Consider the following 288358-nt stretch of genomic DNA (forward strand, 5'->3'; position numbering starts at 1 on the left):
CCGAGGGAAGGAGCTCTGTGCTTTAACTTGGTAATGGCTTCACACTTTGTAAAAGCGCCTTTATGTTGACTTTAGATCACAGATGTGGTTGTACATGCAGGACTTCTCTCTGCAGGAAACTCAAAGCGGTGCGTTAACAGCCTTAATGACAAATAAGTGTTCTGTTATTGATAAAGCATACAATAGCATGAATTTGATGATGTATTTTGGTAAGTTCCTCGCGTGAGTTTTACTACAGGATCAGGATCGTATTCATTTTTGTTACTTGTACCAGACACAATTATTGTCGATACCAGCAACATTTCTTTCTGTCATCAACCATGTCATCAACCATGGTTGATATATCTTGAGTCCCACATAAATCAGACAAACCAAACCCCCTCATGTCTGGGTTCACAACATAATCCGGAGGCTCACACAGATCTCCAAGAACTGCTTCTGTATGATTGCGGTATGAACCCAAAATAAACAGATTTTGCTTTGATTTAATTGCAATAAGCATATCAAAAGAACCAAAATAACTTCATCATGATGCTGATTTGTAAAAAGTCTGAAATCATGCTTTGTCAGGTCTTTCCGCAAGACAATGAGCAAAATACTTCATCAATCAGAGCAATGCTATGCAGGAGAATCTCAATAACCTAACAGCTCATTTAAATAGTTAATAGCTAGTTTAATTTTCAAATACATTTTAGATCATTTCTATTCTTGTTCATTCATAAGCATTTTTAAAATTAAATGAGCATCAGGACTATAGACTGTATAATATTTGTGGTCGCAGTAACCCATTAGTTTGTGGCCTCTGGTTTTGCAGCCTTAAGACATTTTTGCTGTGACCATATTGGTTTTTCGCAAACGATACATATGCAGAATAGATTGAGAGCTGAAATTATGCTACATCATCAGTTTATGCTAGTGCTAGCTATCTAGCTTTGTTAACAATTATAATAATTTTCAAAGAACAACTGACTCCTTTGAGTGTCTTTTAGTCCAAATGAACACTGAACAAGATATTTCCAAGCGACCAAATGTATTGTATTTAAAAAAAGAGAGTCTTTAAGCTAGCTATTGAGACCATAAACTCATTGCAAGAATGTTTACTGAGGTAATAAATCAAGTGAGGAGTAGGCTCGTATTCCTGTGGACTTACCTGGTGTTGGACTTCTTTTTGTAACCGGTGGAGTCGCCCCCTGCTGGCTATTAGAAAGAATGCAGGTTCAGTGCACTTCCACAGTGGCTTCACTTTTAGGCAGAAGTTGCTGTTTGATCAGGTCTGATTACCGCCAACATTTCCACACTTCAGTGGTGATCCTATGTGGTTATGAATCATGCTAAAGAGTTTGAGGGAACTCTTGTTTTTCATGCCAGACCCCCTGAAAGTTGGACCGGCTCATAGACTGGATGGGTTTCATTCATTGTCCCTTCGCTTGTCATGAAAAAAACAACAACAATCTGGCTGAATAACAGAGTTTCATTCATGTTTCTCTGCAAACAAAAGCTTCCCTGCCATTACAAGTCATGCTGCTACTTACTGTAAGCACATCCTGCTACGAGAGACTTAACCTTTTTATGAATATGAAGAGAATTTCCCTTTCACCTCTCAGTAATTCCAGCTTATATTTTCAGCACCCGCGGACTCTAACAAGTACTCTAAGTTTTATCTGCAGGAAACCTTGTCATATTAATCCTTCCTCACTAATGTAAATCTCATAATACTATTACTGGGTTGGTGGGTGGTTGCTTTTGTCTGAGAAAATCTGATTTAGCACGCCTTGTTTATCTCTGTAACCTATTTTTAGAGGAAATATGTTTATTAAAAGGCACAGAGGACTGGAATTTTTGTGAACTGATATATAGATGATAAGTTTCAACTCATCAAACAGACAGAACAGCTTAAAATATGTATTTAAATTAACAGATTATGTAGTTATCAGCAAGTTAAATGACTGTACAGGGAGACTGGGGCAGTAAATATTTGAGTATTTTATTATTTCTTACAGATGCCCAAATAATCCATCTCAAATGGACCATAAAGTATGACTAATGTTTATAATGCGCATATCATTTTCCAGTGGCCTTTAAATTTTAGACCGTTTATTTTCTTGCAGATAATATTTTCATTCTCTCAAATACAGAAGGCATGCCCTTTCTATGTTGCTGAGGGTTAAAGTGAAATTGCATTACTCACTTACGATAATTAAATCTGCCTCAATTTTTAGCAAAAACATCTGTATGCTAATTTGTTTCCAAGCAAATGAAGCACTCTGTAACGACTAACATATGTCCAGACTGCTATATGTTACAGAGTCACCACTGTGAAGTAGACATAACAGGAGATGGACACAATATCATGAACATCTGTACATCTAATGAAACCGTGGGGCTTTCTAATGCTGCGTCATGTTGGATGGATGGTAGAGATGGAAAGTTTTACATCATCGGGGTTGAGAGTTGAGATTTAAAAATACTGTGCATTGAACATAAAGCAGCATATCCATAAAATGTGGGTTTAATTACCTTGAACAAACGACTATATAGCTGCAAAGTTGGATATATTTAGTTACAGTTTACCAGTCTCAAGTCTTATCTCAGAGAGACTTTAAACTTTTAACAGCAAGCCTGTGTTTTAAACTGTAAGTCTACAAAGATGTGGGTTGCTGGTGTAAAAACAATAATACTTCACCTGACTTGTTATCAGTGATTATTCTAAAAAATAACCTTTTCAAACTAATCTCGGTCCTTCTACAGACAGAAACTAACGGTTACAACCTATACCATATTTCAAATGACATGTGAGCAAAAAATGTATATACAATACATTAAATCCATTAAACGTTTTTTTACTAACCCTTCACAGCTTATTTTGAACCATTTAGAGCATTTTGACCAACAATAAATTAGTTCTGGAGCCAAAAAAGATTTTCCAAAAGATTTTCCTCAAAATGAAGTGGGAACTGAAGTGGTGGTGTCATATTTTACATGTTGTAAAGAGAGGATGGCGTCCTGCATTAATAGTCTTCTACACCTTTAATAGTTAAAGGTTCATGCTTGTATATGTAATAAACAACCAAAATCTTGGTGGTGATCAACTTGATCTGCTGTCTTGCTGCTACTGTTTACTTCTATTGTGCATTTTGAAACAGCCTCTGTTAATATAATGGTTCCATGCAAAACTGTAGAAAAAGCCAGCTAATTTGCTAGATAGCACCAAGGTTTCAAGAATCCTCAACAGAATAATTTAAAGAACGAGAGCTAATTTGGTGGAAAAGGGTTAATCTATGTCAGGGATGTCAAACTGATCCATGAATCCACATCCTACGACTAAAATAGCAAAATATAAACTCATCATTCACTCAAAAATTAACATTCAAGGCCTCTGCCATTTTCAACATCAGCATATACATTTATGAACTCAATGCCTTCGATTATCTCTTCCCAAGTTGAGAATATGACAAGAGGGTGGAGATCATATGTGCTCATCTTCTAAACACGACTCCATGTGAAGGCACCATGTTATGACGTTCCCATCTGCTGTACTTTGTGCTAATTAGCAAATCTTAGCATGCAACAAAGCTAATCTAAGATGGTTTAAATGCTCAACTTTATGCCTGCTTACAAAGCAGTGCCATAGAGTCTTGCTGATCTGCACGTCACCTTCTCTGCTGCACCGTGAACCAGACAACAACAAAAACAGCAACGCCACTTTCGTGACGGATGTTAACATCTCACTCCAGACTGATCTTGTTTTTGGAGTCTGAACTGAATGGTGGCTTAAATGTAATTTAAATCCATTAGACTGCCGCTGCAAAACAAAATTCACCAAAGATTTACCAAAATCAAATTATGCTTCCATCAAACGACTGGAACATTTTGTTTGGACGCAGTTCATATCCACCAACAGCACATTCATTTGAATTTCTCTTACTTTGGTTTATTTTCATTTGTATCTCCAGTATTTGGTATGTTTGGGTTGGTACGTGCAAGCTGCACTCTGATTCTTGGACATGATAAACAAAAACAGCCACCGGGTATTTTCATTTTTGCGGCCGTCTGAGGAGAGACAGCCAAGATTACGACTAAAGGTAATTGCAGGTAGATGCCAAAATAAAGGAAACACCACTATTAGGTATTTTAATGGTGTTGGACCACTGTGAGCTCCTTCTCTGTGCGGTGTGTAGATTATCCAATGCATCAACACCAACACACTTTCTAAGAAATCCTATTACTCAATGTTTGACTTGTAATTGTAGAGCTTGGTGTTTTCATTGCAACATCAAGATGAAGCTGAATTGAGCTGAGAGGTGGTGACAGCAGCAGCCGCAGAGAGTGATTCACATTGTTTTCATTTTCATCCTCCCTCTCAGTGACCACTCACCGCCTGGAGAGACAACATCATCGTGACAAACGTTCCACTTCACCAGAAGGTGATGAAGACAATCACTCAGGATTGCTTTGTGTTTTTTGGCCTTTACCTCGCCCGCTTAGAGGTTCAGTCTACCTGGAACTCGCCAGGACATTTTCCTCCTTTGTATCATAACAGAAAGCACTCAGTCAGCCTGGTGAAATCAAACATTTTGTGAAAGGGATATTCAATGACAATTCCATTTTTAAACTAGACTGAAGACGTTAGTATCATAAAACTTGGCGAGCTAAGTCACCCATTGGTCCAAACCATGTCATGCTATCTTGTTGGGAGGTGAAATAACACTCCAAAGTTTGGCTAAATCTTAGCGAGAGAAAAACTGGCATGGACATTTTCAAAGTGGTCCCTTGACCTCTGACCTCAAGATATTTATGGTGATGACATGTAGTTTGAGGCAAAATAAACTCCACATGCAGTACAAATGGTTTATTTTGGCCTAAACAATCCTGCATACATTGGGTATCACTTGAAAGCTGAGACTGTTGTGGATTTAATGTGCCCACTTTTAAAACAACTTTTTCAAGTTTGATGATGTAAGTCCCCAGAGTAGCAATTTATCATTGTGAGAGCATCTTTTTAATCTTGACCTTGCTGTGTGAAATGACTTGCTTCGACGTGTCGGATAATCACAGCCTCAAGAAGCTTTACAAAACAGGGGTAGATGGGAGGGTAAGGTGGGGGGGAGGGCGGTTGGAATACTGTAAACTACAAAAATGTCTGTATATCCATAACTGTACATCGTCCATTGTTATGACAATAAAATATTGTTGGAAAAAAAAGACAAAGAAACTTTACAAGCACAAACTAGAGACCTAGAGCATTCAGATGTTGTATGGCTTTTCTAGGTAAATTGATAATAAGGTTTTTGAAACCAAATCACAACCAAGGTTATTATAGTTAACGAAAACTAACTAAATAACGAAAACTAGAATTGAAAAAACATTTTCGTTAACTGAAATAAAAATAAAAACGAGAGTTTTTAAAAAAACAAAAACTAACTGAAACTGTATTTTGTCGTTAAAAAACTAACTAAAATTATAGTGAAAATGTCCTTCGTTTTCGTCTTTGTCAAATTTTTTCAGACGTAAACCTTTTTGTTCTATCAATCTATTTCATCTATTTGGTTTTATGACTTAATAAACTTATTGGGGCTGAGATGGATCAGACAAAGGAAATAAAGGAACATTTATTGTGACCTTATTAAATCTGGCACCCAACAAATACCCCATTACAAAAAACTAAAACTGACACTAAAACTAATAAAAACTAAACTAAAACTAAGAATTTTCCAAAAAATAAAAACGAATTAACATGAGCAAAATCATTCCCAAAACTAATGAAAACTAACTGAATTTGAAAACAAAAATTCCCAACGAAATTAAAACTAAAACTAATGAAAAATCCAAAACTATTATAACCTTTATCACAACATGCATGTTCTATGGTCTTCCTCAAAGTCTTGGTGTCTCAAATGTGGTATTTTGGAGGGATTGGACAAATTTAGCACCAAATCTGTGTACCAAATGGTATAACCCCCAAAAAATTGCTGCAACAACTTATAAGATATAGCTAAGCATGGGAATGGTCTTCATATACTGATATCCTAATGTTCTAAACCCTGATACACTCTGGTATTAATCTTCCTAACCCTCAGCAAGAGAGTGAAGAAGCTTATATCACAAAATGTCAAATAACTCATCATTTTAAGAATTAATCATTCTCTTGAGATTGTGATCTTATAAAGAGCTAAAAAAAACATACAGAGATTCTACAAAATATTAATAATACTTTATTAATGTGACATTTCAACAATGTGTGTGGCCGAGAAGAAGAATAAATGGTATAAAGATATGGTATTCCGTGCTGCTGCTGTATGCACGTGCTTCAGTGTACAAATTGTGCACAGATTTGCACAAGAAACATTTTTTTTGCATTCCATATTGAGGGAAAATGTGGCTGAGCAGGTGTGTCTACTCAGGAGTCAGAAAGCTGCAAATAGACCTGCCTGAATGTTTCCAAAACAAAATACTGCCTACAGCAGCCTGGACTCACTTTCAAGAAACAGAAAAATTCATAAGCTCCAAACTGCCAATATCTATCTGGGATTCAACCTCTGCTAGAGGCCCTGCTGAGATGGGAATGTGATGGCCATAAACAATGTCCAGACTCAGAGCTCCATTCATGAATTATACATGTCTAAGAAAAACAAATAAAATTCACATTCAAAAGAATCCAATTCAAGCTAAATGAATACCATTCATTCAGTTATTTAGGTAAAATGATCCACAGATCGCTACTCCTTTTTCACAGATCTGCATTTGATTTGTTATTTAACTTGTCTTTCTTTTTTAAGGAACGTTGCTTCAGGTGCTGTTGTATTTGGCCAAAGGAATGGATCATTCAATTGTGAAACTCAAGAAATAGGAATGATCTGAATGGAAAGACTTTGTCAACAGCGAAAATTCAATTCTGTGTGTATTACACAAGGCAGGCGAATGTAGGTGTACAGTTCAAAAGGTGGGTGAGTTCAGGCCAGCTTCAAACTGAATCTATGTAGACTTGAACTTAATGCTGTTCAAAAAACAAAATTATGTGATTATCAAGGTTGAAATGGACATGTTAATGATGACTTTGAATAATTAGGTGATTGAAAGACCACTTACTGGGTCACCTCTGCATCAAATTAAATAAAGAATTCAGGTCTTACATACACTGCATGTGGCGGTGCCCTTTGATAAAACTTTTCATCTAGCTTCCCTTATGAGCAGGAGCCATTTTACTTGCCCAGACCTCCTACTGTTGACCAGTGGTGTTGGGAAATATTTAAAGTAGCTTCTAGTAGGTCCAGCAGGTTGTTATCAGCCTATTTAATGGCCGGTCACTGAAAAATAAGCTATTTTATTAAGCTAAAAGGCTGCATTTTTTTTTGGTTCATGCTAAACTACTTCTCTAAGATCAAAAATAAAATAAATGCATTTAAGTTCCCCAGTAAACATATGTTGTCTTTTGGTTACTTTACTGATTTGCTCTAGTTGTGTATTCCCAGATCTGTGTTATGTGTCCTGTTATCACATGTATTGTCTCTTTCAATGTGTAAATGTAATGCTGTTTTTTTTCTACATCCCTTAAGGCTTATGCTCTGCTTGTTTCTATCCTTTAGTACAGTTTTGAGGTATTTGTACTTTAAGTATATTTGTACTCTACATTTAGCAAAAAACTTCAGTAACTTTTCAGGTCGTGATTTTAAAAGAAAAACATTATCAATTTGAAAAAGATTACACATTCTTATAAATGTATCTACTAACAGTATATTAAGAAGTTAAAATGAGCCCTACCTTGACAACATTAACAATATAAATACAGTCATGGAAAAAAAATATTAGACCACCCTTTTTCTTCAATTTCTTGTTCATTTTGATGCCTGGTACAACTAAAGGTACAATTGTTTGGACAAAAATGATGAAACAACAAAAATAGTTCATAAGAGTTTAATTTAAGAGCTGATATCTAGACATTTCCATGGTTTTCTTGATATTAACAAAAATAATTATCAAGAAAACCATGGAAAATGGCTCAGCTCTTAAAGTGAACTATTATGAGCTATTTTTGTTGTTATCAATATATTTGTCCAAATGAACAAGAAATTAAAGAAAACATGGATGGTCTAATATTTTTTCCATGACTGTATATAGATAACATCCTGAGTAGGGCCATTCTGCATGACAAGTATTTTTAATATTGATATTTTAGGTGCATTTTAATGCATATACTTGACTTTTACTTGAATACTTTTAATTGTAATTGAGTATTTCCATATTGTAGAATCTGAATACTTCTTCCAACCAAGGTTATAATAGTTAGTTAGTTTAGTTTTAATTTCGTTGTGAATTTTTGTTTTCAAATTCAGTTAGTTTTCATTAGTTTTGGGAGTGATTTGGCTCATGTTAATTAGTTTTTATTTTTTGGAAAATTCTTTTTTAGTTAGTTTTTAGAGTGAGTTTTCTAGTTTTAGTTTAGTTTTTATTTTTTGAAAATGCTTAGTTTTAGTTTAGTTTTTATTAGTTTTAGTGTTAGTTTTAGTTTTTTTGTAATGGGTATGTGCCTTCATTTCCTTTGGTTTATCATCTCCGCCCCAATAAGGTTATTAACTCTTACAGTTCGGGGTGTTTTGTATTTTGGTTCAAGTGTAGACATCCCAGTCTCAGTAAACATATTTACCATGTGTTGAAATAGAAACACTGAATTATGAATGAAAAAAGTTGACAAAGACGAAAACTAAGGACATTTTCACTATAATTTTAGTTAGTTTTAGTTAGTTTTGTAACCACACAATACAGTTTCAGTTAGTTATCGTTTTTTTAAAAAACTCTAGTTTTTATTTTTATTTCAGTTAACGAAAATGTTTTTTCAATTTTAGTTTTCGTTATTTTGTTAGTTTTCGTAAACTATAATAACCTTGCTTCCAACACTGTCTGGTGGATAGAAGAGCCAGACTTCCTCTACCACGTGCCTTTCTGCATTACAGCCTTCCTGCCACTGGATGGCGCCCTGACACACACCACCATTTAAATTGATTTCGTGATGTCCAGCAGTCGTCGCTAAATCTGCAGCTTTTCTTTCCCAAAATCAATCCCACAATCCCCACACACACACACACCGGCGGTGTATTCATTTGAATGGTACAAACTGAAAGGCTAGCGGAGCAGCTACTGAGGAGTTGCTACTGAGTTTAACCACTTTTCTTCTTCGCGTTTTGGATTTACTTACCCGAGGAGACCTCATGATCCGTCACAAGTTAGACCGGTTGGTGTTAAACTTTACTGTCTAAACGGTGAAAATAAACAAACACAGGTTGTGAAGCCATATGCTCACTCAGTTGGAAATGCTAACTAGCTAGCTGGCTAGCTCGCTAGCGGCCCAGCTAGTAACTTCTAACGTCTCCTTGATAGTTGAGCTAAAAGCTAACAGTCAAAGCTAACTGTAACTGTACTTCAAAGCTAACTAGCTCGAAGCTAACTTTGGGCTAAGAGACGTAACAAAATGCTCTCCTACAAATGTCGGCTGTCCAATTATAGCAAAACTACTTCTTTAACTTTAATTAATCCGTTAACTTTGAGACATTTGTTGCAGCTCACCTAAGCTAACGTGAAAGCTTTTATCGCAGCAGCCAACGCCTTTTGTAACTCAAATACAGCGTTTTTGTGTTGTTTATCTCACTTGACTGTTCATTTTAGCCTTTCTGAATCACATTAATGCATCTTTCGTCACATGCCGTTTAAGAGAAGGCAACCTGTAAGTTGTTAGGCCATGAAATCGCTTTAACTCATGCTACTCCTGAAGTTTTCCTCCTATTTTTCCCACAATTGTTTGTCCAACAGTGTTTCTAGCTGGTAAGCATGTCTGGCAACGAGAAGTCTTAAAGTCAACCAGATTAAATCCGTATGGCTTTCTGCGATCCTGCCTGCATTTTTCGGCTGAAAGGAACATGAAGCAGGTAAGTGGAAGCAAACACCACGTCTTATTGTGTTAATAAATTGTGTTTCTCATATCCTGGTGACTGTGAAGTACAGTTCAGTGGTATTGTAGAAGTAGAGATTGTAGTAGTGGCTTCATCCCCTATCCTTTTGTTTTAGGTGGATATTATAAATAAGGAAGAATTAGATAAAGAAAGGTGAGTCTCTGATCCACATCTGTCGGATTCATCTAATTATAATCACTCACCCACCCCGTGTCCCACAGATCTTCCCTCTCAGTCAATGGACCTTTCAGGCACCTTTCCATAACCATTATCACCATGTCTGTGGCTTTGAATTTTATGGCTTTTCTAAACTATGACAGCTTTGCATCCGATCAACGTCGACCTTCTCTCTTGGCAGATTTCAAGTCCATTACAGAGCAAACAGCCCAGGCAAAGCGAAGCGATTGTCATCTTGCAAGAGGAAGGGTTGCCCATTGGAGGAGGTGGGCTTGAAGCTGCACCGCAAAACATCAAATGTAGGCCGTGCCCGTGATCCCGGCATGGCCAACAAAGAAAATGAGCTGACGTGCACTGATGATGTGCGGGGCATGCACTACAATGACAACTGCGGGCTCCCTGTGAACTCTGCAGAGGCCTCCAAGATGGCAGGGGCCAGCTCCAAGTACAGCGACTTCACCGAGGTGAGTTTAAACTGTTGCTTTGCTGTAGTCAAAGCTAGAGTTTTCAACATCGCTACAGACTGAATTCCCTTTGTGCATTGTCTGTCTACAGTTATCAAAGGACCATGAAGCTATGACTCACATCCTTTTCGGAAGGAACCTACGACTAAAAGTAGCTCAAACTCTTTGGCGAAAAAACGCCAGTGAATTAGTGGCCTACCTAATAAGGTAAAACATTAACAGTTAGTGCTGCATTTTTAATACTTTGTTCATTGTTCACTTAACACATCATGCTTCTTTTTTTAATCATGTGTTGGTTTTACAGAATTGAAGACACAGGGGTGCTGCTTGACTGCTTACCTGTCTTAACAAACAAGTGAGTCAAATCTAGGTGTTGCTCATATATTGTTTTAAATTATTCAGCTTTGCCAAGGGATGGGTGTCCAGAACCAGTATTAAAATGGTACTGGTTCCTGACTGGCCAGTATTAAAATATTAGTAAGCTCTTGGCCCAGCTGTGTTGCTATCTATATCTTATCTTGATGCGTTAACGTAACTGGCATTTTCTGACTCCTAAATATCTCTTATTTATGACAAATCTGCCGACAGACATGTTGAAAAATATGGCCCACTTTGCATATCACTGTTGAATCTTTTCACATGTTTTCATGTCTTAACTTGCTTCAAATCATAGAGAGCAGTGCTAATAGGATTAACTATAAGCGATACCCATTTCTAGCATCACTTGTGATGACTCGACTGCACAATACTGCAAACCTGTAACGACTTCATAACTTTTTTGGGCTGCAACTAATTATTTTGGTTATGGATTAATCCTGTAATTTTCTTTTTTGTCTGTCAAATGGCAAAAATAAGTGAAAAATATGTGCAGCATGTTTTATCAGAAACCATGGCAAAATTGGCCAATGGCAAAATTGAGCATAAACTTGCAAAACCTCTAGTCCACAAAGAGGAAAAGTCCCAAACAACCTCTTTCTTCCCTTTTTTGTGTGTTGACTTTGAAGAATTATTGGTGATAATTTGACTGAAGCCAACATGTAAGACTGTTTGAGCCGCTGTGTTGTTTGTTTATATGCTCACATTACTGACAGTTACTGCAGCTTCTTTCTTTCATCTTGTGTTTTCTTGTTTCTCTTCAGCCTTCAAACTGAAGCACCATGTTTGTCACTTGGCTGCTGCGTTGACCTCATGGCCCAAGTGAAAGTGATTCTTGCCAGTAAATATGAGGAGTAAGTGTCAATGAGGAATTACAAACATGTTTAATGATCTTATCTAGAAGTACGGGGTGTAAAACAAATGTATTTGCTGTTTTTAGTCTTGAAGATGATTCTATACTCATCCATAAAGCTTTAGTCAGTCAACTTAACACTTGTATCTTGTGACCTGGACAAGTTTCAATGACATCTTTTGACATTATTGCTTTGTCAAACTTGTCTGCTTTAACCTTATATTTTATTTTTTTACAGAAACATAATGGTTGGTTTACACTGGGTTCAATCCGTCATCAGGAAATGGTGGCCAGAACTTTCTAAGAACGAGAAAAGACTGCGGGACAGTTGTTCAGAAGACAGGTGAGCAGCACATGCCTAAATAAAGACTTAAAGGGTGGTTGCAGCTATTTTTTAAGCTTGGCCCAATTTTTTACAGTTTTGATTCTACAACCCTGATTCCAAAAACGGTTGGACGTTGTCTGAATCATAAATAAAACCGAATGTGATTATTGGCTTTGTGACAAATATTCAATTGAAAACTGTACAAAACGGTACGTATTATGTTCAAACGTTTGTTTTTAAATAAACTATGCAATCATGGTTGAACATATTTTTGACGGATAATATTTGACTAGAAAAGCTGCCAATCAGCACAGTGAAAACTGAGCAGAAGAAACTTTACCAACAAAGTGAAACACTTGGATTCAAGTCAGTTGGCTTAATAAAAAGATTACAACCTTTTTATTTTTAAAGTGTTTCTTAGGATTGAGAAATGGCATTGATCTCCAGATAGGATACTCTGATCTTTCAGAAGAAAAACTCAATGTGTATTATGAAGCAGTGTATGACTTTTTTTTTTATGTTATTCATCATTATTTTGCCCTTGCTACCACTTACTACTGCACTGTTACACCTGTTGTCTCCTTTCATTTTCTTAACATTTAGCTCTGGATCGGGTCAAGGCAGGTGTGCTTACATGTTCACTGTGTTAGTACAATATGTGACCTTATCAAAACAGTTTAGTTTTCTTTCAGCTCTAGTATTGTTACTGAGTCTTTTCAAATAAGGAAATACAAAATGGCACCACAGCTTCAGTTTACCAATTTTCCACCAGTCTGTTCTCATCCTCCATGATTTGCCTAGTGCTTTGACCACACTGCATTTACTTTTACAAAATAGGTGGGTTTATTTCAGTGTTGCCCTCTTTGAACATTGAAAAATTGTGTGAAAAGATGCACACGTTTCTAACTAAAGTTGTGAAATAGGTGTCAGGCAGGATGGAGGGTTTGTTGGGGTTTCAGCAGTCACTGTGTGAACTCTCCACATACTGCATTTATAATGTTTGCATGTTTATTCTCAGGAATATTGAAGTCATGAAGCAGCGACTGAAAGACTTGTGGAAGGAAGGAGCCCGTTTGTGTTTGGTTCCAGGATCTACAGGAGAAATGGCAAAGGTGAGAAAGATGGAATTATTCTACAGCTTATATGGGAGTTTGTAATTATATAGTATTTGTGAAGGCTCAAAAGGTTTTAGAAAACAGTTTTCAACTGACTCTCCTTCAAAATATGGATTATTTAAATGTTACCTGTTTTAAGGTAAGGTACTAAAGCACTTTGTCTCCCGTTATGGGTCACACTAAATGAAAAGAATTGCAATATAGTTGAATCAACACATCCCTGTAAATGTCCCCTCTCACAGTCCATCCTTACCTCCTAACCTTGTCTTTCCTTTGGCTACATTTCCTCGCTTTATGTGATGTGCAGGTCAGGGTTTTTTTTAACATGCACCCGCCACCTGACTCGCTATGATATGATATTTGTTAATCAACCACTAGCGCCGAACCACAAGCCGCCAGTTTTATTCATTGTAGTATGAGTTTTTTTAAATGGATGTCCTAGCTGGAGCTGAACCATGCAGTGGAAATGAAGCTACATGAACATACAAGTCCTCCTTCTGTTTTTTCCACCCTCTGTTGATTTTGGGCGGACACAACCAACCACTCCCATCCCTTAAAAAACAAAACCTCCAGGTCTACCATAAGCTTATTGGCCTTGCATGGGTTGAGTTTGTATTGTGGTTCATTTGTCTCCACATCCTATTTGATCCTGCCAGTCCTAGAATTACTGATTCTACATTTCAAGTATTAGTTCAATAAATCCACTTCTCAGGATGTGTATTATGGGGGAAATTGTGGCGTTTTAACAGCAGATATGAATTATTTGTTTTGCATAATATATCTGTTTGTTTGTGTATGTACTGTTGAACTGGCTGTAACGACAACTAACATGTTATCTCCACCTCACGTTGCAGGCCATCGACTCTTATCTATCACAGCTGCCCTGACAGTCGTCAATGTAGCACTCTGAGGATGTGACCACTACTGCCAGATCACGGCTGTGTGTTGAACTGATAATGACGCCAGAGAAGTGGACTGGTTCGTTCTGCCACTTAAACTCAAACCTCTCACTGGGACTGAACTTGACAATTCAGACGACTCCCTCAGTCAGAGCTGGAGACTCTTAAGGAGGGCTCAGAGAGCTCTTCTGCAAAAGGAAAAAAAAACAAAACACCGCAAATGAGTGCTTCACATTGAAGTGGACCTTCTTGTGAAGGGGCATATTTAGTGGACCTCCATGAGACTGGGTGTAATGTCGCTCTATGAAGTGCCAAGCTCTTTGTCTCTCACTACACCACCCTTTGCCATGGAATGCAAAATGCACTTGTGGATGTAATGAATGCTCCGATGTTTTAATGTGTTTTTGCGCCTGGTTTCTCCAAAATCAGGAAACTTGAATCTGCAACAGTCTTAAGTTATTAGAGCTCCTCGTGTTTTCATTTCGCCTCTTCATATGACATTTGACTGTTTAATGTACATTGTAAAAACAAGTGATTCTTTTAATCTTCTTAAATAAATTTTTTAAAAATCAAATATTGGTTCTTTTTGTGGCATTGTGTTTATAATACAGAAATGATGCACTAAGAATGGGGTGTTGGATTGCAGGAGAAATAAGCTTAAGTTTTTCCAGAGATTAGGACAAATTTTAGCAAATAAAACAAGTTGTTACATGAATGCATGTTAAGTTAACGTATATAACTGCAATTCCCCTGTGATGTTGCTCGATGATTCATCCAAGTGGCCAAACTAGTTATTCAGCTTGTCTTGTTTGTAGCCGGTGAGCTTCCTTTAAAAAAAAAAAAAACTTTATTTATTTCAGTTTATTATAACCATAGACTATAAATAGCAAAGTAGACAAAAAATATAACGGTGGATTCCATTTTTTTATATGTTTTCAGAAAATATATTTTTGAAATTTGCCATAAAATACTTAGTGTGGGTGTTTAAGTGTGATTCATGTTTACTACTTACAACTATTTAGCAAGGCACAAAAAAATAAAGCAGAGCTGACAAATTCTAAATGAATAATTATATATATAAATATATATATATATATCAATAAATACAATAAAAATAATAGGGGATTAAAATATACAATGAGATACAATTATTTGAATAAATAGAAAATAAAAATTACAATAAAAGTAAATTAAAATCTTAATAATGGTAAGGTTACCCATTAAAAAAATAGCAATATAAATATGTATTAAATATGTTAAGATCCTGTTTTCTTTGTATAAGAGTTAAGCATCGGATTAAATTACATTTTTACAGAAGGCTGAGAATTTAGAAGCATTAGTTAATGAATTTAAAAAAGTTAACATAATAGTCACAACTTGAGTGCAAAAGTAAAAAACAAATCACAGCTTGCATTATTCACTTTAGCTCTTTGGCTTTTGAGAGTTTTGATACAAAAATCCTAATAAATCTTAACTATGTTCATATCTCTGACAAACTACCACAGAAATGGCTAAAATTGAAGCAGCTGAGTAAAGAAACCCAAAGACCTGATAATTATAGTAAAAATGTGTTTTAATAAGTGACTCCTTATATAATGATCATGTTTATTTTGTTTCAAAGTATAGCAATGAGACTATGATCTTTTTTTGTACAAATTTGATCTTACTTCCAAACTTTTGGCCTGTAGTGTATATCACTTATTTAGCATTGAAAATATAATTTGAATATTTCGTTATTTTACAGCAGGGGTCTCAAACTCAAATTACCTGGGGGCCGCTGAAGACAGTATAAAAATGACCAAAAAAATACACAAAATTACAAAAAAAGACACAAAATGACAGAAAAAAAACTAAATTACTTAGAAAAGACACAAAATTACCAAAAAAATACACAAAATTATTTTTAAAAAAAAGACACAAAATGACTGAAAAAACACTAAATTACTTTAAAAAGATACAAAATGACAAAAGGACACAAAATTACAAAAAAGACACAAAATGACAGAAAAAAACTAAATTACTTAAAAAAGACACAAAATGACCAAAAAAAGACACAAAATAATTTTTAAAAAGACACAAAATTACCAAAAAAGACACAGAATTACCAAAAAAGACACAAATTTATTATTTTTAAAAAGACACAAAATTACTAAAACAAGACACAAAATTAAAAAAGAAAAAAAGTAGATAAAGGGACCTTCCACACACAACATGGTAAAGTGCCATTCATATAAAACTCACATTAAACTTTCATATCAAGGTGAGGGCCACAACATATCGCCACGAGGGCCGCGAGTTTGTCTCAAACTGACAACCGACAAAACAATTCGTTCGCTGTAAAATTTACAGTGAACGAATTGTTTTGTCGGTTGGTGCAATAAAGTTTTTTTTAAAGTGACGTCACTTTCCGCAGCGACAGCTGATGTGCCGAGTCTTCCGCTTCTCTCCAATCTGCTCCTGAATATAGATGCTGACGGACAAACATTTATAGAGAGATCATTTTAATTTTATAAAGACGGACATTATGCTTCACATGGACAGATTACCGCTGTTATGGGCTTTCTTCCAGGCTGCGCTCGTCGTGGCGTGGTGTTTCACCGACATGGAGACGGGGCCTGGCGCAGGTGTATCCACACAGCCCAACGGAGATCGGTTCAAAATCGAGGGCAGAGCCATAGTCCCGGGGATCAAGACCCAGGACTGGGTCTCCTCGGCCAGGATCCTGGTGGAAGGTGAAGAGTACGTCGGGTTTCTGAGGTAAGCAACAACCGAAGTTACACCCGCTAGCTAGTTAGCCTGTTAGCAATGCTAGGTAGCATTAGCATAGCCGAGCTAGCCTCCACGGTTGGCTAGTAACGGTCGCTGGGCAGCTGCTGTCGGCAGATGGCAGCTTTAACCGTCCTAAACTCGTTTACAGATTAATAGTTGCGGATGTAAGTCGTGCCAACCGGGAAAACAACACGGTTATTTCATTTTTACTGAGCTGTCACTAAACATAGTTGTTAATTTAGTGATGAGTTTCACCAGGCCTCTCTGTCTCACAGTAGCTGTTACCATAACAAACACCGGCCACAGGGACCGCTCTGTTGTTGCGGTCTTCTTCAGATTATTATGCCTTTTTAAATCAAAGGTTCACCACAAGAGATCATTCACCTTGTAGCAGCAGTCATAGTATATCTGCTATAAGATATGACTTTGTCTGAGGTACAAATATGATCGTACTATAACTAATAACATGTTTTTCTTCAGAGGTTACTGTGAAATGTTTATCTGCCATGATTGAGCACACGTTTATATTGCAACTTAATAGAGCAAGGTTGTTGGTATTCTAAATATAATGGGGTAACCATTATACCACACTCACTGTCTAACGCAGGGCTTGGTAATATTGACAAAATCCTCTATCCCAATATTAAGTTATGATTATACAACATTTTCATGTTTTTTACAATATATATTGTCATATCACTGAGCCCTATTGTAAGTGAGTTAAAAACAAAAACAGCATTACAGCAATATTGTTGCAATGCTGTATAAGGTAACAATATTAATGTATATGTTCCAATTAGAGGTGCACAAACCGATATTCAGTATCTGTACTGGGTTGATATTGGCCAAAATCACCAGATCAGATATCAGAAGAAAAGAAAGTATAATCCAATCCATTAGCCTAAACTATTGATTGTAGAGAAAGGTAAGCAGCATATGTCAAATAAAATAAAAATGAAATAAAAATTCCTTAATTTATCCCTGAGGGGAAATTCAGTTTGTCTGGTAGAATCTCTGTAAGAATGAGACAGGCTGATGGCTGTAGGAGTGAAGCATCTTTTGTATCTCTCCGTCCTGCAACGGAGAGAGAGGAGCCGTCCACTGCTGTTTTTTTGGTCACATGAACAGTTGGTGTTATGTTGAGGCATTGTTGTGGGCAATGTATTTCTGCCTTTAGGACAGTAATTGTTTCACAGCATTATGGTTTTAGATGGCCAAAACTAGCAAAGTGGAACAGCTTAGTTGAAGGGGGAAAAGACAGTATCGGTTTGGTATCGACAGATACTTAAGGTTGCCCTTTCAGTATTGCTACTGGACCTGAAAAAGTGGTATTGTGCCATCCCTAATTCCAATTAAAAGTTCCTTGACGTTACTTTTGGGAAAAAGTTTATCCTCTCTCCTAAACAGTTCAATAGATTAAAACAAATTAAGCTCCCTGTATATTCTGTACACTCTGACAAGGCAACTGATCAAATTTGAATTGAAATTTCAACTCCGATTTTGTATTCCAATGATTATGAAATAAAGTAAATCCATACCCTTCTTTCTTCAACCGTGCTGAATTGTAAACGTGCAGTTATTGACAAACTCCACTTCCTGTTACAGAACCGATGGAAGTTTCGCTGTGAATGACGTCCCCTCAGGCTCCTACGTTGTGGAAGTTGTCACCCCTACCTTCAGATTTGAACCTGTGCGTGTTGATATCACATCCAAGGGCAAAATGAGGTAAGACTTCACTATAGCAAGAAAACATGTTTCATATTGATTAATTCAGCCTTGCATATTATTCTTGCATGCTTTTTGAATGCATGTCTGACACTAAAATAACCGTGTGTCACTTCACAGGGCACGTCTTGTGAACTACATCAAGACTTCAGAAGTAATCCGTCAGCCGTATCCTCTTCAAATGAGGGCTAACGGCCCTCACACCTACTTCATGAAGAGAGAAACCTGGGGCTGGACAGACTTCCTCATGAACCCAATGGTAAAATAAAAATCGGCTATTTTGCACTGTACTTGTCGAATATGCAACCTGTGTTCCCCTCAGGCAGGTAGAGAGATTTCCAAAGGAATTTAGATGGAATTTTAAGACCCTTGCTCGGGGGAAGCAGCATAAGAGTGACATAAAAACCAATAACTTGTAAAAAAAACATTTTTATAAGTGCAGTCCATCCAAACAAAAAAATGTCAAAGTTTTCTGTGCTGTGCATACCATTACCTCACCTTTTAAAGGGAAACAAACCTCATCTTGAGTTTTAATCGAATTGTCTGATTACCAAACTGTTTATGTGTGATGTTCATGAGCTAGAATGAAAAGTTAGCTGCTTTAGCAGAAGCGAGAAGCCTATCCTGTGCAGTTACTGTTACCCAGACTGGATTTTTCTACATTATGAACGTTGCCCATGTCAGTTACATGCCATATTCCAGTGTAAAAGATGTTTTTTGTGCTTCCCTCTCTTGATTAATTCTATTGTCTTTATTGCTCCTGCAGGTTATGATGATGGTTCTTCCCCTGCTGATCATTGTTCTGCTGCCCAAAGTGGTCAACACCAATGACCCAGAGATGAGAAAGGTAAAGAATCCTTCACAGCCTCAAGTGTCTGTTCAAAAATATTGCTTGTACATTGAGGCTTCATCCACACTTTTTCCATTTTTGTTTTAAAACACATAGCATTTTCTGTGTTAATTCCTAGTATCCACACTACTTCCATCTTTCTAAACAACTAAAACAGACTTGGTTTTCATTTTGGCCCTCGTCTTAACATGTTGCTGCAGCTACAGAGTCAGGCAGCGTGTCAGCTGCAGCTCATCTAGATATTTTGGGATTTTGCCAAGTTTTTCTGCATGCCGTGTGCCGTTCACTACAGTTTCATTGTTTATAGAATGTGTCACAGGCATGAAAAATTAGTAACTTAACCCTTCCTGTTTCTGTATCGTCCCTGTGGACGGATTCCCTTCATTTGTTAACCCATGGCTTTTATTCTGAAATATTTGCACGACAGTGTTGTGGAAAATGCAGTGAATTGCACAACTCCATAAATTAGTACCAGCTTTTAGTAATAGCAATATGAGGGTTGGAGTGATCTACTCTATTATTTCAGTGTAAATAGCCAACAACAGCACAGCAGCTGCAACACTGTCTGTGTGGACACTGCTGTGTTGTGAGCCGCAGCAGTTAAGCAAGGCGGACGTCACAGATTGTTCATGCAGGCTGTGTGATCAGGGCGTTAGTTTGAAAACTTTAGTCTGGATGGGTGGAAACTGACACTTTTAGAAACAATTGTGCAGCCACAAAAAAACATTAATGCTAGGTCTGCATACCTTTTGTGATTCCATTCTTCTTGCATGGTTTCCTCTTTCCCAACACCATGGCTTCCTCTGGTGATGCAAATGCTCTCAGTGCTCTAATGTCACAGTTTTGCACCATCTTGATTGACTTATACTCGTGTTGCCTTCAGGGACAGATTCACCTCGTCACCAGTCCAAGCAAAAAAAAACTGTAGTCTTACATTTAGCCATTGCTGGTTTCACTCTGGATTATTTTCTCTTTCATTTCATGTACAGCTGCATCTCAATAAATTAGAATAACATAGAAAAGTTAATTCATGTCAGTAATTCAATTCAAAAAGTGGAAATAATACATTATATAGATTCATCACACACAGAACGTAACATTTCATGTCTTAATTTATTTAATCTCTTCTAATTATAATGATTATGGCTTACATTTAATGAAGACTTAGAATTCAGTGTCACACTTTTTTTTAAATTACAAAAGACCAATTTTAAAAAGTTGGCCTTTGAAAAGTATGTCTATCTATATGCACTCAATTCTTGGTTGGAGTTATTTTACTTCAACTGCTGGAAATGGACTTATATATTAATTTATTGAGACGCACCTGTACAGGTACATGAATGATCATGTGATATGTGTTATCAGGCGTGCTAACATGGATGGGTATTTATTTCTGATACAGTCATAAAATGCTTGTGTGGACAGAGATGGTTTTCATATTAAAATGCTGTTTAAAAATAATAATGTATTAGTGTGGATTTAGCCTGAATTCAAAGTGCCGTGCCTCTGAATTGTATTCATGCCGTGCCTCTGATGCATTCATTTTAATTAGGATTAATTATTCACCACTAATAAGTTCCTGAAATAATACCATTTATATTGACCATACACAAAGAAACCCTTGAATTTAATGCATGATTTCCTGTCCTTATCTTATCTAAAAGTGCTTGTGTATCTCCACTGTGAGGAATGTCAGTGAAATAGATTATTGAATCAGCGAGGAGTGTCCACACCCCCTAGTTCTCCATCTACAGCTGTTTTCATTTCTCTGTTGTCTGTACAGGAAATGGAGCAGTCCATGAACATGCTGAACCCCAATCCCGAACTTCCAGACGTCTCCGAGCTCATGACCAAGCTTTTCTCCGGATCCAAGGGCTCCAGCAAGGCGGGCAGCAGCAGCAAGGGTACCAGGCCAGCTGCCAAGAGGAGGTAGTACCCCACAAGTCCCCAGCCTGCCTACAGACGCTGGAGTTATGCCATGGAAGCAAGATTTTTAAGTGTCATTTTTTCCCCCCTCTGGGTCTATTGTACAGTTTTCTTTATTAGTAGATGTTTAAGCACATCATGATTTCTAATATGCTATTGGAAACTGAGAAAAAATAAGATTTTTTTTCATACTGCACTGAGAGAAATTTCTTAAAAACCCTGAAAAAGCTGTTTTTTTCCCTTCATTTGCTCTATACTTTGGACATGTGGCTCTACTATTCATCCATCTTTTCTGTGCTAACCCTCCGGTGTGCATTTTTCCACTGCTGCTAATTCCACTGCCTGACAGAGAACATATATACAGAGATTTCCTTTTTTTTTCTTCTTTTTTTTCAGTAATATGACTGTGAATGAAGATTAATTGAATTTTAAGACTGATAAATTCTTATTTAAAAACCTAGATAAATAAATTGCGATGGTATATAAAGAACGGTGTTTTTATTTCACAACATCTTGTTTGTTTGAGAGTGAACACATGGATTTCTCATTTTTAAATTATATGTAGCCAGGTTTCACAAACTGTACATTACGTGCCTAAGGTGTATAAACTTAAATGGTAATAATTTACAGTTCAAAGGATGACAGAGCTGTGTGTTTGCTTTCAAGAGCTCTAGAGTGTAACTTTAACTTTTAACAAAGCGGACGGTGAAGTCCTTATTAAAGTCATATTGAAATGTGTTAAATGTGATAAATGTCTTCTGTTCATGATAAGTCACTGATATGATGGATATAATGACAAGACTATTCAATTATTACATTGGACAAAATAATCCCAGCTAAAGGTTTTGTCTCTAGTTTGGCTTTTCTAGCCTTTAGATGCGTTTACATGAAAAAAAAAACAAGTAAAACCTGCATAAAAGTTGTGTGGCTTTGATGTTTTAGGCCTTAACATTCATTCATCATCCTTAACTGCTTATCCGAACTTGGGTCATGGGGGGCTGGAGCCGGACTCAACTGACATTGGGTTCACCCTGGCCAGGTCACCAGACTATCACAGGGCTGACACATAGGTACAGACAACCATTTGAGCTCTCATACACCCCTATGGACAATTAAGAGTTACCAATTAAACATAAAGCTGCATGTTTTTGGACTGTGGGAGGAAGCCAGACCCGGACCCCCAGGCCTCGGAGAGAACCCACGCTGACACTGGGAGAACATGCAAACTCCACATAGAAGAGTCGCAGGCCGGAGTCAAACTGGCGACCCTCTGCTGTGAGGCAAGAATGCTAATCACTGCGTAGTCCACACAGTATTTATTTTTATTTTTTTAAAGTGTTTTCATTTGATGGCATGGATAAATCCCAGCAAGTCTGCGTTGGCCTTTCAAAGGCTGATTTAGAACAGAAAAAGAGCATTTTCAAACCATAAAATTACTTTCTTTTTTAATATACTGACATAAAAAAATTATTAGACCACCCTTTTTCTTTAATTTTTTGTTTATTTAATTCCTGATACAACTAAAGGTACATTTGTTTGGACAAATGTAATGATAACAACAATAGCTTATAAGAGTTTAATTTAACCATGGAAAATGTCTACATATCAGCTCTTAAATTAAACTCTTGTAATCTATTTTGTTATTATATTCGTACCTTTAGTTGTACCAGGCATTAAAATGGACAAGAAATTAAAGGAAACAATGGTTCAATATTTTGTCCATGACTGTGTATGTAAGGTAACAAATCTTTATATGAACACCATCATTGATGGGGTTCATGACAATACAGTTATGTAATTTAGTTTACTGAATTAAAAAAAACCTGTTTAAATGTGCGATACCACTTAAAGTTGGATCCAACTGTTGTTCATTTTGTTTTTTAACAGGGTTTTTTGGGCCATTTTTCAGCTTTTATTGACAGTGGAGAGAGATAGAGAGTGACAGGCAGAGACATGCAGGAAAGGGCTTCGGACCCGGGCCGCCGTCCCATCTGTTGTTGATTTTGTTTTTGTCATGTTTTTCATTTCTATTAGCAGTATCTTTCTGCCCTTCTATTTGAAGGGCAGTACTAGCAGTATCTGCCCTTCTATTTGAAGTATCCTTCAAATAGAAGGGCACTTGTTGAGTGCAGACCTCTGCAAAGGCCATGCCCGATCTTGTAAGTAAAAAATAGCTCTTGTATCTCCCCAATGATTCAAACTTTAATGGATTTTTCCTCACTGCACCTTTTCCCCAAAGTTTGTTGAAAATCTGGCCTGTAGTTTTTCCATAATTCTGCTGACAAACAAACCAAATCAAAGCTATAACCTCCTTTTGTGGAGGAAGTAATGGAGTTGCATCAGACTGAAATGGCGGTGAGTCTTAGGACCTGCCAGACCTCCAATGGCTTCTCTGGTAAGCCTTCCGATCTCCTTTTGCACCCAGTGACATCATGCTATTTGTAAGTACATACCAGTGTCATTTTAGTTTTATTACTCAACTGTTGGAGGGCATAATGATTAGCATTGCTTCTAAAAAAGGAAAAGTAGAGTTCACAGGTACAAATCAGATCAGATGTTAAAAACGTTCATGCTGAAGAAATTCTGCCTTTGAGTTTGTATTTCACTGTTCATATCAGTACACAGAGACCACACACACACACACACACAGAGACGAGGAGCAACGATTCATTCACAAAGCTCTTTTGCCTCTGAGCAGAACAAAAGGCACAGAGTTCAGGGAGATAACATCTGACATTACATCATTAAAAGACACAGAAGTGCAATAATTTACAACAGCATCACTCATCCATCACTTACACATGGTGCGAGTCAGGCGTCATTATTTAAAGTTGCTTTTTTTTCTCCTTATAGTATTCTGAATATTTCTCATGTTTCATGTTACCACTGTGAAACAAATGCAGCTGTAAATGCACAGAAATGTACAGATTAGCCCTTGAAACACAAGATCAAATATCGATTGCAAGAGCCGAGATAGAAAACAAAAACATTCACTAAAACACTGATATACACAAAGCCATTTACATTTACCATTTGAGAGGTGTAAAATCCAACAGAACCAGTGAAATAAATTCTTTATACTATAAATTACTTTGAAATGTGTAAGCCTACAATATGTCCTTTATATACAGTGTAAGTGTGAAGTAGAATAAAGGATTATATGAGGTTTAAAGAACCGGTTCAGTGTTATTTTACCCACATGCTCACACAGTATGTACGTTTAAACAGAGTGTTGTTACTGTAATCATTCCTACTGACCATACTGCCCCTGAAGTGACTCTGATGTCAGAGAATGGGGACAAAATCTGCATCCAAAGTCTGAAAACTGAATTTAAATTTTCAACTAAAGCTCTCTACAGTTTAAGTGTCAGTCCTGTTTTTGTTTTGTTTTTCTTGCCCAATGATAGCTGCGATTGGCTCCAGTCCCTGGTTAGGATAAGTGGTCACAGATTATAGATGGATGGATGATTTTGCCCCTCAATAATGTTCGTAACCTGGTAAAATTATGTTTTTTTTTTAAATTACATTTACTTCTCCACAATCTATGAACATGCAGATATGGAGAGGAGGAATGATTACTGTGTCCAAAAACTCTTTCAGTGAGCATGTGAGTGTTGTGTTAAAAGAGCACTCCACCGATTTAGCATGATGGCTTTGAAAGTTTCAAAATAAATGCAGCAGAACAAGAGATCTCCTGTGGGTTCCAGTACCCAAACTATTTAGTGAGCCAGACAAATATTTAGTATGTCCCAATAAATACCAGGATGTCCGACTACATCCGGATGCCAGCTTGTTTTTTGTTGTTGTGGTTATTCTGCCCCACAGTCCTCTGTGCAGCATGTGTGAGCAAGAGGGTCAAAGGTCAAGGTGCAATGTTATGTCAAAATAGTAAACTGTTGTATTCACGCTGCTTTGTAAGGGCAGCTGGAGATCATACTGAAAGTTAAAAGAAATATTATGCCATTCGTCAAAACCTGGTGCCTACATAGCCCACAATGCAACTAGAATGTAATTGTTTGGTTGGTGATTCTTGTTTGTTATGCTCATAGAGATTAAGTATGGCCATGAGCTGCTAAGGCAGGTTATAGAGGTCTGGTAAGCGCATTTCTTTTTAATTTCCCACTTTAAATTTTTTTTCCATTTTATTCCACTTTCGAACTCATTTTTTATGTTTTCTGCAGCTTCCTCTGGAGCCACAAAAGGCTCACCAACCTTTTCTCACATGCTCCCCAACACCTGTAACACAATTAAATCGGTGGAGTTCCTCATTAAGATAGACTTTAATAATAATCTGAACCCATTTTTTAAGCATTGTAACAATGTGTCGCCACCTTCATGACGTTTCTTTTCTGTAATGATCTGGAGCAGCAGTCTGCTGCATCAGGCTCAGATCCGTTTCCACCAACATGTACTTTGAACACAAAAATCACATGCAGCACTTCATGCTGAAGATGACCACTGACTACAGTATATATCAAGAAAATCCACGTGTGGGCAGAAGCAATAAGTCTGCTCTGATATCAAGTCATTTTGTTGTTGACGTTTGGGTTTTGTCCACACCAGTACAGCTTGTCCTCGCCTCTCCTCCGCCTCCTCCACTGGCAGAGCAGCAGCATGCGGAACGTCTTCTGAAAGGTCTTGTTGCAGAGGGCGTAGCACATGGGGTTGATGGTGCTGTTGACGTAGCACAGCCAGTAGCCCAGGTGCCACAGGGACGTGGGGATGCACTCGGCGCAGAAGGTGGAGATGAGCACCATGATGTTGTACGGCGTCCAGGTGAGGATGAAGGCCAGGAGGATGGCGCTGAGGGTCTGCGCTGCCTTCTTCTCCTTCACCAGCACCATCCGCTTCCTCTTGGTGATCTGGTTCTTCAGGACGGGGTCGATGGGTTTGGAGGTGGTGGAGGAGGACGGGGAGGCGTTTTTGGTGGGCGGCTCTGCTTCAGGCAGGCAGGGCGTGGCAGTTTTAGGTTTGCCGTTTTTACCCTTGGAGCCGGGCTTGAACTTATAAGAGATGCGTTTTTTGCTGCTCTTCTTTTTAGGCGTAGAAAAGTACAGATCTTCTGTGTATTCGTTCACCTGCCCGTTCTTATTTTGTCCACTACCTTGCTCTTTGAAAGACCCCTCTGGGGTTTCTATTGAAACATGCTGCTCCTCCTCCTCAGACGAGGAGTAGCTGTTAAAGGAAGTGATCTGATCTGCTTTCGCCCACGCCTCATCTGATCTCGTGGTCATTTTAGTGGCATTACTTTGGTTAGACGAGGACCAGGAGGCCTGACTCCGCTCCCTCCTCTCTCTGGTGAAATGAAAGCAAGAATGAATGATAGTTTTCTGCGGTTTAGTCCCCTCCAGAACGTTTTCTGTTGCGAGCCCTTGCAGCTCGGCCAGATCTTTGGTCCGTTTCTGCGTCTCTTTGTAGATCCGACAGTAGAGGATTGTCATAACCGAGACGGGGATGTAGAAGGCAGCGATGGCCGTCCCAAATGTGATCACAGGCTCTGTTAAAAACTGGATTTGGCACTGGAAAGCAGGCACGTTTCTCTCTCCTACAAAGTACTGCCAGCACAGGATGGGTGGCGCCCAGAGGGCAAAGGACACCAGCCAGGCGAGGCCGATCATGATGGCGGCTCTCTTTGGAGTCCTTTTAGCTCTGTAAGTCAGCGGCCTCGTGATGGAGAAGTACCTGTCGAAGCTGATGACCAGTAAGTTCATAACTGAAGCGTTGCTGGCTACATAATCCACTGCGAGCCAGAGGTCACATGCAAGGTTTCCCAACGACCAGTAACCCATCAGGATGTACGTGGTGTACAAGTTCATCGACAACACTCCGATGATGAGGTCGGCGAAAGCCAAACTCAGCAGGTAGTAGTTGTTCACAGTCTTCAGCTGGCTGTTGACTTTGAATGACAGCAGCACCAACACGTTACCAACTATAGTGATCAGGCTGACGATGGCCGACACCGTAGCGATGGTTATGACCTCCCAGACGTTGTGGGGAGCCGCGTGGACATATGACGTGTTGGCCAACGTGCTGTTTGGAGGATCTACGTCCATGTTGTTGTCTGTCTGTGTGGCTGTCGGCAGGTCAGAGGGAGGCGCCTGTCTGAGGCTCCATTAAGAGTTGTCCTGAAAGAAAAAGAAAACATAATGAGACAAAATTGCACAAAATTATTGTTGTCAAATTGTGATAATATCATGATGAAAGCCTGTATGTATTTTCAAGGGGTCACAGTAAGTGCAGTTATGTACACTTTTAATACTTTTAATACTGGAGTAATGTTTTGCTTGTTTGTAAGATGGAAAATTACAATTTATGATTTTTTAGAAATGTATCTGGATTTTTTTATTTGATTAATTATTTGATGGATTTTTTTATTCACTAGAATCAAGACAATTCCTTCAAGCTGCCCTGAAATTGATTCATTTTGATATATGTCCAATTTATTATAAATTAAATTCCCTTTTTTTAATGTTTTTTGTAATTTGTTGTACTCCTGTAGCTGTTTTATTTATTTATTTTAAATTTTAATTTAAGTATTTATATTCCTAATCGAATAGACCAAGTGTGTATTGCATTAAGGTGTATGTTTCCAACTTTATTGAGAAAATTCAATACATTCCTGACATCGCGTAGTCGTCAGTTTCAGTTTTCCACTATAAAAGTTGCAGTAAATATATGTAATATTCTAAAGAATATATTCAAAATAAATTAAATCGTACAACAGTAAATACAATGCAGGAAAAGTAAAGAAGAATCTGCTGCAATAGTTTTGCCAATTATGGTGTAATTTAAAAAATCTTCACATTCAATTCTGAAAATGTAAAGTTCATTATTGATCTTTCGTCAAGATGCCATTAATTATGTTTTATCCAAACGGGACTCGGAACCATTACAAGCCATATTGTCGTAGGACTCAATTCAATGCAACACCCCGTTCAACTTTGAGGTGTCACATGCTAAACAGTCCGGCCACAGTTGACAGCAATGGAGGGTAGACCGAGCAGAGGCAGAGGAGGCAGCTGGAGAAGAGGCGGCCGAGGTGGACACGACAGCGACAGCTCTGGCGGTGAACACCGGGGCAGAGGCCGGGGAGGCCACCACCGCGGCCGGGGGAAAAGAGACCACTACCGGGGCCGTGGACGCGGCTGGAGCGGCCAGGCAGCGGAGTTCCATCACCGGGTGAGAGAGCATGGAAGTTTCGGTCCACAGGCTGCCCCCGTTATCCCGCTCCACCAAACCCCACTGAAAAAAATACTAATTCTGTAGTCGTATCAACAAGAAAATGCACAAAGTTCCCGCACTAATATGTAAAATTGAATCGGATCTCTTCTTCAACTCGGCCTACAAGTCACATTGATTTCAGTTAAATTCCTTCGTTTATTTGCAACAAACGACAACACGTTTAATGTGTGACGTTTTTCTAACACAATCACAGCACCTTGACTCGAGCTGGGTGGTTTGGCCCAAAACCTTCGACCCTATATATATAGTGATCTGTTTCATTCTGAAGAGTCAGCTTTTTCAAAACCAACATGGCTCAGTATAGTATATATATATACAGTAGACACTATATATATGTGTCCCCCTCTTGATAACAATATATATCATGACATGGCTTGTTTTCTGGTATAATAGTCTGTATGAAATAAGTACACACTAATGTTTTTGTATACTTCTGTGTGAATTAAAATACTTAACACATGAAAAAGTGTTCTCAATTAAAAACTTAATGCAAAATTGACATAACTGTTTCAATTGAAGTTATAGAGAAAAAACAAATAAATAAAGGCCTAGTCTACAATATAATAATGTTATCAAAAGCGTCCAAACTATTTATTTTGAATTATTCTTGTAATGCAGTTCAGCTTCTGCTTATTTTGTCATTGCAATAGAAATTATATAAACAAACATATGATTTTTCTGTAGTTTTGACAATTTTTATCATCATATCGCCCAGCCCTAGATGGAAACCAGACATTGTTTAGTAATGCAAGAGTAAGTCTTTGCACTCAAGTCCCAAGTCCTAAACTTTGAGTTTTGAGTCCTAAACAAGTCATCATGCACACTTCACCAAATATAATGCAATTTTTTTCAAAAGTAGGCTAACAATGTAATTAATTGTCAAATCAATAATGCTTTTTAGGATGTATATTTATTTGATAATAGCTTAGAACGTACTTAAACTTAAAAATAGTGCTGATATTGCAATTTCTTAGCATAAAGCATGGTTTGAGAGGAAAGTTAAAGGGCTCAAGTCTAAGTGAAGTCACAAGTCATTGGTGTTAAACTCAAAGTCGAGTCTAAAGTCATCAAACATGTGACTGCAGAAGTTGCAGAGTTTTGCTCAAAATAAACAGCCACAGCTCAGATATGTTAGAGTTCACATATACGCTGATTGATTGCCGTTCATTAGTGGGTTTGTGCTCGCGTGATCACATCCTCACGTCTTTCCTGTACATGCAGAATGGACATAATGACATCCTGTCAGCATGTACGGAGTCAGACAGAGAGAGATGATTCTGTGTCGCGTCTCAGTGATCAGGCTCTTCCAAAACACTTGAACGTTTTCTTTGGGTCGCGGATATGACACGAGAGAGTTCATCTTCGTTTACGTCGGGATGCTCTGTCAGTGGATGCTACTGCCATGGTAACTACAGAATTAGACGGGAAACAATAGGGGCTCCGTGATTGCAATCATACAAATCTCTTTTGGTACATAGGGTTCGTTGATTGCAATCATGAAAAATCTCCTTAGACGGATCCATAGCTGCCATGGGGTCTTTGATGATACTGCTGGAAGAAGAAAAAAAAGAGCTCCACTTTGTTTTTGTGAGTTTTGACAGAAAACTGAGCACTCTCTGCCCGTCTGACCCACCTGCACATTTCCATGACAGCCTCAGTAACGGTTTTTGCAGCTATGTGACCTAACGGCGAGAAATCTGTGACGCACACAAATTTAATTAGTTGCGTTTTGAATGTCTATTCTTTGTCATACAGCGGGCCGTGTCATTCACCTTGACCCTTTTGTTGGGCTTAGCTACCAGTCATGAATAAGAGCTATGTGTTAACGACCACTTCACAAAACGCTTTTTTGAATTCTACTTCACTGTCACAGGGTCATTTCAGTCACGGAAATATCTTTAGTCACAATACTGAGTCTGAAGTACTTTATATGCATGCCATGATCTGCACCAACTGAATGATGGACACTAAAGAATTTAATATAAACATGTAGTTTCTTTTGTTATCATGGCATATTTCAGAGGTTATGTTATGCTGTTATGGTCAGTTAGTGCACATACATTTCCCAACCCACAACTCCAGCCTGGAAATGATACAAAAGGTGTAAAAAAAAACCTGCACATTGTCTGCTCAGCACTGTGAAAGATCCTTTTTTTCACCACATCTAGGCCTGTCACGATAATTACTATATTGACTTATCCTTTAATATATAAAAATTGACACGATTGTTTCTGGACTCAATATATTGTCGTTTACATGTGTGACTTTTTGTGCCTGTTTTGTGTTGTGTTTGAAGTAATGCTGCAAATGTTTGACAGGCAGTACGAATTGCTGGAAAAGAAAAAATCCCAAGTAGCCATTCCAGCTGTTTATATGATATTTTAATAATAAAATAATATAATGGATAATGATTATCTCTATTGCAATGTTTTGTTAACAGAGCTCGAAAGTCTGTTTTATTTCTTTTTGTTGTAGTTTATTTATTTACGTTTTATTTATCTAGGATATTTTTAATATTTCTTTTCCACATTTCAATTCCAATGGTTAATTTTCTTGAGATTTAAAAATTCATTGCTGTGGAAAAGGATGAACTTATTATCCTCTAATATGGTTATAAACTAAAACAACATCGATACAACAATACTATCTTTGATCATGGTAGTTTCTGGGAAAGTATATCGTCCTAAAAAATGTGTTATCGTTATCGTGACTGGCCTAACCACATCCATTTAAAATAACATAAGATATATATATGTATATATATATATATATATATATATATATATATATATATATATATATATATATATATATACAAAAACTTTTGTGTGTAATGGTTTCGGGCCATTTTCAAAATTGACTGTTTTATTGATTATTTTTTTAGTCTTTAAAATATATAACTCAAGGTGGCATATTTCAAATAAGTTGTTTTTTCTCAAAAGAGGAAATATATTCTGCTTACAATGATATAAAACAGAGAAATGCACAAAATTCTACATTGTAAGGAGCATTTTCAGCATTTTTGCTTGGAAAGTAAAACACAAATACATTGTCTTTCAGTTGACTAATTATCTAACTGACAGTGTCGTATGTACAGCGTTAATCTCTTAATTTACTTCAGTGTAAATTATTGTTCAGAGTAGGGCTGCAACTATCATTCATTATCAAATAATCTACAGAATATTTTCTTGATTGAATGTTTGGTCTATAAAATATTAGAACATAGTAAATAATGTATATCCTAATATCTCAAAGTCCAGGATGATGTCTTTAAATGTCTGTTGTGTTAGTCCAGAACAAAGCTTTTTAGTTTAATACGGTATAAAACAGAAGAAGGTAAGAAATAGCTGGATTCTAAAGGCTGATAACAGCATTTTCTAACACTTATGTCACTTTAGCGATTATTTTTTCAGAATAATTGATTTGTTAACTTATCATTGCAGCCAAAGACTTTTTGAGCTTTAGACACTTTAAGAGAGTCTGTCATATTCCTGGGTCTTACCCCAACATCTTGTTTCAAATGGTAAAGTTGGTAACGCTTTATATTAAGGTCCTTGTAATAACCATTAATTAACAAGTAATAAGGTCCTTGTAAGTCCTTACAAGATGCTATTTAACATTATTGTGTGTTTATAAGCTTATATAAGTGTTAATAATGGCATTACAAACACCCATGACCCACCCATTATTTCTTTGCCATGCCTTTATTAATCTTATTTTGTTTGCTTATTGATATTAAAATATACTTTATTGCTCATCTATTATAAGTTAACTATAACTTAACTATGCTTTTTGCAACTACCGGATCTAAAGCGAGAACAATGCCTTATTACTTGTTAATTAATGGTTATTAAGGACCTTATTATAAAGCGTTACCGTAAAGTTGAATAATTAAAGTTTACAGTTTTATTACCAAGTGCTCCAGGTAAAACAGCTTGTTGAAGTAAAGTGGATTCTAACTCAAGTCTTCAGTATGCAACTAAACAAAGTGCTTGTCGAACAACAATCTTGCAACCATGCTCACCTTCTGCAGAAACCGTTGAGCTGTCGGCAGGATTTTAACGTCACTTTTCATGTGTACGATTGTCTGATAACGTGCACCAATATTCCCATTTGTCACTCGCTTCACACATTATTTGTTGTTCTCTTTCAGAATCGCGATGAAGGAGAAAACTTTCACGAGGAAGACGACGACAGGGCGGAGGTGTTCTCCAGGAGGAAACTAGCGTCAAACTGGGAACGTTATGAGGCGTCAGAGAAGCAGGAGCCTGATGATGAGACGCCCACACAGAGAGGAACAGACTACCACGCCCTGCTGGGGACCGCAGGTAACTCAGTGTTGATACACTCGAGTTTTTCTTTGTTTTGTGATTTTGCATTGATTCTCAGAGTCCCTTATCTATTTTAGATAATAGTTTACATGCAAAGACTCATAACAGACACAAAAAGTAGTGCCAGGATGTTGTACGTTACAGGGACTGATCTCACTGTTCTGATTGCATAAAAACTAAACTATTGCTCTAGTTTTCCTGAAACTGAGTTGGAATATATCACAATATATTGATTCATAAACCCTGTATCATCTTTGATCTATCTTGCCAATACACAGCTTCAGATCTGACCACGAGAAGCTGTTTGTTTTGGCAGCCTACACCTGTGCTGAGTCAACCATTTACAGATTGAGATATTCCTATAATGCTTCACATTTTAGAGCTTATGTTAGTGTACGTTGCAACAAAGAAATAAAGCCAATTTGCGGCAAAATCTTAAGTGACAAATTCTCGGTAAATTTCCAGTTTTTGTATGAATTTAGAGCTGCCAATAACCACTATTTATTCTGTCGTTTCTACTGTCTTCTGACTATTTTATGATTCATTTTCCTCCAAAAAAAAATGTTACCATTCCATTTCAAGTAAATTTTATTTTGACAGACTCTGTTTGTTTAATGCACCACAAAACAAAGAAGTCTGGAGGAGCTGCTTGTAGCTAAAATGCAGTGGTGGAACTTGAGTATTTCCACATATGTAACTTTATTATTTTACTTAACTTAATTTTAAAGGAAAATATTTTACTTTTTAATGCACTACATTTAGCTGACAGCTTTAGTTACTTTTCAGATCGAGATTTAACATAAAAAACATGATACATTTATAGTGATGACACTTTTTTTTTTTATTAAACCTCATAACAGTATATTAAGTAGTTAAAATGATCTATCTTTACAAAATTAAAACGCTGCTTACATAAATGTCTCAATAATAACAATCTAATAATATATTTGGAATACTTGGAAAACAATCTGAGTGGTTCCATTCTGCATGATGAGTACTTTTTTTTGAGTACTACTTTTGAACCTTTAAGTACATTTAGATGCTGATACTTTTGTTCTTTTACTTCAGTAAGTTTTGAATGCAGGACTTTTACTTGTAGTGGAGTAATTTCACAGTGTGGTATTAGTACTTTTACTGAAATAAGAGATCTGAATACCTTTTCCACCACTGGTAAAATGACCTTATCTGAGCCTAGACAGAAGTTATTGTTGTTATAAGTTTGAGGCGAACACCTTCACTTGCACAAATAAATGATCAAATCATCAGTGAATTAAAACAACAGTGCAAAGAAATGATACTTTTGTGTTAACTTCGAACTTGTGTATAATACACAATACACTTCACTCTGTGTCAGATATTCCTCTGAGTCTTGAAGTTGCCTCTGAACTCTAATTAGTTAAGAGAAAGTGTCAGTGTTGGACACGACTGTCAGACGGCTGCAGAGAAAATCCTAGTTTTAAAAATCTTTGTTTACGGATTTCAGCCTTTTGTGGTCAGTGTTTTAGCCCCCTGAGCTTCAACAGTCTTGTCTCTTTTCTGTTGAACACGATTAGAAAGCTCAGGGCCGCTGCAGGTTTCTTCTTATTTACGACTCATTCTCAGAAAAATGAGCCAATGTGTCACATTTATCTCATATTGCAGCTCCCATGTGTGCACTAGTACTTCACTGTGTTACTCACTGTGGTTTAAAAGTCTAGAAATGTTTGGTTTCATATTATCATATTCGTGTAGATTCATAAAAACAGGATGTGATATGAGTATTAAGATGCTATTATTCAAATTAGGGTTACACCAACACTTTGCCCTTGCTGTAATTAACAAACATCAACCGGTTATTTCCAGCTCTATTGAAGTGATTTGGTTTCCTTTTTTTTTTTTTTTTTTTACAACAATGGCGAATACATGAACTTGAAAGCATGTAAATGAGGTTTTACTTTTTTATGTTTTGGTGAATTTTAGTGGCCTGCTGTCGGTTTCCTAATGGTTTAAAGCTGAACAAATCAATATTTTAATAAGAACAAAAGGTCAAATGGCTGTGTGTGATTTGAAAGTGGTTGCTAATAGTGACAAACACACTGAGAACTAATAGGACACCCAGAAAGCCTCCATCTGCTGAGGCCGTGCCCTATCTCGCAATGTTAGCGAAAGTGAAAAACAACTTCTGTATCTACCATCTGTCCCACTTTTTATATTTAATAGGGTCTTCTCTGGCCCGTGCTACAGCCTTCCCCCAAGGTCAGGACGGTAAATCTTCTGTATTTCAGCTGACAAACAAACATTCAAAACCATTTTTGGTGTTTTTCAGCTGTTAGTTTTGGTTTAGTGACCCCCAATGTATCTAATGCATCTTTAAGTGTTTTAGAGGCTGACAGTTATAGAAACATAATGCAAGTCTTGGAGGAACACTGTAATTATTGCAGTTTTCTGATTCTATCTAATAGATTTGTGTCATAATATATCAACATATGGTTTTCTTTGCCTTGAATGAAAACAAACATTTATCATGCTATTAACCATTTCTGATGGATGTGATAAGTTAAAAAGGCCATATTTGGACCAAAACTGAATCAAATTTCTTTAATCATGGTGTTTAAGTCAAATATTTAAGTGTTTTAGAGGCTTACAGTTATGGAATAAAAGTCTTGGAGGAACACTATAATTATTGCAATTTCTGATTCTATCTAAAAGTCATGTGTTATAGTATTGGTTTTATCAGCAGCCTTACATTTAAACCCACATTTATCATGCTGTTAGTTAACCATTTCTGATTGATATGTAAAGTTAAATTGGCCATATTTGGACCAAAACTGAATTAACATGCTTATTAATACTCACTGAACAGGTTTGGTTCATTATTCAGCACAAACTGTGAAAATATGAAAAGTTGAAAAGTCCATATTTTGACCAATACTCTGATTTGTTGCTATTAAATACCTCTTGAGCAATAAATGTTTATTATTCATTACAAAGTCTGATCAGATTTCTTTAATCATGGTGTTTTAGTTAAGTTTTGAGGCCATTTTTAACAAACATAACCTCCTACGTAGAGGTTATAATCAGCTGGTTGTGTAGTTTTCAGATCTACTGAGCATTTTAGTGTTTTCCAGCTCTTTGTTTTGGTTTTATGACTCATAACTGTTTTGGGTCAGTTTTATCAACTGAGATTGATGAGAGCCCAACAATTAATGCAGCTTTAAGTGTTTTAGAGGCTTACAATTATGGAAACATAATAAAAGTATTGTAGGATCACTGTAATTACAATACCTCTATTGAAAACCCACATTTGTTACACTTTGAGAGTCCAACAGTTAATGCACCTTTAAGTGTTTTTAGAGGAACCTGGTCTCACAGGAATCCGTGAAATAGCCACGGATTCGCTTAACTCAAAATCCGTGGAATAGCCACGGATTCACTCAAATTTCCGTGAAACTGACACGGATTTTGCTACAATGCAAATTAATCCCGTGGCTATTCCATGGATATTTTTTCCTATTGGTTTGTTCCAAGTCACGTGACTTTTAAGGTCCCGGCGGTCAGAACAAAAAACATGGCGGACAGTTCTCTCATTTTTAGTGAAAAGTTAGTTAGTTAGTTACTTAGTTTCTGCATAAAAATGGATTTTGATTACATTTCTAACGATAAATATATGTTTTATTTTCTAAATATTCACTCAGTGAATGTACATAATCACTCCGATGTTGGAATAGCCACAGGATATGACTGTCATTAACTTGCATTGTAGCGAAATCCGTGTCAGTTTCACGGAAATTTGAGTGATTCCGTGGCTATTCCACGGATTTTGAGTTAAGCGATTCCGTGGCTATTTCACGGATTCCTGTGAGACCATGTTGTTTTAGAGGCTTAGAGTTATGGAAACATAATAAAAGTCATGGAGGAACTCTTTATTTATTACAGTTTCTGAATACATCAAGTCAGCCTTTAATGAAAACATTTGTTTTGCTCTTAGTTAAATTAAATAGGCCATATTTGAACCAAAACTCTAACTTGTTGGTGTTAAATACTTGCTAAGCAGGTTTTTTTTATCAACATAAACTCTGATCAGACTTGTTTAAAAATGTTGTTTTAGCTAAATATCCAACAGCTTATTCTAATAATCTAAGCACGACTTTGTTGTGTTTTTGCAGGAAGTTTTTGGGCCATTTTTAACTCCAGTTGAGTGTTTAAGCAGCAAACAGTTTTCATAGGACTGTTGTGTGTTTTTTTTCTCACGCCATTAGAGAGTTGGAGAGTGCTGCAGCGGCGTGTCTCTCTCCCCTTCTCTTGTAGCGTAAATGCCAAAGGTGCTCCTGTGAGTTGTTTGACTCGTATCTCTCGTCTCTGTGTTTTGCCCACATTGTCAGATTAGTCATGCCGTACAGCAAGAGGCTGCTGCCGCTCTCTAGAGGATACTTAATTGTACGTGGGAGGCGATGCTTTCAAGAGTCAGTTTTTCTGGCCAATTAACGTAGCCGTGAAATCAGGAATCTGCCACAGAAAACTCCCTTTTCCTCTTGGCTCGCAGAATACTTCTCACTGTGGAGCTTGTTTTGCCGTCACTTATTGTAGCCGAGGTGCTGAAGTGTTTGGAAGTATTCTGGTTGGTTTATTGGCAAGGCTGGGCAGAATGTACAGGTCAGGGATATGTGCAGATTTTATGTATTTTTGGATAGAAGCAGCTCGGCTCAACCTTTTGTTATGCATCTTGAATTTTTCACGAGATTCAAAATCCCAGAGCAGAAAGAGAGATTCATGCACAGCGTGTTGGAGGCGTTAGTGAGTGGCATTATGGGCTTATTTTACAGCATTTTAATCAGAAAAACTAACTACAGGGATGCTGTCTGTCAGAAGAAAACACCCCATCTGATAATGTTGCCGTCCAGAGCTGAGCACATATGAGAAAAACCTAAAACCAAAGTGTATAAATATATACCTGTGTGGGTGGGGATTGTTTTGTTCTACCTGACATTAAAGGGCACAAAGCATTGATGTTTTGTTAAAGTTAGAAAAAGTAACTTTTATAAGATCTCTAAAGATCAAACGACTGAACTATTAATCGATTGGTTTATCCACAGCAATCATATAATCGTTTTTATTTACCTTTCCAACTCAATCAGTTAGAGAATTAGATGATTTTTCTCTGTTTTGGACTTAAACATATATTTAAAGAAAGTCACCATGAGCTCTGGAAAACTGAGATGGATATTACAGTTAATCTGCAACAGTTTAAACAAAAGTTTACTCATTTTTCAAGCCATATATATATATATATATATATATATATATATATATATATATATATATATATATATATATATATATATATATATATATATATATATATATATATATATATATATATATATATATATATATATATATATATAGTGACTTGTAATAAATCTGTAAGCTGAATATCTCTGGCCTTTAGACTGATTTTTTCTGATGTTTTGTTGATACAAATTGACAGATTTAGACCTTGATCAGACAGAGATGCACCAATTTTTTGTTAAGTCCTACAGTTCCAAGTTGTTGCCAGGCAACCACAGAGTCACCTGTCCTCTGATCACAATGGGAATAAAAACATAAATTACTTTGGGTGCTTTTTTTTCCTGCTCTGAGTTTAACTTCTTTCAGCTCGAGGCGTTCAGGAAGCTGCTGCAGAAACACGAAGCACTTAGCAAGTGAAAAGAGAGCAAAAAGCTTTACTCTCATTCAAAACAATTACAAAAAGCCACCCACTTAAAAGTGATCTGTCCTTGAGGAACACTAGAAGAAATCCATGCTGTGATTTAGTTTCAAAGACTTTCAAAGACATTTCCGAAATGTATGTATTTCTGGTGATTGGATGGCGGGCACTTATGTTCTGGAAACCTCTCATAAACCCTCTTATTGTTAATATACCCAAGAAAGCTGCATGTCCTCTGAATGCTCTAGGTCTCTAGTTTGTGGTTGTAAAGTTACATGAGGCTGTGATTATCCTAGAGGTCACAGCAGCTCATTTTATACAATGAGGTCGAGTACCAAGAGGTGCTCTCACTACAATGAAATGGCTACTACTGATGACTAACATCATCACATGTTAATACAATCAGTCTCGTTGAATCCACAAGAGTCTCAGCTTTCCAGTGATATCCAATTTATGCAGTTCACAGACTGTTTAGGGACCAAAGTATGCAGAAATATTCAAATACAACAGGCAAAAAAAAACACATTTTAATGGATTTGAACAACTATGTGGTTTGTGCCTTAAACTGCATGTTGTCACCATAAAGTGTGTAAGGAAACTTTCTGTTCCCATAGAGGCATTTTCATTCAGATATCTTGAGGTCAAATGTTTTTTCTGGTTTTTCTTTCTTTTAGTTTCACATGATATCAGTAACTTTTCTGTGGCCTTAAAATAACCCAAATCCACTACAGTCTCCGAAAGAAAATAATGGTATTGATTTTGAAATGTTCTTTTACCAAGTTGCTCACACATGTTTAAATAAATAAATATATAATGAAAAATAATAATTCAGTAAATATATATCTTTGTATTTCCCCTGATTCCAAAAAAAGTTGTATAAACACATTGTATAAAACATATATTAAACGGAATATTATCTTTTTTTGTGTGTGCATAAATTACATTGAAAACTGTATAAAGTCAGTATATTTTATGTTCAAACGGATACACTTTTTTATAAATATTTTTGAATTCTGAAGTTGATGCTTTCTTTTTTTATGTGTTTTACACAGCAAATCTTTTATATGGAAATTTTTTATTAGGAAAAAACCCTTTTCAAGAGGCTCCCAAACAACATTAATTCTGTCTTACACAGATTAGAGAAAAACATTTAGCAAGACACACAACAACAAAATGTGGATAATACAACAATGCCAGGCAAGACAAAACAAAACAGACAATAAAAATACCTAAATAAATAAGAATTAAAAAAATATTTGAATGAAATAAATAAAGAGGACAGGAAGCTTATTAGAGGATCTCATATTCATAGATTATATTATATTAGTAGTAAAAAAAATAGATAATAATATGTTGCAGATAATAATGGATCTTAATCTAAATAAATCTTATTCTTCAAAGTTCTGAAAGTAATTCAACTAAGTGAAGCCTGATAAACTGAAAAAACATGACCCCAGTCACTTCCACACAGTGATGCACACAGCTAAGTGGAGGAAAAGGAGAAAAAGATGTGTGCATCCCTACTTTAATTCCAGTAAAGTCCTTCTTCTCACAGAGCTGCAGTCCATACATCCCACTCCTCTCAGTCTCTCATTCTACCTCAGCTGTTCTCGTGCAGAACCTGTCCCTGTTGTTTATATAACCTCCATTTATATAACCTCAGTTTGCTTATATTCCAATTTGACTTTTTCCTTCCGTTTATTGTACCCAGATGCATCTGCTGCTTCTGCAGTGACTCCCACAGAGAGGCCGAAGTTTGTGTTTTAATTAATTCACACAGTATAAAAAGTAAATACAGCAAACCCTTTAGAAAAACAGCTTCCCTCTCAGTGAATTTTGCCTTGCGATCCATTTAAAATGTATAATTGAGTCGTCAGTGGCTGACTTTCTGTTTGCAGAGGCTCTATTGAAAGCTCTACTGTACTCGGGGTGATGGGGAAATTATGTAAACAGACTGTTTGATTTGAATCGAAGGTCACGTTGATTTCTGTTGTCTTGTGGCCTCGTGGATGGCTATTATGTATCCCCACTGCTTGTCCAAACATCCCAAGTGCTTTTAGCATTCATGTGTTTTGATTGATTCTGATTACGAGCTTCTATTATCACACTGAACGCAGATATTCACCGGGAGGCAGCAGCTTCGTGACGTCCAGGCCGAGGTTACGTTTTCAAGGATGAAACCTTGGCGCCTTTTGAAATATTTCGGGGGCCGGTTTCTTTTTTAGAGGCTGCTTTTGTGCAGGAATCATCAGAGAGGAATTTCAGTGAAAGGCGCATTGATTGAATTAAAACACATCGAGTCGCAGTTAAGCTCAAAGGTATGAGTCTCTATCAACTGTTTCGTAACCTGAAGGTTGTTTTATTTTGTCAGGTCTCGTCTCAGTCTTCGCATTGTTGGGGGTTGATTGTGCTGTTGCTATGGGTAATGCACACATGGTGCCTTGTTCTGTGTGTGTGTGTGTGTGTGTGTGTGTGAGACTGGGGGGGATTGCAGGGCAGTTATTTACATCCTAACACGGTCATCTATCTGTACACATTAACACAAGGATCAATCCTCCTCCCCCGCAGCCGTAGTTTACCGAGGCCACTAATGGGCACCTATCAAGCCTCAATCATAATGAGACAAAAGGAAATCGCATTAGAGCTTCAGTGGTTCAGCTAACCGGATTGACAAACACAAGGACGTTTTCCTAACCGAGATGAATAGTCCCAATCATGCCATTAATTTATATGTTCCGGTGATGTTATGGATACTTGATTAGCCAACGAGACTGGAGGAGACTGGCGTCAAAGCAGAGGAATGAGGCGGTTCGCGTGCCGTCTGCTCGGGGAAAAATAGGAAACAAAGTATTACAGGTGGTTCGTTTCCCTCCAAATGATGCTGATGATGATGATGAGGGCAGTGGAGGACAGTGTGAGGCCAAATACAGCAGCAGGTGGGTCAGAGACTCTAGATCCACAGAAACAAGCTGCCCACTTTCACCCTTAAATACCTGTTCCACTGTGTCAACACGTAAACATATCGGGGTCATTCCAGGGCTGCAATTACTTCCATTACCCGTCACAGTGCAGGTTAACTCCTCAATGAATTGTCTCAATTAATGTCAGGAAATTAGAAAAAAACACCCACTACAGTTTCCCAGAGCTGTAGGTCTTCAGATTGCTTGTTTTGACTCAAGAACAATCCAGAAACCTCAAAATATTCAATTTACGATCATAAAACAAGGGAAAAAAGCTACAAATCTTAAAAAAAAATGGTAGAATTAGAGCTGCAAGTATTGGGCTGTCAGAATATCAGGTTTTCACTTCACACATTTATCGTCGCCAAAAGTATTCACAGGAATGATATTATTGCGATACCTTTTAGAAAACTGTGTAATGATAATCAGTCAAATTTAACATTAACTTTTGCTGTTTTTGTGTCTTTTTTGACGAATGAAAGCAGAAAAAAGACAAAGCGAGAATGGAAATTATTGATCATATTATGAAATTTTTGATTATGTTATTGGGCGTGGTTGATACTTTCTCTATGTATGTTGGAATTTAATAATATTTTTGCACATTTGATGCCTTGAAGTGATCCCAACGCTAACACAATGTTATCATATGTACATAATTAGCATTATATTAACATTGTTAATGTATCATGGTTATCATGAACACTGGTATATTGGGACCCCCCAAGCTGCAACTATAATAACTTTTATTATTGATTGTTCTGCCATTTATTTACTTGATTAAAAAATGATTAATTTCAGGAAATAGTCAAAGATGACCCTCATAGCTCTGCAAGTGGAAGTGAGGTTGATGTCCAAATATGGTGTGTTTTATCCAATTTACAGCCCAAATCCAATGATATCCAATTTACTATAGAGCTACAACAATAATTGAACCGAAAGAAAATGAATCTACAACTGTCGGTTAATAATTCAAGTAATTTTTCATGCTAAAACGCCAAATATTTGCTAACATAAATCAGTTTTCATTTTTCTTGGGCTTACATTTTAGTAAACTAACTTGTCACTTTGCACATAATTTTCTCAATGAATCGAATCGTAATGATATAAAACATCGACATTCGATAAATAATCCTGATGTTTTACGTCGTTACAATTGAGAAAATTATCTGCAAATAAAGAAAAACAATCCGCCGTTACATAAAAGCAGCAAAACTTAAAATTAAACAAGCCAGAACAAGGGAGTTTTTTTTGGCATTTTCCCTTGAAAAATGACTTAAATAATTAATTATTGAAGTAGCCGCCTATTAATTTCCTGGCAGTCAACTTGTTGTTTCAGCTCCAGCTCAGTGGTAAAACTTGTTTGGATTCCAGCTCAAAGTGTTTATAGCGCCCAGAATAAAGTAGTACAAGTGTTGGGATGCCAGTCATGTGATCCGTCATCCCCGTTGGTTTTTAACGATGCCTTAAATCAAATCAGCTCGCTCTTCGTTCCTCCCACTTAGAAAACAAACACAGGACACGTCTACACACCCATACCTGAACTTATTAAAGCATATTTAACATTTCAAATCAATTGTGGGTGTCGGAAGCGACCGATTTAAACCCACATCGTACAAAATGTCCTGCAAAAGCTCTGAGTCTGAACTATAAAAGCTCTGGTGACAACTGATGAACCCCAGCACTTGTTCCCTGATTCATTAATACAATAACTTCGACTGAATTTACTATTCAGCCATAAAATTTTTACAATGATGGGATTTATAAGATGATTTGACTGAACAGTAAGTTGACAGCTGCTCCTGTGTGCTGTTTAATTTCCAGCTATAATAGCCACATCAAACAGAATATATACTCACCCTGTATGGCTCTGACAAAACACGATCCTCCAGCGTTAAACGGGCGCTGGGCCAGGTCTTTGATACGCTCTTTTTCTCTTTTTACTCCTTCTTCAGTCTGGCAGAGTTGTTCTCTTTCCTCTCTGTGTCTTTTCTGCGCTCTGCTCGTCTTCTCTCGCTCTGTTTTCAAATCGTTGGCTTCACACCTTCCCTCGCTGGCTCGCTCTTCCCCTCCCCTGTTCCCTCTTGCTGACTTTTTTTCCTCTGCGCTCCTCTCTCCAACGAGGTGAAAAACACACTTGTCAAATACAGGTAGGTCATCACAGCGTCTCTCATCCTCATCAGTTGCTAAGTACGAGGCGATTCGATGCAAACAAGTTTCTCAGCATCGTCGTGTGTGCAGAAGCGGTGCAGAGTATTGCTCCTGAGCGCTCCCGCTTTTCTTTCTTTCTGAGACAGGATGGTAAATGCAACAGCTGTTTAGTGTCAGTGTCCATGTGACGGAGAAGCTGAGGCGCCTCGATTTCACAGAAGTGTGAATTAGCGGAAACGGCTCCTGGTCCTCAGCAGTGATAATAAGGTAAGGGAAGATCTTATCAGAGCTTTTTTTGTTTTCCACCAACTTGAAAATCGATGAAAAGCAGAAAAAAAAAGTTCTCACTCGTTCTGCAAAAAAATTTGAGCAACTCCACTGGCAAGGAAAGCGTAGACTTTGAATCCTCAAGGCTGCACAGATTGGATGACTTTTTCGCCCTCCTACCAGACTTCTGCTCGCTGATGAGGCCGCTCGGATGCACGCTGCACTTATGTCCTCACCCAACACGCGGATTCAACCGTGAGCCACTATTCGGAGAAATTCCCACATGGCCGGAAGCCTCATCCTGTATCCGAGCACTGAGCAACATGTAAGAAGAGGGAGGAAGAGGTGAGGAGGTGTAGGAGTAGGATGGAGCAGAGGAGGGGAGGAGCTGGAGGAGGAGTCGCTGTGGGTGTCAGAAAGGGCCGACTGTTTGCTTTTTGCATCTGCAGTGCTTACAGCTGTACGTCTTCATCAGAGAGGGGGGGGGGGGTGCATTTACACAACCGCTGTCACAGTCTCACCTCATGGTCACTTCGTTAATCCCCAAAGTGTGCAGCCTCGTTAAAAGCTGTGACTGGGGAAGCAGTCAGTGGTGATTGGCAGTTTATAAACCGCTATCAGTTTGCCAGGAAATCTCAGCTGCCCCTGTTGGCCTCAAAGTAAGTGCTTTTCAGAGCGTGCTTTTCCCTGTCTGCTGGTGTGACCTTCCCTCCTCAGATAGGCTTCGTGCACTAGATGCAAAATAGAGGAAATAAACAAAATTAGTAGCTGCACTGAAGTGATAAATTAAATTTGTCAGTGGCTGAAATTTAAATGAAGTTAGAAGCAGAAAGGATATAGACAATGAATATATTCAAACAGATATCTGTATAGGTGTAGACGGGGCCTCAATCCCTCTGATTTTTTTTGTACTTCTTCTAATCTGTATTTAGAAACATATTTTATAAATCTGGCAAGACTGTTTTTTTGCCAGGTATTACCACTTATGGTTGGGGAATATCACCTAAAATCAGTACCACATTTAACCTTGGTAAAGAATAATAAACCATATCTTATTAAATACACCTTTGCATACGATACTCTGTCCTCAAAGTGGAGCTTTTTTTATTGTTTGCAATGAGAATAATCAGAAAATCATAGTTTATGATAATAAAATTAACTATTTAGTAGTTAATACATATTAATTAAGAGGAAAAAGTAAAATATGCTATATTTCACTTCAAAATAACAACTCGCTGTATTTCTTCCACATTTGAGTCATTTTATCTCTATAGAGCAATCAATTTATTGAATATATCAATAAGAGTAAAATTAGGGTGGTTAGGGAGCAATAATGTTGCTTCCTGTAACATTTTGATTTATCACCCAGCTGTACTACACCTACAGAAATACTATACATCTGGAGGCAGAATCCTCCTCCCCAGAGCCATGCAGCATCAGTAATGAGTTGAGTTAGATGGGTATTAGTATAAGGATGAGGAGAAACATGCAAAAGATCAATAAAAAGAGATTGACCTACCATTGACAGGAGACCAGTTGTGGATAACAGCCCTTTATGCACCAGCAGATTCTCAGCATGGTTTTGTCTGTTGGTTGTGTTTGGTGATTTCCTTTTAAAAGCACCTTTTAGCCTCTCTGCTGTGTGCTACTTGTTGCTGGAGTCACGAGCAGCTGTTCATATTAGTAAGCAGGGCAGCTCGTTGACTGCTGTTGACGCAATGAGACTAACAGCTCGTCACGTGTTGCGGAGCATGCCATCAGCACCCTGAACCACCCTGACAGGAAGCCTCTTACAGGTGAGCAGCAGTGGTGAGGATGCTGCTGTTATCGGATGGCATTTTGGCTTAGATTTGGTCGTTTATTAACCTTAACTCAACTTAACTAACTATTCTCAGAGCAGCCTTTAGGCCAAGATTTGTCGTGTGAAATTGAGTCTGGAAAATATTATAACTTTGTACACTGTCAGTAGCTTTATCTTAAAATAAACCTATGGAATTTGAATTGCATAAATTGGGTATCACTGGAGCGCTGTGGCTCCTCGTTGTAGCTAGACCATTTGTTTGACCTCACTCTATGAAATGAGCTGTTGTTCTTCTAGGATAATCACAGCCTCAAATTTTACAACCACAAACTAGAGACCTAAAGCATTCAGAGGCATTCATGTCTTTCCTAGGTATAGTGACTATAAGAAGGTTTCAGAGCAATTTTAAGAACAGAAGTGCTCGCCATCCAATCACTGAGAAATGCAATTTGGCAAGAAATCTGATAACAAATCACAGCATGGTTTTTTTTGTGATGTTCCTCAAGTGTCTTAATGTGGTATTTTTGAGCCATTATTGACTATTTTTAAATTCTTCACTGGTAAAAAATCTCTCTGCAAGGCTTTACACTCGAAATATTTCAATAAGCGCTTAAGCAAAACAGATCTATGACTAAAACCGCTTGATACACAGCGTTGAGCTGCCTCTCAGATTAATCTTCAGGTTCCCAGCTTTCAGATGATGTAGACCACTCCTTACTCACCCCTTAAAGACCACCTGCCCGAATAAGGGGTGGAGTAGAAGAGGCTATATATATATATATATATATATATATATATATATATATATATATGTATGTATATATTTAAAAAAAATGAACTAAACAAACAATTTCGTCATACACTGTGGCAGAAATAGATCCATTGGTTTGTACTCTCTTAATGATCTAATTGCTGCATTGTGAAACATCATGCATGTATAAAATCTGTCTTTTCATGACAACAAAGGTGTGCAAAATTGTCGCTCCGTTACGCAATTATTATAATAGAGGGTTTGGTGACCGTTGCTCATCATCTTCCCGCTCCATGAGCCTGCAGAAGGGCCCTCTGAAGAGCCACCATTTTTCTGGCTCCTTCAGAAATCACATCTTGGCCGAACGTCCTGAAAGGAGCACAGCTGTTTCATCCTCACTCTGTGATTGAACAGGTTGAGTAGACGGGCTGCTGTGCGTTTCTTTGAAACAGTTTTTCTTTCATGTGAATACATCATGCATGTTCCCGGGGACCACCGAGCCACAGGCAAGCTATTGATTATCAGGAGAATGCAATACAAAGGATATGAGGCATGTCTGATGTATCCCTCAGGGAGTTCATGTAATGAGGCACATATATACTGTGATTGCTCGATTTCCGTAGATTGGACACATCAAAGGCCTCCACCCACACGGCTGACCCATGGGGCTCCGGCACTGTGTCATTTAACCACCACTATTATTGTGGAAAAAGGCTTAAATGATTGATGGGAGAACAATGAAGTGGCTATTAATTTATGAGCTGTGTTATTAACATAACATGAAGAACAAATAGTCTGTTTCTTTCAAGACTGGATTATTTTGCATATTGAAATTCCATTTGCATTTTATGAATTGACTTAGTTTTGTTATTTTTTTCCCCAAAAGACAAAAAAGAGAATGAAAGCCTTTGATTCTTTTAGCATTGACTTTTCTCAGCCTCTTTCTTTTGTTGTCTGAGTCTTTAGGCTCTGGTGCAGGATTTTAGTTCACTTAAAGTTGCTTACAGTTTGAGAACTCTTTAGGCTTTCTTTGCCGCCCAGTTAAGTGCCTCTTTGTTGAAGTTTTTCGAGAAAAAAGTACAATATGATGAAGAGTTGCAGAGAGTATCTGGCTCTCTTAGTGCTTCTGCATGAGGCCTTGGATTGGAGGGTTTGGGAAGAATGTCCCCACTGATCTGAACCCAAGTGGTGTTGTGTATTTTTGTGTCAAATGCTCAGTAGAGATGGGTTTCCAGTTTTGCCGGTCAATTCAAGAGTACAACTTTTAACTGGTTTGATTTTATACAAACTGGTTGAACCGGCATTTGTCATTATGACGTGTTCTGACAATTAAAAAGTAGACAGCCGACAACACTCACAGTGCAAAATCCTACTTGTTTTGCATTAGTAATAGGCAACATGTGATTAAAATAATGTCTGACATCATATTTCATGCTACATTGTTCGTTTACTAGAAAGTTCAACAAGTGTGTTTTGTCCTGATGAGATGAGACAGGGCAGTTAGTCTCTCCCTGAAACCGGCCAACATGCCAACATTTTGGATTTTAAGCCAACAAATGAGATGGTTGTTGGCAAACCAGCTTAGAGGTGCATTACCAAGCGGCTAAACTCTCATTCATCGGCTGTCAGTCTCATTATGTTTCAATCAGGAGCCGCTGCTGTGTCAAGTCGACACCTGGTGGTAATATTCTGTATTGTGGTCCAGTCCAGTATGTGACTTAACATCAAACTAGATTTAAAATGTATAAAAGGTAATCTGTAGGTAATCAACATGAGACACCAACAGTTAAGACCATGAATTTGAAAGACAAAGTATACAGCTTTAAATAGGCAAGATTAGACTTAGATTCTGTGGTGATGGAAGCAAAAACCACATTATGGTATGAGTTTGTGGAGTCCATGGTGTTTAGTTGGACTCAAACCCTCAGATGTGTCCGAAAATGGAGGCAGGTCCATGTCCAAGTTGTCAAGACGAGAACTTCAGATCTTGATTGTGGTCTTTCATGAAAAGGAGCACTTTGAAGAAGTCCTTACCTTAGCTGGTAATGGTTTGTGGAAAAGGCATATTCGGAAGGCGTGCTAGTGGTCAAGATATGGCGTGATATGCTAAAGATTTTCGATGTTTTGAGGGTCGTGTAGTTTACGTCAGTATGATACTAAAGAGGCAAGAGACTTGTAGGTTTGAGGTGGAGTGGTGGTTCCCATTTTTAAAAAACAAGACCAAAACTTGTCGTGTCGCTCAGCTCATGCTATGGAGCTATAAAGAAGGCATTGATTGATTGTTGAACCTCAGATTTAGCAGGAGCAATGTGTCATCCACCTGGTTGTGGAACAGTCAGTGAGAAGCCTTTTAGTATACGTAAGTAATAAAAAGTCCCTTTTAACCCTCTAACCCAAAGCATCAGTGAACCTACTCTTGTTATCTGTGCACAGTCTTTAAAGCTGTCAAAATATTGATATTGAAGATCACTATTGATTTTTGTCCAGAGATGATAAATAATTGTGTCAGAGCTACATTGCCAAGTAACCTTTAATTCCCAAAGCTGAGCCAATTATTTGAAATGACTGCGGTTTAGAAAGAAAAACCAAATTAGTCATTTAATGGTGTGATTCTCTGCCTCAATTAAAGATAATTGCTTTGCGTGCTTCACACCTCCCACACTGTGTTGCTTGTCTTGTGGTAAATAACAATGGAGGTGCTGATAATAATGGCACATAAAGCTTTCCTGCCTCGACATTTTTTTGCATTTAATGTCAACTCGGGCTGCTCATTAGCTGTGACCAACCGAACGTAACATTTGTCAGCAGTCAAACGGTCTTTATTCAAACAAACACCAAACAGTGCACACCCAATTCTCTGTCGACAGTCGTTGCTGTCATTAGCACACCAAGATGACCCTTGCTTCAGGTAGCATTGGAATGAGTTAGAACTGCTTTTAGTACATTGAAATATTTTTCAGTCCAATATAGATCATAAGGGATTAATATCATATGAAAGACATATTGGCTTCTGTAATTGTCGCATGTTGAACTGGTCCAATTACTCATATCTCTTGTTCCTCTCAAGTCCCTAAGAGCCTGCCTTCGAATATGAATGTGACCTCAGTCTGCAGTTTATGGGAACCAAGATGAACCAGAGTCATTAAAAGCTCCAACTGAAACACATTTGTGCCTCACAGCATCTCGGCAAGACTGTCTTCAGGGAATTGGTCTTCTATTGGAGGCTGGTAGAATTTATTAATTTTGTATAATTTTTCTTAGTCATTTACCCAGTGATGGAAAGAGTACGAGAATATCTTGTAATAACTTGTGTTAATATTGGATAAAACTTGCCACCTTGCAGCTGTATGCCTCCACCAACTAGTTTAATTGTAATTTTACATCCATGTCTCCATGACTCTTCAGATGTAGCCATGACATTAGACCATGCCTTACTGGGAAAAAAGCTTTAAATGCTTCGCACATACCTTTAACCAGACATCACCAAAGATCTATACAAGCACCCAAGATTGGTGTCACCAATTCAGTATCCAACCACATTTGAAATATGGTCACAATCTGGCCTTCTGTTTCTAAGTTGTGGCGTCAAATAACAGCCAGAAAAGTGTTTTATCAAAACATTATGAAAAACACACATAGTGCCACAACAAAGCTGACCTTATGGATATAAAATGTCATCACTTCAGCATCTATCATCTTAAAAGTAAAAAAAACCTGACCTCCAAAATGGACAGGATGGACAGACAGCCCATGTTAATGCATTTAAAAAAAAAAAAAAAAAGTTGTATCAGGAGTATCAGACCTGATGATCTGTAATACTTTGGTTTAATTGCGTTAAATTTCAGTGCACATACTAGCAGAACATCACCACGTCACTGTGGCTGAAACAAACATTGAATTAATTTTCTATAGATGGCACTATGCAGCCTTTGCATGCAGCTGATTATCAAATATAAATATACATTAATTAAGCCTTAATTAACCAGAAAAATTGCCAAACCCTGACTTTTGTTGCTACTTTGTAAAAGCTGTGACATGGAGAAACGTGATGTAAAAAAGATTGAATTGAAAACAAAATCACTTAATTTTTCTGTAACTTCAAAAAGTAAAAGTATGCAAGAAAAACAACCTTACTTTCAAACAGTAATCAGAGTAAATTCATTGTGTTACTTCCTCCCCTGTATTTACTAAAGGTCCATCCTACAATCCAAAGGAAAACACATGAGCAACAGAAGTCGAGGACAGAGACAGACACGTTGAATTACTGCCTTCGATTAGTCCTTTCTCCACAGGCCGAGACCTCTGACCCCTCTGTGGCTGCCAAGTGTCCATGTGTGCCATGTGGGCGTGTAAACTGGTCAATAAGTCCATGAAAACACTGATGCATCCATTACTTCTATGAATCAAAACGAAAAAAGGGCTCTCACATCATTGTTTGGATCAACTGATGTGTTGTTGTTATGGTCTTCAAATGGCATCTGTTAGACGGTTAGTGAGACATGTCGATACCGTAACCGGTGCGGTTTATGTGTGTTGGTTTCTGGATAATGTGTGATGCTGTGTATGTCTGTGTGTCCTCGAGGACCTATTGACTCAAGTTGTTGATTCCCACAATGCTGCAGCTCTGGATGTGTAATTTGAGGGGCTTTATTTTGACCAGTGTGTTTTTGTGATTGCAGCATTTAAGCCAAACAGTTTTGGCAGAAGGGCTTTGTTTTTATAACTGTACCTCTGTGAAAGATGTTTCATACATATCTGCTTAGTAGAGCTGCAAAGTTGATTATTTGATTCGTCAATTGACATAAAATGAAGCTACTGTCATAGTTACTGATTATTTCATTTTTAGATTTCTGTCTGTATCAGAGTACATGTCAGTACAGTTCAAAGTGAGAGGCGGGCCTCTCCAGGGGGGCTCCAAACTGTTTCAGGGAAGGTTAAGTGAACAGAAGTGAAAAGTATTACATTAGTTATTATATTAGTCAAGAAGATCACACGGAAAAGCCTTTATGTGAGCGATTTGGTTAAAGAAATATTTAAGAGATACAGAAGTTTTAAGGAAAGTTTCTGTTTTTCCCAATTTCCCAGAGTGAGAAACTAATAAATACCTTAGGACAGACCTTTTTTTATGTATTTGAAGGAGTCTGAAGTTATGTAAGACCGCAATATAAAGCTTTCTTTGCTCAATTATGGAGGTTCTATGGAATCAAATAAATTAATCATGATCCCACAGGCATCCAGGAATTGTAAAAAGTAAACTCAGGCTTGTGTGAGGGGGCGTCTCCCTCTCTCAGTCTCAGATTTTTAAAACCCCAGAGTTAAAGCAACGGCTGGTGTTCTCTGCAGACAATAAAATCCGATCCTGAGAGTGCAGTCGGACCAACAGATTCATGGGTTTGAAGGCTTGTAGTCTGCGTAGTCATGGTGCAAAGTAATCCCCCTCTTGCACTTTTTTGATTGGCCAACGCAGCACCTGGCTGCATGACGACGTGTTGCAGTCCAGCAGAATTTGAGCCAGGTTCAACTTTTTTATATTTTTGCCTGAGCCCTCTTCTTTGACACCCCCGCTACGTTAACAGAAGGGTCTTACTCAACTGCATGAAGCTGTGATCAGCATCGTCCTCCAGCTTTGGTCTGTCCCGGGTTTATTTATAGAGGCTTTGTGCTGAAACAATTACTCCATCAACAAAGATCCCAAACATTCCAAGACTGAAGCCTAAAATATGTTAAAATTTGCTGGTTTTCTCCGTTTTACAGCATTGTAAATTGAATATATTTTGTACTGGGTTGTAAATATGGCTGTCAAAGTGATAATGTAATATTGCCTTGAATAGATATAGTCTGTATTTATGGGAACGCCCACAAACATCACATCCTTATTACACTACCATGCTGTTGATATGTGACTTTCTGCATGTCAAATATACTAAATTACATCTAGAATTTGCCCTCTCTCTCTCTCTCTCTCTCTCTCTCTCTCTCTCTCTCTCTCTCTCTCTCTCTCTCTCTCTCTCTCTCTCTCTCTCTCTATATATATATATATATATATATATATATATATATATATATATATATATATATATATATATATATATATATATATATATATATATATATATATATATATATATGATATTGGAGTACAAACCCCACAAAACCACTGGTAAAAAAGCTTGTGAGGCTCTTGAGTTTGCACTGTTAATGGCTGTAGGGAACAGAAATTATGGTAAGTTTAATTAATGATATCTAAAATAAATGTAAGTGTCTCTAACCAGGCAATTCAACCAGATAACAGACAACAGTAACAATATCTACTATGTTCAAGCTGGCCGTCCATCACATCTCCATGGTAGAACCAGCTCATTTCATTACAATAATTGTTTCACAAATGCTCTCTTCGCCAAGACTTCACTCTGCTCTGCCAGCGTCTCTAACTGTCTCCAACTTTATTGGCGGTTTGTTTGATTATGGAGATGCAAGTGACAGCGAGCACACAGTCCTGTTAGCCCCAAGATATCTAGTTTGTGTTGCTGCCAATTTACATTGTGGAGGACAAATATCCACATTAAATAACCACCACTGTAGTGAAGATAAACTCGTATGAAGACCGAACAAGTAGCGGAAGAGTTGGGACAGATAACGATCGTTGCGCTATTGGCTTCAGTCAGCAGTCAGTGAGGCCTGTGGCTTCATCAGCTAAGGGTTTGGGCAGGTGTTGGAGGCTAACTGTCTCTGATTGGTATGTGTGAAGGTGTGTGACGCTTGTATCCAGCTCTTGGTTTCCTGTGGCTGTGCTGACTCATTGTCTCTTTGTCAGAGGTGTGACGATGTCGGTGTTTGTGCTCTTATGTTTTCCTTTACTTCTCGGTGTTCTGTGGAGGCTGTTTTCTTGTGACTCAGTGCACTCAGACATTGGGACCTGGTTTTTATTTCGCCTTCTGACCTCGCTCAATTGCAGGTGCTACTTTTTCTTCTAGTTTAATTCTGTTTCTTGCTATTATTTTCTTGTCAACTGCTCTGCAGTTTTTGGTGGGTTTGGTCTGTTCCTGCCTGATTTTGTGATTGTCCTGCTGAGCAATTTTAAGATTCCCCAGGTCGAAATTGTGTCCAAAACCCCCCTCTGCCATTATTTTCACCAGCAGCCTTCTAACTACTCCATTTGTAATTGATTTCCAATAATAAATCTATGTACATGTGCAATAAGAAAGCATATTTGTCCACTATATGTTGACACAAACATTAAAACCCTTATGTACCTCCCTTTAACCCTTGTGTAGTCCTGCCATCGACTATGCACTGGTGGTCCTCAGGGGTAAAAAAGGACCCCATGACATTAGACTGGTTTTAGGATATATAGAAAAAAATTATTAAGAACTTTTTTTTTTTTCACCTTTTAAGGCAACTCCGAGGAACATGGGTGTGATTCTTTTAATTTTTTTTGCTGCCATCCAAAAATGTACAATGTTTTCAAAACATAAGTTTGACCCAAACTTCACTTTAACTATTGAAAAAAATGCTCAGGTTTTATTACTTTTTTTTCCTCTTGAAATGAGGCCAAATTTTGTATATTTGACAAAAATTGAGCAATACTAATTCTTCTTTTTTTTTCCTACATTGTCCAATGTCATGGGGTCATTTTTGACCCCTTTTTGACCCCAGAGAACCACAGGTGCTATAAAAAAAAATTATAAAACACATAAAAATGTATGAAGAAAATTAAAATTGACTTCATCCATAAAGGATGCAGAGGGGCACATATGCTTAAAATTTCAAACAATTCTATGAAAGTTACCCTATATTAATGTTATGATGAAAATGATTTGGGGTCAAAAAGGACCACAGGAGGGTTAAGGTACATTTTAAACAGTTAATATTCAGATGCAATTAACTATGGACAATCATGTGATAAATCTCGCTTATAGATTTAATCGATTCGCAGCTCTAGTGTCCACAGCCTCTGTGCTCAGCCAGCAGTTTGCAGACATCATTATAAGCTTTGTGAGACTGTAAAACACCAGAAGACTGAAGGCTCGGACACAGTATTTTGTTCATTCAGCCGGTGAAAAGAATCCTTCCACATTGTCTTTGTGTAGCCGCGAGCACAATGAATGTTCCTACGAGCTGTATTTGTCTTGTGAGCGTGTCCTTACAGAGTGCAGGTGGCGGCGTGTGTTTTGTGTCTTTGAGACTGCAGCATCATGACTCAGTCAGACTCAGACAGTTATGAATGTCTCCTGATGAATTTACTACTAAGAACAGAGGAACCTTGGGATTTCTGGATCGAATAGATCAAACCGGGGTGGCTGCTCTTGATATCTTGTTTGGATTTAAGCGCTGCGGTGTCTTGTCACATTTCATCCGCTCTTCAAAGGATTGAAACATTCATGCTTTCTGGCAGTTAAGTGCTTATTTAAGGCGATCCTCGGCTCTTTATTTAGCTGCCTGTGGGTGCATTGTTCTTATCTTCCGCTGGCCTTTGAGGCCTTTTTGTAAGGAGAGAAAAAACACTGGTAAAGCTTCGCCTGTGAGAACAAAATAATCTTTTTTCCCATCAGTTTCACTCATGAAATGCACCAGTTTGCCAGTTTATAGTGTATCTGAATAGCACTCTTTCATCTGTGAATAATAACAATTGAACGACTAAAATTGTCCTGATTAATCTGTTTGAAAGGTTCAGTTTAGCCTGCTTGTTCCAACAAATTGATCCATTTTTGGCGCTTGTTGATCAGCATCAGCTGTTTTCTCGTTTACTCTGCTAACCTAATAGCTGAGGCTCCTTACATCTTCATAATGAGGGACCCAGATGTCCCAGCACTCTCAAGAACGATGGTTATTTCAGCCACAGGGACCAGCGCCGGGAGGCTCCACCTGAGCTTAAAGCACACACTCATTCTCACCTCTCTTTGTGATTCTGGAGCTCGACGGCGTCACGAAGAGGGCAGCTTTAAAATCTCATATTTGTTTCCTATGATGGAGTGATAATAGGCTGCCTGGCTCTGACATCGATGTTTGTATTCATTGTGTTTAAAGTAGGGCCGGGACTTTAACGCGTTAATTAAGATTAATTAATTACACAAAAATTAACACGTTAAAAAAATCGACGCATTTTAATCACACTTATTTTTTCACCGCGGAACGTTTCTCACTGGATGAGTTTCAGGTGGACCGATTATACTGGAGCACCAACTAGCGTTCATGAGTTCAGACAACAACAAACCACAGTGAACATGGTTTTCTTGATAATGATTTTGGTTGATATAAAAAAAAACACATGGAAAATGTCTAAATATCAGCTTTTAAATTAAACTCTTATGAGCTATTTTTGTTGTTATCACTATCTTAGTCCAAACAAATGTGCCTTTAGTTGTACCAGTCACTAAAATGAACAATAAATTGAAGAAAACAATGGAGGTCTAATATTTTTTTTCCATGACTGTATTTAAGTGGCTAATATTGTGACGTAGTTTAGAGTTCTGTTTGTGCTGAGTATGTTCGCCACATACAACCATCAATCTCAGCAGTCTGTGAATGAATATAAAACATGAAAAACAACACGTATTGTTGCCTAATAGCGTCGAGAGATTAATGAATGCCTGCTGCACTTGTTTGAATGTGATTGATTGGATCCCAGGTACGTAGCGCCCGAGCTGCATCCGCTTACCTCCGAAAACGAGCCGCACGCCCATAAAACACACGTCTAATGAGAGCGAGGCCTCGAGTGGATTGGAGCTCCTCTGATACGACTTTGTCATAAACACACAGCCTCACGCAATCACCATTAAAAGTTAAGAGTAAATAGCTTCAGCCCTCTTTATTGTCTCGCCTGGTTTGCTCAGGATTTTAATTGCAATTAGCGCCGACAGTGATTTATCGATGCATAGTGGGTTTCAGCGCAGTGCCGTTTTAGGCTAATTGGTTTGGTTAAAAAGGCGTGACAGGGCTGGAGGTACTGTAGAAAGAGGATCGGCGCCACGGATCGCAAAAACAAGTTCCCCCAAGTCTTTGAATCCATTCCTTCCTTCAATCTCTCCTCTCTTATCTTCCACTTCACCTTTTTTTCTTACATTTTCCATCCTGTCCCCCCTCTTAGTGCGACCAAACACCTATCAGATGGGATTTGTCACGGCAGTAATAACACTCGATCAGTTTTCTATGAGCCGCTTTGCTTCGTCTCCTCTCTTATCGAGTGAGGATCTGCCACGACAGGTGGTTTAAAAGAGAAGTAATCATTCACCGATCACACGCCATTACTCTGCAGCTAAATGGAGAAGGAACGGGGGAGCGGGGAGTGTGTGTATTCCTCTTCCAGTCAGATAAAATGTCAACATTTCAGCGCAGGTGTTAGTGGAGACTGAGCAGCGGTTCTGTTGCTCCTTACACGTCTCTCCTGTTTCTGTTCAACCAGTCAGAGAGAGAGAGAGAGAGAGAGACAGAGAGAGAGAGAGAGAGAGAGAGAGAGGAGGCTAATGAAGGTTAGGTCCAGGCTGCAGCTTCACGCTCCCAGTCTGTGCTCTGAGCTGTAGACTAAAGGTGTGTCTTGCTCAGCAAGGGTGTGCATCTGTGGTGTTTGTGCTGCGTCTGTCTGCAGCCAACAGGGCAACAGCGTCATGCTCTGGCAAACAGGACGCAGGGACACTAAATCACATGTAGAGTTGCATCCTCGTGTTGAGCAGCACCGTCCACATGCAAGCTGTCTTCTGCATCCTTAGGGACTTTCTTTGCTTTTTTATTAGATCATTTTGGCAGTGTTAAAGCATACAGCATACATCTTGGCAAGAGTTTCTTTAGGTTTTTATTTATGGAAGTTCAACCTCAGCTCCTATAATAAGTTTATAATAAACTGTGTGTCCAGGATACAGACATTTAGACTCTTAGGAAGAGAATTCTCCCACTGAAAGCCATTAAAATAAACATATTTGATATCGCAGCATAAAGTCGTGCATTCTGCTTCAACCCCAATTCCAAAAAAGCTGTGACGCTGTGTAAAACATAAATATAAGCCTTCAGAAGGACTTGAAATTGAGGACATTTGCTTGATTTTAAAGCCATAAGTGAATGATTCAATTAGTACTTATCACTGTCTGTATATTTTTTAATAATTTTGATACTTTTAATGTATATCTCTATGTCTACTTTATTTATTGTTGCTTTGTCTGTAGCTTTTATGCTGCTGTCTTTGCCAGGTCTCCCTTGAAAATAAGATCAGTAATCTCATTTGGACTAACCTTTTATAGATAAAAAAGAAAGAGAATTAATCAAGTTGAGAATGACAAAGGTTGACCAGTTTGAACATAATTATTTATGTTCTGGCTATATATTGGCTTTGTATTGCTTTTTTTTTTTACTGCATTTTACCCAACAACACCCAACTTTTTTTGGAATTGGGGTTGTTTCAATCTTGAGCCCTTTTACTATTTTCCACCACACTGAGCCATTATGCTTTTGTTTTTGGTAATCACTGACATATAAAAAACAACCCTAGAACTTAAACAAAAAATAACATTTTTTTCTGTGTATTTTTCTTAAGAAAACAACATTGGCATTATGTGAACAAGCTGACATTTAAAGGGTTGAAATTCTGAAAGTGGATGAATAATTGATAGTTATGATCAGGACTGATATTCGTTAAAATATTTAATTTGGTGAAAGTGCAAAAAATTTATCAACATATAATTTTCTGGCAGTTTTTTGACATTTAGGTCCTTGAAGATAACCAGAGGGAGTTTTTGTAAAGGGATGCACAAGAGTTAAAGCTTTCATACTTCTTCTTAAACTTAGACTTCAAGAAACTTGAATAAAAACAGACATTTGCTGCAAATTGTCACTTTAAAAGAAGCTTTAACTTGTGCATGTTTGACATTTCTGCTTGAAAGATGACTGATAATATCAAAAAATGTTTTGTATCAACCTTCTGGCCATCAACTAATTATTTCAGGACTCCTTACGAGGATAAAGGAAACCTAAATGTGTGGTTTTAATGCTCCGGTTCGGTGCGAGACAAGTTAAACACAGTTTTGTTGTTCTGTTGCAGTTCAGAAGCGTTTCCTCGATGCTTCACCCTGTTCAGAGCACAGCGCTGCACATCCAGCATGTCTTATCTTCGCCCTGACTCTGTGCCAGTGCTCGACAGTCTCACAGAGCGCGGCGAGGGGGGGGAGGGGGGTGAGGATGAACAGCGGAGGGGTGAGAGCAGAGTGGAGCTGAGTGTAGCAGGAGAAGCGGCGAGCGGAACAGAAAGGCAGCGGCGAGAGCCACAACACGGCCCGAATATAAAAGATGAGAGCGGGACGAGCCATAGATAGCTCAGCAGAGCCGGGGTCGCAGGCAGAAAGCCACATTTGTTAATGTGGGGTTCAGCCAGCAAGATGTCAAGAGACAGGATACCACATTATACAGGAGTTACACAATGCCAGCCCAGCCACTTAGCACACAGCATGAGTAATGCAGTGTTTATTCACTGTGGAATAACTCACCGAGGCTCACCGGCCCAACTGACGCACTCAGACAATCATTGGAGCTATGAATTGATCTTTAATCAGCCGCACGCTGAAGCCAGGAGCTTTACCGGCATTAAAGGCATCACTCATATTTAACCTAATTCCTGAAGAGGACAGGAAATGTTTGTGGAGTTAAATTGATCGTTTCCAGGTGAAGATGACGAATACGGTAAAGTTGCTCTTCAGTCTGAGTCCTGGATGACGATTGTTTATAATTCAACTCAACACCCAAACAAATGCATTCTACCCGCCAGCGCTGATTTGAGCGTTAACGTGCCAGATTTAGTCAGGCAGCCGGACAAAAGCATCAAATTGGCCTGATGGCTGCCATGTAAAATCTATGAGAACCATTATGTCTTCCAAGAGACTTAGAAAGTCAATCTTGGTGTCAAAATATACATTTTCTGGGTCAAAGAATCTTTTAAAGCTATTGAGAATATCACTAGATGATTATTTGATCAAATAAATATGTTCATTTTGGCAATGTATTTATGTAATTTCCATCTCAGTTCCTAAGCGATCGGAGATACATTGATATAGGTCATATACATGTATTCTGAAAAATGGGTAATATTTAATTGAACTTTATGAGCTTCACTTTTATTATTTGTTACATTTACATATTATTTGTTTATTGCTTGATTTAGAATAATAGTGAAGTTAAATTGATCGTTTCCAGGTAAAGATGACTTAGTAAAGTTGCTCTTGAGTCTGCATCCCGGATAAAGATTGTTTATAATTGAACCCAACATCCAAAGAAATACACCTCTACTCTCAGCGCTACTTCTGAACATTTACGTACCAGATTTAGTCAGACGGCTTAGCAAAGTAATGGAGGCACGCCGTACAAAAGCACCAAATTAGCCTCATGGCCGCCATGTAAAATCTATGAGAAGCAATATATCTTCTGAGCCACTTAGAAGGTCAATCATGGTGTCAAAATCTACATTTTTTGGGTCAAATAATCATTTAAAGCTATTGAGAATACCACAAGATGATTATTTGATCAAATAGATATGTTCATTTTGGCTATGTATTTACGTAATTTCCAACTCAGTTCCTAATCGATCAGAGATACATTGATATAGGTCATATACATGCATTCTGAAAAATGGGTCACATTTAATTGTACTTTATAAGCTTCACTTTTATTATTTGTTACATTTACATATTACTTGTTTATTACTTGGTTCAGAATGATCGTGAAGTTAAATTGATCGTTTCCAGGTAAAGCTGACAAATTTGGTAAAGTTACTCTTCAGTCTGAGATTCTGGATTTAGTCAGGCAAAATAATGGGGACAGGCCGGACAAAAGGACCAAATTAGCCTGATGGCCCCCATGTAAAATCTATGAGAACTTGTATATCTTCCGAGCCACTTAGAAGGTCAATCTTGGTGTCAAAATATACATTTTCTGGGTCAAGGAATCATTTAAAGCTATTGAGAATATCACTAGATGATTATTTGGCTATGTATTTATGTAACATACTCACATACATTAATATACAGTCATGTAAAAAATGATTAGACCACCCTTGTTTTCTCTTGTCTTGTTCATTTTAATGCCTGGTACAACTAAAGGTACATTTGATTGCACATATATAATGATACCAAGAAAAAAAAGCTGATAAGAGTTTAATTTAAGAGCTGATATCTAGCCTTTTTCCATGGTTTTCTTGATAATAATTTTGGTTATTATCAATTTCATGGAAACGCGCCTAATTGTGGTTCCTAAAGAGGTTAGCATAGTTGCTGCAACAGCATCAGTTTGATCAGAACTGTAGAGAATTGCTTCATTGAATGAGAGAAAAGAAGTGCACTGAAGGCTTTTGCACGTCTCCTGACGGCTTCGTGTTGCACGATGTGAAGGTGATAAACAGATGTTTCTTCCAGTCACCTGTAAGTTATTTTCTGCTCTTTTTCACAGGTTTTCAATGACGCTATTAGTTTGAGTTAAAGGAGCAAAAAACGCCCTGAAACTGTTTGGCCTTTAGAGGGTTTTTCAGCTCATTGTTGCAGCTCTTTTTTCTAGTTACGACTCTAATCCCACCAGGATATGATTTGTGTGAATAAGCCCGAGTCGCAGTGTTTATTTAGCGGAGTGCAGTTTCAAATACATATCGACCTGTTTTTCACTCAGATGGACTCCTGGTGCAACTATGCACTTAAAACCGTGTCCGCTGAGAGCAGAGAGGGGGTTTAAGTCTCGCAGATCTGTTTGGACGAGCAGGACTGAAGAGTCTCCTTCGCTCTCTCTTTTCATTTTTCTTCACACACCCCTCCACTTCCTCCTCCTCCTCCAATCCTCTCCGTTTCTGTCCTCTGGAGGTTTGACAGAAGTTTCTCTCATCCTCACCGGCAGCTGTTGCCATGGTTGTGTCAGCGCTCCGCGAACTACCTGCGCTGGTATTTCCATGGACACAGATCAGGATGACACCGGGCTGTGAGGTGTAGGAGGGAGGCAGTTCACCGGTGTCAGCAGTTCTGTGTGTTGGAGACAGACTGAAGGAGACAGAGGAGGAGGAGGAGGAGGAGAGGAGGAAGAGGAGGATTAGGGTCTGGGAAGATATTAAACAGAGAGGAGCAGGAGCCGGAAAAAGAGTGAACAGAAGAGTGAGAGGCCACTGCTGAAGGGTAATTTCTCCTCAATGTAGATTTCTCTTTTTACACACAGTTGTTCAGTTTAGATCCAGGAACAACAAACCAACAAGAGAGATGATGAACCCTCAGGGAAGTCTCTCACTGAGTCCTGGAGCTGTTCCATTAACACTTGAGTGAACAGAAAAAACCTCTGAATGACATGATTACACTGGTTTTCCAGCACTTCAGGATGAATCACAGATTATGGTGTAGAAGAGAAATTGACTCTGCAGCATCATTCTGCTGTGTTCCTATTAGAGGAAACTGAAGAACTGGATTTTTTTTTTATAATAATACTGACAGAAGAATCGGGCAACAATAAGTATCATAAATAACTAGCAGAGTGCAGATCTCCACCAAATCGATCCAAACTCTGCTCAGAAAACAAGCATTTTGTTTGTTTTGTTTGCAAAAAGTTATTTGCTTGACAGATCTACCAAAGCATGCATTTAGACTTTTTACACATCTGCCTCATGTTGTAGTTATAACGCCATTGTTATTATATATTGTTGCAAACACACTGCTGTATTACAGTGAGTCAACATACCCATGATTGTCCTGAACTCCTTTAAAAAAATTAGCATTCTCAAATGTGTTTGCTTGTCGTCTTGCAGACCGACCTGGCAAAGCATGAATTTAGATTTTTACACATCTGCATTATTTTGTAGTTATATCAGCATCCTTTTGTTCGATATATTGTAATAAAATCACAGCAAAATCCCTTTATTTTAGGTACATAGCAACACAGTTTCTTGGTGAAGACGATGCATAGCTCATAGCCCAAAGCTCTAAAGCCCTAGTGCTGCTTCTGCACAGAGTGGTGTCCATTTATTTATTTATTTGAAGTTTATTTTTTTTTTTATATTCAGTGTCCAAATTTTTGTCCAAACTTCGGGTGTGAAATAGATTGGATGAACTGAGATACACTCCAACACACCTTTCTTTAAAGTTAGATATTAAAAGCCAAATTAAATGTTTTGAGTATTTATTTAACATTCAAAATTAAGGACGGCTCTGGAAGATTACTTGAGAGTTACTATACATTTTTAATTTTAGTAGATCCTAGAGGTGACCAATCCCACTCCCACAAAGAAAAGACAGTCTTTTCCCGGAGGAATTACTCCTGTTCCACTGTTGTTGTTTTAAGGGTTTTTAATGGCATTTCTTCCTATAAGAAGTGCATATTTACATATAAAAACAGACCTAATTTATCATCAGGATTGCCATCCCGCCCATTACATTGCCTTTTGTTTTTCACGTCCTGTCCTATTAACATAAATAGTTAAATTGATTTCCATTCCCATCCAATTTTTGGGGGGAATCCCACAAGATGTGAGCCTCAGAGGTCCCAGCCCTGGGGATCAACAAAGGAGACAAATTAACAAATGGTTATTCCTTCTGACGCTTCTAGATAGTTTTCCCTCTACTGGAAACAAATCAAATAAACTGAACATCAACACATGCATCCTTTTGTGGATGTTTTGCATTGTTTTAAGAAGTCACAATCAAAAAAACTGAAACCTGCTTTAACATAACAGATATCAGTGTCTCTGTAGTGAATGTAAATGAGAGATTAATGAAGCCAATTAAAACATTAATTAGCCTATATTTCTTTGTTGGCAGTGTTTAAGTGTTTGTGATTATTATAGGATGTAAGACAAAATATTTGAGTTTCATTCCACTGCAGCAGAACTCATTCATTCTCATCATTTCCAGCTGATTGGATCTTTCTTGACTCTGAGTTATTGGCTCTCCGGTTTCTTATTTGCAGGTGAGGCGCTCTGAATATTGTTTATCAAGCGGTCTGCTTCAGATAACAGCAGTCCTGTGAATTAGGGTTTAACATTTTCGATTTCACGTCCACCAAATGCAGGTTTATGCGCTCAGATCTCTGCAGTGAGGCTGAAAATCAGTGGATGTGGGTGATAACAGAAGCCCGACATAAAGGCCCGCTCCCCCTGAGCCGTCACATAAAGCTGACATTCCCATTCCCCTCTGTGATCCGCCGCCTCGCAGTCATTGTCACCTCCATAATGCTTCTATTCATAAATCATGTTTCCTGGGCCTGTTTGACAGCGGGGGCCCGGCCCTCCTGCAGCCTCTCCTTCTTGACCCCTTTCACTTCCCGTACAGCCGAGCCGTCAAGGACAGCCGCAGATGGCGCCGAGCGTCTCCACCTGAAAGGCCGAGCGTCTTTTAATAAAACAAAACGAGAGGCTGCGGCTGACTGCAGCTCCTCCGTCAGGTCTCCCACTGACCCTCCATCTGTGTGTGGCAGACTGTGGCAGAGCGGCTTCACCTGCAGCTCAGCATCAGTGTGAATAACTTCCTCTGAACCTCACAACACACCGGCGTATTCAAAGGCACATTTATTTATTTTTTAAATAACTAAAATAACACCATCTGTAAAACAGAAATGATCATAAAATTTCCAGTTTTCACAGTCCTTGAATGAGTCATCTGTGACTTTTTGTGAAGTTTTCCGTCAAGAAAAATACAAAATTGAAGCATAAAATAGTGATATTTTATCCAAATAAATAACTTTATTCATATGACTTATTCATTTTGGCAAAAATAATCTTTTTGCCTTTACCAGATCCAGTAAAAAAACATTTTATTCTGCCCTCCTCAGCACAAGGCAAGTTTACTGTCATTAACACATACAAAAAGGTTGTTAATTTGTTAATTTGTACATGGTGCTTTGCACTTTATGTCCCTGAGCTCAATACTTATAGGAGGACTGAATGAATCTTGTTTGAAGCATTGAGTATTTAATTTTAAGTTCTCAACTATTTAATTTGTTTGAATATTTTTTGTGTAATTTATATTACTTTAATTAATGAAATAAATAATGCATAAAATAAACATTAATAAAGTAATTATTTATTTGTATTATATTAAATATTTAATAATTATTATTGTTAATATTAAGTTATAAATTATAAAAAATATGTTTTTTTTTTACATTTTATTTATATATATATATTTCTTTTCTTTTTTTTTTTCATCAGCAGTGGATACTAGTTGGGTAAGGAGTGAGGAGGCAAGGGTGAAAATCACCAACATATGAAGAGACAGTCATTCATATTTGCACTGTATTTATATTTTTGGGAATTCTTTTTTTTGGGGGGTATTGTGGGAAAAAGGTTAATGTCTTTTGTTTCCACTGCAAAAAAAAAACTGTAATAGAGAATAACCTGCAACCATTTTTGTACAAACAAACAAGCTTCACAGTGTTTTGCGTCCAGTCTTTAAACTACATTAAACCAACGTTCTATCATCATGTAGATTAAAGCATTTCTTCCTCTCTGTGTTTGAACACAGATAACCTTTCTCTTCTTCATCTCAAATTTATGCACATTCATGCTGTTATCGCACCCAGAACTACAACACTCCTGCTGGGTTGTGGTGAAAGTCACATCCACAACATGAGGACTTCTCCTAGTGGTGCTTCACATCTGACCCTGTGCTTCCTCGTCTACCACCTCCTAGTTAATGTGTCGTGTTTTGACTCAGCGCTCCTCATACACCGTCTCCCTCTGCAGCACAAGTTTCATCTGGACAGTTTGTTAATCCCCATGAGTCCATCTTAATGTGTGGCTCTGCTGCTGCTGCTGTTTGTGCGTATTAATTATACAACCTCAGTGCCTTTGTAGTTACGAGAGCTCTCAGCCAGTCGATGTTTTGTAAGCAAAGTGGCGTCACATGCTCGCTCAGCACATGCAGCTATTGACAGAGAAACACTGCCTCATAAACTCAAACAGGTGTGAAGGCCGCTCGCTAGCATGCCTTTGTCTTAAGTGAAACGCATAAAGTGAAGAGGATGTGTAGAAGTGTTTTGATGTGAACTGAAACAGACAGCAGGAAGCGGTTATGTGTCAAACTCTGTTTCTGTGTGTCGTTCTCAGGAGATTCCTTCACTCAATTCCGGTTTTCAGAAGAAAAAGACTGGGAGATGGACTCATCTGCAGCCAGTCAGGTAAATCTATATTTGACCCCATCTGTTTCTTTGTCTCCGATGGATTTAACCCACTTTGTGAGGTATGGATCCCTCAAACGGACTGAAAACACACAGCAGTTAGAAGCACGATGACTAACACGAGATAAAAGACGATTGTTCGGAGCAAGAAAAAGCAGACAACCTGGTGCCTTTAATGGGATCTTTTACTCTTTAACTCATGAGTAAAATGAAATGCACACAGATATTTTCGGCTAAAGAGGCCTTCAGATGATCACATTCAGATTACTTTATTGTGCATTAAAGCATTTGATTCAGACCTGTGGCTCAGGAGGTCAATGGGTCGTCCTTTGTTGCATCTTCTGCTCCTCACATCTGCAAGGCGAGCCGTCCTTGAGCGAGACACTGCAGCCCGTGTTGCTGTGAAATGTGTCTGTGAGCGAGAGGCGAATTGTAAAGCGCTTTGTGCTGCCAGTCGGAAAAGGCGCTTTATAAATGCATTTAACTTGCTCAAAAGAATTTGAAAATTGCTATTCAAATACCTGCAAAACGAATGGTATTCCATTAATCAGCTTGTATTTCTAAGGATGCTTTCACAACCCAAAGTTTAGTCTGTTTCAATCGAACTTTGGTTAGAGTTTGTTTGGTCGCTTGTGAACGTTCCAATCGTGTATAATAACAACAATATATTACATTAAATAACCTACGTTCAAATTTGCAATATTTAAAATTCTTCATTGAGCATGAGTATGTTTTTGAAAGTAAAAAAATAAATAAATTCAAAATCCATTTTATGTGTTTTTTTGGGTTCAAAATGTTGATTTCTTATTTTAGTGCCTGGTACAACTAAAGGTACATTTGTTTAATATAATAACAAACATAGCTCATAAAAGTTTAATTTAAGAGCTGATATCTAGCCATTTTCCATGGTTTTCTTGATAATGATTTTGGTTATTATCAAAAAAAAACATGGAAAATGTCTAGATAGCAGCTATTAAATTAAACTCTTATGAGCCATTTTGTTGTTATCAATATATTTGTCCAAACAAATGTAATGTTTAGTTGTACCAGGCATTTAATTGAACAATAAAGTGAAGAAAACAAGGGTGGTCTAATATTTTTTTCCCCATAACTGTATAATAAAATTACATTAAATAACCTGTGTTCAGCAATTGCATGTGTTGCAATATTTAAAATTCTTCATTGAGCATGAGTGTTTTGAAAGTAAAAAATAAATAAATAAATACATTTTTATGTTGTTTTTTTGTTTTGTTTTTTGAGTTCAAAATGTTGATCCAGTAAGTAAAAGTGATAAAATTATTATCAGGCCAAATAGGTGATGCTGTGCTGGAAAAAAATGATGCCATGTTCTAGCAAACATTTATTCAATTTGAATAAGTCAAAAATGGCCACAATAGGCCAAAACACCAAAGGGTTAAAACATGTAATGATAGAACTAGAAACTTGTAGAAACAAAATCATTTCAGTGTGTCTTCTTGTTTCCTCTCCAGATGTTTGCAGGGTTTGTGGACCTCCCAGCGCTCGCACAGAGCCTCCAACAGGTTCCTCTCCACCAGAGACTCAACCTGGAGGCCGAGCTGCTTCAGGTAGACCTGCAGCTCCTGCACCGCAACAACTGCTCCAACTGCTCCAACTAATCACAAACTTTAGGTTTATTTATTTACTCTGATTCTGTTTCAGGTCTCCACACCAGTGGAGCTGCCCACTATGACCATCGCCCCGAAACAGGAGCCGCCCAAAACATTCACTCCTCCGACTGCAGCTCTAAAAGTCCTCAGCACCGACCAGAAGGTCCCCTCAGCTACAAAGCCGGCCTCGGGGTCCGACTCACGGGTTTCCTCGGCCGCTGCAGAGCCGCTGGCGGGTGATGGAGGTGATGGAGGTGATGGAGGTGATGGAGGTGATGAAGAGCTGGACCTGCTGCTCAGTTTACAGAAACCAGTCCCAGGAGCAGGAAGCTGCTCCGTCAGGGTTGAGGAGGCTGCCGTTACAGAGAAAGGTGAGCTCAATATTTCGGAAAATTTTTTTTTTTTTTTTAAATTATGACTATACTGACATTTCTTTCATGGAATTTTTGATGACATAGTATACTATGACATTTTTGATGCAAATTGGAAGAGAAACTGACATTTTTCATAAACTATATATGCTGTTTTTTAATTCATCAAGACATGTTTGGACATGCTATACCATGGAGTTTGGTTGGGTTTTTTTTTGGACTTGCTGAAATTGGTGTTTGTGTTTTTTTTGTTTTTTTTTAGATATTTCTGGACATACTATACTATTACCATGCTCAGTGTGCTATTTTACTGTGTTTTTTTACGGGGCATTTTTGGCCAATCTTCACTTTTTTTCTACTTTTCTCGACATACTATGATAATTTGTTGTTTTCTATCAAAAACGGTCAAATTTTAAAAAGCCAAAAAATGCTTAAAATGGATCAATAATAGTCTTTTGATACATAATAGAGCATAAGAGCATATGGCCAGAATTTACAGAAAAACACCATATGGAAATGTCCAAAAATTACCCCCTCAAAAAACGTCTGCATGTCAGTTTTTTATATCTATTGATACATATTAGAGCATAATATGGACAGAAATGACAGAAAAACACCATATCATAGAATGTCCAAGAACTGAAAAAAGTCAACAGTCGATTTTTGTGTCGAAAATGGTCAAATATTAAAATGCCTTAAAAAAAACAAAAACAACAACAACCTAGAAATGGCCAAATTATACTTGATCATAGCTCCTCTGATATCCCTTCTCAATCCTCGATCATCCGAGCAAAAATCAGAGTTTTGGGATGGTCGTCAAGATGGCGCACCAGAACAACTTCCGGTTCAATCGAGGGTTGAGGAGAGATAAAATAAGAGAACTGAGAAGGAGCCCAAGAGTCAGTTTTTTACCCACCGTGTTTTCTTTTCATCTGCAGCTGGTGAGGAAATGAAGGAGGTGGTACCAGAGGTGATGGAGGAGAAGATGGAGGAGGTAAAACACAAAGATGTCACACCTCCCAAGTCTTGTTCTGTCAAGCAGGAAGTGACAGAAGAGGACCTGGAGGACTGGCTCGACAGCATGATCTCCTGACCATCAACCCACAAATAGAACTGATGAAGGAGTTTGGTGTTCACATTCAGCCTTGAATCCAATTATAAAGGACATGAAAGTTGGATGTTTCTTTCACCTTTGCATCTGCTTTTTTTTGCCAATTAAAAAGCAGGTGTCAAGTTATTTGTTCATTAGTTTCCAGGGCTGAATGAGAGACAGTATGTTTAAAGGTGAAGAGACAGGACAGCACGTATTTGTGATAATGTGTCAAAATGTTCCCGCTGCACTTCGTGTTTCAGAGAAAGAATCCTCTGTTCCTTGTGAAAGGTACACACTACACTAGTGTCGCCGTCAGAGGGATCACAACTGCACCAGGCACGGATGAATGAAACATTGCTTTATTGCATCACTTACTTTATTCATTTCCTCCCCCTCGTCAAAAGAAATGCAGTTTACCAAAGCTACTACATACATACAAATGGCCATACAATAGCAGTTAACCATGTTGTCATCAATAAATCTTTGAACCAAGTTTTTTTTTTTTTTTTTCATTTTCCTGTTTGGGGGCTCTTCTACTGTGGAGAGAAGTGCAGGCGGGCAGGACACCACAGCTTAGAAACTAAACCAAACTAAGCAACATTTACACAAGGATCATCTAGATTTTATACAACAAATGTTTTCTTTATAATTTAAAAGCCACAAAACTAGCTTGAGCTAAATCTGCTTATAACTAATCCAGAGCTAGAGCACTGCTTGTGTCAGGAGGGACAAAAATGATAATTTTTTTTTGCATAGTTTCTCGTAAGGCACATCGGCACTTGATAAACACCTAAAGTGAGTCGTCTCTGGTCCTGGAAGAACCATCTTCATTTCATCGGACAGAATTTGAAAAGGCAGATCAGGTCTCACTTATGTCATATGATGTTAACCGGATCAACAGTGATCGATTCTAGCAGCACACATCCATTCAGTTGGTTTGGTAACAAGTGACACAAACATCCTGGCATTAATCTAGAAATTGTGCATATTCAGACATTCAGTTGTCATGCTGTAACCCTTCACATGTATCAAATGTCTACACACAACAAATTGTGCAACAGGTTGGGGTTAAGCAAGTGAAAAGGCAATGTGAATCAGAATCAAAAGAAGAATTTGCATAAAAGAGGCGTCGTGGCAAGTGACTATTTCTCGGCAACGAGGAAGAGGACTTGGATGCACAAACCCGAATGTCCAATCATCAGTCGTTCGTCTTAAAATCATTTCCTTGAAATTATTTGTGTATCTGAATTCAGAATGAATTTTTTTTTTCTCGACACCATGGCAGCAGAGAAAGTCCAAAGAGTGTTCATGTTCTGTTAACAGGGTGAAGTCAAGTTCAGTGTCTCTTTCAGATTGAAGGAAAGTAGAGAGGCGTGTTTAGGGGCACGACACAAGGCTGGCCCTCTTTAACCCAACTGGTCCTCGTATTGCTTACGGAAGCAGTCTCCAGTGGGGAAGAAGTCCCAGCATCTCTCCTGGTACATCTTCCACACATACGACTCCTGGAGGGGCAAAAGAACAGCCGTGATGATGTGGATCAATGAATAAAGTTTAATGAAGCACTCCACCAATTTCATACGTTAACTTCAGATTACTATTTATGACTGGCAAAAACTAAGACGGAAACAAATGTCAATTATATGTATGTATGTCAATTTTTGTCAAAAATTGTCAAATTTTTAAATGTCTAAAAATGCTTAAAATGGGTCAATTATAGTCTGTTGATACATGTAATAGTATATTTTCTTCAAAAATGGCGAAAAACACCATATTATGGGATGTCCATAAATAACCCGCTCAATAAAAAAGTCATACTATAGCATGTCAATTGTTGTCAAAATTGGTCAAATTTTAAAATGCCTAAAAATACTAAACATGGGTCAATTATGTTCTGTTGATACATAATAGAGCATAATATGGCCAGAATTTACAGAAAAACACCATATTATGATGTCAAAAATGGTCAATTTTTAAAATGACTAAAAATGCTTAAAATTGGTCAATTATAGTCTGTTGATACATGCTGTAGTAAGGCTTGTCCAAAAATAGCGGGGAAAAAACACATTATTGGATGTCCAAAAAATGACCCCCTCAGAAAAAGTCATACTATATTTTGTCAAAATTGGTAAAATTTTAAAATGACTAAAAATGCTTAACATTGGTCAATCATGGTCCGTTGATACATAATAGAGCGAAATATGGCTAGAAATGACAGAAAAACTCCATATTTTGGGATGTCCAAAAATAACCCCCTCTAAAAAAAGTCATACTATATGGCATGTCAATTTTTAAAATGATTAAAAATGCTTAAAATTGGTCAGTTATAGTCTGTTGATAAATGTGGTAGTAAAGCTTACCCAAAAAATAGCAAAAAAACACCATATTATGACGTCCAAAAATGACCCCCTCATAAAAAAAGTCATACTATATAGCATGTCGATTTTTGTCAGAAATGGTCAAATTTCAAAATGCCTAAAATGCTGAAAAAAGTATAGTCTGTTGATACATATTAGAGCATAATATGGGCAGAAATGACAGAAAAACACCATATTATGGGATGTCCAAAAATAACCCCCTCAAGAAAAAGCCTACTATAGCCATATATATACTATAGCATGCTAGAAATGGCCCAATTATACTCTGCTGATACATGTAGTACTATAGTTGGTCCAAAAATAGTGAAATAAAAATTGTCATAGTATAGTATGTCATAAAAAATGTCATATTATAGTATGTCTTCAAAATTTCATGAAAAATGTCATAATATAGTGTCATATTTTCTGCAGTAACATCTAGTAACTTAGTAGTATCACAACATTAAAGCTTTATGTTTATTCTCTGCAAGCAGCTGAAGTTGGTCCTTTTTGCAGCCTGAAGGAGCTGCAGCAAAGCACTTTCCTTCTGCTAAATTCTTGACATAAGAACAGTGCATCCACATCAAATAAAAACAACTTGAATCTCAGGTGCACGACAATAACAAGTTAATATCAAAAAAGTCAAAGTGAACCCACGCATTGCTTCTTCCTCCTGCTAAGCTGTACTTATGCAACATAAACAAGTGGGTTGAATTGTTGCACAAGTAAAACCTACTGAAGTTTCTGTAACCTTTCTTTGCTGTCTTAAGATTGATCAGACACATGATATCTCACAGAAGAAAATGCTGCAGAGAAGTGAAGCAAAACTATAGGTTTTGAAACTCGTCACATACCTGACCCGTGTGTTCAGTCTCGTCCTTGTTAATCAGGTACATCAGGAAGAACCTGCACACAAAAGCAACATGAGTGGTGTGAAAAATGTCCACATTGTAAATCAGAAATTGATTTTTTGTTTTGCTGCTTCACTCACAGGTAGTTAGCTAGGTTGTGCTCTTGTAAGGTGTGGGTTTCAAACCCGTGAGGTGTCCGGTCAAAGTAGTCGTTTCCAATGCCACAGATGAAGCATTTGGTCTGAAAGAGGAAAAAAACAGAAAAGAAAGGATGTTTTTAATAGAATGCCACAGAAGGTCAGATTCTGGAGCAAAAAATAAATAAATAAATACAATAAGAAATCCTATGTGCTGAACTACTGTAGTGCATATTTGTGAGAGAAACATTGCTATGCAATTTTTTGACATGCTGCTACTACTACTACTACCACCACGGTTTTTACTACTACTACTAACACCACTGTTGCTACTACTACCACTGTTTCTACTACTACTACTGCTGCCTCTACTACTACTGCTACCAACACAGTTTCTACTACTACTACTACCACCACAGTTTCTACCACTACTACTACTACTACTACCACGGTTTCTACTACTACTACTACTACCACCACGGTTTCTACTACTACTACTACTACCACCACGGTTTCTACTACTACTACTACCACCACCACAGTTTCTACCACTACTACTACCACTACGGTTTCTACTACTACTACTACTACCAGAGTTTCTACTACGGTTTCTACTACTACCACAGTTTCTACTACTACTACTACTACTACCACCACTACGGTTTCTACTACTACTACTGCTGCTCTCATCACCAGTGTTGGAAGAAGTACTAAAGTAAAAGTACTAACACTACACTGTGAAAGGACTCTACTACAAGCAAAACTCCTACATTCAAATTTGCTGTAAAAGTAAAATTACTTGTTATGCAGAATGGACACACTCAGAATATATTATTGTATTATTATTATTACTACTGTAGTAAAATCCTGTATTTGGTCAGCTCTATTAACAGCTTTCACACCAGCCAAAACACGTCACAGTTGGATTGTTTGAACTGAACCATATGGGACCCCTTACTGTCAGTATTTCCTCCACATATCTGCATCTGCATATGACTAACTGAAGAGAACTTTGTGTGTATTAGGAGGTAATGTTTGTGTCTGGGCCTCACCTCCATGTCCTCCTTCACCTGCTCCTGCTGGTCTCTCAGCTCACCAAAGGCATCAATGATCAAACCTGAAGGAGGAACAGGTGGTCACAGTACTGAGCATGATTTATCTTAAAACACCTCTTTTAGTTACATGTATGCTTGAGGATGCAGAACATGGAGAAATGAGAGGGCAGAGTGAAAGCTTGTGTACCCTGAATGATGGCCAGCAGGATGACGATGACAAAGAAGAAGAAGGTGATGTCAAACAGGATGCGGTAGAGCTCGTAGGGGTCTCCAGCTGGGTCCTCCAGCTCGTCTCCGATACCACCTCCAGCTCTCACACCCACGTACATGTGGAACAAATAGCACTGCCAAGAAGAAAAAAACAGGAAAGTAACTTACAGCTTCACAGTGAGCTGAAGAGTGTTAAAGGCAGCTGTATTTCCTTCTGTGGTAGGTAGGGATGGAAAATAAAGATTTATCGTCCTTCATTCTTTCAACCTTCATTCAAACAATAAAAGGGTTAATTGTGTAACTAAGAAGACAAAAAGCACAAAGCCTGAAGAAGCAAAACATGTCTCATAAGAAGTTAAGAAAAATAACATTTCTCCTGAGAAATTTAGAGGGAGAAAATATTTAATATATATATATAAAATTTAATAACCCCTGTCTGTTGTGCAGTGAATAGATGTTTTCATTTGCCAGTTATTCACGATTACACTTTTGAAATGAATGTACAAAGTTTACTTATTACATTTTTTTTCTGCTTTTCTAATCGCCAACACCTGCTTTCATACCAAGATGAAGGTCAGCAGGCAGGTTTATTCAAAATAAAATGAACCTTTTTCAACTCCAAACTTGTCGAAGGCTGCAGCCTTGGAAAGCCACTTTCTATATCCACACTTTTTTTTTTTAATTTACAGTTTTTGGAAATGCAAATGTAAAAATAGTCTGCTTTGATTAATATTTAGTTTAACATTTCTTTTAAAACATCTAAATTAACATTTTAAGGTGTTTGTGGCAGACTAAGGTGCATGAATTTGGTGCAATGCTACAAAGACAGACTACCTTCAGTGGAGGGATGTGAAACTCCTCTAGTGACAAACTTTGCAGATACAGCTACACTAAGTATCAGAGGAGGCCAGGCGTACCGTCATCATGTCGTCACACTTCATGTCCGGCTCGTCTTCATCCTCACTCTTATTGTAGAACTTCCTGAAGAAGTTGAAGGCCACCACGGTGTAGAGATAGACGACCACGGCCAGCAGACCCACAGTCAGCACAAGCTGCAAGCAGAGAAAGTTCATTAAAACATGAAACTTACAAGCACTAAAACATTTCATTTGACCTTTATTTCTCCCGGTAACAATGTGAGCTGAGTGTTGAGGGGGCAGCAGCACCTTTTCTTGTTTAAATGAGAATTATCTTTGTGGCTTTTGTCAAGAGAACTGAATCAACTTGACAGCGTCAGTGCAGGTTTCATTAATAGGGAACGTGGAGCACAAAAGAAGTGCAGTATTTTCGAGGCCTCTACAGCTGAATCAAGGACTTCAAAACGGCTTTCATTAGAATTCAGAGGCTTTCTGCAATTCACTAAATCTAATTAATGCCATTGCAGAACTTCTTTATGCCCAATCAGTGACCTGAAACTTACTAGTTATTCTGCTTTTTAAATAAACATGCTGCTGCTGCTGCCTGAACTGTATAATAATAGTGTAAACCACTGTCTGATTCCCAACTTCGACAGAAGTTAAACGTTTCACCTCTAATCTGTTACTTTAACCGAACTATTTCAACTGTTTGTCCAACAATTCAGGCTCTTAAAGCAGTTTATCCATTTTGTTTGGCTACCTATTTTAACCATTAACTCTCAGCGAACTATTATTTCAGCCTCTCAAAATATTACACTAACTGTTCAGACTTAGTTCATTTCATTTTTCATTTATCCTTTATTTATTTCTCATTTACAATGATGTTGAGAGCACAGAGAAAACACAATGAAGAACGAACAGCACAGACACTTGAAAATATTAAAAACAGTTACAGTGAAAGGCAGAGCTGTTGATTATGATAGTTTTAAACTGGCCCATAGTTATAATTGTGTTGAGTTTGAGGGAATGTTGCAAGATGTTCCAGTAGATGCAGCAGAAAAACTGAGGAGTTTTTCCAAATTCAGTATTTGTCCAGGGAACATTGAGCATTAAGCATCACTAGAGCGTGTTGGATAATTACTATGTGACCAGTTTAATAAAGTGCTGAGGTATGGTGGCATGTTGCCTATCAAGTAGTGATGGCCAGATGAAGCTCCATGAAGCCTTAAAGCTTTTCTTCTATTTGGTTAAAAAAGGTTGATTTCTCAAGGCTTCATGTGCTCACAAACCTCCTGCTGGTCAAAACCTTAATTGTCATTTCAACTATTTGTGGCCTCTTGTCTGTCTGCAACAGTGTCAGCATCAGAATAATCACTGCCAAGAACAATTTAATTTGATTTTATGTGGTTCATTCATTCAATCTGTTTTTGATAAACTTATGGGTCATGGAAGAGTCTATTAATGTAAAAAAAACAACAACAAAAACGTGTCAGTATGATTTCAAACAATTCTGAATAAATCCAATAGGACATGAGATGTTTATGTTAAAACTGTTGCAGTGTTTTCCAAAGATTAGACAGTGATTGTGCTGATGAATACTGGGATGATGATGATGATGATGATGATGATGATGATAATAATGATGATGACTTTATTCATTTTTATTAAGAAAGAATATTTTTGCCACTGTGCTTGGACTCAATTTTGCAGGGATCCATTGTGTATTATATATTGTTCATATATCACACCAACCTGACACCAACACTCAAACCATTCCCTGAACCAGCGAGGCTTCAAACGTCATCAGTTCCGTCACTGTCCCTTAAAGAAACAAGCCTCGACACGCACTTCATAAAAGACTTACTGGATTTCTCTACACATGCTCCGAAGCCTCGGCACACTCCGTCCTATCACTACTATCAGGACTTTATAAATTAAAAGTAACCAGTTGACCTCTTCTACAATCTTTCCAAGTACCCCTGGTTGGGAATTACTGGTCTCAGCTTTATTGCAACATATCAGCAGCAACAGTGAGAAGAATATCCAAATCTTTGTTGTCTTAAAATGTTTGAAAACTTGGAAAGAAACTAGATGCAAAGTTTCTCACAACATCTCTGTGTAATAAGGTGTAAATGACCTCAACTCCACTTATCCAAGAGGCAAACAGCAAGTACTGCTGCCTTTTTCTTAATAATTAATTTCTATTTAATTCCATTAATCTATTTCTCATGACGTTTATTTCTCAATATCCTGTGAGCTGGAGGACTATGAATCTCCACAGACATACAGTTTCTATTATAAGGCTCCATCTTTTTTCTCCCAGAAGATAATATCTTGATTTGATTATCTCGGTGTAAAATATGAATCACGTTGCTCTTTGTTTTGTCCCTAATATCTATCATGGACCACATGTTCATACAGATTAAATGCAGAAACAAGTATCTTCTACGTGTCCAGAAAGTCGCTGAATATTTCTCCATATTCTTCTTAACAATCCAAACCCCCCAAAAAACATTTTAGCTTAATTTTCAGGGCCTTCTAGTTCTATGCAGAAGCTCAGGAAAAGGAAAAAGGAAGTTAAAGGAAAAAGCTGCTCTGCCACGTGAGTGTGGCGTGATTATAGTTTATCTTCTTATCTGTCCTCTGGCTCCCTCTGCTGGTTGAACTACGTACCTGCTTGCCGTTGTGAGTGACAGAAGACAGGATGGTGCGAAGAGTCTTGAAGCCCATTGCAATGTCCAGCAGATGGGCAGCAAAGAAGAAGTTGTTGAAGTGTCCGAAAATGGACATGGTGGCGTACCAGATCAGATACAAAAAGTACTGTAGGACAAAAAGGCTTTGCATTAGTGACAAATGACAAATAATATCTCTGATGAAGCATTTAAAATATATTTGCATTGCTCTGGTCTATTTGAATTGACCACTAGTCTCTTAGCACTATAACACCCTGCATTTCACTACACAAATAACAAATGAAACTTTTAAATCCTTTGAAATATCAGCCCAACTTCTTTACTGTATTTAACTAAACGTGTCTTCAGTTGACCTAAAGGTTAATGTTGTATATTGTTCTACTTATATAGTAATACTATGGAAACTAATTTAGAAAATGATTAAATGCATTACAAAATAAACTTAACCTTTATCATAAGTCAAACCTTTTTAGAGCTTTAAAAAAACAAAAAAAACAACAACTTTATTTTCCCCACAGTGCATTAAAAAAACAACAACAAAAAAAAAACACAACCTACATTGTCAGTCAGAACAACGCCCATTTTCCAGATGTGGTACTTTGTATCAATGGAGCTCAGCCTGCCAACGAGAAGGCAATATGTTGAATCATAGTAGTGTTGTTGCTGTATAACTAACATGCAAGCATAAAAAAATATAAACCACATTGATGCATGAGCATTATAAGATTGTCAGTTTTTCTTTACATTTTTTAAATGTTTAGAATAAAAGACATTTCATTCATGCTATTTCAGATTCTCAGGCCTTAATTTAAAATCCCTTTCAATACATTTTTTTTTTATAAAACACCATGAGAGATGAAACTTCTGTGTATCTCACCAGGAGACCAGGGAAGCTTCCTTCTCTACTGTCTCCACTGTGGGGTCAAAGTCCAGAGCGTTCTTGTCCAGGCCTAACAGCTCAGCGATGCGTTCAGCTCCATACAGGTCTCCGTATTTGTTGATCACCTACACATACAGAGGGAGGCTCGCTCACTTAACAGTAAACTGTGAGTCAGGACTTTAAGAAACGATGCAGAAACACAATGTTCCAGGGTCAACCACAAAAAATTAGGCAGAGTTTCTGGTTACTATGATTTCAATAGTTAGTATGTCAGATAATGTATAACAACTATAAATATTAAGGTCACATAACATGTTTACAACCATAAAAAATAACATTAATCATCTGATGTGGATTATTTTGAACAAAATCTTATCCAATTTGAAGGTTTGGGCATGAAAATCAACTCAACAGGATTTCACAGAGACAGATACAATATTACTACATATCTGGTTACTTGTTCAGCTCACAGTGTTTTAACATTGACCTGGAATTCTTCTTACACACTCACCTTGCGCTTGATAAACTTGTCCCAGTAGTTGCTGGGGAAAGATCTGTAAAAGTGAAAGAAAGCAGACATGAGTCTCAGCTGTGGGAATACAACTAGTTTGATCAAATAGAACTTTTAGAAAAGTTTGATAGAATTCCCTCAAAAAGTCTGATACATATTGTACTGCACACAAAATGTCTCAGCTGGGATTGTTGATTATTTTCTGTATTGATTAGGCTGCTCATGTTTTAAAATAATTAGTAATAATTGTTTATTTAATAAAATGTCGGAAAATAAGGACAAAACGCCCCCATAATTTCCAACAGAATGTGCTTTGTCCAATGTACTGTACTGTACATTTTAGCTGTCCAAACAACAGCCAAAAGGATGCAGTTTATTATTATATGAAGAAAAGTTGATGATGATAAAAATGAAAGCTGCACAATCTCACAACGGAGAAGCTGGAACCTACAAATGTTGAAACAGCTAAGCAATTCTTTTTTGCTGTTGATTATTTTGTAAGAATCAACTAATGATTCCCTAACTAAAGTGTGCTGGTCTGAGGCCTGAAACCTGCAGTCCCAAAATGAGTCCCTGGTCATTTCTCTGAACCTTCTCATGCTGATCACCAATGTAAATAAATACATTTTTATGATACTAAAGGATACTGGGACTAGCAGGATGAGGTGTTTATCATCACTAACTAGAGAAAGTGTTTTGTGTTAAAAAACTCTCTGTAGGTGAGAAGATTTTCTTTACAAAGACAAGTTAAATGAGCCATATAAATCAATAAAAGGACCCAGATTTGAAACTTAAGTTAATGCCACATGTGAACGAGTCCAGTGACTCACGGTGTGTTGATGACGAGTCGATCCCATTGGCCCTTGATGTCATCGTCAGACGGCTGCTCGGTGATGTAGAGTCCGTCAAACTCAAGCTTCCTGGCGATCTCCTTCTCCCTCTTGAACACCACCAGAGGAACCTAGAGGCAAAATATTAAGTTGGGTAAAAAAACAGAAACTGACACAATGGTATCATCTGCAAAGAAATCATACGGGCCGTAATAGTATCATGAATAACTCCACCTTCAGACAGTAGTACCCGACCAGACAGACGAGTGAGATGACAGTGTGGAATACAGCCAGGAAGCGAAGCGTTGGTAACATGTAGCCGCTGCTCTCCTGCAGGACAAACTCATCCATGTCGAACAGTGTGTCTTCATCGTCTTCTTCACCGCCATCCCAGGAGTTTTCTTCATCTTCCTCTTCAGTTTCACCAGTGACCTAAAGATCAAAGAGAATATACCACACGTGCAATGAAACCCATTACTCTGATTACATTCTGACTTTGTAAGGAACTTGTAGTGTAAAAATATTTTAGTTAGTAGTTTGTTTTGGTTTAACTCTCCATCCTTTAATTTAACTAAAATGCTTGCTGGGATTGTTAGTGATAATCACAGTGAAATTAAAGTGTTCAGGTAATGATACATCTGTATAAATCAAATTAAATGTTTGGTTTGCGTTTCTGACTTTCTGAAAAATTCTGTTGAAACTTGACTTGAGTTACCTTGTAGAAGAGAAGAATGAAGTTGATGGCAAAACACACAAACAGAGCCAGGAAACGCAGGTTGTAGAAGTTACGAGCCAGGTAGTTCTGTAGGAGAAAAGTTTAATGAAAGGTGAGATCAACAGCTGACTGCTTTGTAATGACCTATCCAAAGGAATGAGTACTGAACCAAACAATATTGAAGAAAAAAGCTTTATGAAGCATAAGTAGTGTGAGAGCTCACCAGCATCTTGGTCCTATAAACGTCCAGGAAGGCAAAGATAGTCAACATGAAGCTGGGCGACGCCTCCTTCAGCTGACTCGGCCTGGTCTTGGGCTTCTCCTCTGCCACTGGCTCCTTGGCCTCCTCCTCCTTTGGCTTGTCCTCCTTCTCCTGGTTCTCTGTGCTGTATTCAAAACAGTTTGTTTTATTTTGAACGATGACAATTAATTTTCCTCTCACTTCATTTTACTCACTCTGCTTTCTCTGGTTCGCTCTCGGTGGTTTCGGCGGGCTTGGCAGCAGCTTTCTGCAAGAAGAGCGACATGTTTTCATGAGTTGAGAGACTGAATGGAAGTTATAATGAAAAACAGACTTCTACAGTTTAAAATCATTCATCACTAACATGAAGTTACTGAGTTGCAAACCTTCTTGTGATCAGCACTGGACGTCTCTGCAGTCAACTCGGACACATCGCCCAGGCCCGGCTCCACGTGTTTTCCTCCTTCCCTCTTTGGCATCGACAGCAGCTCCAACATGGCGTCGACCTCTGCTATGTCTCCAGCCGGCGCCATGGCTGTGTCCAAGCTTCCCGAGGACTCTATGGCCTCTACTTTCTCCCCTTCAATCACATCTCCGTGAATACCAAACTGGGTCGGGTCAGGCATGTTTCCGAGGATGTCCGTCACCTTTATGTTCTTGGCTCCCTCAACAAGGCCACCGCCAAACATGGAGGACCAGATGACGTGGAAGAACCCAAAGATGAGGCCGTAGATTCCCTTGAAGAAGCCGGTGAAGAGCATCCAGAAGAAGGAGAAGAAGCCGGTGATGATCTCCCTGATGCTCAGCTTCTTGATTTTCTTGAACTGCTTGCGCACGCTTTTGATAGACAAGACTTCGCGCACGTGGGCGAACTTCTTCTTGACCGCGCGGCATGCGGTGGTGAAAGCTGAGGCGGACTCCTGGCCGCCTTCTTCCTCTCCGGCCTGCTCGTCCCCGTCCTCCTCTTCCTCCTCCTCAGGCTGTTCAACCACATCTGGCTCGGAGATCTGTGAGGCCAGCTGCATCTCAAAAATGGTGTCCTCGCAGAAATTCACAAACATCTCCATCTTCTCGCTCTCCGTGCCCTCGTTGACCACATCAAAGATGAACTGACGCTTGGACTCCTTGACCTGCGGCTTCTCCCACTGCTCGCGGCTCGACTCGCTGATCTCGAAGTACACCCGCTCGATCCTCTTTGCGCTGCCCATGATTTCAATGCGACCCAGATAAGGCTCGAAGTAGCTGAGCACGCTCTCCGCCAGGTCCAAGAAAGTGGTGAGCCTGGTGTCGTGTGGCATGTGTTCAGACAGGTTGGTCAGCAGCACCGCCACGTTGAAGCCGATATCTTTGGCCGGCTCGTGGAAACGCTCCACAAACTCCTTGTAATTGAACATGTCGTTCTCGTCGGCCTCTGCACACGAGAGCAGGAACTCAATCTCAGACTGGTTGTACTGCATCTGGCTCTCCATCGACTTCTGGAACTCCTTCTTCGAAATCATGCCTTTAAACTCGGGATCGTACTCTTTGAAGCTGTCGGAGGACGTCAGGTCCTTCAGTTTGAGGAACATATCGAAGAACTTGAGGATCATCTCCACATTGCTAGAAGACTCCACCAGGGTGTCAACCATCTGCTTACCAATCGTACCATTCACCACATTACCTGATTTCAGACAAACACAATGCGTTATGCAGGCTACTACATGACTGAGAAACAATAAAGACGTGTAGTAGAATTGTGTGTTTGTGTTACAGATATTTTGAGATGTTCAGTCAACAGATTTTCTGTCTTTTGTCATGTCTTTGACAGCGGCTGACAGCCTCAGGCTCTTACCCTCTAGCAGAGACAGCAACATGACAACCATGTCCTTCTGTAAATCCATCAGCTCCTTCAGCAGCTCAATCTGACTGGCGTCCTACAAGGAGATAAGAGTCTTTTTGTTAAAGCTTTTCTCTGAGGGTAAGAACAAACCAAAGCTGTTTAGACTCAAAGAGTTCACCTATCAGCAATGTGTTATCCAAGTAAGATAATCCTTAAATAGAGGCTGAATAAAGTTATGTAAAAAAAATACAAAATGATCAATGTGTTGTAGTTTTAGCCTTGTTCAGACTGACAGCCCAAATCTTTTTGTTGGCATATCCAGATTAATTTGATAAGAACAACAAAAAAACACATGAAATTCAGAGGTGTGCATCTAACTCCAGGCGCTCAAATCCGATTTCAAAGTCTCTTACAACACTTGCAACGTGAAACACAACGACAACGTAAAGTCCAAGTGACGGAGGTGCTGAAAGAATCCATGCTGTTACTAACACAGCTCTAAGGAGGACAGGAAGGACAATGGACAGAAGTTGGAATAAATCGTCTGCACCATGACACAAAAGTGCGATTGTTGACGGGAGAAACGATAGGTTTCCATTTGTCATGCTTCGGCGTTGGATACCTGCATCAACATTGTAGCTACATTGTTACGGACGCCTTCGTTGTTATCACAGCAGCCCATGCACGTAGATTGGTGATGGCTGGATAGAAATCCAATCTAAACTCACTTGCAAACATCCTTGTGGACTGTCAGACCATAAGATCTGGTTTGAGATGTAAATCGGAACGCAGCGTTTCCCAACCTGCACGTCAGGACACTTCAAGGGGTACCAAGATATATTTTAGATGAGATGAGTAGAGGAGTAACAAAGGAAAGAGCACTTCTGTTTCTTGTCACTCCCCTTTGCCTTTTTCTTGTCAAATACTGATAAACTTTACCTCTTCAGTCCTCCTAAAAGCCTTAAAATTAAAACCATCCTTACAGCTCAGGTCCAGATTGAGAGTGTAGCCTGTGATGATGAGGGGTCGTAGACAAGCAGACTTTGTCTTATTTTAAAGGGTCCAAAGCCAGAATAGGTTGGGAATCGCTGCTATGTATGCTATGCGATGTAGACTCTGGTAAAAATGGTTATAAAATTTATAAAATTAAATATTTCAACAAACACTGTGTCACATGACATATGTGCTTGTTTCAATTCAACAATGAGAGCTGAAGTCGAAAATGTATATTTTTGAAAACGAGATGTTTTAAGAGTAGAAAAACAAGGTTAAACAATAAAATAATAATGATAAACAAGGTTTATTGTACCTGAGAGAGCTTCATTTGCATGTTGGCAAATACATGCAAGAAGCCCACAACTGCATCCCACAGTCTGCTGTGAGCTAAACTCTGCTGGTTCCCAATGCACGGGCCCTGTGAGAATAAAAGAGAGAGGAGAAAAAGATCTTTGATGAAAGTAATTTATGTTTTTACATTGTGGACTCAACAGTGTTGACTGAAGCTTCAGCATCTTACCTGAATATACTCAGTCAGTGAGTTGAATATCTGTTTGGCGACAGATAAAGCTTTGGAGAAGTTGAGTTTTCCAGTCTCATCAATGACATCTTTTCCGGAGTAGTACCAGTAGAAGTCACTGATAGATTCCTAGAGAGCACGATCACATTGATGGACAATGAAAATGGTGGCGCGAGTAATTGTTTGAGAGCATTTTGCGGCTTTATATTTTTGTTCCACACACCTGAAGACGGAGCAGATAGTCCACAGTGCTGATAATGATGTTGACTGTGGTTGTGTTCCCAGTTTGGGTTCTCAGGAAGTTCTGGAAATCTAACAGAAAGAGACTTTTTCTCGTCCATGTACTTTCCGCCTGTTACGGATCATTGTGCCCTCGTGTTGCAGTGAAGAAACAACTTACACCAACAGAACAATGCTCCAGTCTACGATGAAGATACATGACTATAAATTAAACACAAGTCCGACCTCACCTCCATTGTGGCCCTCGCACAGAAGTTGCAAAAACCGGAACAGATCTTTTGTAAACTCATCATTCTGCAGCACCTTTGAACCTTAAAAGAAAATACATATTGGTGACCAAAATTGAGAATGTACATGAAATAATCAAAGTATTTATTTATTTAAAGTCTTAGAATATGTGAAACCCCCTCAGAAGCAATAAATGAGGCAAGCAGGGCAGGTTTCATGTTCAAAACATGTTTGAAGTCCAGGGCCTTTAGATTGCAGGTTCGAAACTGAATCCAAAGTATTTTTTTTGTAAAAATGCTCTTGTATTAAACAGTGGAACACTAGGACATTTCCATAAGCTGGAGGAAGCCTGATAACTTTCACATGTAGGCCAGGATTAAGCCTGATGAAGGTGTCATTTAAAAAAACAAATAAAGCAGACAGACATCAGTGTTTCCCCTTAACATTATATTGGTCATTTATGAATTTCTACAATAGATACATTTCTAAAATCAATAAATATATAGTTATTTATATTCTTTTATTAGACAATCTTTTAATAGATGCATTTCAAGATTCCCACACTGTCTGACAATAAACCTAAGCAGTTAGCAACATTTAAGTTCTTTGAAAGAGAGTTGACCAAGTTGCTAAAGTTGGAGTGCCCCCCGCATTCTGACCTTTACGGTAAATACATTAAAACGGCCCAGAATACTTGGGTGTTAACACAGACTATATACAAAATACATATATGGAAATTAGATTAATCGGATTATATTACCAGTAAGGTAAATTTGGTTGCAGGAAAAGGAAAATCCTGACAACACAGATACATTTAAACCTCGAAACAACTATATTTTTAATGTCTATATAAAGCGCTTAACACATTTATCAGACCACCTGTCATAAAAATGAGAAAAAATAAATATATTTTATAAATCTTTTAAAGGCTTGTTTAAAACTAAATTGTTATAATTCACCTTTTTATACCAGCTTCTCTGAGAAATCAGAAATTAATCAAGCAGAACATTCAACCACTAAAAATATTTTTTCTGTTCAGGAATGCAATCAAATAACTATAATTTGACATCTTAATCAAGAAATAATGTGCTTTACTATTTTTCCTTTTTTTGTTGTAAAACAGCATAATTGAAAATTGAAAATTCATGAAAATTCATGGATAACAATAATAATAATAATAATAATAATAATTATTATATTTTAGCAATTAAAATATATTTTCGGTTAAAGAGTTTCTACATACTGGTGTATTAACCATTACAGAAACATAAAACAATATTTTATAAATTACTTATGCTGTAAATTTAGGACAGCTGTGGCATAAATCTGTTAAGCACTGTACATACCTAACTTACAAACGTACCCCTCCGGGACAGTTGATATAGGGGAAACACTGGACGTGGTTACATAAATTCGCTTTAAAAATCAACTAGATAATCCAGTCAACAGAGCTAAACAAAATGAGCACACATACATTTCTGTGAGCAGATAAAAACCATGTGAAAGTTAGACATCTGTATGGAAACCAGCTTTGTGAAATAGGCCCCAAATCCAAAGCAAGAAAAAGCTTTGCTTAGGCTGTGGAGGAGTCAGTCAAACCCTTGGGAGGAGGCACTGATAGCCTTAGAACAACAGATTTGAGCATCAGTAATAGGATTTGCATTAGTAAATGTTAACATGTAAGGAATGGGAACAAATAACACACAAAAGGACAAGCAATGGGTTCTTTTTGTGTACACTCTGCATGCACGGTTTGTCCCTTCAGACATCTGGAGGAGGGAGAGGCTGGGAACCAAATAAAGCAGGGAGTATGGACCACAGATATGGAGGAGACATTCAGGGTGGAAGCATAGCCATATCAGGATGATCTAAATTTGCTATTTACCCCGCTGAGTGTGGACTGCCATCGATGTTTTTTTTTTAAATGACAGGAGACAAACAATACACGAAGACATAAGCAAAAAGAGAGGACATCGAGTTACAATACAAAGAATTATGAATATATCCACTAAGTCATGCAGTTAAAAAGAATAGTTTTAGACGAGGGGGGAAATCATAGGCCTGGGTTGTGTCTATGTTCTATCCAACGAGATGAGGACCAAATAAGAGTTCAGTCATGGTAAAAAATTCATAACAGTAACAAAGACACGAGTAGTAACAGTGGATTGTTAAAACACAGAACTCGGTGGAAATGTTTAGCGGAGGACTGAATGATGAAAAGACGGACATAGTTTGAGGTGAAAAGCGTCAAGTGAAGAGTGTTTGTGTTGAAAGTTGGAGGGGCATTTGTTTTAATGCTGGACCATGTCCTCGAAAAGAAGTTGTGTACCGTTAACAGCCACTCTCAGACGTCTGAACTGACGATATCAGCATAGAGGTCAACAGAGAGAGGCATTATATTATTATCATACTGCACATTACACAGGCCAGTAATATAGTTAAAACTCACGCCTCTTCTCTATACTGTAAAAGAAGATGTAAAAGACAACACACTGACGACTTCAGTGACTTCAAGACTGTAGCGCAGGCAACAAACTAGTTATTTTAACCCTTGTGCCTCACTAGGGATGTTTAAATTTGACATTTTTTTTCTTCATAATAGGGGTATTGTGTCAACAAACTACCACTTAAAGGGTTAAGATATTAAAAATGATTCATTATTTGTTGGTAATATTCAGGAAAGATGTTCATAACGTATTTTTACAGCAGTCTGCAGAAAGGGAGTTTTTTATTTTTTATTTTGACAAAACAAAAAATAAAAATGCAGTAAAATCATTGCTGTTGATTATCACTGACATAAATGAAACCCCTAGAAATTAGTATACAGAAAATAGAAAATAATAAAGTTTTTGTTGTTTATTTATTTTTTAACAAAAAACAACAGAGGCATAATGTAAACAATGTGGTATTTAAAGGGTTACATTTTTTTTAAATGAATGTTTTGTAATGATGATCAAGACTGATGTCTAAGACATTCAACTCAGTTAAAGTGGAAAATAATATATAGTATTGGGACAGTTTTTTGAGTCTTTGTCCTCTATAGACATCAGCTCAACTATTCTAAAGTGAGGCTCAAGGGTTGATCAAAATTCACATTGATCGCAATGTAATTTTGATTGTTTCATCTACGAGGGCCAAACAGAAACAACTAATTAGGAATTAACATTAACGAAAGGACACTGAGGTTATACAGTTGTCATGGTTCAGCATTAGTTTAGTGAAGGGAAAGGGATTGTTTTGTTGTTTTGTGGTCAAGAGTAAAAACAGGTGCTTCAACAGCAGGAAACTACTAAACTTAAAGAAATAACTGTTTCAAAAAATGTGATGCTCGGAACATTAAGGAAGAGAAAACGGGTTGATCAAACAGCCCATCTAATAATAAAACTTCTCTTAACTTACTTGAACCTTCTTCTGTCACCATGCCAAGTCCTTCTGCTTTGTTCTGCCTCTCAAATGCATTCAAGTCCAAGACACTAGGGAAAGAAACTCAGAAGTAAAACAGCAGCACTTCAGCACAGAAGTTCTTTTCTGCGGTATAGATAATCTAACAGTACCTGCAGGACTGCATCAGTCCTGAGAGACTCTTGAAAAAGCCTGCATCTCTTTTCTCTTTCAGGTAATCAAGCATTTTCTGGGATGAGAAATAAAAGGCATTAAACATCCAGCTGTCTCAGAATATCGTGTGTATGTGTGTATATGGATAGATGGAAAATGATACAGTTAATAGGACATGAAGTTATAGAACATATTGCTGGATATTTGAGCTGCACAATCTGACCTGCTGAACTTGCACATTGCCTCCATTTAAGATGGAGATTCCCAGTTTGAGGGTGCAGGACACCATGGGGCCCAGACGACCTGATGAAAAAAGGAATGAAGCTGCAAGTCAACAACATGGAGGACAGAAGCACTTTTGACTGAAAACAAAGGCAAAATCCCTGCAGCAGGACAGATGGTCTGTAAAAATAACAAAAATACCATGTGACAAGGATATATTTTGGGTTATGAAAATATACATGTTGTGACTTTCTGTGCTGTAAAATGGGCTCGTAAGTATTTCGCCCAGTTTTTTATTAAATTTTCCATTTAATAGAACATTCAAGGCAACAAAAAAAAAGAAAAAACAATAATAAACAGGACAAGGAAACAAACAATAATACAGGCCAGATAACAAATAGGAGGGAAGGAGAAGAAAGAGAAAGAGAGAGAAAGAAAAAAAAAGATGGGGATGAATAAAAGATGAGCCCAGGAAATGGCAGCACACAATGAGAAAGTATTATAACTATTACTATTACTATGATTATTATTATTATTATTATTATTATTATTATTATTATTATTATTATTAATAATAATAATAATAATAATAATAATAATAATAATAATAATAATAATAATAATAGTCAATTGCTAAATTGGAAAAAAAGCGAGAGAAAAAATAAATTTAAAAAGGTTATACAAATAATGATAATTTTTTAAAAAGTAAATTATTGAATTAAAAAAAGGAGCTTGATTAAAAAAAGAATAGGATACACAACTGGTTGAACTGTCAAAAAAACAAAGGCAACTACTTGCTATCAGCTGAATACGCTTGTAAAACAGCAAAAACAAATTATTTACTGAGCTGCAGAAAGAATCGGGCCAACGTTACCTTTACTGGCGCTGATCATTTGCAGCACCATCTCAGCGGCCCCACGGGCATGCAGCCTCGCCTGCTGATACAGGATCTTCTGCTTTTCCATCTCTTTTTCCTGAGGAGCAACACACACACACACACACACACACACACACACACACACACACACACACACACACACACACACACACACACACACACACACACACACACACACACACACACACACACAGCAGTCAATACCGGAACAAATTCACAAAACACCTCTTGTGAATTCTTTGCTTTGTAACACACATAACAAAACTTTCTGCTAACAGAAAGAATAAAGTAAGAGAACCTCTGCCTGAATGAAAGCATACCTCAAAAGTCTTTTCTTTCTCTTCATCCTCTTCTTCCTCCTCATCCTCTGCACAGCTCTGAAGAAACAAAGGTCAACATTCAAAGCCTTTCCTGAGTAAGTTCTACCAGAATTATTTGAACATAAAAAGAACTTAAAGGCTACTACCTTTGCCATCATGTCTGCATATGCGATATACAAAGGATCTTCTTCCAAGTAACTGAAAAGAAGTGAAGTTAAGTCACAATCTATCAAGTCAAAAACAAATAAATATATCTAAATACTGCATCCTCATTCAATTAAACATCTATAGGACATATATACTGTATTTCAGCATTGAGTCAAGTTAGAAACCTGATAGAACACATTCATGGGGGAATGATTTATTGACTTTTTAAATATTAAAATGAAACCACAAATAAGCAACATCATTAAACATAATATCGCCCAACTTTGCCTGCCAAAAACAAGCCCATATTCAGTCATTTAACCCTCTCACCTTCTCTCTGTCAGAGCGTTGTGGCTGAAGTGGAGGATGAGTTGGTGGAGAGGGTCTGGCTGGATCTCAGCCACCTCCTCTTCCTCCTCCTCCACAATTTTCATCGGGGTTTTCTGCAGGAGTCCACAGGTGACAACCGTTAGCTCTGCCCATGTTTAATCTGAACACTAATCATCCCTTTCATCCCTAAAATGTATTTTCCTTTAAATATCTTCTTTAACTCACAATTGTGTCCAATCACATATTTGTCAAAAAACACTGAAATGAATCAGAAACATTCAACTAGCACAGGCATGCAGATGAGGCTTTTGTGACATCCTGGTGATCCGTGGAAAGGACAGGGGCGAGGAAGTTAAGAGTGTTTGATGAACAGTTGGAACCAGTTTTCAAAGACATGCATGTTACAGCAAACAGATGCAAGCAGTAAGCTATTTGGTGATATGGCTTTGAACATGAAGAATGACCCTGACAGTACAGGAGCCTAACAAAGAGGGACTACCACAACTACACAGAGAGTCCAAACTAATCGGATAAAATTGTAGACACTAAAAGAAATCTTCCTCAACAAGAAGCAGCTGTATCTAAGGCTGTACTTGATTATTTAATGGTTTTTAGTCTTGATGAATTTGCTGCACATCTGCATTACAAAGATCTATTATGAAATGTGATCTCCACATGACTACGCGAGCATGCCACTGACGTCACGGCCACAGGACGTACTGTAACGTCACCTTCACACTCACACTACAGACTTACAGAGTACAGCGAACAGACAACTGATGGGTTGGATCCAGATCTGACAGCCAAACAGCTAGTGACTCCTAGAGAAAGGCCCTCCTCCTTACCACTGCCGTCAGAAAGGCAAAGCCTGCTTTTCTAGAGCTGTGAGCGCCGGAGCTGGCCCTGTGTCTCCTGAGTTGGTCATGCAGCCTCTGACCCCTGACGGATCTCTGTTTGAAGGGTTTTGCACGCCTAGAGCGGGACACACCCCTGGGTGCTTTGGGCGAGGTCCCCACCCGGGCGCGCTCCCAAGGCTCGACGGGCGCGGAGCTAAAGAAGCATTCGGCAGACAGGACTGGCAGAGGGGTGCCAACGCAGGGCACGTGGGGCAAGGGCAAGGCGAGCCCAGTACTTACTGCCAGATCCTGAACTAGCTTCTCCTCAAAGGAGTACTCCTCTGCCTCTATCCAAAGTCTCTGATAGGCCGGGATGAAGAAGTTGATAGCGCGATGCCTGGGGAGGGGGGAGGTGAGGGGAGGTGGGGAGGAATGGAGGGGAGTGGGGAGGGAGGTACAGTGGCATTAGGGCGGGTTCTGGTGAGTTTTTTGGAGGAGACAGGAAGGAGAGATGTAGGGGGGAGGAAGGGGTTACAGGAAGTGCAGTTCAGGCAGGGTGGTGATTGGTCAATGTGGGACCCACTGGCTCTTCTGACTGGTCACGTTTGGTGTCTAAAATAACTGCAGTTACTTCCATCAGGTTGGAAAAATCATTAGAGGAGCATGCACACTTTGGGGGAGATATGCAGTTTTACAACAAATTGGTGCAACAACAAATTCCTCTCTTGCAATTATTAGATTTACATCACAGGTTTTTACTTTATTCCTTCAGAATTTTTCAGTCTGGATCCTTATTCCCATGTTTTTCTGTGTAAGTGACTAATGGGCCTTGTTTGTTTTAAGTGGTCCAGTAGTAAGTGAAAGAACTTTACAGGAAAATAAAATGTTTTTCTCAAACTTTTTCTTGATTCGGTCTGTATGTTATTGTGTCTAACCAAGTCTTGTTTAAAGGGGAAGTCTTGTTCTGCAATCTTTAAAGTTGACTTGTTGCTGAAAGACAGTGATGGAAACAAACATGAGAGTTGGAGAGAGGAGTGCAGGGAAAAGAGTTTGTTGTGTTGGAGTACCGAAAGTGTTGCTGTTATCTAAAAGATTTTCAATGTGATGGGTGAATATATTTAGATGATTTTGACAACGAGAGAGAGGTCACTGAATTCAATGACTGCCTGTATTTATTCGAGCTAAAGTATACTACAGATGAAGAGCTGCTACAAACTGAAGTATGGGTGAGGAGAGAGAGAGGGAGAACCAGCTGCTGCAAGGCTGCAAAGCTCGGGAGAAAGGTGGTGTTCATGTGGGAGCTGTGACCCTTCACTCTGTGATATTGTTAAGTGTGAAATGCTGCTGGCTGATTCAAATATAAAAATGAGAGTTCTCCTTGAGCAAGACTTGTTAGACACAAGAACAAACAGATTGGGTGTAGTGAAAGGTAAAGAAAAACATTTTATTTCTCTGTAGGGCGTTTTTTTTCATAAAGTTGTCAGACACTAATAATAGCAATTTGAGCCTGTCAGTTGCAAAAACAAGCCCTTTAAGTGGACTTGCATCAACGGTGTTATTACGTTTTAGCCTGTTTCGCTGCAGGGCATCGCTCAATAGTAGACTCATTTAAAAAATTGTTTCCCCTATTAGTCACTTAGACACAAACACAGAAAGATAATTTCCAGGTTGAAAAATCCAAAAGTTTTTTGTTCAAAAAGATGCACAGATCTGTTGTAAAACTGCACAACCTTTGGTAAAATGTCAGATGAAAAAACACATCTCTAAATCATCATAAGAGCAGGAAGCAAAATATCATGAAACAGCTTTTATATTGTATGTTACTGGAACCAAGCATACTTTTGTAAACCTGGCAGCCAACTAATGAAAGTCAAAATAGTTTTCAATAGATTTCTGTCTGTCTGTCTTCTTCTCTCCTTTCTTCATTCCTTCCTTCAGGGTACACCTGAAATGAGACAAAGGCCTGAAGCCGCAGTGTGTTTCCACTTTCCAAATGACTTTGTTTCAGTCAATTCCTGGGCACATTCTAGCTGACCAATCAGAATCAACAGTGCAGAAACAATTGGTTGCTAGGCAGAGATCGGTCCACAGCCTGGTGGATGAAGGGGGGGTTGAACAGATGAAGCATTCGCCCTGTAGTGTCACTTTACCGTCAGCAGGGAGAACAGGCGGTCAAAGCTGGAGGCTTTGAACGCCCTTTCCAGCCAAACCTCCCGATAGCCATTCAGGAAGTAATTATTATTTTTGTATCTGAGGGAGGATGAGGTAGTGTTATGCAAGAAAACAACACAGAGGAGAGAATGTCATTAGGGAGGTGATGGAGGGTTTACATGGGCACACATTTAAGAAGAAAAATGCCCCACACCCCCCCACAACTACTGGTGATTGCTTGTTATGTACGGTTAGATTGAGACAAAACAATGTCTTAATTGTTTTTAAATAGTTCATGTCAATAATTAATTATTGACATTATTGACATTGTAAATCTGTTCCACACGTGAGACAGGTGTAAAGGAGACACACCTGGGTAGATTGTAGAGTGGAGCCATGCGGAAACAAGCCACCACAGCACGCTTACGCTGTTTGGACAGCAGCTTATGCCACACCAGCTTCTTGTTTCTCAGAGGCTGCTCCACCTGAGGGACACAGACATGACAGTCACACGCAGAGTGGGGAACAACTCTGTAGAGATAATGAACATGCTATGTGTGTGTTTTTTAGATTTGATTCAACTTTATTGTCATTGCACATGTCACAAGTACAAAACAACGAAATGCAGATAGCATCTAACCAGAAGTGCTTAAGCAGTAATTAAGTGAATCATAGTGCAATATACACATGTATGGATTGTATAAAAAATGTAGATCTAACTGCACACTAGTGCAAGTAGATGTGTATATATAGTGTAAATGAAGGTGATACATTATGTTCATCAATAATATGTGTGCTGTAGATGAACAAGGTGAAGGTGCAGTTTATTGTGCAGTGACGGTTACTGTATTCCAGTCAGTATGGGTGGTGTCTGTGTCAAAAAAGGAGTTATTTCTGCAACAAATTGATCATTTTCATGATCTATTCAACTTAATCATTTTTTTCAAATTACTTGCTTGTTCAGTCCTAGATCCAAAATATCCAAGTTTAAATTATATGAAACACAGAAAAACACAATTTGGGTCAAAATACCTTCAATTGAGACCAATTTCTTTTTAGGCCAAAAATATATATATATATAAAAAAATAATACATATTTGGAGTACTGAGTGTAGCTGCTAGAAAAGCAATTACATAAAAATGGCTTTAGCGAGTCACCACATTTACAGAGGACTGGTATGATAGGAGTTATGAAATATTTCTAATGGAAATAATCACTTTTTCCATCAGGCTGAAAATGTCAGTTTCCCAAAAATTCCCTTCCTTTGATTAAATTTGTGTTTAATATTTATTTATTCATGTATTTATGTTTTCTCAAATGAAAAAATAACTCGTACTCTATTTTTGTGTTCTAAAAGCTGAAAATCAGAATCAGAATGGATCTTTCTGTAAAAGTATTGAACAAAAGATGACTGTGTGAAATGCGGCTGTTAAGTGATCCAAAATAAAAGGGGAAAATTATACCAAAAAAAAAAAACACATACAGAAAAACAGTAAATCCTCTTGATTCATAACATAGACAACTATACAATTATCAAGACTGTTTTCATTGGATTGTTTGATTACTTGGTGACTTGAAAGTATCTGTGTCACATATTACAGATAACAGACATCTTCCAACGCCGTTGCTAATAATGTATCACCTTGGTAGAAGAACAACCCCAAGGATGCTTATCTGTGAGGTAATTGTAATTTGCTGTTGACTTGTGGGTATAAATGAAGATGGGATGTGTGTTAGTACCTGCTCCAGGTGGAAGACAGCAGCTGAGATGCTCTGCACTCGGTCCACTGTGTGCTCTGTGTTCACGGGTTCTTCGCTCTTCACCACCACGTCCTTATACAGGTTCAGCTGCCACTGGACCGCTGGGTCATCAGACTGTGGCACAATAACAAATCAAGAAATAAACAGCAGTGTTACACTTATAATACTTAAGCTGCTCTTGCTGCTAGAACTGTAACTATTCAAAACATCATCTCACCTTGTCCTGGAGGTGGAAATTCTGACGCAAGTGCTCCTTCACCTCATCATCTGTGTCTTTCTATGAAGGGAAAGAGTATTCACAACAGAGCAGTAGAAATAAAATTAAAGTCAAACTATGATAACCAATAACTCTGCTTTTCACTGTTACTGTTTTTAATGTTTTTGCATGTGTTTTGTCTCTGCTGTTTTGTGTTTTCTCTGTACTCTCAACATCATTGTAAATGAGTGGTTGCCCTCAATGATTCCTCGAGAAATAAATAAAGGATAAATGGAAAAAATTAAAATGGAAATGGTAAAGGTGCTTATGTGCAACATAAAGCTGTCACATTGGACTACAGTACTTTTATAAACATTAAATGTGTACTGTACCAAAGAAGACATGTCATGTTGATAAAGCTCTTTAATTTGCATCCAGACAACTCCTTCTGTATCATCTCTAACACATAATGAAACAGATGCTGCAGTCTGTAATGCTAATAAAGGCTATACAGACTGCAGTGACTATTTTTAACTACAGCCACAGTTACATTCTTTAGATCTGGTCCTGAGGCACCACTCTGGCACTTATATCTTTATTAGGAGATTTAGAAAGTTGTTCTCCAGGAACTTCTAATGATTAACCTCCAACTTCTTTATTATCTCTCTGTGAATCACATTATAAGACCTAAATAACTTAAGATGAATATAAGGACAGTGTAACAAAATTTAGATCTCCTTTATAGAAAAAAAGATCCTTAAAAAAGTGTTTAGTTAGCTACAGTATGATTATCCATTATTACAACACGAGACACACCGATAAACATCATCTTCCTTTTTGTTGCACTACACATACTCAGTTTTCTTTTGCTTACAGAGGCTCCATTCTTTGAAATTCTCACATTCATGTAGTTAAATTATCTTTATCCCTCAATAATTTTAAGTTCAGACTGAAAGCTTACCTGTTAAATCAAGACTCCTAATAGTTTCTTTTCCAGTATAGTTGTCATTGGATCATTACCTCTTATACGTGCTCATACACTCAAATACAATTATCTACCTTTATACACACCCATGTTTTTATTTCTGACTTTTTTGTGTGTGTGCTATAAAATGGCACTTGTATTGCTTTCTTTTTGGTTGTTTTTTGTTGTTGCTTTCTCTCATTGTTGTTGTTGATTTAGTTTTGAATTCTGGTATATGTCTTGGGGAGGTGCTTTTTATAAGCCTATATAGGGTTTTTTAACCTCTCCCGCACTTACTATTCATGTTTCATTTCTGTTTTTTGTAATTGTCTTTTCTTATGGTGCAAATAAATAAATATAATATAAAATCTAAGATGGTCTAAAAAACTTTGCACCAGGTCCTGTTTCAGTAAGCATACCAGACTGTAGCGTATCTTGGCGAGGGAGATGAGCTCCTGGTCTCCTGGGGTGCACATGTTGAGGCCGATGGGCAGCAGCTTCTTCAGGGCCGCTACGATCAGGGAGGTCTGGATGGAGTAGTACTCGCCTCTGCGCCGCTTGTGTTTCCTCTCCTGGTCGCCTCCTGACTGCAGAGAGACAGGACACAAACTTACTCCAAACATGTACACTTAAGAAACATCTTTAACCCTTAATAGGGCACTCATTGAAATACTTGCAAATTCCAAATTTTAACCCGAGAGAATACTGGAGGATATTACATACTGCCAGAATGTTTAAAAAAACATACAGACCTGGGGGAGGGGGGTAATATTTTGAGAAAAAAGTTTACAAGATTAAAGAGGCAAATTTACGAGAAATTTTTTTGCAGATTTATGAGATTTAAAGTGGTGAATCTGCGAGAAAAAAAGTTGTTTTCCCCCACTTTTTTCTCTCGTAAATCTGCTACTTTTATTGTGCAGATTTGCCACTTTAAATATCTTAAATCTGCGACTTTTTTTCTTGTAGATTTGCCACTTTAATCTAGTAAACTTGCAAAGTCATTGAAGAATAACTCTGTTTGTATGACTGTTTCTTGCAGATTTTTTTTCAAAATTTTTCATTTTTAAATTGGAGGTCAAGGTCAATAAAGTTAATATTATTATATTATTATCATACTGATTGGTCAGATGTCATGGTGTCACTGTCTGTGACGTAGCCTGATCTTTGCTGATTAGCTGGAAGAAATCCATGTGGTTCTACGACCAAAAAGAGAGACATGGGGACGCTGTTTTGATATCCACTGAAGTTACCAAATTCTTCGCTTGATAAAGGGTTAACATGTTTTTTTGGATAATTTTCTTATCTTGCCCTATTTTGTGTTTCTAATTTAACTTTAACCAATTTATTGTCCTTGTTTACCCTTTTGTTATAACCTTCGGCAACAAGGTTGTTTTCAGCTTGATTTATTTATTTGTTTGTCTGTTAGTCAGCTGGATTACGGAAAAACGGCAGACCTGATTTTCATGAAACTTGGTGGAAGTCTTTGTATATAAAAAGTTTGTAGGAAAATATAAAAATAGAATCCAAATTTACATATTGACATTAACATGGTCGACATACAACCCAGTACGGGGGTCCTTTCTCTGGCTTGGATCAAGAAAGAACAAATTACTTTTGGAGCAGATTTAAATAAATTATTTATCACTTTAACTGAGAGACTGCAAGATAAAGCTTTTATGTTGTATTTATGTGGTGTATGAATTATCAGAAAAATTTGGTGAAGATGGAAGGAACAACTCAGAATGTAGGTGAAAGTTTTGTGCACATTTCACGGTTCAGTTGTTGCCTTTATTTTTTGTTGTCAAGCAAAAACTGGAAAAGCTTTCAACAGTTTTTTAAACACTCTGTTTTGTGTTCCAGCAATAAAAATTAACATTTTAAGTGACACTTTGCTCTTACAGTTCAATTTTAGCCACAAAATCTGAGATCCAATTTTTCAATGACTCTGCTCTCAGGGCACACAAAGTGTGTTATACATTGATTGTGATAAATTACATACTAGGACCCGAAGTGCTTCAACATAAATCAGTTAACGAGCGAAGTCCTCCAGGATCAAGAGCCGAGGAGCTTTTCTTCGCCGTGAGCAATTGTGTCAAAACACCCCAAGACTGCAAATAAATAAACTGTCCGGCTCTGCCAAAACAAATAAACAAAGAACTCTCACAGTGACAGCTTGTTGAGCGACTGCTGGACCCAACACTGTCACCGTCCAGATATACGACGCGATTTTACCGACAAATATCCCCATCAAGTGTCATATGCCGTAAACCCTCAGTGTCGAGGTGAATTTAAGAGGTTTTAAAGTCGTACAGTTGATTTGTTACACATCTCAAATCTACATATTCATGTGTTGAGTGTTGAGCACATGTCAGGGGATCTATTAAAAACACAGGAAAAGTGCTTATGAGGACTCTCCCTTTTACGAGCGAAGTGAAATACAGTAGCAAGAGACGGGAGCAGTTGGGGATCCCGTCGTATTAAGGTTGTGTTCAGCTTTTCCAGAGTGCTGACACAGTGAAGAGGACAGCAGGAGAGCAGTGAGATAAATCTAAATTAAACCCGGAGAGAACTAAGATGTTCTCTGCTCTATCTCCTGGGTTCATTCCAGGACAGATGTCTTACAGAATAAAGGCACTCCTTTCCAAAGAAAAGAGCTATTCCTGGGCAGACTGAGAGTTACCTCGCCTCTAGTGACTGAATGTTAACTGCAATATTTCACTTCTTTAAGAGGGCTTAAGTTATTGTAACTATGTTGTAAACCATTTCTGTTTATTATGAAGTAGGGATATTCGTAATTAGTAATTACTAGTTGATTAAATGTTGCTTTCCCTGTTAGTCTGTCCCAGAAATACTACTCAGTTAAACGTATTATTTCATAAATGTACACATTTAAATTACACGTTGACATAATTTGCAATGTAATGTCATGTCTTCCAGGTCAAACCTTACTTTATCAAAAAACTAGCATCCATTAGCTTCTATTATTAAAAACCAGGTTCAAGACGTCAAGACTTATTTTCCTAAAGTATATTGTGTTTTGTTTATCACTCATTGTGCAAAGTGCCATACATTTAAGTGTCATTCAAAATATGCTTTTGTTACTGAAAAATGTGATTAACAATTAAACGTTTTTTTTTAATATACACGATATGTTTAGCCGGGATATGTGGGATATGTAAATGTCCGGGAAAATAAATGTTCCAAATATGAAGTTCAAGCAGACTGTTTACTAGTGCAACTCAAGGAAAGAAATTGCTTGATGCCTGTTTTGTTGAAGTGATTTCTTTTACATTTATAAAAGGTCGGTCATACTCTCAATACCTTTTGGACTCCCCAGACATTTGTGGTAATCGGCCCTGCTATTTGTAATAAACTGAAATAATTAATAGCTCATAAATATAAAGTATCCCTTTAAAAAAGGCTATAATGTTCCTAAACAACTGGCCTCAGTAGTTTTTGTGTAAATATGGACATTTTTCAGCTGCAAATTAGTTTGGTGCTCTGGTGACTTTATGCGAGATTGACTCAAATTAAACTACATGCTCATTACATGTCACTGAGTGTAAAAGTGTGGTTGAGGTTTAACAGTTTGATTACTAAAATAAGTTCAATTAGACTTTAGTTTGACAATAAGAAGAACCAAATATTAACTGACTTTTCCTTTTGAAGTATTTCATTAAGTTAAACAGTTATATTTATAATCCCAAGTGCTGTTGTATCATATTCATCATATTTACCTTGGACATCTTGGCTTTGCCCTCTCCAGTCAGGAAGCCCAGATTGTTGATCTCATTCTGAACCACAAAGTTTTGCTCCTCACGCTTAAAGTTCTGGATTCAGAAGACAAAAAAAGTCAGAAAAAGATATCCTCAAGACCAGTTCACTGCCTTATTGTGATTAAAACGACTAGATTGAATAGTGACACTTACATGAGACTTGCACCAGAGGATGAAGATCTCAGCCACCATCCTGAAGAGCTCAGTGGAGTCTGCATCCGGCTCCTTCAGCCACCTGGACCTGGAGTAGACATGAACCAGGGACATTTTCTGTTAAGTTACATCAAGTTTTGTGCAGGATACATCAATATTATATATGAATAAATTAGAACTATACTGCCCTACAAAGCCTAACTGCAGCAACTATGCATGATCATTTATTTGTCCTTTGGCCGCAAAAACGTAGTTACTGCTTTGCTGTAAAAGGTTCTAATAGTTATAACAAAAACAGAGTGCAGTAACTACAATGTTGTTGTCTTCTTTCAGCTTTCATATGTTCTCAGTGAATAAACAAAAATTGATTTTGTCACGAGTGTATTTAAAAGTGTTTAACAACTCTATTCAAAGATTTGTGTATTTAAGACTTAATATTATAGAGAAATGTTATATTTTAATTTATTTTAATAATATATATATATATATATATTTAATAAATATTTAATATAATATTATCTCACTTTTTTACTTAATCACTATATAAATACTATTTTCCCTTTCAAACAAACTTATAATTTCTATTATTTTTATGTTTAAATGTATGTATGTGTGTATAGATATACAGCATATATATAGCAGACCGTGGTAAGTGCAATTACTGCATTATTTTTATATAATTATTTCTCTGAAATAAAGCAAAATTAAAATCTAAAACTTTGTCACAAGATAAAACAGACATCAAGGAGTTCATTTTTAGTTATATCTCAATTTCGACCAAAAAATGTAGTCCCTGCAGTTAGGCTTTGTAGGGTAGTATAGATGGCTGAAGCTACAGTATGTGACAAAAATCTCAAATTACAATCAAATCTTTCTTTCTTGCTAATATTGTACCTGTTGTTGTCCACATAGCGGATGAGCATGGGGTAGAAGGCGTACAGGTCTCTGCAGAGCACAGCGAACTCATCCAGGATGAGCAGCTCGGCCTCCTGGTTGTCACCTTTACCGTCCGCCTTCAGCTGCTCCTCTTCTGTCACAACCTTCGTTTGCAGCACATCAACAACTCATCACTATCAATCAGTTCATCAGTAGAAATGTCCTCAGACGAGAATCCTCCCAACAGTGGTAATACTCTCCTCCCTGTATGCTCGCTCAGTCAGTGACAAAAGGTATTTTTACTCTCAGTAGGAGATGTGACTGAGCATAATGTTCCCAGACTAGCTCCTCTGACTACTGACAGCTCCATATATATACACTTTACCTTCAGCAGCTTATGATGGAGTCAGCAGAAAAAATCGACTTTAATCACAGGTGTCATTGAGCAGTGGATACAGTGTACATTATATTTTAAGCTCTCACCTTCACCGTCTTGTTCTTCAGTTTGTCCAGTGTGGGGAGGAAGTGGGACCTCAGCAGATCTGCTCCAGCCTTGCAGATGATTGGCTGAGAGTAGACTGAAGACAAAGGGAAAAATATATATATTACACTATCTATTAGCTCATTGCACTTGTTTACCTATATTTGTGTGTGCACCTTTTCTTGTATCTTGTTCTGTAGCTTTTTTAAAAATCTTGTTTGCACAACTTGTTGTTGACTCAATCATTCTTTTGTTTTGCAGCAGAGAGAACACAGATTTGTTTCTCTATGTACTGCACTGCATTGTATATAACTGGACAAGCATAACGTCTCTCATCTCTAATATAGTCTGGACATACCGGAGACATACAGACATCAAAATCACTCCTCTGTCCCTGGAGATTATTGGCTCTGACGTCAAATGTTGCAGCTGTCAAACTATATTTAGCACTTGTCTTAGAATAAGGACAAGTTCTTAAGTCAGATCAGCAATTGTGGTTTTTTATCTTTGTCTCTGAATATTCAACAGTCTGAAAACAGGAAATACTAGTTAAAAATACGATATAGTGTTGATTTTTCCCTGGTCTACTGGGGAAAAAATACTTGTTTGTATATGTAGTAGAAGTATAGTAAATTCATAAGTTGACTGAAAAAAAAACCTGATCTCTGCAATCTCTGAAGGAGAATACAAATACATTTTAAATAGTTGGAGGCATTTTCTTACTTACTGAGAACCTAACCCAAAAACAGACTGGGAGAATTGACAATCTATTGCAATCTTAGTTTGGAGCAACACTGTAGCAATTAAACTAAAAGCTGTGTTGATGATGCGTGCAAACCTACTTCATTTTTTATTAGATTTTTAATGAGGACTTTATATCTTTAATGTATTTATTTGAATGATGGACTAGTAAAAGTTTAACTTCAGTTCCATCTGGGAAATCAGCTGTTAGAAACAACCACATGCTGATTGTGGCATCTGTAATGCATTAGCCTGTGTTTACAGTATATAGATACATAGTGAACTCTAATTCAAATATAAAAATAACAATGAATAAAGTTTAAATGGGATTACAGAAGGAGATTGACAGCTCTAGTGGGGAAGCAGGGACGGGAGGGGGATTATACTGGATTTATTTCATATGTGATTTATGAACTCCAAAATTCCAATAAACAAAAGTAAATTTAAATTTAAATTTAGTTTTAAAAAGTAAGAAAGGACCTCTGGCTATGCACCCACACAGAAGCCAATTACAGCATATTTATCTGGCCTTTACTGAACTCCCACTGAGGAATTTGCACTGAAAATGCAAATGTTCTCCAAAAATTAAATGTTCTAGTATTAGCACTAGAGTCCCATATGGATTTCCTCATTAAAAATAAGTTTCCAGACAGAGCTTTTATTATTATTCTGAAGGTTGACCCTTAATTTGACTCTTTCCCTGTGTGTTAATGCTCTTCAGAAGAGAAAAGGAAGGAGTTGGTGAGTTTCTACCTCTGTTGAGAACAAAACTCACCACCTAATGAAGCATTTTCCCCTAACTAGTTAATTTATAACAACCCCAATTAACTTGCTCCAATGCCTGACTTTGCAAGTCTGGAAACAAACACAATCTGACCAGTGGGAATTTCTTTCAAATCAAATTTATTCTCTGTCGAACTGGTTCTTACCTGCAATCCTCTTCATCCAGGGGGCGTCATCGATGCCCAGGTTGCTGTTGAGGATCTTGAGGATGTTTCCCAGGATGATGCTGAGGTGTTCGGAGGTCACCATGGTGCAGCACAGGGCACCTGTAGGGGAGTTCTCTGGACCTTTCTCCCACCAGTAGGACAGATAGTTACACAGCATGGGAAGGATCACCTCAATGACCTGCAGGAGAGAGGCTGAATGTTAAATGTCTGAATGATGGAAGAGTCAATCAGGAACAGATCATTGCTTTAAGTTTGTTCTAGCCATTTTCCATGGTTTTCTTGATGATTATTTTGGTGTTTTGGTAGATATCAGCTCTTAAATTAAACTCTTATGAGCTGTTTTTGTTGTTATCATCATATTTGTCCATACAAATGTACCTTTAGTTGTACCAGGCATTAAAATAAACAAGAAATTGAAGAAAACAATGGTCTAATAATTATTTCCATGACTGTACTTCAGTTTGTGGGGTAAATTAATGGAATATTTTGGACAATGAAAGTGTAGACTACAACTATAAATCAATTTAAGAAACTTTTTTTTTTTTTTTAAATGCTTGGAAAATATAGTAGTGTGGAACAGTAAAGCTGTTCTGGGTGATTTCTTTTTTGCTTTTTAATTTACATGTTTATTTTGATGTACCGGTAGGTCGATGTGTATATAATGTAAAACTGACTGATTTATATATGGGTTGATTACAAATATACATATTACAGGTGAATATATGTTGATGGTTGTATATAAGCCTAACATCTGAAGCAAATAGGAAACAATAAGTAAAGTAGATATGTAAAATATGTAGCGGGTAAAAGTTAACAAGTTAAACTTGATACTACTCATTTTCAGACATTTCATTTAAAAACTTTTTTTTTTTCATTTTGTGTGCTTTTTATTTTCATTTTGGTATCGGGCCATATAAAAATAAAAATAAACGATATGTTAAAAGATCTGTACTTGTGTCAAGTATGAAAACCTTGAAAGGTTATGTACAGTCTAATTGTGCAACACTCACTGATGAAGTCTAATGGGTGCAACCTCCACTTATTAAATCTAATAAAAGAATAATTTACAATTTACAAATTAAATGGCTTATTGCATTTCTAACAGGTTGAAAAACTTAAATGAAGGATATTAATTCCAACTGTTGAACATCAGTAAGATTACAAAGTAATCTAATATAAATATATAGCCTTTTTTTTTAATAAACTAAAACATCCCATGAGCCCTCCAGACCTGTGGCATGTCACTGTAGCGAGCACCAGACTCTGAGACGTCGCTGACATCTTTCAGCAGTCTGTCCAGACGAGGCAGCTCTGGACACATCTCCTCCACTGTGTCCGGCATACTCAGGACTGGAAGAGAAAAACAGCAAGACAAAAACTGAAGAAACAAACAAGAAATTTTTCAAGAAACAACAAGTAGTTCACTAATTTACACAATGCTACTCAGCTGAAAAGAAAATATGTTTCTTAGGAATACACTGACGAAGAGGCAAAGAAAATAACAATATTTATCTAAGCTTAAAGAGTCAACAAAGTGACATTTCATGGGGAAACAACAGATGTGGAGAATTTTTTTTTTTTAATTGGACTTGTTTATGCAGCTTAAGCAGCACCCTCACTCCTTGTTAACATATATTCTTGTTTGAAGGCCTTTTTTTGTTGTTTTGTTTTTCTCTTTAATACTGGGTGAACACTAATTTACGTTGATTATGGAAATAAGCCACAAAGATTTGTAATTAATCCTGAATAATAATCAAATAATGAATACACACAGTGACGTCAGGACATCACAAAATGCAAAAGAAGAGGGTCAGATGGACACTCACTGGCTCTCTCTCGGGGGGTCTTGGTGTTGAAGACAGACATGGGGTTGTGGGTGTTAAGTTGGGGCTCCAGGAACGCCACGGGCATGGCTGCCACCAGGGTCGCCAGGCTCTCCCCCAGCGCTGGAAGATGTCTGCATATCAACATGTACATTTATGAAAATGTGACATAGAAAAAGCCCAACAAAGATTAATTGTTGCGACAGAAAAGTTCAACTTAAAGTCTTTGATTCTGATCATATGCACAAGAGTTACAGAAAAGCAGTAGTTGGCAATGAAAAGCAAAATCTGAACCTAAAACTTAGTGTAAATTACCTTTAGCAAGGTTCTTTGTGGTGTATTTGTATTATATAGCTTGTTTTTCATGTTTGTATATTTTCTAGGTGTTTTACAATGTTGTGATGCTTTTATTTTGAAAAAGTGCCATTCAGTGTGAAATGGGTGCTTTTATTTTGAAAGGTAGTCACAGGAAATAAAAGGTAGAACAATAAAATGAATGAATGGTGAATAATGAAGAGTGCTTCGTAATCCAAAAGTTGATATAAAGTATCTATAGTACCTTGTTGACAGGGGCACAAGGTTTGTTCAAGTTTATTTTCTTCTGTCATGTTTATTTGTGGCTATTTTTGTAATTATTATTATTGTAAAAGTGCTTATTTGCTATTGCTTGCTATTTTCCCATCATGTAGCTCTTACGGTGAATTCACAAGGTAGTGCACATTAAAATATGGGGTTAAAATGTAAATAAAATAATGTAAATGTGTGTAGACACTTGCAAATGAATAAACTGAATGTAAACACAATTTAAACAAGAATATTTAATATATGGATGATGAGAAGTTTTGAAAAAGTTCTGTGACCCAGTTGTTTGAGATTGGCGACTGAATATTACGGGGTCATTGTTAGGTCAAACTATAACGCTCAATCATATTTTACCACCGAGCCTTCACAGAGCACCACATGGCACCAGGATTAATTTAGACCAGACTGCCAAGGTAAGGTTATGGTCAAACTTTTTTCACTGGTTATTTTACAGCTCGAGTCGGCTCAATGTGACAAACTTTCTCTTCCACAACAGTTTTTTTGAGGATTTTATTGCCGTGTAACAGCCAGTCGGGGAATAATGCCTCAGAATTGTGGTTTTAATGAAAGACATCTCACAGCATAAAGTGTTTCTGTTGCGTCCTCTCCACTGGGCCGTGAAATCTTTTTTCTTTTGATAGAATTCATAAAATATCATCGTTATCTTGTCTGGCAAAAGTCCAAACCTCTGTTTTTATTTTGTAACACATACAGGATCACAAAATCTGTGGCATATGTATCATAGAAGTTTTTTTAATAAGAGTACATGAGGCACCATAAATCCTCATTTAAGTCCTGACTGCATTTGTCACAAATATGAGTTAATTAAAAAGCTTAACAGCCATATCCTAATTAACAGTGACAAGCGTGATGTAGTTAATGAATTGCCATTTCACACTTCCTTGATATCACTTCTCATAGAGGATAGAAATTACAACAAGCATTCAGCATTAGCAAGGATTCTTAAACTTAATGATCAAATATACAGTTCTGCTGTAGAACCAGAAGCAATTTTACATCCTGCTGCACGGTTTAAGAAAAGTGTGGCCTCTTACTGTACCTCTCCACAAAAACGTTCTTTCCTGTTCCCAGAGAGTAGAAACAGGTCAAGATTCGGTAGCAGGACAGCTGCACATCATTCACTGAAACAAGCAGAAACATGAATCAAGCACACATTTATTTGAAATCAAAATCTAACTTTTATGAACATTTAAATGTAAAAGATGACCGGAGTTAAAAGAAAAAAGGGGAATTATCATTTATAATGTCTCTATTGTGTAAATGTAGGACTTAATGCATAATGGGCATGTAAAGACTGGTTGTTTATAAAGACAAATAGTCTCTTTAGAATGAATTAATTCAGAAAAAAATAAATAAATCTGTAAATAAAATCAAAAGTAAGAACTGAAAAATACTGCAGAAAACTGAAGCTGAAGCTGACATTAAATATTCAATAATATTTTTAAAGAAAAAATAAAACTAAACCGATAGCATGATTAAAAAAACAAACAAAAAACAGGAATTAATTGATTTTTGGGAGGCATTTTCATGCTTTATTTGATGACAGCTGATTATTTTAGTCATGTTTCCATTAACAAATTGCGATAAGGTTTTGAAGATTTGCATAACAAAAGCTTAATGGTAACCACAAAATTTGAAAAAGCATACGTTTTCACACTCGCTTGAGTTAATGTGCTAAACCGGAGATTAAAACGTTTTTTTTCGATGTTCAATATATTACACCACCATCCTCTGACAAAAGTAAGTTTATGTAGCTTCTTTTATTCGCTCTAAACCAGTTGATGGAAACGTCCCTAATTCTCATTTTCTTTAATGTGGCATATCAAAATTTCGCTTCAAATTTCAATTTGACTTTAATGGAAACACGGCTAGTGACAGACAGAATGGAAGGGGAATACAGAGGGAAATATATGCAGCAAAGGGAACTTGGGCCGGATTTGAACACAGGTCTGCAACAACAAAGATTCAGTCTTAGCTGTATGCGCTCTACCAGTGAGCCACCAGGATGTCCCAATTCATCTCAGTTTTTTTTTTTCTTTTTTTTTTCTTTTGTCACTTAAGTTTTTATTGACAAATTTTTGCAACTATTAAAACAAATACAAGCAAACCAAAAACAAAGCTGCCTTGGGAGTGCGCACTATTCTTACAATCTTTTAGAATGGTACATCTTTCAATTATTATTCCAGTCCAGTATCAGCGTTTATAGTCCTGTATAGGGTCCACTTTTCCCATTTCCTGTCCAGTTGTGCTTCCCGCAGCCTCAATATATGTGTCAATTTTTCTATTAAAAAGATTTCTTCCACAATTGTTACCCATTGATCCTTCGTTGGTGGTGTTTCCTTTCCCCAGTTCCTAGTGACGGCTTTCTTGCCTGTATTCATCTCAGTTTTAAGCTCTAATATATCACGGTATGAAATTCCGTCAACCTTTCATGACATTGAACCACAGAAACTTAAAGGCTTTGACAGATGGTGCTATGCTGCATCTGCTTCACAATTAATCCCTATTAATTTTTCATGATTTAAATATTTTAGCAGATCATAAGAACTCACACAGGAGGTCCAACCCGAACTGATGTGTTGTGATGTGCTCAAACAGAGCGGTGAGGATGGGCAGCAGCGCCACAGTCACGTAGTTGATGCTCTGGCTGACGCTCTTCATCTGGGCACGAGACTGCATGAACTTCCCCAGTTTCAGCATCTCCAGAAGCTTCTCCAGGTCCTCTGACGCGTTCTCAAAGAAAGTGCGGAACCCGGCTTTGACCAGCTCTGAGCCAGACTTCATCACAGTTCTGAAAGAGGTGAGGGGACACAAAGGCTTAAATGCATCCACAACAGGTGTCTACTTGAGTAATCCTGGTGCATATACAGACACAGTGAGCTTACCTGGTGTCAAGTGAGTGAGTGAGGATGTGCAGACAGCTCACCATCATGGCAGAGTCACTTCCTGCGAACAACAGAAACATTTACTGTAGATGTGGAAAGAGATTCAAAGCAAAGAGGCACACGAGCATACAGACAGAGGCAACCTTACCAAAGAGAGAAATCCTGTGTCTGACAAGAGCTGCCAGCTTACAGAACAGGCTGGAAAAGAAAGACGGTAAGAACAGAATTTGAACAAAAAGCTTCAGAGAAAGAGAACAAAGACGAGTTGGAAAAAAGCAAAGTAAGCAGGGAAATAAGAAAAGGTCTGATGAAAACATGAAAGGAAAAGTCTGCACTCTTCTCACTGTGATAAAGGGAGAGCTATATGGCAAAAAACAAAACAACGTCTTAACCTCTGATAACACAGATTATGTATTTCCTCTACACAGTACCTGGTGACCATCTCCTTCTCTTTGTTGGAGGCACAGCCGCAGCTGCTCAGGTTCCTGCTGGGCGTGGACAGGAAGTAGAGACAGTGGTTCTTAAAAGTTTGATCCATCACAGGAAGCAAGACCTGGAGAGAAGAAACACAACTTTGAGTGTGAAATGTCAATAAAAACTTCAGTAAAAGTTAATTCAACAACATATCAATGGTCCCAGACCTTGGCGAAGAACTTGATTTCCTGATCATGAGGTGATTTGTCTGTCTTCCCGCTGGTGGCCATGGCCTCTGGATTAACAAAAAGTTGTTTAGTGGCGAGGTCACCATCACAGAAGAGTTCTGAATCAATGTAAAGTGTTTAACATGTCACACACTCACCAAGATGAGCGATGAACTCCTGGGCAGAGTCGACGTACTTCAGCAGTGTTTTGAGGAACTTGTAAGCAAAACGTTTCTCCATGGATGATGAGTCCTGCTCCATGTCTTTCAAACCTCTGTTAGATCAAATCAAAAGTCACAAATAACTCATAGAAAATAGAAATACAACAAAGCATAATATACTAAAGCATTCATACAAATGTTATACATATAGGAATGCATGTGAGTGCAAACAGTAACAGATCAATTAGGGCTGGGCAATATATCCATATATCTTTAAATGTGGTATGGAATTAGACCATATCACATATATTGATGACATTTTTTTTCTTTCTTTATATACAATGCTGCCCTTACTAGGGTTTTTGATATTCAGTTCTTTAATAATATTCATTATTATTTTCTCATATAAATATATCTACTTCAGGAAAAGATTGGCATATTTTATTTCATAAGATATTTTTTTTATTTAAATATTTTCATGGAGCTTTGATTTTTTTAAAAAGGTACTCCTGTTGTTATACAGTATTTATATTCACTTAAATAAACGGTTTCAATAAAACTTGTGACATGTCATATTTGGCTTTGACTTTCACTGAACATTTGCGCTCACTTTGCGATAAAAATATCGGGATATATATTGTATATCGATGTTCTAGATATATCAGGATATATCTTTTGGTCTATATCGCCCAGCCCTAGGATCAGTCACCATCTCATAAGGTCACAAACAAAGTTTGAACAATAGTCCCAATATCTATCCAGTCAGTCTTTTTTATGAAGGTTTGGTCCACAGTTATTTTGGTGTTTGCATTGTCTTGCTGGCTGCATTAACAGCAATTATCCTGAACCAATAAATGAGCTGCAATATTGCCAAAACAGATTGTAGAGATCAGTCAATTCTGTCAACAAAAATGTTCCGTATTGCTTCATGCCAGTATGACTTAATAGGTGGGAAGTTCCACAAATATGGTAATATTTTTAAATCCAAGTTTTTAAAACCATACACCTTACGTTTTTCTGAAAGCTATTGAATCCTCCCTTTGATTAAACTGAACCGTAGGAAGTGATGCCAATTTTATATCAATGATGTAACCTCCTGTCCATCTTTTGCCGGCTTGAAGTCTGGGTTGAAAGCGGCACATCTCAGCAGTCTAGTCTGCATTTCAAAACATGATTTACATTCATATTATCAGATTGTAAGAGGAACTTCAGTCCATTGATTTAAACTTTCAGAATGCTGCTCATACAGAGTTTTTCTACCCAGAACAGATTGTACTGTCATAAAAAGTTCAGATGTCTTACAAAAATAAAAGTCGTATGAAGAAAAAGTGGTTTGTATTCATAGTAGTAACATAATATTCACTTCATCAGCCTAAAATTCAGGTGAGATCACTACAACGTTAGAGATATTTATTGTGGTTAAAGAGATGTCAGTTAGGTCTTTTTTGAGGAGATGTGACTTTATGCTTATTGTTTTTACTTATTTCATGAAGGATAAACTGGAGTGAATGGAGGTTAACCTTGTGATGGCATAGCCGCTGATCTGCAGAAACTTGAACAGCTCCTGGGCCTTTTCTCTGTCTCTGTGCTTCTCCTTGGCTGTCAGGGTGTCATAGGGAACCAGCAGCGGGTGGGTCCCTCCTCCTGACAAGTCAAATCAAATTTTAAAATCTTCCCAAATGCATTTTAAACAAATCAATAGTCAGAATCATTACATCTCAAGTGTGTTTCATACTGTGCATCTGCACACCTTTGCCAACAAGCTCAGTTTTCTTCTTCTTGGCCCAGATGTTGTGGTAGTTTTCTGCAACCACCTCCACCATGCCCTGCAGAAACACGAAAATGCAAATTGATCAAATCTGACACTTACTGCTTTTGTAACAGCTGCTTATAACAATATGACATTTAATAAAAACAATTCCTAAAAGTTAAATAAAAACCAACCTGTAACTCTCTAGACAAAGTGACATTGTGCAATTCCATCGGAGCGGGACTGAATCCATTAATCTACAAAGTCAGACACAGACGTCACAAGCACAAAACCAGATTTGAATATTAAAAACAATAAATGCATCAGTTATTCCACCATATGTCTGTTTAATTCAATGTGTAGTTTACCACCTTCTGTCAGCTGACAAAGTACAGCTGTGATCTGATTGATATCTAACTTAAAGCTAGATTTCTAGATCTTAATATTTTGCTAGCTCTTTCCAGGAATCTAGATCCAGGGCCAACTTCAGCCAATGACATATTCATTTCTCAAATGTCTGACACTGCAGTGATTTTGTTGGATAAATATGAACAGATTGTAGCTTTTGAATCAAACACACTTGAAAGGGAACTTGAACTAGGGCAGGGGTGCTCAAAGTTTTGATGACAGAACTGTCAAATTTAGGGAGACAGCATATGATTGAGAACGACGACAAATATATTTTTTCAATAATAAATACTTCTATATATTGGGTCAAATGTGAAGACAAAGTTGCACTACACCAAAAACAAAAACACTCTGTCTATGATTAATTGTAACTGCAGCATCTAGAATTCATGGTTTTCAGTATTTATTCTGCTCAATAACTTAAATATGTAAAATGCATTTCTTTGATAAATGAAGCAAACATTAAAGTGATACAAGCCATTAGCTTTGTTGCTTTGTGTTTATAATCTTGCAGGGTAAAAGAGTGGTCCTTCTATTTAATTTTTCAATGGAGTCAAATTATAAATTGTCTCTGCTCAACACAGTGCAAAACCCCCATAGCAGGAGCAGAGGCCATTAAACACAGAGGACAAAGAGGACTTAAAAAAAGGAGACTCTTGATAATTTGTCAGTTAGGGAGATGGTTAATAAGTAACACAAAAGAAACATTTGTAACAACATTACTGTCTAATAGTGATGAAAAGTGGTGGATCCTACATCAGGATGTTACCTGAGAATCTGAGATCTTTCGCTGTTTTTCACTCTCCCGTTGCTGGAACATGGCGTCTCCTTCCTTGGTCCTCTCAATGTTCCAGCCCATAGCCAGCATGCTCTTCAACGACTCCTTCACTGGCCAGCGATACGTTTCTCTCTCCTGCATAATAAACACAGGTGGAAATGCTTATACAAGTCAAATACATCTGATCTGAAAACCTAAATTTTATAAAGGAAGTTAGTTTCCTATGGGAGCCACATGCAATTAGTAAATTGTTGCATTCGGTTTTATTTATGTTTTAAGCAACCAATTTTTTCAGGAATCTAAGTGGTATTTTAGCACCCTAGGACCATCAGAGAGGAAAACAAACTCAATAATATCAGTGTATCTTAGAATTCCTTCATCTTACCACGCTTATGTGGAAAAATATCCCACTAGTGTACAAGTATTTGATCGAATCACCAGGTAAGATCTTAGTTAGTATCAACTTCTACAGTTTTCCTATTCTTACTGCTCATGCCTTAAAGTCTTATTACCTGCATTTACTTTTGTCTTCTTAAAAGCTCATTTTTTGGGGGTTTGTCAGCTTATAAAAATGAAGTTTTGGGTTGTTTACCCTGTTGGCAATCCATCCCAACACACAGCAGCTTTAAGGCATTTTTCTGTTGATTGCTAGCAGACGAAATTGACAAGGAGGCACCTTCACACAATAAAAAGTCAATGGAGAGCGATAAATTCTTTACCCCTTTGGGTGTGGGTGGCACTTTACTGCACTCTGTCTCTATTTATTTGTGCCCAGAAAAAAATGTGGCTCTGCCCCTTGACCAACACCAGTATTTTATAACAGTTTTGCCGCTAAGAAGTTCTTTTTTACAAACTCATCTACCTGCTAATGCTGGCCAAGACAAGATTTTTTAATTAAAAAAGTAACTGATGCACATCAGCGGTAAACAAAATGCTTACTACTCCACAAGCAGCAGCTGTGTAGAACAAGTGTGCATTCTCACCTTCTCACTCAGCGCTTTGTAAGGCTTCAGCAGTGGATGGGTTTTGGCCTGCTCATCCAGGCTGTCCCCATGTTTCCAACCCGCTGACACCTGCAACAACAGTTCAGGTATATAAACTCCGTAGTATAGGAATGCTACTGTATCATCTGTTCTGTAGTATGCTGTATTTAGATGCAATTACTGGTGTATGGAACAGTATTGTTTGTTTGTTTTATTAAAATGTAAAATCCAATAAACAAATTGTTAAAAAAATGGGAATGCTACTGTATCAAACAATGTAAAATCAATTTAAGATTTCATTACTGATTTTATATGAGATTTGGCAGAAATTAAATATAGAAAAACACGGAAACCACATGGACAGGGACTCACCTTCTCCGAGGACCACTTGTCATGGGAATGCTCTGCATATTTGTTGGCAATGTACTCAAGTTTTTCAGGAAGGGAGATACTAGAAAGTGGAGATAAAGTTTGAATATTTATTGTTATTTCAAAGCCAACTTTACTTAGCAAGTAAAAGCTTTGTTCTGATTTCTAGACAAACACTCCAGGAAAACACACAGAATTTAATTAAATTACCATTTCTAAACAAAAGCTAATTGGCAAAACAGTACATTAGTTAAACATACTGATTAAATCCATGACTTGAAAAAAATATGTAATTTTAATTTTAAAAATATGAATAAATGACAAAAATATGCCTGATGTCGCCTGAAATGAATAAATTTGGAATTATGGAAAGAAGGTCTGCTAGAATGAATAAAAGTAGGCCTTTTCAAATCATCTTTTTAAAATAAAACCCAATATATATCTATTTATTGAACTATACTGGATTGTTTTTATATATTTATATTTGCATTCATTTATATATTTATTGCCTCGTTTTTTTTCAGGATTCATGTCCTGATTATGTATTTATTTAATACAGATTTAAATGGCATTGCAAATGTTGAGACCACTCACTTGGCAGTGTTGATAGGTTTGGGATCAAAGTTGCCCTGTGCGTCCACTGACGCCTGCTTCTCCAGAGTTGCTCCGAGGCTGGCGTCCACAAAGTCTGGAGGCAGGGCGCCGGCGATGGCACACAGGCATAACATGACGGTTTTGAAAAGCTCAGCATCATACTTCTACAGAAGAGACAGACACAGCAAAATGACGGCATGTTGCTTAGCTGTTAGATGGACAGACTGGATGGAGCAGAGCCAGGGAAGGAAAAAGAGGAGGAGGAGGCGAAATGAAAGACAGAGCTGCAAAAGTCTGCAACGAGCAATGGCTTGTCACAGGCTGATAAATGATTCATCTGTTTTGGCTTCGCCTCAGCTGCACTGCTCACAAGCACTTCATTGAGCTTTCACTTCACTGCCTCTGACTACCAGGAACTTTTTCTCTCATGAGAGCCACACTCAGGTGTTGAAAACCCATGTTTTTTCTGAAAACAGAGTATAAAAAGCAGCAGCAAACAGAGGAAACTTTATGAGAGAAAACACCACTGGACTACTAAACAATTTGTTATGCAACAGAGAGGGATTTCAGGAAAATATTGCCTTGCCTCCTGATACTTCTGATTTAGTAGAAGTAGTAGATAAAAATCTGAAAAATCTCTGCACATACTGTTGAATTATCTTCTATGCAACAGGATTTCTGGTTGTACCTTCTGAGAAATGGAGTCAAAGATTCCCCAGAAGAGTTTCTTGGTGAGGAGGAGCTCCTCCTCGGAGGCGATGCCAAAGGAGCCCATCCCAGAGGGCAGACAGTAGTACTTCCAGTTCTGCTCATAGTGGTTGGTCAGAAGCTGGAGATCAGAAATATAAGAAAAACAGTTTGAGTTCAATTTTATTATAAATTCTTGCACATGTGCACAATGAAGAGAAAGTAAGGTTTTTACAGTTTCATAGCGCAATGTCATCTTCATACTATAATACAAATATAATATACAAAATATAATGATAACAACAAAAATAGTTCATAAGAGTTCAATTTAAGAGCTGATATTTAGACATTTTCCATGGTTTTATTGATAATAACCAAAACCTTTATCAAGAAAACCATGGAAAATTGCTATATTTGTCCAAACAAATGTACCTTTAGTTATACCAGGCATTAAAATGAACTAGAAATTGAAGAAAACAAGGGTGGTCTAATTATTTTTTCCATGACTGTATGTTATATGTATATAGGGTAAAACACATGATGTCATCGGACTTCATGCAGACTTTAAGAAATGCTTGCGGGAGGAAATGGTCATACGTGTTCAACACACAGCCAGTAATGGGAACAAATGTCTTATGAAATGTGATAAGATGCCTTTAATTACTTGTTATATTTTTTTTATAACTCCAGAATCCAGTGTCTTACCCGTAGAGGTATGGTACAGTATTCAGTGAGCATGGGAACGTCGAACACCAGCCTTCTGAGCAGCTGCTGCATCATGGAGGGACGCAGGTGCCTGTGAAAAACAATAATTACATAATTTAAACATGCAAATATGGAGGCAGTGAGTAGAGGATTCCTAGGTGTCATAAATTTGATACAGTAGCTATAATAGTTGCAGATTCAATGTCATACATTATGCACACACGTAATTTATTTGAGACAATTCTCTCATGTGGAATTAAATCCAGCAGAGCACCTGAACAGGATATTTACGTGTTTTTATATCAGCTGTCTGAAGGAAAACATGCTTTAATGTGGTAGATACATAATATATTCACCAAGCTGCATGAATCAGGGTTAACACAGGTCAAACTCTAAAGACCTCTCAAATAGCTACCAACATTATGTATTTAATGTCCTTGCTTATAACTGTGAGCATTCTGTAATACCACATACGCTATTAATAAAGTATAATATTGCTAATACTAAATTACAGCAGTGTTTGTCACCTTGTTGCCAAATGCTAACTATGCTATCTATGTGACATAACAGACAAAGGCAGGCCTAATTTACTAGACAAAATAATCAAACATTAAATAAGACATTAAAGAAACAAGAAGGAAAAAGTTTTCCTGCTTTCACTGTGTAACTGTAACGAAGTCAAACATATTATATCAGATAATTTGAGTCTAAAAGTGCACAAAAGTTTGGTTAAATTACCCCTCAAATAAGGTCGCCATTAAACTGTCAACTGAATGTCAGTGTGTGCTGCAGTTTGTCCTACAGGCTGTTCTATACGTGTTGCTCTCGAGCCTGAGACAAGCCATTTGACAGAAATCTTGTTTCAAAGATGACATAGTGCTGTCTCTGTAAATCTCCAGCTCTACCATTTTCCCTCAGCTGAGTCTTACTTGCAGATAGCCAGCAGACAGTCCTCGATGGCGTCCCTCTGGGCTTTGGTGAGTGAGCGTCCTTTAGACAGCCGGTAGATGGTCTGCAGCGTGGAGTCAATCAGCTGTGCGTAGTGCTCCGTGTTGCTGAAGAGAGCAGCACAGCGGGTGAGCAGGGGCAGCAGGGCCGAGCCGATGTACCTGTTCATGGCCAGCGCCGTCTCAGTGGTGCTCAACACCTCCTGCAGAACAGAGAACAACACGTGTTAGCTGAAGGATAGAGAGGCCCAGTACACTCTCCACACGTCAAGACTAATAGAGTGGGAGTGGATATGGGCTCCTGACAACTGCAAAAAGAAACAATTTGTGGCTCTCAGAAAGTGGAAAGTAAAGAGAAAAGTGGGAGTTGAAAATACTTTATTTTCACTGATGGGAATCATTTTCATTCATTTACTGAGGTTTGAAAAGGGCATTGTCTGAAAAGAAATACCGGTACTCTCTTTTTTAAGATTTGTTTTTCCCAAATCTAAATTTGACCTTTTCACAGACCACAGAAAACATTTTTGACTGCTAGCTTCCACTTCAAGATCAGCTTCTATGAATGACAGTCTGCCTGTCAAATAGAGAATGTGTTGACACAAGCTTCAGACATCCTAAAGGTGCTCTGTAAAGCTTTCTTGAAAACAAAATGTATGATTTTCTGTTTTTCTCAACAAAACAATCAAGGTCTAACAAACTTGTTGAAAGCATTTCCTTCCTAATAAAACAGTTGCAATGCAATTTACATGAGTTAAAAGGCACAATGTTTGCCAACTTGCAGCCTTCTACTTCACCGCCTTTGTTTGGTGCATTGCTGTGATTCTTGGCTCTTTACAGGCACCATTTGTTAATGAAACCATGATTCAATGGCACGATGTGAATCTCGCTGCCTGTGTGCTCATGCACAATAAAACGTGGGGATCCACTTGTAAAAAACATTTCATAGTGCTACTGCTGGTCAGAAAATTCTACATTAAGCAGTTATACCAGAAAAGGAAATGCTGGAATAAAACAAGTCTACACACAGGACAGACTATGACCCATTTTATGGGTTCACATGATGTAAAAGATAATTCAGCTTTAAATCAAATGAGCTGATATTTTTGGTGAACACTGATTATTTTCCTGAGTAGAGAAAGGTAAAATTTAAATGTGTAGCAGTGGGGAGAATTATATTAAGAGATAAGTTGAATACAAACCATTTAAATGCTGATCATATTACTCAGTCTAGATTTTTAATGTTTGTGGCCAGATGATTTCACCAATAATTATGTTTATGTTTCTGCCAACTCTGAGGCAGTCATTCCAAGGCTTTGTTATGATTGTAGTACTGAGCAATCAGTGTTCATGTTTGCTGAGATTATCTGCTCTGTCACACATCTAATGAGCAAACTGAAAACTCAAACGCTAATGTGTGTGCTGGAATTACTACAAGATGGGGAAAAAAGCACCATTTCAGTTAGAAATCTTTCGGGAAAACAGGCACAAATCTTTAGGTAGCTAGTGAGTAACACAATGTTGAATGCGTTCAGATGTGAGGGCTTGCTGGAGATATGTAGTTAAAAGTTATCTAGGTTTTCTCTCACGCACCGTGTCCAGAGACGCTGAGGCTCGGAGGTCAGGCAGGAAGCCGACCTCTAACATCTGGAGCAGGAAGCTCTGGTCCTCGATGCCGTACACACGTTCCAGGAAGAGCACCATGGGGGCCTTGTGGTCCGGACAGAAACAGGCTGACATGTCGGGTTCTGTCACTGTGCCGTCTGAGAGGAAAAAACACATTTTAGAGGGTAAAGGTTAATGTGCAATGATTATCAAAATACACACTCCTTTCTATTATTTCTTTTTTTTTTTAAACTCTTTTATTGGTTTTATATAGAGTATAGTCAGAGAGAGAGAAAGTTAGAGAAAAAGATATAAAGTGGGGAAATTAAAGGGGAACAGTGCCTGTTGGGGGGCACTCCACATTACATATAAACAATATTTTACATTTCTTCATTTTTTGACATGTACAGCAACCATTTATCCCAGCCTTTCGAAAATGAGTCTTCCTTAGTTTTTAGTCTATATGTGAGTCTCTCCATTGTTTGAATATCACTGATAATGTTGAGCCATTGTCTGTAGTCGGGTGCAACAGACTGGAGCCAGTTCTTTGTGATGGCCTTTTTTGCTCCAGCAAGAACAATCTTAACCAAATATTGGTCTCCTTTGAGCACCGATCCTTCCATATGTCTCAGGTATAGGACAAGACAAGATTGGCGGATTTTGTATCCTAGTACCTCACATTGCACGACATGGATATTATCCCAGAAAGGATGATTTTTACTGCAGCTCCAAAACACGTGTGTATGTTTAGGATCCACCTTTTCTATTATTTCTTATTTATTTCTCATCTACTCTCTCCTCTCTTTCCAATTTAATTTACTTGTTTACCTTATTGTTAATTCTAAGTTTACAAGAATATGACATGTAAACAAATGTAAATGTATATTAATTCCTGCAATAAATAAATAAATAAATAAATAAAATATATGCACGTTGCAAACATTAGTAGTTATTATTTTGCTTTAATCTGGCACTTTCCTGACATTGCAGTGTAATTTGAAGGAAATTTAAGAGTTTGCTAGGGAAGAGGGGAAAAGGTGAGAAAAGTGGGACGAAGTGAAACAAAAGAGGTTAACAAATAAAATCAATTCTTTTTAGTAGAGTATTGAAACAGAAAGATAAACAGTGTGAATAACTGTCATGGTGTATTTAAATTAAAAGTAATTCCAGGCATGATAAACTGTGAAAAGTTATTACAAATGCAAAATGAGTTCAGTCATTTAAGACACAGCCTGATTTCTTATTAGAAGATGTCAAAAAGAAAATTGGATATGAAGTTAATTTTCTGGTGATTGCTGCTGAAGATGGGATTTTTTTTTTAGCAAGATGATAACTGCACATAAAATTATCGAGCAAAGCATGAACCGCAAAAGGTGTTAGAAAACCTTTGTACTGTGGGCATAATTTTCCACCACAGTAGAAACACAAAGAAGGAGAAGTGAAGGGATATTTACTCGTGAATAAAGCCTGGCTCACATGACACGCTCATTTTCATGATATACCTCCAGCTGGCTGAGCTGAGATGATTTTGCAGAGATATGAATTTATTTTAGTTGCTTTGATCTGGCAGCGTGACTCACAGTACATACCAGCCAAATCAACTTTTTTTTTTCATATTTCTAGGCAGTAAAGTAATGTGGCATGTTAGTTCAGCAGGCAGCAGAGATAGTTTGCTTCTGATATATTGCAGCTTGTGTTTGTATATTTGCTTTAAATCAAATGTGTGAGACAAGTTTCAGCCTTGAATCCAGTCCAAAGACAATTTTTCTGCATCATTTGGAAGCTTTTCAGTGTCATTTTGGCTGCTATTAAGAGTTTTTCCCCACTAAATTTTCAAAATAAGCATTGCTTGTTGTTGCTGCTGCCCCTCTATTTATTTTTTCTATCTAACCTTAAACATCAGGACATCATACAGCAAAAAAACAAAACAAATGACACCAACATACCTTTATTCAACACAGGCATTTTCAGGGGGATGCTGATGATGCCCACCAGGTCTGTTGTTGGAACCAGAGAGCGCAGGATGGCTCGGATACGCAGCGCCTCACCTTTACCCGCATTGATAAGCTGCAATAGACACAAATAAGAAATATTCAACTCCCCATTTCATTCAGGGCATTGTAGTTGCCTCTGTTGTTGTGTAGAAGAGCCTTTGTGTGATGAAAAAGCTCCTCACATGCATCTCTGGAGCGCAGCGTCCCAGCAGGTCAATGAGAGCGGAGTAGAAGGACATGATGGCGTTGCCCATGTGAATAACTTCTTCTTCTTCCTCACCAGACCTGAAAAAAAAACACAAATAACACTCATGGTAGTTTTTCAGAACCAGTGTGATTTTTTTGCATCACAGCTGCTCCATTTGCAACATCAACAAACACAAAAAAAGATAAGAAAAAAGGCTTTTATACATTTAACCTATTACAGTCACCAAAGGCAGTATGATTGTATGATTGTACATTTGATCAAGGATAAAGCTCCATAAGCTTTAGAATTGACTGGTGCACAATAAAGGCCTTCAGACTATCCTTATTAAATTGTGGAACCCTGCATCTGTGATCTGATAATAGAAATTTCTATTCACTGGTCAGGACAGAGAAAGAGACAATGTTGTGTCATAAATTCTATGAGGTAGTTTGATGAGAAAATGGGCACCAGAAGAGTAATAGCTGGACAATTCTGTGCACATTTATAACAATGTTTTGCCATAATACATGATCTCCTTACAGGCCATTGTGTTATACATATTGATTTTGACCTGCTTCCCAATTCTTCTCCTCACTTCATGCAATAATAACCTTCCCCATTAAAATGCAGCCGGTGTATAACAGCCTTTGCATACTGATTTAAGCAGGCAAGGCACCAACACTTTCTTCACAGCTTTATTCACAACTTCCATCTAAGTAGAAGATGTTTAATGCAAATTGATTTGTACTGCACTAAACACACAAAAAACTATAAAAATGCAATTTTATTCCAGTTGTCTTATTTTGGGACTGAATAATGGAAAAGATAGAGATGTTCTGCACCATTACATGGACAGTTTAAATTTCAACCCTGCACTCAAAAATGTGTTTTGCTTATTGTTTCTTCACTTGGATGTTTGAGCTTCACTGTGCAGAATGATGGATATGCAAGATGAGATTGGCAAAAGAAAGTTTTTTCACATTCATCAGCTGAAGTTTCTCTGTGTTCACCTTAAATCTCAGTTAAAGGCATGTACCTGTAAGCATGATTTTGACAAATGTTTATTCACAACATTAGTATTTTTAAATGTCATACAGCATGTCTGGAGTGAAACAATTGTATATAACCTAGTTGAATAAAATGTGAGTTGTACAGTGGTTAAATAATATCCATGGTGATTTTCCTGTTGTGTTAGGAGACTCTTTAGTCTAGAAATAAATCAGATGGTAAAAGTCTTCATTCAGACTGAGAGCAATAAACCCCTTTGTGTAAAACTGCACCGAGAAACTGGAAAGTAAAGAAGTAAATTTCGATCTCCTCCCAGTAATGTGACGGAAAAATATATAAAACCCAAACTGATGTAGAAATCTGAAGAAGCCTAGGGAATAACTAGGGATAATGCTGGTTTGGCTGAGCTCACAAACACACTGGCAAATCTAATTAAGTGTAACAATTCACCACAAAGACGCAGATAATGGGAGACTTTATCACAAGCGACTGCTCAGTGGGATTTTAGTGTCTCATGATAATCTAAACGCTGATTCACAGTCTTTAAACCCTGACTACAACACAGGGATGTGAGAAACAAGTAAGGATTCTCACCCAGTATTGACAGCAGCGGGGGTCTTGGGCAGGTCCAGGGCCGGATCCTCAGAGATCTTGGTGGCCTCCTTCATGGCGGCCAGCAGACCCTGACCGCCCTCTCCCCTCAGGGCGGGGCCGAAACACTCAGGACGTCTGATCAGCAGCTTCACCACCACATTGGCATTTTCCTCCACACTCTCACCTGGTATACAAATACAGCAGAGCAATATAGGTGATGATTTGAGGGTATGACATATAACATTTCAGCTTTTAAATGAACAGTCTGTTACATTTGGTTGCCTGTCAGTAAACCCCTAGTTTCTCTAACTTCCATGTGAAACACCAGATGATACGTCAGAGTATTTGTTAATCATAAAATGTCACAAAATTATACTTAGTAACAGTAATACAGCATTATTCTGCACCACAGCATTATTTTTTTATCAACTTGATGTAATTTTTTAAAGAGATCCTAATCTATTGATATGATATCTTGATTCAGCCTACTGAGATGTGCTACTTTGACAAGTGCCTCAAGCCAGTCACCAGGTTCATGCATACCGTAACATTATAACGTCACAACAATCATCAACAAGCCCATTAAGTCCATAAAATTATTTTTAGTACGATTGTTTTGATCATACATAACAGCCCTGGGCTAGCCCATGATTAAATTTGCCACATAATGTCAGCTACAGCAGCTGTATGGTTTGCCAATTCATCTACATATATGGTAAGTTAGCAAGTTTTTTAATAGCCAGCAACTGACTTGACAATGAACAGTAATTATGTTTATTTTGCTATTTATTTTATTCCTTTCTGTTCCTTATTTTCTCAGTTATCATTAATAGAATTGTTTAAATAATTATAAATGTATAACAATGGTAAACATTATTTAATAAGTTTTATGTTTGAGAAAGTAGCTCTCTCGGTACCTTTCCAGAGTAGTAAAAAATCAGTGCACAATCCATTAAAAAAGGTTTATTTTTTTATTCCAGCTCAAAAAAATACTATATTGGCCACCATATTGGTTATCTATGAATTTTTCCCCCTCTAAAATCAAGAATCACATATTAGTCGGGCTCTAGTTAATTGGGGCTACTACTGATGTGAATAAATGTTACTAAGCAGGACTAAACTTAACTTCAATACATTAACTTGCTTGTGAAGATTATTTATGTATGAGTCATGTGAGATAGTTTTAACCAGCAATAACAGATGTTTAATAATAGAGACAACAACTCCCATAATCCCACATTAATTCACAACGTCAAAGACTTTTTGGTGACGTATAAACTGTCCCCAAAAGGACAGGTCACAGTCTACAGTATTTACGTCATGCACTCAGTAAAAAAGACGTCATACCATTGCAGAAGACGGCGAACCTCAGGAAGGACAGGTAACGCTCTCCCTCTATGGGGTTCCAGCCGAGGTCCGGGTAACCCTTCGCAAGCAGCATGGCGCAACTCTGAAGGCCACAGCCTGCCAGGTACATCACCACCTAGACACACACACACACACAAACACAAACACACACACTTCTGTTTCACTCCTGGGTATTAAAATGGCACACTCTGTCTTTTTGACTGTCAGTGTCAGTAACAGTGACAGCTTGGAAGCATTTGCTGAGCAAGCTTATTCAATTGGCACAAAATCCAACTTCATTTATCACTGAGAACACTTGGGTGGCATGAGGTTTCCTTTTCTGTCTGACTCACTTTCACCGTGCAAAAACGCAGCAGTGATGAGAAGTCATCTCAGCTGTTATTAATGCAAAGAAATCACAGAAAATAAATGAATTTAAAAATAAAAAGTAATATCATGTCAGTGTCCCAGTACATATGAATTTTGACTAAAAGGTTTTTTCATTGCAGTTAACTAAATGACTACAAAATATCTGGTTCTTTAATCTCAGCATGTTATATGTGAATCACATGCTTTACAGTGTCTGAAACAGTATTTAAGACTAAAGTAAATCCATCATAAGACAGATTTATCTGCCACAACAACAAATACCTGGAGGTCATACTGAAAAGAATAAACACTGGCTGGTAACCTAATGAGCCTGGAACCACCGGCTGCACTTAATAATAATGATTCAGTGATCAATAACGGTGTAATTAAAACCCCAGCCACAATCATTAGGACGCGGTCAAACATGTTTGTTTTTGTGGAGGCGAAGTAACAAACCTTCTCCAGATCAGGCTCCTCCAGGGCCAGAGCCAGGCCGTTGTTATCCATCACTGAAGATGCTGCGACATCAAGCGGAGTGGAGCCCCGCATAGCTTCAGAGGCTACACACACACACACACACACACACACACACACACACACACACACACACACACACACAAGATAAGGTGTTAACAGTAAAGAAAACCTTATATTTGCTCTGTACTAAACAACAGGGGGCAGTCTATCTACATATGCTATAGTGATATTCTCTAGTCTCTCTCTTGCAGTTCAGAGCAGCAGGTAGTGGGATGGGATGATCAGAAAAGACATAGTGATTTTAAAAACAGTTTCACTAAATGTTATTGCAAACACTTGTTACTGTGAAAGACAGATTCACACACATAAGACATTGTTACTAAAAGCTCTTCCCATCATTTAGAAAATGGCTCTTCATTGATAATTCTTCATCACTTAAATGAGACTAAATTAGTGTTGCAAACATTTAACCTTTAACCACCTTTAATTCTGAACCCCTTACAGCTGAAACTTACAGTAAATGTACACCTTCTACAATCTAAATCGTTTTGCTTTTATTACCATTGTGAGCTATGGCAGCTGTGTAAAAAAATAGTTTCCCCATTAAATCTCATGGCTCCTCGGATCCTTTGCCTTTCATTGTCATACAAAATATCAGAAACAGCTTAAAACTTACTGAGCAATAAAATACAGCACCGATGCTGTTTCCACATTATGGAAAAAGCTCATGAACACACCATGGTCAGAAGAACGACTTCCCAACTCAGGAAACAGGATTATTTGAAGAGCATGTGAATGCACCATTCCCTTGGCAGAGTTGCAGAAGGGGTGCCTTTCTAGTTGTGTTTAAATTTGTCTTTGTTGACTCATTATTACTTGTATTACACAATGACTGTATCTGTATAGTGAAAAGGGGTTGTTTGGGGTCTAACATATGGGTAGATCTCAAACATTTTTTTTTAGATTTTGGTACATTTGCCAGTGTGGGCAGGTGCTAAGTCCTGCTGGAAAATGAAATCAGCATCTCCAAAGAGCTTGTGGAAGCATGAAGAGCTCTAAAATGTCCTGGTAGATGGCTGCTATGTTGACTGTGGACAGAAAACACAGTGGACCAACAGCAGCAGAGGACATGGCCCCAAATCACCACTGACTGACTGTGGACTCACATATTGAACTTCTTCACAATACTCTAATTTTCTGAGACACTGAGTTTTGTGTTTTCATTATCTCTAAGCCAGAATCATCATAATCACAAGAAAAACATGCTTGATATATTTCACTCTATGCAAATGTATAATGTAGGAGTTCCACTTTCTGAAATGATGGACAAAAAATATTGAACTTTTCCATGATATTCTAATTTTTCTGAGATGTACCTGTACTTTTACTAGACATGATTGATGAGAATGATGAGAGTGAGTTAAGTCCAACTTATTTTTAGCAATATATTACAACTAAAAATATACTTTACCAAAAGCTGAGAAAACTATTAAAGGGTAATGGACATCTGTCTCCAATCAACTACAATGTCAATTAATATTGTAATCAATGCGTTTACAATAAGCACCAATCAGAAACTCTGATAACAGTCACAGGAATCCACTGATTCATTATAAGTTAATAAATCCCCTGTGACAAAAACTCTACTCCACCTACTCTGATAACAACTTTGCAAATTAAGATTAAAACAACATATATCAGTAAATGCTTTATAAATATAACCATGTTCGTCATTCAGGCAAACTTAAACAGAAACAGAAACACACAGCACATGTCTCCCAGCTCATTCACATTGACATGTGTGATTTATGAGTAAGCAAATATCACATGTCATATATCATATTAGGCCTAACAAACTGGTGTGTTTGCCTTCATCTGTCCTCTTCGCACCATGCGAACCTCTCCTCTTTCACAGGCAGGAGCTTTAGTTTACAGCAGCAGCAGCCGGAGCCCAGTGACTCATCAGTCCTGCCCTGCATGACTAAATAACCCCCCGTCCCTCATTCTCCTGCCTTTCTCTCTCTCTCTCTACCATTCTTCTCTCTCTATCAGCTGCTGCCTTCTCTTCCCCTTTCTCTTTCTAACCAACACCCTGGCATAATGTGGGCGATAAGTTTGTGGCTGCACTTCAATTAGCTAGAAAAAAAAAAACCTTCCAGCAAGTGGAACCTGTTGGTTTCAGTGGACATTTTGCATCATTTTTGGAGCAGCAAAAGAGCAATTTTTCAGCCTCTGCAATGTGGTAAATACTTGAAGAAATTCAAAATGTCAAGGACTCCATTTAACTTATTCTCTCGATATTTCTCCCTTCCACTATACCCTGCATCTTTTTCTTCAGGACGTTCTCCTCATCCTTCATTTTTATATTTTTCCACACATTTTTAAACCTATGTCTTCCTCCCTCAGGATGATATACACTGACTGATACAGTAGAAAATGCTGTAAGGCATTGTTAGAAGATGAGACGAGAGTAGACGTCTCATTTACTGCCTCTGGCATCACTCACCCAGCCCGACGCTGCTGTTCTCCAGCAGGTAGCTCAGGTGGTCAAACATGGCCTTCTGGTTCTGGCGGCTGATACGACAGAAGTAGCACAAGAAGCGACAACAGCTGGCCACCATCTTGGGAAAGGCGATCTCCTGAGGACAAAAAATGAACAACCCCAGTTTTATTCATGTATTTTCCCCCCAACTTTATTTTTATCGACATTTCAGGCAAAAATGTGGCCAACATAACACGTGTAACCCACTACTTTGTCACCTTATCGCCATAGATTGCCTGTCAACTGTTCTTGCATTTAGAAACCTGCAGACACTTTATACTAGTAAGGGTGGCTAATAAATACATTCAGGCCCTCCCAACTGTTGCATATGATATAACACAGCGAGTGACTTGTCACTGTTAAGAAATGAATTTAATGTCTCGCACATGTAACTTTTCTTCCTTTTTTTGTTTGTTACTAATTGTCCCTTCTTTAAATTGTCTCAGATCTTCGTTGCCTCAACTGGATGTTAAGACAATGGAACCCAAAGTGGTGCAATAAGAGTCTAGTCTGCCAATTCCTGTTTTTAAAAAAAACAATTAAAATATGTAAACTTAAAATATGTTGTTTATATTTTAAAGAATGTGATTAATACTGTCTTCATTATGAAAATAAAACTTTTGTTCACATTTTACATTTTTGAGAATGTAATTAATATTTTCTTCATTAATTATTGATGGATTTATGATGCAGGCCGCCTGATCAAATAACAGCTTGCCCGGGTCTGTGGTTAGAACTGAACTCCATGTATCACTAATGCACATGTACGTATGTAAATATATATATATATATGTATATGTTTGTATATATATATATATATATATATATATATATGTGTGTGTGTGTGTGTGTGTGTGTGTGTGTGTGTGTGTGTGTGTATATGTATATATATATATGTATGTATATGTATATATATATGTATATATGTATATATGTATGTATGTGTGTGTGTGTGTGTATATATATATATATATATATAGTCCATTGTCCATTTTTTCCCCCAGTCTTTAAGTTAAAGTTTTTCTAAAGACCTTTTTATTCTGAGACATGGGTTTGTCTTGAGGTATTGCCCAGATATAGTGAGAAAAGGGCAGTCAATTCTATTCCAAAAATCTTTATCAATCTCTTGCCAATGTGAAGGGCAGAAAATATGAAAATGGTCAGCTATTTCTTTTTACTCCACTGCCTCTAGCATTTATGCTGTCCCTGGAAAAAAAATAGATTTTAGAGTTACAAAATATATTATTTTCTTAGAACAAAACTCTCTCCAGGACCTTGAGTTGGCAGTCTCAGCCTGGCTTTCCCATATATGATTCCAATCATCTTCAGATATCTCCAGGCCTCATTCTTTCTCCCCATATCTGTTTGACACAGACAGTAGGGTCCGTTTTAAGAGTGTCAGAGCTTCAGGCTTTAAAGTGAATCTGAAACTCTTTAATATTCTCTACGATATACTGTTTGAGCCAACCTGACGTAAAGAGAGACAGGAAAACAGTTTTTGAAGATGATATCTAGCCTTTAGCTCAGTTGAAGTTTAATCTATTTTGATATGTCTGGAGGAGTCTCGTACGCTTGGTTCTGATAAAAGCCTAAAGTGTAGTCAATAAATCAAATGTATTTTCTGTTGAGAATGCAACAACTACAAAATCATTTCACCTCTAAGCCCTTTTGCATAAAATTCCGTTACTTCTATTATTCATCCTTATACTAGTTTGGGTTCAGTCTAAGAGTCAGTTTGAGCATAAATCTAAGAATGAACTACTTTTTGTCCACGCCGGAGATGGAAGTAAATTGCCAGAGAAATAGATAGCAGAGGGAGGGAAATCTTCACCTTATCTCCGGCATAAAAATGCAAATATGAACAGTGTAGAAAATCACACTCGTCATCAGAGAAGTTGCCCTAACGGCTCAACTTTTAATCATGCCAAATGTCTCCACTTTTAAAAGCCAAAGCTATTTTATTACCTTTCATTACCTTTTTATTATCGGTTACCTGTGTGTTAACACTGTGCACAATTGGAAATCAATATTTTATTTGTCTGTGTTGAAAACCTATTATTAACCTTTTTTTTTGTAGTGTGTTCATTTTACACTTTGATAATATGTTACAGAATTATATCATGTAATCAATATGTTATTGTAAGAGTAACTGTGAGAGTAAATATTGCACCCTATACACTTACAAGCTGTGGGAATGCCACTTTATATGGCCACAGTAATTGAAGCGCACATATCAAGTAGCAGTAAACTGGTCTGGAATTTATGTCTGAGACTGCGTGATGAGACTGCCAGAGTCAGATGTGAAGGCCTGAATGTCTCCCTGAGGTCTTTCTGTCTGAGGTTTAATTCATGCTTGGCACTGGACGTGGCATTAAATCACAACCATCTCTTCCAGCTTCTGTCAGCACTGCCCAAAAAGGACAGGCTTGAGTGGCCTCCTTCTCACCCTTCTCCTGCCCTCCTGTGCCCTCTCCATTACACTTGTGTTTTTTTTTCTGAGTATTAGGTTGTTGATCTTGGCTTACTTCAGCTTCTTAGGATACAGTTTGTTTTCCTGAGATCGGTATACAATCTATTAAACCCAAAAGGTTAGCCTTGGTCAGATACATTCAATCATATAGTTGCAGGCAGAAAACTCTGGATCAGAATCAGAAACTAAAGTCTTCCTGTTTTGTTTGTGTGCATTTTCCCTGACATCTATAGAATGGTTGAGATGAATCAAAACTGACTGATAATGATGCATTTGAAATTAGTTTCGTAATGCATAATTAACCATAAGAATTTCTTTAGAAGGCAGGTGTATATGGCTCAGAACCTTAACTTTGTCAAGGGTTATTGCTTTAACACCAATCTGCTTGTGACTTTCATAGACAGGATCTCAAAGTACAGCTGGTGGTAGGAGTATGTACAGTTTGGGGAATCTATGAAGTGCATCCCTGCTCTATGCAGATGATATGGTTCTGTTGTCTTAATCCTTCAGCACACACTGGGAAAAAGATTGATTTCTTCCTCTGGGTTGGGAGGAAAGGGAGTGTGATGGGCAGGTGGTTGGTACGTCAACAGCAGTGATGTGGGCGTTGTAACAGACTGTTGTGGTTAAGAAGGAGCCAGACCGGATGGCAAAGCTCTCGATTTACAACTACCGACCCTCACCTATGGTTGTAAGCTTTGGGTTGGGACCAAAAATGTATCTACTTACCACAGCACACCCTTGACTAACAAATGTGTTGATTTGATTGTATTTCATTCTAAACAAAACATTTGCAAAATGTATTTCTTTAAGCTTTTAAATCCTGCAAAGTTTAGATCCACATTAACTTGCCAGCAGGCTTCTTCCTTCCAGCCTTTGTTGGCACATTGATGCTTTTCTTGGAACATTACTGGCAGCTGTAGATCAGTGGAATAGTGTGAAACCATTGGCAGGAATGTGTATCACGTCACTGTGTGGGGACGCAAGTCAATGAATGCATGCAAATATAAAACGGGCACTTACTCATGAAAATGAGGTCAGAAACATCCCAGAGTACCTTTATGTCTTTAAGTTCTCACAAAGGTCCACTGACTTCTCAATAAGTTTTGATTTAAAAAAAAGAGGATTTTTTTTTTAGGTGGTAAAAGGGAAGCTTAACAAGCTAGCACTTGCAACGGTTAACTTTAGCTCACTTAAGCTTGAAATTTAAGTCGGAGTTAATAGAGGTGCTCATAATATTACAAAGTTTTGACATTAACAGATTCATCCCAGCTGAGCAAATGAAATGAAGACTGTCTAGAGCTCCAGTACACACTGGGCTGTATGGACCACAGCTAATATAAAAAAGTCCTAGCATGTTGACATGTTGTCAGTGTGGTCTACGTACTTGTGCCTTATCTCCTCCCAGCACGTTGACCATGACCTCCATGACAGTCTCGTGCATGCCCAGTACTCTCATCAGGTTGGGATGTTGGTAGAAAACCTTGTTGTTCATGATGTCGCTGAGAATACAAGAAAGGGATTCCTGAAGCTCATGATGTGATGATGTAAGAAACGGGGAACAATTGCGTAATGGTAACCATCATCAACAATTATATTTTTTGCATTACAGTCTAAATTGCATTAAAAAAAATGCATTTATTGCAACACATTTTCTTACCCGAGTCCATCAATCATGAGTTTCTCCTCCTCTTTGCCCATGCGCACTGAGAGCAGAGACCTGATTTGACCCAGAGATACCAACAGGTTAATAGCATCCTGAACCGACGCGGCACTGATGGTGTAGGATTTCTTCATGGCCCGGAGCAGCTCCCCGATGCCGTCATACTGCCTCCTTAGCAGGCTGAACATCACTCTAACCAGCTCTGGGTCCTGGATGTGAGACTCCTGAGCCCAGCTGGTTATGGTCTGGGAGATCAGCTCCTTCAGGTTGGCTGTAGAAGTGACAATTCAACATCCAAACAGTGAATAATGGTATAGAGGTAGTAAAGTTAGCGCATCTTTTTTGATCAGTGTCACAGGCATAGCCTATTTAAACTTTTATAACTCTCAAAGTTTATTTATAACTATGACATTTGAAGGAATGGACTACTGAACCAATATATCTGCTATTGACAACTGGCTGAGTACATCACCAGCTGATTTTATAACATTTTGTCATTTTATTTTACTAATTTAATGGTCTGCCCACTGAGCAGCTGCCCGCATATTTTCACATCTTACTCTGGTTTTATGACTAAACCAGAGTTGGAAAGACTAGTAAAAAAGCAAATAAACAATGCATGCAAATAAAGCAGCATCAATAAACAGCATCGTTTGCCATTTCTAACAAACTGGAACTCATTGGAGCTTAGTAGGGGGACAGTAAAAAGGGCCAAGAGCAGACAACAGAGTGCATCTCTATTCAATTGTTCTCTCTGGCTCATACAATGCTTTATAATAACATGCTGTGCCAAAATGTTGCAGATTTGGAAGAGGTGGCCTGTAGTACAAGAACAATGAAGAAGCGCTTCTGTAGTGCCATTGTGTTTGTGCTTATGGTAGTCAAGTCAAGGTTCAGTTTCTAGGTTGTTATTTTATCTTATAAATTAATCGAGGGGGCACAAAGATACACATTCACCCACATAAATACAGGGGGAAACCCAGTTTAGTGTGGATATGGAATACATAATTACTGTGTGGAACAACAGCCCCTCTTCAACACTACACTAACTGGTTTATACCTATTAAAAGGCAAAGTCCAACAATCAGAAAATACATTATTTCTGTGTATGAACACAAAATGCTGATGCCAGCTCATACTGTAATATCTGCTCCAGGTCCCACCATGTGCTGCATCAGGAATCCCATTTTACACCTTCAAACAATGGCTCACAGTAGTTTAGCTCATTCTTAATAGGAAATACATATTATGCACCCTACGGTTCAGGGACAGTGTCAGCACAAGTCTAATACCTCGTTCCCACTGCAAGGTAAGGCTCCGCTTTTGGTACCAGGTGCTTTCTGTTTGTTTTACGCTGGGGAAATTCGCATCAGAAATACTTCATTAGGAATGTTTCATTAATTCTGTCTGAAATAAAACTATGGCTGCAATTTTTGATTTGGTATGTGTGTATTATCTTATCTCTTTATAGGTTAAAAGTAACTCTTCCAGCACTCACGGCAATGCGTTTAAGCCATCATTCAGGTTTTAAGTGCTCATAATCAAACTTATATGATTTTATTAGACGCCTCAGGGCTGCTTGCAGGCTGTATGCAGTGCTGTGATGATTCCATTTGAATTTTAGATATTTACAAGCTGAAGTGGCGAGTGTAATGTACAGTATGTGCAAGGTGGAAAAGCTACATGAGGAGCATCCGACAAAGAGTTAAAGACGTACCAAAACAGCACAAGTTTGCTTTGTTTAAAAGCAAATTCAAGCAGAAGGAGGAAAGAAAAAGTAGGTGTAAGTCTTTATGATGATTTATGTGCTCCTAATTTTGTAATAAGCCAAGATGTCTTTATGTACATTGATGATACTGTCATTCATACAGTACACTTGGGGATGTTTGCAGATTAATTAACAGTGTACTTTGAAGTAATATCTGACTGCCTTGACACCTTAAGTCTGGGAATGCAGTTTGTCATTGGGTATGTGTGATCTGTCAACATGACAGTCCAGTCAGCAGTAAATTAATTAACGGACAAATTTAATTTAGTATTTGACATGGTGTCTCAGCTGAGCACTCGGAGAAAGATGATTGAAGCATTAGAACTGTGGTGTTGGTACACCTGATGTCTACAAGTCAAACTGAGATTGTTGGATGTTGCATGTTTAATATGAGGCTGTAAATTGTTCAATACAAAACACAAAGCAACTAACAACATCCACTCATCGCTGAGCAAACCTAATGTTAGGATTTGCATAATGCAGCTACTGAAATATCTACTACTACTATTAACCTTTTTGTTCTGCAGTAAGTTGACTTATAAAAGGTGAGGGTATAATTAACTTTTGCTTATCCTTCAAACTTTTGACTCCTTGGAATAAAATGTCTGAAACTATTTCTAAGGACTGTTCAGAAACAGCTGTGGCCTCAGATCCCCAGGCACCGCGAAAAAGGTTTTTTAATTTAAAAAAAGAAAAAAAGAAAGAAAGAAAAAACATGTCTCCACCTCATACATTTATAGTGCACAAAATACAAGATAGATGCTACGGAGACAAATTAAACTTTAGGGGAGGCTATTTTTCGAAGGTGTTAAATCTGGGTGATCCTTTGAAACTTTGTTTTAAGGTGTCATCAAACTTTAATCTCACAGACAAGCAATAAAACTGGGCAAAACTACAGAGGAACTCAGTGAACTGTAGTGATAAATGAAAGAGGCTCTCCATCTCGCCAAATGATTACATTGTTATTCCAAAGCTATCGCTGAACTTTGAGTGTTTAAGTCAAACAGCCCAACATCTGTGGCAAACAAAGGGTCAGATTGGAGCAGAATCCTAATGAGAGACGAGGCAGATACACAGAGAGAGGAAGGGAGAGAGGGAGCAGACTGCCCTGAAGGTGAATGTCTCACAGATTCACATCTGCTCTGCATCGTCTCAAACAGTGGCTCACATGGGAGTCATCACTAACACAAAAACGGCCCTGTCTGCGAGCTATTCTGCAAACGATCACACACAGTCAATATGGGACTATTTATAAAAACTATTAAGTTTCATAGCTGCTCCAAGGTGTTTTTTTTTAGCACAACTCAAACACTGAGTTAGTTATATTCATAACTAGCTTTTACAACATATCAAAGCTCTCATTCCATAACTTAGGTGCAGTGCCTTATCCAGGAAGATGCTGCTGAGATCACTGAGATGTGGAGGGATGTGGGAGTGAAAAGAAGCCTGGGTGGCATAAAGTTACACTGGGCGGGATATTAAAAAAAATCTGAAAGTCTAAGAATTTTCAAGAATACAGGCAGAGATGCTGTATTGAGCTGATGTCTTGTAGTGAATAGTGCTAGCCACCAGAGGTCAATCTCTGGGTCAGTGAAATAGGCAGCTGAGGTGAGAAAGATCACAGCTACAATTGGTGGGGACAACATAATCTCTGTTTGAATGTGATGTCATGAGAAGGCGTATAAATAATATGCCACTTTTGGGGGAAGTTAAGCATTTTTAAGCTTTTCACGTTTCACATTTACGCCTTGTTTTCATTCCCAACTCATCACAAACAGATTTCCCATCTATTCATTATTTTATGCGCCATAAGTATTTAAACCCAACATAACTTGTCTAAGTGGGCTAGACAGTGTCATTCATACTGATATGCTATGCTACTATACTCTGGCTGGCTAGCCTGGCTTTTTATTTATCAATTTCTAACACGAATGCCATTATAAACCATATACACTGTCAAAAATCAGTAAAAACGTAAGGAAAAAATAGATAATGCCAACTTTTCCAAAATCAGTTTTGTTTGTTGTTATTTAAATAACACTCAAAAGCAGCTCAGTTCTAGCCTGGCTAACGACAGACTATATCACAAATGAGATATAGTCTGAAGACCACCTATTAATTTTTCCGTAGAGGAGGCGTGGTTTACGATCATCCAGAGCCGTTTATTGGGCGCTACGAATGTCTATCATAAGCAATATGTACGTCGCTCTTAGCCAATCGTATCAACCCCATTGATAACCCCATCCTGTTGGAAGCAGGGCTAAAACATCCTTTTTGGTGGTGGTAAAGGAGTGTAAAGCCAAACGTTGTTCTTCTTTTAAAATAAACTTTCGCTCTAAACTATCTAGAACACTGTCTACAGCTAGATCAAAAGAGAGCTTCGCATCTGCTGCAGCCATGTTGGATCTGTGAGAAAACTACAGGCGTCCGTCTGTCGAATAGTACGCGTCATCGTCTTGCCGTCACTCCCCGTTCTGTGATTGGATACCAAAAGCAGGGCTAAGAATCGGCCATGGACACCATGCCACCTTGCAGTTCCAAACGAAATTGAGCGCGCAAAGCATTATGGGTATACCCAGGCTAGCTCAGTTCTTGAGTAACTTGAGCTAGCCAGCCAGCTGAATCTGAAGGTATGTTAACAATTATTAGTTGTTAGTTATATTAGTATAAGTACAACATTATTAGCTTTTTATTAGTTATATTAGTGTAATGCACTACTCCCTATAAAAGTGACTTACCACAGTGTTCTTCTACAGCTTATAAACTTCTATTTTGTGAATTCTATTGAGAATATCTTGTGTAATATTGAATAATAACTTAAATTCAAAGCTTTCATGAAGTGGTTAGCTTGATGTTGCAGTCATTCAGATCGTACACGGAGATGCATACATTTACAGATTACATAATGTAACATTTGCATGTTTTCTTTAAAAAATGAAGTGGATGAAGAGTAGCTTGTTTCCTCTTCCATCATTGAATATGTCTACTTCAATATGATCTCAATATGATATAGGAAAGGTGATGCAGGTCTGCCAGAATCATCTCGAATCACATCATCTGTCCACTTATGGAGCTTTTCAATAATGCAGGCTAGGTGTGGGAGGCTTGAGTAAAGCATTAAAATTTATAGCAGAGTCATGCAGTGGCTGTCCATTAGTCTTCTATTATTTGACAGTACATAACCGTGCTTTCAGCAAAGGGCAGCAGAACGAATAGTGAAACGGCTGACCCCAGCTCGAAGCAAAGACCTTGTTGAACCAGAAGCTGGGCAGCTTTTATGTTCTGTATCATTTATGATGAAATCTGTACATATTTTAAGGTTTTCCAATACCAGTTTGATTCTTAATTACAAATGTGGTACATCTAACAACTATTTCAGAATGTGTTATGGCTTGCAAACTTTTACACGTTGTATAGATATTGATACAATGGCATGCAAGAAAACTAAAATCCTGTCTGAGCTGTGTAGTACAGAGATGAAAGTTCCTTACTCGGAGCAGCCTGTTCCTTCTCTGTGGGTTCCTCTTCTGTCTTCTGAGGCGGGCCTTTGATCTTGTAGAGTAAAGCGAGGAGACGGCCTTTAATTGAAGTGTCTTGCTCTTCTTCTTCCTCCTCCACAGGAATTCCTGCAAGGGAAAACGCATTTCTGTCAGACACTCAGAAATTCAACATTTTATTAAAAAGTTAGTGGTACTAGATTTCTGTTGCAAAAGAGGCTAAGTATAGTATGTTGTATGGCATATGATGAGTTCAAAAACAAAAACACCTTTTTAGTCAAAGATCAAGAGGACTAAGTTTGTTAGAGAAGATATATTTACTGAGCCACGTACAAATTAATATTAATTAATATCAATGAACCAAAATCAACAATATTTGTAAGAGAATTGAATGAGCAGTTGGACTCTACCACAGTGCAGCCGCAATTCTTCATGGAAGGAGTTGAGTTCATCCTGGATGTCCTCAGGACAGGGGCAGTCCTCCCCTGCACTGAAATTCAACAGGATGTTGATCTGCAGGAAACAGACAAACAGAACACGGGAGGGAGGCACGGAGCAGGGAAGGGAATATAAAATGTGTTTTAGAGAGCAGGAGGGATGAGGAGAAGGAGGGAGAAATAAGCAAACAAGTGTGTGAAAGAATGCATAAAATGAGGATGGCACACAGAGAGGACAGCACCATTATTATTCTCAGTCATAACTCAACAGCAGAAACTCATGCTGTCTCCTGCAGTGAGTGCTAACATGGGCTGCTCAGATAGTATCTGTCTGATCAATGCAGAGGGGGATAGTCTGCAGCATTTACATCAAGTCTAGTGACAATGTGAAAATTAAAACCTTCAAAGAAATGCTTAATGACAGGACTTAGAAATAGCTTTAACGATACATTCTTCTAAATAGCTATAAATCTGCTGTGTTTGCTGTCACAAGCTAACAGACTAAATATACATGAGCTGCTTCCTCTGGCGAAGCAAATGCAGCGTCCAGCTTAGACTATTCTGATGACTATTTCTGGCAGGGCTTTTTAATAAACCATGGGAGCAACATACAGCAATCTTGGGAGGATGCTGCCTACAGTTTGCACCTGCTGCTGACCACTACAGTACTTTTTTTCCAGGGATCAGAGTGTAGCTTTAGACATGATGTGCTTATCTGCAAGGCTTTGCAACTCAGAGGAAGTGCAATTAAACATTTTGAACATGAAAGCTTTGCAGTCGTGCAGATCCTAACTTTGGGCTCACTCTTTAAGGCGCAACCGTGTTGTATGCAAGAACTCTACTCGGCAGAAAAGCAACTGAACTGAACACAAACAGAAATGAAACGACTGGGACTTTTTGGCTAATGGGCAGGAAGAATAATGTTGTACCCCTCTATTCCTCTCCGCTCTGGCTCTGAGACACACTGAAAGAGATATGGATGTTAAATGGGGCCTCCTCATTAGCTACAAAAATCTGAGCCCCTGGCACTTCAGTGTGCTGACGCAGTTATTACACACTGGGCTGAAAAACACTGAAAGCATGTGGCGTGAGGGAGAGATCGGTTTAGTTTGTGTTAAAGTTAGCCACTAAGGAGCAAGATCCAACACTTAATCACTGGGTCTTAACAACTATTTCAACTGCTTCTATCTGTGCTTTTATATTTTTAAAAGAGTAGAAAGCAGGAAACCAAAAAGAGTTTGAAAAAGGAAAACTGAGGAATCAATTGCTTTGAACAAAGTGTTTTAAACATCCAACATTTAACACAAGTTGGTTTAGCCATTTTCTGAATGCCTAGAAGTGTAATGTTCCCAGAATCAAAATTAAAGATGAAAGCTGCCTCTAGTAACAATGCTGCTTAAATGTGGAACAAATTGCCAGAAGCGAGACTTGTTGAGACAATGCTGACAATTTTTTTTTACCACTGATTTAATTAATTTTCTTTTAGGTCAAAGATTTGTTCGATTTCATTAGTTGTTTTTATTCCGTGTGCTTTTGATTCTTTGTTCTTGTTGGGGTTTTTTTTAAATCAGGTTTCCTGTGTTTTTACCTGTCTAATCTGTGAAACACTTTTTGTTGCCTTTGGTCATGAAATGTGCTGTATAACTGTCTTACCTTGCATAGTATTTAAGGTGCTTACACACAACATAATAGTAGAACTAGACCAATAAATATCAGCCCAGATAATGGTTGTTCATAATAATATCTATTATGATTCAATCCCAATTATGGACGATATGAGGAGTAGCTGTTATCAGAGATACTAATTTGGATCCAAATAAACAGTAATGCTTGCACAGTCCAGTCTGCCCCCTGACTGACCACACAGGGCCCAGTGAAACCTGAATCTGACCTCTCAAAAGTGGAAAAGGCCGATTGCTTCAACATCTGTTGTTAGTGCAGAAAAACCCTCAGGCGATTATTTTAGTCCGAAGGTTCAGATAGCACCAACTCCTCTGTCTGCAGGTTTAATTTAAGATTCCTTGCAGCATCTATGCCCTTGTGAAGCAGATTCATTTGGTACATATTCTGTTGTTTAAAAAAAAAAAAAAAACCTGAACCAAACATTGCAAACAGTTTCAAGGCTAACCTTTATATTAGTGGATTTATCCTGCTTCTACAGTTGAACACGGTATAATGCAAATTCCCATTTTGGGACTAATAAGAATTTTATTCTCTTGAAGTAGCAGTGTGTAGGGGGATCTAGTGGCAGACATGGAATATAGAATTCATAGTTGTGTTTTCATTAGTCACCTGAAAACCTTCATATCTACATTGAGAGCAGGTTCTCTTCGACAGAGCCTATCATGTTGCATCACTATGTTTCTACAGCAGCACAGAATGGATAAACCTGTTTTCTGTACTGGCTGTACAGAAGACTTTAAGTAGAATAGATGCTAGATGCCACTTAATCCTACAAGCTGCAACTTTAAATGTCAGCCACTTTACTCTCACTGCACGGTCAACTTGCTCAAAATTCAATTTAGCCTCCCATACGGCCCTTTGGGAGTACCTGCTGAAAATAAAGCTAAGGAACAACCACAAACTAAAAGGTACTCGGAAAACTACAAAATCCTGGGCTCTCATTTCTGCCTTTAAATCTTTTCCAGTCAAAGTTATTGATTTTTTTTTCCACCCCGAGGCTCAAGTGATCATTCTGGGGTTTTGTTCAACTATAATACCTCAAAACATCTTGAACATAAATTACATCTCAAGCAGGATTGTAAACGCTTTCTCATGCGTGTTTTGGTCCACTGCAGTGTTGTACCTGCTCATGTGGGGGGGAACGAAACTCTTTAGTCTTCTTGGCGGTGACGGCGGCGGACATGTTGAGCGCCAGCATCAGCTCGTTGTAGCGGAACTTCTGGTTGTACTGCAGCTTGGAAACGAAGCTGTCAGAGAAGGAGACGATGGACTCGATGCGGTGCTTCAGTTCACAGTCGCAGAAGTAGTGGAGCAGCTCACACATCTGAAAACAAGACAATAATTCAGCAAGAATGCCATCAAGAGCATGTGTATAGTGTATTAGTGCTATGGTTTAAGATAGAGAAAATAGTGCTTTTGGTCAATGAGATTTCCCCAAAATTAATCTTTTAAAAAATTGTATGTTTTCTGCTTAATAACTGTTAGTTAGTGGGTAGTGTACTCCCACTTCTGTAGTGTGTGACAGCTGTATTTGTGTGCTTGTATACCCTGCTTTTATTTGTTATAATGATCCACTTAAAAAAAATCCCTTTAAGTTTGAATGTTTACAACATTCTGGACTTTTGTCATTGCTACCAAAATTAATATGCCACCGCTGCCTTCCTTTGCACTCAAGCAGTCACTTCTCAGTAAGAGATAAATCATAAAAGCCCCAAACTGCTGACAAATGAGGAATAAGTGGACCAAATCGGATGAAGGCAATAGCAAGGGGAATATTTTTTTCTAATTACAACCGTCAATATTAATTGAAGGACTTAAGATTAACTATTTCCAAGCTCACATTAAATTGCTGGAATGTAAGTGCATGTTTTTATGATCATCTTCATTACCTGGCGTTTGACAGATTCAGGCAGCGACTTCTCCAGCAGACCTTTAACAGGAGCTTTACCCTCCTTTGTCTCCTCCTCCCCCGCCTCCACAGCCTTCTCCTCGTTCTTGCTCACTTCCTCCTTCTCTCCTGCCACGGCGGCCTCGTCCCCCTTGGCTTCCTCACCCTCCTTGGTGTCTCCGAACACGTTGGGGTCAATCAGGAGGAGAATCAGTCTCACCTCCTCACTGGTTAGGACTCCCATAACTAACAGTGTTCCAATCAGCTTCAGGATGGGAACGAACTGGTACTCGACGCTGCCGCCTACTGGATCACGGATGTGTATGCCTCCGCCCTGCACCGCCTCAGTAAGCATGCTGATGGCTTTCTCTTTCAGGATGCCCAAGGGGATCTGCGGGCTGTAGAGAAACTGGTGGCGCTTTGTGTTGATGATGCCGACGGCGGAGAAGTTGACCCGAGGTTTGAGGGAGGTGCTCAGGCCCACGCCAGGCAGCGAGTGCCGCTTTGACTCATCAGGGAACAGCTTGATGGAGCGAGTCTCGTCCGTCACGGGGATGATGAACTCGTTGTTCATCATTAGGCGAGCCTCCTTTGCCGTCTCAAGATGGATGCTGGCAATGAGGAGAAGAATGGGCTCAATCATCGCTCACATCTGGAGGCGCTGGCCATTATACTTATCAGGGAATAACAATCAGTATTCTAGGTCTAGGTTTAAAAATATCTTTCCCTAAGTGGTATAAATGTGCAATTGGTAAGATTTGTATAGCCCCACAGCACAAAATTACCATAATATATCTGTGGGAGGTGACAGGGTTGTTGATCAATACCAGTGAGTCAGCAATTACCTGACTGGCTGCTGAGACGATGAGTTCTCAGACACATAATCACAGCTTTGAAAACAAAACTCCACACCCACAGGGATATTAACACCCTCCATTTAAAACTGCTTTTCAACTAATAATGGAGGTAAGCAAACTGTTGTGAGAGTAGCAAGGGAAAGTCACAGTGTATGATTTATCCCAATTATATGTGTCTGTGGTTAAGTTGAGGATTTATTGACATTATGTGAAGAAAAGAGAGAGTTAATTACACTGCATTACAGCAAGGCATTATTGAGATTTACTATGACAAATTTACGTTGTGGTCTTGTGTGCGGCTCCATCACTTCAACAGTTAATGGTGCTGGCGTTGATGTTGTAATAATTCATTCATTCTTCATGGTTAGATTCTCTGATGAGTAAAAATATTGCCAACTTTTTTTTGTTCTGTGCATTGAAGTTGAGGTTGTTAAATCTTAACACTAGACTTTCACTTTGTATCACTGCCAGTAGCACTGATCATATTTCACACTTTAGTTTCCACACTTGTAATAGTCAAATACTGACAATAAGCCAATTGCAACCCAACTGCAGAAAGTTAGAGGAATAAAAAAATATCAAAAATAATATTATGACTGATTATTATATTTAAAGCAACTGCCAATACCACACCTGATGAGGACATTGTAGAAGCCCTCTCTCAGCATGCCAGAGAGGTACTGATTATCGATGGTGTAGAGGAACTGTGATTGGTCCAAGTGGCTGCAGAGAGCGTGAGCAACTCGGGTGTTTCCCAGGGCGCAGAGGGCACAGTACAGCTTCAGTGTGTGGTAGTGGAACTTTCTCAGGTCTTCATGCTCAGATAACTCAAGGATGTCCAAACACCTAGAAGAACGCAGGAAAAAAATGGGTACTGCAGCTGTATATACTAAAACAAGACATTCATTGTTTTATATAAGAAACCAGGTGATCTTACATTATACGCTGTGAGATGATAAACCACCTGCACACTATGGTCCCTATCTTTACTAATGTTTCTTGGTGTATTAGGTCACTGTGACCAGTATTGGATTTAAGTTTGACTTTTGCAACAACGTAACAACATTTCTTGATCTGTCAGTTATTTCATAGACATTTCTGTCTTTATATTTATCCATAGCTGACTTGACATTTATTTTCTTTTTCATAAAAGTAACTATTAATGATAAAAGGATTTCTTCCATATCACCCACTCCTAATATCAACAAACAAACTCTGTAAATCCCAGCATGGTGCTTCAAAAGGTACCTACACATCAAACAGACACATTTTTTTCAACAAAACCAATTAAATCAGCTTTTGCAGCCATTGCAGCCTATTAATAATCTACCACAGTGTTACATAGGGCGCTTACCAAGATATTCAATGAAGTGCTTTTGATTAGTGATGTGCAAGCAAATCCAATCTGCTTGTCAATCAAAATGAAAACAATAACAAAGCACCTTAGTTTTCCCCTGTAGATGATGTAGATCAGGGATTCCCAGAGTGGTTGCATGCACCCCTGGGGGTGCGCGAGCTGGCGTTAGGGGGTGCGCGAGATGAAAAATGTAATGGCGATCTGATAATTACACAATTAAATTTTTTCCCCCCCAAACAATAAAGAAGTGTAAATAAACATTTCCTTTGTAAAATGTAAAATCAAAACTGTAATATTAATTCATAAATAAATGCAGGCTAGTCAAAATGCACTTCATCTTAAAATGAAGCGCAGAAGAAGTTATCTTCTTCCATTTTTATAACCTGTGTTATGATGATGGGGTTGTGTTTGTTAGCTCTACCCTCATTTAAACTTGCTGCATTTTTTTTAAACATTTTCCCAGACTTATCTGCTTTCTGCCTCTGATCCTGAGCCTGTCATCATCCTCTTTGCTCTTAAAAGTGGAAGCTTGCGCATAACTTTGTTGCATTATATTGAAACTGTTTTACAGTGTTTCAGATTAATTCGAATGCGAGACCGCATTGATGTGATGGTGATTATTTAATTATATGTGTGTTCTGGTCATTTGAGCATGATTAAACATGCCACCTTTAATATGGCTATAAAAAGCTTAGTGCATTTTGTTTTTTGGGATTGGGGGTACGTCAAACTGGTTGGGACATAGAAGGGGGTGTGCGGCTAAAAAAGTTTGGGAACTGCTGATGTTGATTCTAAGCCTACATAAGATCCTTGTTGCACACCTGTTCTCCTCAGGTATATGTACGGCCATCATCTGCAGCGGTTCCAGACACTGCACCACCCAGCCGTGCCTCTCGCTGACCCGAGCCGTCTCCACATGCAGGAAGGTGTTCGGCATCCGGCTCCACAGCACGGCCACGATAGTCTGCACGTCCACACGTGGCGGGCACTGTGGCACCGGGTTCCTGTGCTCGCTCTTAAATATGGCAGACGAGATCGGCATCGCATCCTAAGAGAAAAAGGTAGAAGAAAAAATATTATCATTATATTATCCTGTCCTATATGGTTACTGTGGGGCATAATTTGCCTCTACTAGTGGTATTGAAAAAAATACACAAAGACATACACATTGTTGTTAGTCTCTGATGTCTAAAATAATGCAGGAATAAATGACGAGCTGTAATAAAGTTATATATAAAAGGCCTAGAACAGAGGAAGATCAAGAGAGGTGACAGGCATTTTAAGGCAATATTATCTCTAGACGAGGACAGTAACTCAATATGGAGAAGTATAATACACTCAGTGTCTTCTACAGTCTAGCACCTTCTTAATAAACCAAGCAGCAAGATGAGGCAGGGCAGGAGGAAAGTGAAGGTCAGTCTGAGACTCAACCCAGAGAATGGTGAGTAATTATACAAGTAATAATGGACTTTTTCATATTCAACAGTCAGAACAAAAAGCACAGAGCAAGTAGCTTTCACCCAGCGTGGTCATGAACACGTCTCATGCATCGTTGTGTGTCCTCTGCAGAAAACAATCATTAATTAATCAATATTTAATAATCAATATACTAAAGCAGTAACTCTAAAGCATCACGCATAAACTGTACGCTGCACGTGGATGTATGTTTTCCACCACCGCCAAAAAAATCCAGGGGAAACCCTGTAAATATGTATTTTTATCATGGTTTAGTTTCAGCTGCTGCTATTTTAAGTGCAGACGGAGCTAAATAATTAATGACAGCAAGAACTTCCAATATGGGTCACAGAGTTACTTGGTCTGCTATCTGGGTCTGTTGACCAGTGTGCAACTATTTGTGGATGAAGGATTTTATAAAAAATGAAAGAAGCCCAATGCAAAAATGTTCTACATATCATAGGGATCTATTAATAACTGTGAATGGGGTTCACAGGTGTACTACGGTTCTAGTAGAGGGAGAGGGGGACTGTTCAAAACATTTCGTTCTGGGCATACCAATATCCACTATTACACAACATATCATCATCATCATCATCATCCTACCATCATATCATCAGGCATTGCATATTGTTAGATTTTAAAAGAGACAAACCTTGGTCTTGACGAATTCAAACTGGAAGAGGTTTGCACTGGTGGGGCGTGCAAACACAGCTGGGAACAGCTTTGTATATGGCTCCACCTGAAACACAACAAACAAAACAAAGCTCAGTCATCAACATAATTTAATAATTAAGGGTGACTTCACACCAACTAAGGTGTGTTTTCTCGCTTAGTTTGATTCATTTGGGTTGGTGTGAAAGCTGTAAATCAAACACTGATGCGGACCAAACAACAGAACAAAGACGTGTTGAAATGGGGGGCCTCGGTCCACTTTCAAGCACACTCTGGTACGGAACAATTTATGCATAATTAAAGGGATCTCACAGGCTTAATTGATCTGAATAAGGGCACGTATATCAGCTATTTATGCACATCAGCGCTGGTTCTTTCCCTGATTATTAGGTTAAAAGCTTATCTTGTCAGTTCATTAAGTCTATTAAAAACTGTGCGACAGTGATCACACATTAATAAGCCCTAAGTCAAGATGCCTCCTATTCAAGACGTCTCTACCTGTAAGTCATTATTCATAATTGACATGCGGTCAATTTGCAGTTTAATGATACCAATAGTGGTCATTATCAGTTGTTTCTTCATGAGCTGTTTGTGACACAAAAAAACCTCACACATAGACATCAGAAGCAATAAAGTGCTTAAACTTCTGTAAGCCTCCAGAATTCACATTTCTGGACAACTATGTCTGGATAACTAGTCAGAATAACTACGACAGATGTGAGATCTGGCCTGAAATAACCTCTTAGTGGGATCCAAGTCCTTTTTCAAATTGTTATTTCAGCTCGTTGCAGATCCGCTGCTCAGCATTCTGGTCTTTGTAGTGTCTGTTCTGGTGGCAAATTCAACAAATGTCAGGCAGCTTTTAACCTCTAAGCCCATGGATTAGCTGTCGTTTTAAATCCGGGTTGAATGAACATCAGTTAGTGTACTGATGACAGCCATCCAAGACAAAAGATAAATACAAAGAGAGGGGAAAAACAACTCAAGCCATAACAGGACAAGAAAGCTTTTCATCAAGTTAAAAGCCTCCTGATTCCCCCAGAAGGCTTTCCCTTTTAAAAATGTCAGTTTGCGACTACAACGAGGACTGGAAAGAAGAGAGATGGTAACAGATATAAAGACGAGAACAAGACAAGGTGGCAGAAGCTTCTCAAGGCTTCATTTTGTGGTCTAGTCAGGTATTCAATATGAATCGTTAAAAACCTGAGATCAGCGAGGCGAGACGAGGATTACCGAGCAGATGTCTGTCTTTGTTAAGACTCTGCTATTGAAAATAGATTAGAATTCAACTGTGTAATTTCCGAAGTGCCTTTCTGCAGGTCTAATTTCCTGCAGTGCAAATATGTTTACGTTACCTGAGGGGACGATAGAAGGAAAAGTATTTTGAGTGCGTGCGGGCAATACAAATATATCTTAGTGCCAACTTTCCAAAGATTTATTGCAACAAAAAGACTCAAAAGTTCTAAATCTCTTATTGTAATGGTTATGAAGCTCAGTGCTGAGGAGCAGTAAACCAAATTTCAACAACATTCGACTCGTTTTCTCCAGATGGATGGGACGATAAAAAATGTATGCCAGCTCTTGGGAATACAGAGGAGAAATACTGTTTATTTACCACAGGAAAGATAAATAATGACTGCACATTTGAAGTTTGTGAGGCAGACTGTCCTTGTGTGTTACTCTTCTGCACAGAATCCTCACCTGATATGTTGTGGGCAGCTCCTTGCCGTTGGCAGTGAAAGACACAAGACCAGTAGCCAGGTCGATAAGACAGCCGATCTCCAGGTCAGAGTTGGAGCGGCTGGAGGAAGCCGGGCCGACTGCGTCCGCTGCACACACCATGTAGCAGTTACTCCTCTGGACGCTGCAGCAACAACAGCAGAAAATGAGCTTGGCATGCAGAAATCTATGTGAATATGAACAACCACGGGACGACAAAGACGACTGAATAAATAACTAACTTGTGCACAATTTCTTTTCATTATGTGCCAGACTCATCGATCTGTGTTGACTTGTGGCTCTTGCCTCATTCATATTCATTGTGTCACACACTGAAGCTCTCTTCCCCATTTACTCCCCTGAATACTGAAGGAGGATGGAAAAAGGGATGATAAAAGATGAGTCAATATGTCTTTGGCTCTTCCACGGAACATGCAGTACCACGCCAGATAAGGCTTAGGGGTAATTAAGAAGTTAAAGTTTACCATACTGGCTAAAATGTGACAGTTACTTAAATAGAGTTGACTGGGAACTATTTCAATGTTGAGGACATATGGTCTGTTTTAGTGGTATAATGCTGTCAGGACACCTGCATCTTTGCTATCGTTAGGGCTCTTAAATCATTATTAACCTCAACTAACTTTTCAGAAAACTTTTGTTTTTTGTTTGTGTTATCTGACAAAAAAAAGAAGAAGAAAAAAATCACTGTTTGTCTGTCTATCGATTTCAACAACTGGGCATCCAATCAACTTCACACTGTGCAGGTGTATTGCTGAAGACCCGAGGCCATTTCCAAAGGGGTGCCTCTTACTTTGAGATATCTTTTTCAAAGCTTTATTTATTCAGTGAGGTCACACTAAGAGCAATGCATTGTTTTTCAGGAATGCAATGATCACATTCACACCTGGAAGCTGCCTAGTTCAACCAAAGTCTTATTGACTTCCTTATATGACCTTCTGGGTCAAAAAATTGGTTCTATGGGTACCAAAACGTCTCTAATTTACAGAGATATATACTTATGACAAGCTGTGGTCTAAAAAAAATACATATATAAATATTAATTACAATAAATCACAACAAATTGTACAATTAATTAGCTATTTTTTAATCGATTAACAGCCCTTAATGAATGAAAACAGAAACATATGGTAATACTTTCTGAAAGCACATTTCAGTTTTTCCTCAGAGGCTCAGCACAGAGCAGGATTCACACCTTGGCCCTTAAACAATATTGTATGAACAATAATGTACGACCTTCCCTGAAATTACTATAAGTTGGCACTTTTTGATATTCCCAGATACTCCCTGATTTCCTCAGAGAACCCAGCAAATCTGCTGACTTTCCAGTATTCACTACACCTCTTTAGGTTTCATGATATCCTATAAACTGCAGATATTAAAATTAGAAAAAATAAAAAGCAGGGAACTTGCCTCTCATGAACTCGGCCCCTCTCGTCTCCCAGGGTGACGGTGACTGTTCTCATCTTGTTGAGGCTGAAGTTCTTGCTATAGAAATGATAGTCCGGTGTGACCCAGCCCACCCACACGGACGCAGGGTCCTGTCCTGCAAACACTCTCACTGAGTGGTAGTACTGCCAAACGACACATAGGATAATACATTAGCAGAGAGCATTCATCCATAACAATATTTTCAGATGCATATCTGTGAACATTTGGGCTGATTTACAGTTGTGATGCTTCCATAGTCAACAGTTCCATCTTCCTTTGGAGGTTGGCTGCAGAGACAGAAATACAGCAGGAGGTTTTAAGAGCCACATTGATCTTGGAGAGTCACATCTATTTTGTATTACAGTTACCAGGCAGAGGAAACTGATCAATCTCAACGGGGTTCATGTCTGACCTGAGTTTCACCGATTCATCCAGTAACTGGTATGCAGAGTAGAACTCCACAGGCATGCTCAGCCTACAGTAGACCATGTCGTTGTTGCTGTTCTGCGTACCAAACGTTTTGTGAGTGACCTTGAGGCAGGGAGGGCTGTCTACCGTTCCGTCGATCCTTGTCACCTGGAGAGAGGGAAGACATCAAAATCCAAAGAGGGAGATCAATACACGGCATCAATATGTCCGTCAACTCCAGCTGCTATGTTTATATGCACAGAACAAGCTCCAAACTGTCCTGGGTTTTGGAAGTTTAGATCTTGAAGTTGAAATTTTTTACCATTTTTTGCATTCCTATTCTGAGCCTCATCAATTAGTAACTTGGGTTGAAATTTGTACTGAACATCCAAGAAACTCTCAGGATGATTTGCCACATGTATTCTGATTCCCAAAAAGTTGTGAGGCTGTGAAAAATGTAATAAAGTAGAAGGCGATGATTTGCAAATCTTTTATGACCTGCATTTAATTGAATACATTATATAGACATGGTATCTAATGGTTTTTGCTTTTTGTAAATATATACACTTATTCTGAATTTTTACATGCTTTTTTTAAACACAAACAACAAAACCCATGACATGAGGGGAGGTCTAGGCGAGCTGGTATGAAATGATCTAGTAATAATATGCTTCTTCACCTCTATGTGCATGTGATCTTGGGGTATGTTGACAAAGGTGGGAAGGCGCTTGCTGAACCACATGGTGATCTCTCTGTTCATGTTGACACCGAAGGGCTCAAAGCCTTCCTGGAGACCACACATGGTGTAGTACTTAAAAGTGCTGGCGTCCTTTCCCAGGTTCATGTGTCCGATCTGAGACATGCCCAAACTGCACACAGGGATGAAACCTGGAGGAGAGTGAAGGGACATTAGTGGGTTTGCCAGGACAATATTGGTCTCTGCTAAACAGCTAAGTAGAAGTAACTTCCCTGAACAAAGTTGGAAAAACTTTCTATGCCAATTTAATTAAAAACACGCTCTGATGTTCCCCGACCACTAATGATGCCTCTCTGCCCTCTAGAACATTAATTAATTAGTCTGGTGACTGGCAAAAAAAAGCCCTGGCAAAAAATACTGGGCATTAAAAATTGGAAAAATGTTTCTTGTTAATAAAGACGATTAAACCGTATTTTAGCAAACACTATTTAACCTAAATGTGAACTTTAATTAGTCTTAAAAAACTCATATCAGTACACCGTCATGTATTTAAACTGTTAACGCAGCAGAATCCATCACACCATCAACTATTACAATTCATTTGAATCACTTAACTTTATTCCAATGTGACTCTGTCTTGTCCTGAAGGATGGTTCATTTACAGAGTAATGGGCCACAATGCCACAATGGACCTCATTAAATTGCAACATCATTAGCATTTTGTACAGTTTTTTTTATTGTTTTTCGTCATGCCAAATACCAAACAAACCCAGACCAACCTCTGGAGACACTGTGGATGAAACGCGCATGGAATAAATGAATGAATTAGCACTAAATTCACTGCATTATAGAGCGCTCACCGTCCTCTGTCTCAAAGTCAGTGAAGCAAAGCTCAGAGCCCTTGCTGGTGATCAGGAGCTCTCCGTTCAGGGTGAAAATCATGGATTTGTCCTCCATGTTGATCATGCAACCGACCACATCGCCCTTTTTCCAAGGCTGTCCAAAGTAGCGGCTGCCTACATGCATACGTCGCCCCTTAAGAAACAAGGAAAAGCGTTACATTTTGCAGCATTTGCTAATAAACAGCACAACTCATTTACAGTGAAGTACTAAAGCACTTCAGCTGTTAACCGTTTGGAGGGAAAATAACTTTGAGTTTAGACTTTACATCACCATACACATTTAACTTCTCAAGTTTTAAATGCATTTCTTTAAATGGTGCAACATGTTAATGGTGTTTTTATTATGCCACTAACATCTTTAGATTATAATAAAGCAAAGACACAACATACTGATTTTGGAAAAAGATTACATTTACTGCAGTAAACAGTTTTTCGGGATGGTTTCAGGACAGTGGTGAATAAAAGTCAAGTCTGGAGCCCTGAGGTGTATTGCAGACAGGATGGGATAACGATGCCTGCTGCTGAAGTGAAATGGTACCACATGTCCCAAGAGATCTGGTTTACCCTGTATCCATCGAAGACGTAGGCCTGGTCATCTGTCCCCAGTTCCACATCGGGCCTGCAGCCTGGTCTGGCCCAGCCAACCCTCATGTCGCCTCCACTCAGGGCCTCAAACTCAAAGTACCACTTCCCCGTTTTCACTGCATATGTCTGCTCCACACGGAAAAAGCGGATGGTCTCGATGCTCTGATCATCCACAACATGGACGGCTGGGGAGAGACATGAAAAATTGATGCTTTAACTTGTGGTTGAATTAAATATTAACAGACAAGTGAAACCAATAGAGTATGGAGCTCATCTTAGGCAGCAAAGTCAGTATCTTTACCAAATTATACAATTACAGGCCAGCTGATTGACGTTATTGGCTTTGGGATTATACTATTACTATTATATTACACTTATCTAATGATCAATTAGATTAATTTCTATAAAAAAAATGTTGGCTTCTCAGCACTCTGTCATCTTAAATTGTAACTGGTTCTTCAACTGTTTAACTTGGACTTTTTATGGCTTTGCTTGTCAGCTGAGTCAGCAACATGTTCTTACCCTCCTGGTCTGGGGGGTCAATGTCATATCCGTATCCAACCATAGTCCTGATGGCCTCTCTCAGACTGTCTCTGTTAGATTTCTTTGTGCGCTCGTCGAGTAAAGCGTATGGCACCAGGCGAGGATTACGCCTGCTCTTCACATCCTGACACAAACAAGAAAGGCAAAGAAAAGCAATGCATATATCAGTGCTTCAGCCAGTATGTCCAAGACAATACATTAATTATTATTAACTGTACTCTAATTTAAAGGTCAGACTTTCTAAATGAAATAACAATAATGATAATACTAATAATAATAAATTACCTGCTGGATGCCATAGGTCCATCCTTGTTTAATTCTGTCTTTGGCCCACACGTTGTGTGCATTCTCGGCCAGTTTATCTACTAGAACCTCCTGACCTGCGTTCAGTTTCACGTCAGAGAGGTCCAGCGGCGCAGGCTTATAACCGTTAGTCATCACGTAACTGCAGAAGAAACAGATTACAGAAAGTTCCAAGCTCATTAGCATTTTATGAAGATCATGTTCCCATTTCCCTAGACATTCAAACACTAAAATCAAGAGAAATTAGACATGTTTTTTCTGTGTTTAGTAACAAAACCAATACACAAGAATCAGATATTTGTGACACATTGTAGCTAGATAGAATTATTGTCAAACAGTCCACTATTCAGGGTCAGTCCATGAGATAATTTAAACAAAAAGGTCTAAAATTATCTAAAATGTGGGTAATAAAATAATTGAACTTCTCTTTTAATTGGGTAGACAACAATCAAAGTAAGCAACAATGTCTTTGTTATATAAATCAAATATCATATATCAGCAAAAATCTGCCTTAAAAAATGAGTGTATAATTTAATCTTGCTCTTTTTCACAAAATGTACAACTACAACCCTGATTCTAGAAAAGTTGGGACTCTGAGGGAAAATATTCAATTAAACAGTTTGAATAAACAGTACAAAGACAAGATATTTAATGATCAGCAGATACATTTTTGTTTTTTGTAAATATACACTCATGCATTAATGTTTTACACACCATCCTAACTTTTTCAAGATCAGTAAATCTGCAAATTATATTGTTGCAAAAAAATACCATAATATGTACATGACTTCAAGAGGATGAAATCATGTAACATCCAGTAAAATGCATCTTTTTTTGTGTCTTGATATTCAAGAAACAGAGGTTATCATAGGAAAAAAATGTTAACTTACTCTTTGGGAAGTTTGATTTTCTTCAGATCGTCCTCAGCGTTAACATAGACCTGGGCAACATGGCATCCAAGAGCCAACAGGGTCCTAAAAGGATAAAAGAGGCAGTTAAACAGAACATCATCATAACTGATATCGATACTCAAGCATCATTACACTTTGTTAGACGAATATGTTTCAACCTTACAGCAGCAGAACCTACTGGGAGACTGCTACATTTTTAACACAGCTCATTAGACATTGATAAATCTCGGCTGATCGATAGACTGCGAATAGTAGCCGGATATGGCTGTGTGGAGACATGGCAGTTATTGAACATTTGGCTTGACTTTAGTGAACCAAGCCAAATGTTTTTACAGTGAGATGATTCAGTAGTTGGCTCAAATAAGCTTTGGACCCAAGATTTCTTAAAAATCAATACTGGAATTCACTCAGGAGATGCAAGTCATTACAAGCAGTGCTTTAATCTGAGCCCTAATCTGCTCCTGCGCAGCATTCAGCAAGGAGCAGAGGCAATTCCATGAATAAGTAATTGGATTATTTAGCCAACTGCCCAGACTTACTTTAGCGTTTCGCTAGACATCTGCACGTTGTAGTTCCTTTCAGTTTCAGGCAGCTTGCTGAAATCCACAAGGCAAGGGTGCTGCCTCTTGTTGTCATCACGGACCTGAGGACAGAGCAGCTGGGTGTCATTACAAATTGGGGCAATTTTTCTCTTTATTTTGGCCTTTGAGCTACTGAAGAACATTTCCACCAATGTGATGAAAAAAAGATCCTGTAAGTTATTGTAATGAGAAACTTTTCCTAAATTATGACAGCATTTAAAATAATAGTAATGAATTCTTAAAGGACAGAAACTCTATTTCAACTCTATTTTGCAATTTTTTCTCCGATACTTTTGAGAAAAAGAAGTCTTTGTTTTGATAAACTTTCACATTTTGAGATAAAATTCCATTATTTTGAGATATGCAGTCATTATTTTTAAATAGTAAGTCATTTTTTGAGGAAAATCATTATTTGAGAATGTTTTCTACTATTCCACTATTTAAAACACTAAGCCATTGTTTTAATATACTTTGGCATTATAATGAAAAACAATATAAAAATAACTACAACAGGATGTTTTTTTTTCTATTTCAATGATTTGATCTATTTCTCTTTTTCCTTTAACTGGCAGAAATGGTCTTCCAGAATGGGTCTGTCTATCCATAACTGCCAAAATATGATAAAGCATCACTCAGTACTAAGTTGATAAAAATTAAAAAAAAAAACAGGACTGCAGCCGAATTTATCTGCAGTGGACGTTGGCTGATGCATTTTGTTTGTTTTCCACTTGGAATAATTCAAGCCTCAGGTGTTAATTTTTTAATGAAGCAGAGATAAGCCTTAATGAGCTCAGAGAAGACAGTCACAGTGGAAAGAGGCTCAGCTGTCTGTAATCCAGTCGGCTAAGAGAAATTTTCTACTGTGCGGCGCCCAGACTCTCTGTAAGACGCTGCCAGGGTCTCTTTTTCTGATAATCTTGTGTTTTCAAAGGTTAAAGAGAGCTGCGGGTGCACAAAAGGTTTGAGCAAAACACAGTGAGGGCAGCCCTCTGATACAAAACAATGAGGACGTGTCCAACTTTATTATCATCCCGCCTGCCAAGTATCTGCTGCTGGTCCAAAGAGGCTTCTGTCTTGGAGTCAGTGCAATGTCACTTTGAGCTCGTTGAGGCTTGTTACAGCAAAATTAAATACCAAGCAGCTGTTTGGACCTAAATGTTGTCCTTAATAAACTGTAAGACCTGAGTTATCCCCCTGAGTGAAGCTTTCTCCCGGTCTTAATTAATGTGGATGTCATATGCTTGGAAGGTGAGACGCTCATTAAGTTTGTTAAACGGCCGATGTGGCGACGGCCTCGGAGGAAAATGATTCTGTGATAACCGCGGCAGAACAAAAGAGGCTGCGTGTGCGATCAGACTTCTAACAGACTGCAGTGAACAGGAAGAGTGAGTGATGGTGAAATGATGGGAGAGAGAGAGAGAGAGAGAGAGAGAGAGAGAGAGAGAGAGAGAGAGAGACACTGTGGAGGCAATAAGGATTAATACATCATTGTTATAGAGGCTAACTACAGCTCACCTCTTCATTCTGAACTACATGTTTAAGCATTCAACTGAAAAATGAACAGTTTCTGATCTGTTTAAAAAAAACCCAGAACCAACCAGAATGTACTTAGTAGATCATCACCAATAATAGCCATTTTTTAAATCTTTTCAGTCTTTTTCAGGACACCCAGTAAATAAAAATATCCTTTTCCAGTGTTAATTGTTAATTTATCTCACTATATGCCAAATATATGTAAAACAAATCCATATCAGATGTATTATACAGTATATTTTATATGAATATCTTTTCTCTTTCTGTTAAACTATTTCAAAAGTTTGATGACTCATCCTGCACTCAGGGGTTTTGTTAACATTGGATGAACAAAACTTTATCTAATCAATTCCTGATCTAATAAAAGGTGATGTAGGTGTGTGTGTGTTTGTGTGTGTGTGTTGTGTGTTCTTCTTAGCAGCCCAATCAAATGTGAAACATTTTTATTTGAATCCCTCTTGTACGTGTATGCCACTCAAAAATTTCGTGACGTATTCTGAGAATGTCACATATATAATCTGAATTCTGAATTTTGTGCATTCTGTGTCCCAACACAATGGTCATAGTAAAGAATTAGAAGATACTTTCTCCTCTGTTTTTTTGTCACTATTTACTCACAAGCCAGCATCATTAAACTGAAGCAGCAGCCAGACCCAAACTGCTGTCATGTACTTCAAAAGGACAGGGAAATTAGAGTTAATGAGGCATAATCATGCATTTTACTGGACGGGGCTCAAGTCGACCTTTGTCCCGCAGCTTTTCCAAATATACCCAGAGTGTTTTTCCAAGTGTGATGATGGATAGCAGGTTTACCTTGCCATAGGTCCAGCCCAGTTCGATCTTGTTCATCCCCCACAGTTCGTGGATGTTTTCTGCCAGCTTGTCCCGGACGTTGTCCAGGTGAGGGGGAAGAACAATCTGCAGAGAGAGAAGGGGAACAGATGGTACAGTTGGATGATAAAAAGATGCCAACGGGCCAACAAATGAAAACTGTTGTCATTCTTTTTTCCTGACTATGCAATTCTTAGATTCCTGTGGATCATAGATACTTTCACATTATTTTGGCTTTGTTATACCGAGGCATCGAGTCTTTTTCTTTTGCGTTTTGCATCTGTGCTTCGGGGCCACTGCAGAACTGAATATAATATAACAGGTGTGTAACACCAACTGAATTCATCTCACATGAGAGATTCTGAAAACCTCCCGAAGGCTTCTAAAACTTATAAGATTTATTTTCTTTCCAAACAATCCTTCAAAGAAAAGGAACAGCAGAGCAGCATCAGTGTGGAATTTATCAGCAATGCTGGTTCCAGTTGGTAAATACTATAACAGTTTCTTAAATGTATTATCTAAAAACAACAACCCAGTATAATAAAAATCGCTTTTGTATTTCTGCAAGGTGGGGGCTGCAGCTTAATTGAGTCAATTCAGGACGTGGATTTTCTGCAAAATTCAAATACTTAAGGTATTATTCTACTAGAATGGTATTTCTATGGTCTAAAAAGCACAAATGTATCTCCATCATAATCACAAAAAAGAAACCAAAATTAATTAATTAATTAATTTGCTAGACAGTATTTTGAATATTTAATGTTAAAGTGATCAGTGTGAGTCTTCATGACTAAAATAACTTCTTTTTTATTCTAGTATTTCCTATTTTGATAATATACACATCAAATCAAATCAAATCAAACTTTATTTATATAGCGCTTTTCATACATAAAAATGCAACACAAAGTGCTTTACAAAAAAATAAGAATAAAAACAGACAATAAAAATGACAAAACCCACCCCTCCCTCCCCCACATACACATCTGTAAGTATACATACACAAACAAGCACACACACGCATTTAGTTATGCACGCACACAAACACACACTCAGACTCACACACAGCACATATTGATTGACAGTGTAGAATATGATTTAATCGTATTTGCTGTATGTTAAATTCATGGATGCAAAAGTCATGTTTCTGTGATGGTGCTATGCTCACCTGGCTGGTGTCGACAGGTGTGGGGATGAAGGAGGCCTGAGAGAGGAACTTGGTGGTTCCCAGCAGGTCGCGGACCCCCTCGTGGTCCCTCTTGTAATCCTTCACAGGCTCTACATGCATCTTCTCTTTGGGCAGCAGAGCCTCGTAGCACGGAGAGTAACCGGCGGGTGGCAGGAACTTAAAATCTCCATGACGTCCACCCAAAAGGAAACGGGCCCTTAAATGAGAAGTTACATCACGCTGAAGGACGCTATGCAAGAAAATTCTGACACTTAGTTCCACCATGGGTATTTTCAGAGCTTTAAGAGTTTCAGCGAATTTGGAAACTTTTTTAACTGCAATACAAGTCAGCAAACAGCACTCCACACCTCTGCCATTACATAATACCACAGCTGAAGTCTATCTACCTTCTCATAAATCTTCCTGCCACAAATTCATTTTGTACTTGTTACACCGAGTATCAATATAATTAAAGTTGTGAAGCTGTGGTAGGCATTTTTTCCTCATCAGTGGGATTGCTTCGTCATCTGATATCTGATTTATAAATGCAGCGCCTTACTTGACACCTGCGGAGAAGCTGAGGACGGGGAAGAAGAATCCTTCGGTGTTGAAGTCCTCAAACATGCCCTGGACGGGCTGCCCGTTGATCCTGAAGGACATGCTGGGAGCGCCCAGATCCAGACAGCAGCTGACCACGTCGTCTGAGTTCAGCAGGTGCTGGTTAATGGAGGCCACGGCCCTCGGGACTCGGCCTAGACAACATCGGGCAGAGACACAGAGGGAGGATGGATGGCTGTTACAGCAGCAAAGTCATTGCGAATGTAGGGCAGGATGATGGGCGAGGAGAAGAGAGGGGAGCAGGGAGGTGGAGAGACGGGGGATGAGTGCTTTAAAAGGGATGACATGAAATGGATGAGGGAAGGTGATGGGTCTTTTAGTAGCTTTGGAAATGAAGAGAGGTGAAATAGGTTTTATGCTTTTAGGGTGAGAGCCGAGAAGAGGAGGGCATTCAAGGACTTGAAGCCCTTAAGCACAAAGCTGACAGCTGGCTATTCAGATACAAAATTCTGACAAGTTATATTCTCTTATGTGGGCAGAGAACATAACTGCATACACGCAATTAACTGCTTCACGTTTGTAGTTTATTTAAGTGCAACTTGAATATTTAAGGCGTGTGTGTTGAAGTCCTTAGGGAAGGTCTATGGTGGAGGTTTTATGGTGGAATTTTATATTACTGTCAGTGCTTTGACTATGTGGAAAAAGAGCAACCAAAAGTCTAGACAGCAGCCTGCAGCAGTCTGCATTATTCACGGTAAGTTCTCCTGAGGCAAAGTTTTCAAAGACTTTCTTTCTGCATCGTACACCATAACTGCCTTTACTTCACTACAAAATTCTAATTAGTAAAGATTTTTACCAGTTTATACTATTCAAAATAGCCAAAATAGATCTGACACAAAGGTTACAGAATACATTTTACTTGAAATTTTTATTCAGTTGTATTTGCAGGTTTGCCAAATAGAAGACTCCAAAAAGTTTAGAATTTCAAATATAGCTGCTTTAAAAGTTTATTGTTTGAGGGTCTTAAAAAGTCGAATTCAAATCTGCCAAACTGAGAAAAAAGTTATTCTTTCTTAAGAGTTTAAAACTCAAACACCCACAGCTTTATCTATAAGAAGTAGATACAATAAATATGTTTGTAGGGCCTGTAAGGTAAAGTTTATATTTCAGATATTTTCATAGAGCCAAAGGAGATTCAACAGGTAGTATATTGTTGTGTCAATAGCCATTTCAATGTATACGACGGCAATTATGAAGTAAGATTCATGTACATTCACGGATACTTAATAGATGAAAGAAATGATATAGGATTGGAATTTGGGATTGGAAAAGAATGGAAATAAGCAAATTAAAAATATAAATGATTTCTTCTTTTTTCAAAATAAATGGAAGAAATTATTACATTTAAGAAAAAAATGACAAAGATAAATTATAATAATAAAAATGTATAAAAACTTAAGGAACTTAACCCAGGTAAGGATGTCTAAGAAACCTGATTTCCACCCTTTATCTTCCCCCTAGTCCTCATCTCAGTAAACCTGTCCTGTTTCCCTCTCCTCTAACACTACTCTCTATAAGGTTATGGTAATGCAGGAACAAACACTCACACCTTACATTCTCCATGGAGATTAAACAAAAACTAGTCTAGTTTTTGTTTAAGTCTAACTCCAGGTGAGCAGTGGGGTTTCTCTGTATCCAAACAGGTTTCGGTAACACTTTACAATAACCATCATTTATAAATGTTAAACAGATTTTTTTTTTATTAATGTTTAATCATCATCTATAAACCGTATATAGGCCATTTAGAATGGTAAATACATAATGTATCAATGTTTAACTAACTAAATCATTTACAAATGACAAATAGATGGGTTATTAATATACGTTTATAGTTACTTTAACATTAACAAACAATTACATTATAATGAATAGTTTATTAATAGTTTTAGTTGCACTCATTATAACATTTTTAACACCATATTAAGTATGTTAATGATTTTGAAATGATTAATATACCTTTAAGAAGTTGGTTGAAAACATAGCACTTTTTAAATGGTTAATAATTGATTTATAAACCATCTATAAACATTACTTAGTTGGTTATTGTAAAGTGTTACCCAGGTTTCCAGTCTCAACTCCCCTCATATAAGACGAGCCAGTGGTGCTGCTCTTGTATAAAAATTCCTACCTGACCAGAGATGAAGTCCATCAAAGCTGTAAGAGTACAGGTCATCCCCGACACCGTTGCCACCCCACCCCTCTCCTCCACCGGGGTACGGAGCGTAGCCTTTAGTGTTGGCCCAGCCCACCCTCAGGTGGGTCGGCTCTCCGGTGACAAAGTGGTCCACCTGGTCGATCACCAGCTCAAAGTACCACTTCTTATACTGAGCTGAACCTTCAGCCACGCCCAGGAAGATGTTGGGCCTCATACTGCAAGTGACAAGAGATGAAGAAGCTGCAATGATGCAAATCGTGTTTAATTGTCAAATAGTAGTTAATTAGAGAATATAAAACAAGCATTACAGTATGCGTTTTGGTACAATAAGACAAACCTCTACATTAATGTATTCACAAGTTGATCAATATTTTTTTTTTTCACCTCTGAACATCATTGACCAGTCGAGTCTGAAGCAGCAGGTCCCTTTTGGGGAGCAGGTTGTCACAGATTAGATTCTGATTGGTTCTCACTGCCACCCCATTACAAACACAGAGGGAACACAGGACATCCAGAATCTAACAGAGAGGAAAGTGGAGAAAACGATTAAGTCAGACATTTTTTAATTGCTCTTTTGTTGTATCAAAGTGTTGTCCAAGTTCTTATATCACTAACATGATAATCCACTCCTTCTTTCTAAATTAACTGATCAGTTGTTCAGTCAGATTCTCTGCAAGCTGCTCACTTGTTGCATAAGCACATTGTATAAAGGGCCCTAAAGTTTAACACAGCCATAGACTTCCGCCTGTCACTCATGAAATAACAGCTGTTTACGAGGATGCCCTTTCATGCCTCGTATAATTTACAAGGTATATATTGACAGACTGTGGCATCTGAACACTGTATGTTAAATACATGACAGGAATGTCAACAAACACAAGAATGTTGTTTATATCATCCGTCCTCATGACAAAGACGGGCTCAAACCAGGAGTCAAAGCTCACATATCAAACTAAAACACCCTTAGCATGTGTTTAGGCTTTCTCTTCACACCTTGTGGTTGCGTCCATGCTTGTAGAGCAGAGAGATGATGGATTTAATGTGACCTCTCTGTATGATGTGCAGAGCCTCAGGACTTTCTACCAAGATACAGTGGAGGACTTCCAGAATTCCTGAAAGATCATACAAAATATTGGTCATTATCAGAGCAAATGTATGTTAAATAGACACATATTTGCATCAGTTCCGAAACTTTTTAAACACTGTGTTTGATGCTATAAGGGTTTTAGTGTTTCCAAAAATACCTGATGAAGACTCCAGTCTCTCCAGTTTGCTGACCAACCAGTCCAAGTTGCGGGAAAACTGGGTGCAGTTGTTCCTGTTCCCACGAATCAGTGCGGCTGAAAAAAAGACAAAGTTTTCATAAAGGTTCAATCAAAATACATACAAGGTTTAGTAAAGACATGAAGCCAATAGATTCAAGCAGCTGACTCATCCTCATCTGGACCCTCGGTGCCTTGCCATGTCTCTACACTGTCAATCAATATGTGCTGTGTGTGAGTCTGAGTGTGTGTGTGCATGTATGTGTGTGTGTACATACAGATGTGTATGTGGGGGAGGGAGGGGTGGGTTTTGTCATTTTTATTGTCTGTTTTTATTCTTATTTTTTGTAAAGCACTTTGTGTTGCATTTTTATGTATGAAAAGCACTATATAAATAAAGTTTGATTTGATTAAAGTTTGATTTGACTTGCAGGTGTTCCAGACAGTGTGACTTTATGAAATAGTAAATTTTCTTGTAACCATAAAGTCATTTTCTGACACCCTCTGTCCAAAAGTAGATATTAAAATTGATCAAATCTGACACAGTGGACTACTTCCCATTGTGAAGTCTTTCTGATATATAAAATACATGGGATGGATTTTTAAGCCACTGTAAAGCCAGGCGCTCTATGTTCTATAGAAAGTCGAGGTGTGTTCCTTTGTACCCTTTCTCCACTATGGTGACATTAAGAAGTCTCCTTATTACTTTACGGTCTCATTTTTCACCATTAGGATTCAGGGACACTAGACTGATAATGCCCGTGAAACAATTTAACAGCACTTTGTGCCAAAGGAATACTGATGGGTGTCTAATCTCTTTTAATTCTGTCTTTCCAGGGAAGCCATTGTTCAATATGAACACATGGAGAGAGCCACACCACGAGGCAAGGGCACGGATGTTCACTGTGAATGATGTGAACGGGAAATTAAAAGTCAGAGAAGGAGGAGGACCTGAGGCTACGCAGACTCCAGACTTCAAATAATGGTTACATTAGCATACACTAAAGCCACCACTAATTACCACCAGGATATACTGAGCTTCTAGTAATGATAATACTGGCAACATTTCAATGAAGAGAAACTATTACGAAAGGGTTTGTGTGTTAAATCCTGCATCAGCAAGATCAACTTGTAAAAAATTCACATTTTTCTCGTTTTGTAACTGGAATAAATTGATTATTTTAGCATGTGATGAGAGTTATCTAATCTTTTACAATAAGATCAAACTTTTTTAAAGAAGCCCATTTCCATTTTCATGTTTTCATACCTACACAATGTATAATAATGCATACTAATAACTTGACACTCCCTAAAAATCTTGTTTTATCTGGCCTCCACTGGGTCTCACCTTGCTGCAGGGATGTAAAGGTGCACAGTTCCTATAAAACTTCATAGTGCACAATGAAATGGAAAGAGGAAAGTACTTAAGGTAAGTTCAAGGTACTGTAAAGGGACATATATACTGTAATTGCTGAAACTACTGACCATTTAGCATGAAAAGTGGTAAGATTTTATGAGGATCATGATGGTCAGGTTTTTTGCTCTACGTGAAGTAGACAGCACATTTAGATGTTAGAACTATCAAAAATGGATGCAGCTATCTTAAGGAAGTAAACAGGTAAGATGTAATTGTAATGCCTGAGTGTTGTTATGAGAAATACTGTATTATGATGTAACCAAACCCCTAAAATACTTTAAAAAAGCAAAAAGTAAAGACACAGTGTTTGTAGTCATATGGATTATTCAAAGCTTTTCTCATGTTTCTCAAGGAATCTTTTCACTCTAGAAATGCAGTGAGGACTCTCTGAAATAAAATAAGTGCACATATGTATCTTAGGAACACACAATATATAGTTGTTGTTTTTCCTTTAAAGAGGAGGGGCGGTGGTCTCCATTGGGAGGCAGTAGGAAATACATTGATGTCCTTTTCTTTAAACAAGTTTACCGCCTGGACAATTGACAAAGTAGGTGTATTCCTTATTCCTTATCCTCCTAAATAGACAAGAAGAGTAAATTATAAAAGGAGTGGAGGTCAGGAAAAACACAATTCATCATGCAAAATCCGCTTCGCCAGACTGCCTCCGCATCCTTGGGGATGACCCCTTCGTGGACAAGGCTGGAGCGTGCTTAGAGGAGTGTATTTGTGGGTTTTGAGCGTGTGTGTGTTTAATGTGTGTGCATGTGGGAGTACATGCTGGGGAGGTGATGAATATAAGGGCAGTCAAGGTGAGCCGAGGGGAAGCTGTTGATGGGAAAGCTCCAATGACAGCAGAACAAACAACCCAAGAAAAAGTTGTCCAAAATAAAACTTCTCAGGGTCACAGTTTTAGCATTCATGACTCAATGCAGGCCCCCAAGAGAACGAGATAATGCCAGCACCTGTGATGGCTGGCATTTAGTTAATGACGCCATCATTTCTTCAAATATGCAGCTCGATGCTTTGTAATGTGCCCACACAGATCTCACAGAATGGTGTGACCTAAATGGGAGGCAGGGCGGATTATCAAAGAGGAATACAAGAGGCATTCTTTTGTTGCCTCTCCCCTGTCACAAATAGTTACAAATAAATGTCACATAAAGGCCATCACCAGCTGTGAACTCCAGATGTGGCAGGGAGGAAAACATGAGGAGGGTGGAGGGAGTTTATGGAAGAGAAAGGAGGGGAGGAGGAGGAGAAGAACACAGGCGAGATAAGATGTACGAAGTGTGAAGTGTGAAGGAGAGGAGGAGGATTCGGTGAAGACACTGTGGGAAGATTAATGCTGCATATCTAGCCAGGGTCAACAGCTGACAGAAGATCTGGATATTTTATGTGATTCATCACTCAGGCGCGCTTACCCAGAAGTTCGTAGAGGAGGTTAAGAATGTCCTTCCACGCTGCGCCGGCCTCCTCCCCGGCCACCTCTCCAAAGTGGGCAGCGCTGTTGTACAGGTTCATCCGGTCGATGCATTTGGACAGGAGGGTCAGCATGCCCTGAGAAAAGGCAGGATCATTTCTGTGAATAATCTCACTACACAGGCAGAATATTCCTTTTCGAAACAAAATTTGAATAATTTTTTTAACGAGTAACATGATTTTTTAATACCATGACTTATAAATAATTGACTTTATTTAAAGAAATTGGAAACCAACTAACGCATCCTGATGAAAGCAATGCGGGAAACAAGTTCAAGCTCCAAGTTCATAAAAACTACTTATACTCTCTCTGGTCTCATGCTGACCCCAAGTTTAAAAAATAATTACACAAGAGGCACATTTTCTTTGCACATTAAGAGAGATGCTAATACACAAAGCAGACATTAGACAATCAGCCAGGGAAAAGCCTCATTGAAATTAAAATTTCTTTTTCAGGGCATCACTGTGGCTCAGATTTCGGGGCGCCAACCATGGACTGTAGCAGGTCTGGTCAAGGAACTTTGTTGCATGTTATTGCCCATGTCTTCACTGATTTCCTGTCTCTTTGTTAATATCTCAAATTAAAAGGCATACAAATTGTGAAATATGTCCATTCGTTTGAGATCCATTATACATGAATGACGACATCCTAAAATAGTGTAGTAATTTGTTTTCTATCAAAAGCAAACTAAAGACTAAGCAATTTAAAGACTGTATGATAAAACCTGTCTTAACTGTCATCTTGATATATCTACCTGTAACTGAAGCTGCTCCTGTCGGTTAAGTTAAATTATCCCTGCAGAGCAACTTCACAATCAGCATTTTGTTAGAGCTTCTTAATCAGAAGTTGATGCCTCTAAATTGTCGTCTCTCACCTCCTCTTTGAAGAGGTCTTGACGTTTGATGAGTGAACGGAGAAGACACTGTTTCTCCTCGTGCTCCAGCTCTGAATCGGGCTGTTTGAAGTACTCGATCAGGTCGTTCAGCGTCTGCAGCACCTCTTCAACGTAAACACCCACCGTGGACTCACCCTCCGCAATGCTGTCCAAGGCCCTGGAGGAAAGACAGGGAAGGCCAGGGAGGAGAGTTAGGCAAAACTTAAAATAAACTCAGAATTAAACAACACGCTGTGTAGCTGTTTTCTCATGCTGTTTAAGTGTGACAAAGACAAACAGATGAAGGTGTTTGTGAATAACTCATTGTCATTACTTTATGAAGTTGGTGAAGAGGAACGTGGTGTTGCGGATGATGCGAGCAGCCCGAGACTCCTCATGCTGACAGCGCTGCAGGATGAGCCCGTCGTCCATGTGGCCCTCAGTATGCAGGCAGGCCTAGACGGGACAAACATGCACGTAAATATGCATTTCATAATTAAAAAAGGACCAACATCGTTTAATGTGTAAGACAAAAAAGCAACCAGGTATCAGAAAATGTCTTTGCCCAATCACAGCTGTCTGATGTTATAATGATTAAGTTTTTAGATAGAAGATTACTTTATTAAGAAGAAGAAGAAGATTACTTTATTAATCCCACAATGGGGAAATTCAACCTCTGCATTTAACCCATCCTTTTTTTTTTTTTACACACACAAGTGAACACACCATGCAAGGAGCAGTGGGCAGCACATTACTCAGCAAAAGAACAAGAAAAGCCAAAGAAGTATGTCATATGTTAAGGGAGAGTCTCCCGCAGCTAGTGGGTTTACACCACTACAACTTAGTGAAACCTGACTCACTGTAATCAAACAGAATAATCACGGGGTCTAAGTGTGGACTGACCATCACCTCCAACATATCAGGTGCATTGGCATGCTGCCAAGGCTGCAGGGACAGCCTGGCGCCAGCTAGAGGTGGCGTTTGATGTCCCTGGAGGCGTGCCCAGCGATGAGCTGCGTTCATGTGCCGCCCTAATCCCCTATGTCTCACCCAAAACTAACAGTCACCCTCAACATGGCCCATTATCACGTTTAAATGGGATGCTGCATCATGTGAGCAGGACGGGTGAGTGTCAGGGGACTGAGGTTATATCAAGTGTATCCAGGGTAGACAATGCTTTTAAGAGTGGAAAATAAATATTTGCCTGGGTTGGGTAGGTGTTTAAATAGCCGTACAACCCTCTGCTTTGATTGGGTGTGATCTGCTACTGTGAACATGGGCTTCGAGGTGTTGGAGACGAGATATTGCAGGCATTTAGGATCTTACTGTAAACACATAGGTAGACAGATGCCCGATACCACATACGTATACCACATTTGTATCACTATGCAATCGTGCACAGGCTGGTTCATAATTATGCAACAGGCATTTTCACCTATGAAGTATAATTAGCCTGCAATATGTTACTAAAGGGCTAACAGCTCCCATAGACCACAGATAATTATGGGAATAAAAACCAGGGCTCAAATGAATGAAAACAGTATTTTCCACTATTAAAGAAATACTTCACCCTTAAAATTACTATTTTATACCAATTACTCACCCCGTGTTACCTTGAATTTTTGAAGAAAACTTATTTTCCTGCATGCGTTCTCAATGAATAGAGAGTCCTAAAATCTTTAACTAATTTTTGATTGAATTTATTTGAAATCAGCTGATATTCTGACATCATCTTTCTGTCACAACACAATTTCCCTGAAAGTCAGTTTAACAATCATTTGGAATTATAGCCAAATCCTTGTTTCTACTGTAGTTTATTCATGGAGTATGTACAAGGTATGCAAATTGCTGTGTATGGAAATATTTGCTTAAAATGTCAGTTCAAGAAGGAATCAGTCAAATGTAAAGTCTGAAAGGAAAAGTTTTATCCTACTTACCCTTCTTTTCAGGGGTCCTAGGCGAGATGATTTGGCATCAGGCGCCATGTAGGACAGCCACAGTCCCGTTGCCATGTGCATGACGAAGCACATAGAGTCTCCGTACTTGATCTCTGGCACTCCCATGCCGTCGATGTCCCTCTTTGGGCCTGAGTCACTCTTTTCCTGTTGTGTTCACATTCAGAGGCATACGCACATTACCAAATAGACACTCATAGAAAAGCAGCAGCACACGCACACAACACACTGGCATAGAAATATGACAAATGAAGATATATTGTGATTAGATGGTAATCAGAGCGGCAGGTTGAGGAGAGTGCATTCATTGGCCTGCCAGGAGGTTGTTGCTGGCCTCATTAGCTCTGCTACATTTCTGGCTCAGCAGAGATGGAGCGATGCAGCTGATTGCAGTCGACAGCAAGTAGCGGGGAACATATTAATGCCAGTGTTGAACATTGCAAAGCATTGACCTTTTTAGATACAGGCACCAACTGGCGCTGGGTTGGGTGTACAACGGGTGGTGGGAGTAGAGGTTACGGGAAAAAAGTTATTAGAAAATAAGAGTTTCTATCTATATTTATTTTTCCAAAAGAAGAATGAATCCCCAGTAATCCTAAATCGCCTGCAGGATTGATGATTACTGAGGGCAATTACACTGTGTTGTCAGGAAAATTTAAGCCTCCGCAGTGGACAGCACTCAGGAGGATTTCATACTCTACCTATTGTAGATAAAAGGATATCTACAGGGACACAATGGTACTCTGTGAAGGTGACTCATGGCGTTGAGCTGTTTATGTGGCCGTAGCCATTTCACCACAGGGTAATAATGTAGGATTAGTTACGCAATAAGCAGTAAATCCAGAAAATCAGCTACAGTAAAGATATTTTCACAAGTTTGAGCTCGATCCAAACATGTGACAGAGGTTCAACACAAAGGCATTAACATAACATAAAAACATTAGCATATTGTTTAAGGATCTACAGTATCCAGCTCTAACTTTGAAAAAAGATAGATTAAGATAGATGGTTTAAAACTATGCCATTTGAGTCAGTTAGTCAATGAATACATATGAATGAATAAACAAATAAATAAATAAATAAATAAATAAGGCTCTGAAAAATATATAATATTAATATTGTTTTATTTTGAAAATCTATATAAATATATTATTTTTTATTGTACTTACATATATTTATTCTTTATTTCCATTCATTTCCTCATTTATTTTGTTCCCATATTTATTATATATTTATCTCTTTTTAATATTGACTGATATTGCCCTCCACATTAAACAGGTGAAAAGGGAAATAATTGTATTATTGAGCCTTAAAACAAGATTAGAATCAAAATCACTGCAGCACAACAAGACAGCAAGAAAGAAGACACAGAACTGAAGCCCTTACCCTTGTGTCAACCTCAGTATCTAAAACTGTATATTTTACAAGTAAAACCTCACACAACAACATCCCTAAAATACCCATTTTCTATTTGAATTTCAAGTAAGCCATGCACTCCTTTCTCACGGTTATTTTTGGCAGTGAGGCTTTATTTTTGGAATACAAGCCATTAAAACAAAAGAACTGAAGAGCCCTCGGATTGAGAGAGAGTTCAAAAGAGTGTGGGATGAAAAGGGTGTGTAATTGCGGGAACGAAATAAGCAAAGGCAAATGAAAGAATATAAAGTAGGTAGTCTAAAAACCAACACATCACGTTGAATCCCAACACTGTAGAGGTGATGGCACATTTCTCTTGACTCCTACATTAAAAATGGCTACATCCCAGCCAGTTGCTATTAGGTCAGTGGAAAACATCAATGTTTGCTCCAACACTTACAGTGCTGTCTACTCAGCAACTGTGAAAAGGTCAATGTATTGTGGCAAGCCATGAGCTCATTAAGAGCTTACAAATCCGTCTGACAAGCCTTTGATGAAGTAATCAGAAGAAGATATTTAGAATCCTCTTTTAATGAGGTGAGTTGATGAAGAGCAGTGTTTACATCAATATCCAGAGCAGCTTTCACATGGTGGAACTGCCTTGCTCAAAGGGAACATCAGAGCTAATCTTAAAAATAGAATAAATTAATTACATTTAAAAGGGATAGAGAGCACTGACCTTGGAGGACCTGAAGCAGAAGGAAGTGGCTTGGGTGTTGGACTTCTCCCTGTCCTGCAGGACCAGTCCGCGGTCCTCGGTCAGGGCCAGGTAATGGCCAGTAGAGAGGTGGCGTAGTCGGAAAGCCTGGCCCCAACGAATGTGGCTACCGCTCCAGCTAGACACAGAGTACTGGGGTCACAAACTCTGGGTACAACTCTGGATGGTCTTCAACACTGAAAGGCTCATACGGCTGATTTTATCTTTATCTTGCAATTGACAGGCGACAAGTATATTGACAACAATATCAGATTTTTCTGGATTTTTTTATAGAGCTTTCTGGAAGATAATGAAATTTGTTGTTTTTTTGTTTTTTTTTAATGCAAAACAGAAGTTTATTTTGACAAACTCAGACTCTAGTAGTCCACAGGCTATTATAGGAGATGGTCTCAGCTTTTAAGTTACGTTATAATTCGTTCACCCATTGGCCATACAAAGCAATTAACATCCCTCCCCCCGCCCCCTAAACTTCACATAGTACCTTTAATGAAAACGGAGTTTAAAAAAAAATGCAATGACACTTACGTGATATATTTTCAAAAATTTGAACAATATCCAGCCTTGTTCTGGATGCTAGAATGGCTAGAAATTACACTGTTTCTGTATAAATATATTTTATCCATGTTAACTAAAAAAAATCATAAATCCTGACTTTCTGAATTATGCCACCTATACACCACTGGTATATATTTATTTACACGTTGACACTTTTCTTTACTTTATATCTGTGCTATGTCACCCTTCATTACAGATTAAATCACGTAATTAGCATATTTTTGAAATGTTCGCAAAACTAATCTGCAAGTGGAATGAGAATGTCAAGTGAACACCAGATAAAGTAAAACTTTTTTCCTGTCAGTGAAGCTCAGCGTTCTCTATATGGTCGATGCAGTGTGGAAAAATCGTGTTCAAAGAATTTCTCCCTAAGCTGAAAAGGAGAACATGTGCCTTAATAGATGCACCTGCGCCATTTCAAAGAGTACAGACTCTGACAGGCAGTCCCAGTGAGAGTTGGCTGACGATGCGACTGGAGGGAAATTACGTGGGTGGGTGGCCAGTTAAAGAAAGGAAAGAGAGCAAGAAGAGGGAGGGTGAAGAGAAGTAGATTGAAGGGGATGGTAAACAGAACCTCACCTTCTGAAGGTCTTTGCCAACTAATTGGCAGTGACAGTTCAAACTAGAGGGAGCTGAAGTTTATTTATAACCTATGGTACAGTGACATTTGTGAAAAAAGTCCCAATTCTATTTATTCTTCATGATGAGATCCCTCTCAAATAAGACAACTACTCTATGCATTTCCTCAGAGAATGTCAGTTTTACGGGGTATTTTTTAAGTTTATTTTATTCAATATGTGTGTGTATCTGGGTCTGATCTCACCTGATCCTGAGAGGCTCCAGTCTCCAAAGTGAGCGGGCCCTTGATGCTCCTTTACCCGCTTCATAGTTGACTATCCTGAGAGCACAAAGACAGCAGTGGGAGCTTCTGTCATTTGAGAGTCTTTCAAGTCACAGTGGGAATAAAATGACATCAAGAGTTTCTGCTACAGTTCTGGCACAGGGGGTAGAAATATTGTTGACTAAGTCTCACGGCTCAAGTATTTGGACAAGAAATCTTCCATGTGACAACTTCAAAAGCACATATTTTGAAATAGATATATACGGATATTGTAAATTCTGCATGTGCTTCGCTATAGCCATTAACATGCACTGCCAATGGATTTTTAATTAATAATCACAATCTCATAACATACCAGACCATAATTTGACTTTATCTTTGAGTTTGACACAAAGACATGATCCTGGATGGAGATAATATGCATGGAGATCAGGGTCAACTGCAAAACGACATCCCTTAAGATGGCTGGTGTTGAAGGATATTTAAGTGCTTCTGGTTGACAGACAATCTTGGAACCCATCTGCTATCGGCCTGGTGTCAATTTATCCCCCAGGGTCAACAGCCAATATTTTTGGGGTTACAGTCCAGCCGGCCATATCCAGATAACGGATATCTGAGCTAAGACTTCTTCTTTTGTGCACCAGTCAGTGCTTACTGTCTGATAAGCAACATCAATACTTTTTAGGTGTTTTAGGATCAGACAACATTTCGGGTTAATCACTATAAGACGTCTTCTTATAATTTGTTTTTTTAAAAGATAATAAAAAGCTTAATCACTGTCAGGTGACAGCAGATGGGTTCTGAGATTGCATTTTGGCCAATGTGTTTAGCCTCTTCTACTCTCCACAGGGACTGTTTATCTGCTTGCAGCCAAAGCCCTTTCAAGCATGACTGGTCAGTACTACTTAGATTTCAAACAGAATAGTTAGTGTTAGTTTCAAAGGTTTTAAATAGTGACTCACTAGTCAGAAGACAACTTTAAACACATTTATTTGAAGAGCTTGTTAGCTAATTATCTACTAACCTCTGCTCCTCCTCACTCTTGTCTGCTCCAGGGATGGTCAAGCTCTCATCATGCCCGTGGCATAGACGCATCACATGTCCACCAGTCAAAAACCCTAAAAAAATTGTATATATTTTTATTATTCTTTACTATGGTTGTATGGGGTTTTCCTTAAAGGCTTAAATGTTCAGCTCAGCTCAGCTTTTTTTTATTTTCGAACATGTGCGAGTAATGCAACAAAGTAAACTCAAAACCAAACAAATCCAATGAGAATAATCAAAACAAAAAAATAGCAATAGTCAAAACAAAAGCTATAATGTGAATGCAACATGTCCGAAAAGGAGTAGGATGAAGCATATGCTTATTTAAATCTACCCCTTCTCCACTACTCAATTGACATGTTTTTTTTTCCTAAACATGCATATTTACATAATACATATTTACAAAAAATAGAAAATAAATAAATTAAATAAACAAATACATGAATAATTTATCATTTATGAAAACACCCGGTTGTTAAAGCCCTTCTCATGGTCTCATGTTCAGACCATTGTTAAGACACATGAGAGTCACTATTTGAGTGACTAAAATGTATTGAGCTGTTTTGGATCTGTTGTTATGGTGGTTGCTGGGGTGATGAACTTGCCTACAGCCATGCTGCCTGAAGAGCAGGTAGGCTGGACGTTCCACAGGGTCTGCATGAAGGAGGCATCCACCTGGATGTTTCCATTGGAGATAGAGAGGTGCTGCAAGAGAGAGAGAGAGAGGAGCGTGTTATACCGGGCTTTAGACAGAAGGGTGGAGACTGCCAGTAAAATTGTGGTGTTAGCAAGAGGGAAACATATACAAACACTAAGATTCAGCAATATTGCACAAAGGAGAGAGATGTCCCAGTGTTGGGATTTGAAAAAAGATTAAAACAACTTTGAGTCCTTCCTCTGGAGCTGACAGGGAGTGTTATAACACTGTGGGCTAAAAAGCACTGCTGCATCAGTGTTTCTCTATGCAGCAATGTCCAGATAATACTCTATCATCTAATAATTCCTTCCAGCAAAAACACTTGGAGCCGCTCCCATTTCCCTACGGTTAGGATTCAGAAGCTAGTGAGAGCTCAAGATGATCCTCGCTTTCAGCTTCATCAGAGCCATGTCTTGATTGATAAAAACATGTAAATGTGGTACATCTTGTTCCATCTCACTGAATTCCCCTGAAAACGATGTACTTTTACATTATTGTTGGACCAAATATAACCATCAATTTAGTGTTTTAATTAGTCTGTATTGGTGTTTCAAAAATGTACAGTATGCCATGTATTTTAGTGCAGCCTTTCATGCAGAGCAAAGCAAAACTGCTGATACAATTCAGCCTAACTGGACACAAAGCAACAAACACCTGTGTCCTAAAGAGACTGTGTCACAACCTTTATGATTGTTCACAGTGATGCTTTTGCATGAATTTTGATGTGTCCCATTCTTCAAAAGCTGAGCTTCTGTCGGGCTGAATCAGGTGAAGATTTCCCATCGGAGGGGATGAAAGTCTGGCTCTTTGCCAGTTTTGCTTTAATTGCACATTTCCCTCCCTGAAGGGCCGAAGCAGCCACTGCAAGCCAGCACTGCTCGCTCTCCTATGCCTGGCACGTCGATGGCCCTCCTTCTTTCCAGTTCTTTCTCAGCCTCTTCCTCTCCATCTTAAAAATCTCCCTCTCCTCTCTCTTTACCAAGTAAGTTAATTGAGGTCGGGTGTATAGCTCTGCATATGGGAGACAGCATTAGCTCTAAGCTCATCAGTCAGATGGGTGACTTCCCGAAAAAAAATAATTTTAAAAAAGGAACTGCACAGGAGGGCTTTACAAGTAATCAGATTCCCATTACAGATAGCAGTGTAAAGTTTTAAAGTTTTCCTCTTGAATTGCCGTGTCACTCTGAAGTTGGCTGGAGCGAGACGGGTATCAGAGCCTTCCGACTGCTATAAAAACTTTCCAATGTGTCTTTTTGAGACAGACAGTGAACCAAAGCAGATAACTCCAGCTATGTGGGGTGCATAATCTCCAAAAACAACCATCCCTCTCTGCACTTGGCGCTTTGACTGCCTCTAAACTCTTGCCGGTTTAAAGGAAGACAATTCTGTCTGACATAAAAACACTTGGCAGAGAAATAAGGAAGCAACTAAAAACCAAAAAACAACAGCTGAGAAAATCTGAATTATGCGAGATCTGAAAACCAAACCAAACAAAGGGAAATGAGAGATGATACAGTGTGCATGAGAAACAGTAGACACTGTATCTGATGTATCCAGACTGTCTGAGAAAAAAGCTGTAAATATTCATCAGAAAAAAACCTCTTATCTGGAAATGAGAAACTGAGTGGAGAGCTGCTGATTTAATGAGAATTGCTCGAGCTGCAATTAACCCATCCTCTTTAAAAACTGCATTTTCCTTCAAGTGTGTGATGGCAAGTTTGAAACAGATGATTCTCTGTTAATAATACTCAACTATAATGCTGTCTCCCACTCTTTGAATAAGAGTTACCATGGGACTGCTTTGGTTCATGGCATCTAAATCAAAATGCTAAATGACCATAATGTGTAATCATTTGAATTGGTTTCAGAAAGCTGGTAAATCATACTTTGGAATAGCAAGCGGCAGATGAAACATTGCCGTATGTGCAGAGCAGTTTAGGTATTATTATACATTGTATTTATGATTCAACAAAGAAAATGAATAGAATTTTGAAAGTAATTTGCTGTAGACACATTTATCTACCCTGAAAACCAGCCAAATCTTCCAAGCTCATGTTTTATTTGTTGTGGCAAATGTGTCTGGCCCCTCTCCCATTCAGACAGATTCCCGCCGGGCCAATCGTAGCTGCTTATCTCATTTGGACCGGGTCTGATACAATGACAAGACTCCGATCAAACTGTCTAGGCAGCGCTTATCAAATATGAAACACGATTCTGTCACTGTGATGCCTATTTCTCTCATCAAATGTTGACCCTTGCTCTGCAGCCCTGTAAGAGCCCACTGTCACATTGTCACCTTGTTTCCATGTAAATTAACTTGAAAAAGATTATGAAATGAACATGATTTTGAAAATAACAATTAATTGCAATGGTACAGTACTGCCCCCCCCCCCCCTCCCCCATTTGTGTTTGTAATTTGATTTTGTATATGCGTGTGTGTGTGTGTGTGTATGTATGCGTGTCTTGTGGTGTTTGTTGTGGTTTGTTATGTCTGATCTATTTTACTGTGCTTGTTTGTGGTTGTATTGTGTCTATCTTATGTTGTATAATAATTAAAATGTTAATAAAAAAAAAAAATGTTGACAGAGAACACATTTTAGTCTACATCTATTGTTATGTTTTGAACTTGACCTACCAGGTATCTCTCCGTGGACACGCTGACGAGGATCAGGTCGTCTCCGATGCGGACTTTCTCTCCCTCTGATCTCTGCTTGGAGGCAGGGTGGATGGTCCACCAGCAGGCCTCTCCTATTGACACAAATACACTATTCATATATCTGTGATCAAGTAGAATATATACGTGAATTTGAGCAGGTCCCACTCAGTCATATACATGCCATTTTTTGTCTATTCTGATGAAACGGTCAGCATCTGAGAAAAACTGAAGGAGCAGTTGAAGTATTGTTTCCCCTTGAAAAATGGCTTTGAGCATTTCTTCAGTTTAGATGTCAAATACAGCACTGTAACTGTGTTTTACAGCATTTCTCCCATGGGTATTGATTCCATCTCAAGGTTAGGTCAACCTGAAATGGCTACTCAGGAGGCCTGAATTCAATTAAAAGCAGTAAAAAAAGCCAAGTGAACTCTGTGAAGTGCCTGTTGGCGATACTGTACCTATTGAATCTTCTTGTAGTCCAACATCAAATGACAGCTTGTCTGTCAGAGACCTTGATGTCTTCAAACAGGTCAGGTACTTGGGAGTGACAAATGAGTTAGTGTTCGGTCAAAGGAAACGATAAAACAAGCTGAGAGTGAAGTCATCTCTTGTTCAAATGTCTAATAAAAATATGACTCATTTATTTATGGATCACAAAACAAGTAGCTTAACATTCAGAAATACACAAAGCTAAAACTACACAAAGGAAAAAACTAATTGAAACTAAACTTATTTGATCCCATCAATTCATATATATTCCTATTCAATTTATATTGATCTATTCATTCTTGGGTAACGTTTTATAATAAGGTCCTTAATAACCATTAATTAACAAGTAATAAGGCATTGTTCTCGCTTTAGATCCGGTAGTGGCAAAAAGCATAGTTAACTTAAAGTTAACTTATAATAGATGAGCAATAAAGTATATTTTAATATCAATAAGCAAACAAAATAAGATTAATAAAGGCATGGCAAAGACATAATGGGTGGGTCATGGGTGTTTGTAATGCCATTATTAACACTTATATAAGCTTATAAACACACAATAATGTTAATAAGCATCTTCTAAAGACTTACTAGGGCCTTATTACTTGTTAATTAATGGTTATTACAAGGACCTTAAAATAAAGCGTTACCCATTCTTGTTATTTCAGCATGTGCCACTAAGGACTACTTTACTGGACAATCATACAGTTGATACACACCATATCACTGAAGGAGTGGCGGAGAAGGATGGCATGACCGTAGAGCAGGGTCCTGTGTCCACCCCCCTGACCCGCCTGTCAGGAAATACACAGGTAACAGATTATCATCATATCCCAGCATCCTTGACCTCAGGACTCTGTCAGGTTTGACTTATCACATCCATAGTTAGTAACCTCCACTTCACCTCAAGGCTGCGGTCGAACAGTCTTTTGCTAAGCACTTTTCCTTGTCCAAGATAGAGAACGCCATAAGGTCAAGAAAAGATGAAAAGGAGAATATGGACTTAGGAAAAGACAGCCACGGTGCTTAGAGAATCAGATTGCACTTACACTAAGCTATATGATTATGCAACGGCATATTGCATATATTTATGCAAGCTCGGCCTACACATCCATTACTGTACTTTTTTTTTCATGAACAGATGAATGGTAAGTTGCTTTAAAAGTTGCTGCAGCAAGCAATTGTGGGACAGCATTATCACCTTTCCTTTAAAAAAAAAAAAAAAAGTATGGTCCAGAGATAAGAAAGGAAGCATGAAGCACCTTTCTTTAACATTTAGAGAATTCGGCCAGCTCTTATCAGGGCCGCCACTTAGATAGTTCCGAGTCACTTCACTCAGAAACCTTCCTCACCAAAAAAAAAAAAAAACGAGGATTCGACCGCAGCCCAGATGTTAAGTTAAGAGTTTCCTCTGCTTTCGACCCTGTGTGGATAAACTACACAGACTGAATGGATAAAGTGTCATCAACTTCGGACCTCCATTCCAAGTGCAAGCAAAATACAGACAAAGAAAGAGGCAGGGACACGCATACAACAACATACAAAATCAAACAAACAAACATGTACAGTACCGCACTCAGACAGCTTGTCCATTCTTGCGATAAACAAGAATGATTGTGATACACTGTAGCACAATGGCAATGGAGGAAATGTGAGGACATAGTTGAGCAAAAAAAAGAGAAAATATGATTTCTTCTTCACCACCGGAGGTGAATAAAGAAAATTCTACTTACCTTTTTAATCAACCTCTAGCGGCAGAAGAAAAAAGAGAAGGTACCATAAGCAGTGACATCTAAATCATCTCTATATCAACACTTTTTATTGGGTTTTAGGATTGCCAGCTGGATAAACACAAATTTGGAACAGGCCTACAGCAGTTGTTGCGTCAGTTTACTGTCAATATGAGTGTGAGTCCAAACTTCACATGGTTCTCCTTTAAAGGGTTTTATTAGATTACTGAAAGTTTTGATTTATATGGTTTGAAATTGAACAGACAATTTGGTCCAATAGTCGCATATCTTATACTGTTGCTCATTCATTCTTTAACATTATCCACTTGTTAGCTATTACTCACTGTCACAGAGCAAATCTCTCTTATTAGGGCTATAAACAGACAGTCTGTTCTCATTTACAGTTAATGCAATGCCCAGTATACCAGATCTGACTGTCTTTTGAGGTAAAAAACAAACAATATTTAAATGCTTCATATAAACAGCTGGGATCAAGCACAGCACTGAGACTGTGCTAACCAGTGTGACGCACACTGCAGTGTTTATCCAATAAGCAATACATGGAGGCTATCCCCTTTCTTGTCCAGTTGTCAGCGTTAATTTGTGTGTTTGCTCGCAGGGTCACATTTAAACTGACCTAAAGGGAACTCCCAACTGTCCTCTAAATTTGACCCCAAGCTAATTCTCTTTTAGCTATCAAGTCTCTCCCAGATGGCTTGTATAAGACAGACAAAAAAGGAAACACAGTTCGATCAAAAGAAAAATGGGAAGAGTATCCAGCAACAGCTGGGAGTGAGGGAGGGGGTACAGAGAGAGAGCCAGCCTGTATTTCAGGCCTGCCATCATGCTGACACATCAATGCCAGGAACTGTGACCTTTGGTTTGCTTCCCCCTCCAGTTGTCAGAACTGTATCCTAAACAGCTTTCTACTGGAAGTGCATTTGTGTTAGAAACAGAGACAGTGAAGTTTGTATGGATGTTCTTTCAGTGTTTTGGCGGACAATGTGTACTGTATAGTAATCTGTTTCTTAAATTAATACTGAAAGTTTTTGGAAATGAATCTGTCTCACAAATCAACATCTCATTTTAAGTCATAAGGACATAGCTAGACACCAAAATCATTCTTTGTGTCATGGCAGCCTGCTGGCTCTGACATTTGATGAACACATTGCACTGACTTTGCATACTAACCAGGTTTAAATCAGTAAGATTTACAGTTTATCTTTAGATTAGCCCTGATTAGCATATGGCCTATTGTGGATGGTTTTGCTTTAAAGTAAAGGAATCATTATAGGTATTCTGTGCACATATTGAAAAACAAAGCCACCACACGACAGGTTACTGTGAATGTCTCAGCTACAATTACTGAGAAATCAATGATGGCCAGACACCACATTGTTGCAGTGGTGGAATGTAACCACTTTGTAATGAGTACAATTGCCCAAATGTTGTCCTTAAGTAAAAATGTCCAGTGCTTATAGCCTACTGTGTGTGAGTGTTTCCATTTTTATGCAACTTTATACTTCTTCTCCACTATATTTAAGAGAGAAATACTGTACTTTCTATTCCACTACATTTGTCTTACAGCTTTAGTTACATTTCTGATTACATTTTCCATATCCTTCCCTATCAAGTGTTAACCATGTATCTCCAATGTGGTTATTTTGAATGCTGGTGAAACACCAAAGAATGACCTTAATGTTGTTGGAAAATGTATCATTACTATGCCTAAAACAGGGCTGTTATTTTTAAAGATACATGGTTCCCACAGGACAGTGAAGCTACGAACATATGATGATCTTATAGAATATGATGCATTGATGTAGATTACACTAATTTAACATCATATAAAAAAATAGTTAAAATTGGCACAAGCTTAGCAAATATCTACTGCAGTAAAATGCAACATACACATCCAGTAATAATAATCTAAAACAGCATATATGATAGGAAAACACTAGACTTAACGGCATTTTACTTTTTCTACTTTAAGTACATTTTGCTGCTAATACATAGTATTACATCATTTTACTTCAATTAGGTTTGGTATACAGTATTTTCACAGTGATGTATTAGTACTTTTGCTTAAGTCAAGGCACGATATATTCCTTCCACCACTGCAGGTTACTGCTGTCAGCTCACTTAAGCTAGCTAAAATAGGTGTAACAATCAGCCAAATGTTGTTTCTCCTCTACACGCAATAGTTAACGCAATATACACTCTTTTCTTCCAGAAAGCAGTCGTATCGACTCCATATGTAACAACCTATTGGAATAACCTTATTAATAACCTTAACTGGAAAAAGATCTGGAATTTACCTGTTAGATATATAATCCAAAATAAGGTTAAAGAAGTATCTTTTAAGATAATTCACAGAATTTACCCATCTAAAGTTTCTTTACAACGATTTAAGGAAGACTTAAACTGCTCTTTCTGTGAAGGACACCCTGAAGATGTTTTTCATTTATTTCGGTCTTTCTCAAATAAATTATGGGAAGATATTTGTAACCTGATTTCTTTTTCGATTGAACCTCATTTGTCCCCGTGCTTTGAACATGTTTGGTTTCACTGACTTTCCTTTTGCAAAAGATAAACAATACTATATCATCAATCTCATGATACAGTTGATACCAAATGGCATATTCATAAATGTCGTTACGTTAATTAAAAACCTCTCTTTCTTGTCTTTGAAAATGAAACCAAACATAGCCTATAATGAGTCTATTAAGAAATCTACAAACATGAAAGCTATAAAAACTTTGAATTTATGAAACCCCCTGACAGCGTTTTGTTGGTGTATTGTCTTGTATTGCACCATGTTGCTTTAATAAAGTTTTTTTTTTAAAGGGGGGTACACAAGCTTTAGCTAATAATCTTTCTGTTTACTTTACATAATTGAGGCTAAGGTTAGCTAGCTAGAATAGCACCACAAACAGCCTAAGAAAATCGCCACTGAGTTCAGGGCATATTCATTGTCATTAGCTTAGTAAACTACTGACGCAACATACCTAACTTCCAGGCGCGGCAGCACTGAGTAATCAAGATGAACAGCACTGCGGACATCAGGTGCAAGCATTGGCAGTTAACATAAATCAGATAACAAAAATGTATTCAAGGTTTTTAGAATGCCATTTAGAATAAAAGTATTGAGTGTATTGTGTGATTTTTTTTTATTATTTTTTTTAAGAAAAACGATGGTCTATGATTTGAAATTTAGATTTTTAAATATACAATTTTGCAAATAATAAATTCAAATTGATAATATACTATTTATTGGCTTTTTTACATACTCTTCTACAAAAGCTAAACATTGCATGTTAATAGGGAAGGAAAAGTGTTCAATATATTATTAGGAAATAAATGTATAGACATCTTCTCAAAAAAAAAAAAAAAAAAAAAAGAGTGGGGGCAAGACCAAAATAGATGACATGTATCTCCTGGAACCTGTTGACAAAATGAGCAGTCTACATCAATGTCCTTTTTATCTCTTTGTAGAAATTCCTTGAAGGGATAAAAAAAAAAATGGATTCATCATCTCCTTAACCTTATTCATAATCAAATTAATCTTGGCTCTGCTTTTTTCTTTTTCACAGAATAACTTTATAACCAACAGTGGTTGAAGAAGTATCCACCTATTTTTTAAGAAAAATTCTTAAGTCAAAGTAGAAAAACCACACTTTAGAAATACTCTATTACAACCAAAAGTCCTTTATTCTGAAATTCTATTAAATACAAAAGTATAAGCATCAAAATCAATCAAACTATACTTAAGTACCAGAAGTAAAAGTACACATAAGAGTGAGTGTCCCATTTCAAAATAATGTATATTACTGTAGGCCTATTACAGATGCTGATGCCAGCTGGTTAAGGTGGGGCTAATTTTAATCACTTATTGTAAGGTAGCTTATACATTGAAGTAATTATTTGATTATTATTTGTATAATAGTAACTAAAGCTACCAAATAAATGTAGTAGACTAAAAAGTACAATATTAGCTTCTGAATGGTAGTGGAGGAGAATAAAGTAGCAGAAAAGGAAAATGGAAGTTGGGCCAAAAGTGCCAAAGCTGTCCAATTAATAATAATAAAGGCTGTAAGCAGAAAATGTTATTGGGTTAGCTAATTAACCAGTTCTAAAACATTGTCAGTGTAATTCAAGTATTTTCTGTTGATGACTTTAGAAGCAGTGTAACAGGCCACTGTAAAACTACCTTAAACACATGGATGGTTTTAATGGCCATCCTAAAATCACTAATGTTGAGCCAACATCCTGGGCTTTTTTTATATTTTCTTGGCTGCTTGGCTTTTTTCTTTGCTGAAGCCTAACAGAGCCATTACACCAAACCATGACTAAGTAATTTGTTCACTCCATATCAATTGCAATCTTATATGGAGGAAACGGGGCATGGGAAATTGCACACTAATCACTTTTTCAAGGCTGTGAAGGTGGAGTCACGCCAAACTCATTTGCTAAGTACCTTCTGATATATTGATTCTATGTACATATTCAGTGCCCTGTCCTTCAAATCATTAGGGTAATTGGACAGTGATTTTGCACCATTTGCCTTATATGTACTTCATAAGAGTTAATTAAACCCAATGTATACTGTGATGTGTAATATGTGGAAGTTAGGAGAAAAAAAACAACAAAGAAGCACCTTCCATTTGGCCGTGTCTGTCTTAAAAAAATAAAACCACAGATGGGGGATGAAAAAAAAATAGCAGTCCAGTGAATTGTGTGAGTTATGTGATGAAGAAGAGATAAATAATCCTTGAATTATTTACATCAGCTTTGCTCAACAGTAGTGCATGTGAACACTCTGAAATCACAATTGATTTCAGGACATTTCCTCATGTCAATATACCCTTAAACTTAATCGATGTTAGAGACCAAACCCAGAGAAAACAGAGCAGCACACCCAAACCACAAAGTGAGTTTTCTGCCAACGTGTGGCTTTCCACATCCTTTCATTTAGATTCAGTAAATTAGATAAATTTAAAAAAAAAGCTCATTACTACCCTTGGAAAGCAAAATCTAAGAATATATGTATTTTCATCTGTATACTAAGGCCTGGATCTTATTGCATTGAAAGCAAAAAAAAAAAGGGATAATGAATAGCTGAAGCAAATAAGCAGCAGACACTATCACTTGAAAGTGCTTTGCACACTTGCACACCGAGCAGTCTTCAGGCAAAACATTTGACTCCTGTGCACAAGGTGACAGCATCAACGGATGTCTATTTCAAGATTGCCATAATTTAAAGTTCAGAGACGTCTGTGACAGGCTAATTGATTGTCTGCAGACCAGCTGAGGGGAAGAGAATATGTTGAGCTACGGTGAGGTGAAAGCTTAATTTACTATCCAGAGGGAGTCCACACAGAGAGAAATGTGTTTTAATATCCATCTGCAGAATATGTGTGCTGAGGTGGAAACATTTAAATGTATCGCCGTTAGTTTAATATCTCCCCACACTGCGGTACCTGCCATGCACGTTTAAACTAAATGCTGTACACGATATAAATGCAGATTTTATGGCAATCGAGAAATGGGCGTCGCTTCAAGTGAAAGTGCCGGAAATTCAACCCGTTCGGTTGGCAGTCTGTCATGCACTCTGACAACATGATGGATGAACGGACTGATGGACCTACCCATTTTTCATGGTCTGCAGTCTAGTAACACACAAATACAAATGGAAGAGACTGTGTTATTGTGTTGTATGGCAGTCAATTACACAAATCTGAGAGCAACAATGGAGAGAAATGGGCCCTTATATTGGGAAGGAAAGAGGAGGGTGATTTATTAGCCTTGCTACCAGAGAGTTTGTATACTAGCCAACATCATGTTGTCTTGCCAAACAAGGCCAGCCAACAATGTTGCACTGTTGAGCACAAAACAAATCTGCTACCCAGGCTAATAACAATGCAGGCCTGATTCACCAGTGGAGAGGACCCAAGCGTTATACAAAATAAGACACTTAAAGAACCATCTGTGCCAGAAGGCTATGTTGTGCATGAAAGTACAGTATTAGCCAGAGCCAACAAGCACAACACACAATTTGGGATATTTTGCATTAATGTTATGGGATTTTGTATTCAGTTCATCTTGCAAATAGCTCCCTAATGCTGTGTCATGTTCGGGGCTCTCTAAAGGGCCGTCCACACCAAGAACTAGATAAATAACTAGAAATATGTTCATTTAAAGATTTCTCTAGCCCACACAACTCTAACTACTAGGGATGGGTGTTTGGAAGAAACCTGCCAACTTGATTATCTATTATCTATTAATCTAACGATCAATTAATCGATTAATGGCTGCATGCATACATGGGCAAAATAAAAGATATATATACAGCACTTTGCAAAAGCCTGTTTTGATAACGGACGCTTTTATTTTGAAAGGACGAAAAGAGACTTCCTGTCTGTATGTGTTTTGTGATCAAATTAACCCTAGTCATTCATGCTAGCAAGGTTTGATACAGTGAGCTAGTTTTGCTCAAATTAATATGCTTGTATTTCTGTGTGTTAAATAATTGTTATTGGAACTTTCAGTTTGCAAACTGTAGCTTTATCCAACTTAATTCTCAGCTCATTGGCTTATTCACATACGGCCGCATAACTGAATACTATATGCCGTGTTTCAGTTCAGTGATACTGATACGCAGTCATAGATCAAATTAAAATTTTAAAATCCACAGATCGATTAAAACTTCCACGTGATCTACCAAATTCTTAACAACCAGTAATTGATCATCGATAAATTATTCCCATCCCTACTAACAGCACTGGCGACAACACTTTCTCATCCCTAACTCGTCACATAAGAACATTTTGTCACGGACTTTACCGTCTGATACTGAAGCAACCTCTGCGTGTGATACCAACGCACATGGAACCCCTTTGCTTCTGTTTTGAACGGATCCGTGATGTTGTTTTCCACTTCATATATGCACAGTGGGCTTTTCAAAATAAAAGTCTGTGTTTACAAGAAATGGCTAACTAACTAGCCTCAACCAAGTTAGCGTTAAATTAACAGGGTTGGGCTTAAAAACAGTTACTTAAGTGTCGGGGCACAGTTACATGGGTTGATGCCAAATTATTTTTTTAGTTTTGCACTAGTTACATCAATATCACGTCACTTATCAGAAGCGTTTAATACTGGCAGGTGATTTTCCATGACTCAATAGAAATCCCAGTAGATCTGAGAGCTGTAACAAAATGTTGTTATCTGACAAGTTGGGCGTGAGAACTGGTTGTTGGCGATGGATATCATTGGGATCAGTGATTTGATCAACACACTGACAGCCAATTAAAGTTTGCTCGAATTAACAGGGCGTCATGTTCAAACTCTGTAGTCCTTTAATAATAAATAGGGATAATAACTTGTTCAACATTAATTCTCTCTTCTCGCCCCAGTGGTGCTGAAAGAGACATAGCACCATGCAGCAGCAGCAACAGCAGCTACTTTTCACAGTTTTCTTCTTATAAATATCCTTGTTCTTATTATTAAGTAAAAAAATAAATAAAAGCTAAGGTGCTTTATAAATGTTGTATCTGCTGCTTCTGACTACCTTGATGGCATTTAGGATACACAATAACTGAAAAGATGAGGGACATGTGGGGCTCCAGAACAGCTGGCACCACATTTTACAGGATGATATCCTTAATCATCATTATTGTTCTCATTATAATTAGAGTTCTTGGTGTGGACGGCCCTTAATGCTGTAACTGTACTGCACAAAGATTCATGCAGCCATAGCTTTGTCATCTCTGTTCCTACATACCAATGGTCTATTCCAAGCAATAATTGAACTTTCTACATCAACACAGACCATGTGTATCCAATAGGAACAGTGATAAAAAAATAAAATAAAATAAAAACACCACCACTAACAAGCAGTTTCTTGTAAGTCGTGGATGGTTTCTCTAAATTTAAAGCTATAATCTACTTGACAATTAAGCACTGTTTTCTCTTTGTTTTTCCCCAAAAACAATAGCATTTCATCCAAACATGTGATGCCATCCCTTCCCATCTCTCGACCTCCCCCTCTGCATCTAGAAGGGCTGGGCGATGAGATTAAATGACACATGAAATGACTGTTAGAGCGCAGCGGCATGAGTGACTATGAGCATCTGACAGGAGTTTACAGACCACACGTGCTGTAGCCCGCGGAGCGCTTCATTCACCGCCCTGTCGTTGAGTACAGAGCCTCTGTCCCATCAAAGATTACTTACCTGCTCTAATAAACATGCCATGTGAGCTGGAGCGGAGCCGGGAGGAAGGGGCTCGCACTTTTTAGCGTAAATCAAGAGAGCGGAGGTTGTAGAGAAAAGGAGGCAGTGGATGCAACGCTGCACTCACAGATAATTTCCCTCCTTTCTGTGACCCCCGACGGCCTTTCATTATCATCGCCTGCTGATCTCTTTTTTTTTTTGCAAAACAGGAAAGTGTTACAGAGAATGAAAAGAGACAGCTTCTATTTAGAATTCAATTGCAGTTCGTGGTGTTGAAGAAGTTCAGAGAGTTGCTAGATGTGGTCTGTCTGCTTTGCCTTTGGGGTTTCTATAATACCCACTTATTGATTTTTTAACACGTGCAGTTTTCAAAGTCAAAATTTAGCCCAAAATAATCACAAAGTCAATGAGTAATTAAGCAGTATTCATCAGTTTAAAGTTAGACTGACATCTTGGCAACAATGTTGGATGCTGTGCTTAAAGGGAGTTTGTTTCTGTCCATTTATACACACACAGTGTATAGTGTTACATGTAATGCATTGGCTCATTACAGCTATTACAGTAATCCAGGGAATCAGTTACTTTCTCATATGTTTCACCCTTTAACACTTGATAGCCAACTATCTGGAGATACTATCTTGTTACTGGCATCATAGGAACATATTAAAGTACGCTGTAAAAAAAATCCTTGTCATTTACAGTAAAATACCAGCAGCTGTGGTTGACAGAACTTCACCATGAAAAATACAGTGAAAATATATGAGACATTACCTGCATAGTATGCCTTTAATGAAGAGTAACTTTGTAATGTGACTAGTTGCTAAAGGCAAGAAATTAAGTGATGTTGCAGTACTATGCCTGTTTCATTATATAAGCAGATTTATTTTTATTGACTTAAATCCCCTCTTTTTACAGATTCATGGCACATTCATGTGTCACGTCAGATCTGCTTTTCTCCAAGTGGGACAGTGGGACATCCAACATGGCTGAGATCCAGCTTGCAGAGTCAACAGGTACTTGCTTGTTATTGTCAGCATCACATTTTGGTAGATTACAGGTAAATTACTAAAATAATAAATGTGAACTCCACAGTTACTGTGCTAACTCCTGTTTGTTCTGTTTCCTTTTGTAGTACGGTTGTATTCCTAAGAAAACTGACAGTATTTGAATGCATCATTTTGGGGAAACAGAAATAATCATGACTTTTTATGTGTCTTTATGTTTATGTGGAGTATTTCCAATCAGGCCAGTTAACAGTATTTGAACTGAGGAGCCTCCTCTAAGCAGATTCAATGTGTTTATATTTCCAGTACTGTGACTGCTCTGCCAGCCAGGGATTTCTTTTCAAGTTCACTCAATAAATATCCCGTTAGTTAAATTATGTTAACTGGAAAACAGTTGTGAAGATCATTAATCTGTTGCACTCATAGCAGGCCACCGGCATATAAAAAGCAATATTGCAGAAATAGAGACTTCTAAGTGAAACTTGTACCATAAAAAAAACCCTCAAGGGCATTTTGCAACAGAGTGCTGCTTACAGACTACAGATTGAGTTGTGTGTGTGTTTGTGTATGCAAGTGTTGAGTGTGCATGAGACAGAGAGTGGCGGGGTGTCAGTGTGAAGGAGGAGGGGACTCACCCCTTCGCTGTTCGGCCCGGTCTTGGCCAGCATCTCCTGCAGGGCTCGCACCGACAGGGACTGCTCCAACACAAAGTTACAAACACACAAGTCTGGAGGGACATACTGCAGGATGGAAGGAAGAAGGAGAGAGAGAGGGGAGGAAGGAGACGAGGACGAAAGGACGGAGGGAAGGAAACATTAGTTAAAGAGGCAAGGACAAGGTGTTTTGAGCTTTCTCTGGGGTACAAAACCAATCATTGGCTGTATCCCAAAGACAAGGACCCTTCCATGGTGGGATCCCAGGCCAGAGTCCTTCCTTTCACTGTAATAACGCACATTTGGAACAGTCTTCATTGTGCAGGTGTGCGTCATTGCGTAATTGGACATCCTGCTTAAATTCAGCGCTGCATTTTCAAAACCAGTTCACGACATGGATGTGGCTTTTGCATCAGCACTCTTCCACATATTAGAGAAAATGGAAGAAGACGCTTTAAGATTGATGTGGAAAATATATTTAATTCAAATACAAGTAATTTGTAAATACAAAAATAAATTATATACAAACATATTTATTAAGTATTTAGTAGCCGACTATTTCCACTTACCCTCTCATACAAAAAACACATGATTTCATTGTTTTTAGCCAAAGACTGTGATTGACTTATTGTTCTTTTTTTCTTAAAATGTATTTGACTTGATTTAATTAAATATCATGTTTTTTTAAGTATTTTAAATATGCAAACACAAGCTTTAAAAGTATTTTGTTACAAATAAAATCTAAATAAAAATGATAGTATAATGAAAAAAAAACAATTAAATACATATTTTAAATACATTTAATTGAAATACTGCCAATTTCTACTCGTGCCAGTAATGCAACATGCATATTATTTATTATTTTCTATTTATCTGTATGCATCTTAAAGAAGGCGAAGTGATTTAATAAGAAGGAGATGCAGTCTTCTAAAAATGTGTTGATTAATTAGACACGTATACAGCTGTGGAATTGTATATTTCCAGAGCAGTAATTGGTTACTAAATGAATTGCAGGCACTGATCTGAGACAAGAGACCAACTAAAAATGATTAAACTGCTCAGTTGGTTCTCATAAATAATTCTGATGACTTGCAACTTCTTTGCCGTCCTGTTGTGTTGCTAACGAGTGGCTGGGGGATTACGATGAGGGCTGTCCAAAGGTGTGCAGGCCGCAGCTGCAATGGCCAATTATTAGTTTGGCTTTAGGGCTTATTCCTCAGTGCACAGCCACAGGCTTCAGATTTGTCATCCAAGTCAAGCAAACTGTTTAATGCATGTTGCTGAGATGCAATTAATTCAGTAAAGTTTATGTGGGGTGTTTGAAATTACATAAATTCATGGAAAAAAATCATTAGACCACCCTTGTTTTCATCAATTTCTTGTACATTTTAAAGACTAGTACAACTAAAGGTACATTTGTTTGGAAAAATATAATGATAACAACAAAAATAGCTCATAAGAGTTTAATTTAAGAGCTGATATCTAGCCAATTCCCATGGTTTTCTTGATAATGATTTTGGTTATTATAAAGAAAACCATGGAAAATGTCTAGATATCAGCTCTTAAATTAAACTCTTAAGAGCTATTTTTGTTGTTATCATTATATTCGTCCAAACAAATGTACCTTTAGTTGTACCAGGCATTAAAATGAACAAGAAATTGAAGAAAACAATGGTCTAATAATTTTTTTCCACAACTGTATTTACTGGCGGACATTGTTCACTGTCTGCATCTGCTTGTCAAAATATAAAAAATTATTTACCTGATGATGTGCTAGATGGCACTGTTGATTAACATTAAACTGCACACATGACTGTAATTATGTAATACATAAATAAGGTCAGTCACGACAAAACCCTCATATCAGATCATGCTCTCAGCCTAATTTATTTGAATAATCCAAATATTATTTATATTTATTATTTATTGTGTTTACATCCATTTTATAACAATAGCGAGCTTTACATAACATGCTGTCCATCTCAACACAGAAGAGGACAGGCAGTGATTTAAAGGTGTTGGCTGCACGCCCTGACTCTGTAACACAAGCGCCTGACCCTTGACCTCAGCAGTGAAGTGAGAAATGTGAGCAGAGGGGAGGGCTGCTGGGTGATAATGAGGATGGCGCTGCTCTGTAACTCAACACAAACATGCATGGGAACCTCCCAACACCACCGCTGTCTGTGTGCATGTGTCCACTTCTGAGAGCTGCAACCAACAGCCTGCAAACAAATGTTGTCAACTCAGATATCGTCACACTGTAAAAATCGCCGTAAGAATCGGCCTCATGACGCCGACCACCTATGGTAAAATCGCCTACATCCTCAGTTGATCAGATCATGTGATTTTACCCCTTTAAGATCATCACTTCTTTGACAATTTGCCACATTCATAGGCATCAGATAAGAACCCAACAAAGAAGAGCTAGAGGGAGATTGTTTATTTATCAGTTTAGTTTATCAGTGTTTTATTGTTGACACTAATATTGGTATCACTTTATTTTGAAGGTGTCTACATAAGAGTGACATGAGCGTGTCATAAACATGACATGGGATGTGTCGTGAACATTAATGACACTTTGAAGTAACATTAATGCTCATGATACTTGTCATGTCATGTTTCTGACAGGCTTGTGTGACTCTTATGTAGACACCTTCAAAATAAAGTGTTACCATGTCTTGCTTAAGTCACAAAGGCATGTTCAAAAAAATTGCCTAAGTCATTTATTTCTCTCAAGATACATAATTTACACACAGTGTTATTACTATGCCAATAGCCATCCTTTGTTACATCCTTTTTGAGTGAAATGATCAATAAATGTCATATGTTACACTTTTGGTGAAGTTTTTTGTGTTTCCTGCAAAACTTGAAAATATGAGTTAGGCGATTATTTTAACAGGGTGACATTATTCATCATTTAAGTGCATTTATAGGTTTCCAGTGGCAAAAAAAAAAATCCAAGAAAATATTGTGTAGAAGGACATTTGCAGCCCCAAAATCTAGTTATCTCATCACAAAACTTGACTCAGTTGAATATTTACTTTTTCCTGCAAGAGCATGCAACATGACGTGACGCAGCTTCACCTGTGGTGTCTACGACCTTCCACAGCGATAACTCGCAACCTGCTGCAGACCTTACACCTCTTATGAATTATTCACCGCCAATAATCCAATTATCATACTTCTTCCAGGGTCGAGCAGACATACTGAACATTCGCACTTGTCTGGGAATAGAAGAGACTGTCTCAACGGTCACGGCGACCTTTGGTAAGTCTGCAGGGAGCTCAAGACAATACAATAATGTGAGCCGTGAAAATGAGTAAAGTGATCCTTCAAAAGATCAAACACACTGTAAAAATCCAGAGTCTTGCATCATGTGCAGGCTATTCAAAAGAGATCAAATAAAGTGGAATAAAATTCGTTTTTTCATCTTCTCAAGGTCGTCTACTGGTGTAAGTCCCATTAACTTCCTCTTCAAGGCATGTAAGCTAAAATTAGTGCTTTTAAATTATTACACAGAACTATGTGACATCAAAGAATAAGTCTGGTCATACTCTAGGTTTTTTATTTTTTGTCAAAAAATACCATGAAAAGCCAGAACTTTCTATTTTCTATCTATAAATAAGGTCAATAACGCCAAAACCCTCATATCAGATCATGCCCTCAGCCTAATTTTTTATTATTGTGAAAAAATACCATGAAAAGCCAAAACTTTCTAACTTCCTCCTCCAGGACACATCGGTTCGCACACTGACACGCTGCTGTACTGGATAATATGTTCCATCTTTATGTTTAACATGGACACTGAGGTTTGTTCTGAGTTAGTCCCACATAGGCTGTCCTAAAATACTCACGAAAGTACACAAACTAGGTATTCATACAAAAAACAACCCCATAAGTCCTTTATTCAAGCAGTTTACTATGAATCATATGGAAGTATAAAGAGTGACAAAGTCCGCTAAGGGAGGAAACTCTTGTCACGAGTGAAACCAAAAGTCAGCGTCAAATTATTTTAACCTAAATGTGACTAATGCAACTACATCATGTTTAACTTCAAATGGGTAACTTTGTCATGTAGAGAATGGGGATGAGAAGTATAAAAATTTACTTATTTTAACCATAATAATGAATTGAAAAAAATTAAAATAAATTCCTTAAAGTTATTTTGTTGCCTAAATTGAACCAAATTGTGACCTTTTCACAGCTTTTACCACTTGTTTAAAGCTGAAAATTTAATCTTTCTGTATGGGAACATGTTGATGTCCTGCCACTAGTAGAGGGCGCTAATTTAGGAAATGCTGCTGTCAGACTAGAGGCTATAGGAACAAACCACCTATGTGATCAGATGGATTGGTGGTATATAGTCCCCAACATATTTTATATTACACATATTGTTAACAAAGTAAAAATGTAAGTATATATTTATAATCTGGTTTAGAAGATTTACATCTTCAGGAAGATTAAATGGGCTTCTGAAGCCACAGTATTGAGAGCTGAACCAGCACATTAATGATTGGTCTTTTCATGGGATTTGTTGACAATAAAAATTAAATAGTGTCAGTCTTATCTAGTCTATAGTACAATTAAACCTTTAACCATAAAAACAATAGCAATGGATTCGAATTAAACATTTGTGTTAACAACCATGAACTAAGTTTATCAATGCAGAATTCAGAAGATACATTTCACTTTATCCTAAGCAGTATTTTACTTCTTGAATTCAAATGTATGCATGAATGACACCACTAATGGCCCAAGCTTACAATATGCCATGGTAATATGTATATGTATCAACATCATATTTAAAAAAAACTGCCTCAGAAGTCTTTTTTTAAAATCAAATCGAATTCACTTTGGCCTCATTTCTCTCTAGCGGCAACAGCAGCAGGCAGCCAGGCTTCGTTATAGTCTGGGAAATGAGGTGTCAACACCTGAGATCCGCCAGCAGATGACAGCCCCTCCCCTCGTGCCAAACCACAGCCGTCACCCTCCACACTCACACACATTTCACACCCAAGGAGGCCCGGAGCATTGTCACCAGTATCCAAGGTGAGAGGAGAGAGGTGTTGGTGACGGGCTGCCTGGAGCTCCGCAGGTGCTGCCCTCCGACTCAACAACAGCTCCAGGTGGAGGAACAGAAACGAGTCCCCACATTTTACTGCTCGGCGGCTGAAATTAAATCAGGCTTTGCTCGATATGCACAGCTCATAAACGTCCTGGCATCGGAGAGTTTTTCGGTCGTCATCATGTGATTTTCACTCTGACACAAAGTAAGCGTGAAGCCAAAAATATATATCTATATCTATCCCACGTAGATCTGAATTACTGACTGACAACAAACTTGCTCTCATTGAAATGACTCACGGGAAATGTTGTGACTAATGATGCACATAATGATATACAACAATTATGTTCCTATTAAGAGGCATATTCTCCAGAACCAACAAGATCTGCTTCATTTCAACATGTCTCTTTTTCCCTTTTTTTTTTTTTTTTTTTTTTTTTTACAGTATGTCTTGTCAAAAAAGAAGATTAATGGGACGTGTAACAGAGAAGTGACAGCTCTGTTGTTCTGCTACAACACCACAGGCAGCAAAATGCTAATGTTCATCGCAGTCACAATAAGAAACTTCACTCTCCTAACAACAAAAGTGGTCTAAAAACATCCGCTAGGCTTTTATATCATATTTGTTGTTTTTTTGTCTGCCTGGGCCGAACCAATGGGCTGCACCACTGCAGAGACAAGTAACTGGCCCCCATGTAACTGAACCTGGGTCACTGCAGTATAGTGGGGGTGTTATTCCTCTGCACCACCGAGGCATGCCCATTTTGAGATTGTTTTTATCTAAGTAGCTATACTTTGCACCATAGGGCCTTCGACAAGAAAGCTCATCTCAATAAGAGTGGGTGGAGGAGACGGACAGAAAACAGATGGGTTTCAGTAAAGAACTCAAGTGTCTCTTTGATTTACACTAACAGGAAGAGAGACTGCCAAGCAACAAAACTGGACTGCAGACTTTTTTTCCTATGCAATTTTTTTACTGCATCTATTAAAATATGCATATTTTCAAATGAGGCATGTAATTGTTCATTTAATTTATTATTTGAGAGGATACACAAGCAAGAAATCAACTTTTTTCACTTGTCCACCAAATTAAGCACACTCCATATACTGGCCACTTTGATTAAGCAATGAAAGAGACAGTATGTCTACTTTGCACCAAATTAAAAATGTCTGAATATTCATATCTGGGCCAGTTTCAGTAAGTTGAGTAAGCTGCACTCAGTTAATTAAATTTCAGGAGTGTCTCTGCTGGATTTTATAAATCCACCTTTCTGTCATTTCATCAAGAAAACAGCTTTCCTCCATCAACCTGCTGACTGCTCAGTGATTCCCACCTAAAACCCCCATGGGGTCCCTCTGCAGTTGTGGAAAAGCTGAACTAATTAGAAGAATATAAAAAAGGACGATTTCATTAAAAAATATATATACATACACAAATAGTGTAACAGCTCAGAGTGTAACTGGTTAACATGATGCAGAGTAGTTAAAATAGTGACACAAAGTAATGGATAAACAGTATAAAAATATAAAAATATATATAAATGGCTGTTGGATAAACAGTTCATCGAGTGTTACCTTAATTTATTTCAAATAATAAGCTAAAGATGATGAATAAACAGTTTATTTCATTTTTTTTAAATCACTGAAATGGCAGTAGTTAGCTAAAATTAATAACGAAATATAATAAAATGTAATTGTATACATAAAATTAAAATGTGATTGTTAACTTAGCTAAGAGTTAGAATAAATAAATAAATAATAGTTGGAGTTGTTTAAATTATTGGGTAAAAGTAATAAATAATTAACCTAAAAGTTACCTAAAAGTAAAGGATAAAGAGTTTAATTAATTTCTTATTTTAGTAGAAATATTTTATATTTACTCAATATTTTAGTTTAATAATTAATGGAATAATTAAATAGTTACCCAAAAATAAAAAATAAACAGTTAAAATTGTAAAAGTACAAATGCAACCAGATAAAAGAACCTAAATGTTGACAGTTAAAATGTACATTTCTAAATTTTTAAGGAACTTTGTACTTAATAGTGTTAAATAAAAACCATTTTAAAAGCCTTTTAGAATATGATGGGTGCCGAAGGAGGCTTATTGAAGCTCCTCCTAAAAAATAAAGTTAGAGAAAAGTCTATGCCTTTTCAGCTTAAAAGAAAGTGGTTAGAATTACTTTTCTGCCAAAGTATTTTCAGAATAAAACATCTCCAGTTCACGCCCAGCTTAAAGGTCATCAATGTACTCTGTAGCTACTTCCTGTTTCAAACCAAACTGCCACTGACTGAGCTACTATTTCTCCAAAACATCCACAGCACAAAATAAAAGCGGTGTGCCATCCTCACCTTAGCTTCAGAAGTGGATTCCAGGTAACACACACGGTTTCCGAGTCCCTCGGCGGCCAGGCAGAACTTGCGATGCTCCTTCTGGATGGTGGCCACACACTGGAGCACCACCTCGTCATCCTGCCAGAGGAGAGAAATGTTACAGCCAAAAATGTTTCCACAGTGACCTCTCCAGAAAAATAAACAAGGCGAGACAAGAAGAAAACAATCCATATTGGCTCAGTTTTGTTGCTTCTCATGCCACGCTTAACTTGGAAGCAAAATATACTACAGTTAAGGTTTTTAAACTAACACCTGACAATGCACCTTTGACTTATGGAGGCCTTTATTTTGAAAGCTTGTAAAGTTTTCAAAATAAAGGCGGAAAAAAAGAAACTTACAGATTTTTTTTCTAAGATGGAGACACAACGAAAAAAATGACTGTAGAGAGGAGAATAAGTATAGCATTTTTAAATAATAACACAAAAAATGCATTTTCTCACCTAACCATTAGTCATGTTATTGTAAATTAAGACAGCCAGAGTAATAAGGTAACCGCATGCAAACAGAATTTTTAATCTTGTTGACAAATTAGAACTGACAACCGTTTCAGCAGCAGAAAAAAAGAAGAAAAATAAGTACATTAATTAATAGCAGCAGAGCAACTTTAAGTGATATTATTTCTAAACCTGAATGCACCGTTGTCTTCCAGAGGTCACTGCTGCTCAAGGATCTTTCAAAATAAAAGCGTCAAAAGAAATAAAACTCTTCAATTTTGTTTTATGAGGTGGAGCCATAACAAAAAACTGTCTGTAAAGAGGAGAATAGGGGTAGAATATTTATATAATATAACACACACACACACACACACACACACACACACAATATCTTGTTGACATATTCGAAGACAACTGTTTCAGCAGCAGAAAAGATCACTCTGAGTAATATCATCTCTATACCTGAAATGTACCCTTGACTTATTGAGGCCTTTATTTTGAAATGTTGAGAAGCTTTCAAAATAAAGGTGGCAAAGAATAAAATTAGATGAATGTAGAGGAAGAATAGGGGTAGCATTTTTATATAATAACACAAAACATTTTTCCACTATTTGTCATATTTCGGTTGAGTAAAGTAAGACATTTGTAGGGGGAAAAAGGAAATATCTGTCAAATTCAAACAGACAACCGTTTCAGCGGCAGAAAAAAGAAAGAGCAGCAGAGAAGCTTTGAGTAATATTATCTCTGAACCTGAAATGCACCTTTGACTTGCAGAGGTCCCTGCTCATGAATCTTTCAAAATAAAAGTGGCAAAAAAGGAAACTCTTAGTTTTTATGATATGAGATGGAGCCACAACAATAAAATGACTGTTGAGAGGAGCACAGGAGTAGAATAGTTTATATAATAACACAAAAAATGCATTTGAATTGAACTGAAGGGGGAAATAAAGGAAATATCTTGCTGATAAATTTGAACAGACAACCATTTTAGCAGCAGAACAGGAAAGAACAAAAAGTATATTAATCAATAGCAACAGAGCAGCTTTGAGTAATATCATCTCTAAACCTGTTACTCAGCCTTCGTGGGAGAGAGGAAACCCTCGATTCAATCAGTACAACAGATAAATGAACATCTGTATCTTTTGGGGTCGAGAGGCTCTATTTGGCAACACACACACACACACACACACACACACACACACACACACACACACAGATATTGATTTGTTTGTGTACTTGTATGTGTGTGTGTGAGTGTGTGTGCATGTCTCCTGCCAGCTCACGTCCCACACTAATCTGAGCTGATGGTTGCCATGGTTCTGGCTCCCACCTCCTTCACAGCAGTATTAATTCAATAGATTTAGATACAGGCTGCACAGCACCCACAGACTCGGGAGGAGAGAGAACAGACCCTGACAATATTTCAAAACAATGGCACACTGGACCCAAAACTAGAAGCTTTAGTGTTATTGTGAAGTAAAAATCCCCCCTGCATGGTCACTCTATTATGGGAAGAAAATCCTTTTTAAGAGGGTTTCCTGAAAGCACCTCATTTTTTCTGCATTAGAAAGCATTCATTACCGTCTCCTGTATCCGACAATAAATGAGAAAAATTGTAATTTCACACTGCTGCACAGACGGAAATTAAATGGGAACAAAAAAGAAAAAAGGTGTCTTTAGCAAAATCCAGAACAATTTTCTGGGAATTAGAGACAGATTTCCAGCTCTTTCAGCAGATGTAAAAGTTCAAACAGACCTTGTAGGAAGCCTAAAGTCTATCTCTCTGTTTCATATTTAGTATGAGGTGTTGCATCACAAATTAGATCCTCAGTCTCGCTGGTTTCTATATGTGGGAGGTGTTCATAATCAGAAAGGTACTAACTGGATTGTCTTCTGCTGGAACAATAACACGCTTTGAATTAATTAACCAAGCAGTATGAAGCCTTTCCTGCACTACAAATTATAAGGTGAAGGCTAGAATAAATATTTTTATACTTTTAGTGAGAAAACAAAACAAATTATTCCACAGAAATGCTGCTTAAGAGGAGACACTACAGGCTAATAGGGTCATTTTTAAAAATAATAGATATCCCCATGAAACTTCCCCCAGTTTTTTATTTACATTAAGATAATATTTTTTTGCATTACAAGTTTTCTGAAATGTTATGTTTAGATATGCAAATAAGGTCTTTACTCATTAAATATGCATGAATTTGCATATATTTCCAGGACATAAATCTGAACAATGGATATAGCAAATTTCAAAGTTATTATTTTATTTTGTTGATAATCAGATTCAAAGTTTTTGACAGAAGGAAATTTTAACAAACAAAAAAGGAAATCATGTAAAGTCTGGAAAAGGCCATTAAAAAAAAAAGATCATGTTTATAGGAACAAAATGTTCTATACATCAGGATATGAATGATATACAAACATACCTTTAGAATATAGTTAGGAATAAAACTGGTAGAAAGGTAAGGTAAAAAGGTAAAAAGGTAGAAAATGGCCTTTAAAGGTTTTTATACATTCTTTATGGAAATGACTATTTGAAGACAAAATTCTATCTAATTCACTGCAACAACAATATAGACATGTAAAACATAATATTGTGCAGGAGAGTGGGAACTTTTTAACGAAGGTTTGGACTGTGTTCGGAGTGCTAAACGCTAACTCTTAGGGAATTAAGTAGAAATCTACAAAATCTAGTAAAATATACAACTAAATGGTTGTTTTGGATGTTTTCAAAAACTCAGAATTGACCAGTGCCTGAAAAAACTATGTTTTTGTCTGTAATGTATCACTTAAAGAAAAAAAAATGTGACTTCTAAACTAATTATTAGTAGTATAATTGGTACAGATCCAGTCTTTTGGATCCACAACAACCTTATAAATAAGGTATACTTTGGTCAGCTTGTGTTTTGGGGCTATAAAAATCCATCTCCGAGCACTCTTAATGGACAAAACTGAAGCACAGTAGAGTTAAATGTCACAGTGGAGTGAATGAGCGCCGAGCTGGCACAGCAGTCCATACCGCCAGCGTTTTAAATACCCCAAGACTCGACTTTGGGCTTCAGGGAGGTGATTACTGATAGCAGTAAGCATCAGTGTTGGCTCTGAGTCACTGCTGCAGCTTTCCCGGCAGTCGTGTGACGGAGGAAACACAGCTTGTTGTTTCAGGCTACGGATAGGGGGAACTCGATATGGCCACGGGATGACCACGGGATGACCAAAGACTTGTCACCTCTTTAAAATCAAGTAAATACAGCGCTTTCTTTTCAGCTGTTTGGAATTGTGGTGGCCTTATGAAACCAGCAGGGCCTGGCTGGCACCATCAGTGGCATGCTATGTTTACGTCTTTTTTAAGGCTTATAAAAACCGCGAGCTGGTGAGTTTTTGTGCCAAATTGCACCATAAATGTCACCAACTTAATGAAATGTTTTTCGTAAGGCTTTTGCTTATTTTCTGTCATAAATATAATGTTACAATGTCGGATGTTGATATAAAACATGGCCAAAGTTTCAAATAATGCACTAAACATATGTAAAAGTAATTTGTGTGAGCAAAAAGGTAAAGTTTTCTGACTGTTCTGAACACTTTTTTGAACAGTTTTTGCTACTTTTTGCTACGGATTCCGACATATCTGGTCATCTGCTCCAGGTAGAAACTGCAGTGTTGACATTATATGCACTGCTACATGTAGCTACATGCTAACATCAAGGACATGTGAAATCCTTGTTGCCAACATATTCATTCATTTCAAATTACTGATCACATTCCTGCTGTAACATGTTTGATTGTGTAGTTTTTAGTTAAGAAGCTTATTTTGGTGATTTTTCAAAAATATAGCTATTCAGCTCTACTCTATGACTACGGCCATGGGGCCCAAAAATACTTTTTCTCATAGACATTGTTTGAAAGACATCTGTGAGGATCGCAACGGCTGCACAATATTTGAATTTGATCCATTTGTTGTCTAGAAAAGCCCATTTATCCTCATGCAAGTTAACAGAGGACTAAACTGGGAATAAAGCTCCTCAGCTGGTGGAAGTTTCTAGTTTCTTTATAGGCCCCACAGTGCTGAAGAGCTGTAGAAGATCTGGGTAATTTCATACACTGAACAAACTTTTTTTTGGCTTCATGTGCCGCTGAACAACTTTCATAGGAATGAATGGTGCCCCGTGTCCAACACTGTATCCAGTTCTCTTTAGAGAGAGAGGCTTAACGTGTCAGGAGTGTCTCAGACAGAGGGTCAATAGAGGTGCAGCAATATAACAAAGTGTTTGTGGGTTTTTTTTTTTTTTTTACATATTAAGATTATAGATGTACTAACAGAAAGCCAAAATATAAGTATGAACCTAAAGAAAATTGCATAATAGGTCCTCATTAAAGCAGCAATTAGATCACTTAAAAGCTACAGTGAAAGCCAGGCAGTGATACATATTCATGCATACTTGAATTTGATCAAAATTGACAACCACACTGAAAGGCACAGACGCACAGAAATTGATTTTCACTCGTTTTGAAAGTGCAGCTTCAGAAGCAGAAGTGGTCTGAGTTGCACTGGGATCAAACAGCTACATAGACTGGATGCCATCCAGTCATCTGAGCAGTGCAGCAATGGGAGGAAGAGCAGCAGAATGGATGATAATGCCAACATCGCTCTAAATAAATACAACCGCAGGAGACAGAGTGTATGGGAGGGTTTAATGCCAAGAGTGGGTACATACATAGTGGCATTCTCTCATAAAAATCCAATCGCTGTGATCACATCTCAACAACTAATGCTAAGTCCATGTGTGCCTACAGCAAAGACACTTTCTTAAGACACTTTCTGTCTCTCTCTGCACCCCTGACTTGATCCCCAGCCAGAGAATCTGGTGAATCTGAGGCAAAGTGATCCTTGCAGAAGCAGTGTGACCATCTGCTAGACAGCTAAAGAGCAGCATCAGTACTATGTATAGGGCCCTGGCCTGCAGCAGGAGGAGGTTGGGTGGCTGTTTTACCCAGCTTCCAAGTGGAGAGTTGGAACTTGACCCTGCCCTCTCCCAACGCGACCCCACCCGTCCTCACTACCCCTCAATGTCCCTCTGGATCCAACAGGTCTGACACGTCCGCCAATCAAACAAAAGAGAGTCACGTTGGTTAGAGCTTTTCTTTGAATGATCACTTGCTTGGCCGGATGTGTCTTCAGCAGACCCTCAACACCCCCCCTACTCCTCCCTGGCTCTGTTTTTTTCTTCTCCTGCTTCGTTAACTAAGCAGCAAGTGCCCCTTAACAGACAGCGACAGGTGTGTGTGTATGTGTGTGTGTGTGTGCGGCCCGATGCATCCACCAGCCGAAACCCGAGAACTACAGATGCTCTGGTGTGCCAAATAAACTCCCACAACTCACCCGCTGCTGCCACCAATGTGAACTTGAGAAAAGGTGAATCTGTTCAATCCCTCAGCGCTGCTATTTTGACACGCATGCTTTGCACATGCTCAGTGGAGATCAACAGGCAGGCTTTGAGAAGGAGGGAAAAAAAGGGCAAAAACTAAACAGAATAAAGAAAATACCAGCACGTTTCATCTCCTTGTTCACACTGTCTCGGTGTGTAGTCTGTCTGAATTAGTCCGACTGCTAAGGAGTCGTGTTTCTCATAAATGTCAGGCAGGGTGCTAAGTGCAGGCTGAGCTACGTGTTTTTAGTGAAGCTTAGCTCACAACATGGAGAGCAAAGTAGATACAGTGTAGATGTGTGAGAACACAACCTGATAAGCCGGATAGAGGCTGATGTTGGTGGCTATCGGAGCACGACAAGACATGAATGTTAAAAACAAGTCTACTAAATGAGTTTTCAGCATAAATCCTCAAGTATTAAAACAAACAGCAAAGCACCATCTTATTATACTCTGCTATCTCAGGGCATAACAACAACACATTTTTAAGTACAAAAAAACATAAATAAGCAGGCAGCAAACAGGTTTCTGCAGATTTCTCCTCCTCTAAAAAACTCCATAAAAGATTCCATATCTTCTTTTAAGGTAGAGTATTTTTGTCTTAAAGGAGACTTACTATGGTCACGATCAGCCTGACAAAAACAAGGTGTTCTATGATTGTGCGCCACCTGTTGAGCCTTTCAGTAGGTACAGGCCAGATTTTATGGCACACCCCAACAATATGATGTAATTTGACCCTGTGTCTTCTCCTTCTTGTACACTCGCAAAAGACCCAGAAATCAGTAATCAGTAAGAGCAGACTGGGCTTTAAGAGACAGGCGCTACAAAGGAGCATCTCAGAGGGAGGATTAACAGAGGTGAAGCAGCTATGGGCAGTATGAGTGTTTTTTTATGTTAAAGCATGAAACCAGATGGCAACCTTCGGGTCTGAGCAGGGGGCAAATCAGGAAGTGACTCAAGCTGCATTCTACTGAAAATTCCAGCAGGGGGTGCTAAGTGTGGCTGCAAAAACATTTCTGTCCATTAATTTCAATGCAAAATGACAAAACTTATCACTTGGTTTATTACCTCAGCGAGCCGTCATCAGGAGAGAAGCAGAACAATGCGTATCCACGGCAACGTGTCAATAAAGTTATATATAACGTTATATAGACATAAAAAAGGACATTTAGTCTCATAACTTTGACCCTTTCACACTGTATTTTCACTAAATGACAGTTTATTTGAACGTTTTGTTCATTAAAAATGTCTTGTTCAGCGTTTGGTTGGACTAACAGACACTCCAAGGAGTCACTGCTCATTTTTCTGAGGTAAGTAACATACATTTAGTTTTGTTTTTTGCTAGCCAAAATGAACATCCCAGTTAATGCTCCAGTTAATGCTAACATGAATTAGCAGCGAGTTCTCTCAGTCAGGTTGAGGTGTAGAAAGGCTGTAGTCAGTGATCAGATCCCTCTCGCTCCTCCACAGTCCAGATATGGTCTGCTCCCCGTATCGGAAACAAGATGGCGACGCAAGATGGCAACGAGTGTAACGCTGAACTTGATGCCTCAAACGGGCAGTCCACAAACCAATGGGTTATGTCACAGTGATTACGTCCATTATTTATATACAGTCTATGCATGAAACATGTTCTTGGAGAAACCCCAGATACCAGTATGAACCTAAGAATAAGCAAACTAGGTCCCCTTTCATTATCAGTGCAAGTTATTGAGAATGATAGAGCCTCAAACTACATCTGTAGTCTTGATCTGTTAACTGATTATCAAAACTTGGCTATCCATGTTTCGCTTGTGATAAATAATAGACATTTTCTTAACAGCATTGCTTTACAATTTTTAGGAAAACTCAGAAGATACATAGTCTGGGGCATACTGTCCTTACACAAAATGCTTAAAGTTCTCAGGCACCATGCCCGATTTCAGGCATAGAGGAGTTTTACATTTCTATAATGCTAAAATCAATGTACACATTTCTGACTGAATAACTTCCTGCTTTTTCTTGCTTTAAGTCCTGTACACATTTGGAAGAATATCTAAAACCTCTATGCAGAAAGCTTGGATAATTGAGCGGTCCCATAGGCAGTAAAATGTTTGCCCTTTGTTCCACATTTACTACATAAATCGGGGCTGCAGGGATTAAATCTTTTTAAGTGGGTTGGTGTTGTATACAATCTCATTAGCCATTTATATTAGAGTAATTTAAAACGGGTATTTATGGATTGTGCAAATTCTGCATTTAAGCAGATCTCTTGCCAGTCCTCGACTGTAATCACATCATTTATGCCCTCGCACCACGCAAGTCTTTTATTTTCTGAGAAGAACTGGGAGCTATCCATCATTATTTTAGAAAAGCAAGGAATCTGTCCTCTCCTTGTGTTGCGGTTCAATGCTATCATTTTCTGTCCGTAGCTTCTAATCTGCAAGTACCGAAAAAAGTGTTTCTCAATGTTATTTTCTGATATAAAATAAAAGATTGTTCACAGAGCCTGTATCCCAAAAAATGTGCAATAAACTTACTTTTTTGGGATGACAGCGCTGCAGCTAACACGGATCTAAAGACTCTCTGTCAACCACGAGCACATGACTATAAATAATGAAGTTATTATTCACAAAGTTCCAACCTTTGTTAAAATTTTAAAACCTTGTGGAGCCGTAGGAAATGAAGGAGAAGTAGCGAGAGTGTGAAAAAATGATTAAAGGCAGAACCAGATGAAGTGCAGAGACGGTGAAAAACAGGACTCGAAGCCAAAAACAGAAACAGATGTAAACAAGAAACAAGGAGAGAGACACAAAGAGAGCTGAGGAATTGGCTTTTTAGCAATTTGACATTTTGGCTCTATAGTCATATTTTGTACAGACAAAGATCTGCAGTGTTTCAAAGGAAAGCAATACTGTAACAGGTTTGGCCCCAGTCTGCTGCTGCTCTGTCTATTAATCAGATCAGTTAGTCAATACAGGCAGCGACACTGGATGCACCTGCAGCTACTTCATACATCTCAGACAGAAACAGGGATCTTATTTATAGATCGGGAAATTTGGTGATGATGTCTGACTGGTGATATAAATGAGATCAGCTCAATCATCTCAGCGACAAAAAAAAAAGAGAAAGAAAATGTATTAAAATAAATGAGGTACAAGACTGTGGACCATTTAGTTCGACCAGGCCTTTAAATGCCAGATTTATTAAGTGGTTCCGTACTGTGCCTTCCAAATCCATATTAAGTGTTTTCTTTCTTCCAATTAGAAACAGCAGCATTTGGTAAATGTAGTAGGAAAAAAAACTTCTGGGCATACAAAAAAATTACCATAGAAGGGAAGTGTAATAAAAGGCTTTCAACAAGCAGCAGAAAAATGAAGTCAATGCAGAAAACTGCAGTTCCTCAAATGGCCACTTGGGGCTGGCTCCAATAGTGAGTAAGTCCCCACAGACCCCAATGTTAACATGTCCAACTTTACAGCAGAAATAAACATGTTTACAGCCTGGTGCAAAAAATGCATTTCATCTCTATAGTTAACTTCAATTTCTGTGATTGTTTAAACTAATTTAAACTGTTTAAATTATATTAGGACTTAAAGTTATGCATTAATAAGGACGTGTTTCAGCAACCAGGCTTCTTTCGACTCGCTTTAGCTCCACCTCTTCCAAATCCAAATTCATTTTGATGATAGTACTCCTTATCTCCAACTGGCAGACAGTGGACATGGTGTTAACATTCATGTAACTTCCAAGTCTTTGCAAACGTCATTAATATTATTTGTTTCAGTTAGAAATAGCAGCATTTGCTAAATGTAGTAGTAAAAAAAGTCATTTTCTGGCATAAAAAGCAATGACCATGGAAGGGAAGTATATTAAAAGGCTTTCAATAAGCAGCAAAGAAATGATGTCAATGCAGAAGTGTCAAAAACTGCAGTTCCTCAAATCGCCACTTGAGGCTGGCTCCAAAAGTGAGTCAATCCCATAGACCCCCATGTTAAAATGCCCAACTTTACAGTAGAAATAAACATGTTTATAGCCCAGTTCAAAAAATATGTTCAATCTCTATAGTGATTTCCACTTCCATGATTTTTTAAAACTAACTTAAACTGTTTAGATTATATTAAGACTTAAAGTTATGCATTAATAAGGACATGTACCAGCAACCAGGCTTCTTTCAACTCGCTTTAGCTCACAAATGTCATTATTATTATTCGTTTCAGTTAGAAATAGCAGCATTTGCTAAATGTAGTAGTAAAAAAAGTCATTTTCTGGCATAAAAAGCAATGACCATGGTGTAATAAAAGGCTTTCGACAAGCAGCCGAAAAATGAAGTCAATGTGTAAGTGTCAAAATCTTCAGTTCCTCAAATGACCACTTGGGGCTGGCTCCAAAAGTGAGTCAATCCCCATAGACCCCCATGTTAAAATGTCCAACTTTGCAGCAGAAATTAACGTGTTTATAGCCCAAAAAAATGGGCTAGTTCAAAAAAATGTTTTCATCTCTATAGCTCATTTCCACCTGTATGACTGTATAAACTGACTCAAACTAGTTAAATTATATTATATTTACCCCATATTTAACCATTTTTTAAGATTAGCTTAGCACCTCTGAGATGTTCCTTTAGGAACCTGTGGGTGACGTGACATCACGGACACTACGTCCATATTTCATTCTTTTGTTGACTTTCAGTGACAAAATCTGTCTATTTAGTGTTCAAGATCAGCATTGTTAGATGTGAAAAGCTGAAAATCTTCCAAAACTGGTCATAAAATAAATGTAGAAACTATCAAAAATGTTTATTGTTACCAGGAGTTTTTCGTAGCAATTAAATGTTGCCAGTGGGTCATTAATCTGGACTGAAATATGTGCACCTTTGGAGGTAGAGACAGAGAAATGAAGATGGAGCGAGAGTAAGAGACAGACGGGAGGAAAGATTACGTCCTTTCACTTCAAAGTCTAAACCTCTGCTGCGTACTAACAGTTAATCTACTCACTTCAGTGTTTAAGCAGCAGTAGGAGTTCCATCCTGCCGTGTTTCCGTCATAACTGATTCATGAGATGTTTAAATGAATGAGGTTTAAGTCCACATCTCTAAAGCAAACAGCCGTTCAGCTCCGGAGCACAAACAGAAGGAAGTTCGTGTGGAGCTTCGGTGTGTGCTGCCTCAGCAGGAAACATCAGGATTCTGACTATTCTGTGTGAATTATTCATTTTCTTATCAACAAAACAGCGTTACCGAGCACTCATATACGTTATTACAGATAATCACATTAATGTGTTTTTTCTGAATTCATTATGGACCGCTTAGATAAAGAAACAGAAGAACAGAGGCCATATGAAGGGTTTTATTGGTGTTATTTTTCCTGCAAGCCAGGGAATCTGGGCCATTTTGATAAGATATTAATGAATAAATAATAATAATTTACCTGAAGCATGTTTTTTTAATTGTGTACATAAGGAATACAAATCACACTGGTGTTATTCATTATAAAAATGGCTTGGCAAAAAATGGCAAAATTATCCACAGTCATTGTTTTTTTGGCTGTTATCATCTGTCCAGCTGCCTGACCTTAGCCACGTTTGATTAAGTTCTACCTTTCATTTTTATGACTAACATATTTTTTTACTAGATAGATTTAGTAAAAGTTGGCAATTTCTCTCAAGACATACAGTATGTCCTCTCTGCACTGTTTTGATGGCTCGTTCAAGGACGGACCTGTCAGTAGTTGGACTATTTAGTAAAATGACAGCACAGGGCCAGTCGCTGACAAGGCCAAACTATATGCCTTAAAATGTTATCTGCACTTTACTTTATCAACATTGTTATTGTTGCATTCACGTCATGTTTATGAGAATATATCTGGATATTTTTGTCCTGTTTGCACTCAGCTGCAGAGAATCCTCAGATATTTTGATGCAGATTTTTGTTTTTAAAATGTCTTCAAAGACGAGAAATCTACACCTCAAGATCTGTCATTGAAGATGCATTTACATTATGCCATCACTAGGTGTTTCCATTAAAGCTAAGTAAACGAAAAAGTAAACGAATTTTGAAGCAAAATTTTTAATGTTGCAATGAAGAAAATGCGAATTAAGGACGTTTCCATCAACTTGTTTAGAGCAAATAAACAAAGCTGCATAAATGTACCTTTGTCAGAAGATGGCAGTGTAATCTATTGCTGTTGGCTAATCTGTCAGTAAACAGTAGAGGACGTATAGAGAAAACAACAACAACAACAACAAAGAGGTTGCTAATCGTACAACTTTGATCAGCTGTTTCTGCTCTACTGGAAAACCACAAAGAAGAAAAAAAAGCTGTTTCCATTGTCGCCCAGTCATGTAAGTTAAATGTTGCGTCAGAAGTTAAAAGTTTAACGTCAGAACTTATTCGCAAACTGTGTTTCCATCTCTGGTTTAGCGCATTAACCATTTAAAAAACAACAACTAAAAACACCACAAGCAAGCATAAAAACTTGTACGTGCATTTTCGTGTTGCCATGAAGCTTTTGTCATGTGAATTTTCATAGAAGTTTGTTAATGGAAACACAGCTACTGTCACATACTATGTGCATGCAGAATGTGTGCATAAGCAGGTCAGAGAAGGCACCATGAGCCAAAATAAATTATACCCTGCACATTTGAGATCTACATTAAAAAAAAAAAAAAAGAAAGGAATATAATTCCACAGTCGAGCAAGTTTTGCCCCGCAGTACACTGCCATGGATCACAGACTCCCAAGATTTATATGGTGTTCCTATAACAAATTGGATTTTCTTGGCTTAATTTGTATGCACATTGCTTTAGAGCAGCAGCTTCAAATAATAGAGGCCCCCCATGCGTGCAAGGCTGAGGCGTCCGTCCACCTCAGCAGAAGCCCTGAGAAATGAAGGGGCCTCTGGTCAGGGATGGAGCTGGAGCCTTTCTAAAGTCCATCATCCTGTCTGATGAGACAGAGCGAACACAGGCAGGATGTAGTGAGGTGTGAAGAGACGGAGAGGATGGTGTGAGTGAGGCTGTGAGGTGAAAAAAGAACTGCAGGTGAAGTGAAAACATTCACCTGAAGTCAACTTAAGCCTCCTTTTCTCACTCTAAGCTCTCAGCTCATGACCCGGGCAGACAGTTGTTTTTACCCTGTCAATTTCTGCAGGAGTCCAATTTAATGCAAACTTTAAATTATTTTAGCTCTCATGCCACCAAAGCCTCAGAAGACAGCGGCACGGTACGGCGAAAAATAGATTTCACAGAGGTCAGATTTTCATTCCTCAGACAGACAGAACGGCGACGGGTCAATAAGTGGACGTGACACAAGATAAATTCAATGAGCATTTAAGTGTTTCACAATACATCAGCGGCAGTCTGTGACAAGGTAAGCCTCCCTCCCTACAAGGCCTGGAAATGGTTTCCAGATCCATCAGGCTACAAGATGTCATCTCTCGACTGCAGCTGTCGTGGCTGGATGCACACAGCAAATAGAGAATGGTGTTTCTAAAGACGTTTCTGGGCTCACTGAGAAACTAAAAGATGAGTGAGTTATTAGCAAAATGACAAACAGATCATGTTTTCACCCCAAAGTGAAACATCCTTAAATCCTGTCCTGTCAGAAAATAATTCAAATGGGACCATTAACTTTAAAGAATGGATAATTTCCTGGTGGAGAGAAAATTGGGTTTTGGAGTGATTGATGTTTAATCCTCTCTTTGTCATTACTTTAAGGTGCCCTTGAGCAAGGCAGCGAACTGCACCAGCAGAGCTCCTCACTGACTGTATGAAGAGCTTCAATATTCAAGAGGCTTAGTACCTCTGAAAAACTTGGATTCAAATCTAAAAGTGCCAATAATCATTATTTTTATAATAATAATAATATATCAATTGAAAACATGAGAGTTTCAGCTCAAATGTTTGCTCTTTGACCCAGAATTTTACTGTGTGGGGTCACTTTCAACTCCCTCATGGTGCCATTTTTGACAGCAGAAAGCATCTGTTTCCATTAAAAAAACTCTAAAAATCCCTCCATACAAAACCTACTCAGTACCAAACAGCAGACAAAGAGACAGAGTTGAACATTAAGCAGCTAAAGACCCAGATATTTCCCCCTGGAGTTAAAGGAAAACCAAAAGAAGAGCTAAAAACAGGCAGAAGTCTCTGGTGATTGTTTAGGGAAAATTGAATCCCCTCCTCCTGTTACATTTTAACAACTAAATAAGCAACCAAGTTTAAGAAGAACATTTCAGTAGAATTTATGTAAAACTCAAAAACTCAACATATCTGCAATACTGGGACTGTGTGGGTGTGGTTTCAGAAATCATCTTTGATTGACAGTGACCAAACAACCCCCCAACTGACATCACACTAAATTAAAATACTGAATTCTTATTGGTGCATGCAAAGCTTAGCCCCACCTACCTCAACCTAGCAAAAAAAAAAGTGACATAACAGCTCCCCAAAAGTGAAGCCAAAACATATCTGTCGCCCCCTGGTGGCTGGCTGCAGTATAGGTCATAAACCCCGCCCCCTCCATGTTAATGGATGGGAAATGAGCCAAACTTAAACTCAACTTAAGTCAAAACAAGTCAAATATAATTTTAGCAAAGATAGTTTCTGTAATTTTAGGTAGTTTTTATCACACACTGATGTTTGTTCAAGTGTTTATTTGTATAATACATTTGGTTTTAATTATTAATTTGATTCTATAAAAATAGGGTGTAATGTCATGATTGACAGCTGTGATTGACTTGTAATTGGTCAGGTGGACGTATGGGCGGGACCTCAATACTATGGCTCCAGAAGCTGATCAGTGCTGCGTAGACTCTGGATTCAAATGACATCAACAGTGCAAGATGGCAGCACCATATCTGGGATATTTTGGCTTCGCATTTGTACAGTGGAAGGATGTAGAGACCATCTTTATATCCAGTCAATAGAAACAACCAAAGGCTGTTCAAACTCTGACAGAAAGTTATGTGTTCATCTAGGATCCCATTATAGGCAGTAAGAAGCTGATTGAGAAAATACACACTCAGAGGCCTTTAAAGTTGGATTAATGAAGGCTACAAACAATCCTAACTGGCCCTTATAAGAGAACCATTATGGCCACAGAGCTGACAACAAACTTCACCATGTAGGTGTTAAATGAAAATGAACCGAGTGACCTGAGGGACACTCAAAAAGCTAAGAGGCTGCACCTTTTTTCAGTCCTCTGCTGATTAATGAAGGTAATTATTTGTGTTGAGAGTCCACTCACGTTTCTGCTGCTCTAACTGGTATTTTACTGCGAACTCTGTCTGAACCACCACAACAACATACTGCACTGTCATTCCTGCTGAAACTAAATTATCAATGTCAATTTAATTTGTATTTTGACTTATGATATGAAACTTGATGCACAAAATATGGAATGAGATTGTTGAGTTAAGTGCATTTTGGGCCAATATTCAAAACAAGGTACTGATTTTGAAGTATAATATTTGCTCATTAGTTAGATTTTAGTAGAAAAAGAAAAATAAGTAATAGGTAACTTGTATTCTTAACATAACAGGCCAAAAGATCAGTTTTATCGATTTAGAGTATTTAAGAAATAAACACATAGATAAGGCCAAACCTGAGGGCACACACTGGCTGTAACGACAAAGAGCCTTGTCTCACTACTTTTATAATTTATAGGTACTTCAGAAGCTTAGAATAAGACATGGATTAATGGAAAGATAAGATAGCATATCTCCTATCTTATCAGAGAACTGAGGTTATTATATCCCTCTATGCTCTCTTCAAAGCCACCAGACAAGAGTTTGCAGGGGAACTCTTCAAGTCAAGTCAAGTTTATTTAAATAGCACATTTAATACTTCAAACCAGACTCCATTGCCAAAAACAGTGATTTTACCTTGCAGAACAAAGTAATGGCTAGTCTTCAATAACATAGTTTGCTTGTGTTACTGTGTGACTTTGGTGTTTTAAGGGGTTAGTTTAGATTCGCCAAAGTCATACAATAACACAAACAAATTCAACAATTGAGGCAGCAGTAGAGAAGCAACTCCTGTGTTCTGCAAGGTAAAATAACCGTTTTTGTCAATGGAGTCTGGTGGCCTCAAAGAATTCCCCTATCAACTTAAACAGGGCTGTCTGACTGCAAGGTAAAGTGATAAAAAATAAATATATAGTCTAAACAATGTCTAAATATAGTGTACACTCAAATTAATATTGACTTTTAAGTTGTCTAAAATACTTTTTCCTTCCGCCCCTGTCCACAGCAGTACATGTTATGCTTAACTTTCTTGTCGTTCTCCTGCCTGCTTCTCCAAACTGGGGCTGAGCTGCCATTCACTGTAGCTTATAAACTTACTATAGACCCCATACAACCCCACTTAAAACAAAAATCCAAACAATCCCTTTAATCTCCATCAGAAGCCAGTTTTCACACATCTTCAAACAAATTCATACATTTTAATGGGACCTCAAAAAGGCACTTATCCCACATGAAATATTTAAAACAAATAATGTCACCCTAAATGATCAATTACTCTGATATTTCACTAAACAGGGCCGCCCCGGTCGAACCCCTCACATCCCATTTACACAGTTATAGTGAGAGTTATAGTGACGTAAGGTCCTGCCACCATTACATCAAGGTTGTTTAAATGATGGGGATGGCAGCACGCTCGCTGTCCTTCAGCGCCGGCCAGCTTAGAGCTGCCAACGAACACACTGTTGCTTTGCCATCCCAGCCTGCTCAATCAATACAGAGGAAATCCTTCCCATTCAATTTGAATCAATCTGAGGGAGGTTCAACTGAGGCCGCAGGACAACGCTGCCTCTCTCTCTCTCTCTCCCTCTCACTGTCTCTCTCTCTCTCTCTCCCTCTCACTGTCTCTCTCTCTCTCTCTCTCTGGCTGTCTGTCCAACTCTGATTGAAGAGGTGAACTTTATAAGGGCATCACATATTGCCACATAGTAAATGGTGCATACTGTGCTGCATACTGTGCTGGGAAGAGGACTCTGAGGTATAGATTTTATGAGTCCATCGTGCTTCTTACTTTTCATTAATTCAGGTTGTGTCAGCACAGGTGAAATATCTGGACTCAATTTCCAACAATCAGAAGAAGCCATATGCTCAAATCTAATATTCAGTCTAACTTTTCTTTACACTTCTTCTTTAAAAACTTATTTATATGAACTTCCAGACACTATTTTACCTCAGCTTACATACTTTATGCTTTTATTGCATGTTAAATCAAATAAACAATAATACATAACTGAAATAAATAATCACAAAAAGAACTAAATAGTAACAATAACAACAACAATAAAAGCGACACATTTATCATGAAAACATTGTCAAAGCCCCCCAAAAGAAGAAGATATAAACCACTGCAAAATAAAAAGCTTTGTTCAATCCTCCCCAAAAGTAACAGAGTTTAAAATTATTTTCTCTGTTAAATTGCTATAGTTTTTTCACAGAAAAAAAAGTATCAAATGACTTCCTTCCACTCTGAACAATCTCAACATCTCAAAATATAACAATAATAATAATAATAATAATAATAATAATAATAATAATAATGCAATGTATCATGTATAAAATGAATAAAAACAAAATATTAATAATAAAAAATCCATTATTTTAGTGTGATTTTAGCAAACCAATTTCAACTGTGTCGAATCAGCTTGCAATGAAATATGACACCATCACCTCACATCTGCAGCAAGAAATTGAAGAAAAAAATAATAAATATTGCTATCGAACTATTTTAACATTATCATGAAAACATTGTCAAAGCCCCAGATATAAACTACCATCAATAAGTATCAAACTACTTCCTTCCACCCTGAACAATCACAACACCGTCAAATATATAATAATAATAATGATAATAATAATAATAATAATAATAATAATAATAATAATAATAATAATGATAATAAATGAATAAATAAATAAATAAATAAATAGAATAATAATTTAAAATAATAATAATAATAATTATTATTATTATTATTAACCTCATTATTATCATTATTATTATTATTATTATTATGCATTTCACTTTTAATTCAAATGTATTATTATTATTATTATTATTATTAATAATAATAATAATAATAATAATAATAATAATAATAATAATAATAATAATAATAATAATAATAATAATAATAAATGATAGGGAATAAAAAGAAACATATTTTAAAAAAACATTTAAATAACATTATTTTAGTGTGTGATTTTAGTGAACCAATTTTAACTGTGTAACAACAGCTTGTAATAAAATGACACTATCACCTCACATCTGCAGCAAGAAATTGAAGAAAAAATAATAAATATTGATTAACAACAATTTTAACTAATTTTGAATAATCCTTGTTTGCTGGCTGACCCTGCAATGTTTTATTACCCCTCTTAATTTTCACTGACACTCAACTCTCAACACTCCTGTCTCACTTTGACAACTCTTTAACCACTTACATCTGAGAAGCTCAACCAAAACTGCCATCATCACAACATTCATCAGAACACAAGATTATGTTGCCATCCCTTTAGCTTAAGAGCCAAAAAAACCTGCAGGTCACCACAGTTCAAAACCCCCAAAATATGACTCCAATCTCCTCTGGTCATCTACATGCATTACACAGTTATTGTATCATAATCTATTAAAATAAGAATAAAAATCACACCTGTCCATGCACAGCACACCAGAAGTTGCACCACAATCATTAGTTGGTTTCATTTATCGATTCAGTGCAACACTTTCTGTTTTTAACTCGAAGTCTCAGTGACACTGTCCATCACTTTGACATACTAAGCTTCAGAGCACACAGCATATTATCATGTGGTATCAAGCATTTAATTTCTAAATGCTACTTTATCCCCATAAACATGGTGTTAAAGAGTCGCTGGTGTTGTGCTGCCCCGACTCAAGCTCTTCTCCCGGTGTGGTGCAGTGCCAGGGGAGCAGAGCTGTATGTGCTGTGGAAGCATCATCTTTAAAAAGGCTAAATTTAAACCCCCAGAGTCCTCGCCCTGGTATGCAGAAGGCTTCCAGAACAACATAAACTCCAAATAAGCCCTGAGGAGCCACTGGTGGACTGCCAGCCTCGACCACCTAATTTTAAAAAAAAGGAGCAACAGAAGCTCACCTGGACAACTTTATTAAAATCAAACTACATATCTCTAAAAAAGAAAGAAAAAGAAAAAAGAAAGTAAGCCGTTGCTGACCTTTAGTTTGACCCCTCTTAGTAACTGTAGCTACTCCTGCAAAGCTTTCCCTCCTCGCACTTACACACAGTTTACTACTGTGGAAATTTACCACAATCAATCAGTCATTTTAGACACAATAGGGCTCTAATTTCAGACAGAAGTAAACAAAAGTAGACTTCTAATTTTGAAGATTTTAAACTTAAATCTAAATTAAGACTTTTTATTGCTGGTTTCTCCGAATTACACTGTAAACCTTTAATATGTACAGTGAAATCTGAACTGTATTCTGCTGCACTGATGTCATACAGTGTCAGACTGTATGTTGCAATAAAATCTGGAGGAGGGGGAAATGTGATTACAGCACTTTATTGACAGGTGACAATTTAAAATTTACTGTAAATTTACACTGAAAAGTTTTACAGTGTACTGTAAATATTCAGTAAGTTACTGACAAAACTGTGAACAGTATTGTTTTGTAGATTTACAGTAATACAGTCATATACTGCAAATTTATTTTTAGTATTACACTAAAATGCAGTAAAAAAACTGTAAAAAAGAAAAGAAAAAAAAGAAAAGAAAAACAGCACTTTGTAGGCAAAGTGGCTTTCAGTTAATTACTGTACATTTACACTGAAAAGTTTTACAATGTAGCCGTACAAATATACCTTCTTCTTCATTCAATTTATAATATAATTTCTAATATAATAAGCCTACAACAACCCTGACAACACTGATCTTCATGGGTAACGTTTCGACTCAATGCTATTTATGTAGCCGAAAAATCACAAATTAGCCTCGGAGGGCTTTACAGTCTGTACAGCATACAACACCTCCTCAACAAAAATAAATGGAAGAAACCTCAGAAAGCAACAGAGAAGGGATCCCCCTCCAGGACACACAGACGTGTACGAGATGTTGTTTGTGCAGCAGTGGCGTATCCAGACTTTTTTAGACCGGGTGGCTAAAGTGGGGCACTGACTTATGTAAGGTTGGCATGAAGTATGTGTACACACACGTGTCAGAATAATTTACAATTTCTGTCTTCACAACTGATATCTACTTCAACCCACATAAAGCCATTTTTTTCTTTTTTTTAGGTGGGGGACAGGAGCTCTTTAAGGGGAGATAGCAGGTCAACAGCAGAGACCACACAACAGTGGTGTACATTATCTGAAAGCTTAGGACCTGAACATTAAGTTGAAATTCAGTTCAGCACCATGTGTCAAGTTTTCTACTCATAAATCTGTATCACTTTCTCAAATTTGGAAGTTAGAGTGTATAAGACAGAATAAGTTGTTTGTCAATACCACACATATGAGCGTTTCACAGTACAGAGCAGAGCGCTCTAAAAATAGCACACACGTCATTATACATACATATACAGTTCACAGTTGTAAAAAAAAAAGGCTGCAGTTTTGTTTAATTAAGGATACACGATCACTGATCTAGGTTTAGGGCAAGAACTTCCAGGCAAGGCGTTATAAAATACAGTTTTAAAAGTACAGAAAATGTACATAAATGCAGTGAAGTGAAGAAGTTACAAGGACAACGTGACTACAAAATAAATGTGAGGTTTGCTGTTGCAAAGTTTAATTGAATTTAGGCTAGAAAGCATTATAAAAGACGGTTTTAACAGTAAATAAATGAACGAGACTACCGAAAGTGACATAGTTCCACAAAAATGTGATGCACAAAATGTGAGGCACCACAGTTTGGGGTTTTTAAAATCACATTGTTTACTTTGGTTTTCACATGGGACACAAACCCCGTTCTCCTCAGTGAAAGTCGAATGTCTACTGGCATTTTAATTCTGCATCGATGTCACTGATAATTACTACAGCCGCTATAGAGGGAGGCAGACTACAGTCTGAAACGTAAGTTTTTGAAGGGAGACCAGTCTCAACATTATGACAGAAGTATAGGAAGGTTGTATTCAGGCTCAATTACACTCATGGAAAAAATTATTAGAGCCTTGTTTTCTTCAATTTCTTGTTAATCTTAATGACTGGTACAACTTAAGGTACATTTGTTTGGACAAATATCATGATAACAACAAAAATAGCTGATAAGAGTTTAATTTAAGAGCTGATATCTAGACATTTTCCATGGTTTTCTTGATAATGATTTTGGTTATTATCAATAAAAACCATGGAAAATGGCTAGATATCAGCTCTTAAATTAAACTCTCATCAGCTATTTTTGTTGTTATCATCATCACAAACCACAAACCCAAAGTGACATTAGTCATTTCAAACATCAACCATGTCAATCATCTGGTTACAGAGTGTTCACCTCACAATGACAATGTGCTGCAGTCATTTCAGTCAAGATTCATCTTCATTGTTTGGTATAAAATCAGTGTTTCACGCAGCAACACAACCAACAAATATCACAGGTGACTACACATCATTATCTGATGCCACTGAAATTATCACATAAAGTGTTCTCATAATGCTGCAGTTAGCAGACTGAGAAAATGACTTGCACATTTTCTGATTCCTGCATAAATTAAAGCTGAACACTGATCATTCTCTTAAGATAACCAACCAAGGTAAACATGTACTCAAATATGACATCTATCCATTCAGGATTAAACCTCTGGAGAGTTAATGTCAAAGAAAAGTAATTCCTCATCAGTGAGCATAGAGTTTCAATGCACCGAGAGTTGATTTTGCCGTTAATTAAAACTTTTGTATGTCCATTATCAGCTTCGGTGTGAGTCTATAAAGTTACAGAACGGACTGTGATCTTCATCTTGCAGCGGAGGTGTAACATTTTCCTCAGTTTCCTTTGACAGAGAAGCTCCGATCGCTGCCAGCTTTCCCAACATTACACATCAACAGCAAGGTGAGACAGCGTCCGTCCTGAAATTAAATCACAATGTCTGGACGTCTGTCAACACCTGACAGTCAACACCTGAAACGTGTATCCAATAACAGGGGACTTTGCAGTTTTATCTCTTATAAATATCCGAAAAAAACTTGACAACAGCTGCAAATTCCACCACATTTTTTGCCCCGAAGCCTCCCCAAACTGGAACAAAATGCAACTTACATTAACAAACAGCTGTACCATAATGTTCAGATTGTAATATATTGTGTTTCAATTAGCGCTCTTATTTTAAGGCGTCCTTTGAGGGCACGGTTCTCTCACCGCTGAGGGTTGATAACAAGGCTCTGTGGACCTCAGGGGAACCCCCCTCCCCTCTCAAACCGCTGTTGTCATCAAATAAGCAGGATGCCTTTGTGACAGTAGAATCTGAGAGGCGAGGGTCAGCATATCACTGGCATCACAAATAGTAGGAGCTGTGAAGTACAGGCTGCACTAACAACCAGCCGAGCCTTCACAGGGATTACATATAGATTAATGTTTGTAATGTGTATCTCAACAGCTCAGAGCAATGAGAGAGGAGAGCACTGACTGCTGTCAGGCCTGCAGCCAAATAGACGTCAATGGAAAAACAAAACAAAGTCACTTAAACCGACATGTTCTAGTTCCTTTAAGAGTCACATTTTACAGATAAGGAGTAGTAGTCTGAGTAGTAATAGTTTAATTTGTGTACAAAGTATTATACAGTCTCAAAATTGCAGTATACTCTATTTCTAAATTAGGCAAAGGGGTCTAATGAGGGATATCATGTTGCACTATGGGAAATGTAGGATCAAGGAACAAACAACTAGGATTCAGGATATCTCCAATCTCAGGCTGACAGTTTAGCCTCTGACGGCAATGGCAAATATTTCTCAGGGGGACATTGTTTACAATCCGATTAGCAACTTCATTGATACTTTTTGTAGGTCTAGTAAAACCAGACAACATTTTGGTTCATGTCTTTGAGCTGATATCTGGCTATGACTGCAGATACATTAATAAAAAGTGAACTCGAAGGGCATTTTTTCCAGTCTAGAACTCATTTTTTCTCTTATAAACAGAGCCACATGAATGCAGCACAACTTCCCTATCTCGCAAAGTTTTTGTGTGATTCAGATCCACTCCAAAATTTAATGGGTTCTTCCTTGGCCCGTGCTACACCCTTTCACCAACTTTCATGAAAATCAGGCCTATAGTTTCTCTGTAATCCTGCTGACAGACAGACGGAAAAAACAACCAGAAAATATTCCCTCCTCGGCGGAGACGATAGCTGATTGGTCCTGTGATTACATTTGGTACATTCTGTTTACCTGCATTCAAAGCATGCCCCAACATGATTGGTCAATACTACTCGGACTACAAATGGAAACCAGAATGCTTCAGATACTAATATCTTGTCCCGTTGCCTGCAGATTCTGCCTTCATCTGCAGATATCTGTTTATAGAGATGTTGGCCTCTGCTGCTGCTCTAAAGCCCCTCGACCTGTTGCACTTTATCACTGGAGTAGCTCTGTTTGTTTTCTTTTTCAGTGTATTTTTTCTATAGTTCCAGGCAGCCATTAGCTTCTATGTTTCTCCATTTGCTGTGAAAATCCATTGGTGCCAAGTCAAAACTTGACCAGAACAGTTTGCCATTTTTTGGTCCATGGTACTTTATCATGGCTGTGAAGTTAAAGTCTGCAACAACTTGAGGTTAACTGTGATGTGACTATTAAACTCCAGCAAGTTCCAAGAGTAGACACTAGGTTTTTCATATCATACAGAAATGAATGGAAGCCAACAGTTGCCTGAGAAAAATAATGCTAAATCACTAAATCACAGCAGCACTGTTTGCAAAATGTGTACTGATTTAGATTACTTTGGGTTATCAAATCGACTGAAACATGCAAAACCACAGATACAGACCTTGCAAAAGTAAATTGAAATTCAGACAGCAGAAAACAACAGATTTCAACCAACAAATAAAGTCAAAATAAACTGCTGTGACATCAGAAAAGTTGCCCATTATAAATCTATGATGGTTGAAATTGGGGTCCCAGAGACATGGGGGTCCTGGACAAGATTTAATCCCAATAACACTAGAAATTACACCATTTACAGGATATTTGCTGATTCAAACCTTCTACAAAATGTGCAGGATTAAAATAAACCAAAGGCTATTAAATAAATGCAGAAGTATGATTTAAAACCAGTTCCGTGGTGAGCAGGTGTTGCATGTGTTATTGTTCTTCATGCAACACCTGGGTCACAAAGCCTCCTGAGGCCAGAGAAGAAGATTCCCACCACACCAACATACAAGCTGTCATATCATTTACAAGATAACTGCTGTGCAGAACCACATCGAGCAGGGACAGCGTAAGCAATCTGCGTCAAACAACTAAAATAGTAATCAGCAGGAGGTGGCTTGTGTGTGAGAGCACAACTTATTGAAACTCTTCTCTCCGGAGAAGCAGAATACGTCCATGAAAAAAAAGTAAGAAAATGAATGTTCTGCACAAGGCGTTCCCGAGAAAAACAAGACAGATCAGAAAGCGATGAATGGTGGAAAATGAGAAGGGGGGGCATGTGTTATGAAATGGCAAGAGAGTGTGAAGTCATTTTTGCCCTTGCACCAGCAGACGGGATGTCTCATTGAGATTCCCCACATCAAGAGTCCTGTCGACAGGTGCGCCGTGGCCGCGGGGCGCAGCGTGCAACCTGCGGCAACTTCACCCCCCCACCCACCAAAAAAAAAAAAAAATCATCATCATTCATGCACAAGTCAAAAATCAAACCCTGACGATGCATTTTCTTTCCAAAAAAAAAAAAAAACTTCCACAATAATCCAACTTGGATCGGGGAGGTTGGTTTAGTTAATTGACGCGCCGCCTCTGATAATTAATTGGCGACAAACTGGAAACGCACGGATGAAATTATGTTTTACTTACAGTTCTCAAGAACTGGATCTCGTCTTCCCCTTCTCCGCCCTCAGCCATGGCTGTGAAGGAGCCTGCTCAGACTCTGGAAGCCACCACTGACTGCCGGCAGAAACGCGATGCTGTGCCTCTCAAGCCGATATTAGCATACAGCTCATCCACAGCCATATAGGGCAGCCCGGCCGAGCCCCCCTCCTCCTCCTCCTCTCCCACCTACCTACCCCCTCTTCCTCCTCCTCCCTCCTCCTCCTCTTCCTCCCCCTCCTCGCTGCGCCCAGACGCCAGCAGCAGCAGCAGCAGCAGTGCGGAGCAGCAGGCGGACGGAGCCGGGGCATCAGAGGACGAAGCCCCGGTGGAGATGCTGCTGCTGCTGCTGCTCAAAAGCTTAAATACTTTTAAAATGCACCCTTCTGCAAAATTGAGTTTTTCCCCCCTGTCTGACAATGACGCATGGTGGTCAGAGGGTAGATTTGATTGGCAGCTCTGTCTCCCTGTTTGCACTCTCCCACTTCACACTTGCACACATGTACAGTCTAGAAAGTACATTCACTTAAGTACTGTACTATAGAACGATTTTGAGGTACTTTACTTGGGTATTTCCATTTTATGCAACTTTATACTTCAAATCCACTACATTTTAAAGTCAAATATTGTACTTTTTTACATTTAGCTGACAGCTTTAGTTACTTTCAGGTCAAGATTTAACTTGAAATCATGTGATGAATTAAAATGACTCATAAATTAAATTAATAACAGTATTTCAAGTTGTTAAAATAAACCCTACCTTGACAGAATCAAAATGGCTCTTACAAAATGCATAATTTATAATAATAATTCAATAATATATTTGGAATATAATAATAATAATAATAATATCATAATACATTTTCTTTATAATGCACTTTACATTAAAGGAAATGTAGAACTGCTACAGGTTAAAATCATAACAGTCTTATTATATGAAAAAAAAAAAAGAAAAATTGCTAAAAACAAAAATAATAATAGTAATCTAAAAAACATCCAAAGGGGAAGAACCAAAAGTTTTGCTAAAAAGGAACATTTTTAGTCCATTTTAAAAACTGTTTATGGACTGTGAAATATACATCAACAACCTGGCCATTCTGCATAACAAGTACTTTTACTTTTGATACTTTAACACAATTTGGTGCTAATACGTTTGTACTTTTACTAAAGTTTGTTTTGAATGCAGGACTTTTAGCCTATAGTGGAGTAATTTCACAGGGTGCTATTAATGCTTTACTTTAGTAAGGGTATGAATACTTCTTCCACCACTGGACATGTATACTTAGGATAGGAAACAACTCACACAACAAGAGCTGCAAAGACTTATCGATTAGCTGTGATTTCTTAAATTGATCGCCAACTATTTTGATATTCTATTAATTGGTTTGAGTACTAAAAAAAGTCACAATTCTTTCCTCTGAAATGTGAATATTTTCTGGTTTCTTTGCTCCTCTTAACCTTTGGGAAACACTGACCAACATTTTTCACTATTTTCTGACATTTTATTGACCAAATAACGGATCAACTGAGCTTTGCATACATCTTGCTTGTTTCTTTGCTTATTAAGAACACTAACTGGCTTACTTAATTGCATATTTCCCTATATTTTACATACACTACTGTTTCCATACTTGTTTGTCAGCTCACTTGTTAACTTAGTGGCTTGTTTGCTTTGCTTATTAGAGTGAACTCACACTCAATTTGTTTTTTATAAATATTTATTTATGCTCAAGTTGGTTCGAATATATGATTTTATAGGAAAAGTCTAAGAATTAACAGTGACTTTACAGTGAACCTTAACGCACTGTGTTGCTTGGAAACAGGGACATTTCCCCTCCATGCCCACACAGACATTAATTTAACTTGATTTAAACATTAATTAGACTCATAAAATAATGTTAGTAAGATGCAAAAATATTTTTTTTCTAGATTCCAGTTAAGAGAAGGTAGATATTCAAAGAAAATTGTAGTTTCCACTTCAAATCATCTCACAACATAAAGCTTATATAAAGGTAATTTAGCCTAGGTGTAAACTATTATTATAACACAGTAGAACTTCATTATTAAGTCATATAGATGCAATGCAGATTATCCATCCATTAATAGCTATCTTGATTGTATCTACCTCAGTGTCTTACAGAGCAAAAACCCAATTAATATCAGCCAATTGTCCATATGTGCACTTCATATGGACTCATTCCAAGAGACAAGAAAAAAACAGCTTTAGATCAGATTTCCTGCCAAGACATCACTGACATCTTGTGGTTAGAAAGTGAACTACAAGTGTAACTTTGTGTACTACAAATAGACTGAAAATACAGTTTATGACTCTACTTATACAAACTCAAAATGCAGCAACTAAAACCAGAATCTGACTTGTTTAAACATCTCAATTAGCATATAAGAAATAATATGTCTTAGAAAATGTCGATTTTTACAAAACCAATATGTACATTTAGCCATTTTGCTACTATTAAACAGGCCTATGCATGCACAAGGGCCCAAATGTGTTTATTTATGGGCCTTTATCTGCAAAATGTGAGTCAAAGGGACACATACAAACCATGAAGAGATGCAAAACTACCACAAAGAAACATAAAAACTACTACAAAGACACGCAAAGCAACTGCACAGAAACACAAAATCAAAAGCTGCAAAGATAACAACAAGGAGACACAAAAATAACTGTACTTTTAGTACTAGCTGAAAAAAATTATTTAAAAAAGTCAATAAACAATTTAAATTTCCCAATTGATACAGAATGATATTCTGATATTGTGGGTTTTTGTGATAAACCAATAGAAGAAAATGACATATAAGGCGTATAAGTCAATATCAGTTGTACATGTCATTTGAAATTAGCAGAAACAATTACCAGTGACTCTGTTATTAACGTTAAAGCACTGTGTTGTTGAGAAACAGGGGCATTTAACAGAAAGAGATTCAAACTACAACAATGAAACCTAAAAACTACTAAAAAAGACATGCAAAACAACTGCACAGAAACCAAATCAATATCTGCAAAAACAACCATAGAAACACGAAATAACATATATATTCTATAATGTTTTCATGCTTTATGAATGCCCCAACAGTTTTGTGCACTGTACTTTTTAAACCACCAAAAATCTCAGCCAGTGACACTTTAAAATGTTTGTATTGTGTTTAGTGTGGTTGTATGAGGTTCTTCTCTATAATCAGTGAATTATACAGTCGATGGCGGTCAGGACGCCTCCAGTTTGGAGAAGCAGGCCGGAGTAAAAGCACAAAAGTAAAACTACCTGTAAAGATGTCGTCACTGTGGTTCCAGTGAAGTTAACAGCTGTTTGCTTTCTTTAAACGTCTGTAATCCGTCACAGACAGCTGGCCAGTTGGTCAGATTAGCGCGGTGCACGCACTGACCGGTGGGCAGCTCAGCAGGAAGCACCGCTGACCTATATAGAGGGCACAGTCAGGAGGAGGCAGGAGGGCAGATGTGGCTCACACGTTTGACAGGTTAATGTGGAGAATATGCTCTATGTATAAAGTCTTTGGCTTGAACTCACAAGAAGCAACTTTATTTAATCCTGTTTATCTCAGTTAGATCTGGAATTAGTTATTTACATATTTACTAAGTACTGCACTGAAGGACAGTTTTGAGGTACTTGAGCCTTTGCACGTTTCTTTACTATATACTAGGGTTGTCAAAAGTATCGATACTCAAAAAAGTATCGATACTAAAACGTTGTATCCGTATACGATACTCATTTTCAAAAGTATCGAGTATCTGAAGCTTGTTATCATAGTTGCAGTTTCTTTTTACACAACTGTTTTTTATTATAAATATTTAACCAGTGGTTCTGTTAATTTTTTACATCTTGCATTTTACTTGTTACTAAAAATATTTCTGTTAAATTTTGGGGTCTTCGAATATTTTCTTGAGTATCGGTATTGAGTTGAAAATTTTAGTATCATGACAACCCTACTATATACTTCAAAATATAAACATTTTAGTGGGAAATATATATTTTAATAATATTGGGTGTTTTTCTCCACTACATTTACCTGACAGCTGTAGTTACTTTGAACATTAAGATTTCATAAACATGATATTACCCACCAATATATAAAGTGATTCAATTAGCTCCACTTCCTCTGACGAAAATGAAAAAAATGCTGCTTCCATAGCAACGGATCAGTAGTGATAAAACAATATGAACATAATATTAACTTATTTATTAATTTAGATTTGAGGGGGGAATTCTGCTGTATAATGGGTACTTTTATTTTTTAATTAAGTTTATTTTGCTTTTACATGAAAAGGAAGTACATGTACATGAAAGGAAGATTTTGAATGAATAACTTGTATAACTTGTAGTTGTGTAGGTTTGCAATTCAGAATTGTAACTTTATTTATCTATCTTTTTATTGGAAAGATAAAATAAATGCAGAAGTATAACATTACACTGTCTATCATTTTTGCTGTTTATTTATTAATTTATTTCCCCAAAAGGGCCTCAAACAGGGACCTCACCCACCTGAACAATAAGAGCAACAAAAGAGTGTCTCTGTATAGGAAATAAAATGGTGCTTGTAAGTGTACTGTGCATGAATATTTAGAATATATAAACTTACAAAAACAAGAGAAAAAAAATAGACAAAAATAAAAAAAGGAAAATAATAATAGTCAATAGGGGTGGGAAATAAATACATAAGAAAGGGATGGGGGATTTTCATCTTTAAAAAAATAAAAAATTAGGAAAAAAATAGGAGAGCTGCCTTTCACTGAGAATCTTTTCTTTCCAGCTTAAGAGAAGGCAAAACATCTCTAAGCCACAGAGAAATAGATAGAGATTTCTATTGAAGTAAAATTCCCTATCTTGCCAAAGGAGAGGTAAACATTATTATGTCTCTCTGTGAAAATTTAAATAGGAAAAAATCAGCAGTGTCTAAATATTGATAAAGAAAGAGAGATATCTTAACATCTTACATTTTCCCCCAGATAGTCCCATTCCACCACTGATCTGTAAAATATAGAGCTGAACAGTCAAAAGCCATGAGCTGCTCATTTATCTTGGATGATTTCTGACGAGATTTTAGGGTCAAAAGGTCATCCGGTGGCGGTTTGGGAGGGAGATCTATCTATAAAAGCAAGAAGCGTGTGTGTGTGTGTGTGTGTGTGTGTGTGTGTGTGTGTGTGTGTGTGTGTGTCTAGTGCATATCTCGCTGACCGTTAGTCAGACTGTCCTAAGATTTCGTATGTGGCTTGCGCATGGCACGAAGGTGTGCATCCTCGATTTTGAAGATTTTTGAATTCATTTTTCAATATATCATTATTTATGTAGGACGTGTTGCGGCATTGCACTGTTTCCGATCAGACGTCTTTTAGGGGAGCTCCGCCCCATTGTGTGATAGACCTACACCTGGTCAGTGACACAATTCACTCTGGATTTACACCCTGACTCATCTCATCTGTAAATCTATTTAGCCTACCTATCTTTCAGAGTTTTAAAGTGCGCTACAAGGTTCGATTTTCCAATAATATTCAAATAGTTTCCAGCGAATATCAATGTTCAATGTGTATGTGCTGGATGTTGTGCGTACCTTATGAAAAGTTTTATGGAGTTACAGATGTTGTTGTGGTCTGCATGTAAACTTATTCCCTCCTATGTCTGTGTTTGTATATATGTCTAACCATTTTGAATGATTAAGTTTAATTTTCTTTTTATATCTCAATGTACATCCATGTATTACCCAATATACACTTTGTATATTAACACTACGCAAGAGTATTACACCTCATTGTACATCCCACTTTCACACACAACCTCATTTGGCCATAATTGAAAAACCTACTTAATCTCCCACTATACGAATACATACGGGCACTGCAATGGTATAGCAAAAACAGAAGGAACAGTGTCTAACATTAAAGCAATAAAAAAAAAAAGTTGGATGCAGGCAAATAAAAACCTGGAGATGAATCTGAAAACTACAATAATAATGTTACTTATAAATATCTGAATACTTCTCTTTTACTTCTTGTGCGTACACAACTCTCTGTATCACACTGTCACATTGTTTACTGCTACTTTTGGAAAAAAGTGATTGCAAAAATCAGTCTGAACTCAACTCACTTACCAGAATACTAGAAAAACCCAGTTAATGCTGGTTTACTGTGTTCATTCAGTAGATCGATGTCAAGAGGATTAGATTGATCAGGGAAAATCCCCACTGAGCCTACCGTCTGTTTGTTTATATGCTCCTCTCAGTACCTGACAGTCCTCAGAGGATTAGTGGAAGTGAGTCTTATCTCAGCAGCCAATAGGAGGCTTTAGAATTCTCACAGACTGCGCTGATTGGATGAGAGTCGTGTACGTCACTCCATTGGGCGGGAAGTTGTCTCCGGTCACCTGAGAGTCACTGCAGATGGACGAGTGACCTGCTGCCCGAGAGATGCGACTCACGCCAGTAAGTCAACCTTTAAATACTTTTCTTACTTATGTTATTTATAAATCTTTCATATGACGAAGTTTAAAGAGAATGGAAATATTATTTTTTAATCGTCTCCCCCCCTCCTTATTTTGTTTAAAGCATTGTCAGTTAGACGTTTTCAAAAACACTTATTTCAGGTAGGCCTACTTTTTATATTTATCATCAGGTTGTTTACCTAAACAAATGAAAAATAAATAAAATTGAATTAGATTAAAAGTCAAGTTATAATCTATACTAATATAAGTAGTAACTGCAAATATTTAGCATGTGTAAAAAATTATCAGAAATGAATGCGTGAAATTGATAAATAAACTGACAAGCACCTATTAAAAAAACATATATTGCTGTTGTTTTTGTTATTATTATTATTATTATTATTATTATTATTATTATTTTTAATATTATTATTAGTAATAGTAGTAGTTTAATTTAATTTAATTTAATATATTTTATTATATTATATATTTATTTATTTTGTTATTAATTATTATTGATAATTATTAAACACAAAATAATGATGAATTATTATTATTATTATTATTATTATTAGTAGTAGTAGTAGAAGTAGTAGTAGTTTTTTTCTATTTTATTTTTATTTTATTATTTTTTCATTTATTAATTTTGTTATTCATTATTATTGTTAAATATTAACAACAAAATAATAATGAATTGTTGTTATTATTGTAATTTCTATTTTTATATATTTAAAATTCATTACTTATTATTTCCCCCAGACTATTTGATGTGAGGGTGAGGGCAGGGAGGTGTTTACAAATGTCAATGTACATATTAAGTTTTTTTGATTTTGAAAACAATTAAATATAATATTTTTTTTTAAAAAGTGTAAAATTACAGGTAAAAATCATTCATTTAAAGTGAAGTAAATGTACATAAACTGTGTTAATCCAAATATATTTGATTATTTTATTGGTGGTGAATCAGAGTCACAGAGGAGTTACAGAAATAGTTTTCCATGTGTTTCCTGTTAATTGATTTTTCCATAAAATTACCTTTAAGTTACATAACTGGTAACCAACGTCAAAGGAGGAATTTGTTTCACATGCATGTTATCTTTGCACAAACCTGCACTGTGTGTCTTTTTGTACTGTCACAGTGTCAGACTGCAACTAATAGCACCTCAACGATTCTCAGTTCTCTATTAATCGTTTCATGCATAAATTGTTAGAACATAGTTCTAAAAAAAAAAAAGTCTTCTTCCCTAAGCCCATCTTAAATTTCCTATTTTGATCAACAAGAGATTTAGTTTATTTATTTATTTATTTTGAACTCTGAAAACTGCACTTGTCTACAACAGAGAAGCTAAAACAGCTACAACAAAATATTTTAAAAGTGGGAGATTCAGTTATTTATTGACTGTGGTGTCTGTTTCAGCTCAACGGTAGTACTTGTGTGTATCAGTTCAGGTATTTTATGCATTCAAACACTGTAGGTTTTTATTGTTTTGTGTAGCCTTTAGGTGAAAAATATTGTCTTGTTATTTTAATTATCTGGTAGATTTTTAGAATTTTGTCTTCTTTAAGACAGAAAATATCCAGAATACACATTGAAGAGTTTATTTTATGACACTCTTTATATTTGCATCTCTAGAGTTCTGTTAAAGTCACCAAAAGTTAGCCCTAAAAAATGTCTCCTTTGCATATTTAAAACATACAATTTCAGAAAAATTAATGCAAGTAACCAACTGCAGAAGTTTCATGGTGATATCTGTTAAACCCTATCCACCTGTAGTCTGTCTTATGTGTGTTTCTTCTAGATATACAGGAGCATCTCAGCATCATACTGAGTGCATATAGATGGACATATTTTTCAGAGGCCAGAATTTCAACATTAAACATACTTTTTAAAATTGGTCTTTTGTAATATTACAATTTTTTGAGACAATGAATTTTAGGTCTTCATTAAATGTAAGCCATAATCATTATAATTAGACTAAATTAAATAAATTAAGACATGAAATGTTTCATTCTGTGTGTAATGGATCTATATAATGTGTTATTTCCACTTTTTGAATTAAATTACTGACATAAATAAACTTTTCTATTATATTCTAATTTATTGAGATGAACCTGTAGATGCACATAGATACACATGCCAATATATAGTCATTTTAAACAAGTGTGGAACTTTTTTCTATCTTTCTGTGTCAGGATTCATGTCGTCTAGTGGTTAAACGGCTCCAGTGAATCTGTTCCAGCTGTAAAGGAATCGTCTTTATCTGTGGGGATCAAATAGCATCATGGAGAGCACTCGCGCTACGTTGAACCTGTACACCCCGATCAGCGAGAGGAGCTGTGTGAGTCCATCCCTCTCACACTGCAGGGGCCCATCTCCCCCCTCTAAATCCCCGCAGGAGCACCAACGAGGACTGACCTCTGAGTGTAAGGAGGAGGATCCAGCTGGAGCAGAGCAGCGAGGTCAAGCAGACAGATTCGGCCTGACGGAGTTAAAAGAAACCCTCAAAGCCTTGGATGAGTCCTCCGAGTTCTGGCTGACAGAGTTGTTCCCGTTGTGTTTGGAGTGCAAGAGTCTCATGAGCATGGGGAACCAGCACGGCACCAAGAGTAAGCCCAACATTTATGCAGAGAGTCGGGATGCTTTGCAGAAATCCCCGAGACTACAGATCCCTCGGAAGAGAAGGAGAAGAGTGGAGGGGTTCGGCTTCCAGCAGAACCTCAAGATGTCTCCATGGGCGCCGCTGAAGGCCAGAGGGCTGCGGATAACGAGCTCTCCTATCTTTGGGGAGTGGGATTTAGAGGAAGACAGGCCGGTCATGTGCACTCCTGCAGCCCGGAGGAAGAGAGTTAAGGGAAAGGAGAGAGTGCCATCAGTGGAGGAGAGGAACAGGAACGCAGAGGAGCTAAAACCGGCCTGGAGAGTGAAGCTGCCGGATGCAAATGTTTCTAGCAAGAAAAGAAAGGATCTATCTGTGAAGGAGGATTCTGACACGGATAAATCTGAATATGACAATGACATGTACTCAACGAATATCCTCAACACTAGGAAGACAGGAGACAGTACTCAGAAAGTCTTGCAGGCTGCAACAGACGAGGAAAAGAAGCCAGAAGGTGTAGAGGAGAAGTCCTCTCAATGGGTGGGGAAGACGGCCGCGGCACGGAGAGTGATGGGGAAGATCGAGGAGGTGGAGGGGATCATACGCCGGGTGAGTCTCACCAGTTCGGACCTGATGGGAGAAGGCAGCGACGGGAGAGGTGAGGATCAGTTTATCTCAGATGGATGCTTTGGTGAGACCCAGAACAAAGGGAGCAGCGGAGACGAGCCTCTGCTGGTGGAGGAGCTTCAAGCTCTGGGTGCAGCGCTGAGTCAGAGTCTCCGTCAGGTGCTGGAGATGGAGGGAGCGAAAGCACAGAGCGACGAGGCCGAGAGGACTTCTCGTAAGACGAACCGCGCAGAATCAACAAAACGGCCTCTGAATCTACAGTCGTATTCTCAAAGATTCGTTGCGACTGTGCCAAATAACTCATCAACCCCGTCTCCGTCCAGCATGTCTCCCATCCTGTCCCCTCTGCTCTCGTCCAGCCGAAGCTTTCTGCACCGGAGCTCGACTGACCAGCAGGATGAAGACAATCCTGGGTGTCACATGAAGTGGAGAAGCTCGGCTGAAGACCCCTCTCAGGATGCTGGAGGCTGCGGTGGGACAGTCAATGATGAGAAGAATAACAGGAAGAAGGAACAGAATCTGTTGTACGGACACAACAGTGAGACAGAGTCCAGTTATGATCATCTTCTCTCTTCAGGTAATAATGATGATTATGCAACTGCAACAATAAGTCATATTTATGTAGTTTAAACTAGAAGGAACTTTTTTTTTAATGTTGATTTTGGTGCTCCCTGTGGACAGAAGCGGTAGTGCTTCAATGCCTCGTGAAAGAAAGATCCTCCTTCTTTTAATGCTATTGTTTTTTGTCAATTTTCATGTCTTCACACAAAGAAAGAAAAAGTAAAATAATACATTAAGTTAAAAGCTTTGAAAGCAATAGTGTATGATGGTCAGTGGTGGAAGAAGTATTCATTCAGATCATTTATTTAAAGTACAACAGTCTACTAAAAATAATTGATAAATAGTCTGAATTCAAAATGGTACTTTACACAAGAATTATTGGAAAAATGTACTTAAAGTATCCAAAGTAAAACAATTCCAGCACCGCTTAAAGGAAGTTTGTCACATTTGTGTTTCATTCTGTGTTTCATGGTTAGTCGTTGCACGGTGGATTAAAGAGGACAAAATACCTTCAGAAAGTGTGTGTGTGTGTGTGTGTGTGTGTAACAGCATGACATTGACTTTTAGTGGTTGGTTAGTGAAGTGAGCATAGAGGAAGAAGAGCAGACGCACACTGAGTCCTGACTGTCAGATTTAAACATTGTTTTTAATGCTCGGAAATCTGAAGTCTGATGATGTCTGCTGCTCTCTCTCTTTCCAACACACACACACACACACACACACACACACACACCATCTCTCTTTCTCACCACAGCTGCTGAAGCAGACCTGAAGGATGTGTGGCAGTCTGTTAATAATGACTCCTTGCTGGTTATGACATACCACCGTGTGTGTGTGTGTGTGTGTGTGTGTGTGTTCTCATGCATAAAGTACTAGTGATCACCTGATGTGGATATAATCTCGTAGACCTGCACTGGCACTGACCTGAGGCAGACAGATTTTCCATTTAAAGAGCAGCAAGACAAATTGCACATTCCTCTCCATACCACTTATTTAATGCTACTTATGGCATATTATGAGGAAGGTTTGTCTCATGTAAAAAAGGTTTTCCGCATAATATGGATTATATTGCATAATGTTAAGGCACCTTCTGCTTGAAAAAAAAACTGTTCTTTAATTCTTTAGATCCAACCTTCAATTAGTGACCTTTGAGCCAAATCCAGCCAAGCAACCTCCTTCAGAGGCCTCAAACACATAAATCTGATATATGAGACAATATATAAACCACATTTAGTTAAAGAAGTAATCATATCACTTCCTTCTCATATTTAGTGAGAGATGCATATGAGCAGCGATCAGGCCGGATGTATGGATCAGGTGGCGACACCACCAATCAGAGTGTGTGAGAGTGTTTGATCTTTTTTATTCTTATTTGATGTTTCTGTGTCATATGTGTGACCAAAAACGTTTTCTTGATTTGATAGATTTTAATTGGTTTTTTAAAAAAAATCATAATTAAAACTTTTTTTACTACATTCATTTGCTTTAAAGTGACTGCTGAAAATGTCTGGTCAATCTTCATTTACTGGTTTTAAAATCTGACCCAGATAAATTGTAATTGAGTAGCCCTGCTTTAGGTCATCACAAACTCATGCAGTTTTTGAAGAACTTTATATACATATTCTAGAGATTACATGATTTACAATCAAATATGGTATCAAATATGTCAGGCTGGAATTTTTCATCGTATCGTATTCTATCATAGTCTATCGTATCATATAGTAGTATCATATCTTATCGTATCTTATCGTATCTTATTCTATTGTATCGTATCGTATCGTATCGTATCGTACCTTATTCTATCGTATCGTATCGTATCGTATCGTATCGTATCGTACCTTATTCTATCGTATCGTATCGTATCGTATTGTATCGTATCATATCGTATCAGATCTTATTCTATCTCATCGTATCGTACCTTATTCTATCGTATCGTATTGTATCGTATCGTATCATATCGTATCGTATCGTATCATATTGTATCGTATCGTATCATATTGTATCGTATCGTATCATATTGTATCGTATCATATTGTATCGTATCGTATCGTATTGTATCGTATCGTATCGTATCGTACCTTATTCTATCGTATCGTATCGTATCGTATTGTATCGTATCATATCGTATCAGATCTTATTCTATCTCATCGTATCGTACCTTATTCTATCGTATCGTATTGTATCGTATCGTATCATATCGTATCGTATCGTATCGTATCGTATCGTATCATATTGTATCGTATCGTATCATATTGTATCGTATCGTATCATATTGTATCGTATCATATTGTATCGTATCGTATCGTATCGTCTCATATTGTATCGTATCTTATTCTATCATATCATATCGTATCATATTCTATCGTATCTTATTCTATCATATCATATCGTATCAGATCTTATTCTATCGTATAGTATTTTATCGTATCGTATCGTATCGTATCGTATCGTATTGTAACGTGTATTGTCCTATCTTGTCTTATTCTATCAGATCGTATCTTAAAATGGTGATCTCTATTTTTTTCTGTTTGATATAATAGTGTAGTCTTTAGTTGCTGGTTAAGTTTCAGAATCATGTAGCTTCAGTGAAGCTGGAATCTAATATTAAATAGACATTATATTCACAGACAGTGTAGAATAAGATTATTTGAACTTAAAGCTAGTCATCTAACTTTTGCATAAAACTGAGGCTTGAAGCTGGTATTCACTTTTTGGGGAATGAGAGCCAGAGCAGGCCGTGCAGAAGGAAGCCCGGCTGTCCAAATAGGATTATTGCTCTGAGCTTTGAGGAATACATCACATCTTTAGAGGATGATGATTAGAGAGAGGGGAAGAAAGACACGCAGGGTCTTCTGAGGGTTTTATTCTCTCAGTCCAGTGTTCTCCTCTTCAGTGTGGTCAAACAGATAACACATTTCCATAAGCTGTTTAATCTGACAGTTCGGCGTCCACACAAAGTTACACGACTGGCATCTCCGTCTGCGCTTTTATCTGAAATGATACTGATGGATTTACTGTAGAATTGCTTCCTCTCTGGACCCACAAGATAGAGTGAGGACTGTGTGACCAGCTGAGTAATAAATGTTGGAAAATCCTCCCCACAAGGTTGAGCTGCCTTTGACCACATCCGGTGTTCGCAGCATGTTTTTATCCAAATTGCCCTGAAGGAACAACAGTACATTTTTAGCCTAACTGCAGAGGGAACTGAACCCTTGACGTCCTCCTAAATCCTCCCGAGGCAACTCAGGAAGCTGATTCCTGAACAGAAATAGATAAAAAGACAGTTTACTGACTTAAATGTGCATCTAAAGCAATTTAAACAAGATTTAATTTAACCTTTATTTAACCACAAATTTCCTATTATATCTCTTTTATCAGGTCAAGAGGGGCAGCAAAGTAAAAATGTACATATACAAGTACAAACAAAGATAAATGACATCACAAAAAAACCCCCAAAAAACAAACAAACATGACAGCGTAATCATGAATCAGAGGCTAAATAAATCGTGGAAAATGATGGCACTTGTTAAAAGCATTATTGTCCTCTAAAAATGTATTTGATTTTTTTGATTTTATTTTAATTTTAATTTTTAAAATTTATTTAAACATGCCTTGCAGCTGTGTGATAGGAAAAGGCAGACGTGAGGAGAATTTTCAAAATAACTATAAAAAATGGTTTAAAAAAACACTTTGCATCAAATTATAGCAACAGTTATTTTACAGATGATTTCTTTAAATATATGGATAACATACTGTAAATTTCAGTATTTAAAAAAATGTATATCTGTAGATTTATTTATTTTTTTGCTTTAATATGATGGTAAGTGTTTGGCAATTTTTGCTGTCAGACTTTTAACTGTTTCTTTTTACATTTTTATTATTTTTAATGAATAGAATTCACTGAAATTTAACATGCAGGACTGTTAAGCAAGTGAATAATACTGTAAAAAATCTTTAATAACCTATTATATTAATTAACAGATGTCAACTTTTATTTAATAGTTAATATTTGTAATAAAAGTAATTTACTGTTTATTTTTATGGCATTTGTATTTCATGTAGAAAAAAAAGAAAAACCCTGTAAAATAATCAAGTACATTTCAAAAAATATCTTTCTTTTCTGACAGTACTTTATTGGATGTAACTGCATGGCAGCACGATAGATCACATCAAGGTTTTTCACAACACATGTATTTAAATGACATCATCACAGTCTAAACATCTTTTATATGATAATTAAATGTCTCATTGTGCTCTGGCAGCTCTAATAGTTTTTCAATTAGCATATTCAGCAGCTGTCAGGGATGCAGCTCCATGCATCAATCATGCAGCTAGTAGCCTATAGTATGTAGCTGATTGGGATTTTAATGAAATACTATAAATAGCCACATCTTGCTGTATGTGCATGATGTATGCTTTTATCAGGACATGTCAGATGAATTTGAAGCAGCTTGCAGACTTGAATTCCAGACTAGTAGAGTTTGACAACCAGAGTGCAGCAGGTGTGTTTAGTCTTCTTTTTGAAATGTAAAAGTTTAAGAGAGTTATTGGTTTTGCTTTTTATTTTTAGCTGAAGTTCTTTTTCACATCCTCATGGTGACACTGCAGCATAATATACAAGATTTACTGCCGGGGCTGCAGAATCAGTCACTCTTTTAAATATCTCTTTGATGATTCATTTGGCTTTTAGTTTATTTAAAGGCTTAAATGCTAAGTTTATAGTCTTAGCTGTGATTTTTCACGTCAAAAGCATTTTGAATGTTTGTCCCCATAATCAGAGGAAAGATTAATAGCAGTTTTCCTCAGATGCACCTGGTGTCTTTAGCTTAAATTTGTCTCTTAGAGTATATTTTATGTTTAATATTTGGCAAGCCGGACTCTACAGTTGCCAAAATCAGAACAGATGGTTTGGGCCACTTTTTCTTCAATTTTTTCACGATTTGACCTCTCTTTCCTCCAGACGAGGCTCTGCAGAGACAGGAGGAGATCTGGCAGCAGGAGGTGGAGGAGTCTCTCTCCTTCTGCAGGTCACTGTCTCATCCCTCCAGACCAAAACACATCGACTTCCTGCGCATCACAGCTGCTGAAGATGACATCGTTGATACACCGCCATGCACGCCTCTCCCACAGGAGTTACTGGTGAGTAATTTTAAAGACTTGTGATGTTTTGTGCTGTCTAGACTGGGAGCTTTAAAGTTTTTATTACCATGACCAAGGACATAATCACTTAAATTAGCTGCTGTAGAGTTTGAATAACATGATAAAATGCAGCTTACTGGCTCATGATGGTTTGCCAAAGTAATCTTGATCTTAATATAGGGAGTGTAGAGTAAAATGTGTGTAATTTGGTTTGAAAACGTGCACAAAACTTGCAAAAAAGTATTTGCGTCTCATTGTTGTTGTTGTGAGTTTGCCCTCAGATGCACTTTTGTCTGTGATGCTTTCTGTCAAATTTTAATGAAAATATTCTCTCAGTTACTGAAAAAAACACTTTTCATATGAATAATGCTGCATCATGATGACATTAACCTACATATTCACTCTGCAGTGAGACAGAATCTGGTCTCTTGGTTTACAGTCCTGATCAACAAACAGCCTCATGCTGTACAGTGTGTGTGTGTGTGTGTGTGTGTGTGTGTGTGATACAAAGAGTTCCTTGTGGTTATATAACAGGGGGATTTAATACGACTGTGTAGGTTCATTGTATAAGAAATGTTATCTGTATTAGCATGACACGGTCGTTTACTGGGTTTAAAGCTCTTAAGCTCTGTATCTTTCTCTCTGTTTACATGTGTGGACCATATAGTGGAGACAATTTACATACACATGTTACATAAATACACACTTACACAAGAATAATATATAAATGAATGAATGAATGAATGAATGAATGAGGTTCAATCTAAAATGATTCTTAAAATGCAATTTTATTTTTGATTAAAGAAAGACTAAAGCAGGACACCAGAACAAAGATAAACACAATCAAATAAGATGTTTTTTTTGAAACATCACACAATAAAAACATGAAAGCTAAGGTTTCAAGTTTTTGACATTTTATTTAAAATTGTAAATTCGCTCACCAGAAATCTGATTTGAGATTCAGGTAAATTAGAAAGAATAAAGTGGAGAATATGTATAATATAATAATAATAATAATAATAATAATAATAATAATAATAATAATAATAATAATAATAATAATAATAATAATAATAATAATACTTTTGAAAACAAAGTTATAAGGGCTTGGCATGGTTTAATAAGGAGTTCAATATTTGGCAACTCATTAAATTAAATTAAATAAAAAAATAAAAAAGTGAAATGCAATAAACAACAAACGCAACGATAATTAGATTTTTAAAAAATACAATAAAAACAAAAATAAAATAGATTTAAAAAACATTTTTTTGCTTTTCATTTATTTTTAAAAGATAAAAATAAGTGTTGAGAAGTAATTTAAAAAATGTCACATTCTGCAGTTTGTTTTAAGTTGTCTAAAATTGGTTCCAACATCAACAGAAATCATTTCCATCTTTACAAGTTATTGTCTTTTGGAGTTATAAACTTTTGAAACTAACATATCCCTTGGCCAGTGTAAATATTCTGTAATGTGGAACACATTTTAGAAAATATTGAGGCATTTGATCTGAATCAGGTGAGATATGAGTAGGTAAGTTAAGGTCAGTTAAAAGCGTTGACAGTTACAGTTACACTATGTGTTATGTTGATCCACCGTACAAAGCACATCAGTCACACTGTGTTTCTGCAGCCTCATGCTGGGTCCACTCCAGTGTTTGTGTTGTGTGTGTGTGTTCTCTGATTCTAATACTATTTCATGGGATTATCTGGATTCATTCCTGTTACATAAACACAGCTCACATAAAGGCAGCAGTGTCCCTGCCTGAAGAATGCAAAGAGCACTTTATTAGCATTGACAGATTAAGAGCTGCTGCAGGTTTCAGGTCTGTGAGTGTCTGAAGGTACACAGAGTATCGACACACTGGAACAGAGTCACTCACCTGCTGCTGCTGCTGTTGATAATGTATCAGAAAAGCAAACAAGGGCGGAACCTGAGAACTAAGAATAATACAAACATGAACCGGTGACTGAGGACGTTTTTTTTTAATATCAACTGAGGAGAACTTTTTTTCCTGTCTTTAAACACTCCTTTAAAATATTATACTCTACTGTACTCATACTGTTATGGGAAAGTGCTTTATTGGGCATTATTTGTTATATATTTATTTTAGTTTTATTGTATTTTAAGTTTATTTCACTTTTATGAGTTTTATCGTTTTTAAGTTTACTTTAGTTGTATATATTTATTTGTATTCGTCTCTCCTTTTTTTTAATCAATTAATCAATTTGTTGTTTAAAAAAAAATATTGTTTGTTTTTATTACCTTTTTGACACTTTTTCAAACCAAATATGTATTTTTTCTTTTAAGAATTTATTTTTTCTTAATGGATTTATATATATAAATGTATAATTAAATATTTTTTTCCAATCTAATTTTTCTAATTTTTCTTGTTCAATATCACCAGCATGACTGTGAAACAATTTATATATTTGTTTTAAGAATTAATTAATTAATTTCTTATATGTTTTTGTATCAATATCTTCTTCACTAAATGCACATTTGTTTTGAGAATTATTACTTATATTATTTTTATATCTTATATCTTAATTAATTTATACTTTATTTGTTAGCCTGCAAGACTTAAAAAAAATAATTCTTACTTTTTGTCACTTTTTATTACCATTACTTTTTCTTCTTTTATTTTAATTTGTAAATTAATCTTGAAAACCTATTTATTTATCTGTTTGTTCAGTTTATGCACTCTATGCACCAAAAAAAGCAAGTCTAATTTGTAGAGCAAGTTTCATACACAAATCACTTATTTTACAAAATGCAATTAAACAATGAATTTAATAGTGTAAATTTTAATCCAATAACACTGCCAATGAACTAAGTACTTTTATTTTTACAGCCAATAATCTGAGAAACCAGCCTGCCTCTCCACAGCGTATGTTAGATTTAATGTGAGCTGATTAACGGTCTGCTGTAGGTGGGGTCGGACCCACTAAGACGTCCAGATTAACCGGGTGTTGCTCAGAGCCTGCAGGGGAGCTGAGAGACCTCCCTGTCACCGCAGATTTACAGGCCAAAACGTTTAACAAGTGATCCCTGGCAGCGCTGTTTACCCTCCTGCAGCTCTGGGTGTGGTGGCCCTCCATCTGTTCTGGGTGGCCTCCCTCACGGCTCACGGATCTGTCAGGGTGTTGTCACAAACGGTGGCTGAAGTCACCATCTGCTTGCGATTACACTATGACAGTCTGCAGGGTGGCGTCCAAGATGCTGCTGGGTAATTTACTAGAGAAGGTGTAGAGCAGCCGGAGGGGAGAGGAGGCAGAGCTTGGCAGCCGAAACCAGGACTTGGAGCTGACTTTTAACTGCGGCTGAGCTGAGTCACTCTCGCCGGCGTGGAGCAGGGAAACTATAATTTTTCCATTACTGTGTGGATTTCTCTCCTGTAATTCAGTGACTAACAGCTGCCTCCAGTTTTACTGTAAATTTAGCTGTACGGTAAGACGTGAAGGAGCCGTTGCTGTGAACGGAGAAATCTATTTCTTTTCAACAAACTGGAGCGGAAACAGGTCGGATTTGTGGTGATATGACTTTATTGACTTATCTTTCTTCTTCTTATCGAGCAGAAGTGGAAGTTGCATGATCCTGGAAGCACTTAAACAAATTAATGCATGCCTGAACACCCATTTCTTCTTCCTGCGCTGCTTTTTTCTGAGCACAATGTCGCACTTAAGTCTCACATCTGAGCAGTTTGACTGGTAACCACAATGTTGACGTCCTGGGGAAAGGCTTTCTTTCGATCTGTATAACGTCACCACTTTCTTTACGAGCGACTTGTGAACGATGGAGGAGCAAAAAGAAGCCATCCTAAAGTTTTTCAGGACCCTCTCAGAGGAGGAGAATGAGGACTTGATGCAAGGAGGAGACCCCGAGCTGAGCTTTAATGTGAAGAAAAATGGGGGTATGAGTTTTGAAGATGCTGTGGAGAGCAGTAGAGACTCTTTAACATATGAGATATTGGCTCATGAAGGAGAGAAGACGACCTCCAAGTCAGTGAGACGTATAAGTAAGAGAGAGTCAGACTTGACAGAAGAGGAGAGGAATATAATCAACCTAAAAGAGCAGCAAAGTCTGGCTGTAAACGCTGAAAATGGCGAGCAGAAACAGACAACAAATAATAAGATTTTAGAGAGAGTAAACAGCTGCAGCAAGGAGGGTTTTCACGACCGTCTGGATGCTTTGAATGAATCTGTGCGTGCAAAATGTCAACACATTTCAACAGACTGCACAAATACAGGATGGGATTGTGTTGCACCAGTTAAGCAGGAAGACACAGAAGAAGCCAAACAGAGAGGAAGAGATGCTGTTTACTCTCAGGAAGAGTTCGACACTTACAGTTTGGACATGGAGGAATCTGAGAAAAATCGACCTAAAGCCAAGCACGTGGTGATAACGGTGACTCGGACAGGTCCTGCAGTGGAGGACGAACCTCTGGAGGAAACTAAGGACTTTTCAAGCTTTAAAAATGATGAAGAAGAAGAGAGGAGAGGTACAGAAGAGGACAGCGAAGAAGAAGAAGAAGAAGAAGGAAGAGATGTTTTTACAGACTTCAGCCCCAACGACACCTCCCCCAATGTTTTCATTGCATCTGCAGATAATAACCCTCCACCTGGATCCACCTTCACACGGGCCACCTTCTCTCCAGGCTCGCCCACGGACAAGCAGATCCAGCTCCCGGCCCTGTTCAGCGGCCTGAGGGTCCTGAGGAAGGGGGTGGTCGGGCCCGAGCACGACACCGTAGCCCAGATTAAACCTTCATCTCAGGGAGCCAAGAGGGACGCTGAGAAACAGGGGGACGCTAAAGTTCAGGGCGGCTTCCTGGGCCAGATCTCCCAGTTCCTGAACAGGGAGAAGAGAGGAGATGAACCAGAGGAGAAGGAGGCTGAAGGAGAGCAGGAGGAGATAGAGGAGAGCCAAGAGTGTGAGAAGACAGAAGTTGAAACAGAAGAGGATGCAGATGTTTCATTTGACTCCACCAAACCTCCTGTATCCAGTGCAGAGGCTGCATTCGATGCCTTCAAAGCTTTTTTCACCCCAAAGCCTTTAAAGAGGGACCCAACGGCAGAGAAAATAGACCTGGAGGCTGTGAGGAAGAAGATAAAAGCAGATAAGGATGTCCTGAGAGCGCTTTTTGAAAGATCCTCCAATAAAACACCAGAGAAGAAAGAGTCACCTGATGGCAAAGTACGGGCTGGCTTCACAGAAGAGATGACTGGACGCTGTCCTGCTTTACTTTTAATTGATTTTGTTATAAATCTGTAGCTGAACTCTTGTTTTTTCCTTTCTAGTCTGAAGCTTCGACCCCAGCAGAGGGAGAGGAGAGAACTCCTGGTCGTCTGCAAGCCGTCTGGCCGCCACTTAAAGAGGAAAAAGTTGGACTCAAGTACACAGAAGCAGGTGAGCACAAATGTCATATTTATTGTCAAAAAAATGTTTCATTGTTTGCAGACTTGAAGACTTTTCTTTTCTTCTAACCTCAATAAAATTCAATATATAGAAAAGCATTTAAAAGGTACTATTTTTAACCTCAAAAAATATTTTTTATTAATGGGTGGGTCCATTGTTTGCTTGTTGTTTTTTTTGAGGATTTTCTATCATTTTGCAGCATGATACTTTGTTACAGTTGCTCCTGTATAAGAAATAGAAATAGAAATAGAAATAAGTAAGTATGTAAATATGATAAAGATATTAAAAAAAAGTGAGCTACACTAAATATAAATATATATAACTTATTATGAATTTGAAGTCATAAAATACAGAAATACAGTGACAGACTCCTCATATTTGGGGGATTTTGAGAGGGATAGTGTTGCTAAAAAAGTAGTTTTACAGTCAAATTGAAGTAATGTGTCATTTTATCTAGCAGACATACCATCATTTTCAAACTTTCAAAACTTAGGGACGTGTGGACGGTGTAAAAGTAGTCAAGTGGATGGAACAGTGTTAAGGATGGGTTTTCAGTTTTCAATGAGGGCCTAGTATCATTATTAGGGTTTTAAAAATGTGGAGATTTGAGACAAAATTCAGGCAAAGAAACTCTAAAAAATAAAGTTGATATATCACCAAGATGAAAATAAAATCACACACGGATTCATTATGTTAAACACGTTGTTCTGACTGTTAATTACAGCCAGCAGCAGCAGAGTGTTTGCTCTGTATGATATGAAGCTCCACTGCTTCTGTAAACGAACTCCACCCTACGAGTCCACAGAAAACCAGTCTGAACGACTCCAGCACGGGATTCACTGTCGTTCGGTGCCACTGGTCAGCAGGTGTCAGTAATGGTTACCATGGAAACACTGGTCAGCTGATGTCAGTGACTGTTACCATGGAAACGTGGCTCTCAGTTCTTAGTTTTTATTCTTGAAATAACTAGCATACAGTCTCTGTATCTGTGGAACCGTCTGATTCCCATCAAACTAAGGCAGATGCTATTAGCACCCAGGTGTCCGCGGCAAGGTTATAATAGTTTTGGATTTTTCATTAGTTTGTTGTGAAGTTATGTTTTCAAATTCAGTTACTTTTAATTCGTTTTAAGAGTGAGTTTGCTAGTTTTGGTTTAGTTTTTAGTTTTTGAAAATGCTTAGTTTTAGTTTAGTTTTTATTAGTTTTAGTGTTAGCTTTATTTTTTTTATAATGGGCTATGTGTTTGGTGCGAGATTCGAAGAGGTCATAATACATTTTGCCTTTATTTCCTTTGGTTTTATCCATCTTAGCACCAATAAGGTTTATGCAGTGTTTCTCCTATGTGTATTCTGCGGTGGTGTGCTGCTGCTGCTGGAAGTATGAAAAAAGTTGACAAAGACAAAAACGAAGGACATTTTCACTATAATTTTAGTTAGTTTTAGCTAGTTTTGTAATCACACAATACAGTTCAAGTTAGTTATCGTTTTTTTTTATTTTATTTTTATATCAGTTAACGAAAATGTTTTTTCAATTCCAGTTTTCGTTAATTCGTTAGTTCTCGTTAACTATAATAACCTTGGTCCGCAGCTAACAATGCTATTTATACCAGGATCTATAGGGCGCCATTAGCATTAGCATCTTAGCACCCTGGGGTGTCTCCTCTAAAAGTAAAGGATTTTGAATGTGTTTGTGGTTACATGCCTGAAATAAGGTCTGTGGTTAGCCCAAGTTTAAGAGATGTTCACGTTTTGTTATACGTCATAAAAATACCCGCCTTGGTGGTGGCTGCTGTGCATTACACATCAAAAGCTACAACATCCCTCTATCAGTTTTATACAGACTGAAAAAACAGCATCTGTATTTTTGACAGTATTGAAAATAATTTCCAAATATCCTGCTAAATCCTAAAAACCATAATAACCACACAAGCCTACTGTCTTAACACCACAGACCAGTCTGAGACATATTTTCTACACATTTCTGCAACTAATAAGTACTATAATTCTCAAAATAATGATTGGGGCTTTTATTTTGACAAGACAAAATCAGCTTAAACCCTATTTTAAGTCACAGTTAACAGGCATGTCCATATCATTAACAGCTTTTTAAAACTTTCTTCGGATGAGCTGTCAAAAGTTACAAATGATCTCAGCTGACTTGAATAATATCTACCTAAATTTGTTTGAGCAGGGATCAAACTGTGTACACCCACACCCACAAATTCACTTCCTGTGAACACCGTCAAGACAGTAAATACACTTTCTGTTTGACCGTTCAAAGTATCCATTGGCAGATAAACGTTTGCTGTGAGCCAGTCTGTGTTTGTCTTACATTTGAAGCTCTGCTGCCACCATCTGGTCAACCTTAGTACTGTTAACACATCCTCAAACATTTGTTTTCTCATGCAGAATCAGACTCAGCTCTTAAGTGGCTCCCAGTTATTTTAATGTGTTTGTCTGCAGCTTGTACCCAGCCACATTACTATTGTTCCCTCCGTGATAGAGAAAGCGCTGTCGGGCAGCACAGCTGTAATAATGAACATCTGTCGGCTGTTATAAAATGTTCTTCTGCTCTGTTTCCTGTCAGAGCACCAGGCTGCACTGCTGCAGCTGAAGAGAGAATGTAAAGAGGAGCTGGAGAAGTTACAGGTCAGTGTGAAGGATACAGGAGGGGTTAAACCATGGTGCCTCATTTAAACATGTGCTGTGGGATATATGCTTTCTTACTGAGAGTTAAAGGAGAAGACAGATGCCACTTTTATGTCTTCAGTAAATATGAAGCAAATGGTTAGCTTAGCTTAGCACAAGACTGAAAATAGGGGGAAAGCTAGTCTGGCTGCACAGAAATTTAGAACACTTACTTAAATGTTGCATATAAGTACTATTTTGAGGTACTTTATACTTCTACTTCACTACATTTTGTATGCATATATTGTGCTTTTTACTGCACTATATTTATTTTGAATATTTACTTTTTATTTTGCAAGTTTGTATGATTTAATACAAAAAACAAAATTTACTTATTAACTATATTATGTTATATTATGATAGGTTAAGGCACCCAGCAGTATATAAATTAATTACCATTTGTTTCAACTATACCAGCTGCAACAAAAAAGTGCTGAACATATTGCATGAATAATTATAATCCAAACATTTTATATATTTCTGAAATTTCTGAAATAATTTCTTTCTGCATAATATATACTTTTTTTTACTTTAATTTTTGTGCTTAAGTAGATTTAGATGATGATACTTCAACTTGAGTCAGAGCCAATTGGAGAACATTTAAAATGGAATATGTAAAATAAAGTTTGTATAAACTCTTATTCCTTTAAACTTGTTATTCTTATTCTCTTTTTTTTAAATTATTACCCTGATTCCAGGGGCCAAAAAATGAACTGACTAACTAACTTACTGACTGACTGACTGACTGACTGATTGCTAATTTATGATTTCTATGTTGTCTTATGTTGTTAAAAAAACATGTGTGTTCTGCCTCTCCTTCTCAAATCAAGTGTACATAGGTATAAATAAAAATATGGAAACTTTTAAAGGTGTAGTGCAGTTATTGAAGATAAACAAAAGATCACTAGAGATTAAAAGAGATTACTGATGCTGAGTTTTGTGATTTCACTGTTTCCAGGAGGAGTTTGGTCAGGAGCTCTCCAGACTGAAGGTAGAGAACGAGGACAATGTGACCCGTCTGGAGCTCGCTGTGGCCGAGCTGCAGGCAGAACTCTCCCAGGTCGGGACCTGCCGCCGCGGGGAGCTCAAAGACGTCGCTGTATGGACCGGAGACGACTTTGTACACAAATCCTTCCGCACGGTCTGCATCCAGACCGACCGGGAGACTTTTGTTAAAACTCCTGAGAATGAGGAAGTCTGTGTGAACCCTCAGCAGCAGAAGCTGACCCCCAGAAAGCTGGACCTGACATCTATCAGCCTCAGCCTGTCCGCTTCTTCACATGACGCTCCGTCCCAAACTCTGCCTCCACCCGGAGCCTCACAGCCTCCATCAGAACCTCCACCTGCTCCTCCTCAGACCACCAGGACACACAATCTGCCTCCTCCTCCTCCTCCTCCACCTCCTCCTCCATGTTTTCCTTCAACCAAAAACCACATGCAGCCGTCAAATGGTCCTCCACCTCCTCCCCCTCCTCCTCCACCTCCTCCTCCTCCATCCATACCAGGCTTAGCTCCACCACCTCCTCCTCCTCCTCCATTCGGGAGTCTCATCATTGAAACTCCTCCCAGGAAACCGACGGTGGAGCCGTCCCGACCCATGAAGCCTCTCTACTGGACCAGAATCCAGGTCCAGGACAACAAGTAGGTTCATATTAAACAAAAACATCATAGTAATAAAAAAATAATCTGAAACTGACATTTTTGGTCTATTTGTTACTTTTTCGATTTCAATTACATATAAAATTTCCATCCAATTGAGTCAAGTAGTTCTAACATAAAACACAAAAATACAATTTATGTAATTAAATCAAATACAACTGAGATAAATAGACTATTTGAAAATAAAATTGAAATTCATTTTCAATTAGCTAATAGAAATAACAATAAAAAGTTTAAAATTTTTTATTTCTTTACATTTTTTATTTTCTTTTAATTTATTTTAATTTAATTCTAATTTTTTTTTTTTTTTTTCAATTGCAATTTTGATGATTTTCTGTTTTCTGTTGAATATCTTTGGGTTTTGGACTGTTGGTCGGGCAAAACTAGTTATTTAAAGATGTCACTTTTTATTTCACATTTTTTAATGTTATTTAATGTTTCTTAAATCAAGAATGTAAACTGCAATTAAATGATAATGAAAATAACTCAATAGAGTAAATAGACTGATTAAACATTATGTTCTTTGTCCTTCAGGAACAAAACACTGTGGAACATTTTAAAGGAACCAAATATCATCAACGCCGGCGAGTTTGAGGATCTCTTCGCCAAAACCACCACACAGACCAAGAGGAAGCCGCTTTCAGAGGCTTACGAGAAGAAAGCCAAAGCCCGGAAGGTAACACGCAAAACTAAGGGCGTTAATAAATTAATGAATTTAAATAAAACTGAGTCATGGGTTAACAGGCCCCTGAGCAAAGCAGGTTGAGTATCCCTAAATTAAAACATCACTAACACTTTATATTTTGGATTAGTTGCAGTACGTTGCTCGTCCACTAGAGGGAGCAGATACCACTTAGACTACATACAGTATGACAGATCATAAGAAATGAGCATTTAAAATCCAGATTGAGACACAATTACTTTTGGACTTTACATTTTTGGACAACAAAGACACTAATGATTCCCCCCAATGTTTGAGATAATTTCTCCCTGAATTCAATTGTTTTATATTCATTTCACAGTTATGATTAATTTACTGTCTATACAAGAGATATATTTTTCCCACTGTTTTTGTGTCAAATTTTGATGCGTTACAATTCCTCATATCATTGTTGATGCATTTACAAGCAGCAAGTTCCCCAAGGTTATAGGCTCTTAAACAAGAAGACAATCCAAAGGACAAAACACAAGTCATTTACCTAAAAAGTCTAATATGATTAAATAATGTGTACCATTTTGGTACCATTTTATATCCAATATAATATAACCAACGGTGAAAGGTCAACTTCACTGTGACATCATAATGCTTTGCAAAGCCCCTTTTCTAAACACACATTATTCATATATATCAATACAAAACACAGAAACAGAACCCCCCCCCCCCCCCGCCCCATCCCGACAGACAGCATATGCTATACAAAGATAGGCAAAAGAAAAAAAAGGGTGAAAATAATCATAATGACCAAGGCAATAATAGTGACATAATCATTTATAAAAATAAATAAATAAATAAAAAACAGTTCTAGTTTGTCTCCAGTCTGCAATAGGCACTCATGATCGCCAGTCAGGAAACCGCCTACCCATCAACAGCAGATTTTTCAGATCTGCAGGTATATAATCAAGAAAGGGTGTGCAAACAATTAGGAAAAATTAGTCTTTACCCTTTACAGCAGCTTGTAATCTTTCATGAGGGAGGATATCAAAGATCTCCCTGCACCAAAGGGTGACACTAGGTGGAAGGGTTTTGATCCAGTTTTTTAATATACACTTTGGAGCAACTAGAAGGAGTTTATCAAGGAGCTTGTGATGTGATGCAGTGAGATGTAAGTCCCTAGAGGGAAGGCTCTGGAGGAAAACTCCAAGGTCTTTCTTAATTTTTATTTTAAATATCCCACTGACCACCTTTGAAATAAGTGACCAAAATCTGGAAATTAGTTTACATTCCCAAAAGTAATGGAAATACGTCCCAAAACCCCTTTTCTGTCCATTATTCAACACCAATACTGAATTAACACTGAATGTTGACACTAATCTGAGGTGTCCAGCTTAAAACCGTAGTGATTGTAAGATCTCCAGGTTGTTTGAAGTATCCAGTTTGTAGAATTTAAAGCTTTGATGCAACATCCAAATCGTCTACTGCCATGGCTTCATATGAGAAGCAGACATGGAAGTAAACTGCAACTTGGCTGGTTGGTGGAAGAATACAACCATAGCTTCACAACAAACTCTCCACTAATGACTCACTAATGGTTTCTAGTGGTCAGGTGGTCCCATGCCCACATGCTAACTGTGTGTGTGTGTGTGTGTGTGTGTTTCAGATCATTAAGCTGCTGGACGGGAAGCGCTCTCAGGCCGTGGGCATCCTCATATCGAGCCTCCACCTGGAGATGAAAGACATACAACACGGTGAGTTCATTGCAAAGAAACACCTTTATTTCCTGTCAGCTGCTGATGTGAACGACTGCAACAGGAAATATACTTGGACTGGTTTAAAATAGTCATGCTGTTGCAAAAATCAACATTTCTAGCTTCATCAATGTGAAAATATACTGTTCCATTCAATAATTATAATAATTGAAATTAATTGTTAATAATTTTGCGGTTTCTCACTATTTTTTTTATTTTTTTCAAACCAAACAATCAATCAAATAAAGGAGAAAGTAATCATCAAAATAATTATACAATCATTATAAAGTAACAGTGCTTTATGATACTTTGACAGTCACAGTGGACATTTTTATCCTTTTAATACTTAATTTGAATACCTAAATTGTCCTTATAGTACTTCTATACTTATTCTTGTAATTTAAAAGTATTTTTTCTTGTAAGACAGTGTCAGAGAGTGGTTTTACAGCGTGGTATTATTACTTTTACTGGAGTAAAAGATCTGATTATGTCCTCCAACACTGACCGTTTACCTCCACTTTTTTTTAAATGCTTTTTCTTTTTCTTTACCTTCCCTGCTGCAGCTGTTCTGACAGTGGATCACTCTGTGGTGGACTTGGAGACCATTGAAGCACTGTATGAAAATGTAGGTATCACAACAACCTACTGTGCTTTAACTGCAGCAGTATTTTATCATTATGTGCCCATTAATGTATATTTTTTATTATGTGTCAGAGAGCACAGCCAGATGAACTGGAGAGAATCAGGAGACACTACGAGACGTCGGAGGAGGAGGAAGTTAAACTGCTGGACAAACCTGAACAGTCAGTATCTCACAGAACCTGCAGACAGACATTTACAGACTCTGCATCAGAAACTGATTGTGCGTACTCTTCTGTGCTGCAGGTTCCTGTACGAGCTCTCACAGATCCCAGACTTTGCAGGCAGAGCTCACTGCATCATCTTCCAGTCGGCCTTCATCGACGGGATCGCCTCCATCCAACGCAAGCTCAGCACAGTTTCATCTGTGTGTAAGGTAGAGACAAAAGCACCTGACTGCAACCTGCTATACATGAGGAATTATCTCACTTTGTCTCCAATATATTAATATCCTAACAAGTATTTGAGCTGTAGAACCCACAGTATTAATATCTGACTCCCTCCAGTTTAATGATGAGATGTTCAGTGTGTATTTGGTGCAAAAACAACTGAATTCAATGTGTTTTTTGGGGGTCCTATCTTAAAATTTCCAGTAAATTTCCAGAAATTTCCATAGAAAGTTAAGCTGGGGATTTTTGGAAATATTTAAAAAAAAACATGACATTTTAACAGATTTTTTTGCAAGTTAAAAAAAATTAAATAATAATAATAATAATAATATATAATAATAATAATAAATTAATAATTTAATAATTTAACATTTTATTGAACAATCAATTCTATTATTGAACAACAACAAAAACATGAATGTTGAGTTAAACATTACTCATCTGCCCTGATCCCACCCATTCAAAAATGGGTTCAATGGGTAAAATGTTTTCGTGAAGTTTATGCTAAAATATATTTTCCCCAACTATATTTAAGTTCCCTGTTAATAGCCAACCTTCAATTTTGTAAATTCATGGTTTATTCCCATAACTTCCCGTTAGTTCACATAAATTCCTGTTAATTCACATGGAAATTCCTGGCATTTTGCGACCCTGCTCCTCTCACAGCTGGATGTCCGTGAGTGTGTTGTCAGCATTCTGTAGTTGATCCTGAGTGTGTTTCCTGTTTGGAGGCTCTGCTGGAGAGCGATGGAGTGACGGAGGTGATGGGGCTGGTGTTGGCTCTGGGGAACCACATGAACGGAGGCAACAGGACCAGAGGTCAGGCCGACGGCTTCGGCCTCGACATTTTACCCAAACTGAAGGACGTCAAGAGCAGAGTAAGACCTGCTGCACTCTAGGAAGACACCTTGCCTTATTACTCTATAGCAGGGATGGGCAACTGGGGGCCCGGGGGCCACATACAGCCCGCACCCTCACTTGAAGTGGTCCTCATTACAACTACATGCATTTGAGCATGAAATCTTAAAAGTGCAGTGTAAAAATGCACAAAATTACTTCTTGCAATTAATGTTGGTCTGCTGTTCTTGCACTGAAAAAAAGAAAATAAATCACACTAAGTGGTTATTTTTTATTTGCTTCAAGCCTTTTGTATTCCTATTTATACTGTTACACACTGCAAATTATTTGGCTCTTAAGGTAAAACAAATTTAGATTAAGAAGTGTTAGATAATTTATCTTGTTTTAAGAGTTCATTTCTTATTTTAAGTGTTCAACAAGCTCATTTCTAGATTTAATAATCCTAATTCAAGAAATCTTGTCAAGTGAAATTATCTGTCCATGTAGCAAGATAATTTCCCTCAGATTTAGTGTTTTTATCTTGTTTTTAGACACCTATTTTTTTGCAGTTTACACACATTTGAGCATGAAATATGTTAACTTACTGCACTGTAAACATATTTAAAATTGCAGTTTCATCATATCTGGTTAAGTGCACGGTCCTATATGTGGCCCTGTGGTAGTGTCGATGAAAAATTGTGGCCCCCTCCAGCATTTAAGTTGCCCATCCCTGCTCTATAGTTTATTTTTGGCAGTTTCTTTGGGATGGATAAATTCATGTCTGATTTGACAGATTATATCAAAGCATTTGATTTAAATTCATTGGCTAAATTCTCTATAAAAGCCGAAGTATCTTTGTGAATTGTTTTATCAGTATCAGCTATGAGAAGCAGGCGATTACCAGTTACTGGCTGGATAGAAAATGCATATTTACCATCCCTAGTTTTAATGAAGGCCTTGGGATATGACAGTGAGCTGCCAACCTGCACACTTGCTGTAAGTTTCATTTTTTACTGATGCAGTTCTTGATTTTCTTTTCAGGACAACCGTATCAGCCTGGTGGACTACGTGGTGTCGTACTACCTGCACAATGTGGATAAGGTATTAGTTAAAACGATTATCTGCACCGTTTCTAGGTTGACTACAACTTTCTATGTTTCCTGACTCTGATAAAGAAACACAAGAATCAAAAACGGAAATCTGTTGTGTGTTTCTAGCTTGTTAAAGTAGAGAAAAAACAGACTTATCGGTAGCTATAGGTATCGGCATATATGTTGTCTGATATAAAATGTATTCTCTTACAGAATATATAATACAAAAGAACAATGCATAGGGTGATTTATAAATGGGGTCATCACGTAGTTTGTGCAGCAGAACACTGGACAGGTACAAATTTCTTTCCTCTGTAACTTCAAGATGAAGGCAGTAAACTTGTGTGAATCCTTCTCCAGAGATAGTAATGTACCTGATAATGTAATATATTGCATAATAATGTATGAAAGCAGCCTTCTGAGTACTTTTGCAGAGTCATATAGGTGCAAGAATCCACATAGAAAGGTCTTTTTTTAAAATGTTACTTCTTTATTTACTCCTCTTAAATCTGTATCAATTTCAAGGCACACATTACATTCCTGAGTTTCTAGTTTCATTGTTTTGTTTCTTATTGTGTCCCACAAGAACGCCGGCACAGACATGAGTGTGTTCCCGCTCCCTGAACCTCAGGACGTCTTCCTGGCTGCACAGGTCAAGTTCGACGACCTCACCAGAGACCTGAGACAGCTCGGACGAGATCTGACAAGTATGTGACATCACTACTGCGACCTTAAACTATCCCAGCTCCTTCTCTTGCAAAAAAAAAAAAAAAAAGCCTCTTCTCTTATGTGTCTCTGTCTAGGTTCATAACATTAAATAGTAATCCCCAAAACATTATCTCCAGCGACCGTATGTGACCGTATGACAGGACTCGTCTCGCCTTGTGGTCATTTTGTTGTGTGTTTTTGTTTGAAAACCTCAGGCAGCTTGTGTAACTCTATCACTCTGATTTCGAGAAGTTCCCACAGAGCAAACCTCAGCCCTGTCTGGCACCGTTTTTCCTCAGACACCCCCTCCTCCACACTTCACCACCCTGGCTTCCCATCACCGGCCCCCGCCATTGAGTAACTGTTTATACTCAGAGCTCAAGAAGTCCTGCTTCTTTTACCAAACTCGCTAAAAGAACAAAAGATTTCCTCTCGTCTTTCTTATCCCTCCAGCCCGCTCTCTCCTCTCTCTAAGTGTGCCCATATGACGCCATTCAACATGCCAGCCGGTTAAAGTCACGCTGAGGACAATGCTTTCTCTTACATGAGTACGATTGTGACTGAGTGCATTGTTGTCTCTGTGTATACATGTGTTTTCGCCGTGCGTGTACTCAGCAGAGACTAGAAGGAGTCTCGCTGCTGATACAGGCCTGGCGCCTTTCAGATCCAGCTTCTAATCCTCCTGCCCATCAGATCTCCCATCGTTGTGCCTTTGTGCCCCTGTCGCCAGCGCAGGGAGTCCATAGCTCCCCACTTATGTAATCTCCAGACCTCCTGTATCTGTCGTATCTGTGCACGGGCCTCTGCAGAGATGTACGGATCCTTAACCTGCTCGGCCGTATCACCTGGGCTCCAGTGTGGCCCCCAGATGTGTGCCGCAGATTCTTTTCTTTACCTCTCAACACAGCTTTGTCTTATCGGGCCGTCTACCCAAACCACCGTGCAATCTGGCTGCTTTCTTTTGTTCTCCCCGTTTGAACCGCCCTCATGCCCGTTCCTGTCGGTCTTCACTCTCCCTGTGTTTTCTGTTTGGTTGGTATGAAATGTTTCCCAACAAAGTCACAGGGAGATTAGTTTCTTTTAAGTCATCCATGGAGACTGTTGAAGGAAATGAAGTCCAAATACTATGTTGTATTAGAAAGACTCCATTCTGCTCATTTATTCACTTTGAAACGTTTGAAGTGTACCCAAAATACTACAGAAAAACTTTTTTCAACTGTTCTATCTTCTATCTATATCTATATATATCTATATATCTATATATATGGGGTATATATCTATATATAGATATATAGATATAATATCAATGTTCACTTTTATTTACAAAAACCTGCAAAACTGTACTTTGTTTTTTTTTAGTGCAAATTTATATACACTGCTTATCAAAACTATTAGACCACCTGTCATAAAAACGAAATATTTCAGAAGCTTTTTTTAAAATAAAATGTTATTGTTAGTTATTTGGCAAATAAACTGAATTCATCTTTTTATAGCAGAACATTCAACCACTAAAACTCATTTTTCTGTCCAGGAATGCAACTAGATAACTATAATTTGACTCCTAATCAAGAAATAATAATGTGCTTTACTATTTTTACAGGGTTTTTTGTAAAACAGTAAATTTCAAAATTCATAGATAACAATAATAATTATATTTTAGCATTAAAAATATAATTTTGGTTAAAGACCTTTTTTATACTGCTGTATTAACCATTACAGAAACATAAAAAGTGATTTTAGTAATAACTAATGCTGTTTATTTAGGACAGCTGTGGCACAAACCGCTGCTCAGATAAATGTGTTAAGCACTCTATATTAGCATGCTAACACGCTAAACTAAGACGATGAACATGGTAAACATTATCAGCATGTTTGCATTGTCATTGTTGTTGTTAGCCAACTTTTGATTTATCCCAGTCTCCCACCCAGCGTGAAAGACTCTCATTGCTTGTCTCAGACTGAAGCAGGTGTCATTTTTTACATTCAACACCCACATTGTACCCCTCTATGCACCCATGGGCATGTTGGCAGAGGCAGGAAACCACTTACTTCTCCAATTTGCCAAATCTGCATTTAAATAGCAGCTATTGCTGCATCTCTGGGGAGATGACACTCTGGTTTCTTTCATGTTACGCCCTCAGCTCACCTATGACTTATTAGGACTAAATGCAACCCCATTTTACTTCGCAGCTTACTTTACGGCCCAAATTACACCCTGCTGAACTAGCAGAAATGGAGTTTGACACTCCCTAAATGCACTTTAGATCAACGTTTCTTAACCATTTCCATATCAAGGACCCCAAAATTGATACAGATTGGCCATGATTTAGTTTCTGGGACCTCCATCTAAAAAGATTTTTGTAGTTTAAAATCTGAATTATAAAGTTCTGAATTAAGTTTAGTGTGGAGGGAGTGAAATCGTTCGAATAATCTACTCACATTGGCTTGGAACGTGCACTATAGATCATTTTAACAGGCCATTTTAGCTTTATTACCACTATCATTTTCATTCCCTATACTTTTAACATATTACTAAAATGTATTTCCATGATCATATATGGCCTAATTATGCTGTAATTGTCTTAAATTAAGATGTTTCTCCCATTTTTTTCACACTTCTGAAGTATTTTTGTCTGTGTTTGGTTTCCTTGCTATAATTCTGCTGTGACTGATGATGTGACTGCTGTAAACATATCATCATCAAAACCTAAAAGTCCTCTCACTATGAAACCGAGTCGCTGCTTCAGTGCAGTTTGTGTAATTTCAGGCTCACATCTAAAGAGCTCCACACTCCTCATCAGCCGGCTCTGTTTATGTGAGCGTCCATAACCCTCTTCAGTCTGAAATAAGCAAACTTCTGTCCGACACAAAGGGCAGACAAAAGAAAGAATAAGGAGAGAGAGGGAGAGATACCCGCCTCCAAAGTTTACACAAATCCTGAATGAAAACAGTATTCTTTTGTAATCTTATCTGGGAGATGTTGATCGAGCGTCAGGGTGGGGGCGGGGGCGGGGGGCTCGGCTCCCTCTGCAGCCTCTATTATGACTGGCTCTGCAGACTGGCTCCTCTGATCCACTGATTGGACGCAGAGCAACATGGAGCCACAGACTGGCAGAGGAAGAGAGAGAGAGAGAGAGAGAGCGAGAGAGTTTGCAGTCGCCATCTCTGGGTGAATCTCTCCCAGTGATATCTGAAGAGGAAGCTGTGCTGATAACCTCCTGCTGGGGCACAGGTGGAGCTGGTTTAACCCAGAATTCTCCTTGCATTATGGGTTAAAGCTGCAACTTTCTGCTGCAAGTGATTTTTAAATGTATATCTCAAGTATAGGCAGAAGAGAGGTGCAGTGGTAATAGGTGGGAAAAGGTGCTGAAGGAAACAAACCAGAATTTAAATGTAAGTGAAAAAGCAGCATGCCCGAAGAAAGTATTTTCTCGAAAAAAATGTAGGAAAAATAAATAGAAAGGTTAAATTAATATGTGCTTTATGGAGTTGACAGAAAAATCTTCTATTTTATGACCCCCAGTGGGCATTAAGTGAACTGCAGCATCTTGTTGCTTGCTTGTTTTTTGCACTCCGTCTGTGTGAGCGAGGAAAGGACAAAAAAACTAACATGACATAAATGAGACTGGAGGTGATTGACCAGTATAATATTGATATCATGTATCATCATTATTATAGTAGCTAGCTTGCTGTTTGCAAATTACTTTATCAGCTAACACGACAACGCAAGCAAGATCCATGGCGTTTATTAAAGTTATCTAGCTTCAACCTTCTGTTGCAACTGGTTAGTAGAAAGTAACTGGTAAACAATTCTGCTCATTAATGTTGCAACATTAACCCTTAATGATTACTCAGCAAGAAGTTCGTATTCTTAAGGTGGCAAGAACAAAGTTAGTTCTGGCCAGGACATTTCATGCTTTACAAGACACTCAAGTGCAGAACTCCTTATAGGGCCCTCACACTGCAGCACACATCAAATTCAAATTTCTGACCAAACACACAGTAGCTGTCTGACACCACACAAGAAAAAAGTTCTGCCCAGATGACGTGTCAAGAACAGAGAAATTAGTTTTGTCTCCCTGGGCTGCAAGAACAGAATGACGTCATTCAGAGAGAACACATTTCTCTGTTCTTGTGGAGTATGTATTAGCCTTTAATTGTTGGCTAAAATCAGTAAGATCACATAAGCTTGTGAAGTAATTTGGCCAACAACCCAATTTAACCACTCAGATAGTATTTTGGCAGCAATAAAGTTAGCAAGTAAGAAAAATAAGGGGAAAAAAGGATGCTAAGCTTTCTTCCAACACAAAGAAAGACAGACATGGATGTATTATAGAACTGAATGTGTTGTCGGTGCTGAGCTTTGCAGACAATTTGTCCCAGTGGCCACTCATGGTATTGCAATGAAAATCCCCCTGGTGGCCCAATTTTTTTTTTACCCGTAAACAACACTAGTTAAAGAGAAGGCTATCAAACTGTTAACAGGACACCTGAAAATGTAAACCATTAGGATCCTTTCTATTATGACCTTTTGATCCGTGGAGGTTTTATATTTGTAAAACTTTCCTCAAGCCGAGGAAGATGATTTAAAAAATCTTCGATGTCATTGAAATATAAAGTCTTCGTGGTAAGCAAGAACTTGCTGGTGGAGCTAGCGGGACAAACACTACAGCACATATTTATCAGATTGCGTAAGGCAGAAGAAAATCCCAAACATTTTTGTCGTATTAAGTGATGATACTGTCTGTTCACACATTGACAATACAAATGGTACTTTAAACTGTTTATTTTCCCCATTTCTCTGACTTGTTCTGGTTTCTTTCCGTCTATCAGGATGTGAGAAAGATGTACAGAAGGTTTGCTCTGATTCTCCTGAAGAAAACCTGCAGCCCTTTAAGGACAAGATGGAGGCTTTTGTTCTCAGTGGTGAGTAGTTACAGTCATTTATTTAACAGATGAAAAACCCAAGTGGCACTTTAAAAATGTAAACATGTCTAAACGACACATGACTGGTTATATTTATTATATATCTGTGTTCAACAAGGTAGATTTATTTCCAGACTTAGCACAACATTTAAGACCTCTGAAACCTTTTTAAGGCTCAAACATATTATTTAACAATATATTTATATTTTACTACTTTTATATTTAAATACAATGGCCAGTCTATTTTCAGGGACCTGTCAACTCTCCCTCTATTTCTTTCCTCGTATGCTCCATCTAAACTTTTGTCTTCCGCAGTCAGATCCCGGCCTTTTTTCATTTCTCGGAGTGTGTTTGGTATCTGTGTGTGTTTGTAGAGGAGATAGGATGGACTCAGAGGAAAGGCTAGACGCTCTGATAGGGATCAGACAGATTTGGCAATGACTGAGAGACTCCTGCCTGAGACACAACGGCAACTAGGAAATACCCAACTAACTGATGTCGTAAGATTTTTATAGTGACACATCTCAAGATAAATCACAAGAGAAGTCCTGCAGTAAAGAGCTTCCTGTCCCCGTTTTTTTTTAAATGGCACAGATGGGTTGTAGCTGCTAAATACATGTCATGTTCTGAATATAATCACTTTTTCTGCTTGTGATGAAAAGTGACACATGAAAACTTCAAAGTAAAGCGAGAGAAGAACATGTGCTCCAACCAGAAAACGCTGTTTCATTTGCTGCACAGTTCATTCACAAAGTATTCAAACCCCCTCACTGTTTCAACCACTGTTATGTTGCAGCCTAATGCTAAAATAAAATAAATTTGAGTCAATTTCTCTGAGCTCTGCAAGTAATTTCTTCAGCCTCAAGGCTTCATTTTGCTCTGAATTGTGAGCTGTGAGCCCTTTATACAGACAGGTGAGTCCAATCAGTTTAATTCACTACAGGTGGACTCCAGACAAGGTGGAGAAACACCTCAGAGATAATCAGGAGTAATGGGACGCACCTGAGCTAAATTTCAGCTTCCAAATCCAAGGATCTGAATATCAATGTGATATTTAAGTTCCCCCCTTTTAATAACTGTACAAACCATTCTAAAATGCTGTTTTTATGTTGACATTGTTGGCTATTAATTGTTGGCTATTAAGAGTAAGGCTGCTATGCAATAAAAGGGGTTTGAATACTTTCTGAAATCTGTAAAACCGTTAAAAAAAAAATGTATTGCATGCATCTTTTCGACAGGATTTAAGCCTTTGCTTGTTATCTGACTGGAACTTTTAGTGCTAAAGTTAGTGTTTTTTCCCTCTTAAAATGCAGTAGGTGTAAAATCAAACAAGTTTCAAGATTTTTTTTAAGACAAGCACCACCATTGTAGCAGACAAAGAAACTAAAGTTTTAGAAGAGTATCTGTCATTAATTGGTCTGAACTTGCAGCAGAATAAAGTTGAAAAAAATCTCTTTTGCTTTTAAATCAAACTGAGCAAATGGTTGCATCACTTTGAGTAGAAGATTTCGCTTTATTTAATATTTTATACTAATTTCTTCTGGTACAAACTTTTTTGTGCATTAATGCGAGTTTGTCTGCTTCAGTTTGAGAAAGTCATCACCATACAAGATATTTTTATTGCGTTTCTAAAAGTATTTGTATCATAAAAAAGTCTTCGTATGAATGGCTGAACTTTTTAAAAGATAATCTGTGATTTTTTGCGGGGAAATCGGCAAAAAATGATCTCTCGTCTGTTTCTTTTGCAGCACGAAAAGAACACGCAGAAGCTTCTTATCAGCAGATGACCGTACAAAAAAGGTTTGAGAATTAAATCATGCTGGACTTTATGTAAATTTGATGGTTAAATTCATTGTCAACCCAAGCACTCACAAACATTAATTTCATGTTCTTTTTGATCATTTTTAGGGATGTCAGGCGGAGATTGTATTAATTATTATCATTTTTCAACTTGCTAACTTTTACTGGGCAACTTCAGTTGCTCCATGTTGGTTTATTGTGTATTAAACCTCCCTCTCTCTTTTTTTCTGATACTTGCTCTTCAGTTTTCAGGACTTGGTTCTGTTCTTTGGACTGAAGCCGAAGACGGGAGAGAAGGAGGTGACCACGGCTCATTTCCTGATGCTCTGGTTTGAGTTTTGTGCCGACTTCAAGGTCAGGTGGAAGAGAGAGAACAAGAACATCTCGAAAGAAAGGTATGAGTCCAGCCAACACCATTTAAAAAAGCATATAATTGTGTGTTAGTGGGCTAAATGTGAAAACAACATAGACTCTACAAAGAACATGTGTTGTATTGTATTTTTTAATGCTAAGAGTGTTTAAACAACATACTGATGGCCATGTTCAGTATTTGTGTACCAAAATATTCACCAACTTTCTGAGTTGTTGTATCGACTTCAGAGGACAATCACATGAATTTTCCCAGTCAAATACAAATCTTTCCAAATATTCTGACACCACAAGAATCTCTCAATATTTACAAATCTGAAAAATTATTTGTGTATCCACCCCCAATGGATTCAGATCCATTCCAATATTTAATGGGTCCTCTGTGGTTCATGTTGCATCCTTCTACCGAGTTTAATGGAAATTAGGCCGATAGTTTTTCCCATAATCCTGCTGACAAACAGACAAACAAACCGACCCACAAACATGAACACTTTGGTGAAGATAATAATAAAAATATATGAAAAAACCTTTGGATAATGTGAGGAAATATGCAAGTTAATCCAGTCGTCTTCTCTCAGTGAATGTATTGCACAATTCCCCTGAGTATTTTGTAAAAAAAAAAAATCCAGTCAGTAATGCCTAGTATTGCATGTGTCAAATTTGCAAGCAGTGTAAAACCCTTTTAGTTTGATTGAACTGAACTCATGGTGACTTATTTACTTATCTGTAAATAGTGAACAATTTTCTCCTTGATACATTGAATTCATACTCTAAAAAACTTAACCTCTCATAGCCTTTACATGTCTTATTGAATCAATGAACTTTGCACATTGTTTCTGCAGATTAAAAGAAGCTCAGCTGTCGGTGAAGAGAATCACATCAGAGAAGAAGGTGGAGACCAGAAAGATCAACCCCAACAGCCTGGTAGGACACAAATCAATCGATATATGGAAGAGATTTCCCCGGAAAAAAACTCTTCTTAGACCAGGTTTTGCACATGCAGTTCCAAAAAAAGCATTAATGCAGTGGTGGAATGTAACATAGTACATTTACTCAAGTACTGTACTTAAGTATTTCTATATCATATAAATGTATACTTCAATTCCACTACATTTTGAGGCACATATTGTACTTTTTACTCCACTACATTTAGCCGACAACTTTAGTTACTTTTCAGGTCGAGATTTAACATAAAAAAAAAAATGATATATTTGAAATAATTAGACTTTTTATGTATTAATTAAACCTCATAACAGTATATTAAGTAGTTAAAATGAGTCCTATCTTTACAAAAAACACTGCTCACATAAATGCATCAATCATAATGAAACAATGATATATTTCGAATATATATATAAAACAATCTGAGTGGGTCATTCTGCATAACGAGTACTTTTACTTTTGATACTTTAAGTACATTTTGATGCCGTTTTGTTTACTTTTACTCAAGTAAGTTTTGAATGCAGGACTTTAACTTGTGGTGTAGTAATTTCACATTGTGGTATTAGTACTTTTACTGAAGTAAGATATCTTTTTCCACCACTGCATTCACGCCTACAAATTATTTCAAGTCCAAAGTAAAATTTTCTAAGCTTGCTCTTGAAAGCCCAACTAAAGTTAGAACACTGTGTCTATTAATAATATATTAAGTGCAGTGTTTTTGTCTCTCTCCTTTGATACTGATCATATTTTACTCCCAACAGAAAGAGAGACTGCGTCAGAAAGAAGCCCATCTGTCTTCAGCATAAGAGAATTAAGAGAAAGAATGTATATAAAGCTGAAACATCAGGACCATCTATGATACCAAACAAACTGTTAAAAAATAAACTGCATAGCTTTTTTAAACCTGTTATGTTAACCAGAGAATGAAGAAATCTTGAGTTTTGTTGTATGACTTCCTAAAAAAAGTACTTTTATTTTAAAGATGTTAAAAGTGTAATAAATGTGCAATATTTAGAATCCAACATCATAAACGTCAGTGTTGTATTTATATTCTTGCACTGAACTTTATACGCAGAAAATTATTTGCATTGATTTTCTTTAATCCTGCTAGAATATTTTTTTCTACCAATAAAAATCACCGATCAGAGAATAATTTGATGATTTCGTAGCTTGTTTTTTATTCACAACTTTACAATATATGATACTCATATTATACACAGTCATACAATGAAGTGGCATTTAGCAGTGCAGGTTGTAGAAAAAAAAATCTTTATATCATGATCAGCTTTACATCCCACACAGTGGAAACAATGCAAGAGTCTGAGTCCTTTGAAGATGTGTCCTTATACTTATATTCTGATTAACATGTCCATTCGCCTGCATGTCTGCAACAAATGTGGTATTATAAATTGCTAAAAAGGAGCCTGTCTTAAAGGGACAGTTCAGCCCAAGTCAAAAATATATATTTTTTCCCTTTTACTTATAGGGCTTTTTATGAATCTACAGTATATTTGGTGTGAGTTGCAGGGTGTTGGAGATGATTTAATGGCGCTATTTGGCACTTGGCTTGTAAAAAAAAAATACATATACATAATAATAATACATTTGAAAAACTCATAATGTCTCTTTCCAGAAATCATGACTCGGATGCTCAAGAGTATCCACCGACCTTTAGAAGTATGAACTATTATCTTTCAGGTACTGCAAAGGCACCACAAGCTGAGTGCCACCTATACCATATAATGTTCCATTATATTCAAATGAAGGCAGAAATCTCCCCAGCTAATATTTCAAACATTCTGCAACTAACACCAAAACAAGCTACACTAATAAATAGCACTACAGGTAATAAGAAAATTAAGATTTTTTTTTATTTTGGGGTGAACTGTCCCTTTAAGCTTAAGCTAACATTCTTATGTTTTAGGTCACTAAATGTTGGCTGCATCTAAAAGCATTTGACAACAAATCCTCCAAATCTGTCAACAACAACAAAAAACTTTGTGGAAGCAATGACTGATAATTGACAAGATATTTGGGTGTGATGAATTATTAATTGTAGCTTAAATTAGATGGGAAGTGGCATCTGAATCAACCACATATGGTCTGTCAGCATCTTCTCTCCATTATAATGACTAAAAATGGGTTCAGATAAGTCTCACACCTTCTCATTCTCATGTCTCCTTTAAGCAAAATACACTTTCTGGTATTTTTAAGCGGATATTATCAACCAGGATGAGTCAGTTTGCGTCTAATCCGTATCAATGGTCGTGCAGCGGCACTGCTTTACGCGCTGGATCCGTTTCTTCCTGGTGTTTGGTGTCTGACCCGGACAGTACAGGGTGTACGTGACGGTGCTGAAGGTTTTGGGTTTGCAGGCGGAGCAGGACTGGAAGGCGTCCCCGTCCTGGTAGTTATGCCTCGGGATGTAGAAGGAGTTGCACTGTCCGTAGCAGAAGCGGTTGATGATGGTGCGGCTCAGGCAGCCCTCCTCCTGGATGGTCTGCTTGAGCGGCTGCGTCTTGCACCAGTCCAGCCGCAGGTAGCGACGCTCCGTGACGTGCAGCGCCTCCTGGCTGGACTCCAGCACTTCGTCGGTGGAGGTGACAGGCCCAGGCCCGCGCGAAATTAATCCACTGATGGCGGGTTGTTGGCATCGATCCGAGTCGTTTGGGTTGTATTTGTTTGGGTGTGGGAACGCGCCTTGAAAGGTGGCAGCGTCTGTGCTCCTGAGCTGACTGAGCAGCAACACCAAAACTGCTGCAGAGATCAGCACTGATGGGGTCTTCATCACTGAAGCTGAAGGAGAAAAAACACAGGAGTTAGTCAGTGATGGGGAGACTTTTACGCATTTGTCAGGATTTTACGCACAACTTTTACGCGCACATTACGCACTAAACGAGGACAATAAGTTATAAAGGAGTTCAGTTTACAGAAAAAAATCACCAGTTATAAGATTCAGTTACCTGTTGTATATTTAAGCTCCTTAAGAGAAAACTTTATCCAGTCAGACAGTTTCCAGAATGTGTTTCCTCTCCAGGTCTTTCCTCTTATGTAGTGACTTTATGAATGGCACACTGAGGGCTTTTCTAAACTGTCTTGAGCTTTAACAGGACACGCCCCTTTGAGCCCTGATCCTCACTTTATCTGTCTGAAAAGGAAGAAAAAAAAATCCAACTCCAAACTTTGTCAATGCAGATAAATCGTTTATTTGACTTCAAAGAACAAAAACATAACACAAACATCATTTTTTGGTGAGATGAGGTGACACATGACAGATTGAGTGCTGTGTGTAAAGACTCATGTTACTGCAGTATGGTGAATAAGAGAATAAACACTAATCAGAATATATTGCCATGCCACAGTTCATCCTTTTACATGACAAAGCAAAGCTGCTACAGTTTAGAATTAACTTCTGAGAATATGACCTGTATAGAACATTTGCTTGTGAAGACACAGAGGTGATTAACTGTTTATATCAAGACATACAAAAAAATTAACTTCAGAGTGAGTAGATTGATTTCTGTACAGTCATGAATAATACCTTTCTCATACAACATTCCTCCAAATCAATATATCTTTATACAACTTCTAATTATAATACAGTTGTAGATAAAGTGTGCAGTCAGTCAAGATTTAACACTTTGTATTTTAGCATTTTGGGTAAAACTGCTTGGTATGAGTGAAGTGAGAATCACTTTTTTTCTGCTATCTACATCATTTTTTCACAAGAAATCCCTTCATGAGAATATGTTGACTGTAGAGGTCTACTAATTAAGCTATTGTGTTAAAAAAAATAAGAGCACCAGGTAAGCATGGTTCCCTCAGGTCCTCCAAGGCCTTGAACATTTTTGAAAATAGACATAAATAAATATGAGTCATTGAACTTGCTTGAATTTCTATATTTTGTGCAAGAACCGAAATGCAAGTTCTTTTGATTTTTTTTATGATTTATGATCATTTGATGTTAGTAAATAGGCTACATTCGGCTGTCTGCATGTGTCTCCCACAGTTGCATCAGTGTTTCACAAATGACCTGTCTCGAGAAAGTGCAACGGTCACATGCATGCACGTAAAACAGCAAAATGAGAAGTGTTCGCACATTCAAGCCTCTATCCTTTTTTAGTTTTTGTCTATAAGTTTCTGTAAAGTACTGCTAGATCCCATTAAAAACATCTGTTGTGGCCGTAATTGATCCATGACTGAAACTATAAACCATGTTTGGTCCTGAAATTTGAGGGAATTGAGCCTGAAAATTAATTTTAAAAATCATTGAATAGAAGAAAAGAAGCTGTGGGAACCCTGTGTAATACTGATATACATTATGAAGTGTCTAATTAGTTAAGAGCCAATTAATATGATTGCAATGCAAAAACATGAAAAAAAAAACCCAAACATAAATAAATAAATAAATGTCAAGCTGCTCTTCCTTTCTCTGCTTACTATTTCTTATTTCACAATAGTTGCACTGGAGTTACAAATCCATGGCTTTTTACCCAAAATGCTTAAATAAGTGGTGCTAATCTGGTGTATCTGAGAGTGTACTTTAATATTACAGTGAGTGCTGCAGGTGCAGGAGTTTAGGTGGTGGATTTGGCAGTAGCAGAAACGGTTGGTGCTTCCTCCTCCTCTTCCTCGGAGAAATGAGGAACTGATTTTTTGGCGACCACGTTTTCCAGCCTCTTGCCCATCAGATACGGGTTGACACTCTGCAGAGAAGCAGGGAAATATGTTACTATATATACACACTGTAAACATAAAGATGTAACATTCTTCTTTGCTTGTAGCAGAAAAATTCAACTTCACATCTAAAGCAGTGAGTTTAAGAGTACATCGCTCCCTTCAGGGTCAATTTCAGAGCTGCTTATGTGGTTGCTCAGACACAATACTACAAAGGAAGAAGACAACAAACACGATACCCTTTTTCTTCTCTTCGGTCCTCCCTTGAGTTTTTGGTACAAAAGCTCCTTGTTCTGAAAGGAAACACAGACATTAAATCATCTATCTGTTGTTTTACAGCCGGGGCCCTTTGTTCCTAAATTACAGTCAACAAATTGCCCGGACGAAAACACTCAAAAGGGCGATTTCTGCAGACCCACACCAAGACGGAATCCATGTAAATTACAAACAAGTTTTATGTGATCTTTTAAATGGCTGAAGTCTTGTCTTAGTTTTGTTTTTAAGCGGTCACCAACACGAGCAGACCTCGAGCAACAAAGCTGTGACTGCTGGGTTGGTTGTTCCCAACGTTCATTTCTCTTTTTCAAATGTTTGACAGTGAAACTAGAATACATGTTTATCAGCAGCATACAAGTTATGTCTGCCAGGTGGAAGCCTGGAAGTGATCATGTGTTTGGTTGAGTCTGTCTGTGCATACATGCGTTTCTGTCTGTCTGCAGCTAATCTCTCACATACTAACAGATCCATCAGCCTCAGATTTTCTGTGCACATTTATGACTGCATGCTCAAGGACCGCTTGTTGTTGCAGCTTGAAAAACCTACTTTATTACCTGAGAACATGTTGCAGCCGTTTTGGTTAAAAAATGTAGATATTTACCGTTACCAGTGACTTGCAAAAATGTACAATGCCAACATTTATTCTGGCAACTGGGTGAGGTTTCTATTAATTTATTGAATTATTACAACAGTGTCGGTTTAAAGCATGAATAATGTTAGCCAGCAGCTGAAATACATTTGTCCGTTTACTCATCACTTATTGAGGGCAACAGTTTGGTCAGTATGAAATGCAAATGTGCTTCACAACAGGAATCAAACTGAACACTGAATGCCTTTGTACATATTGTTCTGACAGGTTATATTTTTATGGTTTAAAATTTAAAAAGGAAGTTAAAAAGTACGGAATAAAGATTAAAAATAAAGTGGGAGGAAAAAGAAAGAATATATCACTGACAGATAATTTGGGTTCATTTAATAGTAGAAAACAATTTGTCTACTGTCTACTAGGTTGTTTAATCAGAATGAGATGGAAAATTTAATACAACAGAAAGAGAATAAGTATAGAATTACGACAGACAATATAGGACTACTAGACATGTATTAGATTATTACAGCAGTGGTCATTTAAAACATGAAATACTGTTATTGTTATTGATTAACTCATCACTTTATTTGAAAAAATTAACCTAAAAACACAAAATAATCACTCACATAATAATCACAAGTTTGTTAGAGAGTGTTGCACATGCAATATTTGGAATCATGTAGCTGTTATTCCTAAGGCTAAATTAAAGTAATGAAACAAAAAGAGAAAATATTAATGTAAACATGTTTTATCCAGCTGGTATTGTGTTTCAGTTAAATTTAAAAGCAGGTTTACTTTATTAACAGGTAAATAACTGTTAATTAGTTCTTTATGCATAGGATTAATATTATGAGGATTAACAAGCAATTTGAAGCTCAGGGTAATACTGGATCAAGGACCAATTTTGACCGTTTTATTGATCTGTGATAGTAATTAGTTACTTCTCTGTACTCACCCACTTGGCCAGCGCTGGGTAGTCGTGCTCTGGGTCAAAGAGATGCTGGTGTTTTTGAAACTCTCTGCTGAACTCAGCTGTGTCCGGAGCGTTTTCCAAACAGCCGTCGGCTGCTGTGAATGTGATGAGACGCAGAAAACAGCAAAAACAATACAATGAAGAACAGAAAGAATCAGCACCTGTGGCATCATTAACAACATTTTCCCTGATTTATTACATAAAGTGCTTAGAACAAGACTCTCTACCTGTCTTTCCCAGGGGACAGGGGTTCGGAGGGTCTGGGTATCCGTGGTCATCACTGAAGTCTTTGGGAACGTTGTCGCCGGTCAGCTCGGCCACAATGTTGGGGATGTTTCCAAAGGGGCCGAGGTGCTGGAGCCCCTCATGAGCACCACCTTGTGGAAGAAAATAGGCATTACAATCACCATAAAAACAGCAGTTAGAATACGCTTCATAATACAAGTACAGATATCTATGAAGTTTGATTGATTTTCCATGTTACAAGAGCATGAAGACCTGATAAAGTCTTGTTGAAACCGTATCTCTGTATGAATAAAAGCCTTAGGAATTACTTACACTATCTTACATTAAGTATTTGAATGGACATTTAAAAAAGGTGAATGAATTGGCAACCATTTTGATAATTATTGAACTGTTTCAGTGTATTTTTTTTTTTCATGCAAAAACACCCAAACTCTGGTTTCAGTTCGTCAAAGCTGAGGATTATTATTATTTATTTTTTTGTCATGCATAATTGCAAATTTAATATATTTGAGTTATGGACTGCTAGTCACATAAAACATAAAATAAAATATAAAATAATTCATTATATGTGTATGCTGATCTCCAGTCATTACCTGTTCAGTTTTGTGGTTGAAAATATAAATAAAAAGTGAAAAAGTATGCATAGAATTATCACAGGAAATACCATTTAATGGTGGTAAACAATTTTTATATTCCTGTTTAGGATGTTTAATCAGAATGAGATGGATACTTGGATAAAAGAGAAAGAGAATGATAATTTAAATTTTAGCCACAGGGTCTTTTTTCTTGGATCACCTGGCTTGTCTTTTCTTAAACATGTAAAAGACTATAACCCATAAAAACCCAGACCCATTTATCCTTGAAAGAAAATTATGGGGGGTATACCACGGACCAAGTGGACCACATAGAACACATTTATGATGTCATATGTCAACGATCTGTGATGTGACATATATGTCACATTGGGCGTTTAAGGTATTTATTTTTTATAATATTTCTAATTTTAATATCAATAAACTCAACACCTTTTCTGCTTACAGAAACACAAATTTGCCTTTTTCTTTGCATCTCCACAACATATATTAAAATTGTGACATTAATATTGCTGTTTAACAACAAATTATTTTTCAGATTTGTTTTTAACTAACAAAATAATAATAAATAAAAACAAATAACAATATACAGTACTGTTTGTATGTTAGTGTGTTTCCTACCCTGTATGCTCTGAGGCCCGACGATGTTGGTGGCCTGGTGTGCAGGATACTCCACCCTGGGCCGAGCGATGCCCAGCTGCTCCATGACGCCGTGCAGGAGCCGCTGGATGTCGGCCTCAGACACCTGGTCCGCCGTGCGGGGGCTGCGGGCTGGAGCCCTGCCGACCTGCAGGCACAGGAGCAGGCCGAGCAACGATAACCGCACCGCCGAGCTCATTTCTGTCATCTATGGAGAAAAAAAAACACACACACACAATAGATTTCACTGGGTACAAAAGATGGACACCAATCATGTGCAAACACAGCTGCATCTCCTCTTAGACACATGACAAGCCAATTACATAAAAAGGGGAAAACATATATAGGAATAATGATTATATGGGGTGTTTTATCTGTTAGTACGGTTAAAAAGAAACCATAAAAGGCAGTAAATGTATCTGTTAATGGAATAAAGCCTTGGTGCGCCACTCACTCTGTAAACACGATGTAAATAGTCTATAAATAGCCTTCATGATATGCCTTATAAACAAAAAACACCATCATTTACGATTAAATCAGTAGTTAATTGCATTTATTTGATTAAATGTGAGATGTTATTGCTAGAAAACGTCACAAATAACCCAAAAATTGTTAAATGCATTTTTTTTCTTACCATGTCCTCGCTGATGTTGGCACCTGCCTGCTGCGCGAGACCTCTGTCAAGCTGGCCAGAAAAAACACCTCGTTTCCGGTTTCCAGAATAAAAGCTTGCTTCCCAAACACGACGAAAAACAGGTTTCAAAAACTGTTTCTCGATTAAATTCAATCAGATCACAGTTGATGCAGCTTAAGTATACGCCTCAATCCTTTCTTTTTGTTCTAAAATATTTGTCCTAAACGTTTTGATTGGTCATTTTCATTTTCTCCCACTTTATTTTGAAGGGGAACACTTCGTTTCTGCTGTCATCAAGAGTGGTCATTACGCAACCCTGCAGGAGGATGCGATCCGCCTCGCTTCACGGTTCAGATGCAGTTGCCAAGCCACCAGAAATCCTCTATTCTCATTGGCTGTTACATTGTGGCAATTATTTGCACAAACACTGCACAGAGAGGAAAAACTCTGCAGCTGACGTCATATATTTACACCAAAAACAGACCTTTTAATCCATTTCTGAACAGATGTTTTCTTCATCTCAGTTATTTACTTTAAATTAGGACAAATCAGAGTATAAACTAGCCTTTATCTAACTCACTCCAGTATTAATAGGCTATATTTATTTATTTTACTTCAATATGTTATTAGCATAAAATGTATCTTTTTGCAGTTATTTCATATTTCTTTGTGGTCATTTTGAGTCTCTTTGTGGTTTGTTCTTAATTTGAGCGACAGTTTACAGGTGAAGGCCTGCTTTGTACCCCTGGGCTTGACTCTGTTTTAATTTGTTTTCTAAATCTTTTTTGTTGTTGTTGCAGTCCATGGGATATCAATGTAACTGTTGTTGGGTCGTTTGGATAGGATATGTCAATCTTAAAAATCTGAATTTTCCTAAATTATTTATTTTGATGATGAATTCAATCAAGGGAACAATTAAAATGGTGTTGGTTTATTAATTTTAATAATTGCTTTTATCTGTCTTTTGCTTATAACTAATTAACATGTATAATATAAAGTGTAACATGCACAGGTAAAAGAGAAAAAAGTTGAAAAACATTTATTCACTTGATAAAAAAAGATGGTGACCGTTCATCCATACAAAAGTGTTGTTGTCAAATAAATATGTACATTCATTAAAATGTTAAAATGTGTAAAAACATGTAGGGCAACCCACATGACTTCTGAATATTTAAAAAGATTATAATGACGTGCGTCTTCTCCAAGGACTGAGCTGCAGTTTTCCGACACCAGTGAGCACAGCGGAGCCGTCTGCACCCTGTCCTCTGATGAACCTCGAGAAATTACCCAGATACAGATCTCTGAATGCAAAAAAGGGACACAAACAAATTAAAAACCTTAGATTTACGTTTACAGGTGCATCTCACTACATATATGTGAATATGTTGGAATAGTCCATTTCCAGTAGTTCAAGTCAAATAGTCCAAGTATTGAGTCATATGGACATACTTTTCAGAGGCCAACATTTCCATATTAAACATACTTTTTAAAATTCTTCTTTTTAAAAAAAAAAAAAGTCTTTTGTAATATTACATTTTTTTGAGACACTGAATTTTAGGTCTTGTAACATGTAAGCCATAATCATTATAATTAGAAGAAATTAAATAAACTAAGACATGAAATGTTTCATTCTGTGTGTAATTGATCTATATAACGCGTTATGTCCACTTTTTAAAAAAAAAAATTACTGACATGAATAAACTTTTTTATGATATTCTAATTTATTGAGATGCACCTGTATTAGATTTGGGGTGTTTCCAGTTTTTTTTTTAACATGATACCACATTGTTTGATTTTGGGGTGAACTGTCCCTTTAAATCTCCAATCTTATGACTTAATTTGTTCCAAACTGTAAAGTATTCCTGTAAAATAAATTACCTTGCTTTTATAATTTACCTTTTAGGGGTCTTGAATGCCTCTTTGGTAGCAGGACTGGGACTCTCCAACGAAGCTGCTGCAGGACTGAACTCTTTATCTGAAAACAGTTTAAATATCATCACATTCTGAACAAAAATGTTAAGTTCACATCCATTACAGCCTTTTTCTTTCTTCACGTTGTGTTTACCTGCAGAAGGCATACAGTTCCTGAACAGCAGGACGTTGGGGAAAGTCTCCAGGCCGAAGCTCCTCCTGAGCCCCGGTCTGTCCCCTGAGGTGGACTCTTGGCTCTGCTCAGAGTCTGCAGGTCTGACCTTTGACCTCGCTGGGATCCAGGGCGCCGTCTTCACAGACCGTATGACTGTAAGAATGAGAAGATAAAATTAAGAGTTTCAGTTGAGATTAAGCTAAATGCACAATTCCATTTTTCTAACATTTTACCTTTGAAACTGTGTCGTTTTCTGTGTCCTCTCTTTGCGTCTTTCGGATGATGGAAATTAATCAGGAACTCCATACTGTCCATCACAACTTTAGGAATCACTCCTGAAGCAAACACAGTAAAGATCTCAATGTTTCAAATATCATGTCTGAAATATACCTCTACTGAATTGATAGCGAGAGGACAGAGTGATCTGATTTGTTACCGAATAAGTGAGGATTTTCAATGAAGGTGTTTAAGACGAGAACTCTGAGTTCAAGTCGCCCTTCGGACATCTCCGCCTTGTTGGGAGGCGGCAGGAGACACGGACCGAAGACCGTGGCGAGGTTGGAGCTGGTCATCAAGTTCTCATTGCATCTAACAGAAGTATATCAAACGAAAAAGAAAATGCATGAAATTAAATCATTAATATTTCACATGAAAACTGTGGAATTCTAGCAAGGAACATTAAACTCGTACTGTAAACAGAACAAGAAAGAAAATTGCTCAAAATGATTACAGGAAATAGACATAATAAAATAAAAACATATAAAATCATTAGAGACTGCTCAAAGCAATAGAGGACAGCTTAGCTGCACTAAAGTAACAATACCATAATTTAAAACGTTAATATAATATTAGCATTGTAATAAACAGTATTTCTATAATACAGCAAAAATAACAAAAAAAAAAACTCCTAGGTACACATAGGACACAGATGATAAAACTTGCAAACAGTAATAGATAAAAATCACTGAACACAGTTTAATCTGTGCAGCTTTGGTTTAAAATAACAGATTTTAGGTCCTTTTTTATAGTTTCTTTTTATACCACAGTATGTATAATTAATCGAGGTGGAATTGTTTCTAAACATGCAGTATTGAAAATAGTACCAATACTTTTGACAAGTCTGAACTGGGCTATGGTCTAGGCTTTAAATGCCTCTTTCTCTGACATTACATAGTTAAAATTTTCATAGACACCTGACAGATGAGAAAAGCATCAACAACAGCAGTTGGTGTAAAACTAAGAAAAATTATCCTTAAAATATTTTGTGTTATCTGTTCCACTGAGTGCAGATCATATTAAATTAAATCAACTTTAGTTTCATATAATCACACTGGTGCTGATGAAAGCAAACTATCCCCACCTGAAATGTGTAAATACTGACACTTTCAAATGCACTGAACACTTTTTCTACAGCAGTGTAACTTCCCCACACGATTAGTTTACTCTCAAACCTTTTGGAGATTTTGCAGAGGAAGTCGAACAGGTAATGCAGACAGGAGGAGTTCCTGGCGGGAAGCAAACAGGACAGCAGCTGCAGGGCTGAAGTCCTGTCCTGAGGGTTGGACAGCGACTGGGCCTTGAGCAGCGCCGGGTGGAGCTCAGAGGGGAACAACGGCTCCGGCAGCTCCCTGCAGAACTGTTTGATGAGCGTTGAAACGTCATAGGGAAGGGCTGTGGACAGGCACCCCTCTCCTCTATTCAGCTTGGCCTGAAACACACACAAGAAGAGCAAAATTATTAAATATCGCCACGTCAGATCAGATATAAAAGCAAGCAGGCCTGGTTTTCTGAACAGGCCGACAGTCCCGGCACACTCCAGGAGAAAGGAACAAACATCCACCAGAAACTGAAATATAACATGTTAAACAAAAAGAGGATTAAAATAATCTGACCTTTTGTTCCAGTTTATCAATATTTTAACCTATTTAATGAGGGAAAATTATGTTTGTCATAGGGGAAATGACAATGTTTCTTTCACATGTGGAAAATAAAAAAAAAAATGTGGTGAAATCCCACCTCGTAAGAGGCATTTGAAATGATATTATTAACTGCAGAAAAATCTATTTCTGGGTCAGAATTAACAGATTTATTAACATCTTACGGTGTGTTCATGGACATGCTCACTACCTGTTTAAAACTGAGTAAATCTTTATTACAACAGAACATGTATATACACAAGGGGGGCAAATTATTCAATATCGCCACATCAGATGAGATATAAAAGTAGTGTTTGCTCCCACCAGCAGAGGGCGATATTGCTCCAGTAGAATTGATATTAAAAAGGTCAAAAGGTTAAAATCTTACCCTGATGTTCTTGATGCGGGGAAGCGAGCCTGGTTTCCTGAACAGGCCGACAGTCCCTGCACGCTCCAGGAGAAAGGAACAAGCATCCACCAGAAAACTGAAACATAACACATTAAACAAATGGAGGATTAAGAGGATCTCTGATCTTTTGTTCCAGTTTAATATCATGAACTTCCTCCTGCTGATACTCACCAGGGCACCAGGCCAAACTCAGGGATGTATCTCCTGGGTAAATTCTCCAGAGGAACACCGAAGATCTTTGCACCACCGAAGAACAGTCGCTCCTTTCTCTTCTCAAAGCTCTTCACAGTTATCCCGTAAATCACTTGGAGGTGAAAACGGATCACACTGCTGTCCGTCACCTTCATGATTTAATTATCACTGAAAATACGTTAAAAACTCAAATCAACAGCCTTTTACTGAAACACCACTCTCTGCTTCTCACTTGGTAATATCACTGCTGCATGGAGCTCATCAATATCACCTGTGGCACAGGTGACCAGGAAGTGAAGGGGGAGTGTTGAGTTCATGGCACAGAGGGAGGGTGGGAGATATGAGCTTTCAAGTTGAAAATAACTTTCACTCCAGCTTCATAAAAGTTGTTCAGCTCTGAAAAACATTTGAGTAGACATCTTAAAGTGATGGCCTGAAGGTTATCCTGCTGTTTTTTTTACTTTATGTACTTGTTACCTTGATATATTTTTATATTTAGTACTTTGTGCTAAATACACAGTGGTGTAGTGGTTAGCGCTCTCGCCTCACAGCAAGAGGATCACCGGTTCGCCTCTTCTGTGCATGTTCTCCCCGTGTCAGCGTGGGTTCTCACCGGGTACTCCGGCTTCCTCCCACAGTCCAGAAACATGCACTTAGGTTTAATTGGTGACTGTACATTGCCCGTAGGGGTGAATGAGAGTGTGATTGTCTGTCTCTATGTGTTAGCTGTTAAGGTTAATGAATGAATACTTTGTGCTTTTGCGCCAATACACCACAACAAATTCCTTTTATGTGAGAACCTACTTGGCAATAGAAATTATTTTGATTCTGATTTACAGTATGTGTGTGAGTGGAACTGTGAGGGTATTTATTTTACGTTATTTTATCTTGTGATATTCTCATTTATTATGATTATGGTGATTATGATTATAATTATAATTATTATCTTTTTTTATTCTAAGAGCAAAAGACCATATTTTTCATAAATACATTTTTAGGTGGCAAAATTAAAGCATGTTTGTTTTAAATCTTGCAGGGTGAAAAAAAAATCCAGATCAATACATTTTACTTTAACTTTATTTTTTATTTTTTTTAAAGTAAAAAAAATAATATCCAAATCAAGACATTTTACTGTATAATTTAATTAAAGTGAGAATTGGCTGTGTTTTTTTATTTTTTTAATGTTCTAATCGCAAGGTTCATGGATAAGAGAAAGCTTGAAATATGTGTCACAAATAAGTGTCACAAAAAAAGTTAATATCACAAATGTCTCAAATGTGAATCTTTTACTTCAATTAAAAAAAAAAAATCTATTTAGTGGGATTAGGGTTAGGGTTAAGGTTAGGATTATTATGTTTATCATAGGGGAAAATTGAAAGATATGGTAAAGTCACACCTCATAAGAGGCATTAAAATGCTATTATTTACTGCAGAAAAAATCAACAGTTATGTTGACATCTTATGATGTGTTCAGGGACATGCTCACTACCTGTTTATATATTGAGACTTCAACACTGTTACTGTTAAAAGCAACTATCTTTATTACAACAGAACATGTATATACAGCAAAAGGCACAGTAGAAATATAGATATGGATGGAAAGCTGGTGCAGTTGGTGTGGGGTTGTTCTTCTTCGGTGGTGTCGGTTGGAGATTTAGAAGCACTTCCTGTGGACGATGGAGGGGCCTGCCTCATCGTACTCCTGCTTGCTGATCCACATCTGCTGGAAGGTGGACAGGGAGGCCAGGATGGAGCCGCCGATCCAGACGGAGTATTTCCTCTCAGGGGGAGCGATGATCTGCAGGGAGGAGCGGAGGAGGAAAGGGTTGATACGAGGACATTTAACAAGATATTAAACTTTTCTATCGGCAGGTTTTAGTTCTCACCTTGATCTTCATGGTGCTGGGGGCCAGGGCGGTGATCTCCTTCTGCATACGGTCAGCGATACCGGGGTACATGGTGGTTCCACCGGACAGCACGTTGTTGGCGTACAGGTCCTTACGGATGTCGATGTCGCACTTCATGATGCTGTTGTATGCGGTCTCATGGATACCAGCAGACTCCATACCTGCACAGGTGAGAGGGGAGAGGTCAGGCTTCAAACGGCTGGCAGTAAATGTGTGCTAATGTGGAAATTAAAGCACATTTAAAAACAAAGACACAAAGTGCTTTGCAATGAAACAAGGAATAAAAAAAGAAGATAACATCCAAATGATAAAAAGATAAAAACAACTGAAAATAATTATAAGAGAAAACAATATATATAGATATAGATATATATTATATGCTTTTTTAGTCAAATTATTGTTTTTATCAGCTCTGTTTTTGGTCCACTGAAATATCATAAATATTAAAGGACAATAAATAATAATAAATATAAATAATTAATATAATAACATATATGACCCCTGTTGTTTTTTTGTTTTTTTCACTGTTGCCCTATTTTACACTGAAATATCATACATATTAAAATAAAAATAAATAATAATAATAATAATAAATACTAATAATTAAATATAAATGTAACAACATACTGTTTTTAAAATATTATACACATTAAGAGATAATAAATAATAATACATATAAATAATTGAATATCAATTTCCCAATATATACTTCATATTGAATATCTTACATATTAAGAGAAATAATTCAATATAAAATGATTAAGATGAATCATATTTTTTTGTCAAAATATTGTTTTTATCAGCTCATACAGCATTCATCAGCATTTATGTGAAATATCAGTTTTAATTATTGTTCATATCCCCGTACTTGTACTAATTATTATGTCTTACTGGGTCATTAGGTACCATTAACTGCAGACATGAAACATAATCAGGTATAAATCAGACTGCAGAGTGTTGGCGGCAGGCTGCTGTCAGGACTCACCGATGAAGGAGGGCTGGAACAGGGTCTCGGGGCAGCGGAAACGCTCGTTACCGATGGTGATGACCTGACCGTCGGGCAGCTCGTAGCTCTTCTCCAGAGAGGAGGAGGAGGCGGCGGTGGCCATCTCATTCTCAAAGTCCAGAGCCACGTAGCACAGCTTCTCCTTGATGTCACGCACGATCTCACGCTCGGCTGGAGGGAGAACATTAATCACAGTTTAGTTACAGCTTTCTGCGCTCGTTTCTGGAGCTCAAACTCAAAGTCCAACGTTTTCTCTTTCTTATCACTTGTCTGGTCATTTTTTTAAAGAGACACTATGTATCTTCTGAAATACAAAATAACACGTCCTTTCTCCTGGAAATGAAAGGCTTCTGAGCACATATTAGCTGAAGAGAGACGATAAAAACTTTTAGAATGAGAAATATCTTATTTTTTCAATTATAAATTAGGAAGCTTTGTTCTCGAGAGCCGGTAGCCGGGGTTCGAATCCGACTTGGAACCCCTTCCTGGATGTCTTCCCCCCTGTCTCCCCCTTTCACCCTCTATCCACTGTCAATAAAGCCTTAAAATCGGCCAAAAGATATCTTTAAAAAAATGCCATGTTAAATGCAAATTCATGACTTTGCTCACTTAAATACACTCAGTTGTTTGGCTGTTACAGCCTTACTTCCAGTAAGACCATGAATGTATGATAAGACCGAGATACAGCACTGCTGCTGAGCCTTACTTCCAATTTTCGAAAACAGCGAAAACCCCCCCAAGACATTTTTTATAGATCACTGTTAAAGAGTGTGTAAAACTGTTGACAGGACACAAACACGGTCAATTATGACTCTTTATAGTTTGATCCATGGGGGGTTATATTTGTAAAAGTTTTATCGAGCCAAGAATAGCCTTTTTTTGGGGGCATAAACTATGTGCCGGGTGAGCTATTGATATTGGACTGAATGGTCGTCATCTTTGGATCCAGTGTCCACTCCTTCTTCTACATCCATGGGTATGACCAGTATCTCATGATCACCAATGTTACTAACCGATTTATTCAATTTGTTCGGCTCCTATACCCTGAGTTATCTTGACCCAAACCACTTGAAGTCAGTGTTTAACCTCAACCATCTTCAAACGTGTGTAGAACAAATCTAGTGTGGTCAATGTTCAGCTAAAGTTCCACAACGTTGCTTTAAATAAAGATAAACTAACTCCCCTAGTGTTCCTAACTTACAGAAATATTCTATTAATCTGATAAATCATCCTTCTGTACTTTTACTTCAATAAGTTTTGAAAGCAGGACTTTTACTTTTCGTGGAGTAATTTCACAGTATGGTATTACTACTTTTACTTAAGTGAGGGATGTGAATACTTCTTCCACCACTGGTTGTTGTTGCTTTTCTTACCAGTTGTGACGAAGGAGTAGCCACGCTCAGTCAGGATCTTCATCAGGTAGTCAGTCAGGTCGCGACCGGCCAGATCCAGACGCATGATGGCGTGGGGCAGAGCGTAACCCTCATAGATGGGCACGTTGTGGGTCACACCATCACCAGAGTCCAGCACAATACCTGCCCACAAGATCAGCAGCTAGTCAGAAGGCAGCACATAAAGTGTGTTTTTATTTCAGAGTTAAAGTCTGTGGTGGAGACTCACCGGTGGTACGTCCAGAGGCGTACAGGGACAGCACAGCCTGGATGGCCACATACATGGCGGGGACGTTGAAGGTCTCAAACATGATCTGGGTCATCTTCTCCCTGTTGGCCTTGGGGTTGAGGGGGGCCTCAGTCAGCAGGGTGGGGTGCTCCTCTGGGGCCACACGGAGCTCGTTGTAGAAGGTGTGGTGCCAGATCTGCCAAACAGGGACACAGAAGTATAAGTCGGGAACAGAAATGACTCCGATTAGGCTTCAATCATGAACACGTTGCTGCTTTTCTTCACCTTCTCCATGTCGTCCCAGTTGGTGATGATGCCGTGCTCAATGGGGTACTTCAGAGTCAGGATACCCCTCTTGCTCTGGGCCTCGTCTCCCACGTAGCTGTCCTTCTGACCCATACCCACCATCACGCCCTGAGGACACAAAGCAAACACCGCTCAGGATCTCAGGAACTACACTACAACATTTCAACCTTTCATGGCTCTTCCAGGGTTCCTACCTGGTGACGGGGGCGTCCAACAATGGACGGGAAGACAGCGCGGGGAGCGTCATCACCGGCGAACCCAGCCTTGACCAGGCCAGAGCCGTTGTCGCACACGAGGGCGGTGGTCTCGTCGTCGTCGCACATGTTTGGTCGTTTCTTGTCTGGCCTTCTGTACGAGACAGAAGATGGAAACAGAGACAAAGCTAGTTAGTCGGGAAATTTCAATTCGTCTGGATCAGAACATATTTGCTCACTTTAGGTGTCTTCAGTTGAACAAAGGTGATTATTTGCTGAAAAATAATGCCCCTATCATGTTAAATATCTCCATTTAAGTCTGATTTCCCATGAGAGAAACAATGCAGCGCTATGTGGAGTATGAAGACCCCTCTGAGTGCTCTAATCTCCTCTCTGAGTCTCACAGCTGCCTGGAAAGCCAAAACAGGACATGGTGTCTGCGCCCCCCAAACACACACACTCAAGGGTCTATTTTCAGCCTCGGGACCCTTGTCACCCTCCTCTGCCCCCCTACAACCCGTCCTCTGTATCTCATCGTAAAGCCAGAGGCGGTTAACAGCTGAGGCGGTGTGTCTTTTGACAAGTGGCAGGAGGAGGCCTGGCTCTCTGCTCAGCTGTCGCCACATAGTGGACTCCTCTGTTTGGAGCCAGACCATGTGCTCTGATCCATCCAGGGTCTCTGGACTCTGTCTGCATCCCAAGTGCATCTAGCATCCCCCCTCCTCTTTATACAGGCGGCCTGTTCAAATCCACATCTGCTGTTACATTCTATGTAATGCTTACATGGAAATAAGCGTCTGTCCATGCTGCAGATGACAGCTTAATTTAAACTTTAAATGAGGCAAATATGAAGCTACTAAGGGAAATATCCAGAACATCCAAAATATTGCTACATCCGGCCAATATAGATGATATTCATATAAACTTCTGTGTTATTCATGGCTGATATGAGTTAAGTTCCTGGGTTCTTCTGATCTGAGCTAAAGTACAAGAATAAGTATTGATCAAATATGAGTTTGTACATTTGAAATCTTATTCATTAATTTAATCAAACACTTCCTGCATACAGATAAACATGGTCTTGACATTCCAGGGTGGTACAACCTGCGTAAAATTATTTTATAAAACTAATCAATAAATTAAGTAACTGTTAAGTTATATGCTACATTATTTGAGTTGGTTGGTGGTTTACCATGCATATAAATAACTACTTCATTAGGTTTTTAACTCCTTTTATATCTTCATTTCACCAGGAAAGTCTCAGTGAGATTAAAACTCTCCTTTCAAAGAGTGTCCTGGCCAAGATAAGAAGACTAGACTTTAATTATTGGTGGTTTCAGTGTTAAGATTTTAGCTTCCAACAATGTTATGAATGCTACTTCAGGGGTTTTCTAATCCCTGCTATGTTGTTGTTGTGGGATTTCAGATGTAAAATATTATCTATTTAATCTGAAAGTCAGTCAATATTGATGTCACCTAAGAAGTTTTCTCAGGTTGTAACTAAATTGAGTTTAAGCTTCATGCCTGCCGAACACAGTCTTGTCATTTTAGGGTGATATAACTTGCTGACAAGTATTGTATGAAAGTAACATATAAAATAAACAACATTTAGATTTAGAAGTCTAGAAGGGTTTCCAAAGTGTACTGCCGTACATTTAAATAGATACTTTCAATAATTACTCATTTATGAATTACTTTTCAACTTCATTTAACCAGGAAAGCCTCGGTGAGATTTAGTGAGAGCGTCCAAATAAGCAGACTAGTCTTTGATTATTGTGGCTTATTAAAAATCTCTATGAATGCTATTTCAAATGGGTTTTCATCCCTGCCATCAAAATATTAGGTGAAACACAGTGCTTTTTTATGGTTCTTGTTGGTGATTAAACTATTAAAGGTTAATGTTATCTATTTAATTTAAAAGCAGATCAACATTAATTGAAACAGAAACGTTTTCAGATGTTGAGTAAGAGCTTCATGTCAGCCTCTCCACAGGAAGCATCACATCCCTGCATCCTGAACCTCAGAGTCTCTCCTAGTCTGCAGAGTGCAGGTCACTATTAATGAATGTTAATGACCTTTCCATATTTTGAAACACTTTCTGAACTCTGAACACCCCAAACTTTCCATTCTATCTCTCTTTCTTTTAATTACTTCCCTCTCTCTTATGCTCAGCTCTCATCCTTCCCCCAACATCACATCATCACCACAGAAACAACTTCTAACTGTTAAAAATTAAATCCATGTTGTTGCAGTAAAAATGTCCTGCAGCAGTGTCAGCTCATCCTCCCTGATCCCTACAGTCCAAAAAAACCCCCCACTGAAATGCAAGAAGACTGCAAAGGGACTCACCAAGTTGTAACCACAAGACTGGAGTTTCCACTGGGACAAAAGGCCGTGGGTGCGAGGGGGTCCTTAAATACGTCCCAGCGTCCTGAGGCTGAGGGGCTGGGGGGCCAGTGGGCGGGCTCAGGAGTTCACACAAGCCCAAATTAAGTGCTGCTTAGCAAAATGGTGCAGTAAAGTGGATCCTGTGCCAGGGACACCACCAAACAGGAGAGATGTCGGGAGGTTTAACCTGGGCGGATTAAAAAAAGTTTGGAATTTTTCCAGTTTTATATGAATTTTAGTGTGATTATTAAGATTTCTAGCTCTAAATCACTAAATGCACATTTGAGACACATATACAGTCATGGAAAAAATGATAATGATTTTGGTTATTATCAAGAAAACGATGGAAAATGGCTAGATATCAGCTCTTAAATTAAACTCTTATGAGCTATTTTTGTTGTTATCATTATATTTGTCCAAAAAATTTACTTTTAGTTGTACCAGGCATTAAAATGAACAAGAAATTGAAGAAAACAATGGGCATATAATGACTGAATGTATGGTTGATGTATCTTAGCTGTCTTTTCGGTGTCAAATTATTTGTGTAAATTCTTTACGAATCATTTTAAACCTTTATATCAACATATACCCATTAAATTCAATGTGGCAAAGAGATTGGGACACTCAGAAAAACCACTGAGTCACTTACTGAACTTTAAAAGTTCTTGTCTCATCCAGTGCAGCATCTTTCTTCCACTCATACTTTGTGGAGCTGCCCTTCAGGTCTCTAAGGAAGTGTTAATATGACTAAGCTTAAGCAGGGCACCGGGGATGTGGGTGATCGGAGGGTGCGATGGTAACCTGAGATCTTGTCTGAGCAATCTGGTTAAGGAGCCGTCTAAGGGGAAACCTGCCTGTGAGAGTTTGCCAGCGCCGAGGCATGTGTGAGGAAAGAGGGGGGGGCCAAAAACATGCCAGACAGCTGAGAGGCAATATTGTAAGAGGGGTGGGAGGGAGCTGAGGCCGGGTCCCCAGACCTCCAGCAGACGAAAGATCCCCAGGACGGCCTGTGCAGGGAGCGACGAGCTCCGGCTCTGAGCTCTGATTGGCTCCAGTGTCTCCTTTTAGGGAAATGGAGTGTAACAGGTGCCAGCGGCTGCATGTCGCCACAGACTGCGGCCAGAGCTCAGGCTCCTTATTCGTCACCTCGCACTGCCCCCGCAGCGCCTACGTCCCCACGCCGAAGCCCTATCAGGCCACTGAGAGTGCAATAAGAATGTAAATACCCCCCAACACCATCAACACGCTGAAATATTCCATTTGTAGCCATGTGCTGTAATGTACCTCAGAGGGAGACGCTACTAACCTACTTATCTATTTCTATTCCGAGCTTTTACATAACAGAGAGCTGAGCTACCTTCACATAGTATATCTATAGGGTTAGGGTGCATTTCCTGGTGAATCACCACAGTCTGCAAAGTTTTTCTCTCTTTTAATCACCTGTAACCTTCCAGTAACATTTAAGATATTTATGTTAAATGCCTAACTGAGAACGGAACTGGATATCATTGCTTATGGGAGTGCCCAAAGATTATTATTACAGAGTTATTTTGGGGGGAAAATTCTAGAATGTTTATCACAGATTATTGACTTTGCAAGAACAACAAAGCAAACAAAAAAAGTATGTCACTTTCAGCTGATCTGGGCCATTTGAAGGCATTTACCTCAGCTGATTTGACATTATAGCATCATAAATAATAAGAGAAAACAACTATTTGTTTTCTCCTGATAACATCCACAAACTAATGGGTGACATCACTGTGATTAGTCCACTGTTGTTATACAAACTATGGTGTAAGGCAAGGAAATGCATTATGGATAGATAAACAGCAGTGGATGGCTCCTCTCTCTCCATTGCAGGAAATTTGAATTTATTTATTTGATAAATAAAGTAATTTTAATTTGATTTGATTTGAAATTAATTTGAAGGCCACACATGTTGATAAAAACTGTGAAAGTAGTCAGAAAAAACAATAAAACGAGCCATTTTAGATTAGCTAACCTATGTATTTATGCTAACGTTAGCTACCATAGCGATGTGTTTGGAGGAATATCTGTCCATGTCGTTGATGAAAACATGTTTGGGACGATATTGTTGTTTTTTCACAGTCCAAAATTGTCTCAGTGTAGCATTTCATTGGCTGGGCTGAGCGACAACTGTGAGTCCATAGCAACGGATCCAGAACACAACAGTTATAACTAACGTTAGCTAAGCTGCTAGTTAACTCATTATAAATAATAAGAGAAAACAACAATTTGTTTTCTCCTGATAATGCCCACAAACTAATGGGTGACGTCACTGTGATTAGTCCACTACTGTCATACAATCTATGGTTTAAGGCAAGGGAATGCATCTCCTTATGAATGGATAGAAATGCCACCTTTCAGCTGAGTTAAACTACCTGAACTAGTTTCTTTTCAATCATACAATTATACATGATTTGACTATCAACATACTCAATAGGCTAATTCCAGTGCTACCTTCCAGTGGCATACAGTGCATCAGTCTTTTCAAAATCTACTTGCGGCAAATTCCAGACCAATAAAAACAGGAGGAGTTAAACACATTACATTTCATGGAGCTCCCCATAAGAATGAATGAACTTCCAATTGACTTGCATACACAGAGCTGTGGAAACAAGGTGTTATGCCCAGCATAGATACATATACAGACAAAGCCTTCTGCCCGTACTCTGCAATCATTTCGTCCACATTTGTGCATGTTTTCTGAAAGCTTAATAGGCAATTGTGGTGGTCAGTGTAGCAAAGAGTTCAAAGTAATGAGTGAAGAAATCTTAAAAATGGCGGAAATTTCCAGGGCCATATAAATGAAAATAATCCACCTTTCATGTCATGATATGATATATGATTTCCCACATCCACAAATCCCAAAAGAAAACATTAATTCTATTCGCAATAATAAAAAAAAGGTTTAATTCCTTGGTGAATAAAATGCCAATAAAGAAACAGCACCAAAGTCTAATTGAATGATTCTAAAAGAACATTTACACAGACTTAATAATCTGTGTTTCAGTACATGACTCTTGTTCAGTGAAGGGAACGACTGCCACACATTGTTGAGCAGAAAGCCGGAGTGAAACCACATCACGATAATTTTTGGATGAAACCGCTGCTGTATTTTGTCAACAGCTCCCTTCAAGTCAAGGAAGCACTTTTTCTGGTCCTATCTTTATCACCAGGTCTGTATCAGGATACAGCAGATTGCTCTTAAATGGGTCATGGTTTTGAGGGACATTCGTCCTTATAAGGACACGTAGGAAGCACACGGTTTGTGCGTCCCGACAGCAGCTGCCCCCTCTGCACCTCACCCCCACCTCCTCCTCCAGCACACACACATGCACACACTTCAGCAGCTGTTAGCAACAATTGCTTTTTAACAGTTGAGTTCTTGCTTCAACTGTGGTTTGTTTACCAAAGAGAAGGCAATGTTAGCAGAGCAGAGTCATATCTGCAACAACTTTGAATCCAACTTTTCACGAAATTTTTTTTTTGTATTTGAATAAATACTCTTTCTATGGAGGGATGAAACTGGACATTACTGATTTATTTTGTATTTATTGATGTATCTGTTTAATTTATTTAATTAATTTTATTTTTATTTTATCAATACAGTAATGTATTGTTTATGTTTCCTGGAAATCTATTTTAAAAAAAGATTTTAAAAAAGAAGATAAGACAGAAAAAAAGACCAAATTTGCATTTCAACTCTACTTTAAGTCAAATGAGTCAGGAAAATAACAGTAAAAGCAAAATTTGCAGGAATCAAGCTAATAACTTCAAGTTAAGGTATTATACTTCCTGCCTATAGAATAATATAATGTCTATAAAATGAATTAAAAATATAGAAATAAAAATAAAAAGAAGACCTTAATTTATAAGGTGTGTTTCAAAACATGTTAAAAGCCCTTTACATACAATTTAAAAACTAATATAATAAAAAAAAGTATTAAATATTATGATAAAATACAACAAAGGATAATGAAACAACAGTAAAAACAATGAAAAAGCAAGTTTAAAATAGAGATTTTCTTTTACTTAAAAGGACAATGTGTTCGATAAATATGCTTTCTTTCATAACTTTTAAAAAATCATACTGATAATCTGTCTGCCATGTTTTGAACACTTTCATAACACCAAAAGAATGACAATTACAATACCATAACTTTGTCACCGCAGGAATACATTTCAGAAACAGGCTCTGATAATAAACATGCAGAGTTGTTCTTGGCACCAGCAGCCGTTATCGTTATGCGACACATGCCTGATGCAAACAGCTGACAGCTCGGCTGGTTGACATGTCAATCACAACAATCACACCAGCAGCTATTTTGTAATTGTAAACCATTAAACAGATAGATAGTGTGACAAATGTGACAGCAGACATTCTCAGTATTCCATGATATTTCAGGAATTTCCAGGAGTTTGACCTACTGGAGCAAAAAACAAACAAACATAAACAAGTGGTTAATTTAAATTTAGAGGTTTACTATACATGGCAATAAACAGTCAATCATGCATGCAGCAGTTCCCTTTAGTATCACTGTGCTGTGAATATATGACAGGTTGTGTTGAGACCTGTGCAGAGCAGACACAGTCGAGCACTGCCAGCAGTTTCTCAGATAATGTCAGCTCTATAAATATATGGGGTGCTTTGAAAGTTTCCATGTCAACGCTTCATTGTGTCGCGTCTTGCATTGTGTGTTGAGTCCGATGGGGAGCTGCCGGGAGGGTAATTAATAGGAGCATTAGTGGGATATTACTGTGACACCAGTGTGGAATGTAACTAAGTATATTTACTCACATACTGTAACCAAGCACAATGTCAGGTACTTCACTTTATTTCCATGTTACGCAACTTTATACTTCTACTTCACTGGTTTTATTTATTGGCTTTTGTTACTTTGCAGATTTATATAATTAATATTGATAATCAACAAACAAATTATGATTATTAAAATTATTATTAAAAGTTAAGCTACCCAACAGCATACAGTGGTGGATGAAGTACTCAGGTTAAGTGAAAGTAAGAATGCCAAATAATACTCTAACCATGAGGTCAGACAAAAGGGGATTACAAGAAACAAATGTCTTGAAACAAAGAACTAATCAGGAGAAATAGTAGTAAAAAATAAAAAAAAATGTTTAAAGAAAAAGAGGTACATACATTGTTCACTCAGAGAGTATGAAGTACATAAAGTCTGTGCATTCACTGGTAATGATTTAAAAAAATCATATAGTTATTAGAAATTAAGGTTATACATTCATCATAGTAGCTGTCATAATATTGAAGAAATAGTTCATTTTTTTTGTCTTTTACAATTCTGAGAGACTTAAGAAGATAGTTGAATTCAAGTTCACCGTAAACTTTGGCTTAGCTTTGAGAAATCTGTGTTTGTGTATAAAGAACTTACGAGAGAGAATTAAGGAATTGGTTTCAAATTTAACCGATTTGTTACAGTGTGTAAAATAACTAATAACATATTTTTTGGTGAATAGGTATGAGACACTAAGAAAGTTAGATAAATTATTTCTCAAATCCATCCAAAAATCCTGCACAACATTACATTTATAAAATGCATGAGCAATAGATTCCTCCACATCACAGAAGACACATGTATTATCCATATCCATAAACTTAGATAGCATTGCATTGTAAGGGTAGATTTTGTGCAAAATGTTAAAGTGTATTTCTTTAATCTTATTAGAGATCAATTAACTAATCCCAGTAGAACATTTCTTTTTAGCATGGTTAGTATTGCTTATGAATTTCTAGTAATTATATAAATATTTCACGTCAGAATGTTTTCCGATTACGTCATTCATACATATTCTCAGTGTAGCATTTCATTGGCTGGGCCGTAGCAACAAGAGTGAGTCCATAGCAACGGACCCAGAACACAACAGGTATAACTAGCTAAGCTGCTAGTTAACAACGTTAGTGAGAGCTTTAACTCACTTCTTTATTTTTTTTAAATGAAGTTAATAACTGCTACAGAAAGCTCAAAAAGGTGTAACAACAAATCTTCGCCTTTTTAAAATGAGTGACAAAAAGCAACAAAGCCGTCCCAAACGTGTTTTCATCAACGACGTCGACAAATATTCCTCCAAACACATCGCTAAGGTAGCTAACGTTAGCATGAATACGCGACGTTAGGTTAGTTTATCTAAACTGGCTCAATTTATCGTGTTTTCTTCTGACTGCCTTCACAGTTCTTGTCGACATGTGTGGCCTCTGAGGAAGCTGAAGCGGAAGACAGCTCCACTTCAGGTGAAGCAGCTTTCCAAATAGTGGGGACTGTGTCTCCTTCCATTAAAGATGAAAAAGAAAAGTTTCTGCTTGAACAGTTCACGGTGAGTCAGACACTAAATAACAACTAGGCCCAAAGTTACCAGTCTTTGGTTTGTCTCCAGGAATTTTGTGAATGTTTGTAATGTTAAACAGTGCTGGAATGTAACTAAGTACATTTACTCAAGTTAAGATAAGGATTTATTTATTTCGCAGTGGGGAAATTCAGTCCTCACAGCAGCTTAATAAGATACAGCTTACAAGTTTACAAAGATATAACAATTAAAAATAAGACATTATATACATACATAAATAAATATACATAATTGGCTCCTTATATTGACAAAATCTACCAATAAAATGCTGCTTACAAGTTAATGCATCAACTAATAATAATACTAATCATACTTGCAATCATATAAATAGTAATCCTGCATAACAAGTACTCTCATTTTTAATATGTTAAGTAAATTTCGCTGATAATACAGAGCTGATCAGTGCTTTTATTGAAGTAATAGTTTGAATGCATTACTTCTACTTGTAATTAAGGATTTGATATTGTGGCCATTTCTACTGCCACTATGTACAGGTATGATCACTATATGTACATTATGTCTATTTCTCGATAATGCAAATTACATCTTCATGTGTAATAAGGTCTATGATCTCTATTGGTAGTCACCAACTCGAGATGAGCTTCTTGAGCGCCTGCTGGAGTGTGATGTTGTGGTGTACAACATCTCAGAAAATGGTGCAAAACAGCAGGTTGAAGAAGCAACATGGGCGATCACAGGTAAGGGAGTATGTAGGCTTTTATATTGTGGACTGGCTTAATTATACATTGGTCTCTCTACCCAGAAATAAAAGCCTATTGCTCTTCAAATTTTCATACTTTTTTCCTTCTTTTACAAACAGCCCTTCATGCAGAGATGGAGAACTTCAAGTCTCGGAAAATGTTCATCTTAGTCTCAAGCGTGATGACCTGGGCCATGACCAAGCCACAGAATCCGGTGAGCTTGCAGGCAAAAATGTAGGGACAAACTTATCCTGTGAAATCATAACCAATGTGATTTTAATTTCTCTCCTCAGGAAGAAACAGCTGTTCTGCTAACAGAGGAAGAGTTCAGAAGAAGAAGGCCACATCCCAGTTTCAGAAACCACAATAATCTGGAGAAACTTGTGCTCAAACTGGGAAGAGGAGTAAGTACATTATTGAAATATTATTCCAACAGAAAATTAGATTTTTACACCAGCTATTAAAAGACTGAATGAAAAGAAATGCCTCTAAGCATTACAGATTCTGTGTGATTTTCTAACTTTACAGAAAAAGTCCAAGCTCACTGGATATGTTGTTGCTTCTGGTCTTCAGTACGGGAAGGGAGAGAACCTCTTTCATTACTTTTTCAAGGTAGATATTAATGTGATGATAATTATAATGCATGTCTGTGTGTTTGCTGCATGCTTACTTGTAATATCAACTTCTGTAAAATGTTTTTTTGTATTTCAAACAGGTGTCTTGGTTGATGCAGTTTCCAAAAGTTCCTCTCTTTGGACAGGGTACAAATCACATCCCCATGATTCATGTTTACGACCTTGGAGGGTGATTTTAACTTACTGAACTCCTTTGTTTATTCCATATTTTTCTTATTTAGGTAATTATTGCAGGGCTGACCTGTGTTTTCTTTCTTAGAGTGATTCAAAACACCATTGAACTCAAGCCTAAGTCGAAGTACATTCTTGCTGTTGATGACTCCAAGAACACTTTAGAGGATATTGTAAAGGTAACCTTGTTCTAAATATAAATTCAGCATTAAATAATTAATTTGTTGTAAAACGCTACTGCCTAGACCTAGACTTATTTGAAATTGGGACCTTTGTTACATGCCTTCTCTACGTCTTTCCTGTCACTCTAATGTGAACTTTCTACTATGAACCTCAAAAACGAAATGCAGAAAAAAAAAGGTGCAGAAAACGATAAACATAATTGTTATTCTCTTCAGATGATAAGTGATACTCTTGGGCCTGGAAAGATTGACATGAAACAAGAGCAGGATGCCATCACCATGAAGGCTTTTGAGGTAAAGTATGTCTGTATGTCACTTTTGTTTCTTATTTTAAATACATTAGAAGCTAGTCTGGATTATTGTTCAATGTGCACATTATTTCTACACTCGTGATTTTTTCTCCCAATAAAGAGTTGATCTAAAACATGCTGCGTTAATAATTTTTGATGTTTTCTTTCTTATTTCAGCCAGAGGAGCTGGAGTACCTAAATATTAACCTCCGCATGGATGCCTTTATTATAAAAGACTCCTTCAGTCTCCAATGGACGTCTGAAGCTGGAATGGTTGAAAACATGGCGAACATTGTGGAGGAATACAAAGAAACAAGGCAGCTACTTGTGAGTGATAAATACATATAAATAATATATTTATATAATTTCTGTTATTTTGGTCTACAGGGGGGCTGAATTCAATATGTCTATGAAGTAATCTATAAAACATGAACGCATTAATGGGATATTTGGTATATAAAAGCTGTTTTGATGCAATGATTTATTTGTTTTTCCATTTATTTCCACAGCCAATCAGAATCTTCCTGGTTGGCCCTCCAGCTGTGGGTAAAACCACAGTTGCAGAAAAGCTCTGCAGTTATTACCAGATACACCACATAAAGATCAGAGAGGTCATTGAGGAAAAAATCGCACAACTGGTCAGTGGGAAGACTTATATTTCTGCTACATGTAACAAAGGGAAATATTTGAGAATCATTTTTCTTGTTTCTCTTTACAAATACCACAGAAGGAGATAGTGAACGGAGCTGACCCTGAAAATGGCAGTGAAGATGTAGTGGCAGATGCACAAAAACAACTTGAAAAGATTAACAAAAGCATGGAGGCGAATGCAGGTTAGTGAAAGAAGCACAGCCCCAAATTAGAAGCACATCTTTAAGGGTTTTGACTTTAAAAGTTGAAGTTATTTGACTTCATCAGCCTTTGGAGTCCTTCAAACTTGTGCACTAAAACTGTTGATCACATTGCTATGAGATATTAAAAGTGAGAATGTTATTACACCATAACCTGCTTAGTCAGTGTAGTGAAAGAAAAGCGTGTTAACCCTTTATCGGGCTAAGAACCATATTTGGTAACTTCAGCGGATATCCAAAATAAAAAATAAAAATATTTTGAGAAAAAAGTTGCAAATTTACTAGATTTAAGTAGCAAATCTACAAGAAAAAAAGTTGCAGATTTAAGAGATTTAAAGTGGCAAATCTGCGTGAAAAAAGTCACAGATTTACGAGAAAAAAGTGTGGGAAAAAAGCAACTTTTTTCTCGCAGATTCACCACTTTAAATCTCATAAATCTGCACATTTTTTCTCACAATTTATTTCTCAACATTTATCCCCCTCCCCCGGGTCCGTATGTTGTTTTTTTTTTACACATTCTAGCTGTATGTAATATCCTCCAATATTCTCTAGGGTTGAAATTAAGGGTTAACCGTGACCTTTAATACATTCTTAAAGTTTAAAGTTAACTTCTAAACTTTGATTTAATTTAACCATAGGATCATTTTACTGAGATATTTGTATTTGGTGCATCTGCAGTTGGATTATTGATGGGTTGCATTGAGTCTTTTAATTCCTCGCTTTCTTTCTAAACTACTTTGCTGATTCTTTAGATCGACTGGCTGATCATCTAGTTTTCAACATGTTGCAAGAAAAGCTGAATTCAAAGCCGTGCAGGAACCAGGGATTTGTTCTCGACGGCTACCCTAAAACGTATGAGCAGGCAAAGCTGATTTTCTTTGGTAAGTTTCACCTATTCATCTAATTACCGTATAAAGTTTAAAACAATAATAATAATGTGGATGTGTTTTTTTTTTTACAACTCAGATGAAGACACGGAGAACCAGGATTTGAACAACAATATCACTCCAGGTTGTTGACGTACTTCTTTCTTTTATTTACTACAAATGAAACCGATGATACAAAGTGGGAATCATATGTAAAATAACTGAGAACTCTCTTCATAACTCTACTAATACAAAACATTCTTATGCTACTTGTTTTATGTCTTGCAGAGCATGTGTTTGTCCTCAATGCCTCAGATGATTTCCTGACAGAGAGAGTTGGGGGACTTCCACAGAGTTTGGCAGAGAAAATGCATTACACTCAGGAGGAGTTTGTCCCTCGCCTGATGAGATACAGACAACTGAGCACCGCTGAGGAAACGCTGCTGGACTACTTTGAAGACCTTGAGATTTACCCAGAACACATTGGTACTGTCATAAAGACACATCATTCATATCACACCATAAACACGATATTAAATATGAACTCAGATGTAGAAAACTGAAACTTTAGAAACAGTGAGTTTGGTCATTAGAAGCAGGTGTTTAACAGCACTTTGTGTCACGTTTTATTTTATGTGATATAATAATAAATATTGATATGTAAATAATATAAATTATATTATCATGCAAATTATCCAGACACACTTAGATTATTTCTCAGAAAAGGCCTTGTCAAGTTTTTACTTATCAGTTCATTCATTAAGTGTAATTGTTCTTTTTGTACTTTTTTATACAGTTGTTAGACTCTTTGTCCGCCTCCCAACAATTATTTGTGAGTGCAATTTATTTGCCAAGACAAGACACAAAATGCACAAAATACAAAGTAAAAGATGAATTTAACTGATAGCATTTTATTTAACAATTTCTGTAGAAATTTCTATAATATCGTTATTATGAATTATTTTGGTCAACATCATTTTAAAAATCTGTGAAAAATCTCAAAGTATAAATGACAAAAGTGTAAAAACAACAAATCTCAATTTTACACAGGGTTATACTGGGGGGTCTTCTTATAAAAAAAAGACAGGAATCTTCCTTTTTTTGTACCATATTTCAATCTCATCATCCAACTTA

At 37.8% G+C, this 288358-nt stretch overlaps 11 protein-coding genes across 12 annotated transcripts in view; 5 read left to right on the top strand and 6 right to left on the bottom strand.

Moving 5' to 3' along the window:
- The first annotated feature begins 9053 nt into the window (after window positions 1-9053).
- On the top strand, window positions 9054-14723 carry katnbl1 (katanin p80 subunit B-like 1). Its single transcript, XM_059357126.1, has 10 exons — window positions 9054-9226; window positions 9802-9917; window positions 10057-10094; window positions 10300-10582; window positions 10674-10789; window positions 10887-10937; window positions 11722-11811; window positions 12049-12153; window positions 13154-13247; window positions 14105-14723. The coding sequence occupies exons 2-10, from the start codon at window positions 9909-9911 to the stop codon at window positions 14135-14137; spliced, it is 819 nt and encodes a 272-aa protein (XP_059213109.1). The 5' UTR covers window positions 9054-9226; window positions 9802-9908; the 3' UTR covers window positions 14138-14723.
- Window positions 14724-16536: 1813 nt separating this feature from the next.
- On the top strand, window positions 16537-21909 carry emc7b (ER membrane protein complex subunit 7b). Its single transcript, XM_059357222.1, has 5 exons — window positions 16537-16906; window positions 18524-18643; window positions 18764-18902; window positions 19410-19490; window positions 21277-21909. Exons 1-5 carry the CDS (start codon window positions 16674-16676, stop codon window positions 21424-21426), a joined length of 723 nt encoding a protein of 240 aa, XP_059213205.1. The 5' UTR covers window positions 16537-16673; the 3' UTR covers window positions 21427-21909.
- A 3674-nt stretch (window positions 21910-25583) lies between these two features.
- Window positions 25584-43613, bottom strand: LOC131991276 (muscarinic acetylcholine receptor M5-like). Its single transcript, XM_059356627.1, has 2 exons — window positions 43495-43613; window positions 25584-27544 (listed from the first exon to the last, which is right to left on the bottom strand). The coding sequence occupies exon 2, from the start codon at window positions 27470-27472 to the stop codon at window positions 25940-25942; it is 1533 nt and encodes a 510-aa protein (XP_059212610.1). The 5' UTR covers window positions 27473-27544; window positions 43495-43613; the 3' UTR covers window positions 25584-25939.
- On the top strand, window positions 28359-69303 carry aven (apoptosis, caspase activation inhibitor). The gene is made up of 6 exons (XM_059356628.1): window positions 28359-28598; window positions 32815-32989; window positions 65648-65718; window positions 67209-67304; window positions 67399-67717; window positions 68656-69303. The coding sequence occupies exons 1-6, from the start codon at window positions 28404-28406 to the stop codon at window positions 68808-68810; spliced, it is 1011 nt and encodes a 336-aa protein (XP_059212611.1). The 5' UTR covers window positions 28359-28403; the 3' UTR covers window positions 68811-69303.
- Window positions 69304-69986: 683 nt separating this feature from the next.
- On the bottom strand, window positions 69987-217472 carry ryr3 (ryanodine receptor 3). Of its 2 annotated transcripts, XM_059356626.1 has the most exons (107): window positions 217225-217472; window positions 192344-192463; window positions 184911-185015; window positions 180689-180709; window positions 174030-174104; window positions 173283-173361; window positions 172804-172916; window positions 170077-170176; window positions 169452-169545; window positions 168410-168484; window positions 166993-167149; window positions 164880-165044; window positions 163277-163398; window positions 162943-163120; window positions 162010-162145; window positions 159154-159249; window positions 158903-159021; window positions 158294-158427; window positions 157883-158124; window positions 155696-155888; window positions 155137-155353; window positions 153954-154058; window positions 151566-151669; window positions 151006-151089; window positions 150098-150257; window positions 149792-149936; window positions 149249-149454; window positions 148643-148817; window positions 147765-147973; window positions 147090-147253; window positions 146916-146964; window positions 146660-146820; window positions 145211-145373; window positions 143490-143576; window positions 142201-142427; window positions 140656-140868; window positions 139167-139776; window positions 138401-138601; window positions 135568-135670; window positions 135152-135286; window positions 129890-130163; window positions 129617-129731; window positions 125724-125856; window positions 123197-123300; window positions 122372-122507; window positions 121025-121208; window positions 119418-119520; window positions 119188-119308; window positions 117230-117399; window positions 115622-115842; window positions 114693-114783; window positions 113989-114129; window positions 113301-113464; window positions 112710-112788; window positions 112338-112427; window positions 111346-111489; window positions 110363-110425; window positions 110169-110244; window positions 109939-110062; window positions 108416-108531; window positions 108258-108325; window positions 108048-108169; window positions 107765-107814; window positions 107617-107677; window positions 107284-107522; window positions 105771-105852; window positions 104132-104262; window positions 103537-103655; window positions 102285-102483; window positions 100617-100711; window positions 100152-100297; window positions 99258-99345; window positions 99066-99158; window positions 95748-95915; window positions 94386-94445; window positions 94148-94282; window positions 92779-92891; window positions 90556-90652; window positions 89420-89532; window positions 89089-89140; window positions 88943-88999; window positions 88599-88698; window positions 87726-87805; window positions 87502-87578; window positions 87347-87420; window positions 85833-85847; window positions 83950-84030; window positions 83703-83791; window positions 83480-83608; window positions 83273-83377; window positions 81976-82057; window positions 80531-81804; window positions 80360-80412; window positions 80127-80289; window positions 79904-79990; window positions 79423-79620; window positions 79189-79319; window positions 78359-78401; window positions 77845-77972; window positions 77526-77586; window positions 76948-77094; window positions 74335-74469; window positions 73395-73551; window positions 73205-73269; window positions 72156-72256; window positions 72019-72070; window positions 69987-70312 (listed from the first exon to the last, which is right to left on the bottom strand). In XM_059356626.1, the coding sequence occupies exons 1-107, from the start codon at window positions 217270-217272 to the stop codon at window positions 70217-70219; spliced, it is 14550 nt and encodes a 4849-aa protein (XP_059212609.1). In that variant the 5' UTR covers window positions 217273-217472; the 3' UTR covers window positions 69987-70216. The 2 variants fall into 2 exon arrangements, with proteins under 2 accessions (XP_059212609.1, XP_059212608.1); XM_059356625.1 differs by lacking the exons at window positions 180689-180709; window positions 184911-185015; window positions 192344-192463; window positions 217225-217472 and having other exon boundaries at window positions 174030-174159.
- Window positions 217473-225967: 8495 nt separating this feature from the next.
- fmn1 (formin 1) lies at window positions 225968-257630 on the top strand. The gene is made up of 18 exons (XM_059355832.1): window positions 225968-227486; window positions 232431-232609; window positions 237908-238016; window positions 240612-240673; window positions 241671-242353; window positions 242906-243047; window positions 244690-244777; window positions 245341-245402; window positions 245492-245580; window positions 245663-245792; window positions 246537-246683; window positions 247684-247743; window positions 248320-248440; window positions 253275-253367; window positions 255116-255167; window positions 255413-255562; window positions 256379-256460; window positions 257240-257630. Exons 1-18 carry the CDS (start codon window positions 225968-225970, stop codon window positions 257282-257284), a joined length of 3813 nt encoding a protein of 1270 aa, XP_059211815.1. The 3' UTR covers window positions 257285-257630.
- A 744-nt stretch (window positions 257631-258374) lies between these two features.
- On the bottom strand, window positions 258375-259522 carry grem1a (gremlin 1a, DAN family BMP antagonist). The gene is made up of 2 exons (XM_059357150.1): window positions 259442-259522; window positions 258375-259274 (listed from the first exon to the last, which is right to left on the bottom strand). The coding sequence occupies exon 2, from the start codon at window positions 259264-259266 to the stop codon at window positions 258727-258729; it is 540 nt and encodes a 179-aa protein (XP_059213133.1). The 5' UTR covers window positions 259267-259274; window positions 259442-259522; the 3' UTR covers window positions 258375-258726.
- A 138-nt stretch (window positions 259523-259660) lies between these two features.
- LOC131991658 (neuroendocrine protein 7B2) lies at window positions 259661-265360 on the bottom strand. Its single transcript, XM_059357148.1, has 6 exons — window positions 265103-265360; window positions 264451-264676; window positions 263218-263367; window positions 262973-263085; window positions 261395-261448; window positions 259661-261184 (listed from the first exon to the last, which is right to left on the bottom strand). Exons 1-6 carry the CDS (start codon window positions 265103-265105, stop codon window positions 261056-261058), a joined length of 675 nt encoding a protein of 224 aa, XP_059213131.1. The 5' UTR covers window positions 265106-265360; the 3' UTR covers window positions 259661-261055.
- Window positions 265361-266126: 766 nt separating this feature from the next.
- LOC131991656 (rho GTPase-activating protein 11A-like) lies at window positions 266127-269956 on the bottom strand. The gene is made up of 8 exons (XM_059357146.1): window positions 269685-269956; window positions 269493-269589; window positions 268640-268896; window positions 267625-267776; window positions 267422-267523; window positions 267168-267341; window positions 266999-267077; window positions 266127-266403 (listed from the first exon to the last, which is right to left on the bottom strand). Exons 1-8 carry the CDS (start codon window positions 269858-269860, stop codon window positions 266283-266285), a joined length of 1158 nt encoding a protein of 385 aa, XP_059213129.1. The 5' UTR covers window positions 269861-269956; the 3' UTR covers window positions 266127-266282.
- A 1266-nt stretch (window positions 269957-271222) lies between these two features.
- Window positions 271223-277120, bottom strand: actc1a (actin alpha cardiac muscle 1a). The gene is made up of 8 exons (XM_059357147.1): window positions 277088-277120; window positions 274739-274892; window positions 274524-274652; window positions 274239-274434; window positions 273992-274153; window positions 272598-272789; window positions 271592-271773; window positions 271223-271503 (listed from the first exon to the last, which is right to left on the bottom strand). The coding sequence occupies exons 2-8, from the start codon at window positions 274865-274867 to the stop codon at window positions 271360-271362; spliced, it is 1134 nt and encodes a 377-aa protein (XP_059213130.1). The 5' UTR covers window positions 274868-274892; window positions 277088-277120; the 3' UTR covers window positions 271223-271359.
- A 5911-nt stretch (window positions 277121-283031) lies between these two features.
- The window catches only part of LOC131991115 (adenylate kinase 7-like), a 6909-nt gene continuing 1582 nt past the window's right edge, over window positions 283032-288358 (top strand). The window contains exons 1-15 of the mRNA XM_059356422.1: window positions 283032-283268; window positions 283358-283498; window positions 284112-284226; window positions 284349-284443; window positions 284523-284633; window positions 284758-284841; window positions 284945-285033; window positions 285124-285214; window positions 285434-285511; window positions 285685-285834; window positions 286017-286145; window positions 286235-286340; window positions 287111-287239; window positions 287325-287369; window positions 287513-287710. Coding sequence (XP_059212405.1) covers window positions 283185-283268; window positions 283358-283498; window positions 284112-284226; window positions 284349-284443; window positions 284523-284633; window positions 284758-284841; window positions 284945-285033; window positions 285124-285214; window positions 285434-285511; window positions 285685-285834; window positions 286017-286145; window positions 286235-286340; window positions 287111-287239; window positions 287325-287369; window positions 287513-287710 — 1645 coding nt within the window. The 5' untranslated portion in view covers window positions 283032-283184. The remainder of the gene's footprint in view (window positions 283269-283357; window positions 283499-284111; window positions 284227-284348; window positions 284444-284522; window positions 284634-284757; window positions 284842-284944; window positions 285034-285123; window positions 285215-285433; window positions 285512-285684; window positions 285835-286016; window positions 286146-286234; window positions 286341-287110; window positions 287240-287324; window positions 287370-287512; window positions 287711-288358) is intronic.

The sequence above is a fragment of the Centropristis striata genome, chromosome 18 (genome assembly GCF_030273125.1).
Source record: "Centropristis striata isolate RG_2023a ecotype Rhode Island chromosome 18, C.striata_1.0, whole genome shotgun sequence".
NCBI classification, from domain to species: Eukaryota; Metazoa; Chordata; class Actinopteri; order Perciformes; family Serranidae; genus Centropristis; species Centropristis striata.

Excerpts from the sequence above, each read along its gene's own strand:
- aven (XM_059356628.1), top strand. The coding sequence starts at position 28,404 with ATGGAGGGTAGACCGAGCAGAGGCAGAGGAGGCAGCTGGAGAAGAGGC. Across the intron at positions 28,599-32,814 it reads CAGCGGAGTTCCATCACCGG|AATCGCGATGAAGGAGAAAA; the intron begins GTGAGAGAGCAT and ends GTTCTCTTTCAG. Across the intron at positions 67,718-68,655 it reads GGCTGCCGTTACAGAGAAAG|CTGGTGAGGAAATGAAGGAG; the intron begins GTGAGCTCAATA and ends TTTCATCTGCAG.
- actc1a (XM_059357147.1), bottom strand. The coding sequence starts at position 274,867 with ATGTGCGACGACGACGAGACCACCGCCCTCGTGTGCGACAACGGCTCT. Across the intron at positions 274,653-274,738 it reads TTGGACGCCCCCGTCACCAG|GGCGTGATGGTGGGTATGGG; the intron begins GTAGGAACCCTG and ends TTGTGTCCTCAG. Across the intron at positions 274,154-274,238 it reads CGCCTCTGGACGTACCACCG|GTATTGTGCTGGACTCTGGT; the intron begins GTGAGTCTCCAC and ends TCTTGTGGGCAG.
- LOC131991656 (XM_059357146.1), bottom strand. The coding sequence starts at position 269,860 with ATGAAGGTGACGGACAGCAGTGTGATCCGTTTTCACCTCCAAGTGATT. Across the intron at positions 267,777-268,639 it reads CTCTGCAAAATCTCCAAAAG|ATGCAATGAGAACTTGATGA; the intron begins GTTTGAGAGTAA and ends TACTTCTGTTAG. Across the intron at positions 267,078-267,167 it reads GAACTGTATGCCTTCTGCAG|ATAAAGAGTTCAGTCCTGCA; the intron begins GTAAACACAACG and ends AACTGTTTTCAG.
- LOC131991658 (XM_059357148.1), bottom strand. Across the intron at positions 261,449-262,972 it reads ACCCAGCGCTGGCCAAGTGG|AACAAGGAGCTTTTGTACCA; the intron begins GTGAGTACAGAG and ends GTTTCCTTTCAG. Across the intron at positions 261,185-261,394 it reads GACCGAAGAGAAGAAAAAGG|AGTGTCAACCCGTATCTGAT; the intron begins GTATCGTGTTTG and ends GCTTCTCTGCAG.
- ryr3 (XM_059356626.1), bottom strand. The coding sequence starts at position 217,272 with ATGGCTGAGGGCGGAGAAGGGGAAGACGAGATCCAGTTCTTGAGAACT. Across the intron at positions 130,164-135,151 it reads GAAGGAACAGGCTGCTCCGA|CCAACCTGAAGGAGCTGATC; the intron begins GTAAGGAACTTT and ends TCACTTCTACAG. Across the intron at positions 100,298-100,616 it reads TGAAGAACAAGACGGTGAAG|GTTGTGACAGAAGAGGAGCA; the intron begins GTGAGAGCTTAA and ends CTGCAAACGAAG.
- grem1a (XM_059357150.1), bottom strand. The coding sequence starts at position 259,266 with ATGAAGACCCCATCAGTGCTGATCTCTGCAGCAGTTTTGGTGTTGCTG.
- fmn1 (XM_059355832.1), top strand. The coding sequence starts at position 225,968 with ATGGAGAGCACTCGCGCTACGTTGAACCTGTACACCCCGATCAGCGAG. Across the intron at positions 227,487-232,430 it reads TGATCATCTTCTCTCTTCAG|ACGAGGCTCTGCAGAGACAG; the intron begins GTAATAATGATG and ends TCTTTCCTCCAG. Across the intron at positions 256,461-257,239 it reads AGATCAACCCCAACAGCCTG|AAAGAGAGACTGCGTCAGAA; the intron begins GTAGGACACAAA and ends TACTCCCAACAG.
- LOC131991276 (XM_059356627.1), bottom strand. The coding sequence starts at position 27,472 with ATGGACGTAGATCCTCCAAACAGCACGTTGGCCAACACGTCATATGTC.
- emc7b (XM_059357222.1), top strand. The coding sequence starts at position 16,674 with ATGCTTCACATGGACAGATTACCGCTGTTATGGGCTTTCTTCCAGGCT. Across the intron at positions 16,907-18,523 it reads GAGTACGTCGGGTTTCTGAG|AACCGATGGAAGTTTCGCTG; the intron begins GTAAGCAACAAC and ends TTCCTGTTACAG. Across the intron at positions 19,491-21,276 it reads ATGACCCAGAGATGAGAAAG|GAAATGGAGCAGTCCATGAA; the intron begins GTAAAGAATCCT and ends TTGTCTGTACAG.
- katnbl1 (XM_059357126.1), top strand. Across the intron at positions 10,790-10,886 it reads TTAGTGGCCTACCTAATAAG|AATTGAAGACACAGGGGTGC; the intron begins GTAAAACATTAA and ends TTGGTTTTACAG. Across the intron at positions 11,812-12,048 it reads CTTGCCAGTAAATATGAGGA|AAACATAATGGTTGGTTTAC; the intron begins GTAAGTGTCAAT and ends ATTTTTTTACAG.